We start from the raw sequence: 288,358 nt of genomic DNA on the forward strand, positions 1-288,358 counted from the left end.
GTCCATGAAACAAATAACATAAGATACTTGTTGAGAAAAATGAGTTTGATTGTATTCATTCAAAAGAAGAAGAACCTTACAACCTTTGCCTTGATGCTGTACAAGCTCCTCCCAGGGTCCAACAAGAAGTCTCCTCTACTTTGACAAGTTTCACTCACTCCCCAATGAAGCCAAAGAGGTATGTGATCTCTCCTCTTAAGCTCAACTAGGAAGTCTTAATTTCACCAGCATTTACCCTCAAAATGTTCAGCTTCTAACCTCTTTAGTCCTCACCCCAATGCCTGTATTTATAGTGCAATGGAGGGAAGTTACTAGGTCCTCCTTCAAAGGGATAAAGCCCTCCTTCGAAGGGATAGCTCTTTTAGTCAAGGGATTAGCTCCTTCTCTTTTGGGATGCATGAACCACCTCAAAGCGAACAATCCACATCAAAATTTCTTCTAGAAAACTCTAGAATTAACCCAAAGTGAGTTTTTTAAGATAAAACTTGCGCCTTTTGACTTTCACAATGGTCCGCACCTACACCGTTAGGGACAGAGCGGGTAGGTACGCAGCTTTTGTACACAGAAGGTGCAGGACCGCAGGTGACCATGAGAGAAAGTGCAGAACCAGAGTTACATTGATTTTTAATGTCTTTCTCCCATTTCCAAAGCTTGATTTGAAGAGCTGAGGTCTTAGACTTACTCAGGAGGACAGTACAAGTGATGATAGACCCATACTGACTGCAAATAATCATGGTGACGATATTTTTATGTAACAGATTTCCCCCTAAAGTGCGAAGTCTGTAGTAGATGAGGATTTCATTTATCATATAGGAAGAGTGAAGTACTTTATCATTTCGAGGATCATCTTGTGGAGATCCCGGTCGGAACCTGTAAAAACATTCAATGCAAGATATATATATGAGATCATATCATCGCTGAGGTAGGCATTCCCATACTCAGACCAAAACTAACTAAAACTATATACTGCTCTGATGTAGGAATGATCTTGTAAAACATCACAAGTATAGACTCATGTGAACACAGTATGGGCGCAGCCATCTGTTTATGAATAGTCCATAACATAATGAATACAAAATTCCTCGCAACCTGGATGGTGGAAACTAGATCCAGGGTCTTCATTTCTACTTCCCGAAATAGTACGATTCTATCCATGTGAATAAACGTGTTGATGTCGAACATGGTAGAAACCACTTGATTACCAGTCAATGATGTAAACTGTTAACAAGTGTGAGAGAAACCACCAGTGATGTCAATGGCTCTCAAAGTACCTAGTACAATCCAGGAGATGTGAATAAATGTGTTGATGTCGAACATATCACGGAATCCTTTGATCGAAAGTCAATGATGTAAACTGTCGTCAAAGGCGAGAAACCCACCATTGAGGCATGCAGATCTCATGGTATTGACGATTCCTAGATCATCTTTCTAGATAATGAGCTGATGTCGATAGAAAGCGATCCATCGTAGGCAAGCCCACAACACGAAATCATAGATCAAGTTGAAGAAATTTAGTTGCAAGGACTGACTCAAGGATGGTCAAGATGGATGACAGATATTTTGCAGATGAATGGCTTATTGGCAGTGACCTCTTGAACACATAACGACACGACAGATGGCTTGGTGACAATTGACTCAAAGTTAATACCCAGAAACCGGCTGAAGACTTTCAATGTGGTTTGATCAACTGTTAGGCAAAGGATTTCCCAACCCAGGTGAATAAAAGTGTCGTTTTCAAGAGTGGTTACAAAGTATGACAAACAGATTCATTTTTCTCTCTTTTCCCCCACCATTTCTGGCAAGTACCTCTTTATTTTTGACAAGCTTGAGGAGGATATCATTTGCTTGACTATAAGCTCATCCTTCGGATGAGTACAACTTAGTTTAAATTCGAACCCTAGGAAGGAGTGGTTCATTCCTGTTTGTAATTGAACAGGTCCTTTACTGTGAAATTTTAACGAGTCCAGTATAGGAGAAACTCGGCGTTTTTCAATTTTAGAGAGTCTGAAAAAACTTAAGAAGACTCCAGGGTTGACCTTTTTCGTAAATTTGTGTCTCCCAAGCCCGAAAAAGTATAAAATAATACTTGAGAGAACCGCTTGATCTTTTACGACCAAGGAGTACTTTTCGTTATTAGTGCCCTTGACCCGAAAAAGTAAAAAAGCGATCAATGACACGTCGTTTTATAACCAATATCGAATTCGAAACGACAAAAATCCGGCAATCTTTTCACGTTTTTACGGTCGGAAAAAGAGCTGTAAGTGGACCGTCTTTTAATTCCATTTTAACGAGTTTAAAAGAAACACTTGGAAATCTTTTCATGTTTTAGGAGTCAGAAAAGAGCTTAAAGATGACTCTACATGTTTTTCTGTCGAAAATGATAGATTTCGCCTGAATAATCCTTTATTCTGCACAAAAACACAAACATTACTCATACATGTTTGAAATATATAAAAGCGTCACAAAATACCTTTTCAAAGTGAAACATAAACAAATTTGCGATTTATTTACTCGAAAAACTTATAAAAAGGGCCTTTGTCGATTCATTTTTACCGTTTGAGTTTGGGTGAGAAAATAGTGCTTTTGCTTAGAAAACTTCCCGTGAAGATTGTGGAAAATTCAACCGTCGGAATCGAGCGTCGTCTTCTCTAGGTAATCCACATCATCCTACTTTTCATTTCCAACCATTTAGTTTTTTGTTTTAGTCCTTCATTTCATTTTTTGGGAGGGTTTTTAGGCGCAAAACCCACGCGCGGGGGTCTGCAGGTTTACCATTGCGGACCCACGGACCCCAACTTTTTCTCCATTGGGAAAAAGCTCGGGGTCCGCACCTTCCGTGTAGACAAAGTGCGGACCCACGCACTGTGTCTAACTCAAAGGGTGCGTACCCCGCCGCAAGGGTTTTGAACCCAAAAATTCTCAAAAATGGACCAATCAAAATGTTTTCTAGCAGTTTAATTAATCTTTATACTTGATTCAGAGAGTACATCATGCTAGATTGGCGTGAACGAGAGCATGAGGACGTGGATGCTGCCACATGGAATCATCAACCTTCACTTGATGCTTTGAGGGCGTGCGGACTGTACAAATTCTGGACCATTCCTGGCATGAGGGCTCAGGTGGATTTCTTACAGTGGCTGGTTGACAGATGGAGCATACAGGACCAGTGCTTTTTCATTGGCGGCCACCGGCTTGAAATCGAACCGGCGGACATTTATTTCTTGACTGGTTTGCCTAAGAGAGGCGAAGACTTGACTCTGCACGGGACTAGGCTAGGTGGCCAGTCTGTCGATAGCCTCCGGCTAGAGTACTGCAACAACCAGGCTAGAGACAAAGGGATAGACATAAAGACCATATCCCGTCCTAAACTCATGGTGATTGCGTTTACTGTCACCAGACTTTGCGGAGCTGCCGCATAACATATTTCCACCGGATCCCAGATGCGTATGGTAGTTGATTGCTTTCGAGGCACCATCTTCAACTGGTGCAATGCTGTGCTGGCCAATGTGAAAGGCCAACTGACCATAGCCAAGAGCGGACGACTAAAGACCTTTGGTTATGGGGCTTTGGTCGTGAGTTTTGGCCTGGAGAGGGTTCCTATGCTGATCCCACAGCACCTTACTGTTGAAATTGGGCTTCCTCGAGAGCCCAAACTGATGCGATGGGTCGCAGTCATGGCCCGTCACCTGGACGAGAGGACAGAGGTTGCTCGGTTCAAACCTGAGTATTTCCAATGGTTGGAAAACCAGGTCTTTTCCATTCAGGACTTCCCTTACGCTGGGATAGATTTTCGTGGTGACCCAAACATGGCTCTTCCACCAAGAGAGTAAAAATTTCAAATGCAGATGTGGGTCCACATCGACCAGCCGCTCTCCGACCTTTCGAGAGGAGGCAACCAGTTGCACCCGCGCCAGCCCCACAGGACGAATCAGCAGAGGTTTTGGCCGAGTTGGAGGGTCATCTTGAGCGCTTGACAGGGGATATTCCTAAGACCACTATAGACGACATTCCTCGTCGACTTCAGCGCTATGTGATTGGAGTCCCGAGACCTTTTAGGAGGTTCCTTTGCAAGGTGGCCCGGGCAGTGGTTTCTTATAGAGATCATCACCAGTGATAGGATGATCGCCTATTGTGGGCACATGTGACATTTTTGTTTTTTGTACCTATCATTTTTGCCGATCATAAGGTGTTTTTCAACCTATGATCGAGGACGATGTATTTTTTGACACACTCCTATATATATATCACTATTACCGGCTTATCTTGTAAATCATGTTATGAAATGGTTTTAAATTTACATGTATGATTATTGCAAATGTCTATTTAACATTCGAGAAGCAATTGCATCTGCTAATGTATTTAAAGACCTTGGAATATGCTGATATTCAATGTAATCAAATTCACGTTCCAAGAGACGCACTCTCAAGAATAATCTCAATAAAACTGGATTTCTAATGGCATACACTCTATTAAGCTGTAATACAACGAGTTCAGAATCTAACCTCACTATCAAACTTCGAATCCCAAATGAAATAGATTCAGATAATAACTCAATCACTGCACTATACTCTGCAATGTTGTTTGTTGTTTGACCGAGGCTTACCCCATGCATAGAAACTAACTCGTTAGAGGGCAAATAGATAACCCAAGCTGCGGAAGAGATGTTCCGTGTATTACGACAAGCACCATCAACAAATCCAATGTATGTTTGGAGAGGCATCGACATCTGCAATATCAAGAGTAAAACCAAGATAAGCAGGAATAATGACGGAAAAACACTCTCTAAGCTAAGCACACTTTTTAAACTAAAACACACTAGCTAGAAAGAAAAACTAACCTAACTAAAAAATCTCCATACCCATTCTTTTAAGCATAATACCTCTTCAGGTAAAGACCATTTCTGGGTTTACCTAAAGAGTCCCCGTCAAAGTCTACCAATTCATAGGCCCCTTTTACTAGCTCTCGCTTGACAATATAGGGACCATGCCACATAGGAACGAATTTTCCAGCACCTAATTTATCATTGGCTTGATCATATAATAACACTAGGTCTCCTTCCGAAAAATTTCGAGGGGTCACATCTCGATCATACTGAGCTTTCATACGTTTTGCGTGAGTCTTGATTTCCAATGCAGCATCACGTCGATTCTCATCTAATTGAGCTAAGTATAACAAACGCTTTTCCTCTTCGGAAGTGGCTAGAAGTAACTCAATGGCCATTTGCAGTGACGGGATTTCGCATTCAATAGGTAACACAGCTTCCAAACCATAGACTAGTTGGAAAGGAGTGAACCCTGTTGATGTTTTTACTGAAGTTCGGTACAACCAAAGCGCTGAAAATAGCATGTTGTGACAATTCGACCGATGAATCCCAATGATTCGTCGGATCATGATAACTAAAACTTTGTTGATGGATTCAACCAGACCATTCGCTTGTGGATAATAAGGGGTTGAACTATCGTGACGTAAACCAAGCTGGCCTGTAAGTTCGGTCATCATAACGTTTCGAAAATGACGCCCATGATCAGTGATTATCACTTGTGGGACACAAAACCTAGCAATTATATGATTGAACAAAAAAATTGCAGTTGTTTTTCTGTCTGCCTCAAATGTAGGCATCGCCTCGGCCCACTTAGTAAAATAATCTACCGCAAGGATGATATACGCATGCCCCCCGGCTGAGTGAGGGTTACATGTAATAAAATCGATACCCCATTTGGCAAAAGGACCAACGGAAATTATAGGGTGGAGAGGAGCAGGTGGAGCGTGCATCTTACGATCAAAAATCTGGCAGTTGTGGCATTTTCGGACCGTCGTAATACAATCTTTAAACAAGGACGGCCAGAAATAGCTAGCGCGCAATATCTTTTGGGCTGTGGCATACCTAGACATATGACCGCCACACGCTCCAGAGTGACAGTCATTTAGAACCCTTTCAGCCTCTTCGTGAGTTAAGCAACGTCGAAAAATAGAGTCTGCCCCACGGCGATAAAGAGTATCTCCAATAATTTTGAATTGTTGGGACTGGAATTGAATTTTCCGATGTTCCGACCTTGAAATTTCTGGCCGAAAGGATTGGGTCTGGAGATAGACAATGATATCCCCATACCACGGATCTAAAGTGCTGATTAGAAACAAAGATTCGTCCGCAATGGGCTCCTCTGCCACAGTTTCCGTGTCAGCACGCGGGAAGTCACACATTAACTCCGCAAAAACTAAAGATTTCTTACACTTAGATTTCTCAAACTCCAAGTCGAACTCCTGTAGGATAACGATCCATTTAGAGTACGTGCCCCCTAGCAATTGCTTGGTCAAAATGTAGATCATAGGGTTGCAATCTGAAATTACTGTAGTTTTACGTAGTAAAATGTAGTGACGAAAACGTTGGACAGCTTGAACGGCTGCCAATGCCAATTTCTCCACATGTGAGTATTTTAGCTCAGTTGGATTTAACGTTCGACTAAGGTAATATATCACATGTTCCGTTCCGAATTCATCTTCCTGAACTAAGATCATTCCAATGGTGGAATGGGAGGCGGCGAGATACAAGAAGTAATCCTGGTTGTAGTTGGGAGGATGCAACAACGGTGCATGGGTCAACGCGTGTTTGAGTGCATCAAAAGATTTCTGAGCTATCTCATCCCAAGAGAATTGAGTGTTTTGCTTCAACAACCGCGTAAAACCCTTTGTAACCTCGGCGTAGTTAGGAATGAATCGTCGTAAAAAGTTTGCTTTCCCCTGCAAACTTTGGAGTTGGGGAAGACTCGAAGGAGGAGGCAATTTGATGATAGCTTCGACCTTTGAGGGATCAACGCGTATGCCAGCTTTTGAAACTACAAATCCCAGCAATCGACCCGTTTCTATACAGAAGACACATTTGTGTGGGTTCAACCAAATACGATAATGCCTACACCTCATAAAGATTGCTCGTGAATGGACAAGGTGATCAGCTCGATGTAAAGAGTGAGCAGGAAAATCATCGAGATACGGTTGCACAATGTGTTTGATGTCATGAAACGCATAAGACATCGCCCTTTGAAAAGTTGCTCCGGCATTCTTAAGCCCAAAAGGCAATTTGCAATAAGCAAATGTCCCCCATGGACAAATGAAAGCTGTTTTTGGTTGATTGGCAGGTAGAATGTTGATTTGATTGTATTCGGAAAAACCATCCATAAAGGAAAATATTTCGCTGCCGGCACAATCATCAATGATTTGATCGATATAGGGAGTTGGGTAATTGTCCTTTGGACAGGCTCGATTAATGTCCCTATAATCGATGCATATTCTTATTGTTCCCTGCTTTTTGTTAACCGGAACAATATTCGATACCCAATCCGTTAACGGGATTGGATAAATGAAACCTGCTTTCAACAATTTTTCAACTTCTGCTTTAATTGCAGCAGCTTTTTGTGGGTGAATTTGACGCAAACGTTGCCGGACGGGTTTAGCGTCTGGGTAAGTCTTGATCTCATGAACAACAATCGCGGTATCAATTCTTGGCATTTCCTCATAGGACCAGGCAAACACGTCACGGAATTCTTTAAATAGGGCCTTATATAATTGAATTTCGTCATCTGTACACGAGGCACCTATATGAATGTTTTCAACAATTCCAGGCTTAACCGAAATGTCAATAGGAATAGTTCGAGAGATGTTTCCCAAATTTAACTCTGAATCGGGATGTTTCATTGTATTCTGAGGTTCCTTGACATATTCAGTTGTAAAAATTGATGAGAAATCATTTTCAAAATGATCATCCTCAGGTAAAAACGAAGATCTGTGATGGAGATCATCCCATGGTAAATCATCTACACATAGGATTTCACGAATTTTCTCATCAGAGTGAACAAGTTCAGAAAACGTAGTTAAATCCGAGGTTGATGTGAAAAGTGATTCCTCACGGACCACATTCATTAAGTCAATTTCGGTTGAACCCAGGTCGGTAAAAGACTGCACTGCTTCATAGGCAATTTCATATGGACTCAAAGGCATGGAATTACCAAATGAGTCTATCTCAGATTCAAAAGGGATGATCCAAGGATCATCATAAATAATGGTGTCTAATGTGATCATATGAATAGTTGCAAATAAAGATGATGCGTTGATTGGAGGAAAAGGAAAAGTTCCCAGTAAACCGGCATCTTTAACTAATCCTACTCCAACATCCTTATATGGGATAGTCATTTTACCAACATGCTGAATACTCTCCGAAGAGGCTGGGTCGGATGAAAAGTAAGCCAACTGGTCTATTGTTATGATCTTTCCATTATGTGGAAACTTTATTACTCGAAAGACCGATGAAACGACCGCTGTCATAGCGTAAGACCAACTTCGACCCAAGAGAAGGTTGTAGTCTAGAGGGGCATCAACCACCTCCACATCTAGACTAACGGTTTTTCCTTCAACCCCTATAGGCAAATCCTGTAGAATGCCAAAAGGATGAAACCCACGGCCATCAAAGGCCTTAAGAATCGTCGGGGATTGATTTAGTGAAGGAGAACCAAGCGATCTCCAACACTGTATCGACATAATGCACGTTGAGGCTCCCTCATCAATTACAGTCCGATGAATAGGCCTGTTTTTTACTATCACTGGGATCTGGAAAGCCATTTGATGAGGGAGGCGCGGTGTACTATTTTCTAGATCGAAAATTATTAGGTTCGGGTCCTGAACGTCAACAGCTCCTATAGCCGACAAAAGTAATTTACGCTGTGCTGGACATGATTGCAGCACTTCCAAAGCCGACATTGCCGAGGGTGAAGCAGCTAAATCCTCAACAATGTTATAGTTCTGAGCCGCTCTCGCATGTGGATTGAAAGCTTACTTTCGAAGTATACCCTTGGTGGGCGGTTTGATTACCAAGTCCGGGTTAGGTTTCTCGATCTGTAGTGGATCGGAACCGGGAGCTGAGGTTGATGGATTAGAATGAGAAGATTCTGCTTCTTTGCCATCAACAGGACTTTTACTAACATAATCTTGCGATCGAGTCGCAATCCTAACATGGGACATCATCAATATGGGTTCTTCATTGGCACTCGAGGAAGAACCTATCATTTTGTTGTCTTGATTTAGAAATGGATCCTTCAAAACAGCAGGAGTTTGGGAACCTTTGACGATCTTCGCAACCTCTGCACGATGAGGGCAGTCTCTTGTAAAATGTTCATTGTCACAAATGAGACATGGATAACGAGGTTTACGCTTTTCATCATTAGATTCCGCCTTTTCAGGTTTCTCCTTTGAACTTTTGTCCGTTTTATTCTTCTTTCCTTTCTTCTTCCCACCGGATTTTGATTTAGTTGTAGATGACTCTACAACGTGAATATCGGCGGAAATCTCTGCAGAAGAATCTCCTGTTGGGGAATCAGGCAAGGCTATAATAGGAGAAGAATTCTTGGAGGATTTCTTCTTAGCTTTAGTGTTAACCGTGCCAATCATACCATCAGCGGCATGAGATCCCGAAGGAGCTGCAGCGATTTGATTTGACTTGGGAAGATCGGGGATTTTTTCGTGTAACGTACCTGACTAAGTATAAACTAAGTCAAGGTACTGTGCTTGAGCAATGACTTGCTCCTCAGTAACCACTCCGGCTTTAGCAACATCTTCAGTGATCTTTGGCAACAAAGATTTTACAAACCACTCAGCCAAGATTTGATCCGGAATAAATACCTTCACTAAACTACGTCGACGTCTCCACTCATGAATATGATCTCAAATGTACGTGGATTTCGACTGTTTTAGCGAAGTTAACAATTCTGTGCCATTGTCATATCGGACTGGCAACTGGAAATGAGTTAAAAACGAGGTAGCTAACTGACTAAAATTATAAAAAGTGCCTCGCGGTAACTCAATGTACCACTTGGCCGCCAGACCAATTAGAGTGCGTTGGAAAAGTCTAAGACGGATCGAATCATTTGTGATGGAGTTAGACACACACCAGAGGTGGTAAGTCATCACATGGTTCGATGGGTCCTCTCCTGATTTACCATCGAACTTGGGAATGTCACTGGGCAACTTATTTGGCATTGGCGGCCAAAACAGAAGATAATTAATGGGATCATTCGTTAGGCGTGACAAGTCTGGTAAGTCCAAAGTTGCGATAAACGGTAACTGCCGATTAGGATCCCTAAGACTCTGGGTCATGAGACCAGCCCCAGGAGGAGGATACTCAGGATAACTAGGAATAGGAATCGCGTTCGGGATATTGTATCCTCCCGGAAAACTAGGATTAACCGGACCATACTGGGGTTGTTGAGGTTGTTGATAAGTGTACCTAGGTGTTGAGGGCCCCAAAATCGGGTCAACAACAAGGGGGATACCCACCCAGTCGGGAACCTGGTTGGCGGCTCCGTGCCCGTTTGGTGTAGCCGGTCCGACTGGGGGTAATGGGACCAGTTTCCCAATGTGAGGGGTGTTTGTGTGTGTAGAGTTTGATTGTATTGATCTAGGGATATTTTAAGCTAATTTAATTCTAACTTCTAAACTAACTCTATGCTATTGTAGTCTAATGAAAAACAATACATCTAATCTATGCTAAGCAGGGTATTTTTCTTCTATTATGCGATCTAAAAAGATTTCGAACAATAGCTGGTAATAAAGATCATTCAGCTATCATAAGAATAGAAATCCATTAAGATAAACCATTTTGCATAAAAAGTTAGGCAAAACAGTTGTGAACAGCATATCGCATAATTAGTTATTGATATGTCAAGCACAAATAAATGACTCCACCGTACAGAAGTGCGAAATGGTAATACACACATTCATACATTAACATATAAAGAACTCAACTGCATATCACTTTAGGAATATAAGCAGAAATTAGTCAAGAGATAAAAGTACCATTTATGACTGATGTCACTAATAAACTTCAAGCAATAACGATTTATTTCTACTTGTTCTAATATCTGCTAAGAGTACAGAAGTGCAACATCAGTAACAGACATTAAAATGCAAACATAAATAAATCTCGATCCATCCATTCATCAAAAACCCCCTCCGAGGGTGCAAAAGTGCATGTTCTGAGGACAAGTTTTTTGACAGATTTCCGGACCCTTCTCCAAATTCCATGAGAAGGGTTAAATACTACTAACTAATTAATCTTAATTACACAAATTTAGGGAACGACTTCAAATGACCGCCCTTTTACTAAAAGCAAATTTATTTCTAAAAATCAAATCTAATTTCTAACCGTTTCTGTATCTGCTCCTTAGTGCTGTAAGCAATGCGCTGTTCGCCGTGAAAGAGTCGGCTGGTTGTCCTTTCCTTTTGTTCGAGCTTGATAATTAGAAACAACAAGAGCTGGCACCTCTTTCTGACAGACTAGAAGATATTTTCGAAAACCTTTCTCTAGCTGGGTGTATTCGCTGTGCGTACACTTAGTACAACCCAGGTTCCTTTTGAACTGATTTTGTTGTTGCTATTTCGGTTTCCGGTCATGCGAATGACTCAATGAGTTAGGAGTTGCACTGTATGGACAACCCCCTGTAGCGAGAATTGCTTCCGTTCTTTGTTCCAGGCTTTTCTGGAGCGTCCTCCTTCTTTTGCGTTTCTCTTTTTGCTTTACCCAGTCTGAGCTTCAAGATCTTTTGCAAACACGCTGCTTTTGTGTGCCTTTGACTCTGAGTCTTAGATAGTCTATTTTCGTCAGTGCCTGTTGGGTGATACTCTGGAATCCGCGGTCCTGCTGCATGTGGCATCCATTTGCGGAGGCATCTTCTCTCTGTTACCCCATTGGCGCTTTCCTCTTTTCCTTAGATGTTTCCTGCATATAGATTTATATCAGTTACATGTCTTGCAGTTTACGCAAAGAAGAAGAGAAATGACAAAAAGATTGACATGAAAGCATTAAGTTCTAATGAATGCGTAATTCTGACACTCATCATGATTTGACTCTTCGAAAAACGCGATACAATAATTCTTGGATACTGAAGCATGCGACCATTAATTTCCCTTAAGGTGCGCGCTCAATTTTGGGTTTACCGTTTATGTCGGAGAATTCTTGTGATGAGTCCTTTCTGCGATTGGAATCGCAGTATCGAGGACTGCGACGTCATTAAGTGTTATCGAAAATTGCCAATATCGCAGATCGCAGTTTTGTATGATCGCAGATCGCAGATCGCAAGATCGCAAGATTTTCGCTTTATCACTCTGTGCTGCTTATGCGACATTGCGACGTGCGACGTCACATATCGGCCGTCGGAGATTCCTTAGGTTTTCCCTTTTTGAGCACTTTTAATGCATGTGATGTGATGGGTTCTCGCGTCTCTCTTTTTCAGTGTATTTATGCGCTTTGGGAAAACGCTTCTCTCTACCTTTGCGACGCGATATAGCTCTTAGGGAGTTAATACAAAAGATTTTTTAAACAAAATATTTTTGGATTTTTGGTTAAGGGTCCCCCTTTGCTTGATTTTATTACTAATATCAAACAAAGAGGGGGGTTGTTGGTGACCAAAACAATGGCGATTCACTGTGAAGAACCAGTTATCTCTGCTTTTCTATTGACCGTTCACTTCCGAAACAGCAAAATTTTTATATGTCTAAATTTTGTTATGGACAGATAGAGTAGATTACCCCTCACCTCGTCAACGATACTTTGTCTCAACCTTTTTTATATCCCAATTGCTTGCTTCCTCAGGTTTTTTCTTGCATTCGCACCAGACATTACTTGGTCTTGATTAAAGATAAAATAAGGCCTTCTCTGCGTACTGGCTTAAAAGTATGCTCATTTGTCGTAGGTAGAGCCTTTGCTGCCCACAAGCGTCCATAGCCTCGATAGGGTTACCATGGTATCCAGCAATGATCCTTTTTCCTGCTTGAGGTTACTCGCAACATTCCAGAGAAAAAAATCCTTTTTTGACACACTTTTCCTTTTTTAATTCTCTAAAGAACAATGTCTTGGTTTGGTGGCCAAATTATGACACAGTCATTCACTTGATTTACACTTTTGCTGAACAAGTCGGCTCGTGATGAGACCTCTTGTCTTTTGATTGCAACAATCTTAAGTCGTTGCCCTGTTTTGATAGACAGTATTGGCAAAGTCAGCAAGTTATAATATCTGTGATCATGATAAGCCGGCTCGTGATGAGACCTCTTATTCTTTGAGATATAGTGTTTTCCTTGGATTGTTTCTCTGAATGCTGCAATTTCCTTTTAGCAGGGAGGAAGTCATTGTTTTTCCTTAAGAAAGCTCTGAACGACAATAATAGAGTTTTTGAAAACAACAGTTTTGCAGAGAATACTTATTTTATTATTGATGATACCTTTCATTGTGCTGATACAAAACAATTCTTTACCAAAGGTTGCTTTCATCAAAGTTTTTTAGAGGTTGAAACTAGGATCGTAATCAAGGTGAAGTTAACTCTATTTGTCAATAATAAAATTTAGATTTTTCAAAAATTTTGCTATTTGTACAAGCGAAATCAAAATCTGATAGAGAATTGGCGTGCTCTTTCATGAATCCTTTTAAATGATCATTTACAACCGGTTTTATTAATAAAAAGAGAAAAATAAAACAAAATAAAAACTAAAAATTAAATCTATCCTACAAAAATTAGAAGAATTCTCTTCTATGGAAAATACGTTTTGAGAATTTGTCCATTCACAGGCAGAGAATCTCTCCTGCCTGTTAAATCCTGCAACACAAAATTCGATGGGCCTATGACCTCTACAATCTGAAAAGGACCAAGCCACAGCTTCTGGAATTTCATATGTTTGCCCTTTTCTTCATGAGCCTTATCCCATTTTAAAACTAAATCTCCCATCTGAAAGTTTTTTCTTGTCATTATGTTTGAGTCAAAAGAGGATTTTATTAGCGCTTGGTGATGAGCATGGGTTTTCCTAGCTTGTTCTCATCGTTCTTCTAGTTTGGTTATTTCCATTTGTCTTAATTGTAAGGAAGAAGTAGGTACTTCATCGATGTATTGAACTAAGGACAAAGAGGGGATGACTAAGTGAGTAGGAAGAACCGCTTCTCTCCCATACACTAAATTAAAGGGAGAAGTGCCGATAGAAGCTTTCTTTGTAATTCTATCTGCCCATAAGGCATTTACCAACGCTTTGTGCCAATTCTTTTGGTTTTGGTCGACTGTCTTTTTAATAATCCTGATTAGGTTCTTGTTTTTTGATTTGGCCAACCCATTACCTTGCGGATAGTAGTTGGAAGAATACTTCAGTTTGAACCCTCTTTTGAGCGCAAACTCAGTCATTGCATTTCCAGAAAAATATGATGCATTATCAAACATTAAGGCCGTTGGCAATCCAAACCTAGTGATGATAAACTGATCTATGAATTCAATAATGTTTTCAGAATTAGCTGTCTTGAGAGGAACTGCTTCTACCCATTTGGTAAAATAGTCAGTTGCCATGAGGATATACCTATGCTGTTTAGAAGAGTGAGGAACGATCTCACCTATTATGTCCAGGCCCCATTGACTGAACGGTTGATCAATGTTAACCGGCTGCAGTGGCATGGATGACTTCTTTTGTTTCCCTGCAGCAGTCTGGCAGACTTGGCATTTCCTTACGTAATTGTATGAGTCTTTGAACAGCGTGGGCCAGTAATATCCTGCACGCAAGATTTTATGGGCGGTGGCTTCTCCAGCATAGTGTCCACCTGCTGGTCCATCGTGAAGTTCTTGCAAAACCTTTTCGGCTTCAGTTTTCTCAAGACATCTAAGAAGCACAGAATCGTAATTTATTTTAAACAGAACATCATTTATGAGCTGGTATTGTTTAGCTTTCAATCTCAGGGCTCTTTTCTTGGTGTGATCCAGGTGAAATGGAGCATACCCGTTCTTAAGAAAATAAATGGTGTCAGCATATAATGATTCTGCGTCGTTTAGGCTTACCTCATACGTGTGTACCTCTTCAGACGAGTTCTCAGGAATTTGCGATGCTCCAGCTAACATCTTGCAGAAGCCTTGACCTCTCACGATGTGTGCTGGCTTGATCTCAAGATCGTACTCTTGTAAGGCGGTGATCCAATTCGCTCTTTTTTCGCCCACGTCCTTCTGTATCAGGAGGTTTCTTACCGCTGGGAACGGTACTATGACTTTGGTATGGGCTTTTAGCAAGAAAGGTCTGAAATATTTGATCGCTTTGAAAACGGCATATGCCTGTTTCTCTACGTCTGAGTAATTAAGTTCAGCACCTTGTAAGTTCGAGCTAAAGAATGCGATTGGAGCTTCTGCCTTTTCTTGATTCACTTGAGTTAAAATCGCAGCATAAGATTTCTCTGAGGCAAACGTGTATAAGATAAAAGGTTTTGAAAAATTTGGGGTTGCTAGAGATGGAGCATTGATGATGGCTTGTTTGATTAAGTTGAATGCTTCATGCTCGTCTAGACCCCATTTAAAGTTTGAATTCTTTTTTATCATTTTTTGTAAAGGAGAAATAATACGTGAAAAATCCGGGACAAACCTTTTGACAAAATTGATTTGTCCAAGGAAGGATTGCATGGTCTTTTTGTTATGGGGCATGGATATCTCGGAAATTTCTTTGATTCTGTCAGGTTCAATGTGAATACCAGATTTTGACACTATGAATCCTAGCAATTTCCCTTCACTTAATGCGAAAAAAGATTTCTTCGGGTTAAGTGAGATCCCATACCTTAAACATCTTTGAAATATTTGCTTCAAATATTTGAGATGGTTGCTTCGTTTTTTGGAGTACACTGTTATATCGTCCAGGTAAATCACTACCGATTTATTGACTAACCCTTTAAACGCGATGTCCATGGCTCTCTGAAAGGTAGCTCCGGCATTGATCAGACCAAATGGCATCTTCCGATATGCATAAGTGCCCCATTTGGTTCGGAACGTAGTCTTTAACTGATCATCGGGATGCACCAGTACTTGATTGTATCCTGAAAATCCATCCAGGAAAGACATTAATTCTGAGCCTGCTACTGCCTGTAATATTTGTTCCATAGGTGGGAGGGGAAAGTTATCTTTCTGACAGGCTTTGTTGAGATTTCGGAAATCGATACAAATTCTAATGTCTCCGTTTTTCTTCCTAACGGGTACCATATTGGATACCCATTTGGAATGCCTGACGGGGAAAGTTATTCTGGCTCTCAACAACTTATTAAGCTCAGTTTTTATCTGATTTTCTAAGTTAGGGTGTATTTTTCTGAGCTTCTGCTGGACAGGTTTTTCATTGTCAATCATAGGGATAGTGTGTTGAATGATAGAAGTGTTGTAAGTCTTTAGCTCATCGTAATTCCAGGAAAAAACGTTTTTGTACTGTCTCAGAAGACGGATATATGTTGATTTCTCTTCAGGGGCTAGGCCGTGGCCTAGGTTAACGTTTTGTGGCTTCTGATCGGTCGCTAGGTTTACTAATTCATAGTTCAGGGTAGAGCTGTAAAGTTTAGCATTGGCGGACCTTTTAAACCGACTTTTCAAATCATATAAATCTTCTAACTTGACCACTGATTTCGGTATAGCATTGTCAGTGCTACTTTGTTGTTTTTGGTGATCATGACAGTCTTCGTCGATTATCTGGTTTGAGTAGGATCCTTCAAAAGTAAGGAAATTTACGATGTCAGGATCGTCGTTGAATACTCTCCAATTGGTGATGTTGTCAGGGATGGATGGTCTAAAGATTAATTCTATTGAAAACCTATCAGGACTAAAATCTTCGGAAGGAATAAGTCTAGAGGCTACGTTAGCTAACAGGTCTGCGCTCGCGTTTTTAATTCTTGGAATTGACGAGATGTTGAATGCTATGAAATGTGCAGTGAGATCTTGAACTAACGATTGATAGTGCTTTAAATGACTTGACAGGCAATGTATGGTGTTACGTACCTGTTTTACGACGATCTCAGAATCTCCAAAGACTTGAAGATACTTAACGTTCAATCCGATTTCTTTGTATAGGCCTTGAACCAAGGCTTCGTACTCCGCTGTGTTGTTCATGCAATCGAACTCAAGTCTGCATGTGAGCATAATCTTGTTCCCGTCCGGGCTAATCAGAACGCATCCTGCTCCTGCTCCCTCATTGGATTTAGACCCGTCAAAATATAATTTCCAAAATAAAGATGTATTTACAGAATTATCTAAAAAACTAAAACATTTCGAGTCATCAGTTTGGGAGAAATTTTCAACTTGGGATAAAACTGAATTCTCTAAGTAAGGTGAAATATGAGCATTGAAATTGCCGAGGAAAGAATCTACTGCGTAATTGCCTACAATGCTGCTATTGTATGTTATGGCTTCGTTTTCTCCTTCCAGTTCTGTCACTATGTATTTTTGGTGCAACTCTCGTTCAACCTTTATCTGATTTGGTTTACCATTGTATGGTAACCACATGTGCGACCAGTCGGTTGAGAAATATCCATGGAGTTTCTCCGACCAATCCCTGCTAAGAATCAAACCATAGAACTCAGGGATATCAGCTACTAGAATGTCGATAACCTGACACACTTTTGGGTTAGACGACAATCTTATGGTCACCTGATTAAGTTCACCAATCACTTCGACTTGGGATCGATCAAGTTGAACTATACGTACTGCGGATTTTTGAGGTTTCACATTCAATTTTGCACATATTGACCTGGGTAAAATATTGGTTGAAGCACCAGAATCAACCAAGCAATTGTGCACGTTTTTATTGAAGATTTCATATGTGAGAAGAAAAGGAGGAGTATGAGATCTTGATCTTCCTCCAATCAAGGCGATGTCATTTGGATCAATCTTATTGATCGCGTTGGTTGGAGGCCTTCCCAGATTGTGGGAAGCTACAGCTGTAGGTAAAGGTGTAGTAGGCACAGCATGTAATTCTTTCATCATTATTTTCTGCTGGTGTTTCAATTTACTCAATTCATAAAGAGTGATGTTAGCCCTAGTCTTCTTCATGTCATCAATTATGTTATACTCCATTTCATCTGACACTATCAGTGTTCTTAATGGAGGTGCTTGATCAGATTGGACTGGGCTAAACTGGGTCGCTTTAGCAGTTGTCTTTTTTGTTGCGACCTTATCTTTTGTTGCAGGGCTTGCGCCCTTTTGTTTTGGGGTAGTTTGGGGAGGATCAAGTTGATTTTTGCTTCTCGTGCTAACCGGAAATGCTTCTTGATCCTCTTCTTGTGGGAGGATGAAATCCCACATTCCTTGTAGTTCCACCACTTCTTCATCGTCGGTCTGTGCTTCGATGGTATTCTCTTCTTCTTCTTCAGATTCAACGTTTGAGACAGCGTTGGGTGGCTTCGTCTCCATGGGAGGGTTTATTTTAAAAGTCCTGAAAGGCTTTCTTGAAGACGTTTCTGCTACTTGTTTTCTTATATCAATCATCTCATTGGACATGGCCTTTAATACTTTTTGTAATCCTTCCATATCGAAAGGATCTTTCATTTGCTTCTTCTTGGTGTCTTCTTTGAAAGAGATCTTCTTAGATTTACGTTCTTCAATTGCAGATCTCTTTTCAAGGGCTACTACACGTTTTTCAACTGTTAACGCCTCTGTTAAGTTTTCAACTAAGGTTGTCTTGCTTGCCCTATCTACGAAGATAGCCAAGTTAGATGGTAAGGCCGTGATGTACCATTCACATCTTACTTCCTCGCTGGGTTGTGAAGCAACGGGGATTTTGTTGAGGATCTTATTGAACCGTAAGTTAAAATCTTTAATGGGTTCTCTAGCCTCAGCCTTAAGATTAGATAGGTCATTGATCAATGTCGCTGTGGATCTGTCATCACCATACTTGGTGAGGAACTAACTTTGAAAAATGTCCCAGCTTGTGATGGATCCGGAAGGTAACGAAAAGTACCACGACCCGGCTGTTCCTTGCATTGTATAAGGGAAAAGCCGGACAACAGCGTCTTCGTTAGTAACTCCATTGAGATTAACAGAAAGCATGAAATTATTGATATGTTCTTCGGCTAGCATGCCTGCTTCTGGATTGAATTTAGGCAGCCATTTCTCAGGATGGGCCGGTATAGGGCTCAGGGGTGGAGGCATTAAAACCGCCCCAGGATTGTTCCATGGAGACTGGGCCATCGTTGAGCTGCTAGTCAATGGAAGTGCAAAAGATGATCTCTGATGCTGAGAAGATGGAGATATTATGATCTTCGATGATCGCGGAGGAAGGGTTGCGGAAGATGGATGAGTGATCTGGGGTGAAGATGTGGGTGGCTGACTTCGTGGTGAGGGAGTTGAAATGGACGAGGTAGATGAAAGAGTCTCTCTGTCAGACTCTGGAAGTGCTTTCCTTGCTCTTTTCCTAGTGGGGAGAGGGATTTCAGTTGGCTGGATGCCAAACTTTTCACTCTTCAATCTGGTCAGGGGATGAGCAGGATTGTACTGCGAAGTCACGCTGCCTTTAGATTTATCAGACCTCTGAGTAAAAATAGAGAATCCCTGGAGTTTACGAATTAAAGTTTGAAGTTCAGGGGGATCAATGATAAGTTGTTCTGATATATTAGGGTGTGTAGCAGCGGTGGATGCCCGAGCGACTTCTAGCTCCGAGTTTAATCGTACAGGAGAAGTCAGGGGAGTTGGTGAGGGTGATTTGCTCTCATAATGGTATTTAGATTTTGATTTATGCGCCATTCATAGCTCGGGCCCTCCTTCTAGCGCCAAATATGTTGAGGGCCCCAAAATCGGGTCAACAACAAGGGGGATACCCACCCGGTTGGGAACCTGGTTGGCGGCTTCGTGCCCGTTTGGTGTAGCGGGTCCGACTGGGGTAATGGGACCAGTTTCCCAATGTGAGGGGTGTTTGTGTGTGTAGAGTTTGATTTTATTGATCTAGGGATATTTTAAGCTAATTTAATTCTAACATCTAAACTAACTCTATGTTATTGTAGTCTAATGAAAAACAATACATCTAATCTACGCTAACCCGGGGTATTTTTCTTCTATTATGCGATCTAAAAAGATTTCGAACAATAGCTGGTAATAAAGATCATTCAGCTATCATAAGAATAGAAATCCATTAAGATAAACCATTCTGCATAAAAAGTTAGGCAAAACAGTTGTGAACAGCATATCGCATAATTAGTTATTCATATGTCAAGCACAAATAAATGACTCCACCGTACAGAAGTGCCAAATGGTAATACACACATTCATACATTAACATATAAAGAACTCAGCTGCATATCACTTTAGGAATATAAGCAGAAATTAGTCAAGAGATAAAAGTACCATTTATGACTGATTTCACTAATAAACTTCAAGCAATAACGATTTATTTCTACTTGTTCTAATATCTGCTAAGAGTACAGAAGTGCAACATCAGTAACAGACATTAAAATGCAAACATAAATAAATCTCGATCCATCCATTCATCAAAAACCCCCTCCGAGGGTGCAAAAGTGCATGTTCTGAGGACAAGTTTTTTGACAGATTTCCGGACCCTTCTCCAAATGCCATGAGAAGGGTTAAATACTACTAACTAATTAATCTTAATTACACAAATTTAGGGAACGGCTTCAAATGACCGCCCTTTTACTAAAAGCAAATTTATTTCTAAAAATCAAATCTAATTTCTAACCGTTTCTGTATCTGCTCCTTAGTGCTGTAAGCAATGCGCTATTTGCCGTGAAAGAGTCGGTTGGTTGTCCTTTCCTTTTGTTCGAGCTTGATAATTAGAAACAACAAGAGCTGGCACCTCTTTCTGACAGACTAGAAGATATTTTCGAAAACCTTTCTCTAGCTGGGTGTATTCCCTGTGCGTACACTTAGTACAACCCAGGTTCCTTTTGAACTGATTTTGCTGTTGCTATTTCGGTTTCCGGTCTTGCGAATGATTCAATGAGTTAGGAGTCGCGCTGTATGGACAACCCCCTGTATCGAGAATTGCTTCCGTTCTTTGTTCCAGGCTTTTCTGGAGCGTCCTCCTTCTTTTGCGTTTCTCTTTTTGCTTTACCCAGTCTGAGCTTCAAGATCTTTTGCAAACACGCTGCTTTTGTGTGCCTTTGAATCTGAGTCTTAGATAGTCTATTTTCGTCAGCGCCTGTTGGGTGATACTCTGGAATCCACGGTCCTGCTGCATGCGGCATCCATTTACGGAGGCATCTTCTCTCTGTTACCCCATTGGCGCTTTCCTCTTTTCCTTAGATGTTTCCTGCATATAGATTTATATCAGTTAAATGTCTTGCAGTTTACGCAAAGAAGAAGAGAAATGACGAAAAGATTGACATGAAAGCATTAAGTTCTAATGAATGCGTAATTCTGACACTCATCATGATTTGACTCTTCGAAAAACGCGATACAATCATTCTTGGATACTGAAGCATGCGATCATTAATTTCCCTTAAGGTGCGCGCTCAATTTTGGGTTTACTGTTTATGTCGGAGAATTCTTGCGATGAGTCCTTTGTGCGATTGGAATCGCAGTATCGAGGACTGCGACGTCATTAAGTGTTATCGCAAATTGCCAATATCGCAGATCGCAGTTTTGTATGATCGCAGATCGCAAGATCGCAAGATTTTCGCTTTATCACTCTGTGCTGCTTATGCGACATTGCGACGTGCGACGTCGCATATCGGCCGTCGGCGATTCCTTAGGTTTTCCCTTTTTGAGCGCTTTTAATGCATGCGATGCGATGGGTTCTCGCGTCGCTCTTTTTCAGTGTATTTATGCGCTTTGGGAAAATGCTTCTCTCTACCTTTCCGACGCGATATAGCTCTTAGGGAGTTAATACAAAATATTTTTGGATTTTTGGTTAAGGGTCCCCCTTTGCTTGATGTTATTACTAATATCAAACAAAGAGGGGGGTTGTTGGTGACCACAACACTAGGATACGGTTGATACTGATAAACTGGCTGCTGGACAGCAGGACCGTATTGGCACTGTCCCTGGTACGGTTGATAGGTGAATTGTGGTTGACTTGTGACAACCGTAGTTTGAATCATGGATCCAGACGGTGGTAAAGATGTCTGAGGAGTAGATACAGGAACAGTAGAAACTGGAGCTGTCGATACTCCAGAAGTAGGTGGGGTAGATTGAACAGATGTTGCGGCAGTTGCAGCAGTCGTTTGAGATGGAGTACGAGGCGCAGTGGGCCCTGACTGAGAAACTACCGAAGGTACAGAAGTTTGAATGTTAGACTGGACTGGTTGCTGGGGTGTAGCAGAAACTAAGGGTTGTCCAGTTTGAGATGACAACTGTACACTTGGCTGCAACACCTGTTGGGTTTGCGATGGATCCCACACTATGTTCATTCCGAGGTACTGACCCATAACAGGTTGGGAATATTGAGGACCATAACCGGGTTAAGGGTAGGATTGATAATTGTAAGGTACATTTCCCATTCCTTGAACATAAGATTGACCTTGGGGTGGTTGGAAACCTTGGTTCGAGTACTGACCTTGGGGTAGATACCCTTGAGGCACGTACAGATACTGGGGTTGACCTTGAGGGATAAATTGATATTGGGGTTGAACCTGGGGTACATATTGAGTCTGGGGTTGACCTTGAGGAACGTACTGTACCGTAGGCATGTACTGTCCTTGAGGTTGCCCCCCAGATGCAAATTGTGTACCTTGAGGTTGCCCCCAGGCGTTAATTGAGGCTGCCCCCTAGGCGATAAATGGCCACCCTGAGGTTGAGAATTGGGAATAGAACCTGACATCATAAGAATGTCTTCTACGCTCAACAGCTTTGTACCATTGCTTCCAGTTAATAACCCTTGCTCAATGGGTTGAGGAGATGCTCCCGAAAAAGTACCAGAAAGTGACTGATACCCAGAGGGGACAGAAGGACCGCCATACAAAAAGATTTAGGCGATTGAGTAAACATGGACGACTGACCTGACATATTTACGGGAGTATAAAAACCTCTAGGATGATAAGGAGCACGAGGTGGTGAAAAACTTAACCCTGGGTTTTCCAAATAATTAGTCAAAGAAAGATACCAAGTAGTACTCCTAGGCAGACTGTAAAAAATTGATTCACGCTCCCTTAGATCAAGAACAGGTTGATTTTCAGGGATAGGGATGCCTACTTCTTCTTCCGGAGCAAGTTCTTCAATAGCAATAAGTCCAGAAGGAAGATCTTGGGTAATTACTCTTTCTACCCTAGGTGAATCAGGGCCACTAGAAGTTGGAGAGACAAAACCCGATATTGGAGTAACAGGTTCAGATATCTCAGGTTCTTCACCTATATCACTAGTAGATGAAAATCTACCAGCAAGTTCGGAAACTGAAATCGATTGCGGATCGTAACCTGTCACTAGAGTTTGGTAATCAGGATGTACAACCAATGAAGACTCTCCTTCTTCAGGTGACCCAAATTTACTACCACTAGGAGTTACGAGGACTTTCAAGCCTTCAAGCTGGCTCGGGACTTCTTCAGGAGGCTGGCCCTGAAGTCTACGGGACTTCCTCAATAAATCAGCCACGGCTACAAACTCAGGAGACCGGCCCCGAAGTCTACGGGACTGTCTTCGTAATTCAGCCACAGTTAAAAACTTTTAACTACTTCACATGTAAACAAAGTAAAATCTCAATGAAAAATACCTAAAGCCTCTAAAGAACCAAACAAATTTGAATCACACGCCTAAAGAATCTAGAGATCAAACACACACAAAGAGTAACTTTCTGGACCGAAAACACTAGTTGGTGATGAAATCCAACGTCACAGAATTCAGTACAAAAATGGCGGTTGGAACAGTTACCCCGGCAACCTGCTTAATGAATAGACTGGACCAAGTTCCTCCACTTAACCGTCTCGAGTGAAGTGAACCCCCCAGAAAATCCAATTGAGTCTAGTCGACGTCTGCTCCAGGTACAGTGGGATCTTCCCACCACTGTCACCTTAGGAAGAATCCTAAAGAATATGGCCTCTAAGGTTACCAACTGAGACAAATACACCTGGGGGAACAGTCTACGATCCGATAAGCACATAAGGGCAGAGTAGCAAGCTCAATCCCCTTGAAGGCTCCTTGACATAATCCAAGGTTTACAAACAAGTGACCCCAGGCTCCTCGATAATGGTTAATCCGAGGTTTACCGTTTTTAATACATGAATATCTGGCATCGTTCCCAATGAGGAAGGATTGATTCCCACACTGGTTCGGACACGATCTCGTGCTTCTCCTTTAAGAGGAGCTTTCCCAGAGCATAAATGCAACAATTGGATTTCTTCCTACCACAAGATACAACTACTTGTTTGTTTTTACTGTCTTGAAGAGTTAATTACTCTTCTACTCCAAGACACTAGCCTAAGCTAAGTTGGTGTATCAGAGCCCTAGAAATAAAATGTTACTAGGTGAATTTTATTTTAAGCATTAATTTTAGTGGTTGTTGTTTAAGTCAAGAGATGGCGGAGATGAAACTCGTGGTGTAAAGACTCGACTCGAAATCACTAAAAAGATGCACCTAAGATGATTTAAACAATCTTTTCTCTTCGATGAACTTCTAAACTAAGAAAGAGTTTGAGAATGCAAATACTTTGTAAACACAAATCTTTCTCAATTAAACAACTTAAAAGAAGAGCTTTTTCCTTTCCAAAGCACTCAAAACGAGACAACTAGTTATTTCACAAAAATTTCCCTTTTCTTTTCAAAGCACTCAACCACTACAAAACAAGCTTTTTCCAAAAGAGATTTTTTTTATATTTTTCATAAGACACTCAAAACTATGAAAATGACTAATCTTGAGTTCTACAGACTAGAAAAATCTATTTGAAGTTAAAGCTTACAAAGTGTCTTTTTGAGGATGTTTTACTTAGCTAAATGTGAGCTAAGGACTAATTTATGCAGAATCACAATTAGTCAAAAAACAACCAATCTTTCGTTTTCCTTTTTAAAAATGAAAAATCCAAACTTTCAAATACAAGTTTTTCAAAATTTTGAAATGAGAAAACACAAAGCGGATTCCTCAACAAGGGTAGATTTCATAAATGGTCAGACTCATAAGAAGGCTGGTAGACACCAATGTGATCTGAGGTCCCTACAACTCTAAGCTCAGAGCCACTACACAACCAAAAATGAAAAACAAGCCCAACAAGCAAAACTCCTAGGAATTCCACCTAAAACCCTAACACTAATGAAATTAAACCAAGAAAAGTTTTTGACAAGCAACAAGCAGGTCTGGGCAATGGCTAAAACCTATAAACAAATTCTAAACTGATAAAAAAGAGAAAAATTTAAAATTTCTCAAATTTTTGACAGGGTACGCAGGCAGCCTGTTTACACCGGTGCGTTCACGCTCTGTGTACAAAGAAAAAGTGCGTACAGGTACGCACTGTGCTTAACTCAGAGGGTGCATACTTCTCCCAAAACTATGAAAAATAAAAACTGACTCAAAATTAACTAAATTCACCCAATCCCACAATCATCAAGTCAAAAACAGAAACAGAAATACAGTTTCTCAAGTCAAAGTATAAACAAGGAAAACAATCAAGTCCCCAGCGGAGTCGCCATTTTGTCGCACGGAATGAGTCGATCTTGCGGACAAGATAGACCTTCCTAGAATCTAAAGAAGACCTAATGACAAGCAAACCAACCAGACACTATCTTTCCCTAAATATGCTTTAATAAACAATAGCAAACAAGTGTTTTTAGGGCCTACCTTTGGTCCAATGCAAGCTTGTGGATGCCCTCGCTCCTTTGATTCCAATGAGCTCCTTTTCGCGAATCTGCAAACACAAACAAGGCAAACAAATTAAATAGCACCTGAAAAACCAATTGCATAAACCATATTTAACATGAAAGTCAAGGAGTCCATGAAACAAATAACATAAGATACTTGTTGAGAAAAATGAGTTTGATTGTATTCATTCAAAAGAAGAAGAACCTTACAACCTTTGCCTTGACATTGTACAAGCTCCTCCCAGGGTCCAACAAGAAGTCTCCTCTACTTTGACAAGTTTCACTCACTCCCCAATGAAGCCAAAAAGGTATGTGATCTCTCCTCTTAAGCTCAACTAGGAAGTCTTAATTTCACCAGCATTTACCCTCAAAATGTTCAGCTTCTAACCTCTTTAGTCCTCACCCCAATGCCTGTATTTATAGTGCAACGGAGGGAAGTTACTAGGTCCTCCTTCAAAGGGATAAAGCCCTCCTTCAAAGGGATAGCTCCTTTAGTCAAGGGATTAGCTCCTTCTCTTTTGGGATGCATGAACCACCTCAGAGCGAACAATCCACGTCAAAATTCCTTCTAGAAAACTCTAGAATTAACCCAAAGTGAGTTTTTTAAGATAAAAATTGTGCCTTTTGACTTTCACAGGGGTCCGCACCTACACCGTTAGGGATAGAGCGGGTAGGTACGCAACTTTTGTACACAGAAGGTGCGGGACCGCAGGTGACCATGAGAGAAAGTGCGGAACTAGAGTTACATTGATTTTTAATGTCTTTCTCCCATTTCCAAAGCTTGATTTGAAGAGCTGAGGTCTTAGACTTACTCAGGAGGACAGTACAAGTGATGATAGACCCATACTGACTGCAAATAATCATGGTGGCGATATTTTTGTGTAACACTTGCCAATCTCTACCAAGTATGAGTTAGTAATTTGAGACGGGTATGTCAACTACCTGTATATTGTTACAAGTTGTTCTAATTTTGGGATGGGCACAGATGACTAAAATAACATATTTGGTCGTACCTATAGACTCTTTTAGATAATTATCGAAGCCTATGATTTTCCCAAGGGTATCATTTGTGCATTGTAATCCCAGTTCTTCCATGATGATCTTGGGCATGACATTCAGACCAGATCCTCCATATACGAGACAAAAATGATTGTTTTTTTTCATAAATTTTCATTGATACATAGAAAGGAGGGGTTCTGAAAGTAGAACATGGATTATTGGAAGTAAAAATAACCTCTTAACCCAATTTTTTTTATTGAACTTCTAGTGAATTGATCAATGCAGGAAGTTTTCCTTCAAGGAATTATCTTAATTATTTTTGTTGCTTAGGAATTGTGGCCATGTCGAGTAATGAAACATCAACTTTTATACTAGACATTTGAGTGAGGATATTGAAACTGGGCAACACAGTGGAAGAAGAGGAGGGGAAAGAATGTACATGTTGGTTTGAAGTAGAGATATTTACAGATGGGTGATTGTGAACATGATCTGAAGGTCATTTTTTAGGCTGTTGTTTATTAGATTTTTCTTTAGCCATTTGATTTCTATATGTGTTTCTTGTTTCAACAACTAGAATATCATTATCATCAGCCTAATTGAGATTAGCTACTATAGTGTTAGGTTTATTACCAAAGTTCATTTTCCTAGCAGCTTGACGCATTTGGCAAGTTTTACCATCGTGATAATCTTCACAGAAATCACACCATTGTCGTGAAAGAAGGGAAGGAGGTTGATAAGCTTATTGAGTTATTTAAGTATGTCCAAGAGAAGGGTTCAATGGTTGTGAATTCAACTTAAGTTTTTATGAGATTAAATTATTCCTCATGTATTGCATAAGTTTTAATATTAAGGTCATATCAATTTGGTTAGTTTGAATTTCAAGACGGACACATGTTCTCATATGTTTCTATTCATACTCCAGAAAAATTTGTAAGGCATATTCCAAACTGGTACCATTATTTTCTTCAAGCCATTGATGATAGATAGGAGTTAATACATTGTAGTAATGCATCATGGTAGCTTAGTTCTAGGGACAAATGATTTCAGGAATCTGGTTATAAAGCTTAGTAAAGCACAGGTTAAAACTATTAATATTTTCTCCTTTTAGGAAAGAAATGTTGTTATAGTCAACCAATAAATTAATAGGATTTTGTGGTCCCTATAAATAGACTTGAACAAGTAACAGAGCTCATCCTAGGTATTAAAATATTTTGAAGGAAATATAAATAAATCAGTGGTTGTTTTACTAGCTAAGGAGTTAACAAATAATTTCATACAAGTATTGTTATCATTTGCCCCAGTATTGTGGCAAGAATTTGAAAAAGAGATTAAATGCCCATTAGTGGTAATCGTAGCATCTGTAGAGAATTTAGATAAAATGATCCTTAAACTTGGGAACTGGCATGTTTGTAGGAGCAAGGTTTAGATGATATTGAATGTGCTAGGGGGTGATATTAGCATCTTCTTCAAATTGTAAGAGCCCAAAATTACTGAAAACTTTATTAGGATTAGTACTTGATGGATGCATATTAAAAGAAGAATAGATAGAATCAATAGAGATAGATGGTATTGCAATTGAAATGAAATTGGAAGAAGATGACCCCAAGGAGGTGGAACCCTAGGAGCCACTCGAAGGTTCACTTTACGTCCTAGACATGATTCTTCTAGCAGATGAGGTGGTTCGAGAAGAGCTAGTAGAGGAACCTATGTTGAGATTCTACCTCTAAGACAATCCTTCAACATTGAATTTCGTTGATAGGATTATATTCAAGACTATCACCTCTGAGATTTCGAAAGCTTAAATTTCACTACTCGTGCATGATCAATGATGAATATTGCGGACGCATTGGTGTTCATGTTCATGTTCCTTATTAATAAGAAGCTCACATTGATCATCTTCATCAATATCGTGGGATATTACATACCAATCGTGATTTAATTGTTGAATATTGGAAGCATTGTTCAAGGCATAGTCAAGAAATGAACAATCGATGTTTCATTGATCATTTAAACGAGGAATTAAGCCAAGTTGTACATTGAACTTAATAGTCATGAATTAAATTCAGATGGTATAAACTATAAGGTAGTGATTTGTGAGTGATTTACTAATTGGGAGTTAACATTAAAACTTGTTCAAGTGATCAGCTAGTCGCGAATAGACCAAGATTCAGCGAAAACTGAGGAATGTATCCCCAATATGGTCGCTAAAATATGTTGATAGTTTTGTTCATGTCAAACAAACTAGACTATACAACTCCTCAAATATTATAATCATAACAAGATAATGACACAAGTTGTTCAATATATACCAATTAAAAAGGAAAACTTTGTGATTTTTATTTTATTTTATTTTTTGGGCATTAAATGGATATATATATATATATATATATATATATATATATATATATATATATATATATATATATATATATATATATCTGTGTGTGTGTGTGAATGAACAAGTATTCACAACATGATGAGAAATTGACAATGGTAAAAAAAATGAGTTTAAATAACAACAAGCTAGTCAATATTGTAGGACGAAACCTTAAAATCCTATAGAACATAAGTTGTGAAAAACAATAGACATATTTAATAAAATGTGAGAGGTATGTAAAGATATAAATTACATAGAATAACATATTGATTTTATTAAATTAGTAGTCAATACTCAACAACAAGTCTCTGCATTGACTATTGACGAGCTCAAAGTCTCAGATTATTGCAACATACTAACTCATATACAATAGCCAAGGAAATCCAATATAAATTACAGTATAACAGTCCTTCAAACAATTTGCATGTGTGGGCAACATTCTTTCTACAAAATATCATTGTTAGCACTGATAACGTAGAAATCAGAACTTTACAAAAACAGACAAATGATCAAAAAATAGACAATAGACCTTCATAAATCCTTGAATGACTGAGGGAAGTCACCTAAATTTATCTCTCCTTGAGACTTAGAACTGTTGTCACCATTAAGATCAGCTCTCTAGCTTTCAGAAAATAAAATCAGAGGAATAAAGGACAACCTAGTTTTGTTGTAGGATACCTCTCTTCATAACTTTCTCTTCCTTGCCTTCATAGGTCCCTCCTCCTTTTAAAGAGTCCTCAAGTGGTTTTGACTGTTTCCAATCTTAACAAATCAGATTAGTTGTTTCCTTAATCAATATGAATAGGGAGAAGTGGGGGGATTTCAAAAGGCTGATTCAGGAATTCTTAGTTAAGGTTTAGACACTAATAAGTAGGACCCTCATTACCATTTGGTTAGGACTCTTTGTCTTTATGAGTTAAATTGAAACCATTGATCTATTCATCTTATAAATGTTGGCCACTAGTAAACGTAACAAAATCATGTCATAACCATAATCCATCAAAATAAATATCCATCGTCATATGAAGTCACCATATTAAAAACCCATAAAATAAACCTTGTACCCGGACTCTACCTTGTTCCTCCCTATAGCATCATACAAGTAATATCTTTCCACCATAAATATATGCATAAAAAATATAAGTGTGTATATATATATATATATATATATATATATATATATATATATATATAGAGAGAGAGAGAGAGAGAGAGAGAGAGATCATGCTTATTTCTCCCGTCTTTAAATATCATCAAAACGTAAGATAAAACTCAACACATCATAAGAAAAGTAATATTCCAATAACTAGTAAATAGTAACATTCACAAAAAGTGACATGTGTCATCAATAGAACCATACCTAATTTTTATGTTTGTGAGAGGAGGATGATTCCACTTGTTTTTCTCCTTGTTGTAAAATTGATGACACTGAATGTGATGATCCATGAGAAGAACCAAAAGAATCATCTTGAGCATTTTGTCCAAGCTCACCAGCATCAGGTAAGGGGATGACAAGAAGTTTAGATGGCTAAGCAACAAGATTAAACATGGCTTCGTGCTGTTGATAATCTTGGCATGCATAAGAGGCATGATGTGAAGGAGGAGTGGATGGTTGGGGTGCAACGGGAGGCGTGTGAACGACACAAGAGCCAATAGTTTGTAAGCAAGATGCATGAGCCTAAGTAGGATGACTAGGAAGGGGCATATCTATCCAACCTTCCCTTGAGTGCAGAGCTTGCACAAGGATTATTTTTTCCCATCCATCATTATTCGGCTTTACTAAGGGAGCAGATGTGTGTGGGGAAATCGAGATGCCTTCAATAGATGGTTAGGGTTGTGTTATGAAACCAGCTCAAGAAAAGATAGAAAAGATAGATCAACGCCTTAGAATTCAGCCTCTTTGAGGGGGAAACCTCCTTTACATTACATAAATGAACAATTCTTTGATGATACAAATGAAAAGACCTCCTTTCTATATATAGGAGTCTAAGGGGTCATAACATAATCAAAGCCGACATAACAATAATAATGTAAGGGCACAATAATAACAATAGTGGGCTTCTATGGGGCACAATAGTAAGAATATGGGCACTACATGGGTACATCAAGATAATAAGTGGGTTATGCTAATAACAATAAGGGGTTACACTAGTAGTATAGGGGCCTAACATGTCCCTCTCCTTCAAAAAGCGTTGTCCTCAACGCTTGAGTAGTTTTTGATGCTTCTATATAAAATTCTTGTCCTCCCATGTGGAATATTCAGCGGGTAAGTTCTTCCACTTGATGAGATACTCTGAAATTGATCGATTTCATAGCTTTCAGGTTCTTGTTTCTGTGACTGCTCCAGGTTCCAATATGATTTTTCCTTCCTTTTCAATTTCTAGAAATATTGTTTGAATTGCGATCTTTTGCAACTTTTGAATATGTGGCCATACTTCTTCATCCTTCTTCCATTCATCCCTTGCTTCGTTTATCCAATCTGTTTGGATAATATAAATAGCACAAAACAATGCTTCCACATCCTCATCCTTGAAGAGTCTTCCCATTCGGTAAGGTCGCCATTTTTTAAGTGCATGTAGTATTGCCAACATTTCCTTCTCATAAATAGCTTGCTTGAGATGTAGCAGTAAAAATACCCAATCACCTACATCAAAACATTTTTCACTACGATGTTGATCTACCCGTTGTTTCGTTTTATTTTGCACCGAAGTGGCGTTATCCTTTAAAAGATGGAGAACTTGTTGTTGATGCTTGATGTGATCTTTCACTGCTTGAACCTTTTTCTTCTTGATATGTCCTTCTATCTCTAGAGTTTTAGGAGTGGTAATTTCTTCCAATCCTTTACAAGATATGGTCGGATTCATTTCTTGATGCTCGATGTGATCTTTCACTTCTTGAACATTTTTCTTCTTGATATGTCCTTCTATCTTGATAGTTTGAGGAGTGGTAATTTCAAACAATGAATTACAAGATATGGTTGGATTCATTTCTTCTTTCTCGATGTGATCTTTCACTTCTTGCACCTTTTTCTTCTTGATATGTCCTTCTATCTTGAGAGTTTGAGGAGTGGTAATTCTTGCCAATGTTTTACAAGATATGGTCTGATTCATTTCTTCTTTCTCTCGGGTGGGGTCCTCGCGTATATCTTCTTCTTTTGATGTTTCTTGATCCTTTTCTTCCTCCTCTTCATATTCTATGTAAAATAATTTCTTCTCAGCACACTTATGACCTTTAGTGCATTTGCTATCACAATTGTAACAAAGCCCTTTTTCTCTTTTTTCTTCCAATTGTTGTGGTGTAACCCTTGTAGGTTGTAGAAGGCTAGGAGAAACAACACTTCCATCTTTATAGTTGTGAGGGGTACGCTTCCTGCTTTCCATAATTTTGCTTTCCACTATGTCACAAAGCCCTTTTACTCTTTCCAATTGTTGTGGTGTTGATCTAAAGAAGGTGTTGCTCTTTGTATCCTCATAATGTGCTATCATTTCCTCCATGAAAATTGACCATGTAACAAGTTGTTTACGAGAACAAAGCCCTTCGTACCATAAAAATTGATCTGGTTCTAAATATGTAGATGCAATACATACCTTTTGTAATAGTTGTAAACCATGTAGATCAAAATATTGCTCCATCTGAAGTATCCAATTTACCGGATCCTTGCCATCAAACTTCCTCATCTTGCTTTTTCTTGATTTTAGGAGCTCGGCCTTAAAATGACTGTAACTCTGTACTTTCGGATCTTTAAGTTCTGAAATTGTGACTTATAGTAGCCCTCTTTGTCCTCGTTCCAATGCCACTAGTCTGATCCAAATTGGATTCTCTAAGGAAGAGTTATGCACAATCTCCCAAAATGACCTGATTATAGACTTTTCTAGAAGAGCGAACTTGTATGAAGTGCCACGTGTCACTATTTCGACCTTTGGATCTGAAAAATGCATACAAGAAACTACAGTCCGTCCTCTTTCTGTACCTTCTTACGAAATTTCAATCCGATCCTTAGAGAGAAAGTTATGATGATTTTCCCCAGGTCACCTGTTTGGAATGTAATTCAGGAGTTTGCAAAAAGACCAACTTCCTCAGATCATATCTCCGCAAATATCGCGCAAAAAGCTCTGAAATTCGGACACAAGGTTCAAAGCGATTTCTTCTCAAATTTGTTTTTTTTGCGACTTCTGAAACGTCACAGAAGAAAAGTTATAGCGAAAATGCCACGATGACCTGTTTGGAGCAGCGAAACCCTAGAATCCAAAGCTCTGATACCAAATGTCATGGAACCAGCTCAAGCAAAGATAGAAAAGATAGATCAACGCCTTAGAATTCAGCCTCTTCGAGGGGGCAACCTCCTTTACATTACATAAATGAACAATTCTTTGATGATACAAATGAAAAGACCTCCTTTCTATATATAGGAGTCTAAGGGGTCATAACATAATCAGAGCCGACATAACAATAATAATGTAAGGGCACAATAATAACAATAGTGGGCTTCTATGGGGCACAATAGTAAGAATATGGGCACTACATGGGTACATCAAGATAATAAGTGGGTCATACTAGTAACAATAAGGGGTTACACTAGTAGTATAGGGGCCTAACAGGTTGTGAAGGCTATCGTGATTGAAGTTATGCTTCAGATTGAGTTTGAGGCAATCCTAGTAGATAATCCATCTCTGAGTGTAACAACTCTCTCAATAACTATGAATTTGCATTGAAATTGACCACAATCCTTATTCACATCTCCCCTCTGAAACCCAAGTGTTGGTTCCTGTTAGCGCCTCCTTTGCCCCTGCCCCTTCCCCCATTTTGATTAAATAAATTCATTTTGCACACACACACATATATATATATATATATATATATATATATATATATATATATATATATATATATATATATATATATATATATATATATATAGATATAGATATAGATATATATATATATATATATATATATATATATATATATATATATATATATATATATATATATATATATATATATATTATATGCTTATTACATAGACCTAAAATAATGTGGTAACACCCATTAACTTAGGAAGAAGACTCAGGATTTTTTAAAGAAAAAATGAAAGGAAACAACTGTAACAGGGAACATGGAAAACACATGTCTTCATATAATTAACCCCAATGAAGAAAAGAGTTTGATGGATTCATAAACATATTCAGTGAATGTTCATGAAATAACATACAACAACTTTCAATATAAGTGACTTCAGAGACATGGGTATGCGAAAAAAATGGAACAAAACCTGAGACATATAATTAAAATGAGTCGAATGGAATGATATGAATGCACATTTATATGCACATGTATAAATTTTTTTACTTTTACAAACATACGTAAAAAACAAAAAACCTTTGAGCATCAAAATGACTGGGACGAGAAAAGTTATATTATTCCAGTTGTGTGATAAGCTATACAATTAAATGAGAAAAAATAAATCAAATTTATGTTCATGGCCTTCCCATGGGTTTTTTCCCAAATCCCTCAGGCCTCAAGGGCTCCCTCATGTGGTAGGATATTTAAAAAACAATTTCGTTAGGTCTTAGATAAAAAAAATGATGTAGGGTTATCTCAATTGAAGGCGAAAAATATTTATTAAGCACTAAATTCAAATTACATAACCTTATAAGCGATCGATGGGAAAAGTAAGATCAATAGGTAAACTATTCTATAACATCAAGTTAAAAATTTTGGGCCATAATTATATTCAAACTATAATCACATTTGTTGGAAAATTTGTTAATTCGATGATGGTTAAATTAACAACCATGGTCATCGTAACTGGGCCTTTAATCATATGCAATACATTATAAGGTCGAATCTTTATAACCTCCAGGGCTTCATGTCGTAACTATTGGAAAGGCCAAGGAGGAAAAACACAAATTTAACACACAAAACACACGAGTTTCGTCTCTTATATTGATCACACAAAAACTTGATGATTACAATGAACCTAGTGAGGGATATTTATATGTTTTCAACTAGCGACTTGCCTATAATAACTTGACATGCAACCACACACTAAATTCGACTATGACTTAACTCGACTTGACTCAATGCTTAGTTAACTCACTCTCTAATTTTAGCCAACTCCTCATGCAGGAGTAATTAGCTTATTTTAACCCTCCCCCTTAATTACGACCGCTAAACTAAGACATGACTCATGAAAACTCAAACATGTTTGTTGGTATATGTCTAAGCTAGGCTTACAACACCCAAATTTATTTTGTGAAACTCAAACACATATTTTGCTAATGACTTAGTAAATATATCATCCAAATGATCACTAGATTTAAAAGGCTTCAAGTGAACTTCTCCATTTCAAAAAAGTTCTCTAGTAAAATGGTATCTAATATCAATGTGCTTGATCTTTTGAAACACACTATTCTTGGATAGTCCAATCACCAAGGTGTTTTCACAACATATTGTTGTTGATCCTTGTTGTTTCTGCTTGAGACCATCAAATACCCTTCTTAACTATACTACCTGACAGTTACTGATGTTGTTTCTACATATTTAGCTTCTACTGACGAAAGTGTCACAATATGTTGCTTCTTAGATGCCCATGAAATCACACCTGAACCAAGATGGAACACATAACTGGAAGTGCTCTTCCTATCATCCAAATTGCCTGCAAAATCATTGTCTATGTACCCAATCAAATCCTTCTTCTACGTGCTTGCATACATTATGCCACAATCTCTATTTCTTTCTATGTATCTTAAAATGATTTTTCCGGAACTCCAATGTGTGTCTTTTGGAGTCTCCATAAATATGGAAATCAAACTCTCTTTGCATAATATTTAAGCTTGTAGCTATGAGATACATGAGGTTGTCAACCAATCTTTTGAAGACAGTTGGATTGAAATCTAATCCTTCATCATCCTTACTTAACTTTGTACCTATTGCAATTGGTGTAGGGACATGTTTGCAATTTTCCATCCTGAATCTATTCAACAAATCTCTAACATATTTATTTTGGAAAATAAAAATTCCTTTTTGATATTGCTCAACTTTTATGCCAAGAATGTTGGAAATAATACTGAGAGGGGGGGTGAATCAGTATTATCAGATCAATCAAACTTTTTCAATGCTCAGAAACATATACGCTACTTCAGTTAGGTGAACCAGCGTGTACACGCTACTGTGATTAAATAAAACAGCGTATAAGAAGAAAACTCATAATTTAGTTAGCTTATTCTTCAGTTAAGTTCATCAGGACATTATTCATCACATTAACAGTAAACAGGTGCAGTATAACAGAACAGATCAAAAGCCACACACATGAACACCAAGATATAAGGTGGAAACCCAATGTGGGTGAAAACCACCTGCTGCAAGTTGTCTCTATCTTTCTTTAATAAGAAACTTCAGTTTACAATATTTTGTACTGGTGCAGCCTTATACCAGTACGCAGGCTGCAACCTGCAGAAGGCTACAACCTTCTCTCATTCTCCAAACTTCCTTGGAAGGGAGCTCCAACCCCCTTTGCTCTTGTACTAGCCAAGATACTAGTACGTAGGTGCTGACCTACAATCTTCTTTCCTTCAGGTACCTCCTTTCATACATTTTCAGACTGGATATTCCTGAAGCACAACATTACAATCTGTAGACCCCAATTCATTCAACTTTCACAATAGATCCATGAAGCATAAAACAACCAATACTAGAATTATCAAACTTTGAATCACTGAACCACTGAACCCTGTCAATCACCAGATACCAGAACACAGAGCAGTCTACAGAACTCTGCAATAACAGTCAGATCCAACTGCAAACCCAAAAATCAAGCTTTAAGAGATATACGCTACTTCAATGAGCGAAACCCGCGTATACACGCGCTTTTACCTAGGCCAACCTGCGTACAGATCTGAAAATAGATTTTCTCAACTTGCAGCTGTACCAAACATCAGTTAGATCCAGAACATAATATTGCGACAGTATGCAGATCTAGAAATACGCATAACCAACCATATCATAATAGAGCATTTCAAACCATTAGATCCCGATTTATCCTTAGATCTAGTCTTCCATCCACCGATGTGATTTCTCCTTAGCTCATATCAAGCAACCCAGACCCTGCATATCAGATCTCTTTCTCTTTTAGATATTCAAGCTTTGTCGAAAGATGGTTTTGCCTAATGATCTTCTTCTCCTTATATAGCCTTAGGCCTTGCTCAATACCAAGAGCCAAAACCATAGTAACACAATACCATCAACTTCAAAACTAGGGATCGACACGCCCGTCGAGACATAATGGTCCGAAATCATAGGCACAACTTCCAAGGACTAACCACCATGGACCAAAGGTACCTTTCCACATACACGCGCTTTTTCTGAATCCAACTAGCGTGTACACGCGACTTGGGCTTAACGAACCTGCGTATATGAACTTCCTTGGCATGTTGTACTAAGATCTGTCTTCTGATTAAGTTGCCATCACCTGTACCAACCTCTGAGCACCTGTACCAACCTCTGAGTGAGTTGCCATCAAGGACAACACTTGAATCATAATGCCAACAATCTCCCCCTTTGGACTTGATGGCAACCACCACACCAAGTCATTCTCCCCCTTTGACATCAAGGGCAAAGGGCTGTGCTCCCCCTGAGGACATGCTGATACCTCTGCTTGCTGTGCTGACTCATGCTCCCCCTGACAGTAGGCCAGATCTGCAAAAGATGTTCTTCAACAAGAACCAGGACTTATACACCATAAGGGACCTTCCTATCACCAAAAGACTCAATACATACATCCATATTCCCTACCAAGAGGGGACATATCAGAAACAACCAATTATATTACAGCATTCATCCCAGGCATAGTGGGGAAACCAACATAGGCCGTTACATGACCTTGACACCATAAAAGAGATATGACAAGAGAGAAACATGACATAGAGACAGCAGATCTAGACCAAGACTTATGAAAGTCACCAGCAGCATATGATAAACATCTTTTTAGATCAGCAACCAGGATTTCTTTCCGAGCTCCTTTTCCTGAAATCAACAACCAAAACATCTGAATGCCAACAATACTTTATGAGACTTTTAGGCTGCTCCCCCTGAACCTGTGCCTGCTGCACCCTCTGAGACCGTGCCTGAAGAACCCATTGCTGTTCAGAACTCCAGAGATTGCCTTTGCTGTTCAGAACTTCATATACGCGATTTCTCCTGCATGAAACGGCGTGTGGACGCGGATATAATCTCTGCAACATGCGTACACCATACACGCGACTTTCCCATCATAAATCCGCGTGTATACGCGTATATACCTTTCGCAACTTGCGTATACCAACTTTTCTGTAGAACAGACAAGCTTCAACAGCAGGATGAAGCATCAACTACTCCCAGCTTTTGTCTGAGATATTCAAAAGTTTCCCTGGGCAGTGGTTTTGTGAGAATATCAGCAACCTGTTCCTTAGAAGGAACATACTCCAACTTGACCTTCTGCTCAAGCACTTGTTCCCGAAGAAAATGGTACTTGATTGGTATGTGCTTGGTCTTTGAGTGCATGACTGGATTCTTTGAAATGATTATTGCACTTGTATTATCACATAAGATAGAGACGGGTGGAGTGCAAGTGATTTGAAAGTCCTGCAAGGTCTGCATCATCCAAAGAAGTTGTGTGCAACAAGATGCTGCAGCCACATATTCTGCTTCAGCTGTAGATAAGGCAATCGAACTCTGTTTCTTGCTGAACCAAGATACTAATCTGGAACCCATGAAGAAAGCACCACCACTTGTGCTTTTCCTATCATCCACACTTCCAGCCCAATCTGCATCTGTGTAAGCATGAAGAGTGAGATCTGTATTTCTAGGATACCATAAGCCATAGTTTTGGGTCCCTTGAAGATATTTGAAGATTCTTTTGACTGCCTGAAGATGAGTTTCCTTTGGGTTGGCTTGAAATCTTCCAACCATTCCTACTGCATGTGTAATATCTGGTCGAGTACCTATCAAATAAAGCAAACTCCCAATCATGGATCTATAAGTGGGTTGGTGAACTGCTGTTGATTCATCATTTGCACTAAGGCTGCATCCTGTAACCATGGGTGTACATACTGGCTTTGATTCTTCCATGCCATACTTCTTCAAGATCTGCTTGAGGTATTTGGTTTGAGACAAGAAGATACCTCCTTCATTTTGTTGGATTTGCAATCCAAGAAAATATGTCAATTCTCCAAGAATTGACATTTCGAATTCTTTCTGCATAACCAAGGAAAAGTTTTGACTCATAGTCTCTTCATTGCTGCCAAAAATAATATCATCTACATAAACAACAAGAATTAGCAATTTGTTATTTTCAACTTTTATATAGAGATTGCTATCTGCTGATCCTTTTGAAAAGCCTTGTTGGTGAAGATATTTGTCCAACCGATAGTACCAAGCCCTTGGAGCTTGTTTGAGTCCATAGAGTGCCTTTTTCAATCTGCATACAAGGTTTGGATCATTCCCAAGAATGAAACCATCTAGCTGCTCAATATATACTTCTTCTTCTAAGTCTCCATTCAGGAAGGCTGATTTCACGTCCATTTGAAATACCTTGAAGTTTTGAAAGCTTGAGAGAGCAAGGAACATTCGGATGGCCTCAAGTCTTGCCACAGGAGCAAAGGTCTCTTCAAAATCTATTCCTTCTTGCTGTGCATACCCTTTACAAACAAGTCTGGCCTTGTTTCTAATTACTTCTCCATTTTCATTTAATTTATTCTTGAAGACCCATTTTGTTCCTATTACATTCTTATCTTTTGGTCTAGGAACTAATTCCCAAGTGTTGTTCTTTTCGATTTGCTCAAGTTCTTCATCCATTGCTTTGACCCAACATTCATCTTTGCATGCCTCTTTCACATTTTGTGGTTCAGTGGAGGATAGTAATGCCAAGTAGCTTGAAGCTTCTGCAAGTGTCCTTCTTGTTTGTACTCCTACTTCTTTCTGCCCCACAATCTGAGTTTCTGGGTGATTCTTTTGAACATATCTGGATGGTGTTGGAAATAATACTGAGAGGGGGGGTGAATCAGTATTATTAAGCAATTTACCAAATCTTCCTTATTTGATCTTTTGAATTATTCTTGCATATCAGTACCATAAAATAATGAGCTTGAATAAAGAAAATAGACAGTCACACCAAAGAACACAAGATGTAAGGTGGAAACCCAATGCGGGAGAAAACCACCTGCTGCAATATGTCTCTATCTTCTTTCAAGAAATTCTTTTACAATGATTTTGTACTGGTGCAGTCCTTTACCAGCACGCAGGCTGCAACCTGCAGAGAGCTACAACTCTCTCTCGTTTTCCAGTTTCTCCTGGAAGGGAGCTACAACCCCCTACTTCTTTTCATGAAGAATCAAATGATCAACAAGTATATAACAGATACAGTCCACTACAGATATCAGATCAGTAATTACAGAAATAACCCAGAACACTTTATGAACAGAAATATACAGTCAACAGATCATCTTAAGACAGGGACGCATATTTTCTTTCTGTGGCCTGCGACTGGACGCAGTCTACCCTCCGCTGTTCTGCGTGCAGACGCACTGTTCCTCTATGCTTTGCTGCGACCGGCGCACCCCGAAACACTATCGTGCCGCGTCTTTTGCTTCAGAGACGCCCCTGAGCCTTTACTGTACTGCGTCCCGGCGCACTTGTCCTTCACTGAACCTGCGTCCCTTCAGATATAAAAGATATGAGGACTTCAGAACCAACCCAAACACTCAGATCCACAGATCTGATCATGCGCCATAGAGATCACAGTCCATTAGAAGATTCGCCCTCATAGATCTGGACTAGATCTCACCAAAAGATATTCAACCAAGATGATGCTTAATCCAAATGAACTCCTTTGCTTTATATAGGCAAGCTTCTCCCCAAAACATGGAACAATACCACGAGCCGACACCATAGAAACACAAAACCGTCGGCTAGATACCACGCAAGAAACCCCCACGTGCTTTTCTCTGCCTTGAAATGTGTGCACTGGGCGGACGCACCTCCTGAACGGCTGGCCGGCGTCCCTGGACGCGGGTTCTGTATGGTATACCTGCGGGGACGCACTTGCTGAACATATTTCCTGCGTCCTTCTTGATTTATCACCTGAATGGGTTTGCCATCAAGGACAACACCTGAATCATAATGCCAACAATCTCCCCCTTTGGACTTGATGGCAACCACATAATCTTCAGCTTCATTCTCCCCCTTTGACATCAAGAGCAAAGGGTATGCTCCCCCTATGCTCATGCATCTCCAGATCTGTAACCAGAAATCCATCATGAAGGAGATAGAGACATATTGCAGCTATTTCCAAGATCTCCTTCTCCATAATGCCAACAATGCATTATGTGCTCCCCCTGAGCCTATACCACCAATAGGAAGATGATCAACAGTAAGATGATGCATCAACAACCCCCAGCTTTTGCCTGAGGTATTCAAAAGTGTCCCTGGGCAATGGTTTGGTGAAAATATCAGCAACTTGTTCCTTAGAAGGAACATACTCCAACTTGACCTTCTGTTCAAGTACTTGTTCCCGGAGAAAATGGTACTTGATTGGTATGTGCTTGGTTTTTGAATGCATAACCGGATTCTTTGAGATGCTGATTGCACTTGTGTTGTCACATAAGATAGAGATTGGAGGTGTACAAGTGATTTGATAATCCTGCAAAGTCTGCATCATCCAAAGGAGTTGGGTGCAACAAGATGCAGCAGCAACATATTCTGCTTCAGCTGTAGACAAGGCAATTGAACTCTGTTTCTTGCTGAACCAAGAGACCAGTCTGGGACCCATAAAGAACGCACCACCACTTGTGCTTTTCCTGTCATCCACGCTTCCGGCCCAATCTGCATCTGTATAGGCATGAAGAGTAAGATCTGTATCTCTAGGATACCATAAGCCATAATTTTGAGTCCCTTGAAGATATTTGAAAATTCTCTTCACTGCTTGAAGATGAGTCTCCTTCGGATTTGCCTGAAATCTTCCAACTATTCCAACTGCATGCATGATGTCTGGTCGGGTACCTGTTAAATATAGTAAACTTCCAATCATAGATCTGTAGGTTGGTTGATGTACTGCTGCAGATTCATCATTTGCACTGAGACTACATCCTGTGACCATGGGTGTACATACTGGTTTTGCATCTTCCATGCCATATTTCTTCAAAATCTGCTTGAGATACTTGGTTTGAGATAAAAGGATTCCTCCTTCCTTTTGTTGGATTTGCAAACCAAGAAAGTATGTCAGTTCTCCTAGCAAGGACATTTCAAATTCTTTCTGCATGACTGAGGCAAAGCTTTGACTCATAGCTTCTTCATTGCTGCCAAAAATAATGTCATCTACATACACAACAAGTATTAGCAATTTGTCATTTTCAATTTTATATATAGATTGCTATCTGCTGAACCTTTTGAAAAACCTTGTTGATGAAGATATTTGTCCAACCGGTAGTACCAAGCCCTTGGAGCTTGTTTGAGACCATAGAGAGCCTTTTTCAATCGGCATACAAGATTTGGATCATTTCCAAGAATGAACCCATCTGGCTGTTCAATGTACACTTCTTCTTCCAAGTCTCCATTCAGAAAGGCTGATTTTACGTCCATTTGAAATACTTTGAAGTTCTGAAAACTTGAGAGAGCAAGGAACATTCGGATGGCCTCAAGTCTTGCAACAGGAGCAAAAGTTTCTTCAAAGTCTATTCCTTCTTGCTGTGCATACCCTTTACAAACAAGTCTGGCTTTGTTTCTAATTACTTCTCCATTTTCATTCAATTTATTTTTGAAGACCCATTTTGTTCCGATAACATTCTTATCCTTTGGTCTAGGAACCAGCTCCCAAGTGTTGTTCTTTTCGATTTGCTCAAGTTCTTCATCCATTGCTTTCACCCAACATTCATCTTTGCATGCCTCTTTCACATTTTGTGGTTCAGTAGAGGAGAGTAATGCCAAATAACTTGAAGCTTCTGCAACTGTTCTTCTAGTTTGTATACCTGCTTCTTTCTGTCCCATGATCTGAGATTCTGGATGGTTCTTTTGAACATATCTGGATGGAGTCTTTTCTTCTATTCTTGTTCGTTCTTCTGCTTCTTCGTGAGGTTCTTCTTGAGATTCTTCTTGCGGTTCTTCTTCTTCATCATTCTGTCTTTGAGGGTAGCTTTCATCTTCTTCGATGTCTTCACGATGTATTTGCCTAGGAATGTATCCCTTCTCATCAACCACTACATCAATGCTGTCAACAATTTTGCCAAGTCTTTTATTGTAGCATTTGTATGCTTTGCTATGTGGAGAGTAGCCAAGAAGAATGCCTTCATCTGCTCTAGGATCAAGTTTGCCAAGCTGCTCCTCAGTATTCTTGATATAGCATTTGCTCCCAAAGATTTTGAAGTGCTTTACCGAAGGAGTTTTACCACTCCAGAGCTCATGAGGAGTTTGAGTGCTGTTCACTCGGACATTTGTCTTGTTGAGAATAATAACCGCCGCATGTGCAGCTTCACCCCAGAAGGTTGCAGGGGTTCCTGATTCATCAAGCATAGCACGAGCCATTTGTTGGATTGTTCTGTTCATTCTTTCAACAACTCCATTTTGCTGAGGAGTTCTAGCTGTAGAAAATTCTCTCCTTATCCCATGTTCATCACAGAAATCGAAAAATTCATTTGAAGTAAATTCCCCACCTCTGTCAGATCTGAGGCACTTAATTTTGTGACCTGATTCATTTTCAACCAAGGCTTTGAAGGATTTGAATTTTTCGAATGCTTCATCTTTGTGCTTCATAAGTCCTAACCAAACAAACCTGGAGAAATCGTCAATAAATAATATCAAGTATTCCTCTCCTCTAGGTGTTCTTTTTCTGAATGGTCCACATACATCTGTATGTACTAGCTCAAGAGGCATGCTGGCTGATCCTTCTTTCTCTGGAAAGTTAGTTCTGGTTTGTTTTCCAAACTGACATGATCTGCATATGGTGTTGTCAGGAATTTTGATATCTGGAAGATCGCGAACTGCCTGATATTTGCAAGCTTTCCTTATTTGTGAGAAGCTTAGATGTCCCAACCTTCGATGCCATAACCAGTGCTCTTCATCCTTGCTTAGATAGCATTGTTGTTGTCCTTCATCAAATATGTATAGATTATTTGGAGTTCTTTTTCCTTTGAGAACTGTTTTACCTGTATCAAGATCACGAACAAGGCATCCATTTGATCTGAATATAACCTCGGTTCTTTGATCACACATCTGGCTGACACTTAGTAGATTATGCTTCAATCCATCAACAAACAAAACATTTCCAGCCTTAACATCTTCTTTTAAAGGAGCAATACCTTTTCCTTTTATAGTTGCAGGAGTATCATTTCCAAAAGAGACTTTCTTTCCCTTTTCTAAATTAGAATAAGACTCAAGTTTTTCTTTATCACCTGTCATATGCTTCGAACATCCACTGTCAATGTACCATAGATTTTCTTGTCCTTCTGCATAAAATGCTATCCCACATCTTTCTGTTTGAGGTTCCTTTATTCTCCATGTTTTGGTGCCTGAGGCTTGTTCCTTTTTCTGCTCTTGTACCTTTCTTTCCGGAAACCTGCTTCTGCATTCAAAGTCTTTATGTCCAAAATTATTGCAAATAGAACATTCAACTTCATTTTCAAGAGCTGAAAAGTTGTTATAGGTCCTTTTTGTAATCCCTGTCATACTTCTTTGTTTTTGAGCTTCCCTAGTCATGATTGTTTTATACGCAACACATTGAGCTGCTTTGTGACCAAAGTTATGGCAAGAAAAGCATTGTCCATTGAAGAAGCTTCTGCGATTATTGGATCTACCAGCCAACTGATTGTAATTTCTATTTTCATCTATTCTTGAACCAAATTGAGAAGATTTTACCTGTGGCTGGTTGTGGCTTTTGTTCACCCTTAAGCTGGATTGCCCCTGATAGTTTCTGTTTGACATTTGTCCCTGCTTTACCTGATGATCTTCCTTGTGCTCTTGCTCATTTCTTCTTGCTGCATCAAGATAACTTTTTGAAGTGGATGCTTGAGAAGTTTCTCCATTATAGCCCAAACCTGTCTTATTTAGTGGAGACCGCTGCACACTGATAATCTCATCCAAAGTTTCAGATCCTTTGACAAACTTGAGATTAATAGTTTTTGTTTTCTCAATTTCTTTTCTAAGACCAACAATTTCACCTTCTAATTTTTCAAGATGTTTTTCCTTTTCATCAATTTGGAATTGTAGAGTATCAATAATCATGTTCTTTTCTTCTATGCATCTCTTGAGTCTAGTAATTTCATCATAAAGGTTATCCACATCTACAGCATCCTCATAATCATCATCTTCAAATGCCATTAACAACCTATATTTATTACCTTGTTCATCTTCATCACTGTTTGATAAGCCATCACTATCTTCATGGGTGTAGTAGCTTTTCTTATTTGCGCTTTGTTTCTTGTTCCATCTAACTGGTTCCTTTCCTTTATCCTTATAAGAGCATTTTGCAGCATAATGACCTACTCTTCCACAAGCAAAGCATTTGAAAGGTAGCTTACCTCTGAACCTTCCAGAACCTCTTTGAAGATTTCTGACAAAATTTGATTCTTCTTCCTCTTCTTCTGGATCATGGCTTGCTTCATAGTAATCTTCTTTGCCTGATGCTTTAAAAGCAGCCTCCCTTCTGTCTGATGGTCCTCCCTTTCTCATTTCATAAGCAGTTAGAATTCCATGTAGCTGAGACATAGTAAGAACACGGAGATTTTCTTTTTCTTCTATTGCAGATACTTTGGATTCAAACTTGGGGGATAATGATCTTAGAATCTTTTGAACTACTATGGACTCCTTTACTTCTTCACCCAAATTTTTCATACAATTTACAATCTCATCTACCCGAAGAAAATAATTAGCCACACTTTCATCATTATACATCTTGAGAGTCTCATATTGAATCCTGAGAGTTTGAAGTTTAGCTTGTTTTACCTGTTCATCTCCTTCATAGCTTGTGATCATTTTGTCCCATATTTCTTTTGCTGATTTGAAGTGCATTACCTTCATGAATTCTGTTTGGGATATACTTCCTAATAGAGTACTGACTGCTTTTGCATTTGTTTCATACTTCTTTTTCTCAGCTGGATCTGTAGGAGTAGCTGAAGGAAAAGCATAGCCTGTTTCTACAATGTCCCAAACTTCAGTACCAAGAGATTGAAGATATGCAGTAACTCTTACCTTCCAATAATTGAAGTTTGTCCCATCAAAAACTGGTGGCCTGATTGATGCTTCTCTCTCGTAGTTGCTCATGATGAACGATCTACCTTCAAGCGATCAAGCTTTTCTGAAGGACCTGCTCTGATACCAATTGTTGGAAATAATACTGAGAGGGGGGGTGAATCAGTATTATTAAGCAATTTACCAAATCTTCCTTATTTGATCTTTTGAATTATTCTTGCATATCAGTACCATAAAATAATGAGCTTGAATAAAGAAAATAGACAGTCACACCAAAGAACACAAGATGTAAGGTGGAAACCCAATGAGGGAGAAAACCACCTGCTGCAATATGTCTCTATCTTCTTTCAAGAAATTCTTTTACAATGATTTTGTACTGGTGCAGTCCTTTACCAGCACGCAGGCTGCAACCTGCAGAGAGCTACAACTCTCTCTCGTTTTCCAGTTTCTCCTGGAAGGGAGCTACAACCCCCTACTTCTTTTCATGAAGAATCAAATGATCAACAAGTATATAACAGATACAGTCCACTACAGATATCAGATCAGTAATTACAGAAATAACCCAGAACACTTTATGAACAGAAATATACAGTCAACAGATCATCTTAAGACAGGGACGCATATTTTCTTTCTGTGGCCTGCGACTGGACGCAGTCTACCCTCCGCTATTCTGCGTGCAGACGCACTGTTCCTCTATGCTTTGCTGCGACCGGCGCACCCCGAAACACTATCGCGCCGCGTCTTTTGCTTCAGAGACGCCCCTGAGCCTTTACTGTACTGCGTCCCGGCGCACTTGTCCTTCACTGAACCTGCGTCCCTTCAGATATAAAAGATATGAGGACTTCAGAACCAACCCAAACACTCAGATCCACAGATCTGATCATGCGCCATAGAGATCACAGTCCATTAGAAGATTCGCCCTCATAGATCTGGACTAGATCTCACCAAAAGATATTCAACCAAGATGATGCTTAATCCAAATGAACTCCTTTGCTTTATATAGGCAAGCTTCTCCCCAAAACATGGAACAATACCACGAGCCGACACCATAGAAACACAAAACCGTCGGCTAGATAGCACGCAAGAAACCCCCACGTGCTTTTCTCTGCCTTGAAATGTGTGCACTGGGCGGACGCACCTCCTGAACGGCTGGCCGGCGTCCCTGGACGCGGGTTCTGTATGGTATACCTGCGGGGACGCACTTGCTGAACATATTTCCTGCGTCCTTCTTGATTTATCACCTGAATGGGTTTGCCATCAAGGACAACACCTGAATCATAATGCCAACAGATGGAGTCTTCTCTTCTATTCTTGTTTGCTCCTCTGGTTCTTCTTGAGATTCTTCTTCTTCTTGAGGTTCTTCTTCTTCATCATTTCGCCTTTGAGAGTAACCTTCATCTTCTTCAATGTCTTCATGATGAACTTGCCTAGGAATATATCCCTTCTCATCAACCACTATATCAATACTGTCAACAATTCTACCAAGTCTTTTATTGTAGCACTTGTATGCTTTGCTATGTGGAGAATAACCAAGAAGAATGCCCTCATCTGCTCTAGGTTCAAGTTTTCCAAGTTGCTCATCAGTGTTCTTAATATAACATTTGCTCCCAAAGATTTTGAAGTGCTTCACGGAAGGAGTTTTACCACTCCAAAGCTCATGAGGTGTTTGAGTGCTGTTTACTCGGACATTTGTTTTGTTAAGAATAATAACAGCAGCATGTGCAGCTTCACCCCAGAAGGTTGTAGGAGTACCTGATTCATCGAGCATAGCACGAGCCATTTGTTGGATAGTTCTGTTCATTCTTTCCACAACCCCATTTTGCTGAGGAGTTCTAGCTGTAGAGAATTCTCTTCTTATCCCATGTTCATCGCAGAAATCGAAAAATTCATTTGATGTGAACTCCCCACCTCTGTCAGATCTGAGGCACTTAATTTTGTGTCCTGATTCATTTTCAGCCAATGCTTTGAAGGATTTGAATTTTTCGAATGCTTCATCTTTGTGCTTCATAAGCCCTAACCAAACAAACCTTGAGAAATCATCAATGAATAATATCAGATATTCTTCTCCTCGAGGTGTCCTTTTCCTAAATGGACCACATACATCTGTATGGACTAGCTCAAGAGGCAAGCTAGCTGATCCTTCCTTCTCTGGAAAGTTAGTTCTGGTTTGCTTTCCAAACTGACAAGATTTGCATATGGTGTTGTCTGGAATTTTGATATCTGGAAGATCGCGAACTGCCTGATATTTGCATGCTTTCCTTATTTGTGAGAAGCTTAGATGTCCCAACCTTCGATGCCATAACCAGTGCTCTTCATCCTTGCTAAGATAGCATTGTTGTTGTCCTTCTTCAAATATGTACAGATTATTTGGAGTTCTTTTGCCTTTGAGAACTGTTTTACCTGTATCAAGATCACGAACAAGACATCCATTCGATCTGAAAATAACCTCAGTTTTTTGATCACACATCTGGCTGACACTTAGTAGATTATGCTTCAATCCATCAACATACAAAACATTTCCAGCCTTGACCCTTTCTTTCAAAGGAGCAATACCTTTTCCTTTTATAGTTGCAGGAGTATCATTTCCAAAAGAAACTTTCTTTCCCTTTTCTAAAGTAGAATAAGATTCAAGTTTTTCTTTATCACCTGTCATATGTTTCGAACATCCACTGTCAATGTACCATAGATTTTCCTGTCCTTCTGCATAAAATGCTATCCCACATCTTTCTGTTTGAGGTTCCTTTATTCTCCATGTTTTGGTGCTCGTGGCTTGTTCCTTTTTCTCCTGAAACCTGCTCCTGCATTCAGAGTCTTTATGACCAAAATTATTGCAAATAGAACATTCAACTTCATTTTCAAGAACCGAAAAGTTGTTATAGGTCCTTTTTGTAATCCCTGTCATACTTCTTTGTTTTTGAGCTTCCCTAGTCATGATTGTTTTATATGCAACGCATTGAGCTGCTCTGTGACCAAAGTTATGGCAAGAAAAGCATTGTCCATTGAAGAAGCTTCTGCGGTTATTGAATCTACCAGCCAACTGATTGTAGTTTCTATTTTCATCTATTCTTGAGCCAAACTGAGAAGATTTTACCTGTGGTTGGTTGTAGCTTTTGTTCACCCGTAAGAAGGATTGTCCCTGATAGTTTCTGTTTGTAATTCGTCCCTGCTTTACCTGATTATCTTCATTGTTCTTCTGCTCATTTCTTCTTGCTGCATCAAGATAACTTTTTGAGGTGGATGCTTGAGAGGTTTCTCCATTATAGCCCAAACCTGTCTTGTTTAGAGGAGACCGCTGCACATTGATAATCTCATCCAAAGTTTCAGATCCTTTGACAAACTTAAGATTAATAGCTTTTGTTTTCTCAATTTCTTTTCTGAGACCAACAATTTCACCTTCTAGTTTTTCAAGATGTTTTTCCTTTTCATCAATTTGAAATTGCAAAGTATCAATGATCACACTCTTTTATTCTATGCATCTCTTGAGTCTAGTAATTTCATTATAGAGATTATCCACATCTACAGCATCCTCATAATCATCATCTTCAAATGCCATTAACAGCTTATATTTATTACCTTGTTCATCTTCATCACTGTTTGATAAGCCATCACTATCTTCATGGGTGTAGTAGCTTTTCTTATTTGCACTTTGTTTCTTGTTCCATCTAGCAGGTTCTTTTCCTTTATCCTTATAAGGACATTTTGCAGCATAATGACCTACTCTTCCACAAGCAAAGCATTTGAAAGGTAGCTTACCTCTGAACCTTCCAGAACCCCTTTGAAGATTTCTGACAAAATTTGATTCTTCTTCCTCTTCTTCTGGAACATGGCTTGCTTCATAGTAATCTTCTTTTCCTGATGCCTTAAAAGCAGCTTCCCTTCTGTCAGATGGACCTCCCTTTCTCATTTCATAAGCGGTTAGAATTCCATGTAGCTGAGACATAGTGAGAACACGGAGATTTTCTTTTTCTTCTATTGCAGATACTTTAGATTCAAACTTGGGGGATAATGATCTTAGAATCTTTTGAACTACTATAGTTTCTCTTATTTCTTCACCCAAATTTTTCATACAATTAACAATCTCATCTACCCGAAGAAAATAATTAGCCACACTTTCATCATTATACATCTTGAGAGTCTCATATTGAATCCTGAGAGTTTGAAGTTTAGCTTGCTTTACCTGTTCATCTCCTTCATAGCTAGTGATCATTTTGTCCCATATCTCTTTTGCTGATTTGAAGTGCATGACCTTCATGAATTCTGTTTGAGATATACTTCCTAATAGAGTACTGACTGCTTTTGCATTTGTTTCATACTGCTTTTTCTCAGCTGGATCTGTAGGAGTAGCTGAAGGAAAAGCATAGCCTGTTTCTACAATGTTCCAAACTTCTGTACCAAGAGATTGAAGATATGCAGTAACTCTTACCTTCCAATAATTGAAATTTGTCCCATCAAAAATCGGTGGCCTGATTGATGCTTCTTTCTCGTAGTTGCTCATGATGAATGATCTACCTTCAAGCGATCAAGCTTCTCTGAAGGACCTACTCTGATACCAATTATTGGAAATAATACTGAGAGGGGGGGTGAATCAGTATTATCAGATCAATCAAACTTTTTCAATGCTCAGAAACATATACGCTACTTCAGTTAGGTGAACCAGCGTGTACACGCTACTGTGATTAAATAAAACAGCGTATAAGAAGAAAACTCATAATTTAGTTAGCTTATTCTTCAGTTAAGTTCATCAGGACATTATTCATCACATTAACAGTAAACAGGTGCAGTATAACAGAACAGATCAAAAGCCACACACATGAACACCAAGATATAAGGTGGAAACCCAATGTGGGTGAAAACCACCTGCTGCAAGTTGTCTCTATCTTTCTTTAATAAGAAACTTCAGTTTACAATATTTTGTACTGGTGCAGCCTTATACCAGTACGCAGGCTGCAACCTGCAGAAGGCTACAACCTTCTCTCATTCTCCAAACTTCCTTGGAAGGGAGCTCCAACCCCCTTTGCTCTTGTACTAGCCAAGATACTAGTACGTAGGTGCTGACCTACAATCTTCTTTCCTTCAGGTACCTCCTTTCATACATTTTCAGACTGGATATTCCTGAAGCACAACATTACAATCTGTAGACCCCAATTCATTCAACTTTCACAATAGATCCATGAAGCATAAAACAACCAATACTAGAATTATCAAACTTTGAATCACTGAACCACTGAACCCTGTCAATCACCAGATACCAGAACACAGAGCAGTCTACAGAACTCTGCAATAACAGTCAGATCCAACTGCAAACCCAAAAATCAAGCTTTAAGAGATATACGCTACTTCAATGAGCGAAACCCGCGTATACACGCGCTTTTACCTAGGCCAACCTGCGTACAGATCTGAAAATAGATTTTCTCAACTTGCAGTTGTACCAGACATCAGTTAGATCCAGAACATAATATTGCGACAGTATGCAGATCTAGAAATCCGCATAACCAACCATATCATAATAGAGCATTTCAAACCATTAGATCCCGATTTATCCTTAGATCTAGTCTTCCATCCACCGATGTGATTTCTCCTTAGCTCATATCAAGCAACCCAGACCCTGCATATCAGATCTCTTTCTCTTTTAGATATTCAAGCTTTGTCGAAAGATGGTTTTGCCTAATGATCTTCTTCTCCTTATATAGCCTTAGGCCTTGCTCAATACCAAGAACCAAAACCATAGTAACACAATACCATCAACTTCAAAACTAGGGATCGACACGCCCGTCGAGACATAATGGTCCGAAATCATAGGCACAACTTCCAAGGACTAACCACCATGGACCAAAGGTACCTTTCCACATACACGCGCTTTTTCTGAATCCAACTAGCGTGTACACGCGACTTGGGCTTAACGAACCTGCGTATATGAACTTCCTTGGCATGCTGTACTAAGATCTGTCTTCTGATTAAGTTGCCATCACCTGTACCAACCTCTGAGCACCTGTACCAACCTCTGAGTGAGTTGCCATCAAGGACAACACTTGAATCATAATGCCAACAAAGAAAATATGTCATGAAACCAAGATCTGTCACCTAAAATTATTTCATCATGGCTACTTTAAATGTATCCTACTCAAAGTCACCTGTATAAATCATGTCATTAACGTATAAGCAAACAATCAAAATTTGTCCATGCTCATTTACCTTTGTGTACAAGGTAGGCTCAATGTTTATTTTGCAAAATCCATTCTTGATCATGTAGCTATCAATTATGCTATACCAAGCTCTAAGTGCTTTCTTGAGTCCATAGAGCGCTTTCTTCAACCTGTAAACTTTATCTCCTTTACCTTCAACTTCATATCCTGGAGGTTGCTGCACATAAATTTCTTCTTCTAGAATTCCATTCAAGATGGTTGATTTCACATCCATCTGATATATTTTCCAGTTGTTATGAGCTGTTATGGCTAGAACTTCTCTTACAGATCTAATCTGGCTACCGAACAAACGTTTCTCCAAAATTTATTCATGGTTGCTGCGAGAATCCTTTTGCTACAAGTATTGTTTTAAATATGTCAATTTTACCATTCTCATTCAACTTTGTCTTGTATTCCCATTTCACACCAATGAGATTTTTTGTCCTTTGGAAAATCAACCAAATCCCATGTATTATTCTTTTCAATAGCTTCAATTTCTTCATCCATGGATTACACCCAAATTTCATCTCTGATTGCTTCTTGGAATGAAGAAGGTTCGAATGACAACAATGCAAAATTTGAACTAACATTCTAATCATCATAAATACCTTTCATACTTCTCATCTTTCTCTTACTATTTCTTAATTCATCGCCTCATTGATTGCTGGGAGAATCTCGATATGTTGATCTGCTTGAAGATCCATGTTGCTCATAAAATCTTGGAGTCCTTGTTGGTGTGTCTCTGTTTGGTGTCTTCACATGCGATTCTTGTTGCTCCTTTTCTACTACATCATCTTATTCCATTAGTGGCACTTGTGCATCAACTGTTTTTTCTGTAGTCCCATTCCATGACTCTTGTTCTTTGAACACAACATCTCTGCTAATTATGGTCTTCTTAGTGACAAGGTTATACAATTTGTAAGCTTTTGATTGCTCGTCCTCTGCCTCTCGATCTACTTTTGCCTTGACCTCTGTCTCTTGAAATAGAAGCGTAGCTTTTGAAAGTGGTTTCTAAAGTGGAATCCTTATTTCAAAATATTTGCCCCTTGTGATAAGAGTGATCCCATCAACTCATCAACTGTCAGTGATGTCAAATCGTTGGCTTCTTTTATGGGTTCTACCACAACATCAAATTCGATAGACAAATATCTAAGGACCTTCTCAACCATTATTTGATCTTTAATTTCCTCACCATAAACTTTTAACTGATTTATGATAGTCATGACCAGACTCATGAAAGAATCGATGTCCTTTATCTCCTTCATCTACAAACTTTCAAAATCTCTCCTAGTATTCTGCAACTTAACAATATTGACTTTGGTCATACCTTTATAGCTTGTTGACAAGGTATCCCATGCTTCCTTTGCTGAAGATGTGATCATAATCTTCTGGAACGCTTCTTGGTCCACTCATTGGTGGATAAGTTGCAACACTTGTGCATTCTTCTTCTTGTCTTTCTTCCATAGATCTCTCTCTACATTAGTGAGAGCTCGTTCTTCTGCTTCATCCTTAAATTCTGAAAACCAAACTGGACATAATCTCAAACATCGTGAACCTGCAACATGGTCTACATCTTAATGAATTTGAAAAAACTATTTTTCTTAGAAAAACCTACATTTATTCTTTTATAAACTTTACAAAACTCTTCTCAAAAAGTCCTAAAAATAAACTCTTTATAATAAAAACCTTAATATTATTTTTATATAAAAATATATATATAAAAAAACCTTGTTATAATAAACCACTTTTAATAAAATTAAATAAAAAATAAAATTATTATAACAGATCTCTTTTCCAAAAACCGTGGTTAAACAACATTCGTAAACTTTTTGACCCACCTTTAATAAAAAGGGTCATATGATTGATACGAATTCAATCCAACTACAAAGATACTCATTTGACTTTTTGGCCGTACCCCACGTGACTTAAAATCGTTTCGACCTTTAACTTTGAGACGGTGGAACGCACACAATGCACGTGCTTGACCATCAACGCTCCTTCTACAGGGTTGTGTAGCGTTGCATTGCTAATCAACAACGTTACTTTCGACAACGAAGGTTATGACAAAAACGGGTTGTGCAGCGTTGCATTGCTAATCAACGCTACTTTCGACAATGAAGGTTATGACAGAGACGAGATGCGGTGGTCGATTTTTTTTAACTAAGCAACAAATCTGCTACATATTTTAAGTATTTGACAATTTGCAAGTTGAAAATTTACCCATGGTTTTTATTTGTTTTTTTTACTAGCTCTGTTTCCAAAGACAAATGAGGCAAAACACACATAAGAACTTGAAACAATGATTACAATGAACCCGATACCAGGCAAGGGATATTTATATATTTCGAATTAAGCTTAAAATAACTTGATATGCAATTATACACTAAATTCAACTATGACTTAATTCCACCTAACTCAAAGTTTGGTTAAGTGACTCTCTAATTTTAACCAACTCCTCCTGTGGAAGTAATTAGTTTATTTGAACAGTGATGCACAAAAAAATGTCTTTGAAACTATAAAAATTTATAATTGAAAAATGTTTGGCCAAAAAATTCTATGGATTTATAAAACAAAAAAAAATCATTGCCAACCATGATATTGACCACATTCATATACTTGCATGCAAATACCAAAAGGAAGAGGGAATAACATAGAAGAAAAATCAGTGTTGGTTCGAAACGCGTCGACAAATGAGATTCCATGTGATTTTCGCTGAAATCTTTCTCTAAAAATCAGAGTTGTTCACAAAGAAAACAAAATCAAAACCATTTCGAGCATACTTGGTTTGCAAAGATGTTGCAAGAGATTGAACTTGCCGAAAATGGTCTCTACTCCATGTTATTAAAGAAATTTTTTGTTAATACTAATCAAAATCAAATATATGCCTTGATATATGTAGTTGTGGTTCATCGTCAGGACAAGTTGAAGAAACAGATCCACTCTAGCATGTTAAATAGTCTAAGCAGAGACTCCAATGGCTACAAAAAATTAGTGCAGTCAAATTTTCATTTATTAATTTAATATTATTATTATTATTATTTATTATTTTATTTATGGAACCAAGCTAAATTAGGTGAAAATAAATAAAATAAATTAATGGTGAGTTTTTTAAAAAATTCATTTATTTCTTTAAATTATTACTTTTATATATATATATTTATATATATATATATATATATATATATATATATATAAGGTTGTTAAGAGAAAATTAAGATTAATAAAAATAAATACCATACTTATGATGGTTAGTTTAAAAAGTTAATTTATTTGTTTATTAAATTATTTATTAATTATTTTATATATATATATATAAATATAAATATAAAGATGTTCATAAAAATATATAAATAAATAACATAATTTTAATGGATGGTATAAAAAGTAATTTACTTGTAAATTATTTATTAATTAAAAAAAAAACATATGTATATTTAAAAAAAGAAGAATAATAATACTAATAATAGTAATAATAAAACATCAATAAATAAATAAATAATATATATATATATATATATATATATATATAGTAACAATAAGACGAAAGGGTAGGGATCCAACATCTACTGATCTTCCAGCCGTCAAGATGACGACTGGAAGATCAGTAGATGTTGGATCCCTGCCCTTTCGTCTTACTGTTTCTTCCCCTTCCCCCCCTTTTTATCGTTCCCCGTGGTGCCTTCCTTTCTTCCTTTTCCTCCTTGATCTTTGGTTTTCTATTGGAAATTTTTTTTTTCCAGTCCTTTACCTTCTTTGTTTATATGTCGCTCTTCCCGTTTGATTTTTTTCCTAATTGATATTAGTAAATATAATCTTAACAAATATATATATATATATATATATATATATATATATATATATTATTTATTTATTTATTGATGTTTATTATTAATATTAGTATTAGTATTTTTATTCCTTTTTTTAGATATATATATATATATATATATGTTTTTTTTAATAAATAAATGATTTACAAGTAAATTACCTTTTTATACCATCCATTAAAATTATATTATTTATTTATATATTTTTATGAACATCCTAATCTATATATATATATATATATATATCTAATTTTTAAACTAACCATCATGGTATTTATTTTTATTAATCCTATTAACAACCTAATATTATTATTTTAATTAATATATATATATATATATATATATATATATATATATATATATATATGATTATTTTTAAAAAACTAACCATTAATTTGTTTTATTTATTTGTACCTAATTTAACTTAGCTCCATAAATAAAATAATAAATAATAATAATAGTTAATAAATAATAATTAATGAATAATTTAATAAACAAATAAATTAACCTTTTATACTAACATGGTATTTATTTATATAATTTTATTAATCCTAACCTTTTCTTATCAACCGAATATTATTATTTTAATTAATATATATATAGATAGATATAAAAGTAATAATTTAAAGAAATAAATGAATTTTTAAAAAAACTAACCATTAATTTATTTTATTTGTTTTTACCTAATTTAACTTGGTTCCATAAATAAAATAATAAATAATAGTAATAATATTAAAATAATAAATGAAAATTTGACGGTCCTAGAGTCAAAAATTAGTCGTTAATCTTTTGTAGCTGATATATAGATAGATAGATATAAAAGTAATAATTTAAAGAAATAAATGAATTTTTTTAAAAACTAACCATTAATTTATTTTATTTGTTTTTACCTAATTTAACTTGGTTCCATAAATAAAATAATAAATAATAGTAATAATATTAAATTAATAAATGAAAATTTGACGTGGGTCCTAGAGTCAAAAATTAGTCGTTAACCTTTTGTAGCTGTTGGAGTCTCTGATTATACTATTTAAGATGCTAGACTGGATCTGTTTCTTCAACTTGTTTCTTCAACTTGTAGTGACGATGAACACACTAGTTGGTTCGAAAGGCGTCGACAAAGGTCTTTCTATATGTGATTTACGCAGAAATTCTTCTTATAACTATGATGGTCACAGAAGCCTCAATTCTACAATATATGCATGTTGTTGAATTGAGGCTTTTGTGATTCATGTCAAGTTAAGTAGCTGTTGGAGTCTCTGATTATACTATTTAAGATGCTAGACTCGATCTGTTTCTTCAACTTGTTTCTTCAACTTGTAGTGACGATGAACACACTAGTTGGTTCGAAAGGCGTCGACAAAGGTCTTTCTATATGTGATTTACGCCGAAATTCTTCTTATAACTATGATGGTCACAGAAGCCTCAATTCTACAATATATGCATGTTGTTGAATTGAGGCTTTTGTGATTCATGTCAAGTTAACAAGACATTTTTCGGCCTAAATCACATGATATTTCTTTTGTTGACCCGTTTCGAACCAATCACTGTTGTTCATCGTCACGACAAGTTGAAGAATGAGATGAAGCTAATTAGTGTGGTTCATAGTCAGCACAATTGAAGAATTAGATGAAACTATGTTCTGGTTCATAGTCAAGACAAATTGAAGAATAAAATCAAGCTATATTCCAAAATATCTTGAACACGACTGAAATTTTAAACTGTAGTCAAATAAAAAAAATACCATTAAATTCTTTTGTACCAACAAAATTTAAAACTTGATAATTGGAGAGATCCAAAATTAATATTGACAGGAATATTACATGAATAATAATTATTGGCTACTTCGTTTCTGTGTTAAACCATGATTAAATTTATTGGTATTTTATACAGTGCCAATAGAAATTTATTTATTTTAGTTGTGTATTTTCTACAGTGTTAACAGAAATTTATTGCTTTAGTTTGTATGCTAAGATTCATTCGACTGCATCTGCAATTCATTACAAAGGTACAGATTGAACTCAAATATGAAATGTCTGGAAGGTGCCTTAACAGAATTATAATTAAACCCAACAGAGCTATAGAGTTCAGTTCTTAAGATCAAAATCTGAATTTACGTATAGTCTATAAAAATGCTCTCCACCTTGATGCGATCTTCATCCCGCTTCAATGTCGGAACCAATTTTACGATAACACTCTCCTCTTGATCGTGTACTTTAAGAGGTTCATCGGTTAACATGTCATTCATTCCCAACCTCAAGCAGCACTTTCTCTGCCTTTTCTGCTCTTCACGATTCCCATCAAAAACTGGTTTAGCGTACTTATGGCGCTTTTGCTGCTTTGGGCGAGGAGGCATGTGGCAGAATGTGCCAGCATATAACTCTTCCTCTTCTTCTTGCCCTAATTTGATGTACAGCATATAACTCTTCCTCTTCTTCTTGCCCTAATTTGATGTACACGTCGAAGCACAAGGGCTTATCATTCCTCACCTCTATTCCTTGTAACACCACCTGCTCTTCGTTATCTTGTAACCTCGGCTTGAATGCTTCAGGTCTTTGTACCCGAGCTGTCACAACGTCTTTTTCTTTGTTTCCACGACGAAGAGATTCTTGAGGCGCAGGAGCGACTGCAAGTATGCTGGAAAGCTCATATTTGGAGACTTACTGTTTGGAGACTTTAATGAGTCCGCCGTATTGAGCCAGCACGCAACGTCACTGATCTCCTGGCGGCCGTGTGACGTATTCTTTATTTTTTCTGCTTCATGCACAGCGTTTGCAAGCTTCTGATAATCATTCAGATTGGATGGCGGGGGCATGGCGGCCAGCATCTGTTGTGGCTTCAACGGCAAAGATGTTGATGCCAAGAGCAGTTGGCGACGATACATCGATCCTTCCAGCAATCGTTTCTGACAACGAATGCAGCTAGTATTCCTTTTCCATGGCTGCCTCTTCTTCTTATTGGTGCCTCTGAAATTGGTATGGGTGGAGATTGGTAAGACTGGAATAAGATTTTCATTTGCTTTTGTGTATGGAGGCCAAGCGAAAGCGCCAGCCGATTTTGTAAAGACCTTCAAGGAAGTAATCATGGTGGCGATGGCAATGATGGAGTAATGATCAGTTGAGCCAACACCTAGGAAAGAGGGTAAGATACGTTGGCCGTGAGGTGCTGGTAATGAGGAACGACTAAAGCTTTCTTATAAAGGAAAAATAGGAGGGAAGTCGTAAGCTTCAGGGACACGGAAGAGGGTCATATTCGATGTTTCTGGGTGGCATATTCCACGCGTGTAAAGTTTAAACTATCTATGATGGTCACATTCTTATTCCTACCGAGCTTGTTGAATTGTTAGTCTTTAATTCTGTGAATCCTGTGAATACACGCCCTCCCTCTGCTTTCATCCCGCTATAAGCTGCGCACCTAGTGAACATACTTTAGGAGATTTTTGATAGAGAAAGTTATTATAGTGTATTGGAATTTAAGGGTGACAGCAGCGGTTCTTATTCTCGGCGGTGTCTAATCACCCAGTGCATACTAATAATTTCCGGTTGTGTACTGAAAGTCCACAAATCAAATCTGGGCTGGGCTTTCCATATCGACATTCACTGTCTGGACAAAATTAAGATTTGTATTCATCTGTTCCACGCGTGGAATTTCGAATTTATCTGCCTTGTCCGTTGAAAATTGATTTAAAAAAAAAAATAAAGGTAAGTTTTTGGGTTGTGTTATGCAAAATTTTTAAGGAAAATATATTTAGAAGAATAAAGCACAATAACTTACTATGTTTGATTAGCCATTGAAATGGGCGTTTGCTCCTTTTTAGTTTACTTGGACTAATACCAGTTCTGCTTCTTCTTCTTTTTTAAATATGCGTGTATTCCCATAACCATAGAAAAAAATATTTTAGTTATAGATTTTTTAAGTGTTAAATTCATTTATTTCATAGAGAAAACACCAAATCTCTATTCATTTTACAACTGTGTGATGACATTAACGATGTCACGTGCTCCTTCGATCAAATTAATACTATTAGCTGAATACATGGAAGTGACATTAGTTATTACGGCCGTTCACTGAGCACATGGAATTGACATTAGAGAGTAGTAGTTGTACCACATGGATGAAAGAGAGAGAGAGTTATTTTAGTGTACATTGCTTTAAATCGTAATCTAAAACCCTGAGATTAGCGCAAGGTGTTTGTCAATGCCGTTAAGAGTATATGTGTTTTTATAATAAAATATTTTTATTATTATTTAATATATAGTTTTTTATTTTTAAAATTCCTAATAATAGGTTGAAAGTGAAGACATTTTTTTGAATTGGTATAGAAAATTTTAAACATTTTTTTTCTAATTTGTAGAGTTTGTGTTATAAATTTGTTAAGATTAGAATAATTATTTAAATTTCATGGTTAATAAATATTTATATGTATCAATTTATGATAAGCATTAAAACATGATACATTTCAAGTTGATCAAATTATAAAAATTAACTAAATTATTATTTTATTTTAAAATATTATTATTATTAATTATAAAAAGAATCAATATGTAAGTTAAACATATATACATTTAATAAAATATTTAATTATATTTTTAACCATGAAGATCCTTATTTTACTCTGGAGATTTTTAATTTGTTAATAGCCTTTGTTACAATAAATTGAGTCAATATTGTTAGATTATTAGAGCTTGCACAAGTAAGGACATAATTGCATAAGCTTGCAAGAATTGAGAAAATGGAAGAGACAATGAATTTTGGGTATTCAATATTGATAAAAGAATTAATACATGAAGCAGCTAAGCTAAGCTTAAGTGCATGCAAGCCTTAAAGTTAAATAAAGTCTTAATTTGGTTTCGTCCCAATTTCCATAACTATATGGTACAAGCATTTTCTCCTAAGATGAAGCAAAATAGTCAGCTTCCATTCATAGTTATTGTACGGAGTGAGAATGGTGGAAACTGGGAATTCTATTCTTTCACCAATTCGATTCTCCAACAGTTTTTGACACTTTCAATTTGTGAAAGTTATGGCACTTTTAATCTACTAGTAGTTTCCAATGCTTTGATCTTCAAACCTACAAAAGATTGTTCATGCACCATCTGTGGCCCCCTCGTCGCTCTGATACCATGTTAAATTATTAGAGTGTGCACAGGTAAGAACCTAACCAAAGAATATCTGCATAAACTTGCAAGAATTAAGAAAAACTAGAAGAGAGAATGAATATTGTATATTCAATAGTGATCAAGGAATAAATACATAAAGTAGCTAAGTTAAGCTTAATTGCATGCAAAAACTAAAGCGAACTAAAGCTAAGTGTGCTTCATGCTTAATGTGCATGTATGCCAACAAATATTGTGACAAGCCTTTGTGATACCCCTCTCATAAAGGTTACTATGAATCATAATTCATATAAATATTATGGAAATGTAAACATAGTGGTTGGGATGAGAGGAGTGGAAATGGATTCAGAGGTCTGAGAAGGAGTTTCTTAGGAAGTGATTAGACTTGGGAAATTTCATTTAATGTGTTACCAGTTCCATGAGTGGGTTTAATGGCTTACATAGTAGGAAGGGATGTTTATTATGGTTTTCCTAGGTGGAGGAAAATCCCCATACAACCTATGCCCTCGAGGGGCATGTTGGTTTGGTCAGCATGTAAGAGGGGAGACAAGGATTAATGGAAGAAAAGGTTGATAGAGAAGAGAATGCGGGATCATCCAAACAATCCACCCTAAACCTACAACCATAATAGAGGAGTGATAGTTAACACTTCTGAGTGAGAAGAATATGAATAAGTAGAAAATAAATAAATGGAATATCAAACCCAATAATAAGAACTCGTAAAATATCTGAGAAAAGGTATCATATGGTCATACCTACGAGACAAGTTACAACATTAGTGCCACAAGAAAAATCCCTCCTTTTCATTTACTCAATAATGGAAAGAAATGTAAAAAGACTTTGTATGCTCCCTCTATGACCAAGGAAATGAGGGAAGATTTTTGTGACCAAAGAGTCGAGGAAAGGAAAAACCGTTCAAACCCTTGACCAATGCAAAGCTTAGAAACACAAAACTAAACCAACACAAATGAAAATGGAGTCAGGAGAGGGGGGATAGGCTTAGGTTAGTTACCCTAATCGCCTCTCAACGAGATCCCAACCCTCCAAAACTGTTGGACACCTAATCCTAAATGGGTTAGTGTGGAAGCTGAATAGACTAAGTAGTCCAAGAGACCTTGGGATGTGAAACCCAATGGTCACATGATGTACTATAAATGTATATCATTTGTCAATAAAAATTGTACTTTCATGTTTTATCTTTCATATCTCTCTTGTTGTCCATGTGTTTAACATGGTATCAGAGCAGGCGCATTCCTACCCTACATAATTATTTTGAGCCATTTGTTTTATGGCCCTTATGTGTATGTGCAGATCATTTCATGAACATTTTCTCAGCTAACCTGTCATTTCTCCAGCGCCATTTTTGGCCTCTCTCTGCCATTCTGAATCTTCTTAGTCGTAATAATCTGCTCTTTGACTGCCTAAAGGTCTATCCATGAACGTTTGTTGTTCTGCATATTCCATTAAACCGTCGCGTGACATGGTACCTGCGCCTAGCATTAAACCGTAGCCTGCATTCTACTAAACTTTGGTAGCATGTTCATCTGGATGCGTTGACACCTGTGTCTGACATAACTGCTTTTCATGTTGCCTGAAATATGTTTGCTGCTTTGAGTATTGTACAAATGAATGCGTTTTTCAAATAAACGCTGCCCATTGGTATCAGAACTGTTTGATGAACGCTTGCGCTAAGGCCTGACGGTACCACTGCAGAGATTCGCCACCATCGATGAAGGTCCAGCTCCTGTTGAAGGCGTTATGTTCGAGGTTTGAATGCGTTATGGTTCGATATTGAATGGGAAGTCCTATTCAATCAAATGATCCTTTGGAGGTTGTAGCATGAAATTTGGCGTTACCTGCCCATGCTGCTCTCGTAGAGAGCTTGAAATGAAACCCCGGTGGCCCGATCATTTGAAGAATAGCTTTTTGGGGGCGATCTCTGGAAGGTATTAGGTGCTGCAGATTTCATTGGAAACTCTAACAGATTCTTATGTATCTCAACCTGTGATGCAACACTCGGTTTGTGGTCTGAAAATACCGCGTGATCACCAAAATTTGTGGATTGTCCGGGGAGTTTCTTTGCAAAATGAGCTCACTTGTTCCCATATTGTTCGTGCAATTGAACCAGCAGGCACTCCTCTTTTAGGCTCCATCCTTCTCGCTTAATGTCAGGCTCAAAAATTCAAACAAAACAGATGCCCATTTGAACAGCGCACCATATTTTCTAATTTGCAAATGTTTTTCATACGAAGCTTTCTTTGTAGGGTCTATCTTTCTATGCAGTCTCTATGTGTGGTTTGCATCTTCGTACATATTCCATAATTTTGTGCTTACTGAAGATGAAACATCGTTCTGTGTTCACTGAAAGTTAAAAACTATAAAGGATTCAAGGAAAAGAGGCATCGTAAAGTGGGTTTCACTCTTGTGGCATCATCAAAAAAGAAAAAAGAGTTACAACCGTATTCGAGTTTGAATTCTTTGATAAGAATTTTTATTTCGTCAGAATCTAACATCTTTGATATAACCTAAAGCCAATGATAAAGTGGATTTTAAGGAATTAATGTGAATATAGCACCAATTAGGGCAGAATTAATGTGACTATAGCAGCAATTGCGTGCTTATCGGCTGAGATCTCGGAGAAAGAATTTTGAAAATGCTGGACAGTCAATCATCGTTTCTATATTATTTTTTAATTGAAACTATGGAGAGATAATGTGAGGATAGCAAAAATTGAATGTTCATCAGCTGAAAAGTCAGAGAAAAAAATTCAGAACCCCAGGACGCTCCGTCATTGCCAGGGGTATCAAGGACAGCACGTGTCAAGAGAGAAAGGCGAAATTGAGAAAATTGCTTCACCACTTAATTGTGTGGATGATGAGACAACTTGTATAGGCTAGAATTACGCTGAAACTGAGAAGTTCTGTGGCTACAGTTTGTGCAAGGACGTGTCTGGACCAAGACAAGAGACCAAATCAAGTGGAATATCAGCCAATCTTGCTCACTGATTGAACATGGAAGCTGAGGATGATTTAATAGAGAAATTTACTGTTGATATTTCTACTGTGACAACTCTTTCTAGTATTTGAAGTATCCAAGAAAGTTTGCAGTGGTTGTTGCCCCAGTTGTGGTATTAAAACTCATTATAGTCTCTGTCTACATATATATGCATTGATTCCCTGATTCATTTGTTGCACATTTACAAAGGATTTTTCTGTGTCTTTGTACTATGAGTGGGTGTTACTTTTACTCATTGGGTCATAGTTGTGATCAGTTTTTAAAAGGTTTAATTTTGACAATGGAAAATATGGCTCGAATTACTGAAATATTAGAGTTCTTAAAAACTCTGATACATTCCTCTAATCATGATACATTAAAAGTCAGCAAAGTTTCTCTCACAGACATTCAAGTCTATCTACAAAACGCACAAGAGAAAATTGATTTTTTGCAGCTTGAAATTCACCTATAGCGAGAAGAACTAAAGCAGAAGAGTTATTCTTCTGTTCAGAACATTGAGACTGCAACCCATCAGAAGCAAGTCAATAATATTACAATTGATTCAGATTTAGTGCCCAATAAAGCAGCAGTTGTACATGCAGATGCAGAAAATCAGTCTGCACTTCCCAAGCCCATCATCAGAACTTGGGAATAGCTTGTCCAAAACAAGCACAAAACTGGTCTTGGATATGACAAGGACTTGTCCTTTCATATTCCAGACTATGCCAAGCCCATTCAGTTTCAGAGTGCTAGATTCATTCATGACAGTTCACCTACTCATGACAGTTCACCTTCAGTTGTTCCAGACTCTACCCCTCTTCCACAGCAACAACAACAACAACAACAACAGATTGTGAAATGCCAACACTATGACCGAGTTAGCCATCTAAAAGATCAATGTTTTGATCTTCATCCATGTAAGCACTGTCATAAAACCAGTCATTCTTCAAACAGATGCTTAAAAAACAAACGTCCTGCAAGAACAAAGATTCATCTTGGATGGACCGCTTCTTGGCAATGGGCATCAACATCCAAGAAGATATTCCAAACACATGTTAGAACTTGTTCTAGAGTATTGAACAGTCTTGCAGTTGAGTTTTCTCCATCTTCTTACCTTGTATCTAACAGGGGGGGAAATGATGGTCATCTACAAGCTTCAAAGCCACATCAAGCGAGCCTGAGCCACAACCTTCCACACCAGTTTCAGAGTTGTAGCTAGAAACAAAGATGCCCCATGAACATGCCTTCTGTTGGCAATCTGGGACACTTCCTCTAGCAGAAGACTTCAGCTTCTTGCCAGTGTCGGAAGAATTCTAGGAACAAAATTGAGAACACTTCCTCTTGCAGAAGATTCCAACTTCTTGCCAGTTTTGGAAGAGTTCCAGGAATTGCATTAAGAATTCCAGAGTTGTTGGTCATCCTTAAACCATCATAGGTTGAGACTTCCCTTTTCAGGTTGAAGTTTTCCCTTTTATGCAGGGTGAGACCTCCCTCTATTGGTTGAAGGTTTCCCTCTTCAAATCAATAGGAGCACTTCCTCTAGCAGAAGACTTCAGCTTCTTTCCAGTTTTGGAAGAGTTTCGGGAACTGCACTAAGCGTTCCAGTGTTGGTGGTCATCCTTAAACCACTGCCCTTTATACCAACATTTCATAGAGCACATTTAGCCTAGCGCTGCCATGCATTTTTTGCACATTTTGTATTACAACTCTCTTCTTGGACTCATACATAACCCTTCGGATTAAGGGGGGGAATGTTGGACACCTAATCCTAAAGAAAAACAATTTGGACTTCTCTTATTCTATGGAGGTGCTAGAAGCATCATAAAAACCAGAGAGGATGGCTTTAAATGATAAGGCTTATTTGATAGTGAGGAGGCCCATTAGCAAGGTATCATCAACGAATTTTTGATGTGTAGAGGGAGGAGCAAAGACATAAAACTTGAGGTCAGATATGGCATTGTTGGAAGAGGCAGCCATGATGGATCTACTAAGGCCCTCGGTCATAATGACAAAAAGCAATGGAAATAGGATTCCCTTGTCTAATACCTCTGGACAGGCAGAAGGGTGAGATGGAGAGCCATTCAGGAGAATCGAGAAGAAAGCCCCAGAAACCATTTCCATTATCCATTTAGCTAGTGATGAGGCTCATCAATAGGTAAATTATAAAGACCTTAGTGCCACTCTCTAGCTTATTAAAATCAACTTTTCACACACTTCTTTACATATTTTATTATATTTTTCTTAGTGAGAAGGGTAAATATGAGATGTTATGTCATGTGGCCTAATGTGCATTAATTGCAGGATTTCGAGAAATTTTGTCTAATTTAAGTGCAGGAACTCGAAGTAGACAACCAATAGGGATTTTAGGAGATTGGAACTCCCTCCCTAACTCCTCAATCACTCAAATATTCCTCCACCATATCTCACCAACTCGGAGTTACAAGCAGCCAAGCTCGTCTAGGTCATTTGCAGCCAAGCTAGTGATAGTTGAAGACATGTTGATCTCGAGTTGGAAGCCAAGCCTCCCTAATTTTATGGAATTTGTTGGTAGCTTCAATTGTATAAATAAGAAGGCATAAGGCCTCATTAGGGTTCGACTTTTTTTGTTGCAGCCAAGAGGCATTTTCAAGATAAGACATTGTGACTGATAAATCTTATGTATTTTTGATATTTTGATAAAAATGAAAAGCATTCCCTTGATCCAATGTTGCATTGACTCAAAGGGATAAAGTTATTAGGTTAGGGCCAAAACCTAGGAGTAGAGGTTCCTCTTTATGTAATGTATGCTTATATTACATTCATAGTTTGTTGCTGAAGTGATTTTGGTTTTGTTTAAACTGCAAGTATTTGGATGATTTCCTAGTTTACTTCAATTTGTTGATAGATAGATCAATGGAACAATAGTGACAGTAAACACTTCAAAAAATCTTGTGGTAGTGGCCTCTACCCCATCTCCCTTATGGGATCATGATTTGAGGGTTCCATTCACACAACCCAAAAAAACAGATTTATTGTTTGATCACTGCATAACTTAGGATCTTTCTTGTTGCATAGATCATTGTTTCAAACTTTCTTAGAAGTACCTGCAATTGTCATTTTTGTCTTTTGAGTTTGTTATGGTTTAGAAGCACTTCCATTCATAAACTTAGCCATCAACTATTAATAACTTTGTTTTTCCTAAATTCAACTCATCTTTTCCATATATAAATTTTGTGCGTAAATGAAGAAAATAATATATATAAATTTTGTGCGTAAATGAAGAAAATAATGTATGTTGTTGCAAGAGTTTTTGATCTGCAGGGAGACATCATCTTGCCAGCCTCATCTAAGTCTTCTCCAACTACGCTGCCAAAGTCCACCAAACCATAATCTGAATTCATGTTTTGTAGCAAAGTGGACATTTTCCTTGAGAAATTCCAACCATATTGAATCCTTGGACTGAGCCTTGGGTAGAATGGGTTTTGTGCATGGGTTTTGCACATGGTTTTTGGCATGATGGTTTTCTTCCCATGGTATTTTGTAGATCCGGTCAATGGAACTAAAGTTATGTTCTAATACAGGGTTAATGGATTGGGGTTTATGAATGCTTCAACATGTATATATATGTATTATAACATTGAAAGGATAATAATGAAAAATCAATCTGGTAATCATGGTTTTGGGATCCAAGGGAAAAGTTATGTGTATTTGTTTTATATTCTTGTCATTGTTTATTTCATGCTTTTAGAATTCATCTTCAGGTAATTTCTATACAATTTAAAACATATTATAAACAAAATTTTGTTGGAGGTGATCCGGGTTGTCTTTAACCAATCTCATCTTCTGTCTTAGTGTTGGCAAGGGTTTAAAATAGGTTTCAATATATTTCTTTCTTAGAACCTTGGCTAGTTTATCTGTGACTCCTTAAATGTATAGAAGTCAAGCCTTATTGTAAGAAGCTTGGGAGCTTGTTGTTGGATGTCTCATTCCCTTTCTGGTCCTAGCTCTTTTGATCGTCTTAATAATGTCTTTACTTTTATACCCATTGTTTACAAAGACCCTTGTTAAATACTCAATTTCTTCATCAACATGATTAGTGTCTGGTATTCTTAAAGCCTTTGTGAAGAGGGCTTTGATCACACCCATCTTTTGCATTGGGTGATGGTGTGACTCAACATGAAGTTAGTTGTCAATGTGTGCTATCTCTATGATAACCTTATGCCCAAGTGATCCATCATCATTCCTAAGAAGAATAATGTCGAAGAATGGGATGGCGTTGTTTACTTCAACTTCCATCATAATGATCCTTCAAGCAATTTACATAAGTTGGAAACCTGCTTTCTGAATAAAAATCATTGTTAGCATTGATAAAAGGAAATTAGAACTTCAGAACAACAAATAAATGATTATAAAAAAGACAAGATACCTTCATAAATCCTTGAACGATTGAGGGAAGTCACCTAAATTGATCTCTCCTTTAGAGTTAGAACTGATGTCACCATTAAGATCAACTCTCTAACTTTCAAAAAATAAAATCAGAGGAATAAAGAACAACCTAGTTTTCTTGTACCATACCTCTCTTCATATCTTTCTCTCTCTTTCCTTCATAGGTCCCTCCTCCTTTTAAAGAGGCCTCAAGTGTGTTTGACAGTTTCCAATATTAACAAATCAGATTAGTTGTTTCCTTAATCAATGTGATTAGGGAGAAAGGGAGGGATTTCAAAAGTATGATTTAGGAATTCTTAGTTAAGGTTTATACACTAATAGATGGGACCCTCATTACCATTCAGTTAGGCCTCTTTTTATTTATGAGTTAAATTGAAACCATTGATTTATTCATCTTATAAATGTTGGCCACTAATAAATGTAACAAAATTATGCAATAACCATAATCAATCAAAATACATATGCATCATCATATGAAGTCACCACATTAAAAACCCTTAAGCAAAACCTTGTACCTCTATTCCACCTCATTCCTCCCTATAGCATCATACAAGTAACATCTTGCCACCACAAATATATGCATCAAAAATATATGTATATCATGCTTGTTTCTCCATTGTTTAATCATCATCTTGATATAACATAGCACCCAACATATAATCTGAAAGGTAATGTGAAAACAACCAGTAAATAGTAATATTCACAAAAAGTGGCATTTGCCATCAATAGAACCAAAACTAGTTTTCCTATCCGTGAGAGGGGGTTGATTATGCATGTTGTTCTCCTTGATGTAAACGTGATGACACCAAGTGTGATGATCCATGAGATGAACCAGAAGAATCATCTTGAGCATTTTTTCCATCCTCACTAGTAGCAGGAAAGGGGATTAAAGGGAGTTTAGGTCACTGAGAAGTAATATTAAACAAGGCTTTCTGTTCTTGAGAAGTTTTTGGTGCATAAGAGGCATGATGTGAAGGAGGAGTGGATGGCTACGGTGCAATAGGAGGCATGTGAATGACATGAGAGCCAATATTATATAAGTAAGATGCATCAGCCTAAGGAGGATGACTAGGAAGGGACATCTCTAGCCAACCTTTCCTTGGGTGCAAATGTTGTGCAAGGACAATTTTTTCCCATTCATCATTGTTTAGATTTACTGAGGGATTAAATGTGTATGGGGGAATCAAGATTCCTGCAGCCGATGGTTGGGGTTGTGAAGGTTTTCATGAGTGAGGTTGTGATTCAAACTGAGTTTGAGGCAATCTTATTATATTATCCATCTTCAAGCGTAACAACTCTCTCAATAATTAGGAATTTTCATCGAAATGGATTGAAAATTTTGGTCCCATCTCCCCTCTGAAACCCAAGTGTTGGTTCATGTTTGGGCCTCCTCTGCCCCTGCCCCTTCCCTTGATTTGATTAAATAAATTCATTCTACACACACACACACACACACACACACACAAACACACTCACACACACGCATATATTATATTGAAATTATTACTACACACAAACATAAAATGATGTGGTCAACACACACACACACACACACACACACACATATATATAGATATATATTATTATTATTATTATATTATATTAAAATTCTTATTACACACAGACATAAAATCATGTGGTAAAATCCATTAACTTAGGTAGAATATTGTGATTTGAAAAACTAAAAGGTAATAGATGTAACAGGGAATAAGGTGTTAGGTGTGGAGCCTGATTATCTTCTTTATTCAAAGGTATTACTGCATTATACCCCAGTTCATAATGTGGCGGCAATACTGCCCCTAATATTTGCGCTGCAAGAGGGGTCCAAGGGGGGCGACTATGATCTTTGGGAGCCCCCCCCGTTAGGGGTTAGGGGGTAGCACCCCCAGAGCTAAAAATAGATGTAAATTTTCCTTGTAAAATGTTGTAATTTCGTAATCAATCTAGGTTGTTCATTAGGTGGAGATTTGACGGTAGAAATTATGTTTAATTTATGGCTTTTTTCCCTAGAAGGAAACCCCTCGCTATATATGAGGGAATTGTATTGCGTCCATGTAGATCTATGTTTTGAGTGAGAAAGAGAGAGGAGATTGTGTGAGCGAAGATGGAATTACAATGGATTTGTTGTAGGTTGTATCTCTTCATTTTGTTGGATAATATAAAAGGAAGGATTTGCTATTTCCCATGGACGTAGCCCAAATTGGGTGAACCACGTATATCTGTGTCTCTCTTGTTTTATGTGTTTTCTGTGTTTATATTTCTGCAATATATTTTATGTGTTCCATTGCTCTATAATATATATTTTCTAACACAAGGAAAACACATGTATTCATATAATCAATCACAATGGAAATATAGAACCAAAAAATCAACTGCATACAATATATGAAGACAAGATTTTGCATGAGTTGTAAACATATTCAATGAATGTTCATGCAATAACATACAACTCCTTTTGTGTGTAGCCGGGTTTTGAGCGAGCTCTGAGAAGCGGAATAGGGTTCCTGTACTCACCTGCAACGGCAGGCCTGCAGAACAGAGGACTCCAGAATCAGATCGCGACAGCGCAGATAACAAACGACTGGGGGTTTTGACCGACGGTTTCAATGAACCCCCATCTGGGGGAAGGAGGGACGCCTCCCTCAAACGGCAACCAGCAAGGGAATCCTGAGGGTTCAGACAAAGAACATGAACATAATGATGGAAGCACAGGCAAAAATCAGCAGCAACAGACTGAACAGGCACAACAAGATAAACCGAAAGTCAGCTCGTCCACATGCAAGCCAGTAGCTGCACACAGACCAAAAGTGGAGCTACCCAGTCACCGTATCAATGCCAGAATTCAATACATGAGAGATCATGCTCTCATAGGCAAATTTATCGGAATATGGCCAAACGAGAAAGCGTTGAGAGCATGGATAAATGTCAAATGGCATCCAAAGGGGCACATAACCCTGCATCTAGGGCCGAAGGGTTTCTTCACTGCAGTTTTTAACTGTTTGGAGGATAGGAATAGAGTTTTTGAAGGAGGGCCTTATTTCTTTAACTCTGCTGGGTTATTTCTCAGAGAATGGATTGAACGGTTCAACCCGGATAAGGAGGACCTAAGCTGGGCACCGGTGTGGATCAGGCTGTACTCTCTACCATTGGAATACTGGGAAGAGGAGTCCCTCAAAGCCATTGGTAAGGTTCTGGGCGACTTTGTCAGAATAGCTGAAGATACAAAGACACAGAGATATACCTCATATGCACGGATCTGCGTCTACATGGACCTGAAACAACCTCTGCCCGATACGGTAAGTCTCTTTCATGAAGATGTGGAGTGTATCCAGTTAATCGATTATGAACATGTTCCCTTCAGATGTAGGAAATGTCATGACCTAGGTCACCTCTTCAGAGACTGCCCATTAAATAGCAAACCTACGATTCAAACTGAACAGGAAAACCCATCGGTAGATGGTTTCACCAAAGTGACAAACCGCAGAAGAGGGAATAAAAAACCAGCAGTTACTATAAAGACACCTCCAGGGAATCAATCAAAGCCATCTACTAGTAATAGCTTTGCAGTATTAGATAATGAGGATTTGCAAGATCCAGACAACTCAACCTATAATAAAAGAGGACCTACTCAGGAAAAGGAAAAAATGGATAGATCCCAATCGAAAGAAAAAGAAAAGGAGATAGATCTAGAAGGTAATCAGCCCAAGACAGCCTCCAAAGACTGGAGCCTTCCTGAAATGGATATAGATGGCACAAATCCCAGCATAGAAAATGAGAAGGAAGGCGATGGTCACTCTCAGGAACCACAAATCATGGAGGAGGATACAGAATCAATAGACATTGGTGAGCTAGATATCTTGGGATTAGAACATGCATGCAAAACAGGGAACTTCGACAAAATACCTGACAGCCAAGTGGACAACCTAGTGGCAGTCCTCAATAAAGCCCAGAAAAAATATTCTCTAGGGGTTCAAATTGGCAGCCAATGGGACGGAAAATTCATTACCAAAGACAGCAAAAAAAGGGGAAGGAAAACTACCTTAGAAAGAACCATCAAGATTGGAGAAGTGCTGGTAGAATCAGGCAGATATGCCAAGCTAACCAAGTATTTCAACATCAATCCCAAGCCTTCCCAATGAAGTTGATCTCATGGAATATCAGAGGGCTTAATTGCCCAAGGAAAGGAAAACTCTTAAAAAACATGTTAATGGAAGAAAAACCAGCAGTTCTTTTTCTACAGGAAACAAAATGCAATTCGACAGTTTTGGAAAAAATAGCAGCTAAGGCCTGGCCAGGGGGGATAGTAGCAGCTGTTGATGCTCAGGGCGCTTCTGGAGGACTTGCAGTGCTTTGGGATGCAAGAAAGATTCAAATGACCAACATACATGCAAATAAAAATTTCATCCAAGCAATATTCCATATAATAGGAACCAACATCTATGGGCACATCACTAATGTGTACTTTCCTCAAGAAACCCAGCACAAGAATGAAATTTTGGAGGCTTTAACAAATCTTAGCACAGATAGGCAATACCCGTTATGGATCGCTGGAGGAGACTATAATATGATCGCTTCGGTGGAGGAAAAAAAGGGAGGCCGATGCAGAACAAACAGGGACGGATCTCTATTAAAGGATTTCATACAGAATAACTGGTTTATAGATATTCCTACTAATAATGGCCTCTACACCTGGAACAACAAAAGGACAGGTCCAATGCAAATAGCATCGCGTCTGGATCGTTTTTTAATCTCTGACAATGCAGTTCATGTAGGTGGAGAATTCACAGCTTCTATTCTCCCTTACTCCGGTTCCGATCATTGGCCGATAGCCCTCCAGTGGAATCGTCCTGGCTGCCATATTAGACGTCCCTTTAGATTTGAGGCTTTTTGGATGTCTCACCCGGACTTCAATGAATTTGTTAGAGCAACCTGGTTAAAATGCAATTTGACGGATGGTACAAAAATGGCTTCATTCCAAAGGAAGCTGAAATATCTCAAAGGGGAAATTAAAAAATGGAATCACTCTGTCTTTGGCAACATTTTTAAGGCTAAGGAAATCCTCAATCAAGAAATGAAAGTGGTTCAACAAAGAATGATAACTGAAGGACGCTCGGAAGAACTTAGCAAGAAAGAGAAGTCCTTAGAAAATCTACTCCTCGAGCGAGAGTCACAGGAGGAAACTCTCTGGAGACAAAAATCGAGAGTTAGATGGTTGAAGGAGGGTGAGAAGAATACGAAATTCTTTCACAAATCTACAGTGCAAAGAAGAATGATTAATCAAATTTCTCGGGTCACCAATGAACAAGGAGGAAAAATCGAAACACATGAAGGAATAGAACAGGTGTTCCTCAACTACTTCAAGAAGATGAGTCAAGAGCCGGAATACGGCCGGGGTAACCACTAACCAATCTTTGGGTTACAGTTCCTAGCCAAACTGCAACCAGAGAGGGCTCTCTCTTATGATTTGTCTCTGTTCTGTTATTATTTTAGGCTAGCTATTATGCTCAGTTTTTAATTTATATTTTGGTTGGATGACTTCTCTTGAGGCTTAAAGTGTAATATTCAGACAACTATTTTCCATTGGGCAATGGAGTCTGGAGGTATGAAATGCCTGATACGCTGGAAGGATGATGTTTTAGCCTGCAGGGCCTATTGGATATTCCACAAAACACTTTGAACTTAGATGATGAAGTGTGTTTAGCCCATGGAGAGCAGTTAAGAATTCTCCACGAAAGCTGGGGATGTGAAATTGAAATATATCACTCAGGAGCTGACTTGAATTCCTGAAAACTATGATCACTGTGAAAGATATATCCTAGAAGTGTAGCAATTAAGAATTACACTTATGCAGATTATAGCTGAAGAAAGACATTAATTAACAACATAGATTGAGCCCAGGGTATTGCACGAATAAATCCTGAAAGCTATTCTTTTACTGTGCTGTTAAACCTTTAGAAAACTTTAGAAACAGATATGGGTTGCAAGAGATTAAAACACATAACAAAAGAGGTACAGAAACTTATTGTATTGTAGGATGCACAGGAATCCTGCAGAATTCAACAACACCAGAATGCATTCAAACGCTTCAGAACTTCAGAAATTCCATCACTTTCCTTTATTAAACTCTGGAAAGATTACAGCAGAAGAGCTTCTACAAGAGAAAACAAATAACAACTGATCAACCAACCCCTCAAACTAGTGCGAGAGGCAAATATATACAAAACGTTTTACAAAATATCTAAGCATTGAGTCATCTAAGAAATAACTGTTTCACCAACTTTGTACATCACAGCAGGATAGAAGTTATTGCTGCCTTTAATACAACATAAATGCTCTTTTCATCTGTCAGAAGATATTTAGCTTTGGGAATCCAACGAGTCGGTTGGAGTGATCCGCATCAATGCGAGAGAATGCGTTTTTGGAGCTGTTCTGCTGTCTTTTATTGGCCTGGACACCTATAGCTTTTCATCTTGCTTTGTTGGCCATGAGCTCTGCTGAGTTGGCTCAGTTTTCATCTTTAATGTATGCTGACTCTAATGAATTGTCCTGTGCATGACAATTCAGATTTTCTGTAACCAAAATTCGGTGAACGGCTTGCTGTTTATAAAATCATTTGAATTGCCTTGGTCCACCAGTCCTGTGTAGGTAATTGATGCCTGAGAATGGCATCCATTGTCTCCTCTGCTTCTGTATATTTATAGAAATTTGGGGCCACATCAAACAAGTGCGTGATTTCATTCATTATAAAAAATAGACTTTCTACCTTATTGTAGAAAATCTGTCCTGTAATTGGCCCTGTATCTTCTGAAGTGCTGGGCTTTTCATTGATCTGAGTTGAAGCAAAAGCATTCACTCTTTTGGCATACTGTTCATGGGTGAATAATTTCCCTCCGCTGTTCAGTAAGCTAGGGAGTCCTCTGCTTTGTAATATCTGAAATCTCTCCATGAACCTGTTCACCTCAGTTTGCATATCCTGGGTTCTTCTTTCCAATGTCTGCACCAGATTTCTCAGAGTAAGAACCCTCTTGATCATTTGAATAGTCTCAGTTCTGTTTGTAATTCCCATGGTAGCTAACTGAGAACTTGTTCTATTGTTGAGTACATTAATCATTCTGTTGGCCACTTCAGGCATATTGCTTAATAAGGCTCTTGATCTCTGAACCTCCTTCTGTGCCTTTGGGATGAGCTCTAATTGCTCATGGATTGTCTCAATATATTGCCATTGATTGGTAATTGATTGGCCAATATTGGACCATAGCATTGCTCTAATTTCAGCCATAATTTTATCTAGTTTGAGCTCATTTTCCAGCTCTTTGATCTTGTCTTTAAGGGCTTTGATTTCCTTGCCCTTTTCTGCCACTTCTCTCTTTGATTTATCATGTTTGTCATTGACCTTGGCTAATTTTTCCCTGGTCTCATTTAACTCTGTCATTTGAGCTTCCAGGATTTGAATTTCATTCTTCAGTTTTTGCATATCTAGGCTCTGGGCCTGCTCTGTGGTTGTTGGTGCTGCTGAAGTAGATGTTGCTGTCTGTTCAGTTTGTTGAGGAGGAGGAGCAGTGATAGGAGCAATTTCCTCAAGATTGATGACTAGAGGAGGCTGAGAGGTCTGACCCTCTTCTCTTTGTTTCAGTGCTGTTTGCAATGCTGCTTGTGCAGCCTCTGATTCTCCCAATTTTTCTTGTGCTTGAACAAGTTGCTTATAAAGGGAAATCATCAAGGCTGTGGCATCCTGCTCATGTCTTTGTTGAGCTACTTCATCTGTTTGAGGGTGAATGGTAGCTGGGAGTTTGATCTTTTTCCTTAAGGAAGCCATGTCAGCATCCTTCAACTTCAATATCTCTTGTATTCCTTTGATATCTTTGGGATTATGCCCAATCTCAATGATGATGTCTTCCAAGGACCTTATTCTGTTGTCCTTTGCCTGGGATGATGCCCTCTCCAACTCCAGTTGAGAGGCTGTATTATTGAGGCTGCTTTCTCGCTTGTAATTTTCTAATGTTTTGTCTGCCAAGGAGGCATACACCATCTCACCAGTCTGTTTGTGCAGTTCAATTTTATCCATTGGGTGTATGTCCTTGGCTAGGACCTCCAGATTGGTTCTAAGGTAATCTGAGGTAGATTGGGGCTGCAGTGTTGTTGGCATAAAATGGCTCATGATCATTTTGCCTTCCTGCACATCAAATGCAGACATCAGTCTTTGTTGATTGGTGGGAGCCATTTTCAATAAATGGTTGTACAGCTGTATCTTGATAGGGTCACTCCTCTTTTTGATGTCTATAAATTGCTGCTTGATGCTCATTTCTCCTTCTCTTTGCTAGCTGGAGGAGCTGACCTCCCCTCCCATAGTTCTGTCATGTTCCTGCTGGAAGGAACTGGCTGAAGCTTCTCTGCTGGGTGGGCCCATGCCCAATGCCTTATTGCTATATCCTCCTCAGAAAAGTCATTCAACCTTTGTCTTTTCTCTCCCTGGTTTATAGATGATGTCAGGGGAGTTTCTCTATCCCTTTTTCTGTTTATGTCCTCCTTCTATGGAGTTTGGAGGACCGAGGCATCAAAGGTAGCTTCTGGCCTAGGAGGCACTATGTTTTGAGCCTGTTGCTCAGTGGAAGTTGGAGTATCAACTACTCTTTCTTGCTGTAAGGGCTGCTGTCTCTCATGTGGCCCTTCTTCTTGCTGCATTTCCTGTTGTTGTTGTTGTTGCTCTACCTGCTGCTGCATTTCTTTATCTGCCTGCTCTTGAGTCATTGGAGGTGCCTGCTCCTTGCCATGAAGTGATTGTTCTGTCTCCATTTCCTTTTCTTTGCCTTTGCTAGATATATTTTCAGTGGCCTTGGTAGTTTGCTGTTTGGCAGTTGAGGAGGATGCAGCTGCTCCCACTTGTGTGCTTGGAAGTGTGAATACTTGTGATCAAAGTTCAAGGTCATCCATCTTCCTTAGATTCCTTACTGCCCTCTGATTTAGCTCTTCTTGTGATACCGGCTCTTCTAAGGTCCCTCTCCTCCATTTGTCTTGGTTTGCATATTTTTCAATGTGAGGGATACTACAATGATCATAGGCAGACAACTTATATTTGAGCCTCCTCATAGTTATAAAATGATTAGGGTCATAGGGTTTCCATAGGAAACTAGTTTGAAGGCCCAGGGACTCAAGCATTCTATCTGCTTCCTTCCATCCTTCCTCCCTCTGGTTATAGATAAAATGACCAAGTTGGCTCTTGACCTTCAACTATGCTTTCTTGCCTTTACCTGAAAAGTGAAGCACATCAACATGGCCAAATTGCCTGAAGTACTCTAGGGCAAATAGCCTCATAGGCACATACTTAGGTAATCTGAATGGAGGCAACTCACACCCATATATCCTGATGACGGTGTGGTTTTGGTAGAAATACCAATCCCCAATGCTGTAAGATTTGGATAGCTGAAGAATTCTCTGCATGTCATTAGTGAGTCTAGGAGGAGGTGAGCTCATCAGCATTGCCATAGCTGGATGGATGAACAGATCTATGAATTCACAGTAAGTGTATGGAGAATCAAATCTATTGTGGAAGACAGAGGACCAATAGGCCACTGATCTGGGATTGCCTTGGGCATCCACTCTTTTGATTGAAAAATGAAATTTCTCATGTTGATGGTACAAGATCAAATGGTAAATGTAGGAGGTGTATCTGAACACCTTTTCTCTGGATAAATTCATTAGCTGCTCATGCATTTTGTCGGAGATGTAGGTGGCATAATCATAGCAAACTGGAGTTCTGCCCGGAGCGAACATCAGCATCATTACCAGTACAGTTTGGTCTACCAATTCAATTGAGCTATAGCCCAAAATAGGACTAATCATATCTACCAAGTCCCTGCCCAACTGGTTAAGGTATACTTGATTCAGAGGAGGATATTGCACAGAATCAGAGTCAATGTATAACTGATTTAGTTTAGTGATTTGAGCATCTGTCAGTCTAGCCCCTTGTTTTATCAAGTCTACTAGTGACAAAGGGACCAATTTTCTCTGAGTTTTGAAGCAGAGCATGTCCCTGATGGCTTCAGGAGTGATGTAAAAGACAGCTGAACCAGAAGGATCCAACACAGCCCTCTGAGTAGGGTCATAACATACAGCACAAAGGTGGATCAAATCAGGGAATTGATTGACTTGAGGCAGCTTAAAAATAGGAAGAAAAGAATCCCATATACCCAACACATCTGTTCTAGTTTCATGTTTGGCCTTAAGTTCATTGAGCAGGTGGATATGGAACTTGGTTCTCATTAACATCTCTTCTGAAATCTGATAATCCATATCTGCCAAGGGTTGCCATTCCAATTCCCTTTGAGGGGCATTTAGAGGCTGGACATTTAGTACTACAGGTGTCTCCATTGCAAAAGAGGATTCTGAATTAAGTGTAAAGTGGTCTCAATTGAGCAGAACAGTATAGAGGGGTGTCTCTTTGCTGGGGAGGTGAATTTATAAGGAACAGAGAGTAGTTCTGATAAACAACAATTGAAATACTATTTAAAGTGTAAATAAGACCAAAGGCTGGTCTCACTCTGTCCTTGTAGCAAGTATTTGGTGGCTTGACCAACTGTTTCACGTTTGCGCGAACAGTATGCGGTTTTCTGTGAAAATATGGGCAAACAAGGCTCAGCTAGTGTTTTTGGAGTTCACAGTTGTACATGGGGCTAGGCGTAAGGATTTTGCCGGTCAATTATATATTTTTTCACAGATTTAATCGTCCTTGGCAATTTACAAAAAACAAATAGGTGAGGGAAGGAGTCTCAAAGGTAAATACCTGTTTTTTAGAGAGCAATGGATAGGAATGCAAGTGGAAATGGTGCGCTGGCGGTCTCCTGGTCGAGTTCTGCAGGTTGGTGCAGGGTTGAACATGAAGAATGCATGCAGGAGCAACGAACGTTTTTGTAGAAAAGTGCCCAAAAATGCGACATTTGGCTATAATATTGATTTTTCAGACTTTTGGCGCATTTTTCTGGTGACGTCAGCATGATGTCATCGGTGGGGTCAGGGCCGGGTGACGTCAGCATGACGTCATCAGGTGGGGTGGCAGGCTATGAGTGGTCCACGGGGATGATGAAGTGGCGAGACACATTGGCAGAAGGGCGGGCACAGCGGTTGACGCGATGGCAGGGTGGCACTGACGTGGGATGACATGGGAGTGACGTTGGACAAGCGGGATGACCGAAATCGGAAGCGGTTAGAAGTTTTATATCGCACCGCTTATGATACGGACGAGGTATTTGTCAGGCGTACCTCCGACGCGCTGTGGGGGAGACGCGTGGCGGCCGAATGACGTAACCTTCTGATAGATATCGAAAGGTATCTGTCGGACATGAGAGCCGCTCCGATATCAGCGAGGGCCGTCGGATCTCATGGGCCCGATCCGACGGTTGACGGAAGGGTAACGTGATCGACCGATACAGTGCTTAATTGGTGGACGTCGGAGCCGCTCCGACATGGATGAGAGTCGTTGGATTAGAGGCTCTCAATCGGACGGCTGTCGGATCAATGAAATGATCGGCTGATACGATGAGGGCGGGGTTATTTTGATATATTTCGGGATCTGCGTTTGGCGGAAAGAGATTGGAATATGGGTTTTTTGCCAAACTTTTCAATGTTTTTCGGATAATCAAAGTATATGTGCCGAAACTTAGGATAAGCGGCAATGGGTGGGTTTTGTTTATTTTGCAATTTAGAGCGGGTAAGGGTAAAGTGGGTATTTTATAAGGTTTAAGTTTGAAAATGGGGTGCAATGGGTTAAAAATAGATTTGGAAAGGGGGAGGAGGGTTAGACTTAGGTTTATCAAGATGACCAAGTGTCATTTGATCCCTGATATAGAACTTATTGGCTATAATGCCAAGGGGAGGGATATTTATACAAAATTTGGGGTTTATACACCATGGTGTTAATACTAATAGGGGAAGGGTGATATAGGGGGTTTACATAGTAGTGTTAGAGTTAATATGGGGGAAAATGCGAAATGAAGGGGGAAATCACTAAGTTTATTTGAAACTTACTTAGTTTAGGGAGTAGATCAAAATGAAAAGAATTTTAGACAAGAAATGTGGCTTCTAAAAGATTAAGAACCACCATGAAACCATAATATCTTCCATGAATCTCAGCTGATGAGGGAGTGTTAGTGATGAAATGGAGAGGGGAAGAAAAGAGGTCAGACATGTTTCTTGTTTGCTGCAACTTGATGAAGAATGACACCTTCTCAATTTATTGATTTTGCTTTAGTAAACAAAGTTAGCACACATGCAACTTGTAGGAAATGACCCTTCTGCAACCCCAACTGCCTACCCATCGATTTGCCTAGCATTTTTTATTTCTTCTTGGAGGGTGCACTTGGACTTGCAGACCCTTACTTGCCTTTTCTTTTCTTTGGCTTTCTTCTTTTGTTTTCTATCTACTTCTACCCTTATTTCTTCCAAGGTCCCAGATTAAGCTGTTGGGAGCCTTTTTTCTCTACCTAAACTACTTGTCTGCCAAGATTAAACAGTTTGGACAGACTGCCTTCTCTATTCTACAACAGAAAATTCAAAACATGGCATGATCCAGATTAGGCTGTTGGACCATCCATCAAGCTTTAAGATAACATGAAACTATTTACACACCTTGTCTTTTTGGAAATATGGGAGCTTTGTACCATCAAAGCAGAGCATATTTGGCCCTTTCATAACCAATCATGAAATATGAAACCTATTGATATAGGTAGCTAACAGTGGCTCCACATGGGGATGGTTTTTCATTTGAAAGACCAAGAACAGCAGGTCAGAATGCCTTGGCCCTTGACTGCTTTTATGAATTTGAAGTTTGCTGCTTTGAAATGCCAAAACTGTGTGCTTCTCTTCTTGGTAGACCTCTGATTCTTTTCACCTTTTGCTGGTAGTTAAGAAAACTTTGAGCAATTGCATTTTACATGTTGACAGAAAATAATATATACATCTGGATATATACAAGGGAAAACTCAGGCTGTACTTATGGGTGATAGTCAAAATAGTGCTTCAGCATCCTACCATTCACAGGACCTTCATCCAAGTCAGTTTCAACTAGACTTTTAAGGAAATAAGTATTGTTTCCTTGCACTGCTTGGAAAACAAATGGTCCTCTCCAAAGGGAGTCAAATTTTCCATGTTTTCCCTTCTCCTCTCTTCTTGAATCCCACTTGAGGACTTTGTCACCAATGCTGAAGTCTTCTGCCTTGGTTCTTCTATCAAAGGCCTTCTTCAATTTCTCTTGTAAAACTTGGACTCTGCTGAAAACTTGGTCCCTAGTTTGCTGTAAACAAATTATCTGATTGATCCTCCTTTGCATATCATTTGGTTCTGCTTGGCTTTCTTGAAGAAGTTTCATAACAGGCACTCCTAGTGAGGAAGGAAATTTGGCTTCTAGTCCATAAACCAACTCATATGGGCTGGTCCCAATTGATCTCTTGGTTGTTAGTCTATCTGCCCATAAGGCATTGACCAGCTTTTTGTGCCAATTCTTCTTGTTTTCTTCCAGCACCTTCTTTATGATGTTTACTAGACTTTTGTTTGATGATTCAGCAAGGACATTTCCTTGGGGATAGCATGCAGTAGAATGGCCCAAGGTAATATGGAATTTGTGACAGAAACTCACCATTTTCTTGGATCTGAACGCAGCAGCATTGTCTGTTATTATTTTGTCAGGACAGCCAAATCTAGCCAATATGTTGTTCTCCAAGAACTGAATGATAGTGGAATCATTTGCTTGTCTGCATGGAACAGCTTCAATCCACTTGGTGGAATAGTCTGTGGCTGTCAAGATCCATCTATGTTGGCCTGAGGATGAGGGGTGAATTTCCCCAATGAAATCCAAGCCCCATTGTTGAAAGGGTCTCTCTGTTGCAATAGGTCTTAAGGGAAGTGGCAACAACTGTCTCTTTCCCTCAAACACTTGACATTTATGGCATGAGGTGGTGAATTTCTTAACATCAGAGAACATAGTGGGCCAATAGTAACCAGCCCTCAGTATTTTATCCACAGTGGACTTCCAGTACAAGTGTCCACCACAGTCACCTACATGAAATTCCTTTATGATATTGTCAGTTTCATTCTCAATTAGGCAGTTTAGCAATATTCCTTCATGATTTTTCCATAATAAATTCCCATCCATAACACAAAATTTAGAAGCTTTCATTTTTAAGAACCTACATTTAGTTCTGGACAATCCTGGGGGAGCACACAGGTTTTGTAACACATAACATATGTCAGAGTACCAAGGGGATTGTTCAAAGGCTACGTTGATCTTTGGAGTCGCCAGCTCCGGTTCATTGTCCAGCTGATTAATGTCTAAGGCTTGGAAATTGGCTTCTGTCATTAGTTTGGCCAAACCTTGTCCTTTTATTAGTTTTGTAGGTTTTATCTCAATATCAAATTCCAAAATGTTGGCAATCCACTTTCCTCTTCTGCCCTCTAAATTTTCTTGGGTGAGAATGTCTTTGACAATAGGACTTGGTACATAAGCTATAACATGGGAGTATAGGATGTAAATCCTAAAGTCTTTAATGGCTTTGACCAAAGCATAAGCTTGCTTTTCCATGATTTGATATTTCAGGGGTGCATCTCTAAGAGCTTTGCTAAAGAAAGCAATTGGCTTTTCATTTCCTTGGTCATCCTTTTGCAGTAAAACAACAGCTATAGTATGCTCAGAGGCAAAAGAAAAAATGATAAAGTCTCTGTCAAACTGAGGATTGGTCAGCACTGGGGTTTGGGTAAGGGCCAGTTTTATACCTTCAAAGGCTTGATTGGCTTCAACAGTCCATTTGACTTTAGAATCCTTTTTAAGCATGTTATTCAATAACCTGATTAGTTCTGCTAAGTTTGGGATAAACCTTCTTAAGAAATTGATTTTTCCCAAGAATCCTTGCAACTCTTTGACATTTCTTGGGTGGGGCATTTGTAGGATAGCCTGTATCCTATCTGGGTCAATTCTAATGCCATCTTTGGAAATGATGTGGCCCAACAACTTACCTTCCTCTAAACCAAACAGGGACTTCTTGGGATTCAAGGAAATTCCATATTTTCTGCATTTTAGGAAGATCTGTCTCAAATGTTTTATATGTTCTTGGTCTGATTTTGAGAAAGGTGTAAGGTCATCTAGGTAAATGACTAAAAAGTCATGAATCTCTTTGGCAAAGGCAATATCCATGGCTCTTTGAAAGGTTGCCCCTGCATTTTTCAATCCAAAAGGCATCTTTACATATTTGAAAGTTCCCCATGGGGTAGTGAATGTTGTTTTGTCTTGATCATCAGGGTGTACCAGGATTTGATTGAAACCTGAAAATCCATCCAGTAATGAGATCCTTGAGGCCCCTACCACCCTTTGAAGAATGTGATCCATCTTGGGTAAGGGGTAGTTATCTTTGAGGGATACTTGGTTCAGATTCCTTAAGTCCACACACAGCCTAATTTCACCAGTCTTCTTTCTTGTAGGGACTAAGTTGGAGATCCATTCAGAGAATCTGATTGGTGCTATGATGCCTACCTTGAACATTTTTTGTACCTCTTGTTCCATTGCTGGGAGGAGCATAGGATTGATTCTCCTCAATTTTTGTTTGAAGGGCTTTAGGTTTGAGAGGGATGGTGTGCTGGATAACAGAGGTGTCATAGGACTTTAGATCCTCATAACTCCATGCAAAAACATCCTGGAATTATTTAAAGAGGTCAATGTATTTAGGTTTTTGGTCAGGAGGTAGAGATGCAGACAATTTTATTATTTTGGGCTTGTCAATTGTACCTATGTTGCATTCTTCAATGGTTGTTTTTAAGGGCTGCATTTTTGGTTTCCTGGGGATATCATTAGAATCAAAGATGTCCTCTAATGGAGTGAGGCCTGTTGGAAGAAAATTGTCCTTTAGCTGTATGATTTCAGTTTCAACATTGGCCACTTCCTCACAATTGATTGATTGAATTTGCTGAATGTTGTCCTTGTTGAAGATAGTTGGATTCAGCATTTGTTTTGCTGTTCTAGGTGATATTGGATGATTGGTTTCTTCAAACTGTATTTGTGATTGACTTGCTTTATCAAGTATTTGTGATTGACTTGCTTTATCAGTGTCAATATTTAATCCTGCAAATTCTTGTTGCAGAGTTAAAAAATGGTTTATTTGCTTGTCATCCTCAAATACTTGCCAATCATTAACATTGTTTGGAATGGAGGGTCTGTGTTTTACCTCAGCTGTAAAACAATGATGAGGCTCAAAAGGCAGTTTGCAGGTACTTGCAAAGGTGGCTAAACTGTGAGCATGTAGATTGTGGGTTCTAGGAATTTTAGTGATTTGGAATTCAGAGAAACAGTTTAGTACCTCAGCAACAGCAGACCTATAAGTCCTTAGTCTTTTGTCATTGGTGACAAAGTTTCCCTTCACTTGTTGAATAACTAGGTCTGAATCTCCTAGGATTGAAACTTTCATGGCTTGTAGGGATTTTACTAACTTGAGACCTAGTAGAAGAGCCTCATATTCAGCCATGTTGTTAGTGCATCTGAAGTTTAGTCTATAAGCTCTGCCTTCTGCATGACTATTTTCCCTATTGTGTACCCAAACTCCAGCTCCTGCCCCTAATTTGTTGACTGAGCCATCAAATTCAAGGAACCATAGTATATCTTGTTGTGGGGGAGATTTGATGATCTGTTCATGGGCTGGCAATGTGAGTAGCAGTTGTGGTTTTTCCTCTAGCTTGTCTTCTAGGACAGTCTCTGCCTTTGATTGGATGTTCTTGACAGCTAGAGCAACAGCAAGATCTAATGTTTGATTGACTGTTGTTTCATGGGTGGCAATGCTTTCATTTGAGTGTTCCTCTTGTATGAATATCTTGGTTTCAACCTCACATTTTGAGGGAGTTGTGGTGTCATTGAAGAGGATGTATGAGTCTATGTCCGAATGGATAGCATATATGGGAAAGTTTTGAGGCTTTTCTTCACTGCTGACCATGTATTTCATGAGTGTTTCCCTGTACAGTCTTTTTGGTTGCCCAAAAACAGAGATGGTGGCATATGACATGTCTAATTGCAGGGAACCTTGGAGTTTAGCTCCCCAAGATCTTGATAACAGCATCCCATACTTGGGTGGGATATCAACAACTACCACATCCATTAGGATAGTCTTGTTTGGGTACTGAACTAGAGACACACATAAATCTTTTATGAGACCTAGACATTTGACTTGGCTGGAGTCAAAGGAAAACAGGTCTTTGTATGGTCTTGTTATGTCTAGATTCAATCTCTCCATGACAGCTTTTGGCATAAGATTGTGAGATGCACCTGAGTCAAACATTGCATTATGTAGTACTTTATCATGAATGTGTAAGCTGACATAAAAAGGTAATACTCCTGCAACTACTGTTTTTCCATCCACTTCTGGACCAAACAGTAATTCAGGAGTGTCATCCAACACATTGACATCATCCTTGTTGCTAGTGAGTTGAAGGGATTTCTTGATCTGTTGTTTATAGATGTCATGCTTGGCTAGTTCTGAGAGGGGAATTGCTATCTTTAGTTTGCCAATTTCAGTGCCTAGGTCAAAAGGTTTTTCAGATTGGGTTTTGGGGTTATGGATAACAGTCCTTTCTTTGTTCATTAAATCTTCTTGTTGGTTTTTATCTTGACTTTGAGACCTGCCCTTTTCACTCATCTCTTGAGGAGCAGTATTTAAATCAGGGTGAGAGGATGAAGCTGCCATGGGCTGCTGTTGTGGTGGCAATGGTTCAGTGACCTCTTCAATAACTACTTCTTCTGTAGATGAATTTGTTTTGTCATTAGGTTCTGTGACTATGGTTCTTTTAGGCTGCTGTTTATCCTTTATCTTTTCAGGCTGATTTACATTCACAGTTCTGCTCCTTAGCTTGTACTGTTTATGGACTTCATAGACAGCAGTATCATAGCCTTGTTTGAAGTCAAAGGATTCTCCTGATTTAGTTTGGAACAGTTTGATTTCATCATCCTCATGATCTTCTTGTGTTAAGAAAACTTGGCTTTCACCATCTAGACCCATTAAATTAATCTCAGGATCTTCATTGGGTTCATTAGATGTGGAAGTTTCTGCATAATTTTCTTGGAAAGGGGGTCTTATGTCTTGGTCAGCATTGGCCTTGCCAATAGCTGGGTTTTGATTTCTCCTAAAATTTGGATTCCTAGGAGGGTTGTTTTGTTGTGCTTCCCATGATGACTTTCTTTCAACTGATTCTACCCTGTCACCTAGTCTTTTCATACCAGAGAGTATTGCATCTAGCTTTTGATCAAAGGCTGAAGGTTCCTCTTTGAATGCAGTCCTCTTTTCCAACCTTGCCCTGTTTCTTTTGGCAATTAGGTTGGCTTCCACTGTGACAGCAACTCTTTGGGCTTCTGCAAGGGTTGGAGGATCTCTTTCCTTCAACTGATAGGCCATGTCAGGGTCAAAACCATCAGGGAATTTGTACAGGGCTAAATCAGGAGGAGGTCTTAAATTTTGTGGAATTGCGTTATATACATTGTTAAATCTTGCACAATACTCCAAAACAGTCTCTTGGGGACCTCTTTTGATAGTGTCATACTCCCCAAGTATGTGCAGAGGATCTTTTTTCTTCTCCCATCTACTTGTAAAGGCTTGATATAGCTCATCAGGAGTTGTGATGGAATTTGCATTCAGGGACCTAAACCAAGTTCTCACATCCCCAGTTAGGCTTTGAACAAACATCCTCATTCTAACACTGTCATCATCTATTTCATAAGTCTCAAAATGGTCTTGCATCCTCTTAGCATGCTGAACAGCTGTTAAAGGGCCATTAGAGTCAAAATATGAGATTTTAGTTTGGTAATCTTGGGGTAGAGCTGCAGCATTAGCTGGTATCTGCAAGGGTGCATATCTGTTAGCCATATTTACAGTGTGCAGAGGATTAACAGGGGCAGCTGGGATAACAGGAACAGAGGGTACCACAGGGGTGACAAGTAGGGGTGGACCTAGAGTGTTGGTCAAGGGGGTATGTGCAGTGGGTGAAGATGTGAGAGGAGGACTCTGAGATGTGGATGGTGAACTAAGGGAATTAGGGGTAGACCGGAAAAGGACCTTGCATGGGGTGGAGATAAGGCTTGGGTGATCTGAATCTGAGGTCAAATCAGCAGGCTGCTCCTGCCTTTGCTGCCTGCTAATGTTTCTAGGGATGGTATTTGGATTATCAACAATGATGGGTGGATTAGGGTCAGGGTTTGCCCTAGTATACCGTGGATTTTTCTTAGGAGCCAGCTTCCAACTGTTTTTGGATTTTGTAGAAAAATTTTCTAACTGCAAGGAATGGAGGAAGATTTTGAAATAGCTATATATATTTCAAAACTAAGAAGACTAACTGCAGCAGCTCTTCCCTAAAATTGTTAATGTGGCACAAAAACAGTTTTGAGGGCTTCCTAACTGATATACAGGCTTGATCTATAGCTTTGGGGGATAGATAGATATTGGAAAATTCTAAGTCCCCAGTGGAGTCGCCAATTATGTTAACACCCAGGTTGTTCCCTATGACTCCCAAGGGAATACGGCCGGGGTAACCACTAACCAATCTTTGGGTTACAGTTCCTAGCCAAACTGTAACCAGAGAGGGCTCTCTCTTATGATTTGTCTCTATTCTGTTATTATTTTAGGCTAGCTATTATGCTCAGTTTTTAATTTATATTTTGGTTGGATGACTTCTCTTGAGGCTTAAAGTGTAATATTCAGACAGCTATTTTCCATTGGGCAATGGAGTCTGGAGGTATGAAATGCCTGATACGCTGGAAGGATGATGTTTTAGCCTGCAGGGCCTATTGGATATTCCACAAAACACTTTGAACTTAGATGATGAAGTGTGTTTAGCCCATGGAGAGCAGTTAAGAATTCTCCACGAAAGCTGGGGATGTGAAATTGAAATATATCACTCAGGAGCCGACTTGAATTCCTGAAAACTATGATCACTGTGAAAGATATATCCTGGAAGTGTAGCAATTAAGAATTACACTTATGCAGATTATAGCTGAAGAAAGACATTAATTAACAACATAGATTGAGCCCAGGGTATTTCACGAATAAATCCTGAAAGCTATTCTTTTACTATACTGTTAAACCTTTAGAAAACTTTAGAAACAGATATGGGTTGCAAGAGATTAAAACACATAACAAAAGAGGTAAAGAAACTTATTGTATTGTAGGATGCACAGGAATCCTGCAGAATTCAACAACACCAGAATGCATTCAAATGCTTCAGAACTTCAGAAATTCCATCACTTTCCTTTATTAAACTCTGGAAAGATTACAGCAGAAGAGCTTCTACAAGAGAAAACAAATAACAACTGATCAACCAACCCCTCAAACTAGTGCGAGAGGCAAATATATACAAAACGTTTTACAAAATATCTAAGCATTGAGTCATCTGAGAAATAACTGTTTCACCAACTTTGTACATCACAGCAGGATAGAAGTTATTGCTGCCTTTAATACAACATAAATGCTCTTTTCATCTGTCAGAAGATATATAGCTTTGGGAATCCAACGAGTCGGTTGGAGTGATCCGCATCAATGCGAGAGAATGCGTTTTTGGAGCTGTTCTGCTGTCTTTTCTTGGCCTGGACACCTGTAGCTTTTCATCTTGCTTTGTTGGCCATGAGCTCTGCTGAGTTGGCTCAGCTTTCATCTTTAATGTATGCTGACTCTAATGAATTGTCCTGTGCATGACAATTCAGATTTTCTGTAACCAAAATTCGGTGAACGGCTTGCTGTTTATAAAATCATTTGAATTGCCTTGGTCCACCAGTCCTGTGTAGGTAATTGATGCCTGAGAATGGCATCCATTGTCTCCTCTGCTTCTGTATATTTATAGAAATTTGGGGCCACATCAAACAAGTGCGTGATTTCATTCATTATAAAAAATAGACTTTCTACCTTATTGTAGAAAATCTGTCCTGTAATTGGCCCTGTATCTTCTGAAGTGCTGGCCTTCTCATTGATCTGAGTTGAAGCAAAAGCATTCACTCTTTTGGCATACTGTTCATGGGTGAATAATTTCCCTCCGCTGTTCAGTAAGCTAGGGAGTCCTCTGCTTTGTAATATCTGAAATCTCTCCATGAACCTGTTCACCTCAGTTTGCATATCCTGGGTTCTTCTTTCCAATGTCTGCACCAGATTTCTCAGAGTAAGAACCCTCTTGATCATTTGAATAGTCTCAGTTCTGTTTGTAATTCCCATGGTAGCTAACTGAGAACTTGTTCTATTGTTGAGTACATTAATCATTCTGTTGGCCACTTCAGGCATATTGCTTAATAAGTCTCTTGATCTTTGAACCTCCTTCTGTGCCTTTGGGATGAGCTCTAATTGCTCATGGATTGTCTCAATATATTGCCATTGATCGGTAATTGATTGGCCAATATTGGACCATAGCATTGCTCTAATTTCAGCCACAATTTTATCTAGTTTGAGCTCATTTTCCAGCTCTTTGATCTTGTCTTTAAGGGCTTTGATTTCCCTGCCCTTTTCTGCCACTTCTCTCTTTGATTTATCATGTCTGTCATTGACCTTGGCTAATTTTTCCCTGGTCTCATTTAACTCTGTCATTTGAGCTTCCAGGATTTGAATTTCATTCTTCAGCTTTTGCATATCTAGGCTCTGGGCCTGCTCTGTGGTTGTTGGTGCTGCTGAAGTAGATGTTGCTGTCTGTTCAGTCTGTTGAGGAGGAGGAGTAGTGATAGGAGCAGTTTCCTCAAGATTGATGACCAGAGGAGGCTGAGAGGTCTGACCCTCTTCTCTTTGTTTCAGTGTTGTTTGCAATGCTGCTTGTGCGGCCTCTGATTCTCCCAATTTTTCTTGTGCTTGAACAAGTTGCTTATAAAGGGAAATCATCAAGGCTGTGGCATCCTGCTCATGTCTTTGCTGAGCTACTTCATCTGTTTGAGGGTGAATGGTAGCTGGGAGTTTGATCTTTTTCCTTAAGGCAGCCATGTCAGCATCCCTCAACTTCAATATCTCTTGTATTCCTTGGATATCTTTGGGATTATGCCCAATCTCAATGATGATGTCTTCCAAGGACCTTATTCTGTTGTCCTTTTCCTGGGATGATGCCCTCTCCAACTCCAGTTGAGAGGCTGTATTATTGAGGATGCTTTCTAGCTTGTAATTTTCTAATGTTTTGTTTGCCAAGGAGGCATACACCATCTCACCAGTCTGTTTGTGCAGTTCAATTTTATCCATTGGGTGTATGTCCTTGGCTAGGACCTCCAGATTGGTTCTAAGGTAATCTGAGGTAGATTGGGGCTGCAGTGCTGTTGGCATAAAATATCTCATGATCATTTTGCCTTCCTGCACATCAAATGCAGACATCAGTCTTTGTTGATTGGTGGGAGCCATTTTCAATAAATGGTTGTACAGTTGTATCTTGATAGGGTCACTCCTCTTTTTGATGTCTATAAATTGCTGCTTGATGCTCATTTCTCCTTCTCTTTGCTGGCTGGAGGAGCTGACCTCCCCTCCCATAGTTCTGTCCTATTCCTGCTGGAAGGAACTGGCTGAAGCTTCTCTGCTGGGTGGGCCCATGCCCAATGCTTGCCTTATTGCTATATCCTCCTCAGAAAAGTCATTCAACCTTTGTCTTTTCTCTCCCTGGTTTATAGATGATGTCAGGGGAGTTTCTCTATCCCTTTTTCTATTTATGTCCTCCTTCTGTGGAGTTTGGAGGACCGAGGCATCAAAGGTAGCTTCTGGCCTAGGAGGCACTATGTTTTGAGCCTGTTGCTCAGTGGAAGTTGGAGTATCAACTACTCTTTCTTGCTGTAAGGGCTGCTGTCTCTCATGTGGCCCTTCTTCTTGCTGCATTTCTTGTTGTTGTTGTTGTTGCTCTACCTGCTGTTGCATTTCTTTATCTGCCTGCTCTTGAGTCATTGGAGGTGGCTGCTCCTTGCCATGAAGTGATTGTTCTGTCTCCATTTCCTTTTCTTTGCCTTTGCTAGATATATTTTCAGTGGCCTTGGTAGTTTGCTGTTTGGCAGTTGAGGAGGATGCAGCTGCTCCCACTTGTGTGCTTGGAAGTGTGAATACCTGTGAGCAAAGTTCAAGGTCAGCCATCTTCCTTAGATTCCTTACTGCCCTCTGATTTAGCTCTTCTTGTGATACCGGCTCTTCTAAGGTCCCTCTCCTCCATTTGTCTTGGTTTGCATATTTTTCAATGTGAGGGATACTACAATGATCATAGGTAGACAACTTATATTTGAGCCTCCTCATAGTTATAAAATGATTAGGGTCATAGGGTTTCCATAGGAAACTAGTTTGAAGGCCCAGGGACTCAAGCATTCTATCTGCTTCCTTCCATCCTTCCTCCCTCTGGTTATAGATAAAATGACCAAGTTGGCTCTTGACCTTCAACTGTGCTTTCTTGCCTTTACCTGAAAAGTGAAGCACATCAACATGGCCAAATTGCCTGAAGTACTCTAGGGAAAATAGCCTCATAGGCACATACTTAGATAATCTGAATGGAGGCAACTCACACCCATATATCCTGATGACGGTGTGGTTTTGGTAGAAATACTAATCCCCAATGCTGTAAGATTTGGATAGCTGAAGAATTCTCTGCATGTCATCAGTGAGTCTAGGAGGAGGTGAGCTCATCAGCATTGCCATAGCTGGATGGATGAACAGATCTATGAATTCACAGTAAGTGTATGGAGAATCAAATCTATTGTGGAAGACAGGGGACCAATAGGCCACTGATCTGGGATTGCCTTGGGCATCCACTCTTTTGATTGAAAAATGAAATTTCGCATGTTGATGGTACAAGATCAAATGGTAAATGTAGGAGGTGTATCTGAACACCTTTTCTCTGGATAAATTCATTAGCTGCTCATGCATTTTGTCGGAGATGTAGGTGGCATAATCATAGCAAATTGGAGTTCTGCCCGGAGCGAACATCACCATCATTACCAGTACAGTTTGGTCTACCAATTCAATTGAGCTATAGCCCAAAATAGGACTAATCATATCTACCAAGTCCCTGCCCAACTGGTTAAGGTATACTTGATTCAGAGGAGGATATTGCACAGAATCAGAGTCAATGTATAACTGATTTAGTTTAGTGATTTGAGCATCTGTCAGTCTAGCCCCTTGTTTTATCAAGTCTACTAGTGACAAAGGGACCAATTTTCTCTGAGTTTTGAAGCAGAGCATGTCCCTGATGGCTTCAGGAGTGATGTAAAAGACAGCAGAACCAGAAGGATCCAACACAGCCCTCTGAGTAGGGTCATAACATACAGCACAAAGGTGGATCAAATCAGGGAATTGATTGACTTGAGGCAGCTTAAAAATAGGAAGAAAAGAATCCCATATACCCAACACATCTGTTCCAGTTTCATGTTTGGCCTTAAGTTCATTGAGCAGGTGGATATGGAACTTGGTTCTCATTAACATCTCTTCTGAAATCTGATAATCCATATCTGCCAAGGGTTGCCATTCCAATTCCCTTTGAGGGGAATTCAGAGGCTGGACATTTAGTACTACAGGTGTCTCCATTGCAAAAGAGGATTCTGAATTAAGTGTAAAGTGGTCTCAATTGAGCAGAACAGTATAGAGGGGTGTCTCTTTGCCGGGGAGGTGAATTTATAAGGAACAGAGAGTAGTTCTGATAAACAGCAATTGAAAAACTGTTTAAAGTGTAAATAAGACCAAAGGCTGGTCTCACTCTGTCCTTGTAGCAGGTATTTGGTGGCTTGACCAACTGTTTCACGTTTGCGTGAACAGTATGCGGTTTTCTGTGAAAATATGGGCAATCAAGGCTCAGCTAGTGTTTTTGGAGTTCACAGTTGTACATGGGGCTAGGCGCAAGGATTTTGCCGGTCAATTATATATTTTTTCACAGATTTAATCGTCCTTGGAAATTTACAGAAAACAAATAGGTGAGGGAAGGAGTCTCAAAGGTAAATACCTGTTTTTTAGAGAGCAATGGATAGGAATGCAAGTGGAAATGGTGCGCTGGCGGTCTCCTGGTCGAGTTCTGCAGGTTGGTGCAGGGTTGAACGTGAAGAATGCATGCAGGAGCAACGAACATTTTTGTAGAAAAGTGCCCAAAAACGCGACATTTGGCTATAATATTGATTTTTCGGACTTTTGGCGCGTTTTTCTGGTGACGTCAGCATGACGTCATCGGTGGGGTCAGGGTCGGGTGACGTCAGCATGACGTCATCAGGTGGGGTGGCAGGCTCTGAGTGGTCCACGGGGATGATGAAGTGGTGAGACACATTGGCAGAAGGGCGGGCGCAGCGGTTGACGCGATGGCAGGGTGGCACTGACGTGGGATGACGTGGGAGTGACGTTGGACAAGCGGGATGACCGAAACCGGAAGCGGTTAGCGGTTTTATATCGCACCGCTTATGATACGGACGAGGTATTTGTCAGGCGTACCTCCGATGCGCTGTGGGGGAGACGCGTGGCGGCCGAATGACGTAACCTTCTGACAGATATCGGAAGGTATCTGTCGGACATCGGAGCCGCTCCGATATCAACGAGGGCCGTCGGATCTCATGGGCCCGATCCGACGGTTGACGGAAGGGTAACGTGATCGACCGATACAGTGGGTAATTGGCGGACGTCGGAGCCGCTCCGACATGGATGAGAGTCGTTGGATTAGAGGCTCTCAATCGGACGGCTGTCGGATCAATGAAATGATCGGCTGATACGATGAGGGCGGGGTTATTTTGATATATTTCGGGATCTGCGTTTGGCGGAAAGAGATTGGAATATGGGTTTTTTGCCAAACTTTTCAATGTTTTTCGGATAATCAAAGTATATGTGCCGAAACTTAGGATAAGCGGCAATGGGTGGGTTTTGTTTATTTTGCAATTTAGAGCGGGTAAGGGTAAAGTGGGTATTTTATAAGGTTTAAGTTTGCAAATGGGGTGCAATGGGTTAAAAATAGATTTGGAAAGGGGGAGGAGGGTTAGACTTAGGTTTATCAAGATGACCAGGTGTCATTTGATCCCTGATATAGAACTTATTGGCTATAATGCCAAGGGGAGGGATATTTATACAAAATTTGGGGTTTATACACCATGGTGTTAATACTAATAGGGGAAGGGTGATATAGGGGGTTTACATAGTAGTGTTAGAGTTAATATGGGGGAAAATGCGAAATGAAGGGGGAAATCACTAAGTTTATTTGAAACTTACTTAGTTTAGGGAGTAGATCAAAATGAAAAGAATTTTAGACAAGAAATGCGGCTTCTAAAAGATTAAGAACCACCATGAAACCATAATCTCTTCCATGAATCTCAGCTGATGAGGGAGTGTTAGTGATGAAATGGAGAGGGGAAGAAAAGAGGTCAGACATGTTTCTTGTTTGCTGCAACTTGATGAAGAATGACACCTTCTCAATTTATTGATTTTGCTTTAGTAAACAAAGTTAGCACACATGCAACTTGTAGGAAATGACCCTTCTGCAACCCCAACTGCCTACCCATCTATTTGCCTAGCATATTTTAGTTCTTCTTGGAGGGTGCACTTGGACTTGCAGACCCTTACTTGCCTTTTCTTTTCTTTGGCTTTTTTCTTTTGTTTTCTATCTACTTCTACCCTTATTTCTTCCAAGGTCCTAGATTAAGCTGTTGGGAGCCTTTTTTCTCTACCTAAACTACTTGTCTGCCAAGATTAAACAGTTTGGACAGACTGCCTTCTCTATTCTACAACAGAAAATTCAAAACATGGCATGATCCAGATTAGGCTGTTGGACCATCCATCAAGCTTTAAGATAACATGAAACTATTTACACACCTTGTCTTTTTGGAAATATGGGAGCTTTGTACCATCAAAGCAGAGCATATTTGGCCCTTTCATAACCAATCATGAAATATGAAACCTATTGATATAGGTAGCTAACACAACCAAAGTCTCAATTTTAGGGGATTCAAATCTAATCATACAGCAGATGAAGGGAAATTTTGTCACAAATGATCCTAGGTTGAGGGCTTACAGAGGTGCAGCCATTGAAATACTTAACACTTTCTTAGAATTTCAGCTCACCAAAATCTCAAGAAAGCATAATTTACATGCACATAGCTTGGAAACTTTTGCCAGCACATGCAAGCTACCTTTTGAACCCAACCACAATTTCACTGCTGAAATCAAACATAGACCTGCAGTCCCGGATAATATCAAAAATTGGCAAGTCTTTGAAAATGACACACAAATAAATAACTTCCTGACTCTGAAGGAAGAATTCTCTAACATCAACATTGATACCAGCACTGTGGATGACCAACAACAGACAAACAGAATTGAACAAAATATATCAGCTGAAACAGCAAGTCTGATTTTGCATCCAACTACTTTTAATGACAAGGATGTACAACAGCTGGAGCAAACAGATTTTGATGAAATAGTTGAGGCAGAAGCTGAAGTAATTGATCTAAAAGACAATTTTCTGCCCACAGGTTTAACCCCTTTGGAGGATTTATTCGATTCAAATGAAATTTCAAGGAAGCCAAAAATACAACCACTAATGCTGAAATTGAGGACTGTAACATTGGAACCACACAAAATCCCAAAATGGTAAAGCTATCCAAAGCATTGCCTGCTGATCAGAAATTGAAATACATTGACTTATTTAAGGAATTCCAAGATGTGTTTGCCTGGAGTTATGAAGACCTCAAATCTTATGATACCTCAGTCATCCAACATACTATACCCTTGAAAGAGAATCAAAAGCCTTTTAAATAGAAGCTTAGAAGGGTGAACCCTGTTCTCCTTCCCCTCATTGAAAAAGAAGTTAAACGAATGTATGAGGTAGGAATCATAGCTCCAATTAGGTTCTCAGAGTGGATTTCAAATCTAGTGCCTACTTGGAAGAAAACGGGAGAGATTAGACTGTGTGTTGACTTAAGGAATTTGAACAAAGTCTCTCTCAAAGACCATTACCCCTTACCAAAAATGGACCATATCCTACAAAGGGTAGTAGGAGCCTCTAGGATCTCATTGTTAGATGGATTCTCAAGATTCAATCAGATTTTAGTACACCCGGATGATCAAGACAAAACTGCCTTTACAACACCTTGGGGAACCTTCAAATATGTGAAAATGCCTTTTGGGCTTAAAAATGCAGGGGCCACTTTTCAAAGAGCAATGGACATAGCCTTTGCCAAAGAAATCCATGATTTCCTAGTCATATACCTAGATGATCTTACTGCCTTTTCAAAATCAGACCAAGAACACTTAGAACATTTAAGGCAAGTTTTCCTAATTTGCAGAAAATATGGCATATCATTGAATCCAAAGAAATCACTGTTTGGCCTAGAGGAAGGCAAGCTCCTAGGTCACATCATTTCAAAATATGGCATTAGGATCGACCCAGACAGAATTCAAGCTATCCTTCAAGTGCCTCATCCAAGAAACATCAAAGAATTACAAGCTTTTCTAGGGAAGATTAACTTCTTGAGAAGATTCATTCCTAATTTGGCCGAGCTCATAAGACTGTTAAACAATATGCTGAAGAAAGATTCTAAAGTCAAGTGGACCATGGAAGCCAAACAAGCCTTTGAGGACATCAAAAGAGCTTTGACAAATACACCAGTCCTCACAAGTCCCAGGTTTGATAGAGATTTCATTATTTTTTCCTTTGCATCTGAGCATACAATTACTGTTGTCCTATTGCAAAAAGATGACCAAGGGTGTGAGAAGCCCATTGCCTTTTTCAGCAAAGCTCTTAGGGATGCTCCCTTAAAATATCAGATCATGGAAAAGCAAGCTTATGCCCTGGTAAAGGCCATCAAGGATTTCAGAATTTACATTTTATACTCTCATGTAATTGCCTATGTCCCAAATGTTGTGGTTAAAGACATTTTAACTCAAGAAGGAATTGAAGGCAAAAGGGGCAAATGGATTGCCAATATCTTAGAATATGACATTGAAATCAAGCCTACAAAACTGATAAAAGGACAAGGGCTAGCCAAACTGATGACTGAAACCAATTTCCAAGCCCTTGATATCAATGAACTGGACAACGAACAGGAGATGGCGACTCCACAGATCAATCAAGCCTTTTTACAATCCCCTTGGTATGCTGATATATGTTTTGTATTGCTAAACCTGCAAGCTCCTCTAGGGTTGTCCACAACTAAGAAAAGGTTCTTGAAAATGAAAGCATCAAAGTTTTGTATCATAGACAATGTCTTGTTTTGGAGAAATCATGAAGGAATTTTACTTAGTTGCCTAACATTGGATGAAACTGACAATGTCCTCAAAGAATTTCATGCAGGTGACTGTGGAGGACACTTATACTGGAAGTCAACAGCTGATAAGATATTAAGGGTTGGATTCTATTGGCCCTCCCTATTTACTGATGTGAAAAAAATTGTAATGTCTTGCCATAAATGCCAGATCTTTGAAGGCAAGAGAAAGTTGTTACCTTTACCACTCAAACCTATTTCAACTGAAAGACCTTTTCAGCAATGGGGTTTAGACTTCATTGGTGAAATCCACCCTTCATCCTCTGGCCAACATAGGTGGATTTTGACTGCCACAAACTATTTTACGAAGTGGATAGAAGCCATCCCTTGTAGACAAGCCAATGACTCAATCATCATGCAGTTTTTAGAAACCAACATCTTGTCAAGGTTTGGCTGTCCAGAAAAGATTATTACAGACAATGCAGCTACTTTCAAATCCAAAAGAATGATCAACTTTTGCCACAAATACCACATTACCTTGGGCCACTCCACAGCCTATTACCCTCAAGGTAATGGCCTAGCTGAGTCCTCCAACAAAAGCCTCATCAACATCATCAAAAAGGTCTTGGAGGAGAACAAAAAGAATTGGCATAAGAAGCTGGTAAATGCACTTTGGGCAGATAGATTGACCACCAAAAGATCTATTGGCACAAGTCCATATGAACTTGTATATGGTCTAGAAGTTGTTTTCCCTTCATCTTTGGGAATCCCTGTGATCAAGTTGCTGCAAGAAATACAGGCAGAGCCTAATGATATTCAAAGAAGGATCAATCAAACTATCCACTTGCAGCAGACAAGAGAAGAAGTATATCAGAGAACCCAGGTCCTACAAGAAAAGCTAAAAAATATGTTTGACAAAAGAACAAAAGCTGAAGACTTCTTCATAGGAAATAAAGTGTTGAGATGGGATTCAAGGAGGGAAGATAAAGGGAAACATGGGAAATTTGATTTTCTATGGAAAGGACCTTATGTCATACATGTTGTACAAGGTAACAATACCTATTTCTTGAGGAGTTTAGATGGCACAAATACTGAGGAAGGCCCAGTCAATGGGCGAATGCTCAAGCATTATTTTGATTCCATGTAATCAGCATAACACCACTGTGTATTGTACATAAATATTTGTATTTCCAGCAGGTTTTTATTTTCACAGCAATTAAATAAGGAACAACATGCAGCAGATTTTGAACAAAAAGTCAAGGATCTACACCATTTTGGTGTATATTTTGAAATTAACAAAGGAGATCAAGAAGAAGACTTGGGAAGTATACAGATGATGATCAATACTCAGAGAAACTAGTAAAGACAGAGCTGTAATTTTGCACAGATCAGCTCATAAGGACTGCCTACAGGATACAAAGGTTCAGATCATTGATATTCAAGAGAAGGAAATTTCAGGCTACAACAATAGTTGAAAAACAAGGCAATCTGACCTGCTGTTCTTGGCCTTTCACAAGGAAAGGCCATCCCCAAGTGGAGCCACTATTAGGTTCCTATACCAATAGGTTTCATTTTTCATGATTGACAGTGGAAGTGCCAAATATGTTCATCTTTTTATACTGCAAAGGTTCCATATTTTGTAAAAGGATTAGAGGAAGGTTAAAGAATGTAAAGAGGGTATGCCCTAAAAGAAAATTCAAAGGGCAAGAAAAATCAATTGGTCAGAAAAAATGATAAAAATGAACCCCAAAGAAAGACCAGGAAAGTGGCTAGCCAAAATGCCACTCCTAGCTTGATGGATGGCCCAACAGTTCAATCTGGACCATGCCATGTTTTAAATTGCTTGTTATAGACTAGAGAATGAATATCTGTCCAAACAGTTCAAGCTTGGCAGATGAGTTGATAGGCAGAGAAGTGAAGGAGCCCAACTGCTTAATCTGGGCCCTTGGAAGAAATAAGGGTAGACTTAGATAGGAGGACAGTCAAAAGAAAAGAGGATAATCAGGGTCTGCAAGTCTAAGTGCACCCATTCAAAATGAAGAAAAAATGTTAGGTATATTAGGCTGGGTAAGTAGTTTGAGGTTGCAGAAGCAAGGTTTTGATCACCTCATGTAATGTCAATCAGAGCTCATCTCACCAAGGACAGAAAGGTCAAAGCAGTTATCTAATGACAGAACTATGGAAGCATGGCTAACTCCCTTTCACCCCCCCCAAAGTTTCTTGCTAACACCCCCTTAAGGACCTTGGGATCTGCCCAATAAGTCCTGCTCTCACTTCATTTTTGTCAAATACTAAGTCAAGTTTTGGGTTTTCTTAAGGAAAAGAAGCCACATTTCTGGTGTAAAATCCTCATTCTAGATTCCATTCATTTCTTATATCTAAGTTTTCCTTCATAAACTTAGCTTCATGCCCCTACACTTTCACTTCACAAGGTCATATTAACTTCTAACTCTATTATCTAGCTCCCTAGATCACTTCCTTACCCCTATTGTACAAAAAATTATATAAAAGAACCCAAAAATATTAAATATTCCCACCCCATGGCACTATAGCCATATAATTCAGTCTTGGGAAATAATAGTCCATTTGGGACTAATATAAACCCTTCCACGTCTTAACCTGGAGTTAATCTAACCTCTAGTTAAATTAACAACCGTTGCCCACCTCCCCGCTCATTAAACCTTGTTACTATACCCTCCACGTTCATCTTTAAAAGTTTGGTGTTTAAAGGTTTATTAAACATTAAACCCCTTCAGCGCGTATAACGCATATAACCCGCTTTCCAAAGGTTTGAACCCCCCACCACATAAATAAATCAATATAATATATAGCGGGCCCCCGTACATTAACCTGCCGCCAGCTTCGCGCTCTGTCGGCCCTCCGATCCACTCTCCCAGATCCGACGCTCCAGGTTGATATTGGAGCACCCCCGACTTACGGGAGTTAGCGTCCAATGGAGGGTGGTTTTGCCACCGTACGCGGGGACGCGTGGCCCGTTCTGATTGCATCAGGCCTGCGCTGACACTTACCACCCCTGTACCAAAGGCGGTCCGATAAAAACCACTTACTGCTTTCTGTCTGGGCGCCACGTCCCCATGACGTCACCTCCGCGTCAACCCACTGCAGCTCCGTCTCACCGCCACCGCATTTGCCTGCATCCCTACCCTGCCACCGTGTCCTCTGTCTCACCCCAGTCAACTGCCACACCACTGTATTGTACCCTGGACCCGCTAATGACATCATGCTGATGTCATCGCAAAAAAGCGCCAAAATGCCGCAAAAACTCAAATTTGCATTAAAACTCGTGAAAATGTCGTTTTTTGTTTTTTTTTGTGCAACCAAATGGCGCAAGCTCTTGCATGCAACTTACGTCCAATTCAAGTGTGACGTTCCTGTCAGCCACCCAGGCCTACTCGACCTGCAACCCGACCTCTTCGGCCTCTGCCTGCAACTCTTCACCACAACACTCTCTCGAAAGAACAGGTATTTACCCGAAGAAATGCCCGTAACCCTGTCTTTTATAGTTTCTCTGCAAAAATCACCAATACACCTAAAAATTCACTTGAAAGACATCGGAACTCGTGAGCTTCTCCTCTCTGCCCCACTGTGTAACCCAATTTGTGGCCAAAACCCGGCATCTTTGTCCCCTCTGATAAAATTTCCATTTCTAGCTCGAATTCCAGCTCCAATTTGCCCGTGGAACCACTAAAGACAGTTTGCTAAAGCCCTTTATTTTTCTCCCTTTCCAGTGTACTTATTGCAGAGCCCTCCATACTCTTCATTCCCCTTAAGCTTTACTCAGAAATAACATCTCTGCACAGAACTTAAAACTGTAAGTTCCTTGCCCAGAAAACCATTGTCAGAACTCTGTTCCTTGCTGAAATACAGGCCTAATCCAACTGTAATCACAGTCAAAACATGGAGGCCCCAGTTGCCCTCAATATTGCACCACTAAATGCACCCCATAGACAGTTAGAATGGATTCCACTGGCAGATAGAGACTATCAAATTGCTGATATGGAAGGAGACAAGCCTCATCTTCAGGCTTTCTGTGAGATAAGGAGTAAATTCAGAAACAAAACTGATCCATTAAGAATATGGGAGTCCAACATGCCCATGTACTACTTGCCCTCAGTAAATGTCTTTCCTGACCTCATCCATCAATGTTGTTCCAATTATGATCCTTCTCAAAGGGCAGTGATGGGCCCTGCTGGTAAAGTCCTCTTCTACATTACTCCTCAGTCTATCAATGAGATGTTGCAATTCAAACCAACTCAGCCTTTGGTCCCCCTTTCCATGAAGAATCTGCTGGATCAAGCCTCAAAGTTTCCCTCTGCAGAGATTGACCGAATTGCTAAGTTGTTTATGCCACCAGACTATTACTCTAGATTCACAATCCCCTATCTCCATGTTGCATTTACTGAGGAGGGAAAAATGCTCATAGATATGATCTCCTACATCCTGGGATTCAGAACAAGTGAAATTGTGGACAGCACTGTCTTTGCCTTGATGTCTATCTTCACTCCAGGACAGCCCCCTGCTGTCCTATATGATTATGCTACCTTCATAGCTGATAAGATTCATGAGAAATTCATGAACGTAGAAATGGAAAGGGTATTCAAATACACCTCATATATCTATCATTCGCTACTATATTATCAGTCTAAACGTTTCCCAGTCGTCCTCAGAAAATTGGATGCTAGGGGGGAGAGGAGGTCAGCCATATTTTGGTCATCAGTATTCCATCATGTTAGTTACTCCCCATACACATATTGTGAATTCATTGACCTTTTCGTCTATCCAGCTACCTTCTTATTATCAACATATCCTCCCCCCATACTCACTGATGAGATGCAAAAGATTCTACAGCTTTCCAAAAGCTACAACATTGGTGACTGGTACTTTTACCAAAACCACACAATAATCAGGGTTTATGGCTGTGAATTAGCCCCATACCAACTGCCAAAATATGTCCCTTTGAGACTCTTTGCCTTAGAATACTTTTGGAAATTTGGTAATGCAGATATGATTCATTTTCATGGCAAAAGCAAAAAGGCACAGCTGAAAATCAGACATCAATTGAGCCCCTTTATTTTCAATAAGAGAGAAGAAGCATGGAAGGATGCTGACCAGATTTTGGGAGAGAAACTTAAGCTCAAACTAAGTTTCATTTGGTCACCATATGATCCCAATCACTTTATAAGCCTTAGAAGAATCAAATATAGGCTTGCAGGATATGTACATTACAATATCCCTCAAATTGAACAATATGCCAATCAACAAGAATGGGTAGAAGGCACCCTAATGGAAGAGCTCACTGAAGAAGAAATAACAGAAAAAGCAATCAAGAATCTGGAAAAATTTGTTGACTTGGAATCTTTTGGACAGGTCTTTTTTACAGCTCCTCGGCACCTTGGAGAAGGCACCTCATCTGCCACGGCTCCCCAACAACCTGCCCAAGTAAGTGCCCCACCAGCAGCAACAGATAAAGGTAAAGAGGTGCAGCATTCAGCAGAACAAGTGCACAATTTGGGACAGCAAGAAACAATGGCAGATCGGCCGGTTTCTACAGATGAACAGGGTCAAGGGAAAGACCCTTTAACTCAAGCAAAAGTGACTGAAATTCCTGTGTTGCAGACTCCTGCCAATGAAGAAAGAGCAAAGAAGAGGGATAGACAGGAAGAAACACCTCCAGGGGCATCCACTGAGCAGCAAGGAGAAAAGAGACAAAGGTTAAATCCTTTTTCGGAGGAAGAAATGCCAGAGGGGCCCACTGAACAGCAAATTCCCCCAAGCATGGAGACATCGGCCAGCTCCTTTTAGCAGGAGCAAGAGAGACAATAGGGGGTGGAAGTAACATCCACCAGGCAACAGGGCCGACAGGGCTCTGATATTAAAAAAGAATTCACTGATATCAAAGCTAGGAATGAGCCAGTGAGATTACAGCTGTACAACCAGCTAATAAGGATGGCCCCTACCAATCAGCAAAGGCTAATGGCAGCCTATGACATCCAGGAAGGGAGAATGACCCTCGGTCACTTCAGACCTACAACTCAGCAACCCCAATCAGCTACTGACTATATTAGAACCAATCTGGAAGTGTTTTCTAAAGACATCCATCCGATGGACCAGATTGAATTGCACAAGCAGACCAGGGAGATGGTATATTCTACTTTAGCAGATAAAACATTGTTAGCCCATAGATTGCAAAACTCTTTGCACAATACTGCTGCCCAATTAGAATTGGAGAAAGCTTCATCACGGGCCAAGAACAATAGAATCAAGTCCTTGGAGGAGATCATCATAGAGTTGGGACATGATCCCACTGATCCCAATGGTGTTCAAGATTTAATAAAAAAGAAAGATGAAGACATAGCTGCCCTTAGAAGACAAATCAAGTTGTCACCCACATTGCATCCTCAAACTACAGAGGTCGCACAACAAAAATAGGAGCAGGATGTCATAGCTTTGCTTACGACCTTACATAAAAGGTTGGTAGAAACAGAGAGTGCCCTGGAGGCATCATTACAGGGAAGACAGGGAGAGTTGGCCTCTCAGCCAATTCAAACAGCTCAGATTCTCACGGCTTCTCCTCCTACAGCCACCACAACAGTCCCTCCCACTGTTACAACATCAGAAGCAGGTGCTTCAAGCTCAACACTAATTTCAGCAACTACTTCAGCACCTGCAGAACAAGGGACATGGCAGAATTGAAAGAAACCAAGGAAAAGTTGGCTAGAATTGAGGAACATTTTGACAAATCAAAGCAAGAAGTAGCTGAGAAGACAAGGGAAATGAAAGCCTTGGAAAGAAGAATAAAGGAGTTGGAGAAAGAGCTCACTTTTGATAAGACTCTAGTAGATATCAAGAAAAATTTTTGGGCTAAGATTGGCCAATCCATTACAGACCAATGGCAATCCATTGAAACCATTCATGAGAAAATGGATTTGATAAGCTTGGCTCAGTTTGAAAACCGAAAGGCTAGAACATCTTTAGCAAATATGCCCGAGCAAGCTAATAAAATGATCCAATTTTTGAATACTCCCACCAAAGGGCAGTTGGCAGCAATGGGAATCAAGAACAGGACTAAAACTATATTGCTAAAAAAAGGGTGTTAACCCTTAGGAATTTTGTGCAGAGGTGGATGAGTTTAGAATAAAGATCACAGCATTACAGAGCAGAGGGCTACCTAGCCTAGTAACCAGTGCTGGAAGACTGCTGTCACATGAACATTATGCCAACAGGGTGAACAATTATGCTGCCAATAAAATCGCAGCTTCCTTAAGCACATCAGAAGAGACAGGGCCTCCATCTGGATAGAGTGTCTTTGTTAAATTAGAAAATATATTCTACATTGCACATGAGATAAACCATCTCTTTGAAGACTAGCCAAACTTTTATAGATACACAGAAGTTGATGAAACACTGGTAAAGATACAAAGGCATCAACTACCTACAGAAGATTGGTGGAGAGGAATGATGGAGACGTTTCTCAGGTGATTTTGGTTATTAATTCTTTTTGTAAACTACAGCTCAGCATATACAGATGGCACGGTCCACCTATCAAAGGATTAAAGTAGCGTAAAGCAGAATTGGAATGTTAACTACAGCTCATTAAATGTAAAGAAACCTAGCACCAAGGATGAAGACCAAGACAGCAACAGGCAGCGTACCAGCATCAGAAAAGCACACGCAGAATAAATGTGCAGCAGGCAGCCGACTCATTCAGCCCAGAAAGTCAAAATTTTCTGACAAAATAGACAGCTAGCAAGCCAATATTAACTGCAATGTTTAATTCTTCATTTACTCCCTTGGAAGAGTTGGTGATGTAATTTATTACATGAAGACTCATCATCTAGATATTTTGTATCTTATTTTTGTATATATACCTCCCCATAGAACGTATTTGGGGTTGGTTGGTGATTCTCTCTAAGAGCTACGCTGTAAATTTTCAGACTTTTAATACAAATTGCTGGTGAAGTTGATGCTCTCTGTGCTATCTGGATGTGAAATGAACTGCGTTCTGATACAGAATTCATTTGTCGTTTAATGGAACAATAAGTTATTCTAAACTGTGTTTTGTCTTTTTGTGTTTGCAAATTTCACATATGTTTCATGATCTTAGTAACAGAGAAGAAAGAATAGCTCAAGACTTGTTTGAATACACCCTCTGCTCAATCTCTATTTCTAACTGTGTTTTCTTCAGAATTAGTCATAAATATGAATTCTTAATTGCTCATGTTTGAACTGATTCTCTCATTATGGATGCTGTTTAGGAATTCTTAACTGCTCCTAGATAATATTGTCACACTTTCCCTTTATCAGCATAGTGAAAGATCCTTGACTACCTTTCATTCCCTGATTCCATGCCATGGATTCGTAGATTTGAAGAATTGTTCCATAGGTGCCTGTCTGGCTCTGTAGCATTACCCTTTCCACAAGAAACACTTACAGTAGTATCCCACCATTGACTCCATTGCCCAATAGTCTAGACTGTTCTGAAACTGCATCCCAGTTCTGCCTGAACTCATCATCCAACCAAATTTAAAGCAAAACCCTGTACATCATAACTAGCCTAAAATTACTCCACAACAAAGCTAAAATATAAAGAGAGAGCCCTCTCTGGTTGCAAGTAGGCTAGGACTTGCAGCTAAAAAATTGGTTAGTGGTTACCTCGGCCATATTCCCTTAGGAGCCAGGGAACAACCTGAGTGATAACAGAATGATCTAGGGGCTTATCTATAAGAGGGACTCCTAAGTATTTGGAAGGGAGGTTGCATCTCCAAAATTCCATGATTCTAACGTTCCTTTGGATGGCTAGAGGGGTGTTAAAGAAAAACAGTTTGGACTTCTCTTATTCTGTGGAGGTGCTAGAAGCATCAGAAAAACCAGAGAGGATGGCTTTGAATGATAAGGCTTCTTTGATAGTGAGGAGGCCCATTAGCAAGGTATCATCAACGAATTTTTGATGTGTAGAGGGAGGAGCAAAGACATAAAACTTGAGGTCAGATATGGCATTGTTGGAAGAGGTAGCCATGATGGATCTACTAAGGCCCTCGGTCATAATGAAAAAAAGCAATGGAAATAGGATCCCCCTGTCTAATACCTCTGGAGAGGCAGAAGGGTGAGATGGAGAGCCATTCAGGAGAATCGAGAAGAAAGCCCCAGAAACCATTTCCATTATCCATTTAGCTAGTTGATGAGGCTCATCAATAGGTAAATTATAACGACCTTAGTGCCACTCTCTAGCTTATTAAAATCAACTTTTCACACACTTCTTTACATATTTTATTATATTTTTCTTAGTGAGAAGGGTAAATATGAGATGTTATGTCATGTGGCCTAATGTGCATTAACTGCAGGATTTCGAGAAATTTTGTCTAATTTAAGTGCAGGAACTTGAAGTAGACAACCAATAGGGATTTTAGGAGATTGGAACTCCCTCCCTAACTCCTCAATCGCTCAAATATTCCTCCACCATATCTCACCAACTCGGGGTTACAAGCAGCCAAGCTCGTCTAGGTCATTTGTAGCCAAGCCAGTGATAGTTGAAGACAAGTTGATCTCGAGTTTGGAGCCAAGCCTCCCTAATTTTATGGAATTTGTTGGTAGCTTCAATTGTATAAATAATAAGGCATAGGGCCTCATTAGGATTCGACTTTTTTTGTTGCAGCCAAGAGGCATTTTCAAGATAAGACATTTTGACTGATAAATCTTATGTATTTTTGATATTTTGATAAAAATGAAAATCATTCCCTTGATCCAATGTTGCATTGACTCAAAGGGCTAAAGTTATTAGGTTAGGGCCCAACACTAGCAGTAGAGGTTCCTCTTTCTGTAATGTATGCTTATATTACATTCATATTTTGTTGTTGAAGTGATTTTGGTTTTGTTTAAACTGCAAGTATTTGGATGATTTCCTAGTTTACTTCCATTTGTGGATAGATAGATCAATGGAACAATAGTGACAGTAAACACTTCAAAAAATATTGTGGTAGTGGCCTCTACCCCATCTCCCTTATGGGATCATGATTTGAGGGTTACATTCACACAACCCAAAAAAACAGATTTATTGTTTGATCACTGCATAACTTAGGATTTCTTGTTGCATAGATCATTGTTTCGAACTTTCTTAGAAGTACTTGCAATTGTCATTTTTGTATTTTGAGTTTGTTATGGTTTAGAAGCACTTCCATTCATAAACTTAGCCATCAACTATTAATAACTTTTTTTTTCCTAAATTCAACTCATCTTTTCCATATATAAATTTTGTGCGTAAATGAAGAAAATAATATATATAAATTTTGTGCGTAAATGAAGAAAATAATATATATTGTTGCAAGAGTTTATGATCTGCAGGGAGACATCATCTTGCCAGCCTCATCTAAGTCTTCTCCAACTACACTACCAAAGTCCACCAAACCGTAATCTGAATTCATGTTTTGTAGCAAAGTGGACATTTTCCTTGAGCAAGTCCAACCATATTGAATCCTTGGACTGAGCCTTGGGTAGAATGGGTTTTGTGCATGGGTTTTGCACATGGTTTTTGGCATGATGGTTTTCTTCCCATGGTATTTTGTAGATGCGGTCAAGGGAACTAAATTTATGTTCTAATACAGGGTTAATGGATTGGGGTTTATGAATGCTTCAACATGTATATATATGTATTATAACATTGAAAGGATAATAATGAAAAATCAATCTGGTAATCATGGTTTTGGGATCCAAGGGAAAAGTTATGTGTATTTGTTTTATATTCTCGTCATTGTTTATTTCATGCTTTTAGAATTCGTCTTCAGGTAATTTCTGTACAATTTAAAACATATTATAAACACAATTTTGTTGGAGGTGGTTCGGGTTGTCTTTAACCGATCTCATCTTCTGTCTTAGTGTTGGCAAGGGTTTAAAATAGGTTTCAATATATTTTTTTCTTATAACCTTGGCTAGTTTATCTATGACTCCTTAAATGTATGGAAGTCAAACCTTATTGTAAGAAGCTTGGGAGCTTGTTGTTGGATGTGTCATTCCCTTTCTGGTCCTAGCTCTTTTGATGGTCTTAATAATGTCTTTACTTTTATACCCAATGCTTACAAAGACCCTTGTTAAATACTCAATTTCTTCATCAACATGATTAGTGTCTGGTATTCTTAAAGCCTTTGTGAAGAGGGCTTTGATCACACCCATCTTTTGCATTGGGTGATGGTGTGACTCAACATGAAGTTAGTTGTCAATGTGTGCTCTCTCTATGATAACCTTATGCCCAAGTGATCCATCATCATTCCTAAGAAGGATAATGTCGAAGAATGGGATGGCGTTGTTTACTTCAACTTCCATCATAATGATCCTTCAAGCAATTTACATAAGTTGGAAACCTTCTTTCTGAATAAAAATCATTGTTAGCATTGATAAAAGGAAATTAGAACTTCGTAACAACAAATAAATGATTATAAAAAGGACAAGATACCTTTATAAATCCTTGAACGATTGAGGGAAGTCACCTAAATTGATCTCTCCTTTAGAGTTAGAATTGATGTCACCATTAAGATCAACTCTCTAACTTTCAAAAAATAAAATCAGAGGAATAAAGAACAACCTAGTTTTTTTGTACCATACCTCTCTTCACATCTTTCTCTCTCTTTCCTTCATAGTTCCCTCCTCCTTTTAAAGAGGCCTCAAGTGTTTTTGACAATTTCCAATATTAACAAATCAGATTAGTTGTTTCCCTAATCAGTGTGATTAGGGAGAAAGGGAGGGATTTCAAAAGGATGATTTAGGAATTCTTAGTTAAGGTTTATACACTAATAGATGGGACCCTCATTACCATTCAGTTAGGCCTCTTTTTATTTATGAGTTAAATTGAAACCATTGATTTATTCATCTTATAAATGTTGGCCACTAATAAACGTAACAAAATTATGCAATAACCATAATCAATCAAAATACATATGCATCATCATATGAAGTCACCACATTAAAAACCCTTAAACAAAACCTTGTACCTCTATTCCACCTCATTCCTCCCTATAGCATCATACAAGTAACATATTTCCACCACAAATATATGCATCAAAAATATATGTATATCATGCTTGTTTCTCCATTGTTTAAACATCATCTTGATATAACATAGCACCCAACATATAATCTGAAAGGTAATGTGCAAACAACCAATAAATAGTAATATTCACAAAAAGTGGCATTTGCCATCAATAGAACCAAAACTAGTTTTCCTATCCATGAGAGGGGGTTGATTACACATGTTGTCTCCTTGATGTAAACGTGATGACACCAAGTGTGATGATCCATGAGATGAACCAGAAGAATCATCTTTAGCATTTTGTCCATCCTCACTAGTAGCAGGAAAGGGAACTAAAGGGAGTTTAGGTCACTGAGAAGTAATATTAATCAAGGCTTTCTGTTCTTGAGAAGTTTTTGGTGCATAATGGGCATGATGTGAAGGAGGAGTGGATGGCTAGGGTGAAGTAGGAGGCATGTGAATGACATGAGAGCCAATAGACTATAAGCAAGATGCATCAGCGTGAGGAGGAGGACTAGGAAGGTACATCTATAGCCAACCTTTCCTTGCGTGTAGATGTTGTGCAGGGACAATTTTTTCCCATTCATCATTGTTTAGATTTACTGAGGGATTAAATGTGTATGGGGGAATCAAGATTCCTGCAACAGATGGTTGGGGTTGTGAAGGTTGTCATGAGTGAGGTTGTGCTTCAAACTGAGTTTGAGGAAAGTTTATTATATTATCCATCTTCAAGCATAACAACTCTCTCAATAATTAGGAATTTTCATCAAAATGGATTGAAAATTTTGGTCCCATCTCCTCTCTGAAACCCAAGTGTTGGTTCATGTTTGGGCCTCCTCTGCCCCTGCCCCTTCCCCTGATTTGATTAAATAAATTCATTCTACACACACACACACACACACACACACACACACACACACACACACACACACACACACACACACACAAGCACACACTCATGCACACGGATATATTATATTGAAATTATTACTACACACAAACATAAAATGATGTGGTAAACACACACACACACACATATAGATATATATTATTATTATTGTATTATTATATTAAAATTCCTATTACACACAGACATAAAATCATGTGGTAAAATCCATTAACTTAGGTAGAATATTGTGATTTGAAAAACTAAAAGGTAATAGATGTAACAGGGAATAAGGTGTTAGGTGTGGAGCCTAATTATCTTCTTTATTCAAAGGTATTACTGCATTAGACCCCAATTCATAATGTGGTGGCAATACTGCCCCTAATATTTGCGCTGCAAGAGGGGTCCAAGGGGGGCGACTGTGATCTTTAGGAGCCCCCCCAGTAGGGGTTAGGGGGTAGCACCCCCAGAGCTAAAAATAGATGTAAAATTTCCTTGTAAAATATTGTAATTTCGTAATCAATCTAAGTTGTTCATTAGGTGGAGATTTGACGGTAGAAATTATGTTTAATTTAGGGCTTTTTTCCTAGAAGGAAACCCCTCGCTATATATGAGGGAATTGTATTGCATCCATGTAGATCCGTATTTTGAGTGAGAAAGAGAGAGGAGATTGTGTGAGCGAAGATGTAATTACAACGGATTTGTTGTAGGTTGTATCTCTTCAGTTTGTTGGATAATATAAAAGGAAGGATTTTCTATTTCCCATGGACGTAGCCCAAATTGGGTGAACCACGTATATTTGTGTCTCTCTTGTTTTATGTGTTTTCTGTGTTTATATTTCTCCAATATATTTTATGTGTTCCATTGCTCTATAATATATAATTTTCTAACACAAGGAAAACACATGTATTCATATAATCAATCCCAATGGAAATATAGAACCAAAAAATCAACAGCATACAATATATGAAGACAAGATTTTGCATGAGTTGTAAACATATTCAATGAATGTTCATGCAATAACATACAACTCCTTTCAATATAGATGGCCTGAGAGACATGGGTATGTGAAAATGATGGAACAAAACCTAGGCAATATAATTAAAATGAGTTAAATGGAATGACATGAATGTGTAGTTATGTGTGCATGTGTAAATTATTTTATTTTTATAGATAGACCAAAGAAACACAAAACCTTTGAGAATCAAAATAACTAGGATGAGAAAAGGTCTATTATGCCAGTTTTGTGATAATTCTGACAACTAAATGAGTGAAATCAGATCAAATTTTTGTGCATGGCCTTCACATCGGTTTTTCTCCCAAATCCCTAAGGTCTCAATAGCTCCCTCATGGGGTAAGATATTAAAAAATAAATCGTTGGGTCTTAGATAAAAAATCATTGTAGGGTTATCTCAATTGAAGGTGCAAAATATTTATTAAGAACTAAATCTAAATTACATAACGTTATGAGCCATCGATGGGAAAGGTAAGTTCAATAGGTAAAATGTTCCCAAACATCTAGTTAACAATACTAGGCCATAATTATATTCTAAATATAATCACATTTGTTAGAAAATTCATCAATCAGATGATGGTTAAATTAACAACCATGTTTTTTGTAACTCAAGATTTAACCATATGCCAAACAGTATAAGCTAGAAGTTTTATAACTTTTAGGGCTTCACTTCGTAATGCACAGAAAAATGTCTTTGGGGATAGATAAGAATTCATAATTGAAACTATGCTTGGCCAAAAGTTTTTATGGATTTGTAAAAAAAAGGAACTAATTCCCAACCATGGTACTAAGCACATTCATACACTTGCATGAAAATATGAAAGGGAAGAGAAAATTATGTAGGAGAAAACACAGAGAAGTTCATAGAGAAAAAATTTGAAAATCATTTCGAGCATACGTAGTGCCCAAATATGTTTCAATGAGGGACTGAACATGCAAAAGATGGTCCCCAACCCATGTTTTCTAGCTCCAAACACAAAATAACATTACTGTAAAGTAGAATTCATTCACAGAGAAACATTGAGTGTGAAATGATAAGAATAACAACATTGAGTTGTTTTTCATATGGCCAAGAATCAAAATGTTCGACTTGAGGTGGTAGAGTAAATGCAGGAGTGAATGGCAAGAAGGCACATTAATTGAGTCACATATCAAAAATGTGTTTGCATGTGCCAATTATATATGTTGGAATAATGGAATGTTGATGAGGATAGACACTATACAATAACTTTGCAATAGACATGAGACCCATGGAGCCAAAGCAGTGAGTTGGCCAATCAAACAACCAACAAAACTGCCAACATATCACATTCACATAACCCCATAATGTTGGTGATTAATGCATTCATATGACTGAGAAGTATGCCTAATCTCATAGATATTGCATATGTCAAATACAACTACCATGGTCATATCACATAAATGATACCATTTCCTGTTGAAAGCATGTCACACAAACAAAATTCTAGCCATACATTTCCAAGTGTGGGAGTTATATCATTAATCAAAACTTAGGACTATATACCAAGAACATTGGATCACTATATTTGTAATGTAACATTAATCAAACCAAAAATTGAACAAATTGATGAATGTCATCATATGTGTGCTTGTCCAATAGTTTAGCCACCACAAAATCATGTGTATACATAACAAACAATGAACCTTTGCTATGGAAACCATACCCAACATCACATAACAACCATATGTCATATGCATATAAATCAAATTTGTTATGACCATTGTGTTTGCACTCCATAATATGTTTATTCACCTTGAGAATAATGAGCCTTAACATATCTAATCAGAGTAATATAAATTGATCATATTTTATAGTGACAATCTCATGACGCAAGTCCAAGAATTATTTCTTATGACGGGTCCCACCTAATAAGTCTTTATTTGATAGTTAAATACAAAAAATAGTGTTAAAGAGAGCTTAATTCTAAATACGCAATGGTTTGAGAGTAATATTAGTGTTGACTATCATCAACATTGGTGACTTCACAAGGAGACTCACAAAGTGAGTCAGAACTCATAATCTTTGGTTAAGAATAAGATATGTGATTATGAAAGAGTAGGTTGCAAGTTTCTTAGAGGGAAGGAAGCATTGACAACAAGAAATGGGACTAAGAGACATAACTTGTAGTGATTTATGTAGGTAATCATAGGGTCATACAATTTAAGGATTGCCCCTGTATTGATAAGGAGAAGGAATACTTATTTTTTCTACAAAAGTTTTTTCTACGAGAATGTCTTATTTTAGAAAAAAATATAGTGTATTTAGAAGTTCAGTGAAAATATCATAATCATTTTCCCTTTACAATGATTACTTATTGAAGGACATGTTGCCAATAGGATTTCCTAATTGTTTCAGTAGACAAATAGTAGTAAACATAATCATTTATTTCAAAGGTCACAGAATCCGAAAAAGATTATTAACAACAAGGAAACTGTAATAGAAAATCAAAAGTCAAAAAGGTTAAAAATGATAGCAAAACATGACAGAACTAAAAGGAAACAAATAAAATAAAAAGTATGTATAGGGTCATGATTTGATTCAATGATTTATTCATATTTCTCTTCTAGAAATGGCTTTAAGTGTGAACAATTAGTGGTGTAAGGGAGGAGACGACCATTGAGATCTTTGAGAAAAGTATTTAGTCTAACAATAATGAAAATTCTAAAAGGGCTAATCCATAATTTCTAAAATTTTTGGTATTTTACCTTATCAGCGTGAGCTACATCCCATAGAAAGACTTGTTGGTCAATAGAAAAATTAACATTGTTAGATTTCTTATCAAACTAGTTTTTAACAGTTTTCGTTCTTCTACGCATATTTTCTAGGCAATGATTTTGTTGCTCTTCTAAGGCCATCAAAGCCAGGACCCTTTGGGGGATGTTACTCGAGGTCAACTCTGTTAAGTGTGGAGCCTAATTATCTTCTTTATTTAGAGGTATCGCCACATTGGACCCCAGTTCGTAATGTGGCGGCAACGTCACCTGTAAAATATACGATGCATGGGGTGTCTAGGGGGGCAGCTGCAACCTTTGGGAGCCCCCCCTGACAGGGGGATTGAAGGAAGCACCCTTGAAGCTAAAAATAGATGTAAAATTGCCTTGTAAATTTTTTTAATTTCGTAGTCAATCTGGGCCATTCAATAGGCAGAGATCTGACGATAGAAGTTATGTTTAATTGATTTTTTTTTGCCCTAGAGGGCAACCCCTCACTATATATGAGGGAATTGTACTACCTCTATGTAGATCTGTATTTTGATCCAGAAGAGAAAGGAGATTGAGCGAGAGAAGAGGGAATTACAACAGATCTTCTATAGGTTGTATCTCTTCAGTTTGATGGATAATATAAAAGGAAGGACTGGTTGTTTCTCTATGGACATAGCCCAAACTGGGTGAACCGCGTATATCTGTCTCTTGTTTTATGTGTTTTCTGTGTTTGTATTTCTGAAATATATTTTGTATGTTCTTGTTGGACACCTAATCCTCTAAGGGTTGGTGTGGAAGTTGAATAGACAAAAGGAATCCAAGAGACCACTTGGAATATGAATCCAAGGGTCACACCATGTATTATAAATGTATATCATTTGTTAATAATAAATGCACTCTCTTGTCTATCTTTCCTACATTGTTGTTGCCATGTGTGTGTTTAACATGGTATCAGAGCAGCAGGTGTATTCCTGCCCTGCATAATTACTGTGAGCCAAGTTTAGGCATGGGAATTTTCAGTTTTTCCCGAATGTTTTTGTCATTTCTCTATTTGGTCAGTCATCCAGCTATAGAAATGATGTTAATATGCTCCACCGGGGCACTCCTCTGGTTTGAAACCTGACCCATATTCCCTCTCGTCAGCCAGTGCGTTACATCCCATTTCTGCCCACTATCTGTAACACTCCATTAATTTAATGTCTGTCAGAAATCCACTTCCTCTCCTCTATGTACCTTTTTGCTAGTAATGCTACTCCTAACAACTAATCTAGGTTGAACGTTTCTCATACGTTGTAACGCTGGTATCCTGTGAAAACATTTCAGTTTCAATTGTAACAATCACAATTATAACATGCCATTATAGAAAGACACCACATATTGTAACTTTATCCTTTGGACTGCGCTCAGCCTCCTCCCTATGTCACGCTGAATGCTACTCCCTACCATATATCGCTCCTCCTACAAGCATGGATTACACATTGTTTTCATAACTGTGTTTTGGAAAACTGTCATTTTTTTGGCATCAAACCATCATTGTTCTGGCATCGTGGCATCAAACCACCCATCATGGCTCTACCGAATAGTTTCTCCCATTCTACAGTTTATATAATGCCCCTCCATACCGCACCATGCTCGCTCTTGACTAGGCCACTATTTGTGCTACACAGTCCACTGTCAACACAGTGCTCTATCCAATCACTTGGTAATAGAAGAACATCCACCATCATCTTTTTCTCTATTTCACTAGCTTTGCCAGAAGGGGAGCGCTGCAGTTGAATACTTGAGTTCGTAGCCATATTCTTTGAGTTGATCTTCAAGAACGACAAAGGAAACCTCATTCTATTTGTAGATTTGGTTGTAGTGGTCGAGAAGCTTCCGAAAGGAGAAAGGAGATCGTATCAATGGTCATCAATTTCAGTGCTTCTACTTGCTGATTTGTTAATTGTAAACGATGATTCAATCCCTCTAGGGATGAATTTAATGATGAACCCAGTGGAATTGGTCGGTGTTGCATGGAAGCCTTCAGATCATTGAACATTGACTGAAGATGATCATAGAAGCTATGAAGCTTGTCTACTACATCTAACAGGAGGTGATTAATTCGCTTTTTGTAACTCAAATAGCGTGAGTGAAGACCAACCATTAATGGGATCTTTAATGTTCACTACCTCGAAGCCCTCGAGATAATAAAAAGCTTGGTCCTTGGGAATTGAAATGCAAAGAGCCCACATCATTTTTCTTGCACTAATTACTTCCAAGCACCGATTGACATTCCTATGTTAGAAGGAGTTATGACTATCCATCATTGTTGTTGCTGCTGGTAAATGGCCATACATTTAATGTCCATCACTTGAGTCTGACTTTGCATTTCCTGGAGATACGCATCGGAGGTTTGGTATATACTGATTTATTATGGAAACACTGCAAGGAGGTGTGATTCCTAGTTTTGAGTCTACATTATCACGCTGACCAAGGCCGCAATCGCCTGAATTTCAGCTTCAGCATTTGAAGCCTTTTAATTTCTCCTTTATACCACTGAAGCTCGACCTTGACATTCGAATCTATTCCATTGGAAAGAAGTGACTTTCGCTTAGCAGATCCTTCCGGTGGCCTATGCTCAGATCCTTCTCCAATCTCAAGCTCCACAGTCAACTCCTCCCACACACAGTCAACCTCACTCACTCACAATCAGCCTCACCACTGCGTAGTGAAATTGTTCCCTCGAATTCCTCCTTCAGAAAGTTGATGCAGTTCTTAGAACGTACAGTGTGATGTACGTTGTGTATGAAGCTCAAAAAGAATTGGATAATCTATGTGCAGAGATTCTAGACGATCAAGAGCTGATGGAGGCATTATAATTTTGTCACCATTTTCCAGTTGAGGCTTATCAATAAAAGAATCCGGAACAATGGAATTTGCATTTGTATTGCTAAGCTATCAACAATTGTGTCGAAGCATAATGTTGGGTATGGTACATTGGTGTGCTTAAAAAATGGTCATTTCTATGCGATGATTAAATTCATTTCCTAAACACTGGTCCATCTACTTTTTCCTTGAACATAATGCCCGGTTTAGTCATTCATGTCTTATGGTCCAGTGTCCTACTTCTACTGGTGCATATGACCTCTGGTTAGTATGCTTTGAAGGAATCAATGTATGATATGAAAGAAAAGGTTGAATGTTGAAGCTTTATTCCAACATTGTTCCTTGAGTTATTTTGAAGATAACTGCAAACAAGTTGTATGGTCGTTTGGTCCTTTTTCAGAGACATTGTTGCAGATTTTGACAATCTAGATACTATTATCCAAACCACTCTATTAATTTCTATTTTTCTAGCTTACAAAAATAAAGAAATACTTCAATACTCTTTTATTGTAAGTAAAAATGGCTCTAATTGGTGATGTATTAAGTTTATTAAATACCTTGACACATTCCACTATTGATTGGATGGTAAACATCAACAAAGACACTCTCTCTGACATTCAGACCTGCCTGCATAATGCACAAGAAAAAATCGAGTTTTTGCAACTAGATTCTCAATTCCAGCAAGAAGAATTACAACAATGGAGTCATCATTCTAAACCAGTTTTTGTTCAGAACATTGACACAGAAACCCATCAGTAGCAAGTCAATATTGTTACAGTTCATTCAGATTTAGTACCCAATAAAGCAACAGTTGTACATGCAGATGCAGAAATTCAATCTGCACTTCCCAAGTCAGTCATCAGACCTTGGGAAGAGCTTGTCCAGAACAAGAACAAAACTGGTTTTGGATATGAAAAGGACGTGTCTTTTCATATTCCATACTACTCCAAACCAATCCAATTTCAAAGTGTTGGATTTCTTCAAGACGGTTCATCTTCACCTGCTTCTCATGACAGTTCACCTTCAGCTGTTTCAAATTCTGGTTCTCTTCCACAACAGCCACAATAGATTGTGAAATCCAACACTGTGACCGAGTTGGCCACTTGAAAGATCATTTTTTTGATCTTCATCCATGTAAGCACTGTCATAAAACTAGTCATTCTTCAAACAAATGCTTCAAAAACAAACCTCCTGCAAGAACAAAGATTCATCTTGGATGGATAGGTTCTTGGAAATGGGCATTAACAACCGAGAAGATATTCTAGTCATATGCTAGAACTTGTTCTACAGTATTGAACAGTCTTGCAGTTGATTTTTCTCCATCATCTCACCTTGAATCTGACAGGGGGGGAAGCAACATCATGCAAACCTGAGCCACAACCTGCCATAACAAATTCAGAGTTGTAACTAGAGACAAAGATACCCCTAGGCATGCCTTCAGTCGGTGATACCTCTTCAAAGAATGGGGACACTTCCTCTAGTAGAAGACTTCATCTTCTTGTCATTTTTGGAAGAGTTCCAAGAATTGCATTAAGCATTCCAGAGTTGTTGGTCATCCTTAAGCCATCACATGATGAGACCTCCCTTTTCAGGTTGAGTTTATCCCTTTTATGCGGGGTGAGACCTCCCTTTCATAGTTGAAGGTTTCCCTCTTTAAAACATCAAGAACACTTCCTCTAGCAGAAGACTTGAGCTTCATGCTAGAATTGGAAGAGTTCTGGGAACTGCACTAATCATTCTAGTGTTGGTGGTCATCTTTAAACCACCACCACCCTTTATACCAACATTTCAGAGAGCACATTCAGCCTAGTGCTGCCATGCATTTTTGCAAGTTTTGTATTAGAACTCTCTTTTTGGACTCATACATAACCCTTCAGATTAAGGGGGGGGGGGGGGGGGGAATGTTGGACACCTAATCCTTTAAGGGTTGGTGTGGAAGCTGAACAGCCAAAAGGAGTCAATGAGACCACTTGGACTATGAATCCAAGGGTTACGCCATGTACTATAAATGTATATCATTTGTTAATAATAAATGCACTCTCCTGTTTATCTTTCCTAGAATGTTGCTGCCATGTGTGTGTTTAACAGTTCCATTGCTCTGTAATATATAATTTTCTAACAAACTCTTCAGGTTGTACATTTAGACGGAGAGGTAAAAGCTCCAACTCAATGGGAAAAAATGCTTCTTACCCATATACAAGTTGGAAATGAGAGACATGTGTGCTAGAATTAACGATTGTAAGATTAGCCCATAGTGAAAATTTCAACATAGTATGCCAGATGCATGGTTTTTCATTAATTAATTTCTTCAAAATTCTGATACGATTTTTGTTGGTTGATTCATCCAAACCAATACCTTGGGGATAATATATTGACGATGTTAAATTTTTAACATGATACTGATTGCAAAATTGAGTGAAATGGGAAGAAATGGAAGGATGTTTGTTATCTGAGATCAATTCAACAGGCATTCCAAATGATGAGAAGATGTTATTATCTATGTTGGAAAATTATATATTACAGAGAAATGGTACACATAAAATATTGCAGAAACATAAACATAGAAAATGTATAAAACAAGAGAGACATAGATATACGTGGTTCACCCAGTTTGGGCTACGTCCATAGAGAAACAACCAGTCCTTCCTTTTATATTATCTAGCAAAATGAAGAGATACAACCTATAGCATATCTACTACAATTTCCTCTTTTCTCTCACACATTCTCCTCTCTCTTTCTTGCTTAGAATAATAATACACAACCTTAATACAATTCCCTCATATAAACCAAGGGTTACCTTCTAGGGGAAAAAAACCCTAAATTAAACATAACTTCTACCGTCAGATCATCTGCCTAATGAATAACCTAGATTGACTACGAAATTACAATATTTTACAAGGCAATTTTACATCTATTTTTAGCTTTGGGGGCACTACCCCCAAACCCCCTCCAAGCGGAGGCTCATCAAATTGTCATCACCCCCCTCCCCCTCCACCCCCTAATGGTGATTAAATGGGCAGAGTTATCGTCCCATTAGGAACTGGGGTCAAACATAGCGATACCTCTGAATAAAGAAGATAATCAAGCTCCACACACAACAATATCCCACTTATAGACTAATTATAGAAACTCCACTGTTGCTTCATTTGTTGGAAAATGATTCCACTTTTGACCTGTTTGTTTCTCATCTTCAACATCAAACTTGAAGACCAATTGAAATCGAGCAGAATCTCAGTTTCTCCTTGGTGATAAGTTTTTTTAATATTTGTAGGATTCTACCTACTATGTATATTTCCATCCAATTGTTCATCTTCCAACACTAACCATATGAAATGATACTTAAGTTATATATGTTTAGTTTTGGAATTAAATGTTGAGTTCTTTGTATCACTGTATAACCTTCCTGTCTCCTTCTTCTTACCCAATTCATCCATAAACCTTTGCAACCAAATCATTTCTTTACTAACATTTGTAGGAGAAACTTACTTTGTTGTTATCGTTGAAAGTGCAACAACACTTTGCATTTTGAAACGAAGTCGGCAGTTTTTCCACGTAAAGTAAACACATATCATGTGGTGCTCCTCCTATTATCTCTATCTCCTATTATATATGCATCAACATATCCGAACCACCAAATCATAATGCCTGATTTGTGGTACCTATCAAATACTTGAGAATCCACTTCACTACCATCGAATGTTCTTTTCCTGGATTGTTCATGTACCTTCTTACAACTCCCACTGCATGTGCAATATTATGCCATGTGCATACCATTGCATACATTAAGCTTCCAACTAATGATGCATATGGAACTTTAGACATATAATCCATCTCTTCCTCAGTCTTGGGACACATCTCCTTACTTATTTTGAAATGACTAGCCAAAGGTGTACTAATTGGTTTTTCATTCTACATATTAAATATTTCCAACACCTTTTGTATGTGCTCACTCTGAGATAACGTTAATTTGTGATTTCTCCTATCTATAGTTATTCTCATACCAAGGATTTGTTTTGTAGCACCCAAATCCTTCATTGCAAATGAATTTTCCAATTTTCCTTTGAGCACATTTATCTCCTGCATGTTAGTCCCTACAATAAGCATGAAATGTACAATAATAATATAATATAGTCGCCATCATTTTCCCTTTTGAGATAAACACAATGATCAGAGTTACATCTAGTATAACCTTGCTCAAACATAAACCTGTCAAATTTTAGATACCACTGCCTTGGAGCCTTTTTAACCCATACAAACTCTTCTTCAACCTGTACACTAGTTTCTCTTTCCATTTGACCTCATATCCTTGTGGTTTCTTCATATAGATCTCTTCCTCCAAATCCCCATGGAGAAAGGTCGTATTTACATCTAATTACTTAAGATGCAAATCTTCTACTGCTACTCGACTTAAAATATTTCTGATTGAAGTCATTTTACCAATAGGAGAAAATATTTCATCAAAGTCTATCACTTGATTCTATGCGAACCCCTTCACCACAAGTCTAGATTTGTACCTTTTCCTACCTCCATCTTCTTCCTTCAACCTGTAAACCCATTTATTCTACAACATTATTTTACCTGTAGGCAACTTGACTAAGTCCTAAGTCTGGTTATGTACCAAGGAGTCCATCTCTTCTTTCATGGCTAGCTCCCACTTCTTCCTGGTTTCTACCTGCGTTGCTTCTTCATAACATTTTGGATCACCAGAATCAGTCAACAATACATAATATAATGAAGGAGAGTATCGTTCAAGGGGTCTATTTATCTTGGTAGATCTTCTAACACCACTTTGAGGTGTTTTACGTGCCTATTATTGTTTGGTTATTTTTTTTGTTATGGTTGTTGATCATTATGATTTTCAGGAAGCTTTACCTTTTCTGCGATCGCATCAAGCACTATGTATTATGTATTTTCTTTTTCCTTTTTCTTTTCCTGCATCTAATCCTTATACAAGACCTTTTCGTTGAATATGACATCTCTACTCCTAATGATTTTCGGATTTTCATAATCATATAAGTGATAGCCATAATCATTAACACCATATCCAATAAAGGTACATTTCTTTAATCTTTCCTCAACGTTTGTTGTATTTTCTTTATTAATGTCAACAAAGGATTCACAACGGAAAGTCTTTAAAAATGAGTATTTTACCTTTCTACTTGTCCATGCCTCCTCTGGAATACAAATATCTAAGGAAATTGAAGACCCTCTATTTATTAGATAAAAAACAGTGCCTATGACATTTGCCCAAAATTGTAAAGGCAATCCCGCATGCAATCTCATGCACCTTGCACGCTCCATGATTGTACTAATCATCCTTTCTAACACAACATTTTCCTATGGTGTTCCTAGAACCGTCTTCTCTCTACAAATTCCATGCTCTAAATACTACTTATCAAATTCTTTGTTGTAATATTCACCTCCATTACCTGATCTGAGAAACTTCAACTTCTTTCCTATCTCATTCTCACCCAAAGAATTCCATTTCTCGAAAGTATCAAATACATCAGATTTATTTCGAATACAATAAATCTAGGTTTTGTTAGTTGCATCATCAATGAAAGTAGCATAATAGTGAGAGCCATTGAGATATGATACATGAGAAGGTCCCCATACATCTGTATGCACAAGCTCTAATTTTTCGTTCTTCTTTTCATTACAAACTCTAAGAAATTTGACTCTCTTCTATTTTCCATAAACACATTTCTCACAGAAATCCAAATCAACATGCTTCAAACCTAGCAACAAATTTCTTGAGTGAAGAATCTACATCCCCTTTTCACTCATGTACCCAAGCCTATGATTCCACAATGATGTATTTTCTCCTATAGAGGTTAAAATATTAACAAAATTAGAAATACCATCGCATAAAGACAATGTACCAACCTTTTCTCCTTTTGTTATTACCAGGGCTCCTTTAGTGACTTTCTAGGTTTTATCTGTAAAAGTAGTTACACAAACTTCACCTCCCAAATTCCCTATTGAAATTATATTTTTCTTCAAGTCTGGAACATGCCTTTCCTCCTTTAATAGCCATTGGTTTCGATTTTGTTGTTTTATAAAAACCTTACCCATTCCAACAATTTTACATGGTTTATCATCACCCAGAAGAACCTGCCCATAATCTCCTTGAACATAATCATGAAAATGTTTCCTATCAGGTGTAGCATGGAATGATGCCCCTGAATCTACCACCCAGGCATCAATAATATTTTCTAATGAAAGAATCAAAGCATATTGCAACACATCACCTGCCAGATTCACTTCATGATTATTTTCTTGTTGTACATCTCATTCTCTTCCCTTCCAAGACTTATAGTCTTTCTTCAGGTGTCCTTTCTCCCCACATTTCCAGCACGTTGTCCTTGATCTTGACTTGGATCTACCTTTCCTTGACTTATTGCGATATCCTGGGCTCTTTCCTCTTTCCATTTTTCTTCCCCTAGTCTCTACAATCAAAGAATTACCTGATGTCTCACCCAAGTTTTTATGTCGCATTGCCTTGCTAAAGATGGCACTGAAAACATCATCAAACTTTAAAGTAATAGAACCAAAGATAGAGTTACTAATGGCCATAACTAAATCCAACTTCCTTTAAATGAGCACAAAAATACAGAGCCCTAACTTCATCATCAAAATTTACCCCTATAGAACTTAACTGACTGGTAACCATATTAAATCCATTTAAATGATGAGCAACACATCTACCTTTCGACATCTTCATATTAAATAAATGCTTCATAAGAAATACCTTATTGAGGCTGAGGGTTTTTCATATAGTTTGCCCAATGTCGAAATTAAACCCTTTGTTGTCATTTCCTTTGAAATGTTGAATACCACTAATTATGCCAAACATAGTCATTGTTCCAAGTGCCTTTCTGTCGAGAAGATCCCATTTTGCAATTGTCATACTCATCAAATTCTTTTCTTTTCCTCTCAATGGCAGGTACATATTATTTTGATACAAATAATATTCCATATGCATCTTCCATACCTAGTAGTTTTTGCCGTTAAATTTCTTGACCCTAAACCTACCATCTTTCGCCATTTCTCCCACTCGAACTAGGAACCCTTCTTTACTGCACGTTTATCATCCAAATAGACCTTTGGCTCTAATACTAGTTGTTAGAAAATTATATATTACAAAGCAATGGTACACATAAAATATTGCAGAAACAATAACACAAAAAACGCATAAAACAAAAGAAACATAGATATATGCAGTTCACCTAGTTTGGGCTAGGTCCACAGAGAAACAACTAATGCTTCCCTTTATATTATCCAACAAAATGAAGAGATGAAATGTATAGCAAATCCACTATAATTTCCTCTTTGCTCTCATGCAATATCCTCTCCATTTCTCACTCAGAATAATAATACAAAGCCACAATACAATTCCCTCATAGAAATTGATGATTGCCTTCTAGGGAAAAATACCCTAAATTAAACATAACTTCTACTGCTAGATCATCTGCCTAATGAACGACCTAGATTGACTACGAAATTACAATATTTTACAATGTAATTTTACATCTATTTTTAGATTCGGCAGGGGCTCATAAAATCGTCGTCGCCCCCCCTGGACCCCCCTGAAGGTGATTAAATGGGTGGCATTGTCACCCCGTTAGTAACTAGGTTCCAACTCAGTGATACCTTTGAATAAATAATATAATCAGGCTCCACACCCAACAATCTAAAAATTCAATCACTTGTTCATCAAGTGCATTTTTTAGAGGAACAAATTCTGACCATTTGGTGAAATTATCAGTCGCAATTAAGATGAAAATGTGACATGAAAAAGGATGGTTTATAGAGCCAATAAAATCAAATACCTATTTGGTGAATGGGAACTCTGGAATTACCGGGTGGAGAGGAAGAGCATGGATTTTTTCTCTTCATGTTGCTTATTGTAAGTCTTTGCAACTTTCCACATGCTTAAAGAAATCAGTGAAAATTGAGTGCTAATAAAATCTAAATCTGAGAATCTTATGAGTGATGTGCTTGGCTGCAAAATGACCTCATATGTGGAAATCCTCCTAGGATGAAAATTGAGAAACTAATAATAACTTAGTAGTAGCCTTATCATTTACACATCTCAGTGACAATTCATCATAAGATATTTGATATAACATTGTTTTTAGGATCAAATACTTAGAAGAATATAAGCATAAACACCTACGTTGAAATTTATCTATATTTTCTTGGCATTTCTTATTTTGAATATAAAATATCATACCAGGGGTAATTTTCTACGTCAAATGAATATTCATTGAATATGAACAAGGAAGGAAGTGACTCATCATCATTAGTTGAAACACTTGGCTCAAGTGTTATAGACATTTTTGTGCCTTGCATCACTGAGCATGAAATGTCAATAATTAAGGGATCCAAAGTCCCTAAACATGTTGTTCCTACCCCTAGAGGAACAAGGCCAGCAAACCACAACAATTTACAAAAGTTCTCCACCTGAAAACACTCAAAAACAAGGCAATTCTGGATCATGTCAACTGCTCCACTGAGCATCTGCGCTGAATGTCAACTGCTCCACTGTCTACCTGCGCTGAATGTCAACTGCAAAGAAGGCTACCTGCGCTGAGCGTAACTGGACAAGTGGCAGACTCATTTCTCAAGGTGTCAATGCCCAGGAAGCATCCAAAATGACACTTGGATCAGGGAATTCGACTGGTGATGAGTAAGAGGTTCCAAATCTCCAAGTGGAAGCAAGAACCTCCAAGTGGACTCAAGAACTGAAGTGGGAGAGGACACTAGTCATCTCCATGCAAGCCTCAAGCTGACTCATCCTTTCTCCAAAACTCCTATATATAGATCTCTCTCATGAGGTCTAGGGAGGCTGGATTGTAATTGTAAAGAATTGCTGTTGGTTTGTGGTTGGATCATTGGGTGTTTATGCTTTGAAAGGGGCTGAAGAAGGAATTCCATTCTGCTGGGAAGGAGATGCTGGGTTGGAGCCCTATGGGTTGTATCTCTTCCTGAACCTTGTCTATCAATCAATAAAGCTTCTTGGTTCTTTCCTATATGCTGGTGTTTATTGTATGATTTGCATTAGTGTATTTGATTTACTTCTAATCCTGAATCATTTATGAATATGTATATTTGCCTTTGTATTGTGCCCTTTTCTTGTTGCATGTAGCTGTTCTCTTGCCACAGGTAGCTGTTCTCTTGTGATCCCGTGGGAGCAACAGCAAGGAGGCAAGTAGCTGTGGACACACAAAGGGGAGAGGATCTAGATCGAGGGATAGCTGAAAGATAACGGTAAGTCTACCAATCTCCTCTCTTTCATATTTCATAAAGGAAGAAACCGAAGTAGCTGCATTCGTTTGTTGCTAAGGCACTATCACGCCTTAAGTGGATAGGATCGTCCTACATAGGCATTTTTCCCCACAACAAATTGGCGACTCCCCTGGGCAAGAACTTTGTTTTAGTTATTTTGTTTGAGTTTGCATCATTGTTTACTTCATAGACTCAACGGCAACAATCAAACTGCTTTGCAAAGTAGAATGTTGCTGCTTTGATCCTTCACTGGGTTTTTGTCTATGATCTCAACAATGGACTCATAAATGACTTGATGATCCTTTGTGATAGTCTTTAGTACCCTTTCAAAGCATCCCTCTGTTTATACCTTGCTTGTGTTTCTGATTTGGCCTGAAACAGTTGATTTTTGAGCATTTTATGACCCGGAAACCAAGAGAAACGAGAGTTTCTCCTTTCAGCGCAGGCACTGTGAAGGCAGTCTGCATTTCAATGCAGGTCCCGTGAAGGATACTTGCGTTGAATGTCAAACTGACAGTGTTACACCTGCGCTGAACCAGTGTGGCCTTGTGCAGCTAGGGTTCCTTGCTGTCTTTTGCCCTGTTTTGATCTCTGTTTTTGCTGCCTTTAACCAGCATAGGTACAACCTCTGATACCCATTTTCTTTGCTTGTATCCCGCCTCATTTTTGTACAAAAAGACTGTAAGTGTTTTTATGTGTTTGTGGCATCATTTACAGTTTTCCTTTGCATGAGCGAAATAGTCATCCTATAGCCTTGATTCAGATCTGATTGAGTGATTGATTGTGATCTTAGAAGAGAGTTCATTGGTTGTTTGCAGTTTGATTTATCATTTGCTTTTTCTTATTGGTTTGAATTTGTCACTTTTAAGTGTCAAAACAAGTATTTCTTTCGAAAAATCGCAAAGTGATTGTAATCTCTTCTACCCTTGCTGATTTGGGAAAAAGTAAACTTGTTTATTTTCAGTCATTTAAAAGCAAATTCGAAGTTGTGCAAAAAGCTTTCTTTGTAGGCATTTATACTAAGAAAGTGAAAACAAACACCTGCATTGTGCATTTGCATTTTGATAAGTTTGCATGTTGGATTTAGGAAGAGTGCATTAGAGTGTGCTGATTGCTCTTTGAGAAAAGATAGTCTCTCTCTTTTCCCTTAGTAGCTAGGATTTTCAAAGTTGAAAGATTATAAAGCTTGCTTATCATCTTAGACTGCATTTAGGAATTTGTACCAACACATCTCGTGGTGATCTTGAAAGACAAACTTTAAAAAGATCAACTTAAAATATATTGAATGAACCTAACAACGCTTTGCAACATAACGCTCATCGTAGAGGTCTAGGTAGAGACGTGTTCCGGCGTCGTTAAACGTAGTGACTATCGATCTCTACGAAGGTGGGTGATTCCTCCTGAGGGACGATAGCACTAATACGGACTTGTGCTCCCACGTACCGTCGCGTATATATTGGGAGACCCATATAGGCATATATCCTTTATCCTTAGGAAGCCGTGTCGGCCGCCCTACTGATCGCAATGCAGTGAACATAGCATTCACGAAGATCGACCACCCGTACCGTAAAACATATTTTGTGGTTTTGCGAAAGGTTTGGCACACCCTCTGCCTAGATCTCCAGAGCAGTTTCTTTTGGCCTTTTTCAAACTCTATAACAGAAAAAGTCCATCCGAGAATTTGTCACTTCAGGCTCGTTAAAACATCGAAGGAGACTAGAGTCATCTTTAGCTTTTTCTCGACTCTTTAAAACTGAAAAAGCAAGTTGTGTCTAAAAGCGTCTAATAAAATTCATTCAATTCGGAAACATAATTTCCCCTTTTGTATTTTAGTTGATCGAGTAATCCGCAACCGTGGAAGAAAGTCAATTGAAACCTCGTCGTTCGCAGAGGCTTGCGAGTCAACCGTCTTTGTCTCCGGAATCGAAAGTAGTACGGACAAAGCGAATATGCTTAACCGGTTCAAAATCTCCTATCAAAGTTAGAACAACTGTTCCAACAACATCTGAGATCCCGGTTACTCCAAGTATTTCTGGAAACCCTGCCTCTATTGAAGAAGTTCAACAGCCACAGAGGGACAGTAACACTGATCCTGGTCTGAGAACAAGTACTTGCATTACTGAACCAGTTCCATCTGTAACCGGTCCAGAGAGTATTGTTCCTCAAACAACTGTCGCTGTCGAAACAACCCCTTCTTCGGCACCAGAAATCTTTTACGGACCTGACGGTCTTCCTCTTCCACCTGGTTTGATTGCGATAGAGGAAATTGTAGAGGACCCGCAAGCAAGTACTCCAACTCATTTTGGAGTAGGTGTCACTCTTTTTCCTTCTACATCAGAAGTTTGTCCATCACCAGTGGAAGTTCCTGTAGAATCGCTAGGCAGTTTATTGGATAGACTTAAAATGTCTGAGCAACCGTTGACATCTAGGACTATGTCGAACGACACAGCGACGGCAGAGCTCCTTGCCGCCACTCCGACAATGTTTGTCAGCATACCATCTGTCCCAACTAGCTCTCAACAGCTAGAAGGAGTCCACCCAGGGATTGTTTCGACAGTGTGGTCTGTTCCAGTTTGTTCTTCCGGAATAATATCCGGTAATTCTTATGTTGAAACTAGACAAATTGATCCCTATGGAGGTCAGTTTGGGCCATCCAGTACCTAAGGGCCAACCATACCCTTGAGTTCCGGATTGCTACCATTTGGGGGGCAATATGCCCTTTCATTACCCCCTCCGGGAGGATACCCATACGGCAGTTCTCAACCGTATTCAGGTTTTACTGGAGTTACGACAAGTGGTTGGGTACCTATGCTACCCCAACAGCCAAGAGTTGTGTATTCTATGCAACAATGTGTACCTATGTCCAGCATCCCGACGACGCCAGCTATTGTAACAGTGTCGCAAGTTCAAACGATGCCTGTTGTGTGTCAACCTCAGGTTGTAATGCAACAGCCCCTTGACCCTGGGACACAACCACAATCGCCAATTGCCGGGACGACACAGGTCCAAACGAGTACAATTACCCCACATCTTGGTCCGTCGGTTAGTATAGCACAACAGAACATGGCTTCACAGCCGTGGATGGTGCAATACCAACAACCACAATTCCAGCAGGTGTACCAAGGATCTGAGCAACAGATCTTTGCAAATAGTGGACAACCGTGTATTCAAAACGGGTTAAATCAACCGCTTTACAGTGGTCAAGTCCACTAGCCGTATCAGTCATACCAACATCAATTGCATTATGCTGGTATGCAAAGGCCTACTACTCAGGCGATTCCATCGTATCCTGTGTACGCCTTGCCAAACCTGAATCAACAGTTACCATTCGTGGCAACTTTAGAATTACCAGATTTACACCGATTGACGAACGATCCAATTGCTTATGCCCATTGGTGGCCAGCAATTCCTCACAAGCTTCCATCGGACATTCCTAAATTCAATGGAAATCCTGGCGAAGACCCGTCGAATCATGTGATGACTTTTCATCTGTGGTGTTCATCGAACACCTTAAATGATGATTCGATAAGGCTTCGCCTTTTTCAGAGGACATTTACAGGTCCAGCGGCTAAATGGTATATTGAATTACCTAGAGCCTCTTTCGACAATTTCAGTTCCCTAGCCACGACTTTCTTAACCCATTTTCAGTTACCGATAAGGTATGAAACTGGAACAGAAATCTTAACCAATTTCAAGCAGACAACAACCACACATATATCCGATCATATACATGAGTGGCGTCGTCGTCGCAGAATGGTAAAGACTTATGTTCCGGATCAGCTATTAGCTGAGTGGTTTATAAAGTCGCTTCTTCCTGCTATAACAGAAGATGTGGCCAAGGGAGGGGTCGTAACAGAGGAGCAGGTTATTGCTCGTGCCCAGTATTTAGACTTAGTATATACTCAGTCTGGCACGCTCTATGACAAGATACCTGACGCCCCCAGACCGGAATTTTCAATTCCTCCTCCTCCTGGATCAAATAGTGACTCTCATGCCGGCGACGGTGTGATTGGCACTGCAAACGCAAAGTCGACAAGGGATTCAAATAAGAAAGCCCGTAAGACTTGAAATCAAAAGGCAAATCAAGAAATTCTTGCTTCGAAAATAAATGCCGTATCAGCAGATAAAGGCAAAAATTCCAATCAACCAGGAAGCAAGAAGAAGCAAAACAAAGGGAAGAAGAAGAAACAGGGTGAGTCATCCCCTCAAAAAACTTCTTCAAACCCTCCTGGAAATAGGAAATTTCCTTGTCAAATATGCGATGAGGATGATCATGGGACAAAGAATTGTCCGTATAAAGCTGAACTCAAAAAGTTCTTCAAAAGTTCACACACCTCAGCTGTGTTGACTGATCCATTTCCTAATCCAGGTCAAAATATGGTTGATAGTGGAAATGCTTCCCCATCACAAGTGCTAATGTTATCGATCTCTAAGCAACAAAATGATGCTTTGATTTCGACAAGGAGCAAAGATTACGGGAATCCACAGGTGTCGAACGACAAAGGTAAAGATCAACCTAGTGGTTCGACAACAACTTCGGCAGAAGTTGTACCCCCCATCACGCATGAGTTAACAATAAAACCGCCAAAGGGAGTAGTACACAAGTCGACATTTAATCCTCGCGCCAGGGCGGCGCAGCATTATAACATAGTGGAATATTTGGCCCAATCGCCATCCGCGATGTCGACTCTTGAGGTACTGCAAAATTTCCCATCCCAAAGGCAGGCGTTGTTATCGGCTATTGGTGGAGTGGATCCTAAGGATTCCAATCTTGTATCCTTTGATCACAAAGGATATGATCCTCAGTTACCAGCTCAACTAGCTTTCCTTATTCAAGTGAAAGCCCTCAACAAAACTGTTCACCGAACAATTATTGATGAGGGGGCATCTACATGTATCATGTCGATGAGTTGCTGGAAAACTCTCGGATCTCCAACCTTGTCGTGATCTTCAACGACACTAAAAGAATTCGACGGAAGGACGTACACCCCGTACGGCATCCTAAATAACTTGAAGGTTGAACTAGGAGGAAAAATAGTGGAAATTGATGTTGAAGTCATCGATGGCAATCTTGACTATAACATCCTACTGGGAAGACCATGGATATATGCCATGGCAGCTGTAGTGTCGACTTATTTTAGGAAGATCGCATTCTCGTTTGAAGGAGGGATTACGGTCGTCGACCAACAGAACTTCCTCCCTAATGGTTCACAAGTTACAGGAAGCATTCCCATGATCCATGGGAGCGACCATTCAATCCAACATATCGGGGTAGGCCTATTGAAAGACCCCACAATGATGGGAACTTTCGTGCTGCCACCTCCTATCCACATAGGAAATATACCGTTTGTAGCAACATGCAACATGATATCTTCCTTGAAGGTCGCAGAAGACAGAGTCGTCATGGATCATACAATGGTTTTGCCCCCAAGCCCTATAGAAATATTGTAGCAATCAATGTTTCGGGCATGGGAGGCGAACCCAAGTCAACGCTCGTCAAGCGTTTGGGTAGATAGGTCTAGAGAATATGGTACCCCATTAGATCCTTGGTCGAAAGTGCATGGGACTGACGAAGGAATCTTACAATCAATGATGATTGAGGGGACACCATGGAATGATCACCACCATCGTTCCCTTCTTCCAGAGTATGAAGAAGATACTCAACATGACCTCTACCAACCTTCAGTTTTTGAATTCCTATCAAATACTGTAAATACGGTGGACTCAGAGCGAAACTTATCCAATATTGAAGAGACTATAGCCATAAATATCTCAACTAAACCAGAGGTTGTAGAGAATATTTATGTTGGCAAAAGTTGTTCCCCTTCAGAACTAGAAATATATAACGCTCTCTTTCGCGAATTCAGAGATGTCTTTTCTTGGTCATATAATGAAATGCCAGGCATTGACTCGAGTATTGTTGAACATGAAATTAAAACGTATCCTGATATCAAACCAGTAAGACAACGGCTTCGACAGGTACACCCTAAGAAAGCCGCTGCCATCAAGGCAGAGGTTGAGAAACTTCTCCATGCTGGTTTCATCTACCCGGTTCCTCTAACCGATTGGGTATCGAATATTGTCCCCGTTATGAAGAAACAAGGGACAATAAGAGTGTGTGTCGACTATAGGGATGTAAACCAAGCTTGTCCAAAGGACAACTACCCTACACCCTTCATCGACCAGATAATTGATGAATGCGCCGGATGTGAAATCTTTTCATTTATGGACGGATTTTCTGGGTATAATCAAATAAATATCCGCCCACAGGACCAGTCAAAGACTGCATTTATTTGTCCGTGGGGCACATTCGCTTATCGAAAATTACCCTTTGGTTTAAAGAACGTAGGGGCGACGTTTCAGAGGGCAATGAATTATTCCTTCCATGACATCAAGAACATCGTTCAACCATATCTCGACGACCTTCCGGCTCATTCGCGAAAGCGGACTGATCATCCGCAGCATTTAAGAGCGATATTTCTACGTTGCCGACACTACAAAATAAGACTCAATCTGCACAAGTGTGTGTTTTGCGTCAGTTTTGGTCGTTTACTTGGCTTTGTAGTCTCTAAGGATGGGATTCGTCTTGACCCTTGCAAGGTTCAGGCAATCATTAATTTGCCTCCACCTTCAAATGTGCTTCGGATTCAGAAACTCCAAGGGAAAGCAAACTTTCTGAGGAGGTTCACTCCAAATTACGCAGAACTTGCTAAAGGTTACACTTGTCTTTTGAAAAAGGATGTACCTTTCGTCTGGGATCAGGTTGCACAAGCTTCCTTTGATGCTCTGAAAGATTCTCTAGTAAGAGCATCATTAATGTATGCCCCGGACTATCAAAGAGATTTTAACCTGTATCTGTCTGCAGCGGATACGACCATTGCGATGGTTTTAGTACAAGAAGTCGATGGAATTGAACATCCTATATATTATTTAAGTAAAAACTTAAATGATACAGAGAGCAAATATTCTTATGTTGAAAAACTAGCGCTTGCAGCTGTTCAAGCGATTCAAAGATTTCGACAATCTGTCGTCTTTCGGAAAACTACCATTTTATCAGATTGCAACCCCATGACTTATATACTGTCACGAAAGTTGCTGGGGGGCAAATATTCAAAATGGATAGCGATCCTTCAAGAGTTTGATCTGGAATTTGTAAAATCCAAATCAAAGAAAGCTCTAGTTTTCGCGGAATTATTGTGCGATCTCCCATCGTCATCCAACGATGAAACATCGGAAGAGTCAATCGTGGATGAAAATTTGTTTCTGATATCTACAAGCGATGAGTGGTATGGAGATATCATAGTTTATCTCCAAACCCAAAATTTCAGGCCTAACACCTCTCACTCTGAACAGAAACGTATACGATACCAAGCTAAATACTACATGATCGTCAGTGATACGCTTTACCATCGTGGTATCGATACAGTTCTGAGGAGGTGCCTTACCCATGAGGAGGCCGAGAAAGCCCTGAAGGAGTGTCATTCAGGCGCGTGTGGGGGGCATCAATCTGGATATGCAACATCACAAAAAATCTTACGAGCAGGATACTTCTGGCCAACCATGTTCAAAGATTGCATAATTGCAGTCAGAAGTTGCCATGCATGTCAGATTTCTGATAGCAAAACCAGAAGATCATCCGCACCTTTACAGCCAATAGTTGCTGTTGGGCCTTTCACCAAATGGAGCATCGATTTCATGCAATGTAACCCCACCTCGGCCGGGGGGCATGGGTATATTATAGTCGTCGTTGACTATTTTACCAAATGGGCCGAGGCGATGCCTACATTGGATAACACTGGTGAAACAGCTGCCCTTTTCTTTTTCAATCATGTAGTCGCCAGGTTCGGCGTACCACAGGCTATAGTTACAGATCATGGATCGCATTTTCGCAATCACATGATGATTGAATTAGCTGGCAAGCTAGGGCTATCTCACGACAGCTCTACCCCGTATTATCCGCAAGCCAACGGATAAGTTGAAGCAATCAACAAGGTCCTAAAGCGTATGTTGCAAAGGATGATTGGGGTTCACAAAAGAAGATGGCACCTAATCCTGTACTCAGCCTTGTGGGCTTACCGAACATCGGTAAAAAATGCCACTGGGTTCACACCGTTCCAACTGGTGTATGGCCTGGAGGCAGTCTTACCAATCCAGTGTGAAATTTCGTCTCTTAAACTCGCAATAGACCTCCTCCCCGGAACTTCAGAAGAAGAGGCTCGTTTCTTGGAATTAATCCAGTTGGATGAAACCCGTCGTGATGCCGCTCTGGCTAACGAAGCCCATAAGAAATGAGTCAAGGCGCAGTTCGACAAAAATGTCAAACCCCGTGTCTTCTCTGAAGGCGACTTGGTCTTGCTTTACGACCAAGAATCTGACAAATTGGGAGCAGGAAAATTTAATTCTTTATGGATGGGTCCCTATATTGTTAAACGAGTGTTAGCAAAAGGAGCCTACGAGTTAATGGATTATGACGGAATCCCACTGGCACAACCCCGCAACGGGTTGTACCTCAAGCGTTACTATGCCTAAGTAGTAACCTGAGTGCTTTTGTTGTATTTTGTTTTCGCTAAAGTGTTTTTTTCGGTCGAGTAATCCACCTTTTTCATTTGTTGTAGATGTCAAACTTTTCTGAGACATATGTGGGATATGCCGACGGAGCGAGTCGTAGCTCGCGGAATCTATCCTCCGCAGCCTGGGCCATTTTTGATCCAAGCGGCGAGTTAGTGAGTTTCAGAGGTGTGTGTATTGGGCAATCAACAAATAACATCGCTGAGTAGAGCGCGTTGATAGAACTCCTCTCTGATACCATCGCCCATGGTATACGCCGACTAATCGTCAGGCTAGACTCACAACTTGTGATACTACAACTCAATGGTATATATTCTGTCCGCAATCCAGCTATTTATCGAAAGTTTCTAAGGGTTAAGATTTTGGAAAGATAGTTTGATTCAATTCAATACCAGCATATTTCCAGGAACTTAAACACATTAACCGATTCATTAGCAAACTATGTATTAGATAGACATTTGCAACATTTATAAAAAGAAATGCATCAGTGTTATGCAAGTGGATCACGTAAATCAACCAGAATAAACCTCGAAAATCAAAATATATATAAAAGTTGTTTATCGTTTATACATAATGTTCTGTAACCAAGACAAAAATTGGTCATATGACCCAAAAGCTCAAAAGTGCTAGGGGGCACCCTAGCCTAGTGGTGCTCATGATAGCACGTCACGGCCTGTGCAATCATGCGCAAGAGACGAGTCCATCGTCTAGGCACACCAGTAGTATGTCGCTGCAACTGTAAAGGTAACTCATCGATCCGTACATCCGGAATACCGAGAGTAAGGCTCTCAACCTGCTCCTGCACAGCTGTAAGGGTCTCAGTGTCATCAAGGTCGCGAAGAATAACTCTCCCAGCAGGCTCCACTGCCGGGGCAGCAACTGGCGGTCTCGGACGAACTGCTGGACGGACAGGACCAACATCTGCATGCACCCAATAGTTTGATTAAAAGTCTTGATAGAATAAAGCACAGCAACATTATGAATAAAAACAGTAAACAGTGATATGGTCAAAGATTTTACCAATAGCGCCCCATTGTTCGCCATCCGGTAACACCAAATCCGGATCACCTCGGAAATCCATACCCACATATGGATACTCGGAAAATACCATCTCCTGGCGCTCAAACCACCTGAAGAAGGCATCAGTGAAAGTAATCTGAGGTTGACCAGCATGCCTAGACATGTGATTGACCCACCTCTGCATGCGTGGCTTGGTCGGAGAAGGCAAGTCAAGTACGATATACTGAGGCTGCATCAGTGGGATTTTCTCCAAGGCGAAGGCAGTCAGAATAGAACCAAATCCAAAGTTCTTCAGCTTCCCGTCCTTTACCTTGGTCAATTGACTTTTCATCTGAACAAGTACTGCATCACACCAGTTGAATACTTTCGGTTGGAGACACTCCTATTGGCAACATGTAGAGATGCGCTACCAGCCATCCTACCAATAGTATACAGAATGGACCTGAGAGACCTATCAGTGATCTCACGGATAACAACCTTGCCGTCTCTTCTCGGCTGGGAACCTTCCCTGCAGTACTGGCGAACATAGTCTCTCACGGAGTCATTCCCCCGGGCCGAACCTAACAAAGAAATGGGGGCACCCCGCCTTGACAACCCAGTCAAGAAGTAAATGTCTACTATCATCAAGGGGATGGTTTTTCCCCTGATCTGGAATACTTGGTTGATGGGATCCCAAGCATCAAGCATGTACTGCAGCAAAGTAATCTGTGCTCTCATGCTAGAGATACGGAAAAACTTCAGCAGGCCACAGTTCCGCAGCGTGTTCACCGTGACAGGGTCATGGAGAGCAATCATATCTTCTTCTTCATGTTCTCGTTCTCGCCATGTAAGGGAAATTTTGCTCAAAGGTTCCTGCAAAGCCAACAAGAGAACGAGTTAAATCCTGAATTTGATGAGAAACTGGCGAAATTTCATCAAAAAATGTGCTGAAAACTCAGTTTTTGAGCCCAACGCAGGCAAGCAGTGTCCTACCTACGTTGAAGGTCAGGCTGCCTTAAGGCAGCTTGACATTCAACGCAGGTTTTGAATGGGCAACCTGCGCTGAAGTTAGGGTGCCCTGGCAAAACCCCTGAGGCTCAGAAAAGCTGGAAAACAGGCACAGAATAGAAAAAGGAAACCATGAAAAGAAAGAGCTAGGGTTTAGCTCCTACCTGGTCCAGATGGCACCGAGAATCGTCCACAGAATCTCCCGGAATTAGCTGGTGAAAATCGAGGGGAAAGAGGCACCTCCAAAGCTCCAACAAACCAAGTGCAAATGAAATGGTAAAGTGAGAGGTAAAAACACTTTTTAATGGAGTTTTACGTAGTTCAAAGAAAAATATTAGGGTTTTTGTCTCATGATTATATATTTCTAACTAAGTTTGATGCAGCAATTGAAAATGCAGTACTATCCTTGAAAAGAGAAAAGCTAGTAATGGTAAAAAATCAAAATTTGACCATATAATTGAGCAGTTTTAGCAGCATAGTTCATGCTCATTAAAAAATAAACATAAGCTTTGAGTAGTTTTAGCGGCGCATTCAAGCTCACTAAAAAAATAAACCCATCCCGGTAAATAACCATTGAAGTATGTAACCTGATCAACCATAAAAAGACCTTGGTCGTGTTTGTGCACCGTCACCTCCACCGTTCATTTGGCCGATCGTTTACCTCCATATGATTGTTTACCCATTTTGAGGAACAGCTGCGAAGAGTGATTTCACCTAGCCATCCTTGTGACACTGGCGTGATTGGAAAATTCCAACCTGTACCTGGAATCAGCTGCTATCCCTGTTCATCACTCGTTCCTCGAAAGACGAGTCTTCTTTAAGCTCTTTTCAATTGACTCGTAAAATATGAAAAGATTGCTGAGTTTTGGCCTTCCAGCTTGTTAAAACGACCGAAAGAGCTATCCCTCCTCTAGATTTTAATCTTTTTGGACCTGAGGGATTATTGCACAAAAATATCGAGCGCTTGTTTTGTTCGGCTCGTTAAAAGTACCAAAAACTCATCCCTTCTGTATTGTTTTATACTTTTTCGGACTTAAGGGATTAGATGATGAAAAAGGAATTTTGGAGTTAACTTTATGTACCTTTTCAGACTCTCTAAAAATGAAAAGGGCCGAGTTTTCCTTGTCGTTAGACTCGTTAAAATCACTAAATAGCGACAAACTTGTCTTTAGACGAGAACGAGTTTCCCTATCGCTAGGCTCGTTAAAACATAGCGATGGGCTTGCCCGAAGGGCAGGTTATAGAACAAGCATATGTTATCCTCCTCAAGCTTGACAAAAATAAAGAGGTACTGGTCAGAAATGACTGGGGAAAAATTGGGAAAAATCAAGAAGTCTTTGATGGTAGCAGGTCGCTCTTGAACATGACACTTTTCCTTCGTATCACATCGGGTTGGGTTGCTTCATTCACCGGTCACATCACCATGGTCTTTGCCACACCATCCATACTTGGGGTAATGCTACCAATCCATCGCATCAGTGCCGCCATATGTTCAAGAGAAATCATTCAGAAAGAGTCAACCAGGTTCCATCCACTGCCATACATTATCCTTCATCCATTCATGACCGCCACCCTGAATCATATGTCACAGATTGTTTTCACCTCCACTAAAATCATTAGCTCCGTTCCATGTCACTGATGTGGGATTCATTAAGGCCCTCCTTTGACGGATCGCTTCTTGTCGACATCAGCTCAAGAAGTTGATCTAGGAACAACCCCCTCAGTACTTTGAAGCTTGCATGCCTCAATGGAAAGTTTCTCACTTCCGGCGACAGGTATACATCAATGACCTTCGACCAGAAGATTTTACGTGGTGTTTGACGCCAAGTCCTTTATTCACACCACGTGAATTGTACTGTAGTACCTTGAGGGTCGTTATCATTATCGGTGATTCCTCTCGCGCTTGTTAACGGTTTACATCATTGACCGGTAATCAAGCGATGTCTTTCCATGTTCGACTTCAGCGCATTCTCACATGGATCGACTTGTACTTAGAGTGAAGATCGAACGAGTTTGAAGACCTCGGATCTAGTTTCATCCATCCGGGCTGCGATAATATATTCAGGAAAAAAAAACATTTGACATGTACATCATTGCAGCAAATGATCATCCTACTCAAAGGATGATAGTTTCGCCAGAATTATCAGTCTACCATCAGACGATCGTCTGTTCTATGTACCAAAATGTATTTATAAAGCTGAGCATGGGAATGCCCACCTCAGCTAGATCATGAAAGCAGAATGAATCATAATGTATTGTATTGTATCTTATTACAGGTCTCCTCCCAGCAAATGGATGAACTTCGGACTCCCCTGGATAAAGCATTTCACCCGATAAACGGCCTCATACTTTAGGGGGCAACTGTTATAGACATTTTTGTGCCTTGCATCACTGAGCATGAAATGTCAATAATTAAGGGATCCAAAGTCCCTAAACATGTTGTTCCTACCGCTAGAGGAACAAGGCCAGCAAACCACAATAGTTTACAAAAGTTCTCCACCTGAAAACACTCAAAAACAAGGCAATTCTGGATCATGTCAACTGCTCCACTGAGCATCTGCGCTGAATGTCAACTGCTCCACTGTCTACCTGCGCTGAATGTCAACTGCAAAGAAGGCTACCTGCGCTGAGCGTAACTGGACAAGTGGCAGACTCATTTCTCAAGGTGTCAATGCCCAGGAAGCTTCCAAAATGACACTTGGATCAGGGAATTCGACTGGTGATGAGTAAGAGGTTCCAAATCTCCAAGTGGAAGCAAGAACCTCCAAGTGGACTCAAGAACTGAAGTGGGAGAGGACACTAGTCAGCTCCATGCAAGCCTCAAGCTGACTCATCCTTTCTCCAAAACTCCTATATATAGATCTCTCTCATGAGGTCTAGGGAGGCTGGATTGTAATTGCAAAGAATTGTTGTTGGTTTGTGGTTGGATCATTGGGTGTTTATGCTTTGAAAGGGGCTGAAGAAGGAATTCCATTCTGCTGGGAAGGAGATGCTGGGTTGGAGCCCTATGGGTTGTATCTCTTCCTGAACCTTGTTTATCAATCAATAAAGCTTCTTGGTTCTTTCCTATATGCTGGTGTTTATTGTATGATTTGCATTAGTGTATTTGATTTACTTCTAATTCTGAATCATTTATGAATATGTATATTTGCCTTTGTATTGTGTCCTTCTCTTGTTGCATGTAGCTGTTCTCTTGTCACGGGTAGCTGTTCTCTTGTGATCTCGTGGGAGCAACAGCAAGGAGGCAAGTAGCTGTGGACACACAAAGGGGAGAGGATCTAGATCGAGGGACAACCGAAAGATAACGGTAAGTCTACCAATCTCCTCTCTTTCGTATTTCATACAGGAAGAAACCGAAGTAGCTGCATTCGTTTGTTGCTAAGGCACTATCACGCCTTAGGTGGATAGGATCGTCCTGCATAGGCATTTTTCCCCACAACATCAAGATATTGTGCTAGATGCACTTCCAAGTTGCGCCCCTCTATAGTGTTGCAGGTTGAAATGGTCTAATCATGTTCTTGAATATTGGCCAACTAGTGGGAAAGTTTTCCTAAAATCAAATTTTGTAATAGGATAAATTTGATAGCATGAAAAGGAATCTTAACCTATGTGTGTTTTCCAAGAATGTAATGTATAAATTTTTCAATCTCTTTTACCAATGCAAACACATCTTTCTCAATTAAAGAATACTTGAATTCTTCATTAGACAAACTTTGGCTCATAAAATAAATTAGATGTTCTTTCCTTAGATCACTTTTTTACATGAGAATTCTAGAGTTAATTTCTTCATTGACATTAGTATAGACGATAAATTCTTTGGTGAAATATGGTTTGACTAAAATAGGAGGAGATGCAATAGCTTCTTTGATGTTTATAAAGGGCTATTGAGAAAAATATTTGCACTTAAACTCCAATTTTTCTTAGTTAGATTATGGATAAGCTTGACTATCTTACCAAAATCACTAACAAAACTTTGCACAAAATTAATCTTATCCATTAAGACTAAATTTATCTTTTTGAATTTGGTGGAGGAAGTTTTTTAATTACAATAATTTGATTAGGGTCAATGTTAATGCCTACCTTTGAGACAATATGTCCTAATAGTTTCCCAGTTGTGGCACCAAATAAAAATTTCTTAGGATTAATAGAAATGTCGAAGCATTGAAATCATAATAGAACTCGTCTTAGATGGTCAAAGTGGTCAATATGATATTTAGAATAACCTGTCAAATCATCTAGATAAATCTGGATGATTTTCCTGAACAGATCATCAAAATCTAATTGCATGGCTCGTTGACATGTAGCACTTGTGTTAATTATGCGAAATGGAATTCACTCATAGGAGCGAAATGGAATTCACTCATAGGAAAAGGTGCCCCAACGAGTATTGAATGTCATTTTATATTTCCCAACCTTCCTCAAGCGAATACGGTTGTACCTAGAAAATCCATCCAGAAGTGACATCATTTGGGATTCGACAACCTGTTGTAAAATTTGGTCCATATTTAGTAGGGGGGATTATCTTTGACACTTTCTTTATTCAAATATCGATAATCAACACACAAACAAATATCCCTTTTTTTCCTAATGGGAACAAGATTTTCTACCCACTCAGAATATTTCACATGAAAATTGATGTGAGCATTTATCATTTTTTCAATTTCTTCACAAATGGTTACATCAAGGGTAGGAATAATTTTATCTTTCTCTGACTGGCTTCCCATCTATATTAATTAGGATAGCATGTTTTATAATACCAGGATCAAAAGCACGAAGATCATTGTATGGCTAGGCAAAGACAGATGAGAATTCCTTAAACAGGGAAACAAATTTCTCCTTTTCGTGATTAGAACAATGGTTTCACCAATCTGTAATATCTTAGGATTGTCAGGGGCTCCAATTTTGATGAGAATGGTTTCACCAATTTTTCTTTTCTACTCCTCTGTCAGATTATTTGTTGATGTGGGAACATCATTACGTGAAAATGAGTTTTCTAGAAGGAGAAAGGATTGGAGGAAATTTATTGTCTTTTAGAGAGAGGATTTGATTATCGTCATCAGGTTGGTTATGAAGAAAGGAACATATACTTTCATCATCATGGAAGACTTGAAAATATTCTTTGTTATTTGGAAGATGAGGCCTATATAAGGATTGCAAAATACACCTAGGCCTCTCATAAATATTTTATCGTGAAATGTTAGATGTGTAGGAAGAAAGCCAGTCGGTTAAAGTATTAAATTCCTTACGAACATGTGTAATATTAAAAACATATAAAAGAGAAACATTTTCCCATACTACTTGAGTATAGAATTTCATAATCTTGTTATTAGGAGAGTAAATTTTTTGACAAGATTAACGATGAGTTCAGAGTCACCATATGCAGTTAGGACTTTGCATCCTTAAGAAAGAGCTTGCTCAATCCCAAGGAGGACATCTTCAAATTCGGTCACATTTTTAGTACAATCGAATTCCAGCCTATAGGTGTATTGATATAGTTTCCCTTGACATGATTATAGAATAATGTCTACACCATTTCCCTCACGAGACGAGGCACCATCAAAATAAAAATACCAAAATTGGTTGTAATTTCTGGTTCTACCGAAGGAGGAATATCATCCTCTGTAAAAGGAGAATAGACACCCATTCCTTGTTCGATATAATTGACATGTGGTTGAAACAATCCATCGATGTAAGGAGAGATATGTCCTTCTTGGAATATGATTATATTTTTAGAATTCTTTGGAATGGTCATATGCGTCCCATTAAGTGATAGATATCCACCAGTTGAGACTTTCCAATCTCTACCAAGTATGAGGTAGTAATTTGAGAAGGGTATGTTGACTACGTGTATATCTTTACAAGTTGTTCTGATTTTGGGATGGGCACAAATGACTAAAATAACATATTTGGTCGTACCTATAGACTCTTTTAGATAATTATTGAAGCCTATGATTTTCTCGAGGGTATCATTTGTGCATTGTAATCCCAATTCTTCCATGATGACCTTGGCCATGAAATTTGGACCAAACCCTCCATCTACGAGACAAAATGATCGATTTTTTCATAAATGCTCATTGATACATAGAAAGGAGGGATTCTGAAAGGAGAACATGGATTATTGGAAGCAAAAATAACCTCTTAACCTGATTTTTTTTATTGAACTTCTAGTTAATTGATCAATGTAGGAAGCTTTCCTTCAAGGAATTCTCTTAAGTATTTTTGTTGCTTAGGAATTGTGTCCATGTCGAGTAATGAAACATCAAATTTTATACTTGACATTTGAGAGAGGATATTGAAACTGGGCAACAAAGTGGAAGAAGGGGAGGGGGAATAATGTACATGTTTGTTTGAAGCAGAGATATTTACAGATGGGTGATTGTGAACATGATCTGAAGGTCATTTTTTTAGGATGTTGTTTATTGGATTTTTCTTTAGCCATTCGATTTCTATATATGTTTATTGTTTCAACAACTAGAATATCATTATAATCAGCCTAATTGAGATTAGCTACTATAGTGTTAGCTTTATTACCAAAGTTCATTTTCCTAGTAGCTTGACGCACTTGGAAAGTTTTACCATCATGATATTGTTCATAGAAATCACACCATTGTCGTGAAAGAAGGGAAGGAGGTTGATAAGCATATTGAGTTATTTAAGTATGCCCAGGAGAAGGGTTCAATGGTTATGAATTCAACTTAAGTTTTTATGAGATTAAATTATTCTTCATGTCTTTCATAAGTTTTAATATTAAGTTCATATCATTTTGGTTAGTTTGACTTTCAATATGGACACGTGTTCTCGTATGTTTCTATTCATACTCCAGACAAATTTGTAAGGCATATTCCAAACTAGTAGCATTCTTTTCTTCAATCAATTGATGATAGATAGGAGGTAACACATTGTTGTAATGCATCATGGCAGCTTGGTTCTAGGGACAAATGATTTTAGGAATCTGGTTATAAAGCTTAGTACAGCACAGGTTAAAACTCTTAATATTTTCTCCTTTTAGGAAAGAAATTTTGTTATATTCAAGCAATAAATTAATAGGATTTTGTGGTCCCCATAAATAGACTTGAACAAGTAACAGAGCTCATCCCAGGTATTAAAATATTTTGAAGGAAATATAAAGAAATCAGTGGTTGTTTTATCGCTAAGGACTTAACAAATAATTTCATACAAGTATTGTTATCATTTTCCCCAGTATTGTGGCAAGAATTTGAAAAGGAGATTAAATGCCCATTAGTGGTAATCATACCATCTATAGATAATTTGGATAAATGATCCTTAAACTTGGGAAGTGGCGTGTTTGTAGGAGCAAGGTTTAGAGGAGACTGAATGTGCTAGGGGGTGATATTAGAATCTTCTTCAAATTGTAAGAGCCCAAATTTATTGAAAACTTTATTAGGATTAGTAATTGATGGATGTAGATTAAAATAACAACAGATGGAATCAATAGAGATAGATGGTATTGTAATTGAAATGAAATTGGAAGAAGATGACCCCAAGGAGGTGGAACCCTAGGAGACACTCGAAGGCTCACTTTGCATCCCAGACATGATTCTTCTAGTAGATGAGGTGGTTCAAGAAGAGCTAGTAATGCTTTGGAGGAGCGTATGATGAGATTCTACCTCTAAGACAATCCTTCGACATTGAATTTCGTTTATAGGAGTATATTCAAGACTATCACCTCTAAGATGTCGGAAGCTTAAATTTCGCTACTCATGCATGATCAATGATGAATATTGTGGACATATTGGTGTTCATTTTCATGTTCTTTATTAATAATAAGCTCACATTTATCATCTTCATCAATATCGTGGGATATTAGATACCGATCGTGATTTAATTGTTGAATATTGGAAGCATTGTTCAAGATATAGTGAAGAAATGAACAAGCGATGTTTCATTGATCATTTAAACGAGGAATTAAGCTAGGTTGTACATTGAACTTAATAGTCATGAATTGAATTCAGATGGTATAAATTATAAGGTAGTGATTTGTGAGTGATTGACTGGTTGGGAGTTAACATTTAAACGTGTTCAAGTGATCAGTTAGTCGTGAATAAACGAAGATTTAGAGAAAACTGAGGAATGTATCCCTAATATGGTCGCTAAAAGATGTTGATAGCTTTGTTCTAGTCAAACAAACTAGACTATACAACTCCTCAAATATTATAATCCTAACAAGATAATGATGCAGGTTGTTCAATATATACCAATTAAAAAGGAAAACTCTGTGATTTTTATTTTATTTTATTTTTTGGGCATTAAATGAGGAATATATATATATATATATGAACAAATATTCACAACATGATGAGCAATTGACAATGGTAAAAAAAAATGAGTTTAAATAACAATGAGCTAGTTAGTATTGTAGGCCGAAACCTTAAAATCATATAGAACATAAGTTGTGAAAAACAATAGACATATTTAATAAAATGTGAGAGGTATGTAAAGATATAAATTACATAGAATAACATGTTGATTTTATTAAACTAGTAGTTAATAATCAACAACAAGTCTCTGCATTGACCATTGATGAGTTCAAAGTCTCAGATTCCTGCAACGTACTAACTCATATACAATAGCCAAGGAAATCCAATATAAATTACAGTATAATGGTCCTTCAAACAATTTTCATGTGTGGGCAACCTTATTTCTACAAAATATTTTTGTTAGCACTGATAACCTAGAAATCAGACCTTTACAAAAATAGATAAATGATCAAAAAATAGACAATATACCTTCAGAAATCCTTGAATGACTAAGGGAAGTCACCTAAATTTATCTCTCCATGAGACTTAGAACTGTTGTCACCATTAAGATAAGCTCTCTAGCTTTCAGAAGATAAAATCAGAGGAACAAATAACAACCTTGTTTTGTTGTAGGATACCTCTCTTCATAACTTTCTCTTCCTTGCCTTCATATGTCCCTCCTCCTTTTAAAGAGTCCTCAAGTGGTTTTAACTGTTTCCAATCTTAAAAAATTAGATTAGTTGTTTCCTTAATCAATATGAATAGGGAGAAGGGTGGGGATTTCAAAAGGCTGATTTAGGAATTCTTAGTTAAGGTTTAGACACTAATAAGTAGGACCCTCATTACCATTCAGTTAGGCCTCTTTGTCTTTATGAGTTAAATTTAAACCATTGATCTATTCATCTTATAAATGTTCGTCACTAATAAACATAGCAAAATCATGTCATAGCCATAATCCATGAAAATAAATATGCATCAGCATATGAAGTCACCATATTAAAAACCCATAAAAAAAACCTTCTACCAGCACTCTACCTTGTTCCTCCCTATAGCATCATACAAGTAATGTCTTTCCACCATAACTATATGCATAAAAAATATATGTGTGTGTGTGTGTGTGAGTGTGTCTATATATATATATATATATATATATATATATATATATATATATATATATATATATATATATATCGAGAGAGAGAGAGAGAGAGATATCATTCTTATTTCTCCCATATTTAAATATCATCAAAACGTAAGATAACACTCAACACATAATAAGAAAAGTAATGTTCCAATAACTAGTAAATAGTAACATTCACAAAAAGTGACATGTGTCATCAATAGAACTGTTAACACCCAGGTTGTTCCCTATGACTCCCAAGGGAATACGGCCGGGGTAACCACTAACCAATCTTTTAATCACTGTTTCTAGCCAAACAGTGATCAGAGAGGGCTCTCTCTTTATGATTTATATCTACAGTGATGGTGTTTTAGGCTAGGTATTGAGTACAGGTCATGTTTGTGTTTCGGTTGATGAAATTCCCTTAGACTTCAGTGATGTAGTTTTTTAGATATGTTGAATATCATTGGGCAATGGAGTCTATGGCTTAATGTGTTTGAATCTGTGAGATGAAAGATGGAACTTACAGGGCCATTTGGGTGTTTAATAGAACAGATTTTTGATTAACAGACTGGTAACAGGTAGCACGAACAGTGAAAGCATTTAAGAATTTTCACTATTTATCTATATGTTCCCAACAGATAGCTTTAAGAAGAGAAAACAGAGGTCTTAGGGGCAAAAGTTGAATCCCTGAGAATGACTGTTACAATAAAAACACAGTTTTGAATTGCAGCAATTAAGAATTACAATTCTGTTACTGTATATGAGGAAAACATATATAATAGCTCAGTTTGAGTCCAGGGTAAACATGGTTAAATCCTGGTACTATCCTTTCACCTTGCTATCAAGTGTAAAACATTAGAACGACAAAGAGAACAAAAGACTCAAAACAGACACGACAAGAGATTTGAGAATACTTATAGTTTTATGCAACACCCATGGAATCCTGTAACATGCATCCTTCACCACAAGACATCAAATACACCAAACTTCTGGAAGTTCCATTCCTCCTTTGTATTAATTTTCTGAAAATATTACAGCAGATGGAAGTTATCCAAGAGAAAATTCCAGCAACCCCTTATGCGTTACTAAGGGGGGTATATATACGGATTTACATTTGGAAAAATATCTGAAAGAAGAGTAAATGCCTCATAAATATGCTGCCAACTGCTAGTGAGCAGTAGCCAAAGAAGTAAATGAAGAAGTAAATGCAGTAGTAGCTCTTAGTCCTTTAGCTGTCAAAATCTGTCAGATGCTGTTGAATTTGTAGCAGTTGTAGTCGGCTGAAGGCGTGTGTTTCAAAATGTGGCTAGCTGTCACTGTTAGTGATGAATCACCTTTTAGATATTTTCCAGTCACTGACCACTTTATACTTGTCTTGCGGTGACCTGAGCTGGCTTTTGACCTGGAGTTTTGAAACTACTGTGGCAGAATCTGGAGCATGGCTTGCCACCAGTCCTCCTTGGGCATTTGATGCCTTCGCATTTTAATCAATGTCTCATCAAGCTCTGTGTATTTGAAAAAACTTGGAGGAGTTTCAAATAGATGATTAACTTCATTTTCAATAAAAAATGACCCTTCAAGCTGAGTGTACAAACTCTGTCCTGTAGGAGGAATAGTTTCTTCAGAAGCACTGCTGGATGCAGTGATTTGATTTTCTATGTACGCGGCCATCCTATTTGTAAATTGGTCTCTGTTGATCAATTTCCCTGTACCGCTCAATAGGCTAGGCATTCCTCTTGCCTGTAGCATCCCCATTCTGAGCTTGAAGTCTTCAACTTCAGTCTGTATCTCATAGCTCCTCCTTTCTGCTGTCTGCACATATCCTCTGAGTGTTAGCACCTTTTTGGTCATAAGGATGGCTTCCGTTCTGTTGGTGATTCCAACTGCTGCCAGCTCATCTTTGTCTTGCCTGTTCAGAAAGTCTATCAGTTGGCTAGCTTGTTCAGGTCTATTTCCTAGTGCTGTCTTAGCCCTCTGGATATCTATCTGAGCTTGCACAATTAAATCCATATGTTCATGGATTGTTTTGAGTGACTTCCACTGTTTAATCATGCTTTGGGTGATTTTATTCCATAAGATCCTCTTGATCTCAGCCATGGTGTTTTTGAGATCAAGCTCTTTCTCCAGGGCTTTGATTCTGTCCTTTTGGGTCTTGATCTGTCTGCCCTGTTCTGCCACTGTCATTTTAGACTGGTCATACTTGGCATCTATCTCTGCCAGTTTTTCTTTTGCCTTCCTTATCTCATCTGCTTGTAGCTCCATTTGCTTAACAGCCTTAGTTAGTTCTTCTATGCTGGGCTGGTCAACTGTATTTGCTGTTGTAGGGGCCACTGCTGCCTCAGAGCCTGTTGCTGCTGTAGAATCTGTTGGGGGAGTTGGTAGTGTGGATTCTCCCTGTTTGCCCTGAAATGACTTCTCCAGCTCCTTCTCTAGCTCTTGGATCCTTTGATCCTGCTGCAATAGTAGATCAAGTTGTTGATCAACTTGTTTTTCTTTTTGCAGTTCAGCTGTCTGAGGATGTTCTGTAGGTGACAGCTTCAATCTCCTCTTCATGGCATTGAGATCATCCTCTTTTTTCTTCAGGAGGGCTTTTACCCCGGTTGGGTCACTAGGGTTATGCCCTAGATCAACAATAATCTCTTCAAGAGATTTTATCCTGTTATCCTTGGCCCTGGAAGACAATCTCTCAAAATCCAGTTGAGTATTTGTGTGTTTCAAGGATTCTTTCAGCTCATGAGCTAGTGTGGCCTTATCCACCAAGGTGGCATAGACCATTTCTCCAGTCTGCTTATGGAGCTCAATTTGGTCCATAGGATGTATGTCTTTGGCCAAGACCTCCACCCTTGTTTTGATGAAATCAGCAGTGGACATTGGGTTGGGACCCTTAGGTTTGAAATGGCTGAATATCATCTTCTCCTCTTTGAAGTCGTAGACCGACATCAATCTTTCTTGTTGGGCTGGAGTGGCATCTATAAATTGCTTGTAAACCTCAGCCCTCAATAGTTCATTTGCTGCCTTGATTTCTTTGAAGGTGGCCTTAGCACCTTTGAGCTTCTGGCTTTGTTGAGAAGAAGATGATACCTCCAAGCCAAGTTGTAAATTCTGCTCCTGCTGAAAGGAGCTAGTCCCTGTGTGTTGGCTGCCCTCCCTATCCTTGGCTGTATCATTGAAGACATCTTCAGTAATGTCTTCTACTTCTGGGGAGTCTGCCCTCTGTCTTTTAGCTTCTGGTTGTTGGGAGGATCCACTGAGGGGAGTGGACTCTTCTCTTTGTCTTTTGGTCCCCCTTTCTTCATGTGCCGGGGTCTGTAAAATTGAAGTGGTTAGGGGCTCCACTTGAGGGGGTGGTGTCTGCAATAAGGTGGTTTCTGGCAGCCCAGTTTGTGGCAGACCGGTTTGTTCTTCTTGCTGTCCTGTTTCTTGCTCTGGTTGTTGCTTTCCCTGCTCTGACTGCTGCTTTTTTGCTTCATCTTCGGCGTCCATTTTTCCCTTTCCCTTATCCAAGCCTGGTGCTGTTGTTGGCGGCGCTGTCCTGGTAACTGAGGTTCCTCCTCCTGATGTTTGAGGCAGCCTGAACGGTACCTGGGTCACATAGTCCAGGTCAATAGTTTTTTCAAGTTCTTTCATATTTTTAGCTATTTTTTCCTCTTCAGACAAGCTCTCAACAAGGGTATCCAACTGCCACTCTTGTAAGTTTGCATACTGTTCTAGATGTGGATAGTGGCAGTGTTTGATGGCTAGGAGTCTGTACTTTGTTCTCCTGGCAGTGATGAAACCTTGAGGGTCATATGGGACCCACCGGAAACTGTAAGACAACTTATATTTGTCTTTTAGGATCGAATCTGCAGCCTCCCATCCTTCCTTCTTATTCATGATAAAAGGGCCCAGCTCATTTTTGTAGTTAAGGTGTGCTTTTTTCTTTGAGCTGTGGAAGTGAGTGAGGTCTGACTGGATTAATTGCCTGTAATATTCCAAGGCAAATAATCTCATGGGAACATACTTGGGTAGTCTGTATGGACAGAGCTCACACCCATACACTCTGAACACAGTGTGGTGTTCATATAGGTACCAATCACCTATTTTGTACTTCTTAGAAAGCTGTAAAGCTTTCTTGATCTCATTTGATATTCTAGGTGGAGGGGATTTCATAAGTATGCTGGAGACTGGGTATACAAACTGATCTACAAATTCACAATAGCTGTAGGGTGAACTTGTGATTTCATGATAGACTGAGGTCCAGAATATGACTGATCTTTTCTCCCCTTTGTTGTCCAGCCTTCTGATGTAGCATGGGAAAGCTTCAGAGTGATGATACATGAACAGGTGGTAGATGTATGCTGAATATCTAAAGACTCCTTGTCTGTCCAATTTGCACAATTGATCATGGATCCTATTGGCTATGAACTTGGCAAAGTTGTACTTTCGGGCAGGGGGTTGTCGTGGGCTGTAGGCAGATAGCATTACGAGCATGGCTAGATCCACATGCTTGCTGTTCTGGTAGCCTAGCACATAGGCTATCATGTCCAGGAGCAGCCTGCCTGAGTCATTGAAGTGCTCATGTGGATAAGGAGGTGGCCCTGTAGGCTGGTTCTCAGGCCACATGTAGTTCCTGGTGACCTTCTGCAGCTCTTCACTGGTCATTTTCTCACCTGCTTCTATTAAAGATCTCATGGAGAAAGGGACTAATAACTCTGTCTGTTCAAAGTGCAGCATTTTGTTGATGGTGTCAGCGTTTATATAGAACAAAATCCTCCCTAGTTGAGTGTTGACAGCTCTGTGCTCCTGATCATAATTTTGAGCACATAAGTGAATGATTTCAGGGAAAACATTCACAGCTGGGAGGCAGTAATAGGGCAGGTTTGACTCCCATATCCCATCTGTACCAAGTCCTGCCTTATAGTCTTCCCTTAATGTGGTGAAGGTCTTCAAAAAGTTTCTGTTTCCCTCAAAATCATTTATGAGACAGTCTTTGTCAACTAATGGCATAGCTTCCAGTTCCTTATTGGTTTGACTCAGTGGAGTGACACTGAGGGAGGAGGATGCAGATGCTGCCATGATACAGTCTGAAAGTGTGCAGCAGGATGCAGAGCTTTGATGAATCTCTTGAAGACTTTTGAGCAGCAGGTAGGTGCAATTGGTGTGATGTCTTCTTCGGGTGTGAAGTTGTTCTGAAGCTAGCAAAGTACTGATGATTTTCAGGAATGTGGATTGTCTAAGGGAATGTTTACTGAGGTATTAGTATTTGTACAGGAAGAGTGTAGGTAACCAGTACTTGGCAAAAAGGAACAATGCCGGATACTTCAGGGCGATTTCTGCAGTTTTAACCCGCGAGCTGGTTTGTACAGAGCTAAATTGGGGCTTAATGGATGGCACAGGTTGCTTATGTCTGATTTGGGTGCTTAGGTAGAGCTAAATTTAGAGTTTTTGGCAGACTTTAATGGTGATTTTGCAGAAAATTGGAATTTACGGGCAGAATGGGAGAAGACGGCAAAATACCTGGCAAATCGACCTGGAAGCTTGCGGGCTGGGTTGCAAAGGCTTAATGCAGTCAAGCTTCGAACTTTGAACGGTTTACTTGTCGAATTTGATGGCTGAATGCAAGATTTCGCGGCAGCAGGCTTGACAACGGCTAGTTCAGCTTCGCATGCAAAATAAGCGAAAAATATGCGTTTAGCCGTTTAAAACGGTAAATTTGGCAAAAGTATGAATTTGGCGCTTTTCCGCCGATGACGTCAGCATGACGTCATGGCGGGGCCCAGGTGAGGGGTGACGTGGATGCTGAGGTGTTAGCCAGGTCGGCAGGACACGGTGGCGGGCGGGCGCAAAGGCGGGCCCGCGTGGAGGACCAAGGGACGATGGGGCGGGCACCGGCGGGGTGACGTCAGAGCGGCGTGGACATGACGTGTAGGCATGACGTGTGGGGTAGCGGTATACGGGGTGGCGGTAAGTGGGTTCCCCGCACCACCTTTGGGCAAAGGCGGTAAGTGGGAGGAGGGCTCCGAACAACCTTACCGTCCGCCACGCGTCCATTGTACGGGATAGGTAAAACCGCTTTCCCCGGACGCTAATTGTCGGCACATCGAGATCTGAAATTGACCGCCCACCCTTAGATCTGGGCGCTGGAGATCTGACGGCTGGCGGGCCTTCCGACTGGTCGAGCATGTTGGGGAGGGGTCCCGCCAGCGCAATAAAATATTCAGTTTAATTTTTGGGCGGAGGACTATAGGCAAGTGGGTTTTTTCGCAGCTTTGGGTTTTTTGGGCCTTTTCAGGGGTTTTCATAGGAAAAAGGGGGTTTTCTGTGCGCTTTCAGCAGAGAGACGGTAAGGGCTTGAGGGACAGGATTTCTGCTCATAACCAGGGGTCAGAGCACATCCAAGACAAGGTTGACCACAGTCCCAGGTGGACTGAAGTCTCCTTGGACCATTTACTTGGCTATAATGCCAAAAGGAGAATATGTAGATAATGCTGGGATTTATACACCTTGGTGTTAGTAATATTAGGGAGAAAGGCGATATAAGGGATTTGTACAATAGGGTTAGTGTTAGTTGTGGAGGAGGGGGTAAGTGGATGTGGAAATCATTGAGTTTATATGAAACAAGCTTGGTTTCAAGAGTAGATCAAAATGAAAAGAACTTTTAGATAAGAAATGTGGCTTTTACAGATCAAGAACCACCATGAAAACTTAGTCTTTTCCATGAATCTCAGGCTAGTGAGGGAATGTTAGAAATGAAATTGGAGGGGAGTGAGGGAAATTAGTCATGCTTCCAGCTGTAATCTTTTGCCTTGCTGCCCACCATCACCAACCTTGCAATGATAGGGATACCTTTCTGCAACCCCTGCTACCTACCCAGCTACTTGCCTAGCATTTTATTTCTTCTTGGAGGGTGCATTTGGACTTGCAGACCCTTACTTGCCTTTTCTTTTCCTTGGCTTTTTCTTTTGCTTTTTCTATCTACTTCTACCCTTATCTCTTTCAAGGTCCCAGATTAAGCTGTTGGGATCCTTTGTTTCTCTACCTGAACTATTTGTCTGCCAAGATTAAGCTGTTTGGACAGACTTCTTTCTCTATTCTACAACTCAAAATTGAAACATGGCATGATCCAGATTAGACTGTTGAATCATCCAAAAATTTTGTAATAAGGACCTCAATATTTGAAGTATTTCACACACCTCTGATTTCCTGGAAATATGGGATCTTTGTAGTAACAAAGCAGAGCATATTTGGATTTTCAATAATCAATCATGAAATATGAAACCTATTACTATAGGTATCCAACAGTGGCTCCACATGGGGATGGTTTTTCTTTTGAAAGACCAAGAACAGCAGGTCAGATTGCCTTGTTGCTCGATTGTCCATCTTAATCTTTGAGCTCTGATACATGTAACCTGTCAAAATTGTGTGCTTTTTGATGGGGAACCTCTGGTTCTATGTGCCTATTGCTGCTAGGTGCAGCACTTGGAAAACCTCTTCTTACAAACTAAAAATAGAAAACATATATAGGCCTGAATATATACAATGAACCTTTGGATCCTTATCATAGTGGACCATCATAATAGTGCTTCAGCATCCTGCCATTGACAGGACCTTCATCCAGTTCAGTTACAGTCAAACTTTTAAGGAAATAAGTGTTATTACCTTGCACTGCTTGGACAGCAAATGGTCCTTTCCACAAAGAATCAAATTTCCCATGTTTCCCTTTCTCTTCTCTTCTTGCATCCCACTTTAGAACTTTGTCTCCCATATTGAAATCTTCTGCTTTGGTTCTTCTGTCAAAGGCCTTTTTCAGTTTTTCTTGTAATATTTGCACTCTGCTGAAAACTTGTTCTCTGGTCTGCTGTAAACAGATTATCTGGTTGATCCTTCTTTGCATATCATTTGGCTCTGCTTGACTTTCTTGTAGAAGTTTCATAACTGGCACCCCTAGTGATGAAGGAAATCTGGCCTCTAATCCATAGACCAACTCATATGGGCTGGTACCAATTGATCTTTTGGTGGTTAATCTATCTGCCCATAAAGCATTTACTAGTTTCTTGTGCCAGTTCTTTTTGTTCTCTTCCAATACTTTCTTTATGATGTTTATCAAGCTTTTGTTTGATGATTCAGCAAGACCATTTCCCTGAGGATAGTAAGCTGTAGAATGGCCCAAAGTGATGTGAAATTTATGACAGAAATTTATCATTTTCTTGGATTTGAAGGCAGCAGCATTGTCTGTTATTATCTTTTCTGGGCAGCCAAATCTAGCCAGTATATTGTTTTCTAGAAATTGAATGATCACTGAGTCATTTGCTTGTCTGCATGGGGCAGCTTCAATCCACTTGGTGAAGTAGTCTGTTGCAGTCAAAATCCATCTGTGTTGTCCTGAAGATGAGGGATGAATCTCTCCAATGAAATCCAAGCCCCATTGTTGAAAAGGTCTTTCTGTTGAAATGGGCCTCAAAGGAAGTGGCAGCAACTGTCTTCTGCCTTCAAACAGCTGGCACTTGTGGCATGATGTTGTGAATTTCTTCACATCTGAGAACATGGTGGGCCAGTAATAACCGGCCCTTAATATTTTGTCCACAGTGGACTTCCAGTACAAATGTCCACCACAGTCTCCAGCATGGAATTCTTGCATAATTTTATCAGTTTCATTCTCAAGAAGACAGTGCAGCAAAATACCTTCATGGTTTTTCCAGAGTAGATTCTCATCTAACACACAAAATTTGGATGTTTTCATTTTTAGGAACCTAGACTTAGTTCTGGACAGTCCTGGGGGAGCACACAGGTTTTGTAACACATAACAGATATCAGAGTACCATGGAGATTGTTCAAAGGCTACATTGATCTTTGGAGTCGCCAGCTCTGTTTCACTGTCCAGTTGGTTGATATCTAAGGCTTGGAAATTTGATTCTGTCATTAACTTAGCCAAACCTTGCCCTTTTATTAACTTTGTAGGCTTTATTTCAATGTCAAATTCAAGTATGTTTGCAATCCATTTTCCTCTTCTACCCTCTAAGTTTTCTTGGGTGAGAATGTCTTTGACAATAGGACTTGGTACATAAGCCACAACATGAGAGTAAAGGATATAGATCCTAAAATCTTTGATAGCTTTGATTAATGCATAGGCTTGTTTTTCCATTATTTGGTATTTCAAAGGAGCATCTCTAAGAGCTCTGCTGAAGAAGGCAATGGGCTTTTCATTCCCTTGATCATCTTTCTGCAATAAAACAGCAGCAATAGTATGTTGGGAGGCAAAAGAAAAAATAATAAAGTCTTTGTCAAACTGAGGATTAGTTAATACCGGGGTTTGGGTTAAAGCCAGTTTTATGCTTTCAAAGGCTTGCTTTGCTTCCACAGTCCACTTAACCTTTGAATCTTTCTTTAGCATATTGTTTAGCAGTCTGATCAATTCTGCTAAATTTGGGATGAACCTTCTTAAAAAATTGAGTTTTCCTAAGAATCCTTGCAACTCTTTGACATTCCTAGGGTGAGGCATTTGTAGGATCGCTTGTATCCTATCTGGATCAATTCTTATGCCATCTTTTGAAATGATGTGTCCTAAAAGTTTCCCTTCTTCCAAACCAAATAAAGACTTCTTGGGGTTTAAGGAAATGCCATATTTTCTGCATGTTATGAAAATCTGTCTTAAATGTTTCAAATGTTCTTGGTCAGATTTTGAGAAGGGTGTGAGATCATCTAAGTAAATGACCAAGAAATCATGAATTTCTTTTGCAAAAGCAATGTCCATTGCTCTCTGAAATGTTGCCCCTGCATTTTTCAATCCAAAGGGCATTTTCACATACTTGAAAGTTCCCCATGGGGTAGTAAATGCAGTTTTGTCTTGATCATCAGGGTGCACTAAAATTTGATTGAAGCCTGAGAACCCGTCAAGCAGTGATATCCTTGAGGCTCCTACTACTCTTTGGAGGATGTGGTCCATTTTTGGTAAAGGGTAGTTATCTTTGAGTGAAACTTGATTCAGATTCCTTAAGTCTACACAAAGTCTGATCTCACCAGTTTTCTTTCTTGTAGGGACCAAATTTGAAATCCACTCAGAAAACCTGATTGGTGCTATGATCCCAGCTTTGAACATTTTTTGTAATTCCTTTTCAATGGAAGGAAGAAGCACAGGATTGATTCTTCTCAATTTTTGTTTGAATGGTTTTTGATTAGGCTTGAGGGGAATGGTGTGCTGTATAACAGAGGTATCATAAGACTTCAAGTCTTCATAACCCCAGGCAAAGACATCTTGGAATTCTTTAAAGAGATCAACATATTTGGGCTTTTGATCGGGGGGCAAAGAGGCGGACAGCTTGACTATCTTAGGCTTTTCCATAGTGCCAATATTACATTCTTCAACTCTTGCATCTAATGGCTGCATCTTTGGCTTCCTAGGGATGTCGTTTGAGTCAAAAATATCCTCTAATGGGGTAAGGCCCACTGGGAGGAAGTTGTCTTTGAGTTGTATGATTTCAGTTTCAATGTTACTCATCTCTTCACTGTCCATTTGTTTAATTTGTTGAATGTTTTCATTGTTGAAAATGGTTGGGCTGAGCAGTTGTTTTGCTGTCCTAAGTGACATTGGGTGAGCAGATTGTTGAAACTGTAATTGTGATTGACTTGCTCCATCAACAATTTGAGATTGACTTGCTGTCTCAAGGTCAATATTTAATCCTGTAAACTCTTGTTGCAAAGTTAAAAAGTTGTTTATTTGCCTATCATTCTCAAATACTTGCCATTCTTTGACATTGTTTGGAATAGAAGGCCTATATTTGACTTCTGCTGTGAAACAATTGTTGGGTTGTAGTGGGAATTTGAAGGTGCTGGCAAATGTTGCCAAGCTGTGAGCATGGAGATTGTGGCCCCTTGGAATCTTTGTGAGAACAAACTCGGAGAAAGTTTCTAGCATTTCAATTACAGCAGACCTGTAGGACCTTAATCTTTTGTCATTGGTGACAAAATCCCCTTTTACTTGTTGAATTACTAGATCAGAGTCCCCCATGATTGAGAGGCTATGTGCTTGTAATGATTTTGCAATCTTGAGACCTAGTAGCAGAGCTTCATATTCTGCCATGTTGTTAGTGCATTTAAAGTTCAGTCTATATGCCCTGCCTTGTGCACAGGCTTTCTCTTTGTTATGTATCCATACTCCAGCTCCTGCCCCTAACTTGTTAACTGAGCCATCAAACTCTAGGACCCACAGACTATCTTGCTGGTCAGGGGATCTTAAATTCTTCTCATGGGATGGCCATGTGAGCATGAGTTGAGGTTTCTTTTCCCATTTGTCTCCTAGGATAATTTCATCATTTGTTTGACAATTTTTGACAACTAAAGGAGGGTGAATGGGTATTGTTGGGCTGATTAAATTTTGGCAGGTGCCATTTGTTTGATGGATGTTTTGTTCTTGTATGGGTGTTTCGGTCTTAATGTTATTGCTTAAGGAATTTGTGCTGTCATTGAAAAGGATGAAGGAGTCTATGTCCGAATGGACAGCATATATTGGAAAATTTTGAGGCTTTTCTTCACTGCTGACCATGTATTTCATGAGTGTTTCCCTATAAAGTCTTTTTGGTTGTCCAAAGACAGAGATGGTTGCATATGACATGTCTAACTGCAGGGAGCCTTGAAGCTTTGCTCCCCATGATCTTGATAGTAGCATCCCATACTTGGGTGGGATATCAGCAACAACAACATCCATCAAAATGGTCTTGTTGGGGAATTGGACCAGGGACACACGCATAAATCCTTAATCAGGCCCAAGCATTTTACTTGACTAGAATCAAAAGAAAACAGGTCTTTGTATGGTCTTGTTATATCCAAATTTAATCTTTCCATGACTGCTTTTGGCATGAGGTTGTGAGATGCACCTGAGTCAAACATTGCATTGTGCAGTATTTTATCATGAACGTGTAAGCTGACATAAAAAGGTAAAACCCCTGTGACTACTGTTTTTCCATCTACCTCTGGACCAAACAGTAATTCTGGAGTGTCATCTAGCACATTTACATCATCTTTGTTGTTGGTGAGCTGAAGGGATTTCTTGATCTGTTGCTTATATATGTCATGCTTGGCTAGCTCTAAAAGGGGAATTGCTATCTTTAACTTGCCAATCTCTGTTCCTAGGTCAAAGGGTTTATCCACCTGAATTTTAGGGTCACGGACAGCAGTCCTTTTCTTGTTCAATGAATCTTCTTGTTGGATTTCATCTTGATTTTGGAACCTGCCCCCCATGTCCATGTCTTGAGGGGTGATGTTCGGATTTGGGTGAGAGGATGATGTTGCTGTGGGCTCTTGTGGTGTGGACAGAAATTCAGTGACCTCCTCAACCACTACTTCCTTTGCAGGCAAGTTTGTTTTGTCATTAGGTTCAGTGACTGAGGCTTCTTTAGATTGCTGTTTCTCCTTTACCTTTTCAGGCTGATTTGCATTTACAGTCCGACTTCTTAGTTTGTACTGCTTATGGACTTCATAGACAGCAGTATCATATCCTTGCTTAAAGTCAAAGGATTCTCCTGATTGTGTTTGGAATGTTTTGTTCTCATCCTCATCATGGTCTTCTTGTGTTAGGAAAACATGGCTTTTACCATCCAGACCTATTAAATTGATCTCTGGATCTTCATTGAGTTGATTAGCCGAGGAAGTTTCTGCATAATTTTCTTGAAAAGGTGGTCTGATATCTTGGTCAGCACCTGTTTTTCCTATATTGGGGTTTTGTGTTCTCCTAAAATTTGGGTTTCTAGGAGTATTGTTTTGTGGTGCTTCCCATGATGACTTTCTTTCTACTGATTCCACTCTCTCACCTAGTCTTTTCATGCTGTTTAGTATTGCATCCAACTTCTGATCGAAGCCCGAGGGCTCTTCTTTGAAACCAACCTTCTTTTCCAGCTTTGCCCTGTTTCTTTTGGCAATTAGGTTGGCCTCTACAGTGACTGCAACTCTTTGGGCTTCTGCAAGGGTTGGAGGGTCTCTTTCTCTCAACTGATAGGCCATATCAGAGTCAAAACCATCAGGGAAGTTATAAAGGGCCAAATCAGGAGGGGGCCTTAAGTTCTGGGGAATAGCATTGTATATGTTGTTAAACCTAGCACAATATTCCAACACCGTTTCTTGGGGACCTCTTTTAATAGTGTTATATTCACCAAGTATATGGTGTGGATCTCTCTTTTTCTCCCATCTGTTGGTAAATTCCTGGTATAGAACTTCAGAGGTTGCAATGGAATTTGCATTCAAGGATCTAAACCAAGTTCTGACATCCCCAGTTAGGCTTTGGACAAAAATTCTCATTCTAACACTGTCATCATCAATTTCATAGGTCTCAAAGTGGTCTTGCATCTTTTTAGCATGCTGGATGGCCGTCAAAGGGCCATGGGAATCAAAAAATGAGAGTCTGGTTTGATAATCTTGGGGTAGGGCTGGAGCATTGGCTGGAATCTGCAACGGTGCATATCTGTTAGCCATGTTTATAGGGTTGATAGGGTTGATAAGAACAAATGGGACAACTGGGATTACAGGTGTACTGGGGTTAATAGGATGGGTAACAAGTGGAGGACTGGTTGAGTGAGTATGTGCAGATGGTGAAGATGGACAGGTAGGACTTTGAGGGGTTGAAGATGAACTAGGGGAATTGGGTGTGGAACGAAAAAGGACTTTGCAAGGAGTGGGAATGAGGATGGGTTGGTCTGACCTTATATCTGAATCAGCAGGTTTATCCTGCTTGTGCTGTTTCCTTATGTTCTTTGGGATGATATTTGGGTTATCAACAATGATGGGTTGATCAGGGTCAGGGTGTGCCCTAGTATGCCTTGGGTTTCTTTTAGGAGCCAGCTTCTAGGTGTTCTTTCAGAACTTTATACAGAAGTTTTGTATTTACAAGGGCAAAATAAGCACTCTGGAATGACTATATATGTTTCAAGGCTAGGATAAGTTTCCCTATTTAGCTCTTCCCTAAGACTGCCCCTGTATAAGAGAAACAGTCCTAAGATGTCTTGGCTAGCTTCAGGCTTGATGAAAGCTTTGGAAGATAGATAGTAATTGAATAGTCTTCTCCCCAGCGGAGTCGCCAATTATGTTAACACCCAGGTTGTTCCCTATGACTCCCAAGGGAATACGGCCGGGGTAACCACTAACCAATCTTTTAATCACTGTTTCTAGCCAAACAGTGATCAGAGAGGGCTCTCTCTTTATGATTTATATCTACAGTGATGGTGTTTTAGGCTAGGTATTGAGTACAGGTCATGTTTGTGTTTCGGTTGATGAAATTCCCTTAGACTTCAGTGATGTAGTTTTTTAGATATGTTGAATATCATTGGGCAATGGAGTCTGTGGCTTAATGTGTTTGAATCTGTGAGATGAAAGATGGAACTTACAGGGCCATTTGGGTGTTTAATAGAACAGATTTTTGATTAACAGACTGGTAACAGGTAGCACGAACAGTGAAAGCATTTAAGAATTTTCACTATTTATCTATATGTTCCCAACAGATAGCTTTAAGAAGAGAAAACAGAGGTCTTAGGGGCAAAAGTTGAATCCCTGAGAATGACTGTTACAATAAAAACACAGTTTTGAATTGCAGCAATTAAGAATTACAATTCTGTTACTGTATATGAGGAAAACATATATAATAGCTCAGTTTGAGTCCAGGGTAAACATGGTTAAATCCTGGTACTATCCTTTCACCTTGCTATCAAGTGTAAAACATTAGAACGACAAAGAGAACAAAAGACTCAAAACAGACACGACAAGAGATTTGAGAATACTTATAGTTTTATGCAACACCCATGGAATCCTGTAACATGCATCCTTCACCACAAGACATCAAATACACCAAACTTCTGGAAGTTCCATTCCTCCTTTGTATTAATTTTCTGAAAATATTACAGCAGATGGAAGTTATCCAAGAGAAAATTCCAGCAACCCCTTATGCGTTACTAAGGGGGGTATATATACGGATTTACATTTGGAAAAATATCTGAAAGAAGAGTAAATGCCTCATAAATATGCTGCCAACTGCTAGTGAGCAGTAGCCAAAGAAGTAAATGAAGAAGTAAATGCAGTAGTAGCTCTTAGTCCTTTAGCTGTCAAAATCTGTCAGATGCTGTTGAATTTGTAGCAGTTGTAGTCGGCTGAAGGCGTGTGTTTCAAAATGTGGCTAGCTGTCACTGTTAGTGATGAATCACCTTTTAGATATTTTCCAGTCACTGACCACTTTATACTTGTCTTGCGGTGACCTGAGCTGGCTTTTGACCTGGAGTTTTGAAACTACTGTGGCAGAATCTGGAGCATGGCTTGCCACCAGTCCTCCTTGGGCATTTGATGCCTTCGCATTTTAATCAATGTCTCATCAAGCTCTGTGTATTTGAAAAAACTTGGAGGAGTTTCAAATAGATGATTAACTTCATTTTCAATAAAAAATGACCCTTCAAGCTGAGTGTACAAACTCTGTCCTGTAGGAGGAATAGTTTCTTCAGAAGCACTGCTGGATGCAGTGATTTGATTTTCTATGTACGCGGCCATCCTATTTGTAAATTGGTCTCTGTTGATCAATTTCCCTGTACCGCTCAATAGGCTAGGCATTCCTCTTGCCTGTAGCATCCCCATTCTGAGCTTGAAGTCTTCAACTTCAGTCTGTATCTCATAGCTCCTCCTTTCTGCTGTCTGCACATATCCTCTGAGTGTTAGCACCTTTTTGGTCATAAGGATGGCTTCCGTTCTGTTGGTGATTCCAACTGCTGCCAGCTCATCTTTGTCTTGCCTGTTCAGAAAGTCTATCAGTTGGCTAGCTTGTTCAGGTCTATTTCCTAGTGCTGTCTTAGCCCTCTGGATATCTATCTGAGCTTGCACAATTAAATCCATATGTTCATGGATTGTTTTGAGTGACTTCCACTGTTTAATCATGCTTTGGGTGATTTTATTCCATAAGATCCTCTTGATCTCAGCCATGGTGTTTTTGAGATCAAGCTCTTTCTCCAGGGCTTTGATTCTGTCCTTTTGGGTCTTGATCTGTCTGCCCTGTTCTGCCACTGTCATTTTAGACTGGTCATACTTGGCATCTATCTCTGCCAGTTTTTCTTTTTCCTTCCTTATCTCATCTGCTTGTAGCTCCATTTGCTTAACAGCCTTAGTTAGTTCTTCTATGCTGGGCTGGTCAACTGTATTTGCTGTTGTAGGGGCCACTGCTGCCTCAGAGCCTGTTGCTGCTGTAGAATCTGTTGGGGGAGTTGGTAGTGTGGATTCTCCCTGTTTGCCCTGAAATGACTTCTCCAGCTCCTTCTCTAGCTCTTGGATCCTTTGATCCTGCTGCAATAGTAGATCAAGTTGTTGATCAACTTGTTTTTCTTTTTGCAGTTCAGCTGTCTGAGGATGTTCTGTAGGTGACAGCTTCAATCTCCTCTTCATGGCATTGAGATCATCCTCTTTTTTCTTCAGGAGGGCTTTTACCCCGGTTGGGTCACTAGGGTTATGCCCTAGATCAACAATAATCTCTTCAAGAGATTTTATCCTGTTATCCTTGGCCCTGGAAGACAATCTCTCAAAATCCAGTTGAGTATTTGTGTGTTTCAAGGATTCTTTCAGCTCATGAGCTAGTGTGGCCTTATCCACCAAGGTGGCATAGACCATTTCTCCAGTCTGCTTATGGAGCTCAATTTGGTCCATAGGATGTATGTCTTTGGCCAAGACCTCCACCCTTGTTTTGATGAAATCAGCAGTGGACATTGGGTTGGGACCCTTAGGTTTGAAATGGCTGAATATCATCTTCTCCTCTTTGAAGTCGTAGACCGACATCAATCTTTCTTGTTGGGCTGGAGTGGCATCTATAAATTGCTTGTAAACCTCAGCCCTCAATAGTTCATTTGCTGCCTTGATTTCTTTGAAGGTGGCCTTAGCACCTTTGAGCTTCTGGCTTTGTTGAGAAGAAGATGATACCTCCAAGCCAAGTTGTAAATTCTGCTCCTGCTGAAAGGAGCTAGTCCCTGTGTGTTGGCTGCCCTCCCTATCCTTGGCTGTATCATTGAAGACATCTTCAGTAATGTCTTCTACTTCTGGGGAGTCTGCCCTCTGTCTTTTAGCTTCTGGTTGTTGGGAGGATCCACTGAGGGGAGTGGACTCTTCTCTTTGTCTTTTGGTCCCCCTTTCTTCATGTGCCGGGGTCTGTAAAATTGAAGTGGTTAGGGGCTCCACTTGAGGGGGTGGTGTCTGCAATAAGGTGGTTTCTGGCAGCCCAGTTTGTGGCAGACCGGTTTGTTCTTCTTGCTGTCCTGTTTCTTGCTCTGGTTGTTGCTTTCCCTGCTCTGACTGCTGCTTTTTTGCTTCATCTTCGGCGTCCATTTTTCCCTTTCCCTTATCCAAGCCTGGTGCTGTTGTTGGCGGCGCTGTCCTGGTAACTGAGGTTCCTCCTCCTGATGTTTGAGGCAGCCTGAACGGTACCTGGGTCACATAGTCCAGGTCAATAGTTTTTTCAAGTTCTTTCATATTTTTAGCTATTTTTTCCTCTTCAGACAAGCTCTCAACAAGGGTATCCAACTGCCACTCTTGTAAGTTTGCATACTGTTCTAGATGTGGATAGTGGCAGTGTTTGATGGCTAGGAGTCTGTACTTTGTTCTCCTGGCAGTGATGAAACCTTGAGGGTCATATGGGACCCACCGGAAACTGTAAGACAACTTATATTTGTCTTTTAGGATCGAATCTGCAGCCTCCCATCCTTCCTTCTTATTCATGATAAAAGGGCCCAGCTCATTTTTGTAGTTAAGGTGTGCTTTTTTCTTTGAGCTGTGGAAGTGAGTGAGGTCTGACTGGATTAATTGCCTGTAATATTCCAAGGCAAATAATCTCATGGGAACATACTTGGGTAGTCTGTATGGACAGAGCTCACACCCATACACTCTGAACACAGTGTGGTGTTCATATAGGTACCAATCACCTATTTTGTACTTCTTAGAAAGCTGTAAAGCTTTCTTGATCTCATTTGATATTCTAGGTGGAGGGGATTTCATAAGTATGCTGGAGACTGGGTATACAAACTGATCTACAAATTCACAATAGCTGTAGGGTGAACTTGTGATTTCATGATAGACTGAGGTCCAGAATATGACTGATCTTTTCTCCCCTTTGTTGTCCAGCCTTCTGATGTAGCATGGGAAAGCTTCAGAGTGATGATACATGAACAGGTGGTAGATGTATGCTGAATATCTAAAGACTCCTTGTCTGTCCAATTTGCACAATTGATCATGGATCCTATTGGCTATGAACTTGGCAAAGTTGTACTTTCGGGCAGGGGGTTGTCGTGGGCTGTAGGCAGATAGCATTACGAGCATGGCTAGATCCACATGCTTGCTGTTCTGGTAGCCTAGCACATAGGCTATCATGTCCAGGAGCAGCCTGCCTGAGTCATTGAAGTGCTCATGTGGATAAGGAGGTGGCCCTGTAGGCTGGTTCTCAGGCCACATGTAGTTCCTGGTGACCTTCTGCAGCTCTTCACTGGTCATTTTCTCACCTGCTTCTATTAAAGATCTCATGGAGAAAGGGACTAATAACTCTGTCTGTTCAAAGTGCAGCATTTTGTTGATGGTGTCAGCGTTTATATAGAACAAAATCCTCCCTAGTTGAGTGTTGACAGCTCTGTGCTCCTGATCATAATTTTGAGCACATAAGTGAATGATTTCAGGGAAAACATTCACAGCTGGGAGGCAGTAATAGGGCAGGTTTGACTCCCATATCCCATCTGTACCAAGTCCTGCCTTATAGTCTTCCCTTAATGTGGTGAAGGTCTTCAAAAAGTTTCTGTTTCCCTCAAAATCATTTATGAGACAGTCTTTGTCAACTAATGGCATAGCTTCCAGTTCCTTATTGGTTTGACTCAGTGGAGTGGCACTGAGGGAGGAGGATGCAGATGCTGCCATGATACAGTCTGAAAGTGTGCAGCAGGATGCAGAGCTTTGATGAATCTCTTGAAGACTTTTGAGCAGCAGGTAGGTGCAATTGGTGTGATGTCTTCTTCGGGTGTGAAGTTGTTCTGAAGCTAGCAAAGTACTGATGATTTTCAGGAATGTGGATTGTCTAAGGGAATGTTTACTGAGGTATTAGTATTTGTACAGGAAGAGTGTAGGTAACCAGTACTTGGCAAAAAGGAACAATGCCGGATACTTCAGGGCGATTTCTGCAGTTTTAACCCGCGAGCTGGTTTGTACAGAGCTAAATTGGGGCTTAATGGATGGCACAGGTTGCTTATGTCTGATTTGGGTGCTTAGGTAGAGCTAAATTTAGAGTTTTTGGCAGACTTTAATGGTGATTTTGCAGAAAATTGGAATTTACGGGCAGAATGGGAGAAGACGGCAAAATACCTGGCAAATCGACCTGGAAGCTTGCGGGCTGGGTTGCAAAGGCTTAATGCAGTCAAGCTTCGAACTTTGAACGGTTTACTTGTCGAATTTGATGGCTGAATGCAAGATTTCGCGGCAGCAAGCTTGACAACGGCTAGTTCAGCTTCGCATGCAAAATAAGCGAAAAATACGCGTTTAGCCGTTTAAAACGGTAAATTTGGCAAAAGTATGAATTTGGCGCTTTTCCGCCGATGACGTCAGCATGACGTCATGGCGGGGCCCAGGTGAGGGGTGACGTGGATGCTGAGGTGTTAGCCAGGTCGGCAGGACACGGTGGCGGGCGGGCGCAAAGGCGGGCCCGCGTGGAGGACCAAGGGACGATGGGGCGGGCACCGGCGGGGTGACGTCAGAGCGGCGTGGACATGACGTGTAGGCATGACGTGTGGGGTAGCGGTATACGGGGTGGCAGTAAGTGGGTTCCCCGCACCACCTTTGGGCAAAGGCGGTAAGTGGGAGGAGGGCTCCGAACAACCTTACCGTCCGCCACGCATCCATTGTACGGGATAGGTAAAACCGCTTTCCCCGGACGCTAATTGTCGGCACATCGAGATCTGAAATTGACCGCCCACCCTTAGATCTGGGCGCTGGAGATCTGACGGCTGGCGGGCCTTCCGACTGGTCGAGCATGTTGGGGAGGGGTCCCGCCAGCGCAATAAAATATTCAGTTTAATTTTTGGGCGGAGGACTATAGGCAAGTGGGTTTTTTCGCAGCTTTGGGTTTTTTGGGCCTTTTCAGGGGTTTTCATAGGAAAAAGGGGGTTTTCTGTGCGCTTTCAGCAGAGAGACGGTAAGGGCTTGAGGGACAGGATTTCTGCTCATAACCAGGGGTCAGAGCACATCCAAGACAAGGTTGACCACAGTCCCAGGTGGACTGAAGTCTCCTTGGACCATTTACTTGGCTATAATGCCAAAAGGAGAATATGTAGATAATGCTGGGATTTATACACCTTGGTGTTAGTAATATTAGGGAGAAAGGCGATATAAGGGATTTGTACAATAGGGTTAGTGTTAGTTGTGGAGGAGGGGGTAAGTGGATGTGGAAATCATTGAGTTTATATGAAACAAGCTTGGTTTCAAGAGTAGATCAAAATGAAAAGAACTTTTAGATAAGAAATGTGGCTTTTACAGATCAAGAACCACCATGAAAACTTAGTCTTTTCCATGAATCTCAGGCTAGTGAGGGAATGTTAGAAATGAAATTGGAGGGGAGTGAGGGAAATTAGTCATGCTTCCAGCTGTAATCTTTTGCCTTGCTGCCCACCATCACCAACCTTGCAATGATAGGGATACCTTTCTGCAACCCCTGCTACCTACCCAGCTACTTGCCTAGCATTTTATTTCTTCTTGGAGGGTGCATTTGGACTTGCAGACCCTTACTTGCCTTTTCTTTTCCTTGGCTTTTTCTTTTGCTTTTTCTATCTACTTCTACCCTTATCTCTTTCAAGGTCCCAGATTAAGCTGTTGGGATCCTTTGTTTCTCTACCTGAACTATTTGTCTGCCAAGATTAAGCTGTTTGGACAGACTTCTTTCTCTATTCTACAACTCAAAATTGAAACATGGCATGATCCAGATTAGACTGTTGAATCATCCAAAAATTTTGTAATAAGGACCTCAATATTTGAAGTATTTCACACACCTCTGATTTCCTGGAAATATGGGATCTTTGTAGTAACAAAGCAGAGCATATTTGGATTTTCAATAATCAATCATGAAATATGAAACCTATTACTATAGGTATCCAACAAGAACCATACCTAATTGTTATGTTTGTGAGAGGGGGATGATTCCACTTGTTGTTCTCCTTGTTGTAAAATTGATGACACTGAATGTGATGATCCATGAGAAGAACCAAAAGAAACATCTTCACCATTTTGTCCAAGCTCACCAGCATCAGATAAGGGGATGACAAGAAGTCTAGATGGCTAAGTAATAAGATTAAACATGGCTTCATTTTGTTGATAATCTTGGCATGCATAAGAGGCATGATGTGAAGGAGGAGTGGATGGTTGGGGTGCAACGAGAGGCGTGTGAATGACACGAGAGCCAATAGTTTGTAAGCTAGATGCATGATCCTCAGTAGGATGACTAGGAAGGGGCATATGTATCCAACCTTTCCTTGAGCACAGAGCTTGCACAAGGATGATTTTTTCCCAGCCATCATTGTTCGGATTTACTAAGGGAGCGGATGTGTGTGGGGCAATTGAGATGCCTATAATAGATGGTTGGGGTTGTGAAGGTTATCGTGATTGAGATTCTACTTCAGATTGAGTTTGAGGCAATCCTAGTATATAATCCATCTCTAAGTGTAACAACTCTCTCAATAATTGTGAATTTGCATTGAAATCAACCACAATCCTTATTCACATCTCCCCTCTAAAACCCAAGTGTTGGTTCCTGTTAGGGCCTCCTTTTCCCCTGCCCCTTCCCTTATTTCGATTAAATAAACTCATTTTTCACACACGCACACACACACACACACACACACATATATATATATATATATATATATATATATATATATATATATATATATATATATATATATATTATTTTTTTAAAATGCTTATGACATAGACATAAAATAATGTGGTAACACCCATTAACTTAGGAAGAAGACTCTAGATTTTTTTAAGAAAAAATGAAAGGAAACAATTGTAACAGGGAACATGGAAAACACATGTCTTCATATAATTAACCCTAATGAAGACACAAGTTTGATGGATTCATAAACATATTCAGCAAATGTTCATGAAATAAAATACAACAAATTTCAATATAAGTGACTTGAGAGACATGTGTATGCAGAAAAAATCGAACAAAACCTGAGACATATAATTAAAATGAGTCAAATTGAATGATATGTGTTGGAGAGGCAAATCCCCTCTACGGATAGAGGCGATCCCTACTAGCCCAGAGTGGGTCTAGCAACAATCAGTCAATGCTACTATGCAAGCTCCTAATTGCAATTAAAAGGTAGGCAAAGAACACCTACTTGGATTCCAACGCTGTTGTTTGACGAAGAGATGCCACCTTCGCTCCTTTGTTCTAGCTGGTCACGATCCTCCACGATCTCCGCTAATAGATACCTGCACACACGAAGAGAAGACAAACACAAGCATGAAATCTAATAAAAGCAACTATACATCAGTTAGAAAGGATGTAATTCACATTAATCATCGCATAGACAAACGAGAATGGAACAATAATAGTAGTCATCTATTATTAATCAAAACAGAGAAGAGTACAACCAAGTGTTCTGACGTCTATATCCTTCTCAGGAGGGGCCAGTCAGCAAGTCTCTTAAGCATTCACCTTTGGAAATGATTCTCCCAAGACAAGAAACTCTCTCTCTCACACAAGAAACTCAACACAACCTTCCCTAAGCTATCAATCACTTCCACACTTATCACACCCACTACCTATAGTAGCAGCAATCTGAGCACTATAAGCTCCACACAATCCAAGCTACTCCAAACTATCCAACTCGCTGCTCATGGTAATGGTAGAGGTTTATATAGGAGAAGGAGTCTCCTTGAATGGTGGAAGGATGAGCTTATCTCCAAGGGAAGTAGTTTCAAAGGGTCGAACAGACATGCCATAGAAGGGAGGCGACATTCACAAGACTAACAACCCAGCCTGTAGTTATCTGGAAGGTTGGCTGTTGGAACAAATTTGCCCAAATTGGATCAGTGCGGGTGCATAACTGGTTTGGCACGCTGACATCGCAAGGCAATAACGGTCAAGCTGTGGTCAGCGCGGGTTGATACAAACATAGGCTGCGCTGGTCATGAAATTCGATCATCGCGAAAAAGCCGTGTGCTTCCGCGCTGGCAGCGCACGTGGTTTGTTATGAAGCGCCAGTCAGCGCGGGTATTTTAGAAATAGACGCGCTGATGAGGAAAACTTTGGAAAAAGTGGGTTTTTGGCCAGTTCAGAAGGCATGAACTTGATTATTGTGAATTCTTGACACAGTAGGGTGACTGACAGGGAGACAGTGACAAATTACTGTGTAACAGATGCCCCCTAAAGCATGAAGACCGAGAGAGTGGGAGGGGTGAAATGATTTACAAAACTCGCTGAACTGGAACACCACCAGGAAGGACCGAATATCTTTGATAATCAAGTACATGCAGTCTAGGCATGGGCGCAACCATCCGAAAGACATGCGAAAAGTCTGTGGAATGGACGCAGCCACCCAGCTAGAGAGACCATAGTAATGATAAGGTATGGTCGCAGCCATCCATGAAGACTCAGGTATGGGCGCAGCCATCCATCAATGAGTCATGTAATGATCATCCACAAAAATCGCAACCTGGACCATTACAGACAGAGATCCAGGGTCTTGCGCTCCGTCCCGACCCGAACAAAGTACAAGTCCAAGCATGTGAATACATGAGCTGAAGTCGAACATGCATGGACATCGTCTGATTACCAGTCAATGATGAAAATTGTTAATAGACGCGAGAGGTACCACCAATAATGACAATGGTCCTCAAGGTACTATAGGTACAATCCGCGGCGTGTGAATCAATGAGCTAGTGTCGAACACCCGCAGAATCGTTCGATCGGAGGCCAATGATGAAAACCTCTCGTCGAACACGAAGAACCTGCCATTGAGGCATGCAGGCTCTAAGGCACCTGAAGGGAGTCTCTAAGTCGCCTTCCTGGATAACGAGTTGAAGTCGACAAGAAGTGACCGTGATCGAAGGTGGGCCATGATGTTTCCCACATCATCGACATGAGACAGAGGTAAAATGATTTGTGTGAGACAGCAGATGAGGTTGTATCAGTGCAGAGGTCAACTTCTCTTGAACATATCGGTGGCACGACAGTGGATGTGGCAGTATCTGACATCAAATGAGCAGAGGGTATGATGACAAGGCAATGAGCAAATGAGAGGTCAAATAGGATAACCCGTACCCACAGAGGCCAGTTGTGAAACAAAATGAGAGATTCCCACCCGACACGAATGCAGACCAGTGCCATGTTCAAGAGCGACATACTGCCGACACGACAATTATTGCAGTTCCTTTTTCCCCACCATCTCTGGCAGGTACCCCGATTATTTTTGGATGACAAGCTTGACGGGGGTAGCATATGCTTGGAGAGTGTCATTTCAACAATGCCCGATGTCATCAAGTGTTTAACGAGCCTGACAAAGGAAAAACTCGGCGTCTTTTCTTGTTTAGAGAGTCTGAAAAGACAGCGGAAAAGAAAACTCCAGGGGGTCCTTTTTCGTAAAGTTGTGTCTCTCGAGCCCGAAAAAGTATAAAACAATGCTCGAAAGAACCGCCCGACCATTACGATCGAGGAGTACTTTTCGTAAATAGTGCCTTTGACCTGAAAAATTAAAAAAGCGGTCGAAAGCACGTCGTTTGAGAGCCGATAACGAGCGCGAAACGACAAACACCCGACAATCTTTTTAAGTTCAACGGTCGAAAAAGAGCTTAAAACGACCGCCTCTCGTTCCTTTTAACGAGCTGAAAGGAGGCTCGGCCATCTTTTCTTGATTCATGTCGGAAAAGAGCTCAAAGACGACATTTTTTGGGACCAAGTGCACGAAGAACTGTTATGACCACGCCGGTTACCTGAACCTGCACAAGAACACCACCCGCATAAATCCGTTCGATATGTGTAAAAAACATATTAAAACATGCATACAGGCATAATTCAGTGACACTAGTGCTAAATCCATGGTAAAAAGGTGACAAAAACCCATATAGATAAGAAAATATAGTCAATTATGAATTTTTTACTATAAATAGGGGGGTAAAAGTCATTTTTTACCATTGTTACCATTTTGGGTCGTGAAGAACGTTGAGGAGCTGCAAAGTTGACGGAGCGATTTCTAGCCCGTGCGGACACCATTCATCCGGCAGCTTCTTCCAGGTAGGTTCTCCTCTCCCTGCCTTGCATTTTGATTCCTTTTGGTAGCAATTTAACGGTGGAATTTGGCCATTTGGGCAAATTCTTTGAGCGTTGGTGCGCTCTCGGTCAGCGCGGATTTCCCGCTCGGGACCGCGCTGATCGATTTAAATTTACACGTACCACCTTTTGGGTCAGCGCGGAAAACACGTGTGCTTCCACGCTGACCCAATGAAAAAACACAGAGGCGCCATTTTCAGCGCGACTGTTTTTAAAACAGTCGCGCTGGCGCGGAAAAATTTGATTTTTAATAAAATGAACGTACAAATTTCCACAATCAGCATTCTAATGTTTCTTCATGGCTTTGCAGGGCAAAATGGCTTTTGTGTGGCAAGAGAGAGCCCATGATGACGAGGATATAGCCGCATATGCACTTGCCGAATGCCGGAATGCAATGCGGGCATGCGGTTTCTTAAAATTCTTCCTGACTCCGCGCTTGAGGGCGCAACCTGACTTGCTGGAGTTCCTTATCAGAGCTTGGAACCCAGTAGATGGGAAATTCACCATCCGCGGCCAAGATATCGAGTTTGATGCTTCGGATATCTACTTTTTGACTGGTTTGTCGCGCCGGGGCCAGATGCCCATCCTGGAGGGGCAGCGACCTAGCGGTGAGACTCTGGACCAGCTGATGGCTAGAGTGTGCCCAGAAGCTGCAAAGACACGGAGCAGGAAGGTTGGTATCCCGACAGTGCGGGACATGCCTCTCCGCACGATACTCTTCCTAGTGACAAGGGCAGCGGGTTCGTTGGCCAACCATGAGGCCTCGAAGAACCAACTGTTGTTAGCTCTGGAGTGCCTACAACCCACTATCTTCAACTGGGCGATTGCTGTGACTACCAGCATGAAGAGGCAACTAAGCAACTGTCGTCGTGGAGAGACGAAGCAGTTCGCGTATGGGTCGCTTCTTCTGCCGCTCATGCTGGAGCGGGTGCCGGCTCTATAGTTACAGACCATGGCTGTGGATCCACCTAGAGGTCCTCGGGAGACGAGGGCCAGTCGATGGGCCCGCGTCATGCCACGTGGAGGTGGTGGTCGCCCAGTGGCTTGGGGGGTGTATTTCAGAGAGTGGTTGGAGCGACAGGTCATCTTTGTCGAGGACTGGCCGTATGCGGGCATGGACTTCCGCAACGACCCTGACATGCCACTGCCCGCAGGAGAGCACTGGGATGATGGAGGTATGTCACTTGATCTCATTTTAATATTTTTTGATGTTTTTGGTTTTTTATGTACATGTCTTGACAGATGTCACTGTGTGCAGATGTGGGACCCGCGAGACCTATTGGCCTAGCCCCGTCAGCACGGAGGGAGGGGCAAGGAGCTGGAGCCCTGGCCTTAGTTCCTCTAGGAGTTGACACTACAGAGACTATAGCTCGCAACCTTGAGGGTTTGCTGGAGGGGGTACCAGACTACCAGGGGGTCGAGGAGGTCCCTATAGAGCACCAGATCCACACAGTGGGGGTGGCACCCAGGATGCACCGCCTATTGAGGCGGGTGGCACGAGCGGCTGTATGCTACAGAGAGCATAACCCAGCACAGTAGTCGCCTAGGTTTACTTCCACTGATGTTTTGAGAGACATATGTCTCGGATGTATTGAGGACAGTGACTCTTATTTTTGACACATACATTTATTTTTGAGCGCCTCAGTGCGCCACACGATATATATATATATATATATATATATATATATATATATATATATATATATATATATATATATATATATATATATATATATATATATATATATATATATATATATATATATACATACCGATTTTTTGGATGGATCTTGTTACATGTGATGATGTTTTTGTTTATGCTATGCAAATGTTCAGTACAAATGTAATCTTATGTATGAATTGCACAACACATGACCCATGTATTTTAATTTTTGAATGCAAGCTTAAAAGCACACATGACACGCATGCAAACTATGCTTGGAAAAACATTTTATTTACATATGCTTTACTCTATGGTCTTATTATGCTTTCTACGTTTTCTTGTATGATGTTTATCTGTTCCGCAAATGCCTATCTAACACACGATTTGCCAATGCATCAGTCAACGCGTTTAATCGTCTCGGAATATGTTGATATGTGATATAGTCAAAATTCCTTTCTAACAATCTGACACGTAGGTACAACCTTAGGATGCGTTGGTCTCTGACGGAATATCGCCCGTTGAGTTGATGGACGACAAGCTGGGAGTCCAGGTTCACCATCATTGCACGAATGCCGAGATCAACTGCTTCGGCTAGTAACTCAATTACGGCACTGTATTCGGCGACATTATTAGTGGTGCGACCGAGGCAGACTCCTTGGAGGTCCAGCAATTCACCATGAGGATCATAGATTGCCCATGCCGCAGAGGACAAATTGCAAGTACTACGGCAGGCGCCATCAGCGAAACCAACATAAGGTGCACTAGACATCTGCACAAGAAGGAGAAAACACAATAAGAGGCAAACACGCCTTCATACCAAAGAAAAACGTGAAATCATGCACACAAAACACACTAAACACGCGTATGTACAAGCTGAGTGCACGAAATCATGCATAGTATTTCTTCAAATAAAGCCCGTTGCGGGGCTTGTCAAGAGGATTTCCTTCGTAATCAATCAACTCATATGCGCCCTTCTGTAAAACTCTTTTCACTATATAGGGACCTAGCCACATGGATTTGAGTTTCCCTGCCCCCAGCTTATCTTTAGCTTGATCATAGAGCAGTACTAAATCTCCCTCAACGAAGGAACGAGGCTGAATATTCTGATCGAAGTGAGCCTTGACTCTCTTCTTTTGTGCTTCGATAGCTAGAGAAGCTAAACGACGGGTCTCGTCTAACCGTTCTAGGTACAAAAACCGTTCCTCCACCGGAGTGGTGTTGGGGAGCAACTCGACAGCTAATTTCAACGAAGGAATTTCACACTCAATGGGAAGGGTGGCCTCCAGTCCATAAACCAACTGAAATGGCGTAAAACCGGTGGCGTCCTTCACAGAAGTCCGATAGGCCCACAAGGCAGGGAACAGCATCAGATGCCAATTAGACTTGTGCGTATTGATGGTACGTTGAAGCATAGTGATCAAAACTTTGTTCACAACTTCGACTTGATCGTTGGATTGCAGATAGTACGGTGTCGAACTATCTTGACGCAAGCCTAGTTGGGTCGTTAGTTCCGTCATCATGTGATTACGGAAATGTTTTTCGTGATCTGTGACGATAGCCTGAGGGACTCCGAAACGAGTAATGACATGATTAAACAAAAACTGCGCCGCTGTGTAACCGTCTTCGTTCAATGTAGGCATCGCTTCGGCCCACTTGGTGAAATAATCCACGGCAACGATGATATACCCATGCCCCCGGGCCGAACGAGGGTTACAGGACGTATAATCGATGCCCCATTTGGCAAATGGACCTACGGTAACAACAGGGTGCAGTGGTACAGGAGGTGCACGCATTTTCCGGTGGTATATCTGGCATTCATGGCATGCACGAACGGCAAGAATGCAATCTTTAAAAATAGAAGGCCAGAAGTAACCAGCACGGAGAATTTTCTGGGCGGTAGCATATCCGGACATGTGGCTGCCACAAGCACCAGAGTGGCAGTCATTCAACACCCGCTCAGCTTCCTCGAGAGTTAGACATCGGCGGAGAACTGAATCAACGCCGAGGCGGTACAGGGTATCGCCCAAAATGCGATAGGGTTGAGATTGGTGACGAATTCGCCGTCGAGCATCTTTCGACACATTAGGACGGAAAGAAGACGTCTGCAAATATACTATAATGTCCCCGTACCACGGGTCAAGGGTACTGATGAGAAACAGTGTTTCATCCGGGATATGCTCCTCCGAACGAGATGGTGCAAAATGAGATGGCAAGGAACAGAGCAGTTCAACAAAGACCAGAGATTTCATAGACTTTGCCGCAGTAAACTCCAAGTCGAACTCTTGGAGGATCACAATCCACTTCGAGTATTTGCCCCCCAGCAGTTGACGCGACAGGATGTAGGTCATGGGGTTGCAATCAGAGATCACGGTCGTTGTGCGCAATAGGATATAATGCCGGAATCGTTGAACGGCGCAGACAGCAGCCAATCCCAACTTCTCGACATATGCATAGCGAGTTTTCATATCCAGAAGGTTGCGACTAAGATAGTAGATAATGTGCTCAGTGCCGGCATCATCATCCTGCACTAGAACCATGCCAATGGTGGTGTCAGCGGCAGCTAGATAGAGAGTGTAATCACAGTGATAGTTCAGAGGTCTTAAGAGTGGAGCTGAGACAAGAAGGTCTTTAAGGCGCTCGAAAGACTCCTGGGCGATAGCATCCCAACGAAAGGGTGTGTCTCGCTTTAATAACCGTGTGAAACCCTTAGCCACCTCGGCATAATTCGGAATGAATCGTCTAAGAAAATTAGCTTTGCCCTGCAATTGCTGCAAAGAGGCAGGGGGAGGAAGATTCAAGATGGCCTCGACCTTAAGGGGATCCAAACGGATGCCTTCTCGGGAGACGATGAACCCGAGCAGTCGGCCAGATTCTACGCAGAAGACACACTTATGCGGATTGAGTCGAATACGGTAGTGTCGAAAGTGGAGAAAGATTTCGCGTAGATGAGATGGATGGTCCTGACGTTTAGCTGAATGAGCCGGAAGGTCATCCAGATAAGGCTGCACGATGTGTCGAATATCATGAAAAGCATATGACATCGCACGCTGGAAAGTGGCACCGGCATTTTTGAGACCGAAAGGGAGCTTCTTATAGGCGAAGGTACCCCAAGGACAAATTAAAGTTGTCTTATGCTGGTCTGCAGGGGCTATGTTGATCTGGTTATAGCCAGAAAAGCCGTCCATGAACGAATAAATTTCACTTCCTGCGCAGTCATCAATAAGCTGGTCAATGAAAGGTGTGGGAAAGTTATCTTTTGGACAGGCACGATTGATATCGCGCTAATCAACATAGAGCCGGATAGTACCTTACTTTTTATTCACAGGGACTATATTGGACACCCACTCCATGAGGGGGATGGCATAAATGAAACCAGCTCTAAGAAGCTTTTCGACTTCGGCCTTGATGGCTGCAGCCTTTCGAGGGTGCACTGGGCGTAAGCGCTGACGAACAGGCTTAGCATCTGGATAAGTAGGTATTTCGTGCACCACGATACTAGGGTCAATGCCGGGCATTTCCTCGTAGGACCATGCAAAGACATCGCGGAATTCGCGAAATAAGGCAGTATAGAGATGAACTTCCTCAGGAGTGCACGTGACTCCAATGAAAATATTCTCGACAATCCCTGGTTTGACAGAGATGTCGATAGGCTGGGTTTGCGTGATGTTGCCCATATTGCCCTCTGAAGACACTTGATATAGCTGAACAGGTGTTTGGAGGGGCGGGGATGGGACACATGAAGCAAACCGCTCGAGACATGCGACCATTTCCGAAGGTGGAGGGAGAAACGAAGAGCGATGGTGGTGATCTGACCAAGGGAGCTCTTCGAGAGACATAGTCTCTATGATGGCCTCGTCGGAGGGAAAAGTTTCCTTCAGTGGATCCGAAGTGGCCTCATCACCCAACCACGGGAAATGATCATATGAATCGGGAACACTGCTTAGAAAAGCAGGTTCAAGAGGGGGATCCGATGCAGCGACAATCTCGATGTAGTTGAGCTCGGCAGGACTCAACGGCATCATATCACCCCAAGAGTCTTCCTGATTCAAGGGAGAAAGAACCCATGGATCAGAACGTACTGAAATCATGTTAACAGGGGCGAGATTGGGAGGTGGGAGGGGAAAGACTCCCATTAAGGCGGGATCTTTGAACAGTCTGGCACCCACACTCACTAATGACTTGGAGGTATGCTCCACGAATGGCACATTACCTTCAGAAGAAGAAGCAAAAAAGGACAGCTGGTCCACCGTGACGATCTTCCCCTGATGAGGGAAACGAACGACGCGGAACAAGGAGGAAGCCACGGCTTGCATGGCGTAAGTCCAGCTTCGTCCAAGGAGGAGGTTGTAAGTGAGGTTAGCATCAACAACTTCGACCTCCACCTCTACGGTCTTCCCTTCTAAAGAGATAGGCAATCGTTGGAGGATACCATATGGACGAGATTCTCTTCCATCGAAGGCTTCCAGGGTCGTAGGAGACTGACTCAAAGCAGGAGAACCAATAGCCTTCCAGCACGCAACAGACATGATGCAGGTTGAGGCACCCTCATCAATAACTGTACGATGGATCGTTTTGCCATTGATGATGACCTGTATAAGGAAAGCCACTTGGTGAGGCAGTCTCTGAGCGAAACCCTCGAGATCAAAAGAAATTAAATCCGAATCTGCCGGGTCGATGCCACCAATAGCTGATAGCAAGGACTTCCTCTGGGAGGGGCAGCTCTGGAGGACTTCTAACGCGGACATAGCAGACGGAGCCTGAGCTAAGTCCTCGACAATGCTATAGTGCTGGGCGGCACGAGCATTAGGGTTATAAGATGACTTCCTGAGTACACCTTTGGGAGGGGGTCGGGGGATCATCTCAGTGCTGGGCCGTTCGATGTGAAGGGGACCAAAACTGGACGGAGGAGCGTTGGAGGGAATCTCCGGCTCTTTCCTGACTTGAGATGGATAATCTTTCGCTCGAGTTGTCACATGGATGGGAATCGTCCTAGCCATGAACACTTGAGAACCGAACGAGGAAGAGGATTGAGACGGATCTGCCACCATTTGAGTCTGCTGGGAAGGGAAAGGCTCTTTAAGCACAGCAGGAGGCCCAGGAGCACCTTTCAAAAGTCAACTAACTTCAGACCACCTCGGGCAATCCTTGGTATAGTGATCCTCATCACAAATGAGACAAGGATACTTATGCTTTCGCTTAGCTCCTTCCTCGGAGGGAGTTTTAGGGGAATCTTGCTTGGGCTATCCAGATTTATCCTTAGCTTTCCCTTTCTTTTTCCCTTTTGAGGATTTATCCGCCGCGGTGGACTGGACGGCGTTTACCTCGGAGGTACTCCCAGAAATTACTTGGCCCTGAGAAGCATTTTCGTTAGAAGCGTTCTATTTCTGCTTTCCAGGGTTCGCAGCCGATTTCTTTGATGACGAATTCATAGAACCAATGACTCCATCAACAGAGGGTTTCGGCGGAGCCTTGGACTGTCCAGGCCTCGGGGCATCTGGCAGATACTCATATAAAGTACCCGACTGAGAATACACTAAGTCGAGGTACTGAGCTCGCGCGATTGCTTGCTCTTCAGTTACACACGCTCCCATTGCGATGTCTTTTGCAATCTTAGGAACAAAGGAAGTCGTGAACCAATCGGTCAGGAGTTGATCAGGAATCCAGTATTTGATCAAGCGACGACGCCTTCTCCATTCATGTATGTGATCAGAGATGTGCGTAGCCGTATCCTGTTTGAGAGACATTAGGAGATGTGTCCCAGTCTCATACCGAATGGGTAGCTGAAAATGAGTCAAGAAGGCCATAGCCAACGAGTTGAAATCTTGAAACATGCCGCGATTCAGTTCGATGTACCACTTAGCGGCTGAACCAGTGAGAGTTCTCTGAAAGAGGCGGAGCCGGATAGAGTCATCAAGCCATGAGTTCGATGAACACCAAAGGTGATAGGTCATTACATGGGCCTGAGGATCTTCACCAGCTTTGCCATCAAACTTTGGACAATCACCTGGTATTTTGGTTGGAACTGGTGGCCAATACGGGTTATGCAAAATAGGATCATTTGTTAACTTGGACACATCAGGAAGTTCCAACGTCGCTAAGAACGGTAACTGAGGGTTAAAGGACATTTGTGGCTATGGATTCGAGGCAGTATTAGGGTTCCAACCAGGTGGTGGTTGCCCCCATGGACCTTGTCCAGACAGACCTGGCCCAAAAGGACTTGGTGCATAGGGACCTTTCCCATAAGAGTTCTGTCCATACGGATTCTGGCCATATGCGGACAGTTGCCCCTGTGGCTGCCCCCCAGCTCCCCATGTATTAGCAACTTGCCCTACAGGTGTAGCATACTGATAATTTTGGTAAGAAGTGACCTGCGGTTGTTGATAATTTTGATAAGGAGAAAACTGAGTTTGCCCCTGGGGTTGCTGGTAGCCATATGTTTGCTGGGCCCCATACTGAGCCTGATAAGGAGGCTGCATCTGGTAAGAAGGTTGAGGCTGAGGCCCACCTTGCATTTGATAACTCATTTGAGTTTGAGGCCCAGCATAATGTCCTTGAGCCGGTTGGGCTTGGATCATCTGGCCCGAAGGTTGACTTGGTTGGGCTTGGGATGGACCTGCCTGCCCAGAAGGACGGACTTGCTGGGTGCCAGGTTGTCCGTGAACCACCAAGGGTTGTCCTTGCGGAACAGATGACTGAGCCGGCTGGATGGCTGGTTGACCCTGAGGTTGGCCAGCTTGTCCAGATGGATGACTAGGGCGGACAGCGGGTTGGCCTTGCTGTATAGAAGGTTGGCCCGTCTGCCCCCCAGGGTGCACAGGCTGAGCAGAGGGTTGGCCTTGCTGTATAGCAGGCTGCCCCCCTGGGTGCACGGGCTGAGCAGTGGGTTGGCCTTGCTGTATAGCAGGCTGCCCCCCTTGCCCAGAAGGATGCATGGATTGAGCAGTGGGTTGACCCTGCTGAACGTAGGGTTGCCCTCCTTGCCCAGAAAGATGACCAGACTGGGCAGTAGGTTGGCCCTGCTGTAAGTAGGGTTGCCCCCCCTGCCCAAGAGGATACCCCTGCTGGACTGCTGGTTGACCTTGTGGAGTGTAAACTTGCCCAGTTTGTCCAGATGGGTACCCTTGTTGGAAACCAGGTTGCCCTGGGTAACCAGAAGGTTGACTCTGATAGGAAAATGATGGACCACCAACGGCCGAGGGTTGTCCCGGGTAGGGTTGTCCCTGTGGGCCCCCAGATTGTCCTGGGTAAGGCGGGCCATAAAGTGGTTGCCCTTGAGGGGTTTGCACATAAGGCGGCTGGCCTTGATTTGGCGGTCCTTGAGGCTGCCCAGGGAAGACCTGGCGTCCACTAATGATACGAGTAACGGGGTCATAAGTAACGTCGAAAGGTGTACAGACTTCGACGTAAGGTTGACGAGGCAGGGCTTGAACGAGCTCGAGATACTCACCGTTAGCATCATAATAAAAGAGTGGACCTTGGTAATCGGGGTCCGTAATGGGCTGCCCATGGGCATCATACGGCCCTGCTCCTGGAACACCACCAGAAGAGGGTTGAGCACTTTGTGCAGGATCGACGACTCCGGATGAAACCTGTGGCTGGCCCTGACTGTGAGAAGGACCAGCACTGACGTTTACAGACGAAGACGCTGACACGGCACTAACGACCGGAGTCGAGTGCGCTATACAAACGGTTGGATTGGTAGGAACTGAGGTAACGGGCGTATTACGAACTGAGGAAATAGGCGTATTAAGAGGTCGCGAAATGAAGGGCCCCGTGGTGGCAATAAGACTAGGATCCCATATAGTCGTAGAAGTAGTTCTAGCAGCTATCCTATCCCTCACTGACTGATATCGTGGAGGGAGTGGAGAAGTAGCTGGGATCGGAGTTTCAATGTCCGACACCACGGGTGTCTCACCTGTGCTGGGAGATGTCTCATCCATGTGGGAAGTGGACATCGGAGACGACATACCGCGAGGAGTACGAGGGGTATGGTCGCTGTCAGGCTCCCAGATAGGATTCCAATCTTCTATGTAATCTTCGTCGCCCGGGGCACGTACGTTGATAGGCTGGATACTCGGGACAACAGGAAGAGTACCGCTTACAACTGGTGTCTCAGGAGCAACAGAAGATGGAGAACCTTGATCACTCGGACCGGGAGTTGACGGGTCAGCCAGGATGACAAGACCCTTTAGAAAACCTAAGGAAAACTAACGATAAAGACCCTACTCAAGCTAACGCACACAAGATCTAACCAGGAAATGTTATCGTGGCCGAATAAATTTTAAGACACAGGAACCAAACTTGACCTTTTCATGTTTCAAGAGTCGAGAAAAGGACGAAAAGATGACTCCAGTCTCCTTCGAATGTTTAATGAGCACGAAGTGACAAGACGCTCACAGGCACCTTTTCTTTTAGGGAGTCCGAAAAGGATCAAAAGTGACTGCTCTGGAGACTCTAGGTAAAGGGTTTACCAAGCGACCCGTAAAACTGCTTATACACCTCAGCAATCGTATGAGAGCCAAGGACTTTCCGTACTACAGTCAATCTTCCCGAATGCTGAGTTCGGTGCGTTACAGTTCACAAGGCGGCAGACTCGGCTTCCTATGGATCAAGGATAAAAGCCTAGTGGGGTCTCCCCATATACGCGACGGTACGTGGGAGCACAGTCCGTGTTAGACCACTATCGAGTCACAGAAGGAGGAATCACCCAACCGTAATGTGAAACAACAGTGACTATGTTTAAAGACGCCGGAACACGTCTCTAACCTAGACCTCTAGATGTTTGCGTTAAGTTCCAATGCGTTTTTAGGTTTATTCAGTTCATTTTATGGTTGATCTTGAAATTAAGTTTCGATTTCAGGCCCTATCGTGTGATCTCTCACAATTACCTAGATGCAAGCTATATGCCAAAGGATACCATTTCGTTCGATGAATTCTAACTATGAGAAGGTTAAGAGCTTTCAATCAAACAAAACGAGCTCAAACAATCAAACAATCTAATGCAGCTAATGACAAAGAAATGAGACTTTTCCTTTGAGAATGCAAATTAACAAAAAGCTCTTCCTTTGATTAACTATTGAATGCAAAAGATTTTAGTTCGATTTTCTTTTCAATGACATAATGCACTTACAATGAATTTTGAGAGACGATAACACTGAGTAAAGAACACAAAAAATCACTCAATGGAACACACAACAAGCGTGAAAAGAGCTGGTTGAACCCAAGCAATTGTAATCTATGTCTGGGTGGTGAGGAGTGACCGAAACAACCGAAAGACTGGTTCGAGGACAACCACCTAAACAACCGAGCAAAGAAAGCAAAAAGGAAGGTTTCGCGTACTAGCAAAGGCAAGCAGCAACGAACTTTTGCGAACAAGTGAACAAAACAAGGTCGGTCCAGTGGAAACTGGGCGATGGCACTAGGTCACGGGTCACAAAAACGAAATTCGTTCGACAAGGCTTTGCAAGCAAGTGTGCAACAGTTCAAACAATGAATATCAAGCCACAAACCAAGTAGAAAGAGCTGGAGAAAGACAAACCAACAGGCTCAGGAGGTAAAACTGAGACAATTTGAATTTTACAGGATCAGCGCGGGTAGCGCTCAGCAACTGTGCGCTGAAACTAGGTCACGCGTAGCAACTTGGCGCTGTCAGCGCGGAAGGACACGGATAAAGCGCGCTGGTTCAATTTCAGAACCGTCGCGACTGTTATACGTACAAGCGTGATGACAACAGGTTTAAAGAAACAAGTATGCGCTGTCAGCGCAACTGTTTTGATATAAACCGCGCTGAGGGTAAAAAAGAGGCAAAAACAAGCCAAAGACTCCCAAACCAAGGCCATAACTCTTTAAACAATTTATACACCTCCCAGACTGAACCAGGAAGTCTAAAAAGCAGAGAACCAAACTCCAATCTCGAAAAGAGAGAACAGTCCAATTCAAACACAAAAGTGGACTCAAGAGACAAAAGGCTGAACTCCCCAGCAGAGTCGCCAAATTGTTGGAGAGGCAAATCCCCTCTACGGATAGAGGCGATCCCTACTAGCCCAGAGTGGGTCTAGCAAAAATCAGTCAATGCTACTATGAAAGCTCCTAATTGCAATTAAAAGGTAGGCAAAGAACACCTACTTGGATTCCAACGCTGTTGTTTGACGAAGAGATGCCACCTTCGCTCCTTTGTTCTAGCTGGTCACGATCCTTCGCGATCTCCGCGAATAGATACCTGAACACACGAAGAGAAGAAAAACATAAGCATGAAATCTAATAAAAGCAACTATACATCAGTTAGAAAGGATGTAATTCACATTAATCATCGCATAGACAAACGAGAATGGATCAATAATAGTAGTCATCTATTATTAATCAAAACAGAGAAGAGTACAACCAAGTGTTCTGACGTCGATATCCTTCTCAGGAGGGCCCAGTCAGCAAGTCTCTTAAGCATTCACCTTTGGAAATGATTCTCCCAAGACAAGAAACTCTCTCTCTCACACAAGCAACTCAACACAACCTTCCCTAAGCTATCAATCACTTCCACACTTATCACACCCACTACCTATAGTAGCAGCAATCTAAGCACTATAAGCTCCACACAATCCAAGCTACTCCAAACTATCCAACTCGCTGCTCATGGTAATGGTAGAGGTTTATATAGGAGAAGGAGTCTCCTTGAATGGTGGAAGGATGAGCTTAGCTCCAAGGGAAGTAGTTTCAAAGGGTCGAACAGACATGCCATAGAAGGGAGGCGACATTCACAAGACTAACAACCAAGCCTGTAGTTATCTGGAAGGCTGGTTGTTGGAACAAATTCACCCAAACTGGATCAGCGCGGGTGCATAACTGGTCTGGCGCGCTGACGTCGCAAGGCAATAATGGTCAAGCTGTGGTCAGCGTGGGTTGATACAAACATAGGCTGCGCTGGTCATGAAATTCGATCAGCGCAGAAAAGCCGTGTGCTTCCGCGCTGGCAGCGCACGTGGTTTGTTATGAAGCGCCAGTCAGCGCGGGTATTTTAGAAACAGATGCGCTGATGAGGAAAACTTTGGAAAAAGTGGGTTTTTGGCCAGTTCAGAAGGCATGAACTTGATTATTGTGAATTCTTGACACAGTAGGGTGACTGACAGGGAGACAGTGACAAATTACTGTGTAACAATATGAATGCACATTTCTATGCACATGTGTAAAAAAAAATTATTTTTACAAACATACCTAAAAAACACAAAACCTTTGAGAATCAAAATGACTGGGATGAGAAAAGTTCTATTATTCCAGTTGTGTGATAAGTTATAGAATTATATGAGCGAAAATAAATCAAATTTATGTGCATGTCCTTCCCATGGGTTTTTTTTCCCAAATCCCTCAGGCCTCAAGGGCTCCCTCATGTGGTAGGATATTTAAAAAACAAATTCGTTAGGTCTGAGATAAAAAAAAATGATGTAGGTTTATCTCAATTGAAGGCGAAAAATATTTATTAAGCACCAAATTCAAATTACATAACCCTACGAGTGATCGATGGGAAAAGTAAGATCAATAGGTAACTTATTCTATAACATCAAGTTAACAATTTTGGGCCATAATTATATTCAAACTATAACCACATTTGTTGGCAAATTTGTTAATACGATGATGGTTAAATTAATAGCCATGGTCATTGTAACTGGGCCTTTAATCATACGCCATACATTATAAGGTCGAATCTTTATAACCTCCAGAGCTTCATGTCGTAACTGTTGGAAAGGCTGAGGAGGAAAAACACAAATTTAACACACAAAACACACGAGTTTCGTCTCTTTTATTGATCACACAAAAACTTGATGATTACAATGAACCTGGTGAGGGATATTTATATGTTTCCAACTAGCAACTCACCTATAATAACTTGACATGCAACAACAAACTAAATTCGACTATGACTTAACTCGACTTGACTCAATGCTCAGTTAATTGACTCTCTAATTTTAGCCAACTCCTCATGCGGGAGTAATTAGCTTTTTTTAACCCTCCCCCTTAATTATGACTGCTAAACTAAGACATGACACATGACAACTCAAACATGTCTGTTGGTCTATGTCTCAGCTCCGCTTACAACACCCAAGTTTCTTTTGTGAAACTCAAACACATCTTTTGCTAATGAATTAGTAAATATATCATCCAAGTGATCGCTAGATTTAAAAGGCTTCAAGTGAACTTCTCCATCGCTCACAAGTTCTCTAATAAAATGGCATCTAGTATCAATGTGCTTGCTCTTTTGATGAAAAACACTATTCTTGGATAATGCAATCACCGAGGTGTTTTCACAATATATTTTTGTTGATCCTTGTTGTTTCTACTCGAATCCATCAAATACTCCTCTTAACCATACTACCTGACATGTTACTGATGTTGTTACTACATATTCAACTTCTGCTGACAAAAGTGTCACAATAGGTTGCTTCTTATATGCCCATGAAAACACACCTGAACCAAGATGGAACACATAACTAGAAGTTCTCTTCCTATCATCCAAATTGCCTGCAAAATCATTGTCTATGTACCCAATCAAATCCTTCTTCTATGTGCTTGCATACATTATGCCACAATCTCTAGTTCTTTTTATGTATCATAAAATGATTTTTCCATCACTACAATGTTTGTCTTTTGGAGTCTCCATAAATATGGAAATCAAACTCACTCCTTGCATAATATTTGAGCTTAAAGCTATGAGATACATGAGGCTGCCAACCAATCTTTTGAAGAGAGTTGGATTGAAATCTAATCCTTCATCATCCTTACTTAACTTTGTACCTATTGCAACTGGTGTAGGGACATATTTGCAATTTTCCATGCTGAATCTGTTCAACAAATCTCTAACATATTTATTTTGACAAATAAAAATTCCTTTTTAATATTGCTCAACTTCTATGCCAAGAAAATATTTCATGAGACCAAGATCTATCATCTCAAATTATTTCATCATGGCTGCTTTAAATGCATCCTATTCAACGTCACCTGTATAAATCATGTCATTACCATATAAGCAAACAATCAAAAATTTTCCACACTCATTTACCTTTGTGTACAAGGTAGGCTCAATGTTTATTTTGCAAAATCCATTCTTGATCATGTAGCTATCAATTATAATATACCAAGCTCTAAGTGCTATCTTGAGTCCATGGAGCACTTTCTTCAACCTATAAACTTTATCTTCTTTACCTTCAACTTCATATCCTAGAGGTTGCTACACATAAATTTCTTCTTCTAGAATTCCATTCAAGAAGGTTGATTTCACATCCATCTGATATATTTTCCAGTTGTTATGAGTTGTTATGGCTAGAACTTCTCTTACACTATCCAATCTGGCTACCGAGCAAACGTTTCTCCAAAATTTATTCATGGTTACTGCGAGAATCCTTTTGCTACAAGTATTGCTTTAAATCTATCAATTTTACATTTCTCATTCAACTTTGTCTTGTACGCCCATTTCACACCAAAGAGATTTTTTGTCCTTTGGAAAATCAACCAAATCCCATGTATTATTCTTTTCAATAGCTTCAATTTCTTCATCCATGGATTACACCCAAATTTCATCTCTAATTGCTTCTTGAAATGAAGAAGGTTGGAATGACAACAAATCAAAATTTGAACTAACATCCAAATCATCATAAATATCTTTCATACTTCTCATCTTTCTCTTACTATTGCTTAATTCATCACCTGATTGATTGCTGGGAGAATCTCAATATGTTGATCTGCTTGAAGATCCATGTTGCTCATAAAATCTTGGAGTCCTTGTTGGTGTGTCTTTGTTTGGTGTCTTCACATGCAATTCTTGTTGCTCTTTTTCTGTTGCATCATCTTATTCCATTAGTGGCACTTGTGCATCAACTGTTTTTTCTGCAGACCCATTCCATGACTCTTGTTCCTTGAACACAACATCTCTGCTAATTATGGTCTTCTTGGTGACAGGGTTATACAATTTGTAAGCTTTTGATTGCTCGTCCTCTGCCTCTCGATTTACTTCTGCCTTGACCTCTGTCTCTTGAAATAGAAGCGTAGCTTTTGAAAGTGGTTTCTAAAGTGGATTCCTTATTTCAAATTCTTTGCCTCTTGTGATAGGATTGATCCCATCAACTCATCAACTGTTAGTGAAGTCAAAACCTTGGCTTCTTTTATGGCAGCTACCACAACATCAAATTCGATAGACAAAGATCTAAGGACCTTCTCAACCATTATTTGATCTTTGTGTTATGAAACCAGCTCAAGAAAAGATAGAAAAGATAGATCAACGCCTTAGAATTCAGCCTCTTCGAGGGGGCAACCTCCTTTACATTACATAAATGAACAATTCTTGGATGATTCAAATGACAAAACCTCCTTTCTATATATAGGAGTCTAAGGAGTCACAATATAATCCAGCCGACCTAACAATAATAATATAAAGCCACAAAAATAACAATAGAGGGATTCTATGGGGCACAATAATAACAATATGGGGGTAATAGGGGCACAACAATATTAATAAGGGGTATAACTACAATAGTAATGGGGTAATCACTAGTATTATAGGGACCCAACATGCCCCTCTCCTTCAAAAAAGTGTTGTCCTCAACGCTTGAGTAGTTCTGGATACTTCTGCATAAAATTCTCATCCTCCCATGTGGAATCTTCAGCGGATAAGTTCTTCCACTTGATAAGATACTCTGAAATTGATCGATTTCGTAGCTGTCGAGTTCTTGTTTCTGTGACTGCTTCCGGTTCCAATATAATTTTTCCTTCCTCGTCAAGTTCTGGCAATATTGTTTGAACTGGGAGCTTGTCGCCTATAACCTTCTTTAAACATGAAACATGGAAAACTGGGTGCAATCGAGAAGCTGCAGGAAGCTCCAATTTGTATGCCATAGTACCAATCTTTTGCAACACCTTGTACGGACCATAATACTTTGGTGATAATTTATTATCCTTCTTAGCTTGCTTGAGGGACATTTGCTTATATGGTTGTAGCCGTAGGAATACCCAATCACCTACATCAAAACTTCTTTCACTGCGATGTTGATCTGCCTGTTGTTTCATTCTATTTTGTGCCAACACGAGGTTATCCTTTAAGAGTTGGAGGACTTGTTGTTGATGTTCGATGTGATGTTCCACTGCCTGAACCTTAGAATTTTCTCTTAAATATGATGTGATGGATGGTGGTTGATACCCATAAAGTGCCATAAATGGGGTCATTTTTGTTGTTGTATGGAAGGAAGTGTTATACCACCATTCAGCCAGAGGCAACCATTTGACCCATTGTGTCTGTTTATCAGATACAAAGCAACGAAGATATCCTTCCAAACATTTGTTTACTATCTCAGTTTGCCCATCAGATTGAGGATGATAAGATGAGCTATGAGCTAACTGAGTACCAAGACAAGAAAATAATTCTGTCCAAAAATTTCCAGTGAAAATGGGATCTCTGTCACTTACAATAATCTTTGGGTTTCCATGTAGCTTTTGAATTGTTTCCATAAATGCAGTAGAAACTGTACTGGCTTTAAATGGATGTGATAATGCACAAAAGTGTGCATACTTGGTAAGTCTGTCAACTACCACCATGATGACACTCTTTCCCTCAGACTTGGGTAAACCTGTGATAAAATCCATTGAAACCTCCTCCCAACGTTGGCTTGGAATGGATAAAGGTTGTAATAGACCCGGTGTCTTAATTGTTTCAACTTTATTTTGTTGGCAAACCAAACATTCCGCCACAAACTTTTGAATATCTGATTTAAGGCCATCCCAAAAAAATTCCTTCTTAACCCTGTGGTAAGTTTTTAAAAATCCTGAGTGCCCTCCTAAGGGAGAAGTGTGCAATTCCATAAGAATCTTTTGTTTTAGCTGGGAATTCTTACAGAGGTATAAGCGATCTTTGTACCATAACGAATCATTTTTCCAGCTAAATGTATCAGAAGTACTGGAATCTTGTTGTAGCTTTCGAATAAGTGCCCACACTTCTTCGTCATTCTTCCATTCCTCCCTTGCTTCGTTTATCCAATCTGGTTGGATAATAGAAATGGCACACAACAATGCTTCCACATCCTCATCCTTTCTTGAGAGTGCATCTGCCACCACATTTTGCTTCCCTTTTTTGTAGATGATTTCAAAGTCATAACCCAACATCTTTGTGACCCACTTTTGTTGCTCTTCAGAGGATAATCTTTGTTCTAAAAAGTATTTAAGGCTATCATGATCCGTTTTTACCTTGAAGTGTCTTCCCATTAGGTAGGGTCGCCATTTCTTAAGTGCATGGAGTATTGCCAACATTTCCTTCTCATAAATAGCTTTGCTTAAAAACTTTCCCTTGATTGGACGACTTTCAAAAGCAATGGGTCTTTCATCTTGCATTAGAACAACACCAATTCCATTTCCTGAAGCATCACATTCCACAATAAAGGTTTTTGTGAAGTCCGGTGTAGCTAAGACCGGTGCTTGGCACATTGCCTCTTTAAGATGTTCAAAGGCCTTTGTTGCTTCCGGAGTCCATGAAAATGAATCTTTCTTCAATAATGTTGTTAGAGGTGCTGCTATTCTCCCATAATTCTTAACAAACTTGCGATAATACCCTGTCAACCCAAGAAATCCTCGCAGATGCTTTATGGATGTGGGGATTTTCCATTCCTTAATGGCTTTAATTTTGCTAGGGTCTACCTTAACTCCTTCATGAGATACAATATGACCCAAATATTCCACCTCCTGGACTCCAAAGAAACATTTGGATCTTTTTGCATATAATTGTTTCTCCTCCAATAGTTGTAGCACCCTGTCAACATGTTCAACATGATCCTTCCAAGACTTGCTGTAGATTAGTATATCATCAAAAAATACTAACACAAATTTTCTAAGGAATGGTTTGAAAATTGAATTCATCAAACCTTGAAATGTTGAAGGTGCATTGGTAAGGCCAAAAGGCATGACCAAAAATTCATAATGACCCTCATGAGTTCTAAATGTTGTTTTCGGAATGTCTTCAATCTTCATTCTGATTTGATGATATCCTGAACGAAGATCCAACTTGGTGAAGTAAATTGATCCATGCAATTCATCCAGTAATTCATCAATGACAGGAATGGGGAACTTATCTTTAATAGTGAGCTTGTTGAGCTCCCTATAATCCGGACACATGCGCCATGATCCATCCTTCTTGTGCACCAATACTACTGGAGCAGAGAAAGAACTTTGACTCGGTTGAATTATACCAGCCTCTAGCATTTCTGCAACCATACGTTCAATTTCACTTTTTTGGACATAGGGATATCTGTACGGCCTGATGTTTGGAGGAACACTTCCTGGAATCAGATGAATAGCATGATCATGATCACGCATAGGTGGGAGACCTTTGGGAGTCTCAAATACCTTGGAATGATTGTCCAGGACTTTTTGGAGATCTGGAGAAATAGATGATTCCAATGTGGAAACATCTAGCGAACATAATTGTGCAATTACACCTCTTTGCTCCTTTTTTAGAAGCTTTGTCATACCATTAGAGCTGATTATCTTTCCTGGTTTCCCTGCAATACCCCTTAATTCAACTTCCTTTCCTTCCGTAGAAAATTTGATGAAAAGTTCTTGAAAATTAAAAGCTATTGTACCCAAGGATTGTAGCCATTGGACTCCTAGTACAACATCAGCACCTCCCATTGGAATGGAAAGCATTGGGCTAGTCAATACATATTCTCCCATGGATAGCTTGATATTATGGCACTTTCCAGAGCAATTTATTGTTCCTCCATTTGCAATCATCACTTGACACTCTGGTGCTGGATATAGGAAGCAATTCAATTCTTTTGCTACCTTACAATGAATAAAATTGTGGGTGCTTCCTGAATCAATCAACACTATTACCTTTTTCTTCTTGATTTGTCCTTCTATCTTGATGGTTTGAGGAGTGGTAATTCCCGCCAATGCATTACAAGATATGGTCGGATTTATTTGTTCTTCATCTAGGCTTTGTTCCTGGAGTATATCCTCTTCTTTTGACCTTTCTTGCTCCTTTTCTTCTTCCTCTTCACAATCTATGTAGAATAATTTCTTCTCAGCACACTTATGACCTTTAGTGTATTTGCTATCACAACTGTAACAAAGCCCTTTTGCTCTTTTTTCTTCCAATTGTTGTGGTGTCAACCTTATAGGTTGTGGAAGACTAGGGCAACAACACTTCCGTCTTTATAGTTGTGAGTGGTATGCTTCCTGGTTGCCATAATTTTGCTTTCCATTTTTCTTGCTAACCTGAATGCCTTCTCTAATGAATCAGGTTCCCAAAGGCGAACATCATGTTGGATATTATCCTTTAAAGACCCTATGAACACATCAATCCTATGCTCCTCTGGAATATCTTTTACCCTTATGTTCAATTTTTGGAACTCCTCAATGTGCTCCATTATTGAACCCTTTTGTTTGAGACTTATCAATTGGCTAAAAAAAGTGTTGCTTTTTGTATCCTCATAATGTGCTATCAATTCTTCCGTAAAAATTGCCCAAGTGATAAATTGTTTACGAGAGCAAAGCCATTGATACCATACAAACTGATTTGGTTCCAAATATAAAGTTGCCATACGTACCTTTTGTGTGTTTTGCACATTATTGAGATCGAAGAATTGCTCCATCTGTAATATCCATGTGGCGGGATCCTTGCCATCAAACTTCCTCATATCGATTTTTGGAATATGGTGAGTCTTCGATCCAACATTAGAGTCTATGGAATCATGATTAACATTTCTTTTGTTCTCATCATGAGTTTCCTTTACTACCCTTTCACCCTTAGTGACCATTTCTTGTAGCAACTTATTCATATTTATCTTCAATTCGTCCATGTCTGTCTTCAAATCTATCTTCAAATCATCCATCTTAGCTTCCACGTCAATCATCTTAGCTTCTACACCTTTCTTTAAACATCCATCTTAGATTCTGTTCCTTTTTGTGCAAGGGACAGTTGTTGCACTTGGTCTTGTAATTTTGATATATCATGTTGCATTTCTTCCTCTTCTTCATGAGTCATGCTAGAGCTTTCAGGTTCCTTACTAGGTGTTTGCATTTTCTTTCCTCGGGGCATCAGTTACCGATAATAATGCTTTACTATGCCCTTTGAATTCCTTCAAAATAAATTTTCAAACCAAGCTTAAGCAAAAATTTAAGAAAATCTACACACCTTTTTTCACTTTGTAGGAGCTCGATATTGCCTCTGATGTATCTCTGTACTTTCCAATCATCTAGTTCTAAATTTGTGACCTGTAGTAGCCCTCTGTGTCCTCTTTCCAATGCCACAAGTCTGACCCAAATTGGATTCTCCAAGGAAGAGTTATGTGAAATCTCCCACAGTGACTTGCTTATAGACTAGTTCAGTAGAGCGAACTTGTACGACGTGCCACGAGTCACTGTTTCGACCTTTGGATCTAAAACATGCACAAAAGAAACTACAGTCCGTCCTCTTTCTGTACCTTCTTACGAAATTTCAATCCGATCCCCAGAGAGAAAGTTATGACGATTTTCCCCAGGTCACCTGTTTTGAATGTAATTCAGGAGTCTGCAAAAAGACCAACTTCCTCAGATCATATCTCCGCAAATATCGCGCGAAAAGCTCTGAAATTCGGACCCAAGGTTCAGCGCGATTTCTTCTCAAATGGGTTTTTTTTGCGACTTCTGAAACGTCACAGAAAAAAAGTTATAGCGAAAATGCCACGATGACCTGTTTGGAGCAGCGAAACCCTAGAATCCAAAGCTCTGATACCAAATGTTATGAAACCAGCTCAAGAAAAGATAGAAAAGATAGATCAACGCCTTAGAATTCAGCCTCTTCGAGGGGGAAACCTCCTTTACATTACATAAATGAACAATTCTTGGATGATTCAAATGAAAAAACCTCCTTTCTATATATAGGAGTCTAAGGAGTCACAATATAATCCAGCCGACCTAACAATAATAATATAAAGCCACAAAAATAACAATAGAGGGATTCTATGGGGCACAGTAATAACAATATGGGGGAAATAGGGGCACAACAATATTAATAAGGGGTATAACTACAATAGTAATGGGGTAATCACTAGTATTATAGGGACCCAAAACTTTGATTTCTTCACAATAAATTTTTAACTAATTTATGACAGTCATGACCAGATTGATGAAAGAATCGATGTCCTTTGTCTCCTTCATCAACAAACTTTCAAAATCTCTCCTAGTATTCTTCAACTTAACAATATTGACTTTTGCCATACCTTTATAGCTTGTTGCCAAGGTATCCCATGCTTCCTTTGTTGAAGACGTGATCATAATCTTCAGGAACACTTCTTGGTCCACTCATTGCTGGATAAGTTGCAACACTTGTGCATTCTTCTTCTTGTCTTTCTTCCATAGATCCCTCTCTGCATTAGTGAGAGCTCATTCTTCTGCTTCATCCTTAGGTTCTAAAAACTTAGACTAGACATAATCTCAAACATCACGAGCTTGCAACATGGTCAACATCATAATGACCTACACATCATAATCCTTCCCTATAAATAGTAGAAACTAGAGCTAGAAAATTGAAAAAACCATCTTTTTTTTTTAAGATTTCTTTTCAAAAGACCTGAATTTATCCTTTTATAAACTTTACAAAAAACTTCTCAAAAAAATGTTAAAGATAAACTCTTTATAAGAAAACCCTTATTATTATTTTTATATAAAAAACGTGTATGTAAAAAAACTTTGTTATAATAAACCCTTTTTAATAAAAATAAATAAAAAATAAAATTATTATAACATATCTCTTTTCCAAAAACCCTTGTTAAACAAGATTCGTAAACTTTATGACCCACTTTTAATAAAAAGAGTCATATGATTAATACGAATTCAATCCAACTACAAAGATACTCATTTGACTTTTTGGCCGTACGCCACGTGAGTTTAGAAAATCGTTTCGGCCTTTAACTTTGAGATGGTGGAACGAACACAATGCACGTGCTTGACCATCAACGGTCCTTCTACAGGGTTGTGCAGCGTTGCATCGCTGATCAACGTTGCTTGTGACAACGAAGGTTATGACAGAATCAACTCTACTTTCAACAACGAAAGTTATGACACAATCAACGCTACTTTCAACAACTAAAGTTATGACAGAAACGGGTTGTGCAGCGTTGCATCGCTAATCAACGCTACTTACGACAACGAAGGTTATGACAGAGACGACATGCGGTGGTCGATTTTTTTTAATTAAGCAACAAATTTGCTACATATTTTAAGCATTTGACAAATTTGTAAGTTGAAAATTTGCTGATTATTTTTAATTGTTTTTCAGTGAGTGGCTCTATTTCGAGAGAGACAGAGGGAAAACATACACAAAATTTTGAAATGTGATGATTATAATGAATCGAGTGAGAGATATTTATATATTTCTAACTAAGTTATTTTTTAATTTTAACCAAACAATAATTAGCTTATTTTAACAGTAATGCACAAAGAAAATGTCCTTGGGACTAGATAAAAATTCATATTTGAAAAATGTTGGCCAAAAATTTTTATGAGTTTGTAAAACAAAGAGAAATCATTGCCAATCATGATATTGACCACATTCATACACTCGCATGCAAATACCGAAAGGAAGAGAGGGAATAACATAGAAGAAAAATCAGAGGCTTTAACCATTTCGAGCATACTTGGTGTGCAAAAATGTGCAAGAGATTGAACTTGCCAAAAAAGGTCTCTGGTCCATGTTATTAAATTTTGTTAATACTAGTTAAAATCAAATATATTAAGAAACTTAAGAACTCTCATGAACAAGCTGCACCTAAAAACTACTACAATGGAAATATGAATGTGTTTGCATGTACTAATTGTATATACTAAAATAGTGGAGAAGATGCCTTGATATATGTAGCTGAAAGCAATTTCACACAGTTTTGACAGAGTTGAGTTGGATTGGATGGAAAGGGTATCACATAGTGATATGCTCAAATTAAGCAGAAAGGGGTGTGAGAGAAAGAAAACGTACTATATTGAATTATATGCCTGTTTTAAAAGATCTTGACCACGACGAAAATTTTAAACTGGGTCAAATAAAAAATACCATTAAATTGAAGAAAAGTTAAAACTTGAAAACTTGATAATTCCAGAGAACCAAAATTAATATTGATAGACATATTACATGAATAATAATTATGGGCTACTTCGTTTCTGTGTTAAACCATGATTAAATTTATTGGTACTTTCTACAGTGCCAATAGAAATTTATTTATTTTAGTTGTGTGTTTTCTAGTGTTAACAGAGATTTATTGCTTTAGTTTGTATGCTAAGATTCATTCGACTGCACCTGCAATTCATTACAAAGGTACAGATTGAACTCAAATATGAAATGTCTGGAAGGTGCCTTAACAGAATTATAATTAAACACAACAGAGCTATAGAGTTCAGTTCTTAAGATCAAAATCTGAATTTACGTATAGTCTATAAAAATGCTCTCCACCTTGATGCGATCTTCATCCAGCTTCAATGTCGGAACCAATTTTACGATAACACTCTCCTCTTGATCATGTGCTTTAAGAGGTTCCTGGGTTAACAAGTCATTCATTCCCAACCTCAAGCAGCACTTTCTCGGCCTTTTCTGCTCTTCACGATTCCCATCAAAAACTGGTTTAGCGTACTTATGGCGCTTTTGCTGCTTTGGACGAGGAGGCATGTGGCAGAATGTGCCAGCATATAACTCTTCCTCCTCTTCTTGCCCTAATTTGATGTACACGTCGAAGCACAAGGGCTTATCATTCCTCACCTCTATTCCTTGTAACACCACCTGCTCTTCCTTATCCTGTAACCTCGGCTTGAATGCTTCAGGTCTTTGTACCCGAGCTGTCACAACGTCTTTTTCTTTGTTTCCACGACGAAGAGATTCTTGAGGCGCAGGAGCGACTGCAAGTATGCCAGAAAGTTCACCTGGAGATTTACAGCTTGGAGGTTTTAATGAGTCCGTCGTATTGAGCCAGCACGCAACGTCGCTGATCTCCTGGCGGCCGTGTGACGTTTTCTTTACTTTTTCTGCTTCATGCACAGCGCTTGCAAGCTTCTGATAATCGGTCACATTGGGTGGCGGGGGCATGGCCGCCAGCATCTGTTGGGGTTTCAACGGCAAAGATGTTGATGCCAAGAGCAGTTGGCGACGATACATCGATCCTTCCAGCAATCGTTTCTGACAACGGATACATGAAGTATTCCTTTTCCATGGCTGCCTCTTCTTGTTATTGGTGCCTCTGAAATTGGGATGGGTGGAGATTGGTAAGACTGGCATAAGATTTTCATTTGCTTTTGTGTGTGGAGACCCAGCAACGGCGCCAGCCGATTTTGTACAGACCTTCAAGGAAGTAATCATGGTGGCTATAGCAATGATGGAGTAATGATGAGTTGAGGCAACTCCTGAGAAAGAGGGAGCGACCGGGGAAGATGTAAGTTGGGCGTGAGGTGCTGGTAATGAGGCACGACTAAAGCTTTCTTATAGGAGGAAAGGCGTAAGCTTCAGGGACACAGAATAGGGTCATATTAGATGTTTCTCCGTGGCATATTCCACGCGTCTAAAGTTTCAACTATCTATGATTGTCACATTAATGTGAAGGGACACAGAAGAGGGTCATATTCGATGTTTCTCCGTGGCATATTCCACGCGTCTAAAGTTTCAACTATCTATGATTGTCACCCAAGTCTTCAATTAAATAACGTTCGTTGAAATTTGTGTTTTGAAGCGTGGCCAACCAAGTACAACTGGAGTATGTGAAATTATAAAAATAATATTTTAAAATATTATTTTTATCATTCATGGGTGGTAGCACAATTGACAAAAAGCATGTTGGATAGCCCTTTTGTATCCAAGTAATCATAATTTCAATTTTTTCGGGAATTTCTCACCAACCAAACCTACAAAAAAAAAATTACTTACTCATTGTTTATTTATTGTCATTGTTGTGAAGGCAATTCCCCTCTACGGACAAATGCGATCTCTCTAGCCCAATGAGTGGGTCTAGGAACAAACTAAACAAACTAACATACACTTTCCTAGCTTATGTTTAACAGATGCATAGAGAGAGTGACCTACCTCGCTCTGATGCTAATCGCTCAATCCTTTAGAGATGACTTTGATTCCTTTTCTCCCAGGCTGGCTCCTTACTTGCTTTTCACGTTCGAGTACCTGTAAGAGAGATCAAAGAGAAATACAAGGTACAAGAGCATATATGACATACATCAAACATAAACTACATAAAAATTAAGGAGTATTAAGCTAAAATCATAAACATTTACACAATTATGGAAAGTAAACATCAGATGTATATATTAATAAGCTAAAAAGGGAAGCATACAATCTATGCCTTGATGTTGGAGACCTCCTTTTGGTGGATGTCCAATTACAAGCAAAGATTCTTCAAACACTCCTTCTCCAGGTTAGAATGGGTAGAATTTGGGCATAATCTCAATATATGAATGCGGGAAATCAATGACCAACCATTTGGGGACATGTTGAAGCCTCGAAAATCATTGCGACAACATGGGGGAAAACCACCCAGTCTAGACCTTGAAAGAAGCTCCTTTTCTGTTTGGTGTAGTGGCTATGACTAGGGATAATGGGACCAGTTTCCTAGAAAATATTTGATAGTGTTGTTGGGGTGATATATAATGTAACGATAAAATGATTGAGCTAAGTGTAATCTAATCTAACTACTAAACACATGCATATATCCTAATTTAACACTATTTAACCATAAATATACCCGAGAATTAAATAGAATATGCGATCTACAATAATGTCTTACAGCAATCGGTAATAAATATCATTCAACTGCAATAAGAAGTTAAATCATTTAACAATAATAGTTTTGGATAAATAGTTAGACAAAACAATTGAGAAAAATATATCGCATATAAAATCGCTCATGTATTCAAAACGGAATCAATGTTAACATTATACGGAAGTGCAATAATGCTAAACTATAATTCATACTTTTAAACATAAAACAATTGAAAGAAGAAGTATTTTTTGATACATAAATAATACATGATCATGAGATAAAAGTACCATATATGACAAATCCTGCTAATGTGCTCAGCAATATTGACCCAATTTCAATTAATCCAACACATTCTAAGAGTACAAAAGTACATTTCAGTAGAGAACATTGGATATTTAGAAGAAAATAGATCATGTTCCATTCATTTCATCAAAATCTTCTCAAAAGTACAAAAGTGCAATGTTTTGAAAAGCGTTTTTGATAAAATTTCTGGACCCCTCTCTGAATGCATGAGAGGGGTTTAAATACTAAACTATATGTCTTAAAATAGATTATTACAAAAATAGCTAAGGAAGTTTCAAACAACCTTCCTCAGAATATGAAAAAATAAAACTAAAATAAAAACTAAATTAAATGACTAACTCCTTTGAACTTGATCTCTAAGGTCGCAAATATCAGTCATGGGCTTGAGCTAACGTGGTTGGCTGATTGCAGATTTTAACTGCCTAGCAAATATGGCATCTATTAGTGTTGTTACCATCTTTTGTGTAGAGGTTGTTAAACACCTCAAAGTCATCCATTGGCTATGTGGTTTCACTAAAAATTGCCAATATGCTTCCCAATTCAGCCTGTTTACCCGTTTGATTGCCTTCTCCTTTTCCTACACTGCCTGTCTCCACTGTTACTCTAATTGTTTGACATTCAAAAGAAATATTGGTACACATTCCTTGACAATATTAGTGCCATGAAGATTTTCATTGATGGCTTCTATTATGTTGTTTGTTGATGTCGCTGCTATCGTTGTTGCCCTTTCTGCGTTTTTCAACCAAGAATCCCAATCCGTGAACATAATATCATTATGAGACTCCTCCAGCTTTGGTAAGTCAGCCTTTCTCCCATCTTGCCAGGTGATAAAGTCAGAAATCCTTCTATGGATTTCATCGTACTTGAGCCTCATCTCAATAACCTGGTTTGTTAACTTATCACTGGTTTAGCAATAAGGACTTCTCTGCGAGATTTTCTAGCAAAGTACTTCCTTATGCTACATTAGTAGGGAATTAAGGCTGAGTGCTTCCTTGATGAATTTGTCAATTTTCGGATTATCCTTAAACTTATCTATCATAGCTTGTATCCACGAATCTCTTTCTCCTAAGTTGGCTTGATGTTGTATTCTCATTTGTTCGAATTCCTTTTGGAGTTGGGCTACTTGTAATTCTACTTGCTGATTAGATTTTTCTTGAGCTAATTGTTGTTCTAGCTGTTCCTTTTCCTTGAACAACATTTGGACCTATATCTCCTTGTCAATAGTTGTTGTGGCATAGGCTCCTATGAATTGTGACAACTTTGTGACATTTTCAGATGGGTCGATAGGCATGTCCTTCCGTATGATGTCCATTGGTTCATTTTCTGGAGTCATAACAGCTACAATGTCCAGTTTTATTTTCTTCCTTTGTCTTTTGACTACAACTTTGTGGGTAGGACTATAAAATACATCTAGCAGAGGTATTTCCTCAATTCTTAGAACAATTTTTGATGTAGTAGTGGCATGAATGATCTCAAGGTCCCGAGTGCCCGTAGCTCCCTGCCCTATCATTTCTGTATTTGACTTATGCCGGGTTTGCTTAGGATTTTTCATTTCATATGTTTTATCAGGGTTTGTATCTATGTGGAGCCTTTTATTGAACTGTTCCCATTCATGTTCCAAGTCAATAATTGGGGTTTTACCTCACTAACTTGAGGTAGAGGCAACCTCTACTTGTTTCTTTGTTGAGGTTTGCTCGAATGTCTCCTCTATAGTTCCAGCTGTGTCCTTTTCATATTATTTATTTGTTTTTCCTCCTGCATTTTGAGACTGCTTCTCTCAGTGCTTTGACTCATGCGTAGATCTCTCTTGGGTTTCTTCTTCAGAGTTTTCTTTGGAGCTGTCCTCCAAGATTACGCTGGGAGTTGGCTCCCTTATTGGTTCAATCTGCAGTAGGTCCAATGGGACCTTCAATAATCTCTTTTTCCTATACACATGGAAAGCTTTAACATCTTCCGAGGTCAAAAGTACCGATGCCAAATGCAAAAATTTGAAAATGTTTCTGCTTGTAGGAAGAGGTCATCAAAGGCATCCTCTTCGTGGGTGAACTGCTTTACTTTTACCATAGTAGTAAATTCCTTAACAGTGCCATTTGGGTCGTATTTCCTTCACAGGATTGTAGCTAATTTCAGATACTTAATGATCTCTGCTTCTTTTAATGCATGTCTAGAATCGTGTACTGCAAATGCACCACATTGTAATGGGAATATAGGCCAAATTGCCTTCTTCTACTCTTTCATTCCTCTGCTTAATCCTCCTTCCCCTACTGTTTGGTAGGCTATTTCTCTGGCTAGTAATTTGTCGGGGACATAATATGGGAGAGCATTCGGTGAAGAAATGCTCCCAAAAAATTTGATGTAGGTGAATGTCTCTTCCCCAAACCATCTGGCTACTGGCAAGATATCTACTTCAGCCTATTTAGAAAAACTAGGGCGGTTTTGTTGTACACTTCTCCATGAATGGGTAGCATAACCTCCTAACAAATTTTTATAAAAATGGGGGTGGAATTGAGATTCCAACAAACTTTTATGGTACACATGGATGGGAAGCGGGTCCTATACAGTCCACTTCCATCCCATATTGGGAAATTGAGAACTAAAATAGATTGCATCCATAATAAAAGCACTCATGAAAAAAGGGGGGGAAATCCTTAGAGAAGAACTTCTTTTCCTTCTATATTCTATAATGGCCTTAGCCAAATTGTCTGATAAAATTTGAGCCCAGTTCATTATTGTTGCATTTACTGTTGCATCTATTAACGGGAGCCATTCCATGTAAAACATGGTGCTATCGGGTTTACCGAACAATGTACATATCATTGTTGCTGCAAAACTATGAGGGGGAGAAATGGATGTCATAGAGTACATAACAGTTTTATCCCATTTGAGATTGCCTTTGCTTGATTTCCAAGTCTGCATGATGTCTGACAAGTCCTCATTTTCCTTGGAAAATTTCTCAAGGAACTCTTTGTTGTAGAGCTTTTGCGGCTCTAGTAACTGGTACATTAGTCGTAGGCTGTCTATTGAGAAAGACCCCATGACCTCTTGTCTGTTATTTTTGAAGGTTCTGTCTGTGATGTCCACCTCGTCAATTATCCATTTGACCATATCCGTGTATGGGATTATCTTTGGTCTCACAGCTATGCGGTGCAGGAACGAACATGTTGTTTCGAAATAGGAGGCGTAAGAGGACTCCTGAGCATCTTTCGTGGATTTTGTTACCAGTGGACTTGGGTGCTATTCTTCTAATAAGTTATACATGGCATATGATGTTGAAGTTCCTCCTTCCTTGCTGCATGTGGTATTAGAGAAAAGAGGCACCATTTCTGATTTCTCGGATGCAGGTACCTTTCCCTTCTTCCCCATTGTTTCTAACGATGTTCCCTATGGATTTTTCCTGAAATAAAGCAAAATGGAAGCTATCAGATAAACACAAACAAGAATGATAGTGAGAATGAATGATACAGTTAACCTGAAAAAGGTGACAAGAAAGGAGATTTTAAGCAAACCCAGATGAAAGCATATTGTATCACGTCGAGCCGCTTTTTAACATAAATTCCATTAACATTATTAAATAGCCACTAATGGTTCCTTATTGCTTCCTTTATTACTCATTAATGTACCGCATTCCAAAACGAGAAGGAAAACTTTTAAGGTGGCGGGTTTAAGCTGTGAGAATGTCGATTTTGCGATTGTGATGAAATATCACAAATCACATTATCGCATATTTGATTGTGCGCTTTCTCAAAATTCTTTAGGATTTTACAGGATGCGAGATAAGCAATATATCCTTTTTCATTTAGAGCATAGTTTATCTGAAGGAGTAATTACTTTATAAAGCACTTTTCACTACGTGGTAGACTTACTTATAATTTATGACATGTACTTCTATCGGGTCTGGGCTTTATCGCACTTCGCAAGATTGCGCAGTTCATAAGATTATGCTTTTAAGTAATTTGACGTGATACGATAAGGTTGACTTGTTTTATCGCAATATCGCATCTCGCATGTTGCAACATGCTTTGCGGGTTGCATACTTTTTTATGTCGATATGAAATCGTGATAAGGTTGACTTTATTTTATAGGAAATGCCTTAGGTCTTAGCTTTAAATGAAAAGTCCAATGATATCTAAGTTAAGTGTAGTGATCCTTTTAATTGAAATTCACGGATTTTGTTCGTTAATTAGACTTTTAACACACTTGGTCCAGTGGTATGCGAAAAGGCAAGAATTACCAGTTTTCAAAGGGTTTTTCCTTGATATCTTGCTTTACTCTTTAAAAGTTTAAAAGAAAGCACCTAAGTGTTAAATTTTCTTGGAGGGTTTTTTTATCAAGGGTCCCCATTTATTAATAGAATATTATCTATTCAACCAATAAATGGGGGGGGGGGGTTGTTTAATAGCACAACAATTGGTGATTTGCTGGAAGAACCAGTTGTCTCTAATAGTTTTTTGAAATTTCTAAAACCTTCCAAAATAAAGGTAGCTCAGAAAATAAAAATACATGAAATATAAGATAGGTAACGTTCCTCTGAATAAGAAAAAAAATCCACCTAATTATCATCCATTTTATTATCCTTTTCAATATGAACATTGCTTTGTCTACATCAATCATTACTTGGTCTTAAAGATAAAGCAGGGGGCTCTCGCAAATCACCTTTTAGATGTACTCAGTTGTCACAGTTAGAGCCTCTGCTGCGAGCAAGTGTCCATAGCCTCGACAAGGTTACCTTTTAACCAACAATGATTCAGTATCCCATCTAGATAAGAGTGCAATTTTTAGAGATAAATTTAGATTCATATACTTATTCCCTTTTTCTTTCTTTTCTAAACAATTCATTTTTCTTAAAAAATTCATTTTTTCTTCTCAAAGGTCATTGTCTTGGTTTGGTGGCCAAAATCGACAATGCCATTCACTGGTCGTAACTTAACTGAAGAAGTTGGCTCGTGATGAGACCCTTTGTCTTTTGATTAACATAATCTCAAGCCATTACCTTGTTTTGATAAGCAATATTGGTAATGTCAGTTTGTCACTTCCCTATGATCATGGTAAGTCAGCTCTTGATGGGGCCTCTTATCCTTTAAGTTTAATCATGAGAACCTTGGCCCACACACGTATCGTCTGCAATAACTTGACGGGAGGATTGACAACCTTCCTGTCAACAACCAAGATCTCAGCGCTACTTCCAATAGGTCAGGCCGCACCCCACGCCATGTACATGGTCTGCTTGTTGCTTGTTATTTTCATTTTGTTTGCCTTGCTTACTATTTTTGTTTTCGTTTGTTTGGTTTGCTTAATACCTTACTATTTTTGTTTTCCAGAAATAAGTTCTGACATCTACTAAGTTTTGGCGTTTGAATGAGTATGTGGCTAGGATATGAAGAGACTTGTGACACTGCATCACCTGGCTAGTCTTGTGTCCATCTTCTCTGTGTTTGGTTATAACCTTTGGCTGATGAAGTCTTGATAGAAAATATGAGTCATATGCAAGGGAATTTTTTTTCCAACCATGAAACTGTGTCCACACTGGGAAGCCTCATCCCTGTACTCATCTTTTTGCTCTGTGTGTCCAAGCTCATCTAACTAGTAGAAGCGGAGAAGGGGAAAATCTAAATGAGAAAATATATGTCAGAGGGCTTACATGCTTCTCCAAAGGAACAACCTCTTATTCTCCCAATAAGTCGAGATCCCTATTTTTCCCAAAAAATAAATAGGTGCCTATGCACAGTCCTCTTAAAAAATACAAAGGCGAAAGAAGAGAAAGGCTTCCTACACAGAGAGGTGAAGCATACAACTCCACCGGGGTACTGACCAGGCTCGCTAGCAGTGGAGCAATGTGTGTTTTCCTGTGTGACTTTGACAAGGTACTGTCCAGGTCTACTGGTAGTAGAGAAACACCAAAGATGAAAACTTATACTATGAAAATATTCAACTTGCGAGCTAAACTACCCTCCCCGATTTCGAAACACTATGATCAAGCTGAAATTTTGTTGTGTTTGACTGAGTTGGAAAAAGGTGAACCATGTTTTTCCATGGGGTAAGTGGGGAAGCCAAAGTAACCCGTGCAATGCTTCAATAATCCCCGAAAGACCAAGGCTCTTTGTTGTCAATGAACCAAAATAGATAAGCTGGAGTTCTACCAGTGTGTCGCCAAGTGTCGTAGCGGCTACAGCACCCTCCAAAATTTTGGCCCACATCCAATTTCGAAGCCTCCTTGGAGATTTTTACATGATGTCTACATAAACTTGGGTTCACCCCGTGAGCTCATGTGAGTCTTCGCACCCACCTTACCTGATCGTTCAACAGATAAATTTTGCATGTTGATGTCAATGTCATGCTTACGACCATGTTCTGGTCATACACAAGGCCTTTGCTTCGTGTGTACATGTTTTGTTCGCTATGTAAACATCCGTCGTGCTCATACATGGAGTCATATACATTGTCGCGCAAGCGTCTTCGCGGTCATCCAACGATCAATCACAAATGCCGCACTTGTCACTCACACCATCGATCAGTCATGTTGAGCATGTGTCTCTGGATGGGTTGAGTCGTCTTCTTGTCAAGTCATGTAAGTGTGTGTTTGCAAGTACGCATATGCACCTTTTCACTCGCTCACACACTTAGTCGTTTTGCTGAAGCTCTGACGACCAAATTCCCCTCTGACATTCGGACCTTCACCCCACCATCAACTCGATCGACTATCACCCAGAATAGTGCAGAAGCACCAAGCAAGCCATTTCAAGTTGCGCTTCCCGCAAGCTGATCAAACAACCTTCCTATTGGTCAACTAGAGAATTTGACCCGGCAGTCACCCCAGCACTGACTCCCCTCAAAAATTACGTAGAGGCTGTAGACCTTGCCTGCTCTACTCACTAAGAAAATTGCACAGACTAATAGATACCTAGTGCCCGTCCCTGTCTCCCTCATAAAATTGCGTATTTTTTCCAGCCATCCCACTAGTTAGCAGACCGGTTGTTCACCCAGAAAACTACGTAGATTTCATGAGCAAGCCCTCTGCTACCTAGCAGTCCCCTCAGCTCAGAAACTATGCAAAGGTGATCAGCAAGCCAACCTCCCAGCATCAGTGCAATTTTTCCTGCAAGTAGTTCCCAGCAGCCCGCTGTCAATTCCCTCCATGAATTGTGTAGTTTTTGCTGCCAGGTGTAGAAATTCCAATTGTAGATTAAACTGATTATGCAATGTACTAAAGAAAAATACTTAATCTACTTCTACAATCAAACTTGCGGAAGCTTAATCGATTTTGAGCAAGATCAATTGAACACATATAACTGATAAGAAGAAATCAATCACACATAACACAGAATAAATAACTTGGGGAAAGCCTCAGCCTAAAACACTAACTCTGTATTATCATACAAGTGGAAATATGGCCAGTATTACAAAAAGAATCAGCTCAAAATCTATCCTGCTCTCTCTACAATACCTTTGTTGCTCATAGACATTCAAAGGCCTCTCTCAAACATCCTGATCTGACCTCCAAGCCTCCTATTTCTTTGCGCAATTTTGATTGGGGTCCAGTGCAGCCACTTGTGTGAATTGGCCTCTTCACACGCTCACTACCTATGATCCAACTACGCAATCCTGAAGGAGATAAATCTTTCTCCATGGATGAGATTTCTTTATAGGAAAAAAATCCATCCAACTGATAGTACATTGTCCCTTCTTTGATCAGCTGGGTCTTTGTCTGAACTAACATGCATGAGTTATTCATGAGAGAATCTTCAGTTATCCGAAGTGCAACAGTTATATGCAAGCATGCATTAACTAACTGAACTCAAATTAATTTAAATAAATTGTTTAAATCAATCTAACTGGACTTGACTTAGTTAACTGAGCCAACTAATTACAACTCAAATTAGAACTCATCCTTATCTCTTTAACTGATGGATAAATTCCTCAATTAATAGAGAAACTGTTGCATGTCCTCACATAGACTTCATGATTGATTTTTCACAACTAATTAACTCATGGTGAATTAATTAATTTATTTTCAAATAGTTGTTAAGTTCAAATTCGAATTTTACTTCCTATGTTTAGTCCAGGGACTGACTAAAATAGGAATCCATCCTGAACTGCTAAAAATAGCAATTCTATTTTTAGCACTTCCATTTTTCATTCCCTATTGCTCAATCCAGCACTGATACCCAAACTGCTATTTATAGTAGTGCTATTTTTAGCACTTCTATTTTTAGCATTTCTTGTTGCTATTTTCAACACTAGGCTCCCAGCAGCCGATTGTCGGTTTCCTCCAGGAATTGCGCAGTTTTTGCTGCTAGGCTCCCGCTACCCACTCCTTCCCAAAATTATGCATATTTTGTCTGCCCAGCCTTCCCACGCCCAGACTCCTCCTCCCAAAAATTGCATAGATTTTTCCTCCAGTTGATCCAAACCCTGTGGATAGTCATTGTCGATCTGGATTTCCCATCACCATCTCCCAGTGACTTTTGTGCAGTTTTCACCAGCAATGCACAGAGCCTCCATCTGAGCTAGAAGCTTGTCTTGCGCAGTTTCGCAACCTTGTCTCCTCTCCCAATCATCTGCATCTGAAACGATCATGCATCATGGTAGAATAGGATATTTATGGATTTGATGTCGTCTTATCATGAGTGACTGCAGATACAGGTACACAAACAAACATGGCACAATGATGGATGGGATGAACAAAGGGAGTACATGCGGAAGGACATGTTCACCAATAGAGGAACAAATGATGCATGCAAAGATATGTGCTCGCGAATGAACGATCATGCAAGAGATGTGTTCATGGACGGATGGACGAGCGAACATGTGGAGATGTTCTCGCAGACAAACGAACGAACGAGCAAGCACTTGTCATGAACGAACGAACCTATCAAGCATGCCAACAAACAAGCAACGAGAAATGTGCAAATGGAACATCGAGCCAACCCAATGACCATCGAAGACTCTGTGCACCTTGCCATGTGGAGGTGAAGTTGCGACACACCATGAGGACATCCATCACCCAACAACACTACAACTCGACATGCACACCAACAGTAGAACAAATGTAGCAGCACTATCATGTCGAGTCTTTTCATGAGTCATGTCATCCACATCTCTAATGTGGGCCATACTGTCAATCAATGTAATGTATCGTGGAAGTACAAGAGACCCACTTATCATATGAAGAGTCATGTAAAGTTGAAAGGTCATGGAAGTCAAACAGTCATGACGGAAGTCGAACAACCATAAGCGTCAATTTCACCCTTGGCTATAAATAACCTCTCATTTCTATATGCAAAGGAATTTTCACCTTGGCTCCTCCCACATAGCCTTGAGAGTCTGTAATCTTTTCTTTGAGGAGTAAGTAGTGGCTCCAACACCCCGCCCATGGGGTTAGTGATGTATGGTGTAAAGATGTGTCTTGGAACTTTCTCTTAATTCAGAAGCCAGCTAACAAGCCAGCACATTTTCACACATGTGTTGTAATTGTTGTAAGACTAATCTTGAACACTTGTAATACATGTTGCTTTAACCTGCGTTTAACACTTGAACACATTCAATTTTTGGAATACATATATATTAATGAAAATTTGTTGTATGAGATGTTAAAATTCTCCTTCCCATGTTGGTTACCTTCCCGGACATCAGATAGACCTTTCGCGTAAACTTGCCATAACGATCGTCGCACTTGCGCGGACTCATCCATTGTGTGTTGTATGTGTTATCTTTCCTTGTTTGTTGTGATTGTCACCTCTGTGTGGATTTCTCCTCGGGAAGCTGCGCACGTCCTATTGTGTTGTGTGTTCCTAACAGAGTTAGGGCTTCCTCCCATCCCACTTGGGACTCAGTCCCACCCTCTCCCTCTGCAATGAAAGAACCATTAACACAAGTAACACTAGCAATCACCAGGCACGTGAACCTCACTACTCGAAGACAAAGCAGACCACTCTCCTGTGCTGACAAGTAAGAGTTGAGGCAAAAATTTAAGATAATGGCAACCGGGCCATCATACTGAATGAGAATCCCACACCAATGGTGTGAGATCTAGTTGGGACTTCATACCGGGGTGATCCCCTAAATGTTGGTGAGTCCAGCACCGTCAACAACTTCCCTGGAAACGACGCAAAAATGTTTGGTAATTTAATTCGTTGTTAAATTACTTGCATTTATATGTCAATCTCGGTATGTGAGCTTACAAAGTACACTACACCATATGTGCTAGGAGATTAGCTTTTAATATTTATGCATAACTGAAATGAATTGGAAACTTCAAAAGGAAATTATATTCTTTAATATAAATTATGAAAGTACTAAGTTTTTGGAAAGAAAATTAATGTTAAACTAGAAAAGAAAACATAAAGATTATTGATTTCTTCAAGTTTGTTAAAATACTCAAATATTTCTTCTACTTGGTGGCTTAAAAGGACATCTTCTTCCTTTTTATGATCAAGATCTTGATTCTTCTTTTCAAGTTCTTTATTTTATTTTTTCAATCTACTTATTTCTTTTAGAGCAACCACAAGTTGTTCTTTAAGGTCTATTTCACCCTCTACTTCTTCACCTACATATTTTTTTATGCATTGGGTATCTTCATCTATCTCCATTCATTCGTGATCATCATTGTGCTCTTAATCCACATAATATAGTTCTAGTTCAGCAGGCACAAAGCCATATTATCCATAGAGCTTCTGTAGTTTTTCCTAAAGTATTTTAGCTAAAGAACATTGAGTCACCTTCCTATTTACAAAATATGATAGAATATTCAAGATTACTTCCATCACTTTTATATCCTATTCTTTTGACTCCTTCATAGTTGTGTTTTTTGTAATAATTGATTCCCATACCTTATATCCTAAAGCCATCAAATAGTACTCTATTTTTCTGCTCCCTAACACATAATTTGTTCCATAGAACAATGGATCTTTGTCAACTTGATTTACATTTGATTTCATGAATGAGGGGAGGACATATATTCAAAAGGTTTTGAGCCTTTCCTTGTTGATTTTTCCATTTGTGCTCCTAGGATCTACCTTCTAGCTATTAGGTTGTGCTTGAAGGAACTAGCTTTGATACCAATTGTTGTAAATGCTAAGAGGGGGGACAAATTAGTATTTTTTTCAATTGTTAATTATCTAGTTAATATTTTTCTTTGATTAGCACATAGTATACCAGAACATAGAAATAATAAAAATTAAGTTTATTAATAAAGAAGGTGTGGACTGCAATCCTCTTCAACATGTACAACAAAATCTCCAACTTCTTCAACACTCCAACCTTGAATGAGGACTCCAATCCTCAAATATCAATTCAAGCTCCAACTTGATCTCTCACAAGGCTCCAACCTTGTGTGATGACTCCAATCCTCAAATATAAATCTAGGCTCCAACCTAGTCCCTCACAAGGCTCCAACCATATATGACGACTCCAATCCTCTTAGGTTTATTTCAAAAGTTGCTTGAAGAATATTTCAATGCTTCAATAAAGGCTACACAATCAACTCCACATCTCTTCAAGTTTTCTCAATAATGCCACCAAATTTTGTCCTAAAATAACTTTCAATATTGCTGTAACACATGGTCAAGAATACTTTCAAGTGAACTCCTTCAATTGGTCTACAATATCTTCTTCAAGTATAGTACAAAGGAAGACTCTAAGTTCTATTCAAGATTTTCTCAAGAGTTCCTTTGATTCTACTCCAAAAGTCTTCAATAGTATGCTTAAAGTTAATGTCGCAAAAACATCTCTAAGTCTCATAAAGAACTGGCTCAATATTTGCTTCCAAATCAGGCCAAGTTCTACAAAATGAACTTCTCCTGAATGCACCAAAACTTCTTCAAGAAGTACTCCAAATACTAATCTATAAGACTATTGAAAAACTCATCAAGAATATTCAAGGAAGGGTTACTCCAAAAGTGTCACAAAGTTTGCTTCAATTAGACAACCCTAAGGTTTTCATCAACAATTCTTCTTAAAATCTCTACAAGTCTACATAAAATCTTATCCAATGGACTTAACAAGGTCTTCTTTAATAAGTGATCCAAAGTTGCCTATAATCTTATCCAATTTTTATTTAATGCTTTATTTTACTTAGGCTATAATATCTCTCCTATAACTTCTTTCCTATATTAAAAAGGCGTTTAATTATTTATACTAATTTATAATTCTTTTCTATATTAAAAAGACGTATAAATATTTATACTAATTTATGACTAATACAATCTCTCTTAAATTATAAAACACTTTTACACCTAAAAATAAATAATTTTTTCCTCAATAATTTTTCATAAAAAATTGAAGCTAACGTAAACTTAAAATTTACAATAAACTAAGCTTAATATTACAAGAACGTAGAAGTGGAAATATTTACAATAACCTAAGAACGTAGAAGTGGAAAAAAGGAAAAAGGGAAATAAAAAGGGAGTCAGTGGAGGAATTATCTAGATGGTTAAAAGTGGTTGAAATCTGGGCAAAAGAATTTCAGAAATTTTGTAGAGGCAGTGTGAATAGTGTTTTTGATGGTGGAAATAGATTCAGCACCATCAAAAACTGGTTATGTCTACAGGAGGACAAGGATGAATAGGCGGTATCCACAGTGCAGGGATCTCTGTAGTATTTTGAAGATTTACAAGCAGCATCAATTCTACGGCAGTCAATGGTGGATCTTCGGGGAAAAGAAATGATCGCACTGGAAGAATTTTCAGTAATATTTACAGAGGTGATATTTCTAGGTACATGAGGCCTAGAATGGTTTGCAACCCAATGTTCTGGAAACTACAAGCCTTCCCATTTGATTAACAGATGTTCAACCTTTTGGTTTTTGGGATCTGTTTTGACGACAATACTGGACTTGGAGTCTCTACTGGGTGTATGACGGATAGCAGGCCACAAAGTATTTGTGTGTCTAAAAAAGGCTTTAGTCTGTATGGCTATATTATTCCTCTTTTTCTTCATATCAAATCCCATTGTTTGGATCTGCAACTGCAGGATTTCCTCAATGGTTTCATCATAGACATACACAGAGAAATTTGGGAAGCAGTCGAAATAGACTGGACCATCAGACAGAGGGGCCACAATTCCGCCAATAATGGAATCTGTATACTTATTGTGCGTCATGTCTCTTACAGTAGCAAGCACAAAAGTATGTAATCCTTTATGAATCAAAGGATTGATTCCAACCCGAATGCACCCTAAATGCAAATAATTTGTTTTTAGCTTCTTTGCTTCTGCTTGTAAGGCTTTGGGATTAAGCAGAGATATAGTTTGGATACTGTCGGAGTTTTCTTGAACTTGACTGACAGATTCTTTAATACTTATCCTAGATGCAGCAATCAAATGAAAAGGAGCTAAGTCGCTATAAACTTCAGAGGGGGAAATAGCAGGCAATTCCCATCTAGCAGAGGGCTGAGTTTCTTCATAGGTAAGTTCAGCAGTGTTAAGAGTTCTACTTGAACTACTAGCAAACATTTCCCTAAGGGGATTTTCCTCAGCTTGAGAGTCTCTCTCTTCAAGTTCTCGGAACGAAACAGATTTTCTGAACGATTCCATTCTGAATAAGAGTACTTAAGATTTTTAGAGTACCAACCTCAAGAACCAGACGTTACTGGCTCTGATACCAATTTTATGCAGGGGCTCCTGTCACGAGCTTGCAACTTGTTGTGCCTCTTCGTTAGTGTTGATGGCCAACTCTTGATGAACCAGTGGTGAACCTACTTAGATCTTTCACACTCTTCTGGCTTACACAATGGCTTCCACGCCTTACAACAGCCTTGGTGTCCCTTCGATCCTTTGGTGAACTTCCTGCGAATTTCAGACGAAAGCTAAATAGAACTACTATCACAACAGACCTTATAAATCACAGAGATACTCGATTGCATAAATATGGTATACTCATTTTATTGCAGAAATTCAGGATGTTACAGAGAGATAATTTCTTTACAGAGATTGACTGTCGTCGCTTTTACCAGACTATATACCGTTCATAAAGAACAAGTAAACCGGAGGCTACCTGGCAATAGACAGACTCTGCCTCAGAAATTTATAGCAGACCTTTACAAACTGAAAGATTTTTACTAATGGTTCAGCCACTTTAGGTTCTCACCAGTGCCGAGCACACTGATGCGCAGGCTTCCAAACCACCTAAGGACTTGAGTGAATCTTTCGTGGTGCAAGCAGATCAGACCTTTAGGTCCGCAGATGCAGAGTAGGAAAATCACTCGACTCAAAACTCACAAGACTCTTAGACTCTCTAAACTCTGATGCCCGACTAATGAGCCTTACCCTCCTTATATAGGAAGAGAAGGGGGGACAAAAATTATTGTTGGTCGGAAAGAAAAGACTTAACGATAAAGGAATCATTTCTTTTCAGTCTTTATCATAGCGACATCTGCACAAGGATTCAGATCCGAAGGATGGACCGAATAATTGCTTTCGAGTAACGCTAAGATATTGTCTGTAAAGTAGATTCTTGTACTTAAAGTAAATCTGACAGATATCATGACTTTCTACATAGTGGATACTTTTGTACCAAAATCCCACGAGAAAAGATTGACAGAAAATATTACACTGTGGAGGCTTTTGAACAGTAAATCCCATGGGAAAACTGGTCACAATTAAGCCCTTGTGACTGGTTCACATCAGAATATTTTGAGATTCAGAAATCGGTCCAGCTTGTATGGCATAATGTCCCATGCTTTGGTGTAGATTCGCCTGACAATGATGAGTTTTCCCAGCACAATTTGATGTTGTACTTTGGTAAGGACGAGCCATTCCATGTGCTCTCTCATATATTCTTCAAGCGAATTATTATAAGGAGAGGTTTGATATGTTGTCCATTCAGTACTGGCCATGTCTTTTACCGTATGATATATCGGGTGATTACAATCTTTGGTACACTGCATGATACAGGTTTTGCCCATGTTCTTACAGTATTTTTCATGTTCAACAGGATCCATGGCAGTCCTGTTTATCTCGTAGTCTTTCCACCAATCCCTAAACCATTCACATTGCTGATAACCTTGATAGTGGCCAACTGTGCTGAACTTGAGTATGGTATAATGAGTCTCTGTTTGATCATCAATGTTTAAAAACTGCCACCAGAGTTTCTTGTAATCTGCTATATCATAAACAGTGTCCAGGAACATAATATGGGGGTCATTTCTGGGCCACCGGGCTGCTGGGTGAACTCTGCCATGACCGGGCTCTCTCCATAGGTCTCTGGTCCTTTAAATACAGACATGTCTTTCATATATTCCTGTGTTTTTCTCTCCATGATACCAGATGGTAGCAATATCATGAAAATTTTGTTCTAATGCTATTCTTGCTACTTCAGCATTTCTCCTAGCTTTTTCATAGACCATGTCGTGTATCCATTTTCTTCCTTTTGGGTAGACTTTTCTTTCTGGTACATAATACTCGAGATCTGTATGAGGCTGTAGATTAGCATCCAATACCTTTGTATTGTGAGCTGCCATGTAGGTTTCCAATCCCTCTTGTAAGTCTCCTAGTCTAAATTGTCCGGCACCATTTTCAAAACTTCTTGTTTCTGATTATTATCCCATTTAGTGATAATAATCATTACATGTGCTTCCTTTTGTTCAATGTATTCCCTGCTAAGGAAGTCAGGAAGGCTGTTATCTTTTCCTTTGATGTGTTCTACTGTGAAGTCAAAATTTGCAAAGAGTGCCTGCCATCTGGCAAACTTTGTTTCTCCAGCCTTTTTTATATCTTTAGATAAAACTTTCTGCATGGCGGAGGCATCTGTCCTGAGAAGAAAGGGCTTGTTTACCAGATAAACTTCAAATTTGCTGATACAGTTCCATGCTGGTTTTACTTCCCTTTCAATGACAGAGTAATTTTGCTCTGCCGGATTCCAGACTCCTGAAGCAAATTGGGCGACTTGCTCTTCTTCTCCAATTCTTTGTTTCAAGATTCCTCCCCAACCAACATTGCTTGCATCAGATTCAACTATTTTGAAAGCTTGATCATCAGCTACATACAAAATAGGTAGAGATTTTACCTTGGCCTTAATTTCTTCGACTGCTCTGGTGTGGAGTTCTGACCATTCAGGGGGGTTTTTTCCCAGTCTCTTGTTAAGCAGCTTCCTGTGACTGGCACAATCTTGGTAGAAATTGCTGACATAATTCAGGCATCCCAGAAACCTTTGCAGTTGTGTTTTGTCTTTGAGCTCATCAGGAAACGTTTCTGCAAATTCAATGGCATGCTGTTGTAGAGAAATTTGCCCGTTGCAGATTGTGTGTCCTAAAATTTTTATAGAAGTCTCGAATAATTCTATCTTCTTCTTACTCAGCACTAGCCCATTCTTTTGAACCAATTTCATGAAAATGTTTACATGTTTGAAGTGGTCATCAATGTTTTTAGAAAAAATTAAAACATCATCAATATAAACAATTAGCCAATCAAAGTATGGCTTGAAGATATCATCCATGACTTTCTGGAACTTTGAGGGAGCATTCTTGAGGCCGAATGGCATGACATTCCATTCATAATGCCCTGCGGGGATACTAAAAGCAGTCTTAAATTTATCAGCTTCATCAATGGCAACTTGCCAAAAACCTGCTTTTAGATCGAATTTTGAAAATATCTTGGCACCTGCAATTCTTCTGATCAAATCTCCCTTGTGAGAAATTGGGTAGGTGTCATCAGCCAAAACTGAATTTAGAGGCTTATAATTTATAACAAGTCTAGGAACTCCTCTAATTTGTTCAGCTCTTTTATTCACATAGAATCCATAGCAATTCCAGGGACTATTAGATTCTCTGATCAGTCTTCTATCAAGCAATTGCTGAATTTCTTTTTGGAAAAGATCTCTGTATTCTTTTCTCATTGGGATGGCTCTGCTTTTACAAGGTTTCCTAGTATATCCCTCTTTGTATGGCAACTTGATAGTATGCTGCTTCCTGTGCCAGAAGGCATTTGGCTCTTCTGAACAGCATGTCTCTTCTAATTTTTCTTTTAGATCCTGGATTTTTCTCTTAATTTGAGGCGATTTCAGCTGTTCTTCAATCCTTAATGTGCCTTTCAGATCTTTGAGATCTGACAATATAGATTCTGCTTTGTCCAATTTTTGCATGGCTTGGACCATTGTAGAAATCCTTGGGCTTGAAACATAAGGAAGCTCGATTTTCTCTCTTCTGCCTTTTGATGTAGGAACAGAAATGAAGTAGCTGGCTCTTCCTCCTTTTAGCTTGGCTAAGCCTTGAGGCTCTACTGCAGCTAGAAGGAAATTTCCTAATATACAATCAATAGGAATGTCTGCAATGGCAAACTTCATATATACACAATGAGTATCAAAACATAATGAAGCTCGGGGAATTTCATATTGGAGTCTTATTTCCGAGGCCTACTACTTCCCTTTCAACTGAAACCCAGTACTTGGCTGGAATATTTTTAATATTAAGGATGTCAATGTCTGCTCCAGAGTCTAATAATGCAATCAGGTGAAAATTTTTCCCTTGGATACAGATTTTTACCTTATCATGGTGTTGCTGATAGGTGATTATCAATAGCCTCATATCCTTAAATCCGAAATGTGGATCTTGCATTCCTTCAACAATTTGCACCTCTTGATGATATGCAGTAAGATTCCAGGAATCCTCTTCTTTCTCCTCTGTAGCTCGTTTTCCTTTTTGTATTTCTGCAATTTGAGTTTTAATTGCAGAGATTTCTGCTTTGAGATGGTGAATTTCACCACTTACTTCCCCAAGAGTGAGTGATCTTACTTTTCCTGGCTTTTGATGATGCATTTGAAATGATTTAGTATTCCTTTAATAAGATGCATCAATAAATAAAGGCTTCTTTCCTGATTCTTTAGAAGCTTTATTTTTGAGTTGTTCAATAAATGCTTCAATCAGGTGGTTCTTCATGTCTCCTTCCTCCATTGCCCTTATTTGAGATAAAATCTTCAATTCTGCTTCTTCTTCTGTAGATGCCATGAGAACCTTTTCTTTTGGTGGCTTGGGCCTTTCTTCTTCTTCACTGGAGCTGGTGTAATATTCAAATCATCTTCATATATAGCATGACAGGCACATTCGTCTGAATCTGAGCATGAGCAGTCTGATGAGTCTGATTTAGAATACTGACCCATATTGACCTATAATTCTTCTTCTGATGTAGTACTAAAAGAATCAAGAGATGATTCTTCTAGTTGATGTTGTTGGGTTGTATCTCTGATGGAAAGATTTGGGCATCTTTCTGTAACATGTGTCTTGGATTTACATCTAAGACAGAAAATGGGTCCTGCGTGTTCTTGCTTGACTTGCTTGGACTTCTGAGCATAAACAATTGTTTTCTTTCCTTTATTCAGCTTTGATTCTTCTCCTTGGGGACATCTAGAAGCTGTATGCCCATTCTGACCACACGACCAACAAGTGATTTTATTCCACTTTTCTTGTTTTGTGGAATGTAAATGAATATCAGAGGGGTCGTAATAATGAGTCTTTGGAACATATCTGTAATAACCTTTCTTCTTATACCTCTGACTTCTATCCTTTGTAAGATATCTCTTTTTATCTTTTGGATAGTTTCTCTTATTTCTATAGAAAGTCTCTTTGAATTCTCTTTTGGCTTTCTTTCTAGACTTTCTTTTCTTAACCAAAGGATCATCTACTGTGAGTCCATACTTGCTGCAGATGGACATTTTATCTGGTAATCTTGATAATTTTTCCAGAGATTTGTTAACCTTTGAACTAGTGCAGAGACTCACCAATGTCTTTGTAATGTGAGAATATATCTCACCCCATGTGTAAGATTCAAAGGGTAACTGAAAAATCTCTTGCATTCTGATATAATCAACAAATCTAGAAGGTAAAGTAGCAAGGTATACCTGTTTCCACAACAAATTCTTTGAGTCTTTGACCTCATAGATCCTCTGCATCCAATCTCTATGGAAATCATCAAACTGTGACATTTTATGGCACTTGAGGTTCATAAGAATAACCTCATGTTTATTGGCTATCTCTGTCTCACTGCCACACCAATGTTCCAGAATCATTGATGTCAGTGCACCAATCATATTGCTAATGACAGTGCCATCTGGATTGTGAATAACATCTCCTTTCTCATCTTTGAGAACTTCTGCTTCCATGGTTTCAATGAGCTTAGGAGAAGATTCAGTCTCCCACCACCTGAGGAGAGTACCTGTAAAACATTGAATGATGGTTCTGCAAGCATCTATTTCAGACTTGCCTCTAAGACACATGAGCTTATATTCAGTATACATCAAATCTATCATTTGGCGAATTTGGCCAATACTCATGTTGTCTATGTTCCATTCTCTGTGAGAATCAGGGAAGAAAGTATGAGCTTCAGGCATTTTCCCTTTTCCTTCTATGTCAGGAGCAGAATATCTAGAAAATCTATGTTCCAGAGGTTCATAGATTGGAAGAATTTGTGTTTCTGGTGATTTCTGCTCTTTTTCTGCTTCTGCCTCTGTTTCCTTAAATAAGGAAGCAATACTAATATGTTCTGATTCATCAGCTCCAGATGATGAGGCAATTTCTTTAGGAAACAATAGAGGAAATTTCTGGATATTTCTCACAGGATTTTCAATCTTTATATTTCTCTTTACCAGAAAAGAATTTGGAACTGGCTTTTCAATTTTTGACAACTGTATTCTTTCAACTTTTGTTGTTAAGCCAGTAAGGAGAGTCTTAGTTGTACCTATGTGTCCAACTAAGTTTTCTCCTACTTCTTCTATCTTGCTTATTGATTCTCTGGTATAAGAGTGAATCATGCTGGAATCAAACTGTAAATTATTTAAACAACTATTTACACCATTCAATGAAGACTGTACAATATCTATCTGCTTTTTTACATCTTCTGTTTTTGCTACATTCATCTCCAAGCCTTTGATAGCAGTATTGGTCCAATTTAATTGTTCACTGGCTTTTTTTATTCTTCCGTCAATGCCTAAAGCATTGTCATCCTTTTGGACCAGAGGAAATGGCTTTGGCTGCATTTGTATTTTCTCCTAAAATGATTCCTTTGTAAGGAGGAATTGTAGTAGGAGTTTCAACTTTTGATCCATCAAGTGCAGTCCATCCATGTTTATCAACTGAAGTACTGGAAGTGGTTCCAGTAAAAACATTTATAGGAGCAACTTTATCCTTCCATGAATAGAAATATATCCAAGTGTTATTTGCTTCCATATAATGTTTCCAGTCAGTTGCATACTGTTTCTTTTGTTCAGGAGTGTATGCTTGATCAAACTCTTATGCCTGAGGATTTGTATACAAATCCCAATTCAACATATCTTTCATCCATTTGGCACTAATTTCTGACTTCAAACATCCATCCATGAGTGCAAAGAACTTATGCATCTCCATAACTGCAGGCCTTTTACAGTCAGAAGGAATTTCTTTAAATCTGCATTCTGGGATTAATTGTGATTGCTCAAGTTTTCCTAGTCCATATCTTGGTTTTGATGGCCTCATTAAACAAATCATCTTAGTGAGTCTAGGATCTTCTTCTTCAACTGTTATCATGAGGACATGGTCTGAATCTGTCTCTGGCTCATGAGGAAAGGGGATATCAGAGCATTTGGGATTCGGATGCAGGGGCTCCTTTCACGAGCTTGCAACTTGTTGGTCCTCTTCGTTAATGTTGATGGCCAACTCCTGATGAACCAGTGGTGAACCTACTCAGATCTTTCACACTCTTCTGGCTTACACAATGGCTTCCACGCCTTACAACAGCCTTGGTGTCCCTTCGATCCTTCGGCGAACTTCCTGCGAACTTTGGACGAAAGCTCAACAGAACTACTATCACAGCAGACCTTATAAATCACAGAGATACTCGATTGCGGAAATATGGTGTACTCATTTTATTGCAGAAATTCAGGATGTTACAGAGAGACAATTTCTTTACAGAGATTGACTGTCGTCGCTTTTACCGGACTATATACCGTTCATAAAGAACAAGTAAACTGGAGGCTACCTGGCGATAGACAGACTCTGCCTCAGAAATTTATAGCAGACCTTTACAAACTGAAAGATTTTTACTAATGGTTCAGCCACTTTAGGTTCTCACCAGTGCCAAGCACACTGATGCATAGGCTTCCAAACCACCTAAGGACTTGAGTGAATCTTTCGTGGTGCAAGCAGATCAAACCTTCAGGTCCGCAGATGCAGAGTAAGAAAGTCACTCGACTCAAAACTCACATGACTCTTAGACTCTATAAACTCTGATGCCCGACTAATGAGCCTTACCCTCCTTATATAGGAAGAGAAGGAGGGACAAACATTATTGTTGGTCGGAAAGAAAAGACTTAAAGATAAAGGAATCATTGCTTTTCAGACTTTATCAGAGCGACATCCGCACAAGGATTCGATCCGAAGGATGGACCGAATAATTGCTTTCGAGTAACGCTAAGATATTGTCTGTAAAGTAGATTCTTGTACTTAAAGTAAATTTGACAGATATCATGACTTTCTACATAGTGGATACTTTTGTACCAAAAGCCCACGAGAAAAGATTGACAGAAAATATTACACTATGGAGGCTTTTGAACAGTAACGCCCATGGGAAAACTGGTCAAAATTAAGCCCTTGTGACTGGTTCACATCAGAATATTTTGAGATTCGGAAATCGGTCCAGCTTGTATGGCATAATGTCCCATGCTTTGGTGTAGATTCGCCTGACAATGATGGGTTTTCCCAGCACAATTTGATGTTGTACTTTGGTAAGGACGAGCCATTCCATGTGCTCTCTCATATATTCTTCAAGGGAATTATTATAAGGAGAGGTTTGATATGTTGTCCATTCAGTACTGGCCATGTCTTTTACCGTATGATATATCGGGTGATTACAATCTTTGGTACACTGCATGATACAGGTTTTGCCCATGTTCTTAAGTATTTTTCATGTTCAACAAGATCCATGGCAGTCCTGTTTATCCCGTAGTCATTCCACCAATCCCTAAACCATTCACATTTCTGATAACCTTGATAGTGGCCAACTGTGCTGAACTTGAGTCTGGTCAATGTTTAAAAACTGCCACCAGAGTTTCTTGTAATCTGCCATATCATAAACAGTGTCTAGGAACATAATATGGGGGTCATTTCTGGGCCGCCGGGCTGCTGGGTGAACTCTGCCATGACCAGGCTCTCTCCGTAAGTCTCTGGTCCTGTAAATACAGAAATGTCTTTCATATATTCCTGTGTTTTTCTCTCCATGATACCAGATGGTAGCAATATCATGAAAATTTTGTTCTAATGTTATTCTTGTTACTTCAGCATTTCTCCTAGATTTTTCATAGACCATGTCATGTATCCATTTTCTTCCTTTTGGGTAGACTTTTCTTTCTGGTACATAATACTGGAGATCTATATGAGCCTGTAGATTAGCATCCAATAATTTTGTATTGCGGAGCTGCCATGTAGGTTTCCAATCCCTCTTGTAAGTCTCCCAGTCTAAATTGTCCGCACCGTTTTCAAAACTTCTTGTTTCTGATTATTATCCCATTCAGTGATAATAATCATTACATGTGCTTCCTTTTGTTCAATGTATTCCCTGCTAAGGAAGTCAGGAATGTTGTTATATTTTCCTTTGATGTGTTCTACTGTGAAGTCAAAATTTGCAAAGAGTGCCTGCCATCTGGCAAACTTTGCTTCTCCAGCCTTTTTTATATCTTTAGATAAAACTTTCTGCATGGCTGAGGCATCTGTCCTGAGAAGAAAGGGCTTGTTTACCAGATAAATTTCAAATTTGCTGATACAGTTCCATGCTGCTTTTACCTCCCTTTCAATGACAGAGTAATTTTGTTGTGCCAGATTCCAGACTCCTGAAGAAAATAGGACGACTTGCTCTTCTTCTCCAATTCTTTGTTTCAAGATTCCTCCCCAACCAACATTGCTTGCATCAGATTCAACTATTTTGAAAGCTTGATCATCAGCTACATACAAAATAGGTAGAGATTTTACCTTCGCCTTAATTTCTTGGACTACTCTGGTGTGGAGTTCTAACCATTCAGGGGGGTTTTTTCCCAGTCTCTTGTTAAGCAGCTTCCTGTGACTGGCACAATCTTGGTATAAATTGCTGACATAATTCAGGCATCCCAGAAACCCTTGCAGCTGTGTTTTGTCTTTGAGCTCATCAGGGAACTTTTTTGCAAATTCAATGGCATGCTGTTGTAGAGAAATTTGCCCGTTGCAGATTGTGTGTCCTAAAAATTTTATAGAAGTCTGGAATACTTCTATATTCTTCTTACTCAGCACTAGCCCATTCTTTTGAACCAATTTCATGAAAATGTTTACATGTTTGAAGTGGTCATCAATGTTTTTAGAAAAAATTAAAACATCATCAATATAAACAATTTGCCAATCAAAGTATGGCTTGAAGATATCATCCATGACTTTCTGGAACTTTGAGGGAGCATTCTTGAGGCCGAATGGCATGACGTTCCATTCATAATGCCCTGCGGGGATACTAAAAGCAGTCTTAAATTTATCAGCTTCATCAATGGCAACTTGCCAAAAACCTGCTTTTATATCAAATTTTGAAAATATCTTGGCACCTACAATTCTTCTGATCAAATCTCCCTTGTGAGGAATTGGGTAGGTGTCATCAGCCAAAACTGAATTTATAGGCTTATAATTTATAACAAGTCTAAGAACTCCTCTAATTTGTTCAGCTCTTTTATTCACATAGAATCCATAGCAATTCCAGGGACTATTAGATTCTCTGATCAGTCTTCTGTCAAGAAATTGCTGAATTTCTTTTTGGCAAAGATCTCTGTATTCTTTGCTCATTGGGATGGCTCTACTTTTACAAGGTTTCCCAGTATATCCCTCTTTGTATGGAAACTTGATAGTATGCTGCTTCCTGTCCCAGAAAGCATTTGGCTCTTCTGAACAGCATGTCTCTTCTAATTTTTCTTTTAGATCCTGGATTTTTCTCTTAATTTGAGGCGATTTCAGTTGTTCTTCAATCCTTAATGTGCCTTTCAGATCTTTGAGATCTGACAATAGAGATTCTACTTTGTCCAATTTTTGCATGGCTTGGACCATTGTAGAAATCCTTGGGCTTGAAACATAAGGAAGCTCGATTTTCTTTCTTCTGCCTTTTGATGTAGGAACGGAAATGAAGTAGCCAGCTCTTCCTCCTTTCAGCCTGGCTGAGCCATGAGGCTCTACTGCAGCTAGAAAGACATTTCCTAATATACAATCAATAGGAATGTCTACAATGGAAAACTTCATATATACACAATGAGTATCAAAACGTAATGAAGATCGGGGAATTTCATATTGGAGTTTCTTATTTCCGAGGCCTACTACTTCCCTTTCAGCTGAAACCCAGTACTTGGCTGGAATATTTTTAATATTAAGGATGTTAATGTCTACTCCAGAGTCTAATAATGCAATCAAGTGAAAATTTTCCCTTGGATACGGATTTTTACCTTAACATGGTGTTGCTGATAGGTGATTGTGAATAGCCTCATATCTTTAAATCTGAAATGTGGATCTTGCATTCCTTCAGCAATTTTCACCTCTTGATGATATGCAGTAGGATTCCAGGAATCCTCTTCTTTCTCCTCTGTAGCTCGTTTTCCTTTTTGTATTTCTGCAATTTGAGTTTTAATTGCAGAGATTTCTGCTTTGAGATGGTGAATTTCACCACTTACTTCCCCAAGAGTGAGCGATCTTACTTTTCCTGGCTTTTGATGATGCATTTGAAATGATTTAGTATTCCTTTCATAAGATGCATCAATAAACAAAGGCTTCTTTCCTGATTCTTTAGAAGCTTCAGTTTTGAGTTGGTCAGTAAATGCTTCAATCAGGCGGTTCTTCATGTCTCCTTCCTCCATTGCCCTTATCTGAGATAAAATCTTCAATTCTGCTTCTTCTTCTGTAGATGCCATGAGAACCTTTTCTTTTGGTGGCTTAGGCCTTTCTTCTTCTTCACTGGAGCTGGTGTAATATTCAAAATCATCTTCATATATAGCATGACAGGCACATTCGTCTGAATCTGAGCATGAGCAGTCTGATGAGTCTGATTCAGAATACTGACCCATATTGACCTGTAATTATTCTCCTGATGTAGTACTAAAAGAATCAAGAGATGATTCTTCTAGTTGATGTTTTTGGGCTGTATCTCTGATGGAAAGATTTGGGCATATTTTTGTAACATGTGTCTTGGATTTACATCTAAGACAGAAAATGGGTCCTGCGTGTTCTTGCTTGACTTGCTTGGACTTCTGAGCATAAAAAATTGTTTTCTTTCCTTTATTCAGCTTTGATTCTTCTCCTTTGGGACATCTGGAAGCTGTATGCCCATTCTGACCACACAACCAACAAGTAATTTTATTCCACTTTTCTTTTTTTTTGGAATGTAAATGAATATCAAAGGGGTCGTAATAATGAGTCTTTGGAACATATCTGTAATAACCTTTCTTCTTATACCTCTGACTTCTATCCTTTGTAAGATATCTCTTTTTATCTTTTGGATAGTTTCTCTTATTTCTATAGAAAGTCTCTCTGAATTCTCTTTTGGCTTTCTTTCTGGACTTTCTTTTCTTAACCAAAGGATCATCTACTGTGAGTCCATACTTGATGCAGATGGACTTTTTATCTGGTAATCTTGATAATTTTTCCAGATATTTGTTAACCTTTGAACTAGTGCAGAGACTCACCAATGTCTTTGTAATGTGAGAATATATCTCACCCCATGTGTAAGATTCAAAGGGTAACTGAAAAATCTCTTGCATTCTGATATAATCAACAAATCTAGAAGGTAAAGCAGCAAGGTATACCTGTTTCCACAAAAAATTCTTGGAGTATTTGACCTCATAGATCCTCTGCATCCAATCTCTATGGAAATCATCGAACTGTGACATTTTATGACACTTGAGGTTCATAAGAATAACCTCATGTTTATTGGCTATCTCTGTCTCACTGCCACACCAATGTTCCAGAATCATTGATGTCAGTGTGCCAATCATATTGCTAATGACAGTGCCATTTTGATTGTGAATAACATCTCCTTTCTCATCTTCGAGAACTTCTGCTTCCATGGTTTCAATGAGCTTAGGAGAAGATTTAGTCTCCCACCACCTGAGGAGAGTACCTGTAAAACATTGAATGATGGTTCTGCAAGCATCTATTTCAGACTTGCCTCTGAGACACATGAGCTTATATTCAGTATAGATCAAATCTGTCATTTGGCGAACTTGGCCAATACTCATGTTGTCTATGTTCCATTCTCTGTGAGAATCAGGGAAAAAAGTATGAGCTTCAGGCATTTTCTCTTTCCCTTCTATGTTAGGAGCAGAGTATCTAGAAAATCTATGTTCCAGAGGTAGATAGATTGGAAGAATTTGTGTTTCTGGGGCTTTCTGCTATTTTTCTGCTTCTGCCTCTGTTTCCTTAAATAAGGAAGCAATACTAATATGTTCTGATTCATCAGCTCCAGATGATGAGGCAATTTCTTTGGGAAACAATAGAGGAAATTTCTGGATATTTCTCACAGGATTTTCAATCTTTATATTTCTCTTTACCAGAAAAGAATTTAGAACTGGCTTTTCAATTTTTGACAACTGTATTCTTTCAACTTTTGTTGTTAAGCCAGTAAGGAGAGTCTTAGTTGTACCTATGTGTCCAACTAAGTTTTCTCCTACTTCTTCTATCTTGCTTATTGATTCTCTGGTATAAGAGCGAATCATGCTGGAATCAAACTGTAAATTATTTAAACAACTATTTACACCATTCAATGAAGACTGTACAATATCTATCTGCTTTTTTACATCTTCTGTTTTTGTTACATTCATCTCCAAGCCTTTGATAGCAGTATTGGTCCAATTTATTTGTTCACTGGCTTTTTGGATTCTTCTGTCAATTCCTAAAGCATTGTCATCCTTTTGGACCAGAGGAATGGCTTTGGCTGCATTTGTATTTTCTCCTAAAATGATTCCTTTGTAAGGAGGAAATGTAGTAGGAGTTTCAACTTTTGATCCATCAAGTGCAGTCCATCCATGTTTATCAACTGAAGTACTGGAAGTGGTTCCAGTAAAAACATTTATAGGAGAAACTTTATCCTTCCATGAATAGAAATATATCCAAGTGTTATTTGCTTCCATATAATGTTTGCAGTCAACTGCATATTGTTTCTTTTGTTCAGGAGTGTATGCTTGATCAAACTCTTCTGCCTGAGGATTTGTATACAAATCCCAATTCAGCATATCTTTCATCCATTTGGCACTAATTTCTGACTTCAAACATCCATCCATGAGTGCAAAGAACTTATGCATCTCCATAACTGCAGGCCTTTTACAGTCAGAAGGAATTTCTTTAAATCTGCATTCTGGGATTAATTGTGATTGCTCAAGTTTTCCTAGTCCATATCTTGGTTTTGATGGCCTCATTAAACAAATCATCTTAGTGAGTCTAGGATCTTCTTCTTCAACTGTTATCATGAGGACATGGTCTGAATCTGGCTCTGGCTCATGAGGAAAGAGGATATTAGATCATTTGTGATTCGGACATGAATTTATTGAAGTAGAAGGTGGAGCAATACCAGTTCGTGGATTATGATGCAGATGAACATTTTGTTTGGCTAATGTAAGCAGATTTATGGTATCTTCACAGTCTGGACGCTTTACTTCTAAGGAAGAATAATTTACAAGCTGAGCTAATTCATACAACTGGTTATGTCTACAGGAGGACGAGGATGAACAGGCGGTATCCACAGTGGAAGGATCTCTGTAGTATTTTGAAGATTTACAAGCAGCATCAATTCTACGACGGTCAATGGTGGATCTTCGGGGAAAAGAAATGATTGCACTGGAAGAATTTTCAGTAATATTTGCAGAGGTGATATTTCTAGGTACATGAGGCCTAGAATGGTTTACAACCCAATGTTCTGGAAACTGCAAGTCTTCCCATTTGATTAACAGATGTTCAACCTTTTGGTTTTTGGGATCTGTTTTGACGACAACACTGGACTTGGAGTCTCTACTGGGTGTATGACGGATAGCAGGCCACAAAGTATTTGTGTGTCTAAAACAGGCTTTAGTCTGTATGGCTATATTATTCCTCTTTTTCTTCATATCAAATCCCATTGTTTGGATCTGCAACTGCAGGATTTCCTCAATGGTTTCATCATAGACATACATAGAGAAATTTGGGAAGTAGTTGAAATAGACTAGACCATCAGACAGGGGGGCCACAATTCCGCCAATAATGGAATATGTATACTTATTGTGCATCATGTCTCTTACAGTAGCAAGCACAAAAGTATGTAATCCCTTATGAATCAAAGGATTGATTCCAACCCGAATGCACCCTAAATGCAAATAAATTGTTTTTAGCTTCTTTTCTTCTGCTTGTAAGGCTTTGGGATTAAGCAGAGATATAGTCTGGATACTGTCGAAGTTTTCTTGAACTTGACTGACAGATCCTTTAATACTTATCCTAGATGCAACAATCAAATGAAAAGGAGCTAAGTCGCTATAAACTTCAGAGGGGGAAATAGCGGGCAATTCCCATCTAGCAAAGGGCTGAGTTTCTTCATAGGTAAGTTCAGCAGTGTTAAGAGTTCTACTTGAACTACTAGCAAACATTTCCCTAAGGGGATTTTCCTCAGCTTGAGAGTATCTCTCTTCAAGTTCTCGGAACGAAACAGATTTTTTGAACGATTCCTTTCTGAATAAGAGTACTTAAGATTTTTAGAGTACCAACCTCAAGAACCAGATGTTACTGGCTCTGATACCAATTTTATGCAGGGGCTCCTATCACGAGCTTGGAACTTGCTGTGCCTCTTCGTTAGTGTTGATGGCCAACTCCTGATGAACCAGTGGCGAACCTGCTCAGATCTTTCACACTCTTCTAGCTTACACAATGGCTTCCATGCCTTACAATAGCCTTGTTGTCCCTTCGATCCTTTGGAGAACTTCCTGTGAACTTCGGACGAAATCTCAACAGAACTACTATCATAAAATTAAATTAAATGTTTGACATTAAACATTCGACATGATGTAGTCTTTGAAATTGCTTTCTCAGTTCGTATATACAGACGAGATGCCTTGATACATGTACCTGAAAGCGATTTGGCAGTCTGGAGTAGAATTTGATGGAAAGTGTATCAGATAGTGACACGTAACCTCTGAAATTACGCAGAAAGGGGTGAGAATGTGTTAGGTCCCTATACTACTAGTGTAACCACTTATTGTTATTAGTACAACCCACTTATTATATTGATGTACCCATGTAGTGCCCATATTGTTACTATTGTGCCACATAGAAGCCCACTATTGTTATGATTGTGCCCTTACATTATTATTGTTATGTCGGCTCTGATTATGTTATGAAGCCTTAGACTCCTATATATAGAAAATAGGTCTTTTCATTTGTATCATCGAAGAATTGTTCATTCATGTAATGTAAAGGAGATTTCCCCCTCGAAGAGGCTGAATTCTAAGGCGTTGATCTATCTTTTCTATCTTTTCTTGAGCTAGTTTCATAACATTTGGTATCAGAGCTTTGGATTCTAGCGTTTCGTTGCTCCAAACAGGTCATCGTGGCATTTTCGCTATAACGTTTTTTCTGTGACATTTCAGAATGGAAAAAAAAACCCATTTGAGAAGAAATCGTACTGCACCTTGGGTACGAATTTCAGAGCTTTTCGCGTGATAGTTTCGGAGATATGATCTCAAGAAGTTGGTCTTTTTGCAGACTCCTGAATTACACTCAAAACAAGTGACCTGGGGAAAATCGTCATAACTTTCTTTCTGAGCATCGGATTGAAATTTCGTAAGAAGGTAAAGAAAGAGGACGGACTGTAGTTTTCTTTTATATATGTTTTAGAGTCAAAGGTTGAAACAATGACACGTGGCACTTCATACAAGTTCGCTCTACTGAACTAGTTTATAATCAGGTCACTGCGGGAGATTGTGCATAACTCTTTCTTGGAGAATCCAATTTGGATCAGACTAGTGGCATTGGAAAGAGGACATAGAAGGCTACTATAATTAACAATTTCAGAACTTAAATATCTGAAAGTACAGAGTTACAATCATTTCAAGGTCGAGCTCCTAAAATTGAGAAAAAGCAAGATGAGGAAGTTTGATGGCAAGGATCCGGTAAATTGGATACTTCAGATGGAGCAATATTTTGATCTACATGGTGTACAACTGTTACAAAAGGTATGCATTGCATCTTCATATTTAGAACCAGATCAATTTTTATGGTACAAAGGGCTTTGTTCTCGTAAACAACTTGTTACATGGTCAATTTTCACGGAGGAAATGATAGCACATTATGAGTATACAAAGAGCAGCACCTTCTTTAGAGCAACACCACAACAGTTGGAAAGAGTAAAAGGGATTTGTGACATAGTGGAAAGAAAAATTATGGAAATCAGGAAGCGTACCCCTCACAACTATAAAGATGGAAGTGTTGTTTCTCCTAGCCTTCCACAACCTACAAAGGTTACACCACAACAATTGGAAGAAAAAAGAGAAAAAGGGCTTTGTTACAATTGTGATAGCAAATGCACTAAAGGTCATAAGTGTGCTGAGAAGAAATTATTTTACATTGAATATGAAGAGGAGGAAGAAAAGGATCAAGAAACATCAAAAGAAGAGGATATACTCCAGGACCCCACCCCAAAGAAAGAAGAAATGAATCAGACCATATCTTGTAAAGCATTGGCAAGAATTACCACTCCTCAAATTCTCAAGATAGAAGGACATATCAAGAAGAAAATGGTGCAAGAAGTGAAAGATTACATCGAGAAAGAAGAAATGAATCCAACCATATTTTGTAATTCATTGGTCGAAATTACCACTCCTCAAACTATCAAGATAGAAGGACATATCAAGAAGAAAAATGTTCAAGAAGTGAAAGATCACATCGAGCATCAAGAAATGAATCCGACCATATCTTGTAAAGGATTGAAAGAAATTACCACTCCTCAAACTCTAGAGATAGAAGGACATATCAAGAAGAAAAAGGTTCAAGCAGAGAAAGATCACATCGAGCCTCAACAACAAGTTCTCCAACTTTTAAAGGATAGCACCACTTCAGTTCAAAATCAAACGAAACAACAGGTAGATCCACATCGTAGTGAAAAATGTTTTGATGTATGTGATTGGGTATTTTTACTGCTACATCTCAAGCAAGCTATTTATGAGAAGGAAATGTTGGCAATATTACGTGCACTTAAAAATGGCGACCTTACCAAATGGGAAGACTCTTCAAGGATGAGGATGTGGAAGCATTGTTTTGTGCTATTTCTATTATCCAACTAGATTGGATAAACGAAGCAAGGGATGAAGGGAAGAAGGACGAAGAAGTATGGCCACTTATTCAAAAGTTGCAAAAGATCTCAATTCAAGCAATATTGCCAAAAATTGAAGAGGAAGGAAAAATCATATTGGAACCTGGAGCAGTCACAGAAACAAGAACCCGACAGCTACGAAATCGATCAATTTCAGAGTATCTCATCAAGTGGAATAACTTACTCGTTGAAGATTCCACATGGGAGGACAAGAATTTTATACAGAAGCATCAAGAACTACTCAAGCATTGAGGACAACGCCTTTTGAAGGAGAGGGGCATGTTAGGTCCCTATACTACTAGTGTAACCCCTTATTGTTATTAGTACAACCCACTTATTATATTGATGTACCCATGTAGTGCCCATATTGTTACTATTGTGCCACATAGAAGCCCACTATTGTTATTATTGTGCCCTTACATTATTATTGTTATGTCGGCTCTGATTATGTTATGAACCCTTAGACTCCTATATATAGAAAGGAGGCCTTTTCATTTGTATCATCGAAAAATTGTTCATTCATGTAATTTAAAGGAGGTTGCCCCCTCGAAGAGGCTGAATTCTAAGGCATTGATCTATCTTTTCTATCTTTTCTTGAGCTCGTTTCATAACAGAATGAACCCAAATGTACTACATGTTTTAAAATATTAGAGTACGACGGAAATTTCAAACACGGTTCAAATAAAAAATACCATTGAATTGTTATCCGAGAACAAAATTTTAATACTGGCATGGCATAATATTGACAGGTATATTTCATGAGTGAAAAGTAATTATTGGCTCCTTCGTTTGTTTGTTAAACTATGAGCCTAGAGATCCAAATGTAATATTGACAAGAATATGTCATGAGTGAAACGTAATTATTGGCGCCTTCGTTTCTTTGTTAAACCATGATTGAATTTATTGGTATTTTTAGTCTTAACAGAAATTTATTTTCTTTAGTTTGTATGCTAAGATTCATTTGACTGTATCTGCAAATTTGGAAGGTGCCTTAACAGAAGCATGTATTTCTAATTAAACTCAACAGAGCTATACAGTTCAGTTATTGTATTGATTAAAATATGAATTTACGTATAGTCTATAAAAATGCTCTCCACCTTGATGCGATCTTCATCCAGCTTCAATGTCAGAACCAATTTTACGATAACACTCTCCTCTTGATGCGCTTTAAGAGGTTCATGGGTTAACATGTCATTCATTCCCAACCTCAAGCAGCACTTTCTTGCCCTTTTCTGCTCTTCACGATTCCCATCAAAAACTGGTTTAGCGTACTTATGGCGCCTTTGCTGGTTTGGGCGAGGAGGCATGTGACAGAATGTGCTCCAAGTATAACTCTTCCTCTTCTTATTGCCCTAATTTGATGTACACATCGAAGCAAAAGGGCTTATCATTCCTCACCTCTATTCCTTGTAACACCACTTGCTCTTCCTTATCCTGGAACCTGATCAGCTTGAATGCTTCAGGTCTTCGTACCCGAGCTATCACAACATCTTTTTCTTTATTTCCACGACGAAAAGATTCTTGAGGCGCAGGAGCGACTGCAAGTATGCCAGAAAGCTCATCTGGAGACATACAACTTGGAGGCTTTAACGAGTCCGCCGTATTGAGCCAGCAGGCAATGTCATTGATCTCCTGGAGGCTGTGTGACGTATTCTTTATTTTTTCTGCTTCATGCATAGCGTTTGCAAGCTTATGATAATCATTCAGATTGGGTGGTGGGGGCATGGCCGACAGCATCTGTTGGGGCTTCAACAGCAAGGATGTTGATTCCAAGAGCAGTTGGCGACGATACATGGATCCTTCCAGCAATCGTTTCTGACAATGGATGTAGCTAGTATTCCTTTTCCATGGCTGCCTCTTCTTCTTATTGGTGCCTCTGAAATTGGGATTGGTGGAGATTGGTAAGACTAGAATAAGATTTTCATTTGCTTTTGTGTATGGAGGCCAAGACGATTTTGTAAAGACCTTCAAGGAAGTAATCATGGTGGCGATGGCAATGATGAGTTGAGGCAACTCCTAAGAAAGAGGGAGCGGCCGAGGGAAGGTGTAAGTTGGGCCTGAGGTGCTGGGAATGAGGGGCGTGTAGAATATGAAATGAATTATTTCAAGCCAATTGAGAAGCCAATAATTCTATGAAGAAAAATACATATAAAAAAAAATAAAACAATTAAGAAACACACTTACTGTGTGAGCTAAAAAATGCTGCAAATCTCATATATTAATTCAACTATTAACTACTTTCTTATATAGTAAAACTATTATTAAAATCAACTCTGAAACAAATCTACTGACATCACAGCTAATTTCCAACACTTCCCAGTAGTGACCACCCTAACAATATGCTGCTTTAATTTTGCAGATAACACAAAATCTGTTGGCTACTTTGTTAGCAATTTACTTAACTAATTAAGCATTATTCCCAACACTCCCCCTTAATGATTAATGAGGATTTACTATCTTATCTCGTAGTGCCAAAAACTGATCTTTTGCAACTGCTTTGGTGAAGATATCTGCTAGTTGATGCTGAGCATTTATATGCTTCAATTCAATATCCTTCTTCTGCACCAAATCTCTAATGAAGTGATATTTTAGGTCAAAATGCTTTGTCCTGTTGTGATGAACTTGATTCTTTGCTAACTTGATGGCACTTACATTATCACAATAAATCACTGTAGGTTGAATTTGTTTTTCTCCAATTTCTTCCAAAATTTTTCTAAGCCAAAGAGCTTGTGTACCTGCTGAGGTAACTGCAACATACTTCGCTTCTGTGGATGAGAGGGCAACAATGCTTTGTTTTTTTAGCTCCATGTAATCAAACCAGAACCAAAAGAGAAACAATTTCCAGATGTGTACTTACGGTCATGAAGACTACCTCCCCAATCTGAATCACTAAATCCAACAAGATTGAACTTTTCAGAAGAGTAGTAATGAATACCAAAATTTAGAGTGCCTTTCACATACCTTAAAATCCTCTTGGCTGCCTTCATATGTATTTCAGATGGATTTGTCATATACCTTGAAACAAGTGAAATTGAATATATAATATCAGGCCTTGTGTGGGTTAGAAATATCAAGCTCCCCACAATACTTCTGTAAGTTTTCTCATCAACTAAATCAACACCATCATCTTTACATAACACCTCTCCATGAGCACTTGGAGTAGGGGATGGATGACAATCAAGCATATCAAATTTATTTAGCATATCCTGTGCATACTTTCTCTGACAAATGAAAATCTCATCCTTACTTTGATAAACCTCCATTCCTAGAAAATATTTCATGATGCCTAGATCTTTCATCTCAAATTCATTCATCGTAGTAGCTTTGAATTTATCATTCATCTTAGAACTACTACCCATATACAATAGATCATCAACATACAAACTTATGATTAAAATATCAATACCTTCTTATTTGTAGTAAAGGGTAGGATCATTCTTACTTCTTTGGAAGCCATTTTCCTGAAAGTATCCATCTATCCTTGCATACCATGCTCTTGGTGCTTGCTTGAGGCCATACAAAGCCTTCATCAACTTGTAGACATTATTCTCCTTTCCTTCCTCTTCAAAACCTCGTGGCTGCTCCACATATACTTCCTTTTCTAAGTACCCATTCAAGAAGTCACTTTTCACATCCATATGATGTATGCTCCACCTTTTATGAGCTACTAATTAAATCAACATTCTAATGGTCTCCTGTCTTGCTACTGGTGCAAATGTCTCTTCATAATCATTTCCATACTTCTGTGTGAATCCTTTAGAAACTAATCTTGCTTTGTGTCTTTCAACACTCCCGTCACTGTTAAATTTAGTCTTATAGACCCATTTGGTGCCAATCTTTTTCTTGTCATGTGGAAGCTCTGTCAACTTCCAAGTGTCATTCCTTTGAATGGAATCCATCTCTTCTTGCATGGCTTGCATCCAAACCTCATTAGTACATGCATCTTCAAAACATGATGGTTCAAATTCAGCCTTGGCTAATAAAGCAAAATTGACTATCTCACCTATTGGGCTTTCTTCATGTGCTTGATTTGCACTCCTCTCATAAATATCACTCAATATTCTTACCTTCCTTGTAGAACTTGGAGAAGAAGTTGGACTTGAACTTTATGTTGAAGAAATTGATGAAGGGCTGCTTGGTGGAGTTAAGCCACTAGTTACAGAAACATTAGTTGGCTGCTCATGATCATTATCAACAATTATATCATCATTCAAAACGGATTTTGTCTTCTCAACATGGCCTTTTTGATGACCATAAACTCCCCCTTCATAAAAAATTACATCTCTTGAAACAATAAGCTTGTTAGTTAGAGGATTATACAATTTATAAGCCTTGCTTGTCTCACTATACCCAATAAAAATGCATAACTCACTCTTTGCATCTAACTTTTCTCTATTCTAATCAGGTACATGCACATAAGCCAAACAACCAAAAACTTTGAAATGATTAACATTAGGCCTTTTTCCATACCAAGCTTCATAAGGAGTCATATTTTCTAGTGCACTGGTGGGGCTACGGTTGAGGATGTATACTGTTGTAGCAACTGCATCTCCCCAATAAGAGTCGCTCAATCCCTTAGTTTGTAGCATGCATCTTGCCATTTCAACCACAGTACGATTTTTTCTTTCAGCTATGCCATTCTGCTGGGGTGTGTATGTTGTAGTATGCTGCCTCCTGATGCCATTCATATCACAATAACTCTGGAAAGCTTTTGAGCAGAATTCTGCTCCACGGTCAGTCCGCAAACATTTGATCTTGCACCCTCTCTCATTTTCTACAAGGGCTTTGAACTTCTTGAATGTATTTAGGGCTTCACTTTTGGCCTTCAAAAAATATACCCAACAATTTCGTGAGTAATCATCAATAAAAGTGATGAAATATGATGACTTACCCAAACTCTTAGTTTGCATAGGACCACATATGTCTGAATGAACAAGCTGAAGTGGGTGATGAGCCCTCCATGCACTACCCTTTGGAAACCTTTCCCTTGCATGCTTTCCTTTAGCACATCCTTCACAAACCTCCTTATGCTATTCTACCTTGGGCAAACCAGAAACTAATGCATGTGAGGTTAGAAACTTCAAAATCTGAAAATTTAAATGCCCATACCTGAGATGCCATAACCAACTTGAATCCTCATAAGCCATATTAGCAAGATTGTTGTTATGTTCATCAAACCTCAAGGAAAACATCCTATTTCTTGTCATAGGCACAACAGTGATCACCCTATTTCCCTTATTCTTATCATAGATAGTACATGTCTTATTTTCAAAAACTACTTTATAATTTTCTCACATAGCTGCCCAACGCTCAACAAATTATGCTTCAATTGTGGAGTATAATAAATGTCATGAATACTCTTTATACCTTCTTTTGTTTGGACCTCCATAGCTCCTTTGGCAACAACCTCCAATGATTTATCATCACCAAGCTAGATCTTGGATTTGAAACTTCCATCCTTTGCTGAAAACAACTTCTCATTCCCATTTACCTTGACCTTGATGGCTTTTGGTACTACTGCTACTTGCATCTTCATTCTTTGTAATTTGTAATTTAGAGGAAAAAGCTTTCTCTACACCTTCAAAAGTTTCCTTCAATCTTTCTTCATGAGACATCGAAGATCCAACCAATTCATCAAACTGTAGTTTTGTCAAATCCTTACTTTCTTCCATGATTATTGCAACATGATTCCATCTATGTGTTAAAGATCTCAATACTTTTTTAATTAAAGCTTCATTAATTACAACTTCTCCAAGTGTAGCCATTTTATTGACCACATCTTTGACTCTCACACAATATTCACTGACACTTTCAGCTTCTTGCATCTTCAAATTCTCGAACTCTCGCTTCAATTTTTGAAGCTTGACCACCTTAACTTGATCACTACCTTGGTAAGCTTCTTGTAGAGTCTCTTAGGCAGCTTTGGCAGTTTTTGCTCCTGATATTCTTGGAAATAAGCTCTTATCAAGACCTATCTGAATGTGAAACAAAGCTTGAGCATTATTCTTCCTTGCTTCCTTTCTTGTTGTTCTTTCATTGGCTGTAAGAGCATTCCAATCAGTTGGCTCCTCGTATCCTGATTCAACAATCTCCCACAAATCTTTTCCAATCAAAAAGGTTAGCATTTTAATGCACCAATAATCATAATCGTTATCATCAAATTCTGGAACTAGCATGTGGTTAGAATTCGACATAATTAACTTTGACGAAATTCCAACAATACAACTTTAACCCAAAATAATTTTACCTGCTCTGATACCACTTGTAGAGTATGAAATGAATTATTTCAAGCCAATTGAGAAGCCAACAATACTATGAAGAAAAATACATATTAAAAAAAAAATTAAGAAACACACTTACTGTATGAGCTAAAAAATGCTGCAAATGTGATATATTAATTCAACTATTAACTACATTCTTATATAGTAAAACTATGACTAAAATCAACTCTGAAACAAATCCACTGACATTACAGCTAATTTCCAACACTTTCAAGCAGTGACCACCCTAACAATCTGCTGCTTTAATTTTGCAGATAACACAAAATCTGCTGGCTACTTTGTCAGCAATTTACATAACTAATTAAGCATTATTCCCAACAGAGCGACTAAAGCTTTCTTATAGAAGGAAACGCGTAAGCTTCAAGGACATATTCGATGTGGTATATTTAAGTTTAAACTATCTATGATGGTCACATTCTTATTCCCACCAACTTTATTGAATTGTTAAAGTCTTCAATTAAACAACCTTCGTTGAAGTTTGTGTACAACTGGAGTATGTGAATCCTGTGAATACACGCCCTCCCTCTGTTTTTTTCCCGCTATAAGCTGCCCACCTAGTGAACATACTCTAGGAGATTTTTGATAGAGAAATTTATTATAGTGTATTGGAATTTAAGGGTGACAGCAGCGGTTCTTTATTCTCGGCGGTGTCTAATCACCCAGTGCAGACTAATAAATTCCGGTTGTGTACTGAAAGTCGACAAATCAAATCTGAGCGGGACCTTCCATATCGAAATTCACTGTCTCGACAAAATCAAGATTTGTATTCGTATGTTCCAGGCGTGGAATTTCGAATTTATATGCATGCAAGAGAAACCATCAAATTCCAGTCCTGACATGTTCGCTTGAATAGGATACACAGGCACGTTAACTTCGTTCATTTCAAAGCTTTTCATGTCTTAAAACTAGTGGAAGGCCCACCTAAACCTTGGTTTACATGTACCTCAAAGTTGCGATATTTCCTTATGAATGGACCATTTCCTTTTTAGTGATTGAAATGGGCGTTTTCTCCTTCAGTTGCATGTTTGATTAGCCATTGAAATGGGCGTTTGCTCCTTTTTAGCTTACTTTGACTAATACCAGTTATACTTCTTTTTTTCAAATATGGGTGTATTCCCATAAGCATAGATCCTTTTCAAAATTAAAAAATATTTTAGTCATAGATTTTTTAAGTGTTAAATTCATTTATTTCATAGAGAAAACACTAAATCTATATTCATTAAACTGCTTCAATACACGTTCATTAAACTGCTTCAATACCATTAACGATTCCAACTGTGTGATGACATTAACGATGTCACCTGCTCCTTCGATCAAATTAATACTGTTCGCTGAATACATGGAATTGACATTAGGTATTACGGCCGTTCACTGAGCACATGGAATTGACATTAGAGGTAGCAGTAGTTGTACCACATGGATGAAAGAGAGAGAGTTATTTTAGTGTACATTGCTTTAAATCGTAATCTAAAACCCTGAGATGAGCGCAAGGTGTTTGTCAATGCCATTAAGAGTATATGTGTTTTTATAATAATTTTTTATTATTTAATATATAGTTTTTTATTTTTAAAAATCCTAATAATGTGTTGAAAGTGAAGCGACATTTTTTTGAAATGGTATAGTAAATTTTAAATATTTTTTTTTAATATATAGGGTTTGTGTTATAAAATTGTTAAGATTGGAATAATTATTTAAATTTCATGGTTAGTAAATATCAATATGTATCAATTTATGATAAGCATTAAAACATGATATATTTCAAGTTGATAAAATTATAAAAATTAACTAAATTCTAATTTTATTTTAAAATATTATTATTATTAATTATAAAAAGAATCAATATGTAAGTATACATTTAATAAAATATGTAACTATATTTTTAATCATGAATATCCTCATTTTATTATGAAGATTCTTAATTTGTTAATAGCGTTTGTTACAATAAATTGAGTCAATATTGTTAAATTATTAGAGCTTGCACAAGTAAGGACATAATTGCATAAGCTTGCAAGAATTGAGAAAATGGAAGAGACAATGAATTTTGGGTATTCAATAGTTATAAAATAATTAATACATGAAGTAGCTAAGCTAAGCTTAAGTGCATGCAAGCCTTAAAACTAAATAAAGCCTTAATTGGTTTCGTCGCAATTCCCATAGCTATATGGTACAAGCCTTTTCTCCTAAGATGAAGCAAAATAGTCAGCTTCCATTCATAGTTATTGTACGGAGTGAGAATGGTGGGAAATGGGAATTCTATTCTTTCACCAATTCGATTCTCTAACAGTTTTTGACACTTTCAATTTGTGAAAAGTTATTACACTTTTAATCTACTAGTACTTTCCAATGTTTTGATTTTCAAACCTACAAAAGATTGTGCATGCACCATCTCTGGCCCCCTCGTCACTCTGATACCATGTTAAATTATTAGAGTGTGCACAGGTAAGAAACTAACCAAAGAATATTTGCATAAACTTGCAAGGATTAAGAAAAAATAGAAGAGAGAATGAATATTATATACTCAATAGTGATAAAGGAATCAATACATAAAGTAGCTAAGTTAAGCTTAATTGCACGCAAGAACTAAAGTTAACTAAAGTTAAGTGCGCTTCATGCTATGTTAATGTGCATGTACGCCAACAAATACTGTGACAACCCTTTTTGATAGCCCTCTCATAAAGGTTACTATGAATCATCATTCATGTAAATATTATGGAAATGTAAACATAGTGGTTGGGATGATAGGAGTGGACATGGATTTAGAGGTCTAAGGAGGAGTTTCTTAAGAACTGATTAGACTTGGGAAATTTCATTTAATGTGTTACCAGTTCCATGAGTGGGTTTAGTCTTACATAGTAGGAAGGGAGGTTTATTATGGTTTTCCTAAGTGGAGGAAAATCCCCATACAACCTATGCCCTCAAGGGGCATGTTGGTTTGGTCAACACATAAGAGGGGAGACACGGATTAATGGAAGAAAAGGTTGATAGAGAAGAGAATGGGGGATCATCCAAACAATCCACCCTAAACATACAACCATAATAGAGGAGTGATAGTTAACACTTCTGAGTGAGAAGAATACGAATAAGTAGAAAATAAATAAATGGAATATCAAACCCAATAATAAGAACTCATAAAATTTATGAGAAAAGGTATCATATGGTCATACTTGCAGGACAAGTTACAACATTAGCGCCATAAGAAAAATATCTCCTTTTCATTTACTCAACAATGGAAAGAAATGAAAAAAAATTGTGTAAACTCCCTCTGTGACCAAGGAAATGAGGGAAGGTTTTTGCGACCAAAGAGTCAAGGAAAGGAAAAACCCTTCAAACTCTTGACCTATGCAAAGCGTAGAAACACAAAACTAAACCAACACAAATGACATTGGAGTCAGGAGATGGGGGATAGGCTTATGTTAGTTACCCTAATCGCCTCTCAAGGAGATCCCAACCCTCCAAAACCTTTTAATCAATCCAAGTCATTCAAGTCCTAATAGGCCACATGACCCAGTATATGTGGAATATACACCCTCGAAGTGCACATGGCCTAAAACATGTGGAATGCTAGAAATGTGTCACACGTGGTCAAATAAATTTCCCAAGGAATGAGTTCTCATTTGTAACTAGAAATGCATCAACAAACACCAAGGTTAAGTCAGCTTAAATGTTATGGAACCTTTATTATATCATGAGGCTGAGTTAACGGAAGAGCTCGATATTATAAACAAGTGTATATATACATATATTTGGTAAACCAAGAAGTGTTTCGATGCATCATAAAAAAATCATATTTCCAATTATGAATATGGCCTAGGTGTGATGCCTCCACCCACATTTTCCAAATTCACCGGCTCGCTAGGGTAAACATGAGATGAGTGTTACTATGACATGACCTGACCTCCAAGTTCCAGTTATGGAATTGGGGTTGACGCATTGATACTTACAAACATCCTACAGGGACTAGAAATCAACCAGGGTCTAAAAAACACCCCAAGTGGTCAATCCGTGAGTTGGAACGTTTGTTTCTCTGACCTAGCACCCCAATTGCATGCATAACAAGCCAAAGGTGTGGTTATAAAAAAAAATAGGAGGAATGGCGTAAGCTTCAAGGACAGGCAACAAAGTTATATCCGATGTTTCTCTTTGGCATATTCGACAAGTGTAAAATATCTATACTGGTCACATTCTTGTTCCTGCCAACTTTGTGAAGTATTAATGTCTTGAATTAAACAACCTTCGTTGAAGATTATGTTTTCAAGCATGGAAAACCAATTCCAACTGGAGTATGTGAATCCTATGAATACATTCCCTCCCCTTGTTTCTTCCCGCAACGATTTACCCACATAGTAAACATACTTTAGGAGTATTTTGGCAGAGAAAGTTTTTATACAATGTTAGAATTTAAGGGTGATAGCAATGGTTCATATTCTAGGTTGTGTCTAAGCACCCACTGAATATTCATGGACTTTTGTATCAACCTTCGATGTCTAGACAAAATAGATATTTCTATTCACCTGATCGCTTGAATAGGATACTCAACCACCTTATATTTATTCATTTCAAAGCTTTTAAATGTCTTAAAACTAGCTGAAGGCCCACATAATCCTTGGTTTACATGTACCTCAAAGTTACAATATTTTCTTTTGGATGAACCATTTGTAGAGACTAACAATGTTGATCCCTCAGCACCAATTAATTGTATTTCCTTTTAGAGATCGATATGGCTATTTTCACCTTTTAGTGTACTTTGACTAATATTTTTTTTTTCTTTCTTTAAATTTGGGGTGTATTTTTTTTTGAATAAGATAGACTATATTACTTCACAAATGTGGTTTTACAAAAAGTTGGGTTGTGTGAGAAAAACGCTCCAGCACTAGAGCCAACAACACATGCCTTATAGCTTCAGATGGAGCAATTTTTATATTGAAGCTTACAAAAGGAGAGAGAATTTCTGAGATATTCTAAAAAAAATTACAAAAAATAGCCATGCTGAGAATATCTCCCATGGTGCAAAAGGGAGGGGTGACAGTGATGGAGGGTCCTAAAATTCCTTATTGTTGATACTTTTCATGCCGATGAGAGCTCTTCGATGAACGAAATCCTAAGAGAGGAACATAGAAAAAAGGATGTCTGCCTCGAGCACTAAGGATTACCCTCCATAGGGTCATTGTTGAGGTTGATGGGCAGCTCTTGGGTGCTACCTTCCTGCACAACGAGGGCCACTAGACGAATGGAGGAAGCGCCTATTTCCTCATTTTTGACACTCGGAGATCCATCGACTAGCGAGCAGACACCCATGGGAGCACGCTTCTTCAACATTGTGTAGTGTATAGATTCCCTAGTAACAAAGAAACAATGGTGCACTGATTCCACATAGACCACAAACTTGTCCGTAAGCACATCAATGTTATCTTCCACATCCTTGGAAATTTATTCCTACTCCTACATCTCAAGACAAAGGATTGTTTTAAGTTGCCAGGAGAGATCAATTGCGTGAGTATACAGATTCTCCCTTGCCCTGGTTAGAAATCCTTTCCTGCATGGGGTCGAGGATCCACTCAAATTCTGTTGCCACCTCTTTGAAGCACACCTCGTGCCTTAAGACCCTCGCCTAAGCTTCCAGGTTCGCAATTCTTTCCTACATCTAAGGGTTAACAGAAATGGTGTAGTTCAGGGCTTCGCTCCTAGCGGATGATTCAGCTCTAGTGGTGGGCGGAGTACCTAGGTTTCTCCAATGGGAGGGGTAACATCCGCGGCCTCTACCGCACTGGGGAACCGGGCTAGAACCACGTCAATGCACCATAATAGGGGGAAAGGGGATCAACACACAGATAGCAAAAGGCAGCTGGGAGAAACAAGATGCATGAGCAAGCAGGGTGACAAGGGAGGAGCAGGGGGAAGTGGGTATACATAGGGGTTGGAGAGAATAGAAGGGCAAGATGGCCTGATGTGGGGAATGAATGTGGGTCGAGGGAGGTACGAAAGGTTGGTGAGGAAGGTTGTACCACAGAGGGATGATGGGCTAGATATAAGGGATGATGGGCTAGATATACGACGCCCCCGATGGGACGTAGAGCTTCTATTTGCGCTCGTAGCAAGGCCAACATTTGGATTGCAGCTCAAGGTAGATTTCCTTTAGGACGGCCCCTGGCCAAGTGTTATAGACATTTTTGTGCCTTACAACTCCAAGCATGAAATTTCCATAAACCAAGGGCTCCTAAGTCCCTAAAAGTGTTGTTCTAACCCCTAAAGGAACAAGGTCAACAGATTACAACTTCTCCCAGAAGTTCTCCACCAGAAACTGCTCAGAATAAGTCAAAACAGGATCATTTCAGCTGCTCCACTGGCTAGGTGCGTTGCATTGCACCTAAATACAATGTGAGGGTGTGTTGCATTTCAAAAGTCCCTTCTGTGGGGTGCGATGGGTGAGAAATGACAAATGGCAGTGTCATTCCGCGAGGTGGAGAGACAATGGAAGCTTCCAGAATCTTCTCCTGTGACACTTGCCTCACTGAATTCGACCAAGGATGAGTAAGAGGCCTTCAGTCTCCAAGTGGAAGCAAGAACTGACAGAGAGAAGACACTAATCAAATCATAAGCTGACTCATCCTCCTTACAGATATCTATATATGGATCCCTCATCCCAGAGATCCGGAGGCTGGAATTTTGCATATTGTAAGGAATTGATGTTGGTTTTTTGAGACAAAACATCAGAGTATTGGGTGATTTATGCTTTTTTTGAGGTGAAGAGGGGCTTCTTTGCTGGGAGGTTGATGCTGGGTCAGGAACCACCAGTTGTAACTCCTCCTGGATCTTTTCCTGTTTATCAATAAAAACTATTTGAGTTTTTCCTCCATGCTTTTGTATCATTGATGCTTGTTACATTTGTATGGTTAACTTAAATCTGATCCTAAGTTGTTTATGAATATAGATCCATGTCTTTGTATAGTGTTCTTCTTCTATGATCTTACAGGTACTTTGTGAAGCTGGGCAAGTAAGGGAGCAGGTACCTGGAGACTGTCAAAGAAGAGAGGGATTGGATCAAAGGATTAGCGCAAGACACAGGTTGGTTCTTTCTATTCCTCTCTATCTATAGTTCATAAAGGAAATACAAAAGTAGTTTTTCTCTGTTTGTTTCTAAGGCAGCTGTCACACCTTAGTGGGATAAAGCAGTTCTAAATAGACACTTTTCCTTGTAACAAAATGGCGACTCCGCTGGGGAGCTAATTAGTTTGTTTGTGTATCATTCTTTGTTGTTTGTTTCATAAACTTATAAGTAGCATTCGAACTGCATTTGCCATAACAAATGAAAAGTAGACATCTGCTGCTTCAATCCATTCACTGGATCTGTTTATGATTTGAACAGCTTATTCACAAACTATCTGATTGCCCTTGTGATAGCTCTTAGATCCTCCTTAGATCTACCCCTGATTGTTGAATTACTGATTGCTTTTACTCGGCCAAAAACCAAAGACTGAACTGCAAACTGTGACCCAGAACCCGGACAGATTCTCGTTTCTGGCCCAGCGCAGGTACTGTTAAGAGATCCTGAATTTCAGCGCACTTCCCAAAAGGGTAACTTGCACTGCATTTCAGATTCTCTGTGTTACAGGTGCGCTGATCGGACTAGCCCTGTGCAGCTGTGGTTCTTGTGCTTCATTCTTTCCAGTTCTATCTCTGAATTTTGCTGCCTGTGATCAGTATATGTTTGTTTAAAACCCCTTTTCCTTGATGTTATTCTGCCTCCTTTGTACAAAAGAACTGTAGATGTTTTTGTGTGTTTTTTGAGTCGTTTACAGTTTTCCATTGCAAAAGTAGAATAGTCGTACTGTCGTCCTTATATTTGAATCTATCGCAAGTGTCGATTTCGATCATAGGAGAAAGTTTGATTGCTGTTGATGGTCGATTATACTATTACTATTGCCTTTGTTCTAAATTTGTGATTTTCTAGTGTCAAGAACAAGTGTTCATTTCAAAATCGCAAGGTGTTGTAATCATCTCTGTTTCTGATTTCGAAAAAGAGCTTGTTTATATTTGTCGCTTGAAAAGAAATTCAGATTTGCACATCAACTTTTTTTTAGCATCAATACTAAGAAAGTCGAAAACAAATACATGCATGTGCATTTGCATATAGACAGTCTGTTTGGCTTGATTTAGGAAAGTGCATTTACAGTGTGCTCTTTGCTCTTTGTGAAAAGATTGTGTCTTTCTTTTCCTCTAGTAGCTAGGATTTTCATTGCACAAAAGAGATAAAAGTTTGTTTATCATCTTTAGATTGCATTTTAGGAATTAAATCTACATCTCGTGGTGAACCCAAAAGGCAAACTTCATAAGCAAGATCAACTTAAAATAAATTCAATGAATCTAACAACGCTTTGGAACTTAACGCACAACATTTAGAGGTCTAGGCTAGAGACATATTCCGACGTCGTAAAACCTGGTAACTGTTGTTCTCACTGATGGTTGGGTGATTCCTCCACTTTGAGACGATAAGTGCCAGTATGGACTTGTGCTCCCACGTACCGTCGAGTATATTTTGGGATACCCCTATAGGCTTAAATCCTTTATCCATAGGAAGCCGTGTCTGCCGCCCTATCGATCGCAGTGCACTGAACACAGCATTCGGGAAGATTGACTGCCGTACCGTAAAAAGTATTCTGCAGTTTTGCGATTGGTTTGGTACTCCCTCTACCTAGACCTCCATAACAGACCCTTTCGTTCCTTTTCAGACTCCTTAACGGAAAAGGTCCATCTGAGCACTTGTCACTTCAGGCTCATTAAAAATCGAAGGAGACTAGAGTCATCTTTTGTTTTTTCTCGACTCTTAAAAACTGAAAAAACAAGTTGTGTCAAAGCGTCTAAAATTTATTTTAAACAGAATATTCATTACCCTTTCATACGTTGATCTTGGGTTGAGAAAGTGGAGTCTACCAACCAAGGAATTCCCCTTGGAGGAAATCCTAGTCCCTTCTCCTCTTGGGGAGATGTTGGTGCACCCCATATGGCCACACTGTCGCTTCCAGGACTGACAATTGGTTTACCTGTATGGCTCTTCTCGACCTCTGTCGTTCAGAACACCACTATTCCTGAACAATCGAATCAGCAATTAGACGAGTCCAGAGTAGCCCACCAACCTTCTACTTCCTCTAATTCTTCCTCTCCTCCTTCCTCTTCGCTTGATGGGGCTGGTAAAGCCAAAAGTCAAGTTCCTAAGGAGAAGAAGGAAAAGAAGAAGAAAGAGAAGAAGAAGAAGGAGCCAAAAGCGAACGGGGGCAAACGAGTGTCGTCTAACGAAAATCCACACACTGCACCGACCAGGCCTAAATCGCCATGTGTCATTTGCAAAGGAGACCACTTTCACAGAGATTTTCCTTGCATCTCCTCGGATCTTAAGGGACTGGTCTCCTCGTTTGCACAACCCGGTGTCGTCAACCTCTGATGATCATGTTGAAAGCACACCGTCAACTAGTGAAAGTGAAGCCCCAGGACAAAAAGGGAAATGTAGATTCCCTTGTAAACTGTGCGAAGGCGATCATGCTGTCCACCATTGTCCCTTCTTAGACAAAGCTAAAAGAGTTTTGGATGATCATCCGGTATCACCGTTACGACTTCCTCCTGGATATAAAAAAATCTTGCCGATTCCGTCACTAGTTGAAAATTCGGCTGACCCGCTCAGGTGGTCGGCCGAAGCATCTATCATTGAAGATGAACCATCTGAATCCATACCAGACAAAAGTCAAAAGGTCGAGGCGGCAGTTGACCCGGTCTTGCCTTCAGAGGTTCCATCTTCAGATGATACAATCACTGAAGAGAACAAGGATGACACCGTCCAAATTCTTTTCATAAGCACAGACTCCAACGAACATGGGGGAAATTTACCCGTTCCTTTACCGCAGGAGGGAAGTTCGTCAGAGTCGTACCCGGCCGTCTATTCGGTCCCACCTCCAAGCAACCTAGTTGTCGCCTTCAACTGGAATCAACTAGGCAAACCCCGTTTACCAGCTAGTGTACCATTCCGAATTATTGTTCAAATATATAGAATGGTTATGGCTGGTACCATCATAGATGAAGGGGCTTCTGTGAGTATCCTTTCCTCAACTGCTTGGAAAGCGCTTGGTTCGCCATCACTTTTGCCTAAGATGAGAAATCTGACAGGCTTTGATAAAGGAACCAATCGACCATTAGGGATCCTTCCCAATGTGCCCATAACATTGAGAGGGAAAACCATTCACATGAACGTGATGGTAGTTCAAGGACCCCTGGATTACAATATACTCCTTGGACGAGACTATATTTATTGCATGAGAGCCATTGTCTCATCACTCTTTAGAGTGATGTGTTTTCCGCACGAAGGAAGAGTGGTCAAGCTCGTGGACCAGCTTTCATTTCCCAGATCACGCATAGAAAATAGTCATATACCATCCCTAAATGGTCTTTTCACGCAAGAAATGTCACAATCTCCAGTCCATCCACCTGATGAGCGCGAGTAATTCGGGGGGACATGACTGAAACCCAAGGGGCATGCACCCTGGTCTGCTTCAGCAGAAAAACTTCGGGTATAGGGTAGGTTTCTGCGAGAGAATATGACCTCCGTACTCCCGTCCGTGATTGGAAGAGGGAGTTGGACTGGAACAAGATTCTCTTGTCAAAGTTATGTGAGTTGACAGTCACGCTATACCATCCACTCACCTTTGTTTATTTCGATAGACATCGCTGAAGAAGTGTTTTGTTTGCGCTGTGAATAGAGCAATCTTTGGGTAGCCTGAAAGAGGTATACCCTTCCTGATAAAACAAATGTTTTGTTAGCTCGAATAGAGGGTGACCTTGAAACTCTGTTTTATACCTCGGGGCATGCAAGCCTTTTGGCGTGCAAGCGAAGAGTGACTATTTATTTTTTAAATTTTTAGGACCTCTAACCCTTTAAACCCGTAGGATTGGTCGTTTCCTAACTTGCATAAATAAAGGATGTGGGGCAAAACTCTAAAAGTTGCCGTTTTTATATGAGACATTATTATCATATGACTGGATTAATCGAGCAGTGTTACCGCAAGGTTCAAGCTCATTAAAAAATAAACCCGCATCGAGCAGTGTTACCGCAAGGTTCAAGCTCGTTAAAAAATAAACCTGCATCGAGCAGTTTTAGCACATAGTTCAAGCTCGTTAAAAAATAAACATAAGACATGAGCAAATGTTTCCACCCACGTTTAAGCTCGTTAAAAAATGAACTATTCCCCGGTAAATAACCACCGTGAATGTAGTACTTCAGCCATTAAAGCCTTGGTCGTGTTTGCACCGTCACCTCCACTTTTTCATTGGCCGATCATTCACCTCCATTTGATTGTTTACCCATTTTGAGGAACAGCTGCGAAGAGTGATTTCATTAGCCATCCTTGTGACACTGCCGTGATTGGAAAATTCCAAACCTTACCTGGAATCAGCTGCTACCCGTTTTATCACTCGTTCCTCAAAAGACGAGTTTCCTTTAAGCTCTTTTCAACTGACTCGTAAAATATGAAAAGATTGCCGAGTCCTTCGCCTTCCAGCTCGTTAAAGGGACAGGAAGTGCTATCCCTCATCTAGATTTTAATCTTTTTGGACCTGAGGGATTATTGCACAAAAAGATCGAGCGCTTGTTTTGTTCGGCTCGTTAAAACTATCGAAAATTCATCCCTTCTGTATTGTTTTATACTTTTTCGGACTTAAGGGATAAGATGACGAAAAAGGAATTTTGGAGTTACCTTTACGTTCCTTTTCAAACTCTCTAAAACTGAAAAGGAACGACTTATCTTTGTCGTTAAACTCGTTAAAAAGATTAATAGCGACAAACTTGTCTTTAGATGAGAACGAGTTTTACTATCGCTAGGCTCGTTAAAACATAGCGATGGGTTTGCCCGAAGGGAAAATTATAGAACAAGCATATGTTATCCTCTTCAAGCTTGACAAAAATAAAGAGGTACTGGTCAGCAATGACTGGGGAAAATTGGGAAGAAAATTCAAAGAATCTTTATTGGTAGCAAGTCGCTCTTGAACATGACACTTCCACTCCGTCTCCGAGTCGGGTTGGGTTGTTCCATTCACCAGTCACATCGCCATGGTCACGCCATACCATCCACATTTGGGGTTAATGCTACCAATCCATCACATCAGTGTCGCCGATATGTTCAAGAGAAGTCATCCAGAGAAGTCACCTGTGTCCCACCCACTACCATACATTATACTCCATTCTTTCATGACCGCCACCCTGAACATTATATCATCAGATCGTTTTCACCTCCATCAAAATCATTTGCTCCGTTCCATGTCATTGATGTGGGATTCATTAAGGCCCTCCTGTGACAAATCACTTCTTTTCGACATCAGCTCATTATCCAAGAAGTTGATCTAGGAACACCCCATTCAGTACTTTGAAGCTTGCATGCCTCAATGGCAAGTTTCTCACTTCCGGCGACAGGTTTACATCAATGACCTTTGACCGAAAGAATTTGTGTGGTGTTCGACACCAAGTCTTTTATTCACACCACGTGGATTGTATTGCAGTACCTTGAGGATCATTATCATTATCGGTGATTCCTCTCGCGCTTGTTAACAGTTTACATCATTAACTGGTAATCAAGCGATGTCTTCCCATGTTCGACTTCAAAACATTTCTCACATGGATCGACTTGTACTTCGAGTAAAGATCAGACGAGATTGAAGACCCCGGATCTAGTTTCATCCATCCGGGCTGTGATATATATTCAAGGAAATAAAGACATCAAATGTACAGCATTGCAGCACAGATAATCATTCTACCAAAAGGATGATGGCTCTATCAGAATCATCAGTCTACCCTCAGACGATTGTCTGTCCTATGTACATGAAAATGAATTTAGAAAGCTGAGCATGGGAATGCCCGCCTCAGCTAGATCATGAAAACAATATGAAGATAATGTTTTGTATTGTATCTTATTACAGGTCTCCTCCCATCATTGAAAGAACTTCGTATCCTCATAATAAAGAATTTCACCCGACACCAAAAGGTTAACGACCTCATACTTTAGGGGGAAACTGTTATAGACATTTTTGTGCCTTACAACTCCAAGCATGAAATGTCCATAAACCAAGGGCTCCTAAGTCCCTAAAAGTGTTGTTCTAACCCCTAAAGGAACAAGGTCAACATATTACAGCTTCTCCCAGAAGTTCTCCACGAGAAACTGCTCAGAATAAGTCAAAACAGTATCATTTTAGCTGCTCCACTGGCTAGGTGTGTTGCATTGCAGCTAAATACACTATGAGGGTGTGTTGCATTTCAAAAGTCCCTTCTGTGGGGTGCGATGGGTGAGAAATGACAAATGGCAGTGTCATTCCGCGAGGTGGAGAGACAATGGAAGCTTCCAGAATCTTTTCCTGTGACACTTGCCTCACTGAATTCGACCAAGGATGAGTAAGAGGCCTTCAGTCTCCAAGTGGAATCAAGAACTGACAGAGAGAAGACACTAATCAAATCACAAGCTGACTCATCCTCCTTACCGATATCTATATATGGATCCCTCATCCCAGAGATCCAGAGGCAGGAATTTTGCATATTGTAAGGAATTGTTGTTGGTTTTTTGAGACAAAACATCAGAGTATTGGGTGATTTATGCTTTGTTTGAGGTGAAGAGGGGCTTCTTTGCTGGGAGGTTGATGCTGGGTCAAGAACCACCGGTTGTAACTACTCCTGGATCTTTTCTTGTTTATCAATAAAAACTATTTGAGTTTTTCCTCCATGCTTTTGTATCATTGATGCTTGTTACATTTGTATGGTTAACTTAAATCTGATCCTAAGTTGTTTATGAATATAGATCCATGTCTTTGTATAGTGTTCTTCTTCTGTGATCTTACAGGTACTTTGTGAAGCTGGGCAAGTAAGGGAGCAGGTACCTGGAGACTGTCAAAGAAGAGAGGGATTGGATCAAAGGATTAGCGCAAGACACAGGTTGGTTCTTTCTATTCCTCTCTATCTATAGTTCATAAAGGAAATACAAAAGTAGTTTTTCTCTGTTTATTTCTAAGGTAGCTGTCACACCTTAGTGGGATAAAGCAGTTCTAAATAGACACTTTTCCCTGTAACACCAAGCAACTGCTATCATTATTATTAATACTAGAGATCTCAAAGCAGTTGGAACCCATTATTCTTATTGTCATTTTCATTGATGGTCTCACATTGCTAACACAACCTACTGTTCTCCAAGTCAGTCCAAGCCAGTGATCATAAACGATGGTTGCCCTCCGTACCCTCATTTGAGAGCATGTTTGCTAGGTCATTCCTTGTACGCCTGATAAATTGGAAATGAAGCCCACTGACCTTCTCTATGTGGAATTTTGTCCATTGGAGGACTCTGTTTAGGTGGCAGTTGTTTGACACCCATGCAACTTCCATACCTTGCTGTAATTTACGGTTGGCCTAAGTTTCCAACATTGATTCCCCTTCAATGATTAGAGGCCCAAAGTTGTGGAGTTTGGCTATGGCCAGCCCATGTTCCAGGGCTTGTAATTCCATTGTGTTGTTGGTAGTGTTGCAAATATTTCCCTCATAGATCCATATGATTTACCCTTGTGAGTTTCGGAAAACACCCCTGAAGCCTGCTCTGCCTGGGTTTCCTTTCGTTGCCCCTTCATAGTTTAATTTTAGAGTGCCTGTCTCTCTGGGAGACCAGTGGTCTGCAGTTCCCTTATTACCCAAAAACCTTGAGACCTTGGAGTAATGGGTGAGATGAAGATCGAGGAGGGTTAGAATACGTTGTTCCAAACAACTAGGAGGTTCATTGGAGCTTTCAAGAGAGGAAGAAGCCACAATTTCCCTGATAGTTTGCCTGACTATGCACATAACAACCTCTTTTGGATTATGGATTCCCCTAAAGATTCTCGCATTCCTCTCCTTCCACAAATCCCAGCAAATGATACCTGGTATAAGATTCCATGCTCTATTCACCAAGGGATTAGGGAAAAGGAGGATCTCCAATTCTCAATGGTATTGAGGATGGAGGAGATATCCCTATTTTAAACTTTGAAAACTAAATAGAACCAGCTCCACAAATTGTTAGCAAAGGGGAAATCGTTCAACAAATGGTTAGTTGTTTCTTCACTCTTCTCACAAAGATTGCATCTAGAGGGGCCAGTGAACTCTCTCTTCCTTAATTTGTCCCAGATTAAAAAAATTTGTACATGATGAGCCATAAGAATAGGGTGATTTTAGGCTAGTGTTTCCTCTCCCATATAGTTCACATTTTCGCTTTGATTGACGTTGGTCATGGAGCGCAATGTAGCAGGAAGCCTCCTTTATGTTGAAGTGCCTGATCAAATTCTTCCTCCATATGATCTTATCCTCATCGGTTTCAAATTGGATTTGTCTTTCCTGGAGTTTTATCGAGAGCTCCTGCAACTCCAGAAGGTTAGACAGGGTGTCCCAGTATTTTTCATCTAACCATTCCCTCCAGTTGTCCCTGCCATTATCAAGCTTCCAATAGTGGTTGACCTTGTTCTTGCCCTTGTTTTGCATGTTTATCCAGATTTGTCTAAATTGATATTTGTTTATATCCGGCCTTTGTTTCCAGACGTCTTCCTAAAAGAGAGATTTATCCTCGTTTCCAACCTCCCAAAAACTATGATTCTGTATGACCACTCTATTGTCCCAAATGGTAGAGCCCTTGATGGTCCCATTGAGCCTCATGAGATGCTCATGCGAGTGGGTAAGAACATATTTCACTTTCCAAATGATTCCCCAGAGGGAGTTTTGGTTTGAAATCCATCACCACCACGTTTCAGCTCCAAGGGTTTTCCCTAAGAGCTCAAGGTCCCTCAAATCGAGACCTCTTGCTTTTTTAGGTTTGCACAACTTGTCCCAAGCCAGCAGTGCCCACTTCTACTTTTTTTCGGAGCCCCTCCAAAGGAAATTTCTCTGGAGGTTTCTAAGAATGTTGGAGATGGATTTGGGGACCGCAAGGGCAGAGTACAAGTATTCGGGAATGACCTAAAATACAGACTTGACTAAAACCAAACAAATTTCCAAATTGAGAGATATGAAGGTCCAGTTAGCAAGTCTTTTTCCATTTTGGTAATAAGATCTTCCCATATTGAATGAGCCAAGGGCTTATCTGTAAGAGGGACTCCTAAGTATTTGGAAGGGAGGTTTCATCTCCAAAATTCCATGATTTTGGCAATGTTCCTTTGGATGGCTAGAGGGGTGTTAAAGAAAAACAGTTTGGACTTCTCTTTTTTTATGGAGGTGCCAGAAGCATCAAAAAAATCAGAGAGGATGGATTTGAAGGATAAGGCTTCTTTTATAGTGGGGAGGCTCATTAGCAAGGTATCATCAATGAATTGTTGATGTGTAGAGGGAGAAGCAGAGGCATAAAACTTGAAGTCAGATATGGCATTGTTGGAAGAGGTAGCCATGATGGATCTACTAAGGCCCTCGGTCATAATGAAAAAAAGGAAGGGAGAAATAGGATCCCCCTGTCTAATACCTCAAGAGAGGTCGAAGGGTTGAGATGGGGAGCCACTCAGGAGAATTGAGAAGAAAGCCCCAGAAACTATTTCAATTATCCATTTAATGTAGTTGATGAGGCTCATCAATAGGTAAATTATATAGACCTTAATGCCACTCTCCAGCTTATTAAGATCAACTTTTCACACATTTCTTTACATATTTTATTATATTTTTCTTAGTGAGAAGGGTAAAGATGACATGTTATGTCATGTGATCTAATGTGCATTGATTGCAGGATTTCAAGCAATTTTGGCTAATTTAAGTGAAGGAACTCGAAGTTACACCAGATCAAATCAGCTCGTAGTTACAAGCAGCCAAGCCAGTGATAGTTGAAGACAAGTTGATCTTCAGTTGGGAGCCAAGCCTCCCTAATTTTAAGGAATTTGTTGGTTGCTTCAGTTGTATAAATAAGAAGGCTTAGGGCCTCATTAGGATTCGAGTTTTTTAGTTGTAGCCAAGAGGCATTTTCGAGCTAAGACATTGTGACTGATAACTCTTATGTATTTTTGATATTTTAATAAAAATGAAAATCATTCCCTTGATCCAATGTTTCATTCACTCAGAGGGCTAAAGTTATTAGGTTAGGGCCCAACCCTAGCAGTAGAGGTTCCTGTTTCTGTAATGTATGCTTAGATTACATTCATAGTTTGTTGCAGAAGTGATTTTGGTTTTGTTAAAACTACAAGTATTTGGATGATTTCTTAGTTTTCTTCCATTTGTGGATAGATAGATCAGTGGAACAATAGTGACAGTAAACACTTCAAAAAATCTTGTGGTAGTGGCCTCTACCTCATCTCCCTTATGGGATCATGGTTGAGGGTTCCATTCACACAACCTAGAAAAACAGATTTATTGTTTGATGACTGCATAACTTAGGATTTCTTGTTGCATAGATCATTGTTTCCAAATTTCTTAGAAGTACCTGCAATTGTCATTTTTGTCTTTTGAGTTTTTTATGGTTTAGAAGCACTTCCATTCATAAACTTAGCCATTAGTTATTAATAACATTGTTTTTCGTAAATTCAAATCATCTTTTCCATATATAAATGTTGTGCTTAAATGAAGAAAATAATGTATGTTGTTGCAAGAGTTTTGATCTACAGGGAGACCTCATCTCGCGAGCCTCATCCAAGTCTTCTCCACCTACACTACCAAATTCCACCAAACCCTAATCTAAATTCCTGTTTTATAGCAAAGTGGACATTTTCCTTTAGCAAGTCCAACCATCTTGAAGCCTTGGACTGAGCCTTGGGTAGCATGGGTTTTGGCATGATGGTTTTCTTCCCATGGTATTTTGTAGATTTGGTCAAGGGAACTAAAAGTTATGCTCTAATCCAGGGTTAATATATTGGGGTTTATGAATGCTTCGACATATATATATATATATATATATATATATATATATATATATATATATATATATATATATATATATATATTGTAACATTGAAAGGATAATAATGAAAAATCAATCTGGTAATCCCGGTTTTGGGATCCAAGGGAAAAGCTATGTGTATTTGTTTTATATTCCGTCATTTTTTATTTCTTATTTTTAGAATTTGTCTTCAGGTAATTTCTGTACAGGTTTAAAACATATTATAAACACCATTTTGTTGGAGGTAGTCTGGGTTGTCTTTAACCGATCTCATCTTCTGTCTTAGTATTGACAAGGGTTTAAAATAGGTTTCAATATATTTCTTTCTTAGAACCTTGGCTAGTTTATTTGTGACTCCTTAAATGTATGGAAGATAAGCCTTATTGTAAGGAGCTTGGGAGCTTGTTGTTGGAGGTCTTACTCCCTTTCTGGTCCTAGTTCTTTTGATGGTCTTAATAATTTCTTTATTTTTATACCCAATGTTTACGAAGACCCTTCTTAAATACTCAATTTCTTCATCAACATGATTAGTGTCTGGTATTCTTAAAGCCTTTGTGAAGAGGGTTTTGATCACACCTATCTTTTGCATTGGGTGATGGTGTGACTCAACATGAATTTAGTTGTCAATGTGTGCTTTCTTTATGATAAACTTATGCCCAAGAGATCCATCATCATTCCTAAGAAGGATAATGTTGAAGAATGGGATGTTGTTGTTTTCTTCAACTTCCATCATACTGATCCTTCAAGCAATTTACGTAAGTTGGAAACCTACTTTCTGAATAAAAATCATTGTTAGCATTGATAAAATGGAAATCAAAACTTCAGAACAACAAATAAATGATTAAAAAAAAAACAAGATACCTTCATAAATTCTTGAATGATTGAGGGAAGTCACCTAAATTGATCTCTCCTTTAGAGTTAGAACTGATTTCACCATTAAGATCAACTCTCTAAATTTCAAAAAATAAAATCAGAGGAATAAAGAACAACCTAGTTTTTTTGTACCATACCTCTCTTCATATCTTTCTCTCCCTTTCCTTCATAGGTCCCTCCTCCTTTTAAAGAGGCCTCAAGTGGTTTTGACAATTTCCAATCTTAACAAATCAGATTAGTTATTTCCATAATCAATATGATTAGGGATAAAGGGAGGGATTTCGAAAGGATGATTTAGGAATTCTTAGTTAAGGTTTATACACTAATAGGTGGGACCCTCATTACCATTTAGTTAGGCCTCTTTGTATTTGTGAGTTAAATTAAAACCGTTGATTTATTCAACTCATAAATGTTGGCCACTAATAAACATAACAAAATTGTGCAATAACCATAATCAGTTAAAATACATATGCATCATCAGATGAAGTCACCACATTAAAAACCCTTAAACAAAACCTTGTACCTCTATTCCACCTCTTTCCTCCCTATAGAATCATACAAGTAACATCTTGCCACCACAAATATATGCATCAAAAATATATGTATATCATGCTTCTTCCTCCATTTTTTAAACATCATCATGATATAACATAGCACCCAACATATAATCTTAAAAGTAATGTGCGAACAACCAGTAAATAGTAATATTCACAAAAAGTGGCATGTGACATCAATAGAACCAAAACTAATTTTCCTATCTATGGCAGGGTGTTGATTCTGCTTGTTGTTCTCCTTGTTGCAAATGTGATGACACTAAGTGTGATGATCCATGAGATGAACCAGAAGGATCATCTTGAGCATTTTTTCCATCCTCGCTAGCAGCAGGAAAGGGGATTAAAGGAAGTTTAGGTTCAGAGAAGTAATATTAAACAAGGCTTTCTATTGTTGAGAAGTTTAGCGTGCATAAGAGGCATGATGTGAAGAAGGAGTGGATGGCTAGGGTGTAGTAGGAGGCATGTGAATGACATGAGAGTCAATAGACTGTAAGAAAGATGCATCAGCCTAAGGAGGATGACTAGGAAGGGGCATCTCTAGCCAACCTTTCCTTGGGCACAGATGTTGTGCAGGGGCGATTTGTTCCCATCCATCATTGTTCAGATCTACTGAGGGATAAAATGTGTATGGGGGAACCAGGATTCCTGGAACAGATGGTTGGGGTTGTGAAGGTTGTCATGAGTGAGGTCATGCTTCAAACTGATTTTGTGTAACAACTCTCTCAATAATTAGGAATTTTCATCGAAATGGATTGAAAATGTTGGTCTCATCTCCCCTATGAAACCCAAGTGTTGGTTCATGTTTGGGCCTCCTCTGCCCCTGCCCCTTCCCTTGATTTGATTAAAGAAACTCATTCTACAACACACACACACACACACATATCTATATTATTATATTGAAATTATTATTACACACAGACATAAAATGATGTGGTAAACACACAGACACACAAACAGATATCTATATCTATATATATATATATATATATATATATATATATATATATATATATTAAAATTCTTATTACACACAGACATAACATGATGTGGTAAAATCCATTAACTTAGGAATAGGACTTTGATTTTTTAAAAGAAAAACTAAAAGGTAATAGATGTAACAGGGAATAAGGTGTTAGGTGTGGAGCCCTATTATCTTCTTTATTTAGAGGTATTACCACATTGGACCCCAGTTCGTAATGTGGCAACAACATCGCCCGTAATATTTTCCCTGCAAGGGGGGTCCAGGGGGGCAACTGCGATCTTTGGGAGCCCACCCTTGGCGGGGGTTCGGGGGTAGCGCCCCCGGAGCTAAAAGTAGATGTAAAATTGCCTTGTAAAATGTTGTAATTTCGAAGTCAATCTGGTTCATTCATTAGGCGAAGATCTGACGGTAGAAGTTATGTTTAATTTAGGGTTTTTTGCCCTAGAAGGAAACCCCTCGCTATATATGAGGGAATTGTATTACGTCCATGTAGATCCATATTCTGAGTGAGAAAGAGAGAGGAGATTGTGTGAGAGAGAAAAGGGAATTACAACGGATCTGTTGTAGGGTATATCTCTTCAGTTTGCTGGATAATATAAAAGGAAGGACTGGCTGTTTCTTGTGGACATACCCCAAATTGGGTGAACCACATATATCTATGTCTCTCTTGATTTATGTGTTTTTTATGTTTATATTTCTGCAATATATTTTATGTGTTCCATTTCTCTGTAATATATAATTTTCTAACACAAGGAAAACACATGTATTCATATAATCAATCCCAAAGGAAATATAGAACCAAAAGATCAACCCATACAATAAATGAAGAAAATATTTTGCATGAGTTGTAAACATATTCAATGAATGTTCATGAAATAACATACAACACCTTTCAATATAGATGACCTAAGATACATGGGTATGTGAAAATGATGGAACAAAACCTAGGAAATATAATTAAAATGAGTTAAGTGGAATGACATGAATGTGTAGTCATGTGTGCATGTGTAATTTTTTTTTTTATAGATAGACCAAAGAAACACAAACACTTTGAGAATCAAAATGACTAGGACGAGAAAAGGTCTATTATGCCAGTTGTGTGATAAGTCTGACAACAAAATGAGTGAAATTAGATCAAATTTTTGTGCATGGCCTTTATATGGGTTTTTCTCCCAAATCCCTAAGGTCTCAATAGCTCCCTAATGGGGTAAGATATTAAAAAAGAAATCGTTAGGTCTTAGATAAAAAAATCATTGTAGGGTTATCTCAATTAAAGGTGCAAAATATTTATTAAGAACTAAATCTAAATTACATAACCTTATGAGCCATCGATGGGAAAGGTAAGCTCAATAGGTAATTTGTTCCAGAACATCTCGTTAACAATACTATGCCATAATTATATTCTAACTATAATCACATTTGTTAGCAAATTCATCAATCAGATGATGGTTAAATTAACGACCATGTTTGTTGTAACTCAAAATTTAATGCTACCTACAGGACCATGGCCGCTCTGCGTTTGTTGACGTCCATTTCAACCATCGAAGCTGCAGAGGAGCACGCTCGATGCAGTAACAAACAAGTTGAAGGAAATGAAACCCTCATCATGGCGATCGCCGGAGGCGGCATGGAGGGGAAGGTCGTAGTCACTGATTTCCACAGGCTCGACAGCCAGAGCGCGGCGCTGGAGCGTTTCGACCCTTTTCAAACTACCGGAACTGCCTTGGTCACGCGGCTCAACGCCTGGAAAGCGCTGGAAGCTCTTGGCACAGCAGTCATCCCTCGTTCATATCATCTATTGCCTGATGGGCCAAACACAGCTAAGGCCGATTTGAAGGAGAAGCCAGCAAAGCCGTTCGAGGCCAGAGATTCGCAGTCTTTTTTCGCTTTTGCCCAACTTGGGGGCAGAAAATCGTCAGAGATCGGCCTGATATACACAAGATCTGCCAGCCTGGTGTTTGTCAGGCTCACCCCCCAGCAGTTGTTTCATGCATGCAAAGACGGGGGCTATTATGGGGCAGATCTGCCTCCGCACTTAACTGCATGGGCCAAACTCTGTAGATCTAGAGGATATCTGCATCGTTTCAACACGGGGTTCGCAGCCTGCGATGTGCAAATGAGAGATCGTCACGACAGGGGCCCAGATCTAGAAGACTGCTCACCAGATCGGGCCAAATACTGCAGATCCGGGGTGGTTCTGCCCGATCTGCCCAGACCTAGGCAGAAGATAGGTGGGAATCCACCAGATCCAGAAATCAAATTCGTAAAACTGGACTTAGACAAGGTAGACTCAGTGGATCTGAAGCAAATTTTCATCAGATCAACAAAAGGCAGACACGTTTGTGTGCAGATCTAGAAATGGATGAGTGTATTGGAGTTAAAAAAAGAGATCCAGGACAAACTGGGAATTCCAGTTGCATTACAAAATCTAATATTTTCAGGGCTCTGCTTACAGGATCAACACACACTCCAGCACTATAGGTGTTATAGACATTTTTGTGCCTCACATCATGGAGCATGGAATGTCAATAATTACAGGGATCCTCAGTCCCTAAACATGTTGTTCTTACCCCTAAAAGAACAAGGTCATCAAACAACAGCACTTCCAATCAGTTCTCCACCTGAAAACACTTCAAAACAGGCTTATTTTGGATCATGTCAGCTGCTTAACTGAGCTTCTGCGCTGTAATGCAACTGTCCCACTCTATACCTGCGCTGGAAGTCAAAAGTAATGAAGGCTACCTGCGCTGGGCGAGATTGGCCAAGTGGCACAGTCATCCTGCAAGGTGTCAACTGCCCAGGAAGCTTCCAAACTGACACTTGGTTCATCAGATTCGCCTTGTGATGAGTAAGAGGTACTTGATCACCATGTGTAAGCAAGGATCTCCAAGTGGACTCAAGAACTGAAGATTAACTGAATAGGGAGAGGACACTAGTCAGCTCTATGCCAGCCTCAAGCTGACTCATCCTCTCTTCTTCTCTCCTATATATAGAGCTCTTCTATGAGGTCTAAGGGGGCTGGAATTTTGTGTAAAGCAAGGAGGTGCTGTTGGATTACAGTTAGAGCTATTGGGTGATTGTTTTACTAGAGGTGAAGAGGAGAGTTCTTGCTGCTGGGGAGGTGCTGCTGGATTGGAGCCATCATTGGTTGTAACCTTCTCAGAACCCTGTTACTTCTATCAATAAAGTTTTGCATGTTCTCCTATATACTTGTATTGCATTGATGTATTGTATTTACATGTATATTTGATTCACTCTAATCCATGCATCAGTTATGAGTACTTGTATCTTGTAGTTTCCTCTCTCGTTTTGTGCAGGGCTTGTGTGTAGCTGGACCAGCAAAGAGAGCAAGGAGCTGGGAACAAGAGACAAAGACAGAGGATCAAGATCGACTAAGCGAAGGATACCAGGTTGGTTGATCATCTCTTCCCCCTCTCTGTACTTTCATAAAGGAAAACATCAAAGCTTTACTTTCAGTTGTTGCTAAAGACTGTCACCTTTAGAGTAGGGATAGGGTCATCCGCATCGGATACTTTTCCCCACAACAAACTGGCGACTCCGCTGGGGAACCTAGTATCTTGTTGGTGTTTGTAGTATTTTGCTATTCATTTCTTGAAGAAAAGAGTACCAAATCGAAAAGCTTTTGACTATATCAAAAGCGAAGTAGAGGGACTGCTACTCTTGCTCATTTGTTGAGCAAATTCAAGATTTGAAGAGCCTATCTACAAAAGACTCTTTACTCTTTGTGATAGATCTTCATCCTCTTGATCATCCCTTAGCCTGTACTTGACCTATAGCTTTTTATTTCAGTAAAAACAGTGCATTTTTGAGCTTTTTATGACCCGGAATTCTTTGTAGACGAAACTCTCGTGAGTCAGTGCAGGCTGTACACAGGCAGCCTGCATTACAGCGCAGGTACTCCCTTCGGGAACTGCGCTGAGAGTGAAATTGGCAGACTAGAACCTGCGCTGGTCCAGTTAGCCCTTGTCTTGCTCAGTCTTCCTATTGTGTCTTGGCCCTGTTTGCACTTGTTTTTGGCTGATTGCTTGCTGGTTATTGTACTTGCTGTAAGCCACTTCTCCTTGACATTATTCCGCCTCAGTTGTGTGATGAAACTGTGAATGTTCTTTCAGTATTTCTTGTTGCAGTTACAGTTTCCCATTGTGAAAAGCGAACCAGTATAGCTGTGACCTCTTAGATCCTGAACTGTAAAAGTGTCTTTGTGATCTTAAGAGCTAGTTTTATTACTGTTCATGGCTGTTTGAGTTTGTTTGTTTTTCACTTTATGGTTTGAATTCATATATTTTTAGTGTTGAAACAAGTACCTGTAAAGCGTTTTTTCATTTTAGAAAAAATTGGTTTGTTTACGCTTCAAATTGAATTCGAAAGTCATACAACAGTTTTCCTTTTGTCTACATCAACATTAAAGGGAAAGAAAAGAAATACATGCATCTTGCATTCGCATTTTGATAAGTTTGGGTGTCTGATCTAGGAGAAAGTGCATTAGTTTGTGCTTGGTGCTCTGTGTGGAAAGATATTGTTTTTCTCTCCCCTCAGTAGTTAGGATTTTCAAAGCTAAAAAGATTGTGAAAGCTTGCTTATCATTTTAGCTGCATTTAGGAATTTGTACCAATACATCTCGTGGTGATCCTGAAAGACAAACTGCTAAACAAGATCAACTTAAAATATATTGAATGAATCTAAAAACGCTTTGTAACATAACGCTCACAATAGAGGTCTAGGTAGAGACGTGTTCCGGCGTCGTTAAACGTAGTGACTGTCGTTCTCTACGAAGGTGGGTGATTCCTCCTGAGGGACAATAGCACTAATACGGACTTGTGCTCCCGCGTACCGTCGCGTATATTGGGAGACCCCTATAGGCATTTATCCTTTATCCTTAGGAAGCCGTGTCGGCCGCCCTACTGATCGCGATGCAGTGAACACAGCATTCACGAAGATCGACCACCCGTACCGTAAAACGTATTCTGTGGTTTCGCGAAAGGTTTGGCACACCCTCTGCCTAGATCTCCAGAGCAGTTTCTTTTGGCCTTTTTCAAACTCTATAACTGAAAAAGTCCAACCGAGCATTTGTCACTTCGGGCTCGTTAATACATCGAAGGCGACTAGAGTCATCTTTAGCTTTTTCTCGACTCTTAAAACATGAAAAAGCAAAGTTGTGTCTAAAAGCGTCTAATAAAATTCGTTCAATACGGAAACATAATTCCCCTTTTTTGTATTTTAGTTGATCGAGTAATCCGCAACCGTGGAGGAAAGTCAATTAGAACTCCGTCGTTCGAGGAGACTCGCGAGTCAACCGTCTTTGTCTCCAGAATCGAGAGTAGTACGGACGAAGCAAACTCGCTTGACCGGGTCAAAATCTCCCGTTAAAGTTAGAACAACAGTTCCAACTACATCTGAGATTCTGGTCACTCCTAATATTTCTGGAATCCCTACCTCTATTGAAGAAGTTCAACAGCAACAGAGGGACAGTTGTACTAGTCCTAGTCTGAGGACAAGTACTTGCATAACTGAACCAGTTCCATCTGAAACTGGTCGACAGAGTCTTGTTGCTCAAACAACTGTCGCTGTCGAAGCAACCCCTTCTTCGGCACCAGAAATCTTTTACGGACCTGACGGTCTTCCTCTTCCTCCTGGTCTGATTGCAATAGAGGAAATCGTAGAGGACCAGCAAGCAAATACTCCAACTCATTTTGGAGTAGGCACCACTCTTTTTCCTTCTGCAGCAGAAGTTTGTCCATCGCCAGTGGAAGTTCCTGTAGAATCATTAGGCAGTTTATTGGATAGACTTAAAATGTCTGAGCAACCGTCGACATCTAGGACTGTGCCAAATGACATAGCGATGGCAGAAGCTCCTGCTGTCACTCCGACGATGTTTGCCGGCATACCAGCTGTCCCGACTAGCTCTCAACAGCTAGAAGGAGTCCACCCAGGGACTATTATGACAACTTGGTCTGTTCCAGTTTGTTCTTCCGGTATAATACCCGGTAATTCTTATGTTGAAACTAGACAAATTGATCCCTTTGGAAATCAGTTTGGACCATCCGGTCCTCAAAGGCAATCTATACCCTTGAGCTCCGGATTGTTACCGTATGGGGGGCAATATGCCCTTTCACTTTCCCCTCCAGGAGGATACCCATACGGCAGTTTTCAACAACATTCAGGTTTGACTGAAGTAACGACGAGTGGTTGGGTACCTATGTTACCCCAACAACCAAGAGTTGTATATTCCATGCAACAGTGTGTACCTATGTCTAGTATCCCGACGACGCCAGCAATTGTAACCGTGTCGCAAGTTCAATCGATGCCTGTTGTATGTCAACCCCAAGTTGTAATGCAACAACCCATTGACCCTGCAACACAACCACAATCGCCAACTGCCGGGACGACACAGATACAAACGGGAACCATAACCCCGCATCTTGGTCCGTCGGTTAGTGTCGCACAGCAAAACATGGCTTCACAACCATGGATGGCGCAATACCAACAACCTCAGTTTCAACAGGTGTACCAGGGATCTGAGCAACAGATCTTTGCAAATAGTGGGCAACCCTATATTCAGAACGGGTTAAATCAACCACTTTACAGTGGCCAAGCCCACCATCCATATCAGTCCTATCAACATCAGTTGCATTATGCTGGTATGCAAAGGCCTACTGCTCAGGCGATTCCATCGTATCCTGGGTACGCCTCGCCAAACCTGAATCAGCAGTTGCCATTCGTGGCGACTCTAGAATTACCAGATTTACATCGATTGACGAATGATCCAATCGCCTATGCCCATTGGTGGCCAGCAATTCCTCACAAACTTCCTTCGGACATTCCTAAATTCAATGGAAATCCTAGCGAAGACCCGTCGAATCATGTGATGACTTTCCATCTGTGGTGTTCGTCGAATACCTTGAATGATGATTCGATAAGGCTTCGCCTTTTCCAGAGGACATTGACTGGTCCGGCGGCTAAATGGTATATTGAATTACCCAGAGCCTCTTTCGACAATTTTAGTTCCCTAGCCACGACTTTCTTAACACACTTTCAGTTACCTATAAGGTACGAAACTGGAACCGAGATCTTAACCAATTTCAAGCAGACAACGGCCACACATATATCAGATCATATACATGAGTGGCGTCGTCGTCGCAGAATGGTAAAGACTTATGTTCCAGATCAGCTTTTAGCTGAGTGGTTTATAAAGTCGCTTCTTCCTGCTATAACAGAAGATGTGGCCAAGGGAGGCGTCGTAACAGAGGAGCAAGTTATTGCTCGTGCCCAGTATTTAGACTTAGTATATACTCAGTCTGGCACGCTCTATGACAAGATACCTGACGCCCCTAGACCGGAATTTTCAATTCCTCCCCCTCCTGGATCAAATAGTGACTCTCATGCCGGCGATGGTGTGATTGGCACTGCAAATGCAAAGTCAACACGGGATTCGTCTAAGAAAACCCGTAAGACTTCGAATCAAAATGCAAATGAAGAACTTCTTGCCTCGGAAGTAAGTGCCGTGTCGGACGACAAGGGCAAACAACTGAAGCAACCAGGAGACAAGAAGAAAAAGAAAGGGAGAAAAGGGAAACCCCCTTCGGGGTGTCATATATGCGATGAGGATCATTGGACAGCAGATTGTCCATGCAAAGCTGAGCTTAAAAGATTCTTTAAGAGTCCGAAAACCTCAGCTGTGTTGACTAATCCGTTTCCTAATCCTGGTCAAAATCTGGTTGCTAATCAAAATGCTTCCCGATCCCAGGTGCTTATGTTGTCTACCTCAAAGCAGCAGAATAATGCTTTGACAAGGAATAAAGATTACGGGAATCCATGGCTGTCAAATAACAAGGCTAATGAACAACCTAGTAGTTCGACGACAGCTTTGACCAAAGTTGTGCCACCCATCATTCCTGAACCAATGGTAAAGTTGCCAAAGGGAGTAGTACACAAATCGACATTTAATCCTCGTGCCAAAATAGCACAGAATTATAATATAATAGAGGACCTGGCCCAATCGCCGTCCGCTATGTCGACACTTGAGGTACCGCAAAATTGCCCCTCCCAAGAGCAAACTTTATTATCAGCAATAGGTGGGATTGGCCCAATGGATTCCAATCTTGTGGCCTTTGATCATAAAGGATATGACCCTAAGTTACCAGCTCAACTAGCTTTCCTTATTCAAGTGAAAGCCCTCAACAAAACTGTTCATCGAACAATTATTGATGAGGGGACATCTACATGTCTTATGTCGATGAGTTGCTGGAAAAATTTAGGCTCACCACCCTTGTCGAAATCGTCAACGACCTTAAAAGCATTTGATGGATGATCATACACTCCCTACGGGATTTTAGGTAACTTGCAAGTTGAACTGGGGGGCAAAACAGTAGAAGTTAATGTTGAAGTAATTGATGGAAACCTCGATTACAACATCCTACTAGGAAGGCCCTGGATATATGCCATGGCCGCAGTCGTGTCGACCTACTTCAGGAAGATTGCATTTCCCTTTCAAGGAGGGATTACAGTCGTCGACCAACAAACTTTCCTCCCCGACAGTTCACAAGTTACGGGAAGCATTCCAATGACACATGGAAGCGATCATTCGCTTCAAAATATTGGAGTAGGTCTCCTAAAAGACCCTGCCTTAATGGGTACTTTTTCCCTACCACCTGCAAGTAATCTGGCGGAGGTGGCCACAGTGGAAACCTACAATATGAAATCTTCTATATCTAATGGATTCGGAAGATTCCTAAACATTTTGTCAGCATGGATCATCGCCCTAATAGAAATACTGTAAATACAGTGGGCTTCGAGGATAGTTCCTATCTCAGGTCAACCTCGTTAAAAAATGAAAAACCATGAGGATAGTTCTTTTACTATGTCAACCTCATTAAAAAAATGAAACAATCCCCTTTCCAGATCTCAATGGTAAACCTTCATTCCAATCAACAAAGTTGAATGCAATGAAGCTTGGGGGGCATGCACCTCGATTTGCATTATTATGCTGGGGGCATGCAAACTTATCTTCGAGCAGTTTTAGCACATAGTTCATGCTCGTTAAAAAATAAACGCAAGATCCGAGCAGTTTTAGCGCATAGTTCGTGCTCGTTAAAAAATAGACATAAGTTTATGAGCAGGCTTTCCTTTAGAGTTCAAGCTCATTCAGAAAAAATGAACCGGTAAATACCCTTCTGAGATCGTAAATTCATCAGCCATAAAAGCCTTGGTCGTGTTTGTGCACCGTCACCTCCACTGTTCATTTGGCCGATCATTCACTTTCATTTGTGTGTTTACCTCTTTTGAGAAACAGCTGCGAAGAGTGATTTCACCTAGCCATCCTTGTGACACTGCCGTGATTGGAAAATTCCAACCTGTACCTGGAATCGGTAGCTATCCCTGTTTATCACTCGTTCCTCAAAAGACGAGTCTTCTTTCAGCTCTTTTCACTGACTCGTAAAATATGAAAAGTTTGCCGAGTTTTGGCCTTCCAGCTCGTTAAAAGACTGGAACGCTATCCCTCCTCTAAATTTTAATCTTTTTGGACCTGAGGGATTATTGCACAAAAGGATCGAGCGCTTGTCTTGTTCGGCTCGTTAAAAGTACCGAACAGCCATCCCTTCTGTATTGTTTTATACTTTTTCGGACTTAAGGGATTTGCTGACGAAAAAGGAATCATAGAGTTAACTTTCTGTACCTTTTCAGACTCTCTAAAAATGAAAAGGACCGAGTTTTCTTTGTCGTTAGACTCGTTAAAATGATTAAATAGCGACAAACTTGTCTTTAGACGAGAACGAGTTTCCCTATCGCTAGGCTCGTTAAATCATAGCGATGGGCTTGCCCGAAGGGCAGGTTATAGAACAAGCATATGTTATCCTCCTCAAGCTTGACAAAAATAAAGAGGTACTGGTCAGAAATGACTGGGGAAAAATTGGGAGAACATTCAAAGTTTAATGGTAGCAAGTCACTCTTGAACATGACACTTTTCCTCCGTATCACATCGGGTTGGGTTGTTTCATTCACCGGTCTCATCACCATGGTCCTCGCCACACCATCCACGTTTGGGGTAATGCTACCGATCCATCACATCAGTGTCGTTATATGTTCAAGAGGGGTCATTCTGAAAGTGTCAACCGTGTCCAATCCACTACCATACATTATCCTTCATCCATTCATGATCGCCACCCTGAATCATATGCCACAGTTTGTTTTTACCTCCACTAAAATCATTAGCTCCGTTCCGTGTCATTAATGTGGGATTCATTAAGGCCCTCCTTTGACGGATCGCTTCTTGTCGACTTCAACTCATTATCCAAGAAGTTGATCTAGGAACACCCCCATCAGTACTTTGAAGCTTGCATGCCTCAATGGCAAGTTTCTCACTTCCGGCGACAGGTATACATCAATGACCTTCGACCAGAAGATTTTGCGTGGCGTTTGACGCCAAGTCCTTTATTCACGCCACGTGAATCGTACTGCAGTACCTTGAGAGTCATCGTCATTATTGGTGATTCCTCTCGCGCTTGTTAACGGTTTACATTATTGACCGGTAATCAAGCGATGTCTTTCCATGTTCGACTTCAGCGCAATTCTCACATGGATCGACTTGTACTTAGAGTGAAGATCGAACGAGTTTGAAGACCCCGGATCTAGTTTCATCCATATGGGCTGCGATATATATTCAAGAAATATAAAAGCATTTGCCATGTACATCATTGCAGCAGATGATCATCCTACTCAAAGGATGATAATTTCAGCAGAAAATTATCAGTCTATCTTCAGACGATCGTCTGTCATATGTACCAAAATGTATTTATAAAAAGCTGAGCATGGGAATGCCCGCCTCAGCTAGATCATGAGAATAATGATGAATGAAAAATAATGTATTGTATTGTATTGTATTACAGGGCACTCTCCTCAGTACTGGAACGAACTTCGGATCCTCTAGATAAAGCATTTCACCCGATAAACGGCCTCATACTTTAGGGGGCAACTGTTATAGACATTTTTGTGCCTCGCATCATGGAGCATGGAATGTCAATAATTACAGGGATCCTCAGTCCCTAAACATGTTGTTCTTACCCCTAAAAGAACAAGGTCATCAAACAACAGCACTTCCAATCAGTTCTCCACCTGAAAACACTTCAAAACAGGCTTATTTTGGATCATGTCAGCTGCTTAACTGAGCTTCTGCGCTGTAATGCAACTGTCCCACTCTGTACCTGCGCTGGAAGTCAAAAGTAATGAAGGCTACCTGCGCTGGGCGAGATTGGCCAAGTGGCACAGTCATCCTGCAAGGTGTCAACTGCCCAGGAAGCTTCCAAACTGACACTTGGTTCATCAGATTCGCCTTGTGATGAGTAAGAGGTACTTGATCACCATGTGTAAGCAAGGATCTCCAAGTGGACTCAAGAACTGAAGATTAACTGAAGAGGGAGAGGACACTAGTCAGCTCTATGCCAGCCTCAAGCTGACTCATCCTCTCTTCTTCTCTCCTATATATAGAGCTCTTCTATGAGGTCTAAGGGGGCTGGAATTTTGTGTAAAGCAAGGAGGTGCTGTTGGATTACAGTTAGAGCTATTGGGTGATTGTTTTACTAGAGGTGAAGAGGAGAGTTCTTGCTGCTGGGGAGGTGCTGCTGGATTGGAGCCATCATTGGTTGTAACCTTCTCAGAACCCTGTTACTTCTATCAATAAAGTTTTGCATGTTCTCCTATATACTTGTATTGCATTGATGTATTGTATTTACATGTATATTTGATTCACTCTAATCCATGCATCAGTTATGAGTACTTGTATCTTGTAGTTTCCTCTCTCATTTTGTGCAGGGCTTGTGTGTAGCTGGACCGGCAAAGAGAGCAAGGAGCTGGGAACAAGAGACAAAGAGAGAGGATCAAGATCGACTAAGCGAAGGATACTAGGTTGGTTGATCATCTCTTCCCCCTCTCTGTACTTTCATAAAGGAAAACATCAAAGCTTTACTTTCAGTTGTTGCTAAAGACTGTCACCTTTAGAGTAGGGATAGGGTCATCCGCATCGGATACTTTTCCCCACAACAATAGGGTTGCAAAGGACTCAACCATCAACCTCAATCTGCGACTGCGAGGTGGATCCAAGGGAGCTCCCTCAAAACCTACAGGTACCTATCGCGATGCAGCCAAAGGGAAAGAAACTCTAAAGGGGAAGGAATCTACAGCTGCTAATAAACCCCCAGGGCAATATATCGTGGATCAATCGCCAGAGAGCCCCTCTATCTCCTTGGACTTACCAGAGGTAAATTACATATTCTCAGATCTACAAAAAAATGTTGTTATTTGTAGATTTAACGGCTTTTGGCCTAGAACTGATGCACTATACCAATGGATCCACACGGTTTGGACAAAAAACTGCGAAATACACCTATGCTCTAAGGGTTTCTTCATAGTAATTTTCCTCTTAGAAGAAGAAAAGGAAAAAAATCCTCAATCAAGGGCCATGGTTCTGGGGCAGTGCTGAACTTTTTGTTACTCCATGGTTCCCGGAGTTTGATGCCAATACTATGGTGGTATCAAGGATGCCAGTATGGGTTAGGCTGCATAACCTCCCGTTACATTTCTGGCATTTCAAGGCCTTAAAAGTTATTGGGAATACCCTCGGGAAAATGTTAAAGATTGATGCAGAGAGACATATTAAGGGAATCTTTACTTTTGCTAGAATATGTGTAGAGGTAGATCTTAGCCAAGGATTACCTGAAAGTATAATTCTGAACTTCAACAATTCACAGTGGAAACAATCTTTGGACTATGAGAATACAGCTTTCAGATGCAGGGGATGTCAACAAACAGACCATCTGTACAATGCATGTAAAAGCCTCAACAAGAGCAAGCCACAACAAAGGAAGCCCAAAGGATGGCAGAATATAGATGATGCCGTAAAGAAGAGAGTTCCTGAAAAGAAAGCCCCTCCGAAATCAGAAGACTAAGAATCAGAAGCTGAAGAGGATGATACCATCATAGAGGAAGCTGAAACATGGAATCAGAAGGAAACCACATCAGACAACAAGACTCCACAGATTCACCCAAATCAGGCAGAGAAGATAAACGATGACCAAAACATGGGAGGGATAAAGCGACACCACCAATCAGACACATCAGATTCAGACAAGGAATCAGGCTCGCAGAAAGCTGAAACACAGTTAGTCATAGCCTCGATCGAGCCCACCCAAGGAGAGTGGCGCAAGGTCGAAAAGAAAAAAGGAAGAAAAACCTGAAGCATGAGCCTTTCTCACATATGTACTTCAGTTTTTTTTGCCTTCACTACTTTCCCTCTCTCTCTCTATTCCTTTCTCATTATTCTTGCACTTTAGTCAAGCAACGTTGCGTAGGGTGCCATGGCACTTGAGCCCTTTGGGCAGCTTATGGAAATGAATCATGCATTTGCAATTGTAACTTTTCATTTTTTAAATAAAAGGTTACAGATTTTTCCACTGGAAAAAAAACTCAACATTTAATCATATTCCAAACAATATAAGCTAGAACTTTTATATCTTTCAGGGCTTCACTTTGTAATGCACAGAAAAATGTCAGTTGGGATAGATAACAATTAATAATTGAAACAATGCTTGGACAAAATTTTTTATGGATTTGTAAAAAGAAAGGAATTAATTTCCAACCATGGGACTAAGCACATTCATACACTTGCATGAAAATATCAAAGGGAAGAGAAAATTATGTAGGAGAAAACACAGAGAAGTTCATAGACAAAAAAAGGTGAAAATCATTTCGAGCATACCTAGTGCCCAAATATGTTGCAATGAGGGATTGAACATGAAAAAAATGGTCTCCAAACCATGTTTTCCAGGTCCAAACACAAAAAAATGTTACTGTAAACTAGAATTCATTCACAGAGAAACATTGGATGTGAAATGATAAGAATAACAACATTGAGTTGTTTTTCAAATGGCCAATCAGAATGTTCAACTCGAGGTGGTAGAGTAAATGCAGGAGTGAAAGTAAAGAAGTCTCATTAACTGAGTCACATATCAAAAATGTGTTTTCATGTGCCAATTATATATGGTGGAATACTGGAATGTTGATGAGGATAGACACTATACAATAACTTTGCAATAGACATGATATCCATGGAGCCAAAGCAATGAGTTGGCCAATCAAACAACCAACAAAATTGCCAACACATCACATTCACATAACCCCATATTGTTGGTGATTAATGCATTCATATGATTGAGAAGTACGCCTAATCTCACAGATATTGCATATGTCAGATACAACTACCATGGTCATATCAAATATATGATACCATTTCCTAGTGAAAGCACACCACACAAACAAAATTCTATCCATACATTTCCAAGTGTGGGAGTTATATCATTAATCAAAACTTAGGACTATATACCAAGAACATTGGATCACTATATTTGTAATGTAACATTAATCAAACAAAAAATTGAACAAATTGATGAATGTCATCATATGTGTGCTTGTCCAATAGTTTAGCCACCATAAAATCATGTGTATACATAACAAACAATGAACCTTTGCTATCGAAAACCATACCCAACATCACATAACAACCGTATGTCATATGCATATAAATCAAATTTGTTATGACATAATCAGAGTAATATAAAATGATCATATTTTATAGTGACAATCTCATGACACATGTCCAAGAGTTATTTCTTATGACCGGTCCCGCCTAATAAGTCTTTATTTGATAGTCAAATACAAAAAATAGTGTTAAAGAGAGCTTAATTCTAAATATGCAATGGTTTGCGAGTAATATTAGTGTTGACTATCGTCAACATTGGCGACTTCTCAAGGAGACTCGCAAAGTGAGTTTGAAATCATAATCTTTGGTTAAGCATAAGATATGTGATTATGAAAGAGTAGGTTGCAAGTTTCTTAGAGGGAAGGAAGCATCGACAACAAGAAATGGGACTAAGAGACATAACTTGTAGTGATTTATGTAGGTAATCATAGGGTCATACAATTTAAGGATTGCCGCTGTATTGATAAGGAGAAGGAATACTTGTTTTTTTTGCAAAAGTTTTTTCTACAAGAATGTCTTATTTTAGAAAAAAAATATAGTGTGTTTAGAAGTTCAGTGAAAATATCATAATCATTTTCCCTTTATAAACCGTAGACCTTCTCGGTAGAACAGATCAAAGTTCTTATTATCAAAATAATTTGAACTGTTCCAAGAACCCAACATGCATTTTCTCGCATTGGGCTCTTTCATTAACTGATGGAAAGATTGATTAGTCTGCCATTCTCCTCTTTCGGGTAAGATACTAATATGGCTCTGTGTGCTCCAAATTATTACCCTTCGGAAGCAATCCCAAAGTTGATTACTTATTGAAGGACATGTTTCCAATAGGATTTCCTAATTGTTTCAGCAGACAAATAGTAGTAAACATAATCATTTATTTCAAAAGACATAAAATCCGCAAAACATTATCAACAACAAGCAAACTATAATAGAAAATCAAAAGTCGAAAAGGTTAAAAATGATATCAAAACATGACAAAACTAAAAGGAAACAAATAAAATAAAAAGTATGTATAGGGTCATGATTTCAGATTTCTCTTCCAGAAATGGCTTTAAGTGTGAACCATTAGTGGTGTAAGGGAGGAGACGACCATTGAGATCTTTAAGAAGGTAAGTATTTAGTCTGACAACAATAGAAATTCTAAAAGGCCTAATCCATAATTTCTAAAATTTGTGGTGTTTTACCTAATCAGTGTGAGCTACATCCCATAGAAAGACATGTTCGTTAATAGAAAAATTAACATTGTTAGATTTCTTATCAAACTATTTTTTAACGATTTTCATTCTTCTATGCATATTTTCCAAGAAATGATTTTTTTGCTCTTCTAAGGCCATCAAAGCGAGGACTGTTTGGGGGATGTTACTCGAGGTCAACTCTGTTGGGTGTGGAGCCTGATCATCTTCTTTATTTAGAGGTATCGCCACATTGGAACCCAATTCGTAATGTGGCGACAACGCCGCCCGTAAAATATACGCTACATGGGGGGGTCCAGGGGGGGCGTTGCAACCTTTGGGAGCCCCCCTACCCCATGGCGGGGGGATCAGGGGTAGCGCCCCCGAAGCTAAAAATAGATGTAAAATTTCCTTGTAAAATGTTGTAATTTCGTAGTCAATCTGGGTTGTTCATTAGGCGTAGATCTGACAGTAGAAGTTATGTTTAATTTAGGGTTTTTTTCCCGAGAAGGCAAACCCTCGCTATATATGAGGGAATTGTATTGCGTCTATGTAGATATGTATTTTGAGCGAGAAGAGAGAGGAGATTGAGCGAGAGAGAAAAGGGAATTATAGCAGATTTGCTGTAGGTTGTATCTATTCAATTTCCTGGATAATATAACAGGAAGGACTGGCTGTTTCTCTGTGGATGTAGCCCAAACTGGGTGAACCACGTATATTTGTGTCTCTCTTGTTTTATGTGTTTTTTGTGTTTGTATTTCTACAATATATTTTATGTGTTCCATTTCTCTGTAATCTATAATTTTCTAACAAACTCTTCAGCTTGTACATTTAGACGGAGAGATAAAAGCTCCAACTCAGTGGGAAAAATTGCTTCTTACCCATATACAAGTTGGAAATGAGAGACATATGTGCTAGAATTAATGGTCGTAAGATTAGCCCATAGTGAAAATTTCAACATAGTATGCCAGATACATGGTTTTTCATTAATTAGTTTCTTCAAAATTCTAATAAGATTTTTGTTGGTAGATTCATCCAAACCAATACCTTGGGGATAATATATTGACGATGTTAAATTTTAACATGATATTGATTAAAAAATTGAGTGAAATGGGAAGAAATGGAAGGAAGTTTTTTATCTAAGATCAATTCAATAGGCATTCCAAATGACGAGAAGATGTTATTATCTATGCTAGAAAATTATATATTACAGAGCAATAGTACACATAAAATATTGCAGAAATACAAACATAGAAAATGTATAAAACAAGAGAGACACAGATATACGTGGTTCACCTAGTTTGGGATACGTCCACAGAGAAACAACCAGTCCTTCCTTTTATATTAACTAGCAAAAAGAAGAGATACAACTACAACATATCTACTGTAATTTCCTCTTCGCTCTCACACAGTCTCCTCTCTCTTTCTTGCTCAGAATAATGATACACAACCTTAATAAAATTCCCTCATATAAACCAAGGGTTACCTTCTAGGGAAAAAAAACCCTAAATTAAACATAACTTCTACCATCATATCGTCTGCCTAATGAACGACCTAGATTGACTACGAAATTACAATATTTTACAAGGTAATTTTACATCTATTTTTAGCTGTGGCGGCGCTACCCCCGAACCCCCTCTAGGGGGAGGCTCATCAAATTGTCATCGCCCCCCTCCCCCTCCACCCCCTAATGGTTATTAAATGGGCGAAGTTATCACCCCATTAGGAACTGGGGTCCAACATAGCGATATCGCTGAATAAAGAAGATAATCAAGCCCACACCCAACAATCTCCCACTAAGAGACTAATTATAGAAACTCCACCGCTGCTTCATTTGTTGGCAAATGCTTCCACTTTGGACCTGTTTTTTTCTCATCTTCATCATCAAACTTGAAGACCAATTGAAACCAAGAAGAATCTCAGTTTCTCCCTCATGATAACTTTTTTTAATGTTTGTGGGATTCTGGCTAGTGTGTATCTTTTCCATCTTCAATTGTCCATCTTCCAACACTGACCATATGAAATGATACTTAAGTTATATATGTTTAGTCTTTGAATTAAATGTTGATTTCTTTGTAAGATGAATGGCACTCTGGTTGTCACTGTATAACCTTCCCGTCTCCTTCTTCTTACCCAAATCATCCATAAACCTTTGCAACCAAATCATTCCTTTACTAGCATTTGTAGGAGCAACTTACTTTGTTGTTGTCATTGAAAGTGCAACAACAATTTGCATTTTGAAACCCAGTCGATAGTTGTTCCACCTACAGTAAACACATATCATGTGGTGCTCCTCCTATTATCTCTATCTCCTATTATATCTGCATCAACATATCCTTGTAGAGCAATGTTTGAACCACCAAAGCATAATGCCTGATTTGTGGTACCTCTCAAATACCTGAGAATCCACTTCACTGCCATCCATTGTTCTTTTCCAAGATTGTTCATGTACCTTCTTACAACTCCCACTACATATGCAATATTAGGCCTTGTGCATACCATTGCATGCATTAAGATTCCAACTGCTAATGCATATTGAACTTTAGACATATAATACATCTCTTTCTCGGTCTTGGGACACATCACCTTACTTAGTTTGAAATGGCTAGCCAAAGGTGTACTAATTGGTTTTTCATTCTACATATTAAATATTTCCAACACCTTTTGTATGTACTCACTCAAAGATCATGTTAATTTGTGATTTCTTCTATCTCTAGTTATTCTCATACCAAGGATTTGTTTTGTAGCACCCAAATCCTTCATTGCAAATTAATTTTCCAATTTTCCTTTGAGCACATTTATTTCCCGCATGTTAGGCCCTACAATAAGAATGTCATGTACAATAACAATATAATATATTTGTCATCATTTTTCCTTTTGAGATAAACACAATGATTAGAGTTACATCTAGTATAACCTTGTTCAGACATAAAGCTGTCAAATTTTAGATACCACTGCCTTGGAGCCTGTTTTAACCCATCAAACTCTTCTTCAACCTGTACACTAGTTTCTCTTTCCCTTTGACCTCATATCCTTGCGGCTTCTGCATATAGATCTCTTCCTCAAAACCCCCATGGAGAAATGTTGTATTGACATCTAATTGATTAAGATGAAAATCTTCTGCTGCTACTAGACTCAAAATATTTCTTATTGAAGTCATTTTACCAATAGGAGAAAATATTTCATCAAAGTCTATACCTTTCTTCTGTGCAAACCCCTTCACCACAAGTCTAGATTTGTACCTTTTCCTACCTCCATCTTCTTCCTTCAACCTGTAAACACACTTATTCTGCAATGTTATTTTACCTGCAGGCAACCTGACTAAGTCCCAAGTCTGGTTATGTACGAAGGAGACCATCTCTTCTTTCATGGCTAGCTCCTAGTTCTTCCTGGTTTCTACCTGCGTTGCTTCTTCATAACATTTTGGTTCACCAAAATCAATCAACAATACATAATATAATGAAGGAAAGTATCGTTCAGGGGGTCTATTTATCCTGGCAGATCTTCTAACACCACTTTGAAGTGTTTTAGGTGCCTATTTTTGTTGTGGTTTTTGTTTTTGTTTATGGTTGATCATTATGATTTTCATGAACCTTTACTTTTTCTGTGATCTCATCAAGCACTATGTATTCTCTATTTTATTTTTCCTGTTTCTTTTCCTGCATCTAATCCTTATACAAGACCTTTTCGTTGAATATGACATCTCTACTCCTAATGATTTTGTGATTTTCATAATCATATAAGCGATAGCCATAATCGTTAACACAATATCCAATAAAGGTACATTTCTTTAATCTTGCCTCAAGCTTTGTTATATTTTCTTTATTAATGTCGACAAAGGATTCACAATGGAAAGTCTTTAAAAATGAGTAGTTTATCTTTCTACCTGCCCATGCCTCCTCTGGAATATGAACATCTAAGGAAATTGAAGACCCTCTGTTTATTAGATAAAAAACAATATCTATAACATTTGCCCAAAATTGTAAAGGCAATCCTGCATGCAATCTCATGCACCTTGCACACTCCATGATTGTCCTAATCATCCTTTCTAACACACCATTTTCCTATGGTGTTCCTAGAACTGTCTTCTCTCTACAAATTCGATGCTCTAAATACTACTTATCAAATTCTTTGTTGTAATATTCACCTCCATTACCTAATCTGAGAAACTTCAACTTCTTTCCTGTCTCATTCTCAACCAAAGCATTCCATTTCTTGAAAGTATCAAATACAAATTAGATTTATTTCGAATACAATAAATCTAGGTTTTTTTGGTTTCATCATCAATAAAAGTAACATAATAGTGAGAGCCACCGATATATGATACATGAGAAGGTCCCCATACATCTGTGTGCACAAGCTCTAATTTTTCGTTCTTATTTTCTTTACAAACTCTAAGAAATTTGACTCTCCTCTATTTTCCATAAACACAATTCTCACAAAAATCCAAATCAACATGCTTCAAACCTGACAACAAATTTCTTGAGAGAAGAATCTACATCCCCTTTTCACTCATGTGCCCAAGCCTGTGATTCCATAATGATGTATCTTCTCATGTAGAGGTTAAAAAATTAACAGAATTAGAAATACCATTGCATAAATACAATGTACCAACCTTTACTCCTTTTGTCATTACCAGGGCTCCTTTAGTGACCTTCTAGGTTTTATCTGTAAAAGTATTTACACAACATTCACCTCCCAACTTCCCTATTGAAATTATATTTTTCTTCAGGTCTGGAACATGCCTTACCTCCTTTAATAGCCATTAGCTTCAATTCTGTTGTTTTATAAAAACCTTACCCATTCCAACAATTTTACAGGGTTTACATCACCGTGACAAACTTGCCCAAAATCTCCTTGAACATAATCATGAAAATGTTTCCTATCAGGTGTAGCATGGAATGAGGCCCCTGAATCTACCACCCAGGCATCAATAATATTTTCTAATGAAAGAATCAAAGCATATTGCAACACATCACCTGCCAGATTCACTTCATGATTATTTTCTTGTTGTGCATCTCCTTCTTTTCCCTTCCGAAACTTATAGTCTTTCTTTAGGTTTCCTTTCCTCCCACATTTTCAGCGCACTATCCCCGATCTCAACTTGGATCCGCCTTTCCTTGACTTACTGTGATATCCTGGGCTCTTTCCTCTTTCCATTTTTCTTCCCCTAGTCGCTACAGTGAAAGAATTACTTGATGTATCACTCAAGTTTTTCCGTCGCATTTCCTTGCTAAGGATGGCACCGACAACATCATCAAACTTTAAAGTAATAGAACCAAAGATAGAGTTACTAATGGCCATAACTAAATCCAACTTCCTAGTAATGAGCACAGAAATAACAGAGCACTAACTTCATCATCAAAATTTACCCCTATAGAACTTAACTAACTGGTAACCGTATTAAATCCATTTAAATGATCAGCAACACATCTACCTTTCGACATCTTCATATTAAATAAACGCTTCATAAGAAATACCTTATTTGCGGCCGAGGGTTTTTCATATAGTTTGCCCAATGTCGACATTAAACCCTTTGTTGTCATTTCCTTTGATATGTCTAATGCCACTAATGGTGCCAAACATAATCTTTGTTCCAAGTGCCTTTCTGTCGAGAAGATCCCATTTTGCATCTGTCATACTCGTCGACTTCTTTTCTTTCCCTCTCAATGGTAGGTACAGATCTTTCTGATACAAATAATATTCCATATGCATTTTCCACAGATGGCAGTTTTGGCCGTTAAATTTCTTGACCCTAAACCTACCATATTTCGCCATTGCTCCCACTCGAACCAGGAACCCTTCTCTCCTGCGCGTTTATCATCCAAATAGACCTTCGGCTCTAGTACCAGTTGTTAGAAAATTATATATTATAGAGAAATGCTACACATAAAATATTGTAGAAACATAAACAGAGAAAACGCATAAAACAAGAGAAACATAGATATACGTGGTTCACCCAGTTTGGGCTAGGTCCACGGAGAAACATCTAGTCCTTCCCTTTATATTATCCAACAAAATGAAGAGCTACAATCTATAGTAGATCCACTATAATTTACTCTTTGCTCTCATGCAGTATCCTCTCTATTTCTCGCTTAGAATAATAATATACAACCGCAATACAATTCCCTCATATAAATTGATGATTTCCTTCTAGGGAAAGATACCCTAAATTAAACATAACTTCTACTGTTAGATCATCCCCCTAATGAACGACCTAGATTGACTACGAAATTACAATATTTTACAATGTAATTTTACATCTATTTTTAGATTCAAGGGGGCTCATAAAATCATCGTCCCCCCCCCCCCTGGACCCCCCTGACGGCGATTAAATGGGTGACGTTGTCACCTCGTTAGTAACTAGGTTCCAACTCAGCGATACCTTTGAATAAATAATATAATCAGGCTCCACACCCAACAATCTAAAAATTCGATCACTTGTTCATCAAGTGTAGTTTTTAGAGGAACAACTTCTAACCATTTGGTGAAATAATAAGTGGCAGTTAAGATGAAAATGTGACATGCAAAAGGAGGGTTTATAGAGCCAATAAAACCAAATACCTATTTGGCGAATGGCAACTCTAGAATTACGAGGTGGAGAGGAAGAGCATGGAATTTTTCTCTTCCTGTTGCTTCTTGGCAGTCTTTTCAACTTTCCACATACTTAAAGCAATCAATGAAAATTCAGTGCTAATAAAATCTAAATCTGAGAATCTTATGAGTAATGTGCTTGGCTACAAAATGACCTCATATGTGGAAATCCTCTTAGGATGAACCATGAGAAACTAATAATAGCTTAGCAGCAGCCTTATCATTCACACATCTCAGTGACAATTCATCATAAGATATTTGATATAACATTGTTTTTAGGATCAAATACTTAGAAGAATATAAGCATAAATGCCTACGCTGAAATTTATCTATATTTTATGGGCATTTCTTATTTTGAATATAAAATATGAGGACACTATACCAGGGGTGATTTTCTACCTCAAATGAGTATTCATTGAATAGGAACAAGGAATGAAGTGACTCATCATCATTAGCTGAAACACTTGGCTCAAGATATTGTGCTAGATGCAATTCCAAGTTGCGCCCCTTTATAGTCTTGCAGGTTGAAGTGGCCAAATCATGTTCTTGAATATTGGCCAACTAGTGGGAAAGTTTTCCTAAAATCAAATTGTGTAATAGGATAAATTTGATAGCATGAAAAGGAACCTTAACCTATGTGTGTTTTCCAAGAATGTAATGTCTAAATTTTTAAATTTCTTTTACTAGTGTAAACACATCTTTCTCAATTAAAGAATACTTGAATTCTTCGTCAGACAAACTTTGGCTCATAAAATAAATAAGATGTTCCTTCCTTATATCACTTTTTTACATGATAATTCTAGAGATAACTTCTTCATTGACATCAGTATAGATGATGAATTCTTTGGTGAAATCTATTTTGGCTAAAATTGAAGGAGATGCAACAGCTTCTTTGATCTTTATAAAGGGCTATTCAACAAAATATTTGCACTTAAACTCCTGATTTTTCTTAGTTAGATTATGGATGGGCTTGACTATCTTACCAAAATCATTAACAAAACTTTGCACAAAATTAATCTTACCCATTAAAGACTGAATTTGTTTTTTTGAATTTGGTGGAGGAAGTTTTTTAATTACAATAATTTGATTAGGGTCAATGCTAATGCCTACCTCTAAGACAATATGTCCTAATATTTTCCCATTTGTGGAACCAAAGAAAAAAATCTTAGGATTAAGAGAAATGTCGAAGTGTTGAAATCATAATAGAACTCATCTCAGATGGTCAAAGTGGTCAATATGATATTTAGAATAAACTGTCAAATCATCAAGATAAATCTGGATGATTTTCCTGAACAGATCATCAAAAGCTAATTGCATGGCTTGTTGACATGTAGCACCTGTATTAATTATGAGAAATGGCATTCACTCATAAGAAAAGGTGCCCCAATGAGTAGTGAATGTCGTTTTATATTTTCCAACCTTCCTCAAGCGAATACGGTTGTAACCATAAAATCCATCTAGAAGTGACATCATCTGAGATTCGACGACTTGTTGTAAAATTTGGTCCATATTTAGTAGGGGGGATTATCTTTGACACTTTCTTTATTCAAATATCGATAATCAACACACACAAAAATATCCCCTTTTTTTCTAATAGGAACAAGATTTTCTACCCACTCAGAATATTTCACACGAAAATTGATGTGAGCATTTATCATTTTTTCAATTTCTTCACAAATGGTTACATCGAGGGCATGAATAATTTTATCTTTATCTGACTGGCTTCACATCTATATTAATTGGGATAGCATATTGTATAATACCATAATCAAAACCACGAATATCCTTGTATGACTAGGCAAAGACATATGAGAATTCCTTAAAAAAGGAAACAAATTTCTCCTTTTCCTAATTACAACAATTGTTTCACCAATCTGTAATATTTCAGGATTTTCAGGGGCTCCAATGTTGATGAGAATGGTTTCACCAATTTTTCTTTTCTACTCCTCTATCAGATTATTTGTTGATGTGAGAACATCACTATGTGAAAATGAGTTTTCTAGAAGGAGAAAGGATTGGAGGAAATTTATTATCTTTTAGAGAGATGATTTGATTATCGTCATCAGGTTGGTTTTGAAGAAAGGAATATATACTTTCATCATCATGGAAGACTTGAAAATATTCTTTGTTATTTGGAAGATGAGGCCTATATAAGGATTAAAAAATACACCTAGGCCTATCAAAAATATTTTATCATGAAATGTTAGAAGCGTAGGAAGAATGTCAGTCGGTTAAAGCATTAAATTCCTTACGAACATGTGTAATATTAAAAACATATAGAAGAGAAATATTTTCCCATACTACTTGAGTATAGCATTTGAAAATCTTGTTATTAGGAGAGTAAATTTTTTGACAAGATTAACAATGAGTTTAGAGTCACCATAGGTAGTGTTAGCGTTCGAATTTGCCTCAAGCTGAGGAAAGGCAAAACTCGAGGCCACATCAAACCACGCTCAGCCTCGTAGCTAGCCCTACGAGGACAGGAGAGGGCTCTCTCCGGTCAATCTCGGCAAAAGGTAATCAAAGAGGCTCGAGATGACTGAATTGATGACTAATTTTAGGCTAGGTATGAAGTACAAGGATTATGGAATTTATTTTTTGAAGTTTTATTGAATTCAAGGGAAAGGAAATTTTGGGTGTGGGGATGAGGCACAACTTTTGCAGAAGTCTACTTGGGGCAAGATAGGCGATTGTTTTGATGCCTTTAAAGTGAGTGAATGAATAGTCCTTACAGGTGAGGAGCTAAGGAGAGCAAGGAAGTCTCAAGGATTCTCCTTAAACTAAAGAAAACATGGAAAATTAAACAAACTTAAAGGCAGAGCATAGCAAATTTATGGATTCTACCTTAACACTTCATTTGTTTAATTGCAGAAGATTAAATAAGGAAAGTGGTACACATACACAACTTACAAGTACTGAGAGAAACACACCATCAACACATAAGGCCACATGAATCCCAAATAGTGCTGCAAAACCCTGGTCTATCCTTTGCCAAAATTGCAGATAAAATATGTACAATAGTGTATCAAGCTATTCCCAAGAGTCCAACCATGAAAATGACTAATAAAATACATAATATAGGCAAGTCAACCCATTCCCTTGCCTCTAGGGGTCGAGCTCATCATCCTAGGAGCTGTTTCAACCAATTCTAAACAAAGCACTACAATCTAGGCAGTCAAAACAGCTTGCCTCTATAAGCTAGGAAACCAATTCATTCATTAAATTTTTTCTATTTTTATGAATGAATCATCTAGAATAGGTAAATAAGTGTCAAGTCAACATAAATTTCCATTAATGACATCAAGAAGGGTGAAAATTCCCATCACAAGGCAAAAATGGTCAAAACTAGCCGAATTCCTAAGCTGGAAGGTGAAAACTATACAAAACATCCTGATGCGTAGCGCGCCTGAGCCCTATGCATAGCGCGCCTTTCCACCTACTTTTGGGGCACTTCCTGGCATCTAAATTGAGCTCAGGTTGGCTTGTTCGAAAGCCCTGGATGTCTACTTTCCAACCCAAGTAGAATTTTCCAATTTGATGTCCATTTACCCCTCCAAAAGTGCATTCTCCCAAGGTTGCTACCTGTGTGTCCAAAAAGGGGCAGTGAGGTCATTTTTTGCATGTTTTTTGACCTTTTGGGGACCCAAACCTTGATGAAATGCCTTGGCAGTGGCTGACCAGGTATATTTCATCATGAAAAATCCAAAAATGCAAACCTTTCATGATTTGGACCTCCCAATTTTAAGGGTAGCGCGCAGCGCGCTACGCGTTGAGCCCAAAAAATAAATTGTGCCAAAAAACCCTCATGCGTAGTGCGCGTGAGCCCTATGCATAACGCGCATTTCCACCTGCTTTTGGGGTGCTTTTCGATGTCCAAATCAGGCGCAGGATAGCTCGTTGGAAAGGTCTCTGAGTCGACTTTCTAACCCAAGTAGAATGTTTCGATTTGGAGTTCATTTACCCTATCAAAAATTAAATCTCCCAAGACTGGTCAAAATGTGCCAAATGAGGCTGCCTCAAGGCAGAGTGCTATTGCAGTCAACTTTTGGATGTCTTTCTCAACTCCAAATTGAGCTTATGATAGCTCATGGGAAAGATATTTTTGTCAAGTTATATTTTGACTCATCAAGAAAGTTATTTGGCCAACCAAGCTAGGAGAAAACCTGATTTTCCCAAGGTCACTTCAGAGGTGCATCAACTCTCCCGAGGTGATTGTATTTTTGACATTTCTCTAAAACCGTGATACCTGTGTAAAAAGTGAGGGAGGTTTTTCTTACTGGGCATGTTTTGGAAAAAACCTCTCTCGGTTTTCCAAAATTCATCTTGTATTGCTCTAAAACATCTTTTGAGTGAAACTTATCCCGATGTGTGGAACAAGGGATTTTGTCGAAATGAAGCGAAATGAAGAGGATAAGGGGCTTCTAAATTCTTGGGGAAATTTTTGGAAGTAGGGAGGGATGTTAGGAAGTAGGGGAAAGTGGAATCACAGAGATCAAGCGAGGGGAAGGGGTCCAAAAGGGCAAAACACAGGCCTAGCCTAGAAAATTGCCAAGTTGTGGCAAAAATGAGGAATTCGGGGGATCTCAGTGATGGGAAGCATTTGATAAGGTACTTTAAGGATAGGGGAAGGTTTATGAACATCAGGATACAAGTTTTGCCGATGATTTGACCGTCCAAGAGAAATTGCCTTCAAAACCCTAGGAGAGGGAAATGACCTTACCTAGGCGCAACTGAAGCATGAACAAAGTGTAAAATGACTCATTAGACACTGACATGATAATGAAAACCCTATGAATGATGATAGACTCAGATGAATAGTGACATAGACTGGCATTTGGGCAATTTTGAAAAGAGTGAAAGAAAACCCTAGACCTAATGCCTAGTGACCAAATTTTGCTTGAAGACTCACTAAAATGACAAAATTTGACCTTGACACTCTGAGACCACTTTGTAAGAGCATATTTGATCACTGGAGGAAGGCTGGAAAGACTGACACTAACAGGTAATTAGGACTTTGCATCCTTAAGAAAGAGCTTGCCCAATCCCAAGGGACGGCTTCAAATTCGGTCACATTGTTAGTACAATCGAATTCCAGCCTATAGGTGTATTGATATAGTTTTCCTTGAAATGATTATAGAATAATGTTTACACCATTTCCCTCATGAGACAAGGCACCATCAAAATAAAAATACCAAAATTGGTCGTCATTTCTTATTCTACCGAAGGAGGAATATCATCCTCTGTAAAAAGAGAATAGACACCCATTTCTTGTTCGATATAAGTGACATGTGGTTGAAGAAATCCATCGATGTAAGGAGAGATATGTCCATGGAATAGGATTATAATTTTAGAATTCTTTGGAATGGTCATATGTGTCCCATCAAGTGATAGATATCCACCAGTTTAGACTTGTTGTCGCACGGAATGAGTCGATCTTGCGGACAAGATAGACCTTCCTAGAATCTAAAGAAGACCTAATGACAAGCAAACCAACCAGACACTATCTTTCCCTAAATATGCTTTAATAAACAATAGAAAACAAGTGTTTTTAGGGCCTACCTTTGGTCAAACGCAAGCTTGTGGATGCCCTCGCTCCTTTAATTCCAATGAGCTCCTTTTCGCGAATCTGCAAACACAAACAAGGCAAACAAATTAAATAGCACCTGAAAAACCAATTGCATAAAACATATTTAACATGAAAGTCAAGGAGTCCATGAAACAAATAACATAAGATACTTGTTGAGAAAAATGAGTTTGATTGTATTCATTCAAAAGAAGAAGAACCTTACAACCTTTGCCTTGACGCTGTACAAGCTCCTCCCAGGGTCCAACAAGAAGTCTCCTCTACTTTGACAAGTTTCACTCACTCCCCAATGAAGCCAAAAAGGTATGTGACCTCTCCTCTTAAGCTCAACTAGGAAGTCTTAATTTCACCAGCATTTACCCTCAAAATGTTCAGCTTCTAACCTCTTTAGTCCTCACCCCAATGCCTGTATTTATAGTGCAATGGAGGGAAGTTACTAGGTCCTCCTTCAAAGGGATAAAGCCCTCCTTCGAAGGGATAGCTCCTTTAGTCAAGGGATTAGCTCCTTCTCTTTTGGGATGCATGAACCACCTCAAAGCGAACAATCCACGTCAAAATTTCTTCTAGAAAACTCTAGAATTAACCCAAAGTGAGTTTTTTAAGATAAAACTTGCGCCTTTTGACTTTCACAATGATCCGCACCTACACCGTTAGGGACAGAGCGGGTAGGTACGCAACTTTTGTACACAGAAGGTGCGAGACCACAGGTGACCATGAGAGAAAGTGAAGAACCAGAGTTACATTGATTTTTAATGTACCAGAGTTACATTGATTTTTAATGTCTTTCTCCCATTTCCAAAGCTTGATTTGAAGAGCTAAGGTCTTAGACTTACTCAGGAGGACAGTACAAGTGATGATAGACCCATACTGACTGCAAATAATCATGGTGACGATATTTTTATGTAACAAATTGCCCCCTAAAGTGCGAAGTCTGTAGTAGATGAGGATTTCATTTATCATATAGGAAGAGTGAAGTACTTTATCATTTCGAGGATCATCTTGTGGAGAGCCCGGTCGGAACCTGTAAAAACATTCAATGCAAGATATATATATATGAGATCATATCATCGCTGAGGTAGGCATTCCCATACTCAGACCAAAACTAACTAAAACTATCTACTGCTCTGATGTAGGAATTATCTTGTAAAACATCACAAGTATAGACTCATGTGAACACAGTATGGGCGCAGCCATCTGTTTATGAATAGTCCATAACATAATGAATACAAAATTCCTCGCAACCTGGATGGTGGAAACTAGATCTAGGGTCTTCATTTCTACTTCCCGAAATAGTACGATTCTATCCATGCGAATAAACGTGTTGATGTCGAACATGGTAGAAACCACTTGATTACCAGTCAATGATGTAAACTGTTAACAAGTGTGAGAGAAACCACCAGTGATGTCAATGGCTCTCAAAGTACCTAGTACAATCCAGGAGATGTGAATAAATGTGTTGATGTCGAACATATCACGAAATCCTTTGATCGAAAGTCAATGATGTAAACTGTCGTCAAAGGCGAGAAACACGCCATTGAGGCATGCAGATCTCAAGGTACTGACGATTCCTAGATCATCTTTCTAGATAATGAGCTGATGTCGATAGAAAGTGATCCATCGTAGGCAAGCCCACAACACGAAATCATAGATCAAGTTGAAGAAATTTAGTTGCAAGGACTGACTCAAGGATGGTCAAGATGGATGACAGATATTTTGCAGATGAATGGCTTATTGGCAGTGACCTCTTGAACACATAACGACACGACAGATGGCTTGGTGACAATTGACTCAAAGTTAATACCCAGAAACCGGCTGAAGACTTTCAATGTGGTTTGATCAACTGTTAGGCAAAGGATTTCCCAACCCAGGTGAATAAAAGTGTCGTTTTCAAGAGTGGTTACAAAGTATGACAAACAGATTCATTTTTCTCTCTTTTCCCCCACCATTTCTGGCAAGTACCTCTTTATTTTTGACAAGCTTGAGGAGGATATCATTTGCTTGACTATAAGCTCATCCTTCGGATGAGTCCAACTTAGTTTAAATTCGAACCCTAGGAAGGAGTGGTTCGTTCCTGTTTGTAATTGAATAGGTCCTTTACTGTGAAATTTTAACGAGTCCAGTATAGGAGAAACTCGGCGTTTTTCAATTTTAGAGAGTCTGAAAAAACTTAAGAAGACTCCAGGGTTGACCTTTTTCGTAAATTTGTGTCTCCCAAGCCCGAAAAAGTATAAAATAATACTTGAGAGAACCACTTGATCTTTTACGACCAAGGAGTACTTTTCGTTATTAGTGCCCTTGACCCGAAAAAGTAAAAAAGCGATCAATGACACGTCGTTTTATAACCAACATCGAATTCGAAACGACAAAAATCCGGCAATCTTTTCACGTTTTTACGGTCGGAAAAAGAGCTGTAAGTGGACCGTCTTTTAATTCCGTTTTAACGAGTTTAAAAGAAACACTTGGCAATCTTTTCATGTTTTAGGAGTCAGAAAAGAGCTTAAAGATGACTCTACATGTTTTTCTGTCGAAAATGATAGATTTCGCCTGAATAATCCTTTATTCTGCACAAAAACACAAACATTACTCATACCTATTTGAAATAGATAAAAGCGTCGCAAAATACCTTTTCAAAGTGAAACATAAACAAATTTGAGATTTATTTACTCGAAAAACTTATAAAAAGGGCCTTTGTCGATTCATTTTTTTAGTTTGAGTTTGGGTGAGAAAATAGTGCTTTTGCTTAGAAAACTTCCTGTGAAGATTGTGGAAAATCCAACCGTCGGAATCGAGCGTCGTCTTCTCTAGGTAATCCACATCATCCTACTTTTCATTTCCAACCGTTTAGCTTTTTGTTTTAGTCCTTCATTTCATTTTTTGGGAGGGTTTTTAGGCGCAAAACCCACGCGCGGGGGTCTGCAAGTTTACCATTGCGGACCCACGGACCCCAACTTTTTCTCCATTGGGAAAAAGCTCGGGGTCCGCACCTTCCGTGTAGACAAAGTGCGGACCCACGCACTGTGTCTAACTCGAAGGGTGCGTACCCCGCCGCAAGGGTTTTGAACCCAAAAATTCTCAAAAATGGACCAATCAAAATGTTTTCTAGCAATTTAATTAATCTTTATACTTGATGCAGAGAGTCAATCATGCTAGATTGGTGTGAACGAGAGCATGAGGACGTGGATGCTGCCGCATGGAATCATCAACCTTCACTTGATGCTTTGAGGGCGTGCGGACTGTACAAATTCTGGACCATTCCTGGCATGAGGGCTCAGGTGGATTTCTTACAGTGGCTGGTTGACAGATGGAGCATACAAGACCAGTGCTTTTTCATTGGTGGCCACCGGCTCGAAATCGAACCGGCGGACATTTATTTCTTGACTGGTTTGCCTAAGAGAGGCGAAGACTTGACTCTGCACGGGACTAGGCCAGGTGGCCAGTCTGTCGATAGCCTCCAGCTAGAGTACTGCAACAACCAGGCTAGAGACAAAGGGATAGACATAAAGACCATATCCCGTCCTAAACTCATGGTGATTGCGTTTACTGTCACCAGACTTTGCGGAGCTGCCGCATTACATATTTCCACCGGATCCCAGATGCGTATGGTAGTTGATTGCTTTCGAGGCACCATCTTCAACTGGTGCAATGCTGTGCTGACCAATGTGAAAGGCCAACTCACCATAGCCAAGAGCGGATGACTAAAGACCTTTGGTTATGGGGCTTTGTTCGTGAGTTTTGGCCTGGAGAGGGTTCCTATGCTGATCCCACAGCACCTTACTGTTGGAGTTGGGCTTCCTCGAGAGCCCAAACTGATGCGATGGGTCGCAGTCATGGCCCGTCACCCGGACGAGAGGACAGAGGTTGCTCGGTTCAAACCTGAGTATTTCCAATGGTTGGAAAACTAGGTCTTTTCCATTCAGGACTTCCCTTACGCTAGGATAGATTTTCGTGGTGACCCAGACATGGCTCTTCCACCAAGAGAGTAAAAATTTCAAATGCAGATGTGGGTCCACATCGACCAGC

At 39.5% G+C, this 288,358-nt stretch overlaps 1 protein-coding gene across 1 annotated transcript; it reads left to right on the forward strand.

Annotated features, from left to right (window-relative positions):
• Nucleotides 1–72,871: 72,871 nt before the first annotated feature.
• LOC149199035 (uncharacterized) lies at nucleotides 72,872–194,889 on the forward strand. The gene is made up of 3 exons (XM_089400436.1): nucleotides 72,872–74,005; nucleotides 172,195–172,291; nucleotides 194,831–194,889. Exons 1-3 carry the CDS (start codon nucleotides 72,872–72,874, stop codon nucleotides 194,887–194,889), a joined length of 1,290 nt encoding a protein of 429 aa, XP_089256562.1.
• The last annotated feature ends 93,469 nt before the right edge of the window (nucleotides 194,890–288,358 follow it).

This window comes from Pinus tabuliformis, chromosome 2_1 (genome assembly GCF_031772625.1).
Source record: "Pinus tabuliformis cultivar Carrire ecotype Pingquan chromosome 2_1, CPIR1, whole genome shotgun sequence".
Taxonomy (NCBI): Eukaryota; Viridiplantae; Streptophyta; class Pinopsida; order Pinales; family Pinaceae; genus Pinus; species Pinus tabuliformis.

Bases quoted from the DNA above. Each gene is read 5' to 3' on its own strand.
- LOC149199035 (XM_089400436.1), top strand. From the start codon at position 72,872: ATGGAAGAAAAACCAGCAGTTCTTTTTCTACAGGAAACAAAATGCAAT. The intron at 74,006-172,194 runs GTGTTCCTCAAC...ATGGCTTTGCAG, and splicing joins CACATGAAGGAATAGAACAG to GGCAAAATGGCTTTTGTGTG. The intron at 172,292-194,830 runs GTTTCTTAAAAT...ATTGTTTTTCAG, and splicing joins GAATGCAATGCGGGCATGCG to TGAGTGGCTCTATTTCGAGA.